This window comes from Myotis daubentonii, chromosome 5 (genome assembly GCF_963259705.1).
Source record: "Myotis daubentonii chromosome 5, mMyoDau2.1, whole genome shotgun sequence".
NCBI classification, from domain to species: domain Eukaryota; kingdom Metazoa; phylum Chordata; class Mammalia; order Chiroptera; family Vespertilionidae; genus Myotis; species Myotis daubentonii.
Window position 1 is genome coordinate 73,664,610 of NC_081844.1, and position 285,461 is coordinate 73,950,070.

The 285,461-nt window shown below is 49.4% G+C and overlaps 4 protein-coding genes and 2 pseudogenes across 15 annotated transcripts; 3 read left to right on the forward strand and 3 right to left on the reverse strand.

The window, feature by feature from the left end:
* Nucleotides 1-1,583: 1,583 nt before the first annotated feature.
* On the reverse strand, nt 1,584-1,727 carry LOC132236345 (small nucleolar RNA SNORA48; annotated as a pseudogene).
* Nucleotides 1,728-7,018: 5,291 nt separating this feature from the next.
* ZNF346 (zinc finger protein 346) lies at nt 7,019-37,787 on the reverse strand. Of its 5 annotated transcripts, none has more exons than XM_059698218.1 (7): nt 37,678-37,787; nt 29,338-29,441; nt 28,436-28,528; nt 24,499-24,643; nt 20,615-20,845; nt 13,512-13,605; nt 7,019-10,775 (listed from the first exon to the last, which is right to left on the reverse strand). In XM_059698218.1, the coding sequence occupies exons 1-7, from the start codon at nt 37,760-37,762 to the stop codon at nt 10,730-10,732; spliced, it is 798 nt and encodes a 265-aa protein (XP_059554201.1). In that variant the 5' UTR covers nt 37,763-37,787; the 3' UTR covers nt 7,019-10,729. The 5 variants fall into 5 exon arrangements, with proteins under 5 accessions (XP_059554201.1, XP_059554199.1, XP_059554202.1 ...); XM_059698216.1 differs by lacking the exon at nt 37,678-37,787 and adding an exon at nt 32,668-33,016; XM_059698219.1 differs by lacking the exons at nt 28,436-28,528; nt 37,678-37,787 and adding an exon at nt 32,668-33,023.
* On the forward strand, nt 37,036-113,264 carry UIMC1 (ubiquitin interaction motif containing 1). 7 transcript variants are annotated; one of them, XM_059698212.1, is made up of 17 exons: nt 37,056-37,186; nt 38,877-38,968; nt 41,686-41,840; nt 52,046-52,130; nt 54,910-55,034; nt 55,760-55,865; nt 56,163-56,902; nt 69,101-69,165; nt 71,525-71,601; nt 82,938-83,041; nt 83,184-83,250; nt 102,328-102,387; nt 107,008-107,086; nt 109,401-109,572; nt 110,956-111,019; nt 112,236-112,278; nt 112,794-113,264. In XM_059698212.1, exons 2-17 carry the CDS (start codon nt 38,935-38,937, stop codon nt 113,002-113,004), a joined length of 2,187 nt encoding a protein of 728 aa, XP_059554195.1. In that variant the 5' UTR covers nt 37,056-37,186; nt 38,877-38,934; the 3' UTR covers nt 113,005-113,264. The 7 variants fall into 7 exon arrangements, with proteins under 7 accessions (XP_059554191.1, XP_059554195.1, XP_059554189.1 ...); XM_059698206.1 differs by lacking the exon at nt 83,184-83,250 and adding an exon at nt 85,940-86,093; XM_059698207.1 differs by lacking the exon at nt 83,184-83,250 and adding an exon at nt 85,940-86,093 and having other exon boundaries at nt 55,760-55,859; nt 56,157-56,902.
* LOC132235580 (large ribosomal subunit protein uL24-like) lies at nt 96,913-97,380 on the forward strand (annotated as a pseudogene).
* A 254-nt stretch (nt 113,265-113,518) lies between the features above and the next one.
* HK3 (hexokinase 3) lies at nt 113,519-135,975 on the forward strand. The gene is made up of 19 exons (XM_059698203.1): nt 113,519-119,817; nt 122,377-122,498; nt 126,832-126,994; nt 127,201-127,355; nt 127,440-127,559; nt 127,645-127,740; nt 128,388-128,487; nt 128,567-128,750; nt 129,235-129,390; nt 129,544-129,777; nt 130,117-130,412; nt 130,511-130,650; nt 130,732-130,851; nt 133,078-133,173; nt 133,345-133,444; nt 134,725-134,908; nt 135,008-135,163; nt 135,326-135,559; nt 135,645-135,975. Exons 1-19 carry the CDS (start codon nt 119,754-119,756, stop codon nt 135,787-135,789), a joined length of 2,865 nt encoding a protein of 954 aa, XP_059554186.1. The 5' UTR covers nt 113,519-119,753; the 3' UTR covers nt 135,790-135,975.
* Nucleotides 135,948-193,755, reverse strand: UNC5A (unc-5 netrin receptor A). 2 transcript variants are annotated; one of them, XM_059698204.1, is made up of 16 exons: nt 193,464-193,755; nt 150,705-150,926; nt 145,406-145,549; nt 145,093-145,196; nt 144,809-144,989; nt 144,088-144,255; nt 143,433-143,597; nt 142,329-142,517; nt 141,931-142,233; nt 139,341-139,428; nt 138,927-139,095; nt 138,538-138,771; nt 138,291-138,440; nt 138,044-138,208; nt 137,272-137,450; nt 135,948-137,060 (listed from the first exon to the last, which is right to left on the reverse strand). In XM_059698204.1, exons 1-16 carry the CDS (start codon nt 193,531-193,533, stop codon nt 136,895-136,897), a joined length of 2,697 nt encoding a protein of 898 aa, XP_059554187.1. In that variant the 5' UTR covers nt 193,534-193,755; the 3' UTR covers nt 135,948-136,894. The 2 variants fall into 2 exon arrangements, with proteins under 2 accessions (XP_059554187.1, XP_059554188.1); XM_059698205.1 differs by lacking the exon at nt 144,088-144,255.
* Between the last annotated feature and the right edge of the window lie 91,706 nt (nt 193,756-285,461).

Sequence of the window (285,461 nt, forward strand, 5' to 3'; positions counted from 1 at the left end):
TTGGAGGAAATTAATGAGTTAAGAGATGGGCCTGGCTGTTATGGCTCAGTGACCTATGAAGCAGGAGGTCAAGGTTTGATTCCCAGTCAGGGCACATGCCTGGGTTTCGGGCTTGATCTTCAGTGTGGGGCATGCAGGAGGCAGCCAATAGATGTTTCTCTTTCATCATTGATGTTTCTGTCTCTCTCTCCCTCTCCCTTCTCTGAAATCAATTAAAATATTGAGAGAGAGAGAGAGACAGAGAGAGATTGAAATAGGTTTTACCAGACAGAACAGGAAGTAGAGCAGAAGTCCACACCTTAGCTGAGCTCCCATTATGTGCCAGGCATTTGCTAGGCTCGATGTCACACATGCATTAAATCCTTTTATCCTTCTCCCAAGCCAAATGCGGGTAGAGATCCTTAACTCTGTTTTGAAGGTAAAGAAACATGCTCAGGCAGATGGCATGACTTGTCAAAAGTCACACAGCAAGGGAACAGTAGAACTGAGACTTAAACCCTATCATTTGGGACACAGAGGGAGAGCTGGGGTTGCCCATTTTTTCCCCCAATCCTTAACCGTGGCCAAGAAGGTGGGGATTCACCTGAGGACGAGTGGGGGCTGGCTCTGGGCATTGTTTTTCCTGCCCATTTGGCCAGCAATGATGGGGCACCTATGAAGTGCCAGGCCCCTGGCAGGGGTTTGCAGACTCTGGGCTCCTGGAGTGCAAGGCTGGGCCTGGAGGGACTCCTGAGGCCAGGCTCCTACCCCACACCCACCTGCCTGGGAGCAGAGTTGGGGGAAGGGGCGGACATGGCCTGGTGCCCCCCATGTTGCTCTTGGATGGCAGCGGCCGCGGGAACACTGGGGCTCTATGCGGAAGGGCTACCCTGAGCTCCTGCCCAGGCCCCATTCCAGCCCAGGCCTGGTCCCTTCCTCTGACCCAGCCCTGTGTTTTCTTGTCTTCTTTCTTTCATTTTTTAAAAACAATTTTTGTAAGATACAGAAAAAGTACACAGGGAAATGTATAGTTGCTGCTCAGAACTGACAATTGTTCTTACCATTTTTTAAAAAAAATATATTTTATTGATTTTTTACAGAGAGGAAGGGAGAGGGATAGAGAGTTAGAAACATCAATGAGAGAGAAACATCAATCAGCTGCCTCCTGCACACCCCCCACTGGGGATGTGCCTGCAACCGAGGCACATGCCCTTGACTGGAATCGAACCCAGGACCCTCCAGTCCTCAAGCCGATGCTCTATCCACTGAGCCAAACCTGTCAGGGCAGTTCTTACCATTTTTTCCAACCCTTTTCTACCCTGGCTTCTCCTACAGGTTTCGTGGAGGTCTGGCCTGGCTCTTCGAAATGGAGGTGACATTGACAGGAACTAAGTGGTGAAAGGTTGGGTGTTAGAGCCAGAGAGCTGTGGATTTGAATCCTGAAAATGTTGTGACCTTGGATAAGTCATTTAATGTTAAGCCTCAGTTTTGTGTTCTGCAAAATGTAAATAGTCGCTCTTCTGCGAGGACTCAGTGTGATGATGATATAAAGCCCCACGCGCACAGTCCATTGCAGTAAAGAGGGCACATGTACATATATATTTTAATGTGCCTCAGGCATGAAACAGCTCTGGCCACCAAGACAGGCATCAAGCTAGGATGAACTAAGGACTGCATGTCTGCTCTGCCCCTGATTGGTATAAGAGCAACACCACCAATCGGGTGTCTCCTTCCCATAGCCAGGGGGTAAGAGGGCCAATATTAGTATTAGCAACTACGGGCCTACATGGGACCTACCCCAAGGTATGGGGAACACACGCCTGTGACCAAGAGGGAGGGACTGTGAGGGTCACCCCTCCTCTAGCCTTCGTATTTCCTCATTTCTCACCCATTGGATACATATGTCCAATTTCTACCCTGTAGATACAATGCCAGGAACTGCAGGCTGCCCAGGGCCTTGTGCTGTTGTCAAAGAGCCTGGCACTGATATTGGCAGCCTGGGAAAGCTTGTGGGGAAGCCCCTTAGACCAAGTCACATGGAGGAGAATGGGCTAGGAAGGATCTGGGGCTCTCTCTGGGCCAGTCCTATGGCTTCCCAGAGTCTCAGCAGCATCCCAGTCTGCTTGTCCTCTTGTCCCAGACACTGTGGGTCTGTGTCCGCCTCACACCCCGGGGTCTTGGCTTGCACATTTGTTTGGAGGAGATAGGGGGCCTAGGTAGCTGGGAAGTGAGAGGCTGGACAAGAAAGATAGAGGATTTGCGGTCTGAAGGGAATCAGGAAGAAGCCCCAGAGGGGCCCTCACCCTTCTTTACCTTGCCTGACACCTACTAAGTGACAAGGACTTAAACAAAACAGGGGTTTACTCATCCCTCACTTAGCTTCAAATCTGGAGGAGGGCGAAGGTGGGTTTGAAGTCAGGGTTGTGGTCTCTTCAACTCTCTAGACTTTTTCCTCATGGTTGCAAGATGGTAGCTTCAACTCTTGCCATCACACTGTGCTCAGACAGGAGGAAGGAAGAAGCCACAAAGAGTCGTTACATTCAGTAACTTCTGATTTTCATCTTTTTGGCCACAATGTGACACATGGCCCCCCCCGGCCTTAAAGTAGGTTGGGAAGTATATTCATTCTGCTGGACATATTGTCTTCCCTAACAAAACAAGGGTCTGTTGAAAAGAAGTGCTGCCTGAGTGTTGAGCAAACACTTAATCTCTGCATCACCAATCTCTTTATCAGCCCCAAATATCTTCTTTAAAACACAGACTTAACCAAGTCATTCTGAAACCATTGTAATTAGCTAGTTATCAACACTAATAAAAGAGAAAAATGGTAATTGGCGTACGAGCTACCCTTTTCATTGGCTAATCAGGGCTATATGCAAATTAACTGCCAACTAAGATTGGCAGGTAACTGCCAACAAGATGGCAGTTAATTTGCATATGTAGGCACAATGCAGGGAGGCGAAAGGGAAAGCAGGAAGAAGCCCCCTGCCACTGACAGTGATTGGAAACCCAGGGGGGAGCTAAGAGCTGGGGGGCAGGGCAAAGGCGGCCCAGCCATGATCGGAGAATCAGGTGCCTTTTCCGCCCTGGCCAGTGATAGCAGGAAGTAGGGGTGGAGCCAGCAATGGGAGCTGGGCACGGTTGAAGCTGGCAGTCCCAGGAGCTAGGGGTCCCTTGCCTGGGCCTAAAGCGGAGCCCACTATCGCGGGGCCGCTGCAGCTGTGGGTCCCCGCTGCCCGGGCCGGACGCCTAGGCCAGAGGCATCAGGCCTGGGCAAGGGGCCGATCCTGCGATTGGAGGGTGATGGGGATCAATGCCTGAGGGCTCCCAGTATGTGAGAGGGGGCAAGCTGGGCTGAGGGACACTCCCCCCCCCCCACACACACCCAGTGCACGAATTTCGTGCACCAGACCCCTAGTCTATATATATAAAAACCTAAGCGACCAGTTGACCAGTAGCTATGATGTGCACTGACCACCAGGGGGCAGACACTCAATGTACAAGCATGAAAACATGGGACAGACTGATGAATCTCAGAGGGAAGGGGGAGAGGGGAGGTCAGGAAGAGATTAACCAAAGATGTTATATGCATACTAGAGGCCTGGTGCCCGAATTCATGCACCAGTGGGGTCATTCAGCCTGGCCTGTGGGGACCAGGCTGAAACCAGTAGTCCAACATCCCCCAAGGCGTCTTGGATTGTGAGAAGGCACAGGCCAGACCAAGGGCCTCTAGTTAATAATAAGAAAGGAGACCCTAGTTGGTTTGTCTTTGCTGAAGTTATACTTCTTCCTTGGTGGGTCAAGGGGAAATGGGACCTTGGACGCTCGGGGATATAATTCCACGCAAATAAAAATCACTCATTCTTCTGTGTGAGTCTCAGAAAATTCTTTTTCTCAGGATATCATAAGAATTCCACTCCCATGGGCACCAGGGGGAGATGAGGACCTCTACCCACCATTAACAACTCAACTTTAACTACTTTCTTCCCACTACCCTCTGGCTTCTCCAGCAACTCAGCCCGGCAGTCAGGACCCTTCAAGACAGGCCTCTGCTGCTCTCTACCGTCCCTTCTCCTATCTCCCAAACACCTGCTCCGTGTTCCCGCTGCACTGAGCCCAGGCAGGCCCTCCTGAATGTGTCTGATTGTTCTCACCTTGGTGCCTTCGCACTTGCTGCCCTGTTGCTGAGAGGGTCCTTCCTTGGTTCTGCCTGCCCATCCCCTCCTCCCTCCAGCCGTCCCACCAGATGCCTGCCATTCAGCTTTCTGGACTCCTTTCAGGTATTCCTTGTTCTCAGAGGCCTCTCCTGACTACCCCAAACTGGACACCTAATATCTCTCTCTCTCTCTCTCTCTCTCTCTCTCTCTCTCTCTCTCTCTCTCTCTCTCCAGCTCCTCATTTTTCTTTCAGGTCCTGGCCCTCTCCTATTTCTAGTCCAAACCTACAGAGAATATTTATGAGTTTGTTTGAGCCAAACTGACAACGTACAGGGGAGTATGATCTCGAAGAAAGACAGTTTTGCAGTTTCTTTTATGCATTTGAAATTAAGGAGGGAAGTAAGGAAGGATCCATGAGGGTAGGAGAAAGCAAGGTGAGGATTGGATGACAAGATTATGTGTTCTCTTAAGGGTGGTTATGCCTTCTAGGGATATTACTTCTGGCATTTCAAAGGTGTATTAATCTAGATGCACAAGGACAATAGACAAGACTGGCTTAAAAGCCTTTCACTAAAGAAGTTATAGGCCTGGGGTGTGATCGGCCCATTGAGGAATTTATGATTTATTGCGGCACCCTTTTTTGTCCACAGGGGTTTGGATGGAACCAACACTTCTCCTTTGCTCTCCTGGTGGGTATGTGCCCTGACCCTGGCTAATGTGACTATTTCACCCTCACCCCCCTCAGGCTATTGTGATTGGGTCAATGATGAGCATGTGACTGAAGCAGGGCCAATAAGGGCCAATCTGAGATGTTCATTGGAACTAATGGGAAACTAACTCTCAGAGGTTACTGAGATATGAAGATGTAAGCCCAGAGCTGCTTAAGAGAGCCTGCCTGTGAATGAAGCCAACACAGGAAATAGGAGGGCCAAGAGATGGAGCAGTGCCTGGATGGAGCCATGCCTGAAGCCAAAATTACCTCTTTGAACATTTCATTTATGTGAGCCAAATAAGTTTTTTTTTTTTAAAAAAATATATTTCTTTATTGATTTCAGAGAGGAAGGGAGAAAGAGAGATAGAAACATCAATGATGAGAGAGGATCATTGATTGGCTGCCTCCTGCACACCCCCTACTGGGGATGGAGCCTGCAATCCAGGCATGTGCCCTTGGCCGGAATCGAACCTGGGACCCTTCATTCCGCAGGCCAATGCTCTATCCACTGAGCCAAGCCGGTTAGGGCGTGTTTTTTTTTTTTTTTTAAATATTTTATTGATTTTTTACAGAGAGGAAGGGAGAGGGATAGAGAGTTAGAAACATTGATGAGAGAGAAATATCAATCAGCTGCCTCCTGCACACCCCCTACTGGGGATGTGCCTGCAACCAAGGTACATGCTCTTAACCAGAATCGAACCTGGGACCCTTCAAGTCTGCAGGCCGACCCTCTATCCACTGAGCCAAACAAGTTTTTTCTTATACTAATTTGACTTCTTATTTTACTCATAAATAAAAGACTCCTAATAAATGACCTCTGGGTAGAAACTACTCCTTCCTCCTTTGTGTCGCCCCTATCCTCTTGGCTCCTAGGCCGTGGTACTCATTGTTTATAAGTCAGTAAATTCATCATGTTCTTGCTCCTATTTGTTTAAAACCTTTCATGGCTTCCCATTGCACTTAGGATAAAGACTCGTATTAGAGATCGATTACTGCATAAAAATTACCCCAAAACTTAAAATAAACATCTGGCTAGCTGCTGGCGGAAGACTTCCATTTCTTTCTATGTGAGCCTCTCCACGGACTGCTTGAGTGACCTCATAACCTGTCAGCTGATTTCCTTCTGAGCTGATGATCCAAGAGAGACTGACACTGCCCTTTTGTGACTTACTCTCAAAAGTCACACTTCAACACTTCTGCCTTATTCTAATTGTCAGAGTGAATCACTAATATCGAAGTAAGAACATCCAAGCCTGTATAAAATTGTTACCAAAATTTATTTAAGCCAAATAGAAAATACACCTGGAAGTAAGATCTCAACAGACTGAGATCAATGCAGTGAAGAATAATAGTTTGCAGTGTTATTTATGCATTTGAGATTAAGGAGGGAACTTATGAAGATTACACAGAGGTGGGAAAAAGCAAGGTCGGGACCCAATTACAGGGTAGTTAAGACTACATGGTCTCGGCCCTGGCAGTGTGCTAAGCTGGTTAGAGTGTCATCCCGATATGCCAAGGTTGTGGGTTTGATCCAGGGTCAGGGCACATATAAGAATCAACCAATGAATGCATAAATAAGTTTTACTCTCTCAAATCAATGAAAAAAAAAAAGAAAGACTATGTGGTCTCGGCCCTAGCCCATGTGGCTCAGTTGGTTGAGCATGGTCCCGTGCACTGAAAAGTTGCCGGTTCAACTCGCGTTCAGGGCACATACCCAGGTTGCGAGTTCAGTCCCTGGCTGGGGTGCGTACAGGAGGCAACTGATGGATGTTTCTCTTGCACATTGATTTTTCCTTCCTTCTCCCTCTAAAATCAATAAAAACATAAAAAAAAAAAGCCCTGGTTGGTGTGGCTCATTCTAGGCTAGAGAAATTCAAACCTGATCTTGGGGGTGAACAGATAAGAGTGGCCCTGGTATGAAGTCAGGATCCTTGGGTTCAAATTCCTAGGTATCACCAGACTGGCCAAAATTAGAGACCAAAACTAGCAAGTGCTGGTAAGGATATGGAGTAAGTGGAACTCCCACAACGCAGGTGGGTATGTAGGTTGGCAGAACCACTCTAGAAAACCATTTGGCAGTATTTAGACAGGCTAAATGTACCTACCTATGATGTAGCAATTCCACTCCCGGGTATATTTGTGCACATGTACAACAAACAACACAGACAAAATGATTCACAGCAGCTTTATTTATAATAGTTCAAAACTAGAAACAACCCAATTATCCATCAACAGAATGGCTAAATTGTGGTGTATTCATATAATGAGTTACCACACAGCATGAAAAAAATGAACTTCTGATATACACAATAACATGGATGAAATCACAGACATAATATTGAGCAAAAATGGATGTATGACTCCATTTTTATAAAATTCAAGAGCAAGCAGAACTAAGTTATGGTGATAGAGATCAAAATAGTGTTTACCTCTGGGGGATACTAAGAGAAACAAGGGAACCTTCTGGGGAGCTGACAATGTTCTGTATTTTGATCTGGAGGGTGAATGCCCAGATGAGTACACATATGTGAGGAGGACTCGGCAAACTGTACTCTAAAAATTGGCGCACATTACTAAATGTATCCTGTACCTCAAAACGTCAGGATAAAAATAAAAAAGAAATGGTTAAATAAAGACACTTTCTGGTGTGGCTGACAAGTTATTTTGCCCATCTACACCCAATCTTCTCCCTTAGCCTGGAGGGAGCCCTACACTTTCTTCTCTTAGGGTCACATCTCTCCCTTTCAGTCAATCTGTTTTAGGTGGAGCTCATTCCTTTGCAGGCCCCAAATCAAAGCACCATTTCCCCTACCTACAGTGAATGGTTAGGGTTGGGAACAGGACCAAGCTGGCTAATGAGTCAGTCTCAGAATATTTTTTGGAACTAATAGAAAAAGATGTTCGTCCCACTGCAGTTGCTAATCTATCAGATATAAGCTTAGAGCTGCCAGTGCCATCTTGCCACCTTCTGCAGTCTGCCCAAGGGAGGCCACACAGAGGAAAGCATGGCGAGATTGAATTTTTACTAATGACACTGTCAGAACCTGGGTCTAGCCATCCCTGTACCAAGTTTTTTCATTCGGTGAATCAGTAAATTTCCTTTTTAGCTAGCCATTTCAAGTTTCTCACAGTTACAATTAGAGCCTAATACACGGAGAATCTTGGGTAAAATTGTGAGAAGTATGAGGGGGCTTGGAATATAAAATAATCAATGAACCTGTGCGACCTGTTTTGTGGGTGCTGCTGCTACCCTGCCCTGAGTGGCTGCTCGCTCCGAGACCATGACCCAGCCAGACAGGTGAGGCAGGCCAGGGGGTCATGTGGGAAGGACTCTGGTCTTTGTTTGAAAGGGTTCTGGAATAGGAATCTAGACAACCGGATTCCACTCCCCATTTTGCCATTTTAGTGGCAAGGCTTTGGGCAAATCACTCACCTCTCTAAGCCTTGTTCCTTTTCTAGAAAATAGAATACCATTACCTAGTTCCAAAGATTGTTATGCAAATCAAATGCTGGTTTCCCAACTTCTCCAGCTTTTCATACCCTTGGCTGAGTTGGTGCCTGCATCCTGGGCATTCCCACAGCACGCAGTATGAACCTCTGACCGCTGCCATAATGGTCTTTAACAGTGGTGAGCTCTCCAAAGAAAGGTGTTCATTCCTGTATCCCCGTGCCAACGGGGCTGGGCACACAGCTGGCAGGGACTCCTGAATCCAAAGCGGTCCTGCAGGCCAAGAGTATGGCATGGTATGGCAGCCCACATTCCTCTGCCCTTCACTTCACTTCCTTGCTTGGTAGATGGGCCCAATTCTGACATCCTGGGTGGGAGAGAAGGATTCTGGGGAAAATGCTGAGGCAGTCTGGGCTTTGGAAGCTGAGAGCTGAGAATCCACACTTGGAGCTGTGTAGGGTCTTTGCCAGCTGGCCTGGAGCAGGTGCTCAAGAACAGTTTGCTGAGTGAAGAATGGGAGCTAAAGCTGTGTGAGCACCTTCCTCAGATCTGACCGTCTGAAGCAAAGGTTGGACAAAGGACTCCTGAAGCCATCATACTTCTTTCTCAGCTCATTTCTGGGTCATGGAAAAGGTTCTTCCAAGAATTACCAGGGCCATTTCTCCTTATGAATATTCATTTATTCACTCATTCATTCAAGGAACACTTCATGACACACCACTCTGTATATCAGGGAAGTGGAGATGAACAAGGCTAGGTCTCTGCCCTGAAGGGGTTAGCCTGGAAAGAGCCATATTGGGCACAGCCTCCATTGACCTCTGTCTGTGTCCTTTCCTGCTCTCCTACATCCTTTCTGTACATAGCAGCCAGAATAATCCTCTCAAGCAAAGCAGGTTACTAGTTTACATTTTCTAGAGACTTCCATGAGGCTCTCCATTACGGGGAATGTGAATTGAACAGATGAGATTCTATTGAATTTAGGGCACGTGTGAAGACTTTCTCAGGGTTGCCAAACAATTTGGATGCCTCTCTCGGTCCCAATTCCTAAGACCAGTATTTAGGACCGTGGAGTATGAATGGGATAAGGGTGAGGGATCAAGATAGACATATTAGACCCAATGGCAATATGGCCCGAAGTCCTAGTTCTGTTAAGTTGCAGTCTGGCTCATGGGATAAATTCTTTATTTAGATGCTTCAGTGACCAAGAGACAGAGCATAAGCACATACCCACACACAATACTAGAGGCATTTCACAGGCAAGGGATAGGGAGTGGGAGGCAGAGGTGATGAGAGCAGAATAGGGGCCTCTGATGGTCCCACTCCCTAGAATTCCTGCTTGAAAGATACAAGGAGAATATGCTCCCAGTGAAGTCCAAGGCCACAGAGCATGGCAGAGCTGGAGACACCTAGTCTGGGGCCTGGGGAACACCTGATTCCTCACCATGGAAACTTGCACCAGCCCTCCTTTCCTTACCCGGGACCCAGGAATCTCCTGGCAGGTGATGGGGGAGGGGTAGCACCACAGCAACCTGGGCAGGTGGTCTGCTGCACATGGGGAAGGAAAGGGCTAGTGGAGGCCAATGGGCAGCAATGAATCTCTGAGCTGGCTGGCTCAAGAACCATTAAGCAAACTTGCACATGGGGACTCTCCCAAGGAACCGGGTCAGAGCACCTCTGACACAGAGGAAAGGCCCACCGGAGCCTTTCCATGATCCCACTAGGGACTGAGGCCTTCTCCAGCTCTAGCTTGTCTCCAGCTGCTGCAGGTCCTTAGCACCATTCGGGAACTGTGGAGAAGGGGCAGGAGGGACAGCAACACTCTGCCAGGACTGTGGCATTGCTCCAGGAGGAGACTCCACAGTGGGCAGAAACCTGTACAACTGGCCAGCATCTGGTCCCAGGCTTAGGAAAGTCTGCACATTTTTGGGGGAGGGTGAGTGTCACATTATCTCTAAGCTTTCATGTGGCAGCTATTTTCATCTGCCCTTTCCTGCCTAGGCCAAGGTATGGCATGAAAGTGCCATATTTCATTGGAGATGCCTAGAGCCCAGGAGAGCTCAGTTGTTTAGCTGCAAGGAGTGGTCCAAAACTGACTTGCAGAGGAAATACAGGACTGGAGCCTCATGACATGTGGCCTAGAAGGGCCAGGAAAGGGGAAAGGCCATCCTCTAAACTACTACCCTGTGAGAACCCAAGTCTTCTAAAAATCCCTCTTTGTCCTTGCGGGGGAGGAACACGGGTGGATTTGCCTGGACCAATCAGAGGCTGCCTATGGCCTATTCCTCAGGTCTATGTAAGAAAGGAGGAAGAGGGAGCCAAGGGCTGACCATGGTCATGGTCAGGAGGCTGGCTCATGGCTGATTCAACCTGGGGTGCTGGACAGAAACACCTCTAGTCTTCCAAAGTAGTTGAGTCTTTTCGAATGGGTTGTCTTTACATTGGAATCTGGCCCAGAGATGATACCATTGTTTTTGGTGACCTGTAATATGAGAAGGAACAAGGGCACAGGGTCAGTTTCTGCTGGTTGAAATGGTGCCCCAGGTAGCTTATTCTAATGGTAGACAGCTCTTCTGGGCCTTGGACTGACAAACAGGACAGCTCTCTTTTACGGAGGGCCACAATATACTACGCACGATAATGGATGCTTTGCGTACAGCATCCTATTTTGTCCTCATGGCAATTTTGCAAGGAGGGGTGGGGAATAGCACCTCCATTTTACATATGAGAAAACTAAAGTTCAGAAAGTGTAAGTGACCTGCCCACAGTAAACTTTTAAGTGTGGTAGATTCAGGATTGCAGCCCAGTCCATGTCTTCCCACTATAGCACACTATTTATCCTGCCTGAAGGGCCCACAGGACCTGAATGGTACAGAATGACCATTCTCCCCTTCACACAGAATCTACAGTGGCTCTCCTGTCACTCTCCATCCCACTCTGGTAACCTAGTACCACCTGATGACTTATTTATGGATTTGCTTCTACCACCAGAGGGGAATCCAAAGGATCCGGGAACAGCATTGGTCTTGATTCCTACAGTAGCCCCAGTGTCCAAATCGAAAGGCCTGGCACATACTAGGTGTCAGTAAGTATCTGCTGAGTGGATACAAGCTCATCTCCAATAGCTTCCCTTATTGGTACTTGAACTACATTGTCTCTAACCCTCATAGCATCCCAGAAGGTGGGGGTAATGAGCTTCATTTGGAAGTGGCAGAGCAAAATGAATGGGCTTTGGAATCAAAGAGGTTTGAAACCTGTTTTTAACTCCAAGTATCCTAGGCAAGTCACCTAACCTACCTGACATTAGGTTTCCTTGGGTTGTAAAAGGGTGGTCCTAATTCAGAGCTGCTGTTTTGAATTAGATGAGATTATACCTATAATATTACAGAAGAGGAACTGGAGGCTCAGAGTGGTTTACTGACTTGCCTAAGGTGACACAGCTGGAAAGTATAGGAATAAAATAGTAAACAACACTAGCATTTTCAAGTATGGGTAGCCTCAGGACAGGGCTCTGGCTGGCTCCAGAATGTCTGTGAAATTGCCACCAGTCAAGATGTCACAAGCTGCAGACATGCTGAAACAGGGGTTGCTGGAGCTTGTTTCAAGTCCATATCTAAGAGAAATCTCAAGAGTCCTCCCAGTTAAAGACATATCTACAAATAAAGAGAAAGACCTTCTGCAGTGTGGGACAGGAGACTTAAGGCACAGTAGAGAGGACCAAGGACATTTTGACTCCAACATTCTGTTTCTATCACCTTTAATTCATTTGACTCTGTGAGTAATGCAGAACCAAATACTGAAGTCAAAGTTATCATTTCAGCAGACTTGCCTGGCTAAAATTCAGTTTCCTCATCTGTAAAATGGGGATAATTTCTACCTCCAAAGGTTATGTTGTGGCATACTGTCCATACTACACAGTTCCTTTCTGAGAGGTGGGACATAACTATGAGGGCCCTCCCTGGCCGAACTCTAGCCTCTTCAATCTCGCGTGGTGCTACAACCTCCCTGTCAGCATCATGCCCTGAAGGAGCATGCTGTAAGGCAGATAAGCCTCAGTTTGAATTATGGCTCTGCCTCATAGGTTCACTTTTTAAAAATATATATATATTTGTTGATTTTAGAGAGGAAGGGAGAGGGGGAGACAGAAATATCAACGATGAGAGAGAATCATTGATTGGCTGTCTCTTGCATGCCCCATACTGGGTATTGAGCCCACAACCTGGGCATGTGCCCTGACCAGGAATCGAACCGTGACTTCCTGGTTCATAGGTTGACCCTCAACCACTGAGCCACGCCGGCAGGGAATAGGTTCACTTTTAGTGGTGGTTGCCTATCTCTGTAAAGTCAGAATAATAATCCCTTCCTCCAAGGGTTGCTTAAGAATTACCTGAGAGAGAAACTGCTTGGCATATGGCCTGTAATAGAACAGGTGCTCAAAGAACGTTAGTCATTTTCAAGATTATCATGAACAGCCAACTCTCTGTTCATCTCTTCCCTCAAAGAACTTATCACAAGATGAGAAGAGATAAACCAAAGAACTTATATACTTATATGATAGCTCATGGACACTGGTAATAGGGTAGTGAAGACCTGGGAGGCCAGGTAGGGGCTGGGAGGAGGGGGTGCGGGAATGGGAGATACCTATAATACTATCAACAATAAAAAATATATATTTTAAAAATAACACAATTTGTAATTATTGGTTATTTACTTATGTTTTGTCTCCTATCAGAATGTAAGGTCTTGAGAGCAGGGGTTGGATCTGTTGGGGCTACTACTCAAGGTGTTCAATAAATCTTTGATTAATGAATGACAGAACCTGGTAATACTTTGTAATGACCTGTAGAGGGAGCTCTTGTCATAGAATTGATGGTAGTGAAGAACAGGGTCTTCAGACCAGTGAAAAAAGACTTCCCTAGTCCAACTGCTACAGGCCAGGAAATCCAAGTACTCTTTTTCCTCTCAAGTATTCTTAGGAAACCACCAAGGAAACTGTCTATGCTTCTTTACCAAAACTTTCAGCCCAGGAGGGGAGAAAGCTAGGGTGAACTGATGGGGGAAAAACTTGCAGAGGAGATATTTCTTTCTATTAACTGATCTATTGGCCGAGAAAAAGCTGTCAGGATACCCTTTTAGCCAAGGAGTACTTGGCTTTATTCTGATTCAGAAGCCCAGAGCTCCAACTGCAGACCTTGAACTTCAAAGAATGATTACTCACTGGTTCTTGTGTTTGAAGCCGCTGACATGAGCTTGGTACTGTTCTATGGAGTTCAGCACTATCTTACATGTCTTGCATGGGTAGCCCTTCCCGGCTGAAACACACATAAAAGCCAAGATGCTTAGTTATCCAATAAGAAGGGACCTGCTTTTTTTGTTGTTTTTAAATATATTTTATTGATTTTTTACAGAGAGGAAGGGATAGAGAGTTAGAAACATCGATGAGAGAGAAACATTGATCAGCTGCCTCCTGCACACCTCCTACTGGGAAGTGTGCCCGCAACCGAGGTACATGCCCTTGACTGGAATCGAACCTGGGACCCTTCAGTCCGCAGGCCGACGCTCTATCCACTGAGCCAAACCAGTTAGGGCGAAGGGACCTGCTTTGACAGTGGATGCAAATGTACTTCTGAGGCCAGAGGGGTGGGATGAGGTCAGGTGATTGGCCATGATGAGAATCCCGAAGGCCTCAGTGCTCAGGAGGCATATGCTATGTGCCTAAGTGCTCCCTGAAGATGTAAATCTCTTCTTTCCCCTTTGGGCCACCCAGTCCCAGTGTTTCACCTGGTCCAGAGCAGGTGTCTGTTGAGTAAATAAAAGATTGACAGAACAAAGAGGTGACATTTGGTGTGTCTTTTCCACCTTGATTGTGCTAAATGGCTCACTAAGAATGCCCTTTGCCCAGGGGTCTCTGGGAAGGTGCCACTCTCCTTGGGCTTGCAATAACAGTAATTAATGAAAATGCCTGTTATGAAAATCAATCTGTTTTTCTACCTTCGGGCTCTCAGACACCTTGTCTCACTGCCAGGGCTGCTCCCATGATGAAGTGATCTTTCTCCACATTGTCTAGTAGAGAAATGTGGTCAGGAGCCAAAATATGGGCTGGAATCCTGGCTCTGCCTTCCTATGACCTTGGCTGACTCCCTTCCCCTTTCTGATTCTCAGCTTTTCTCAATTGTAAACCAATTATATTACAACTCATAACCATAATACTTATAATAAAAAGTCTCTATCATTTCTTACCTTTAGGACCATAGCCAATTACTTAATCTCTCTGAGATTTGGTTTTCTCATTTGCAAAAGTGAGGCTTCTCTGAAACAGGTTCCTTATCTATAAAATGAAGTCAATATTGGTATCAACCTCATAAGGTTATTGGAATTACTCAAATAAAAGCATTTGGAGCCGAAACCGGTTTGGCTCAGTGGATAAAGCGTCAGCCTGCAGACTGAAAGGTCCCAGGTTCGATTCCGGTCAAGGGCATGTACCTGGGTTGCGGGCACATCCCCAGTGGGAGATGTGCAGGAGGCAGCTGATCGATGTTTCTCTCTCATCGATGTTTCTAACTCTCTATCTCTCTCCCTTCCTCTCTGTAAAAAATCAATAAAATATATTAAAAAAATAAAAGCATTGTGACTTTTCAGTTTTGCAAGATGAAGAAGTTCTGGAAATAGGTTGCACAGCAATGTGAATATACTTAAATATGATGAAAACACAAATTTCTCTAACCAGACCTATCTTTTGATATTACTGAATTGTGCACTTAAAATGGTTTGGATGGTAAATCTTCTATTGTATTTTACCACAATTAAAAATAAAATAATAGCCCTAGCTGGTTTGGCTCAATGGATAGAACGTCAGCCTGTGGACTGAAGGGTCCTGAGTTCGATTTCGGTCAAGGGCACATGCCTGGGTTGCGAGTTCAACCTCCCAGTAGGGGCATGCAAGAGGCAGCCAATCATTGATCACTTGCCTCCCTTACACACCCTGACTGGGGACTGAACCCACAACCTAGGCATGTATTCTGACCTTGAATTGAACCCACAACCTTTTGGTGTATGCTTCAACCAAATGAGTCATGCAGACAGGGCTCAGATGACAATGTTGAATCTAGCTTACAGATTAGTGGATAGTGTGTCAAATGACCATTTTGAATCTAGTTCACGGATGAGTAGATAGTATGTTGAGATCTTGTACCTCACAAAGGAGATAGAAGAGTTTAGAGACATTTGAAGAATGGGGGTGTCATGACCAGAGGGAAAATCCCAGCTCTGACCCCAGGTCAACCACTTAACCTTTCTGGGCCTGATTCCTGATTTGAAAAATGGAGATAACCACCTATCTTACATGATTGTTGAAAGAATCTAAGGACATATACTGTATATCCAAAATTCTGGTGTGGTGCCTAGTGCTTAATAGATAATAAGAGTAGGCTATTGTAATCTGGGTATCAGTGACTCTTAGCCACACCAACCCCAGGTCCCATTCTTGGCTTGGGGGCAGGGTAGTTCTAGTCACACTCATTAAAGAACTCCCCAAACCCCTAACCATGGCAACCAACCACCATTCTACTTTTTGTATCAATGAGTTTGATTACTCTAGATATCTCATACAAGTAAAATCAGACAAGATTGGTTGTCTGTACTTATTTCACTTAGTATAATGTCCTTAAGGCTCATCCATGTTGTAGCATGTGACAGAATGTCCAGAGGGCTCAATCTCAGATCCTTAGCTCTTCTCTCTCTAAATTTTTTTTAAAAATGTATTTTATTTATTTTTTGTTAATCCTCACCTGAGGATATTTTCCCACTTATTTTTAGAGAGAGTGGAAGGGATGGGGGGAGACAAAAAGAGAGAAACATCGACTGGCTGCCTCCAGCACACTGCCCCAACCAGAGCGGGGGATTGAGCCTGCAACCGAGATACATGGCCTTGAGCAGAATCGAACCCGGGACCCTTCAAGTCCTTGGGCTGACACTCTTCCACTGAGCCAAACTGGCTAGGGCTCTCTCTAAAGTCTTTAAGGGATCATATTCATTCCCCAGACTTCAATTGCCACTTATCAGGTTAAAATATATGGAATTACCAATATTTAAGTTTCTAACCTACTAAAATGACAATATCTCTAACTGAGACCTCTTGTTTGAGGTCTCGACCTATGTATCCAACTGCCTCATCAACATCTTCTTTTCATGGGCAGTTTAAATTCAAGCTGACAAAACCTGGTTACCCACCAAAATGCTTAAGACTAAATCTGGGCACCATCCTTGGCTGTTCCTTTTCTTTCATCTCTCTCATTCAATGGCTAAGTCCAACAATTCTACTTCCTAAATACAGCTCAAATCCATTTATTTCTACCTCCCCCACTGCTATCTTAGTCCAAATTCCTGTTGTCTCCTCTATGAATTACTACAATTGCCTCACTGTTGTTCTTTCCCCACTACTCTTCCCCCCTATTCTAAACCATTCTCCTTTGTAACAATGATTGAATAATGCTTAAACTGTCAATGTTTTCTCAGTGCTCTTATGATAAAAATCCAAATCCTTAATATGCCATGAATGGACACTTGCTCATCTCCCCAGCATCATTTTGCCCCATGTATCCCCCTTGCCCTCTGGGAAGCCTTCCTTGACTCCTGCTCCCTCATATTAGGTTAACTCCATAGTATCCCATTTATTTCCTGTTGTAAAGCTTGTCACACTTGTTATTTGCTCAATGCCTATCTTCTCTGTAGTCTCCAAGTTCCATGAGAACTTGGACAATACCCCTTATTTACTACCATATACACAATGGCTGGCATATATTAAGAAAGAGATCAAGAAATATGTCTTGACTACATATAACTTTTATAAGACTTGAGAACCATCCTATGTATAGGGATTGAAAAAACTGAGGGTTTAGCATGGGGCAGAGAAAGCAGACCTGTTTTGTGTAGGAGACAAAGTCAGAAGTAGGGAAAGAAAGTGATGAGGTGAAGCAGAGGATTTCAGTAACCTAGAGGAGATGCTGAGTGCTCTGGAGGCTGGAAGGATTTGGCTGCCTAAATGATATGCAGGTTTTAGTTTTAGTTCTTGGGTAAATGAAAGAAATGTGAGCCTGGAGTATAAAGCAAACCAAGCCTTATTTGAGTACAAAGCAAACCAAGCCTTTGCTTAGTAGATGTGCATCTACCCCTGGACATCTCACATTTGACCCAAATTGTCATGAGACACTTGCCAGAAGCCCCATGGAAACTATTCTCTGGACCTAACATAGAACTTGACCTGTTTCAGTGCTGGCTCTGCTATTGCCTAGTGTAGGGCCTAGGACAAATCGCTTCATCTTTCTGATCCTAATGTCTTTATTTGTAAAATGGGGATAATAAAACCTGCACAACAAAGTTGTTGTGAGGATTAAATCAGGTAATTACATGTGAGAGCATCTAGCCTAAGGCCTGGATGATCAGAGCAATTTGTAAATATAGGATAGCTGACTGAATGAAGGAAGGAATGCATGAACAAGCTTCGACTGAATTGAAGCCAGCAGAGAAAAGAAGTCAACAATCCTTTGCTAAGGCAGAAAGTTGAAGTCACTGCCTGCATACCTTAGTTCAATACTAAGAGTAAGAAGGGTCAGGGTGGGCTCAGTGCATCTGCGGCTAACCCAGGGGTGGGCAAATTTTTTGACTCCAGGGCCACAATGGGTTCTTAAACTGGACCGGAGGGCCGGAACAAAAGCATGGATGGAGTGTTTGTGTGAACTAATATAAATTCAAAGTAAACATCATTACATAAAAGGGTACGGTCTTTTTTTTTTTTTTTTTAGTTTTATTCATTTCAAACGGGCCGGATCCGGCCCGCGGGCCGTAGTTTGCCCACAGCTGGGCTAACCTGTACCCAAAAAGCTTTCTGCTAAGTACATTCAGAGCTGGAGGCAGAAGGAAGAAGGTTTGAAACCAGACAGAGCTAGAGACCTATACTGATGTTTTCACTGATTAACATCAGGTATATCAGCTATATGTCCTTGAGTAAATCACTCTGAGTCTCATCTTTTTATTTGTGAAGTAGGAAAACCATGCCTATTTATAGGAATTCCATGGGATTAAATTATAATGTATATCTATCTATCTATCTATCTATCTATCTATCTATCTATCATCTAAAAGCTTAAGCGACCAGCTGACCAGCCAGTAGCTATGACGTGCACTGACCACCAGGGAGCAGACGCTCAATGCAGGAGCTGCCGAACTGCAGTCACTTGGCAGTGGTGGTTCTTGGGCGATGCACCTAAAACCAGGGAGGAGGGAGCCTAATTCTGGTTGTGTCACCAGAGAACTGCCCTCTTGCAATAGTGGACCCCTCAGGGGATGTCAGAGAGCCGGTTTCAGCCCGATCCCCACAGGCCAGGCCAAGAGACCCCACCGGTGCACGAATCCATGCTCCGGGCCTCTAGTGTTAAATAAAGGGGCACATGGTGCCCCTTACTCCTCTGCCCAGGTTTTCATTAAAGACTTTGGCTGACCTTTAAAGCAAATGCCTTAAGCAAAAAAAAAAGATCAAGGCTATAGTTCTAGGATTACGTATGTAATTTAGATAAATGGAGGAGTGTAGATATAGAAGGGAGGCTTTGGCTTGAGATAAAAGAACAGAATGGCTAAAAGTTAAGATAAGCAGCCCAAAACATTGCAGTGCCTGTGTCTTGTCAGTAGAGAAGAGATAATGAGGAAGGGCAGGGCCTAGTAAAGGAGAAGCAGGAACTATAGCAAAGAAGGGTCAGCTGCAAGAGACTCCTGGGTCATGCTGGCTGGATGCTATGGTCCTATCAGTTACAGGCCAAAATATTCAAATCTGGCCTGGCATGTCATGAAGTGGGGTTCTAAGGAACCTGGATCTAGGTTTCCAGATTCCTCAGCATGATACTGATCCTATTAAAGGGGAAGGCACTGCCTGTATGTGGGAATGGTAAGTAGATACCAGTGATCCCTTTCAAATTAAGTTTTAACATTTTTTTTAAAATTGATTTTTAGTGAGAGAGGAAGGGAGAGGGAGAAAGAGGAACATTAATGTGAGGGCAGGGTAGAACATTGGCTGCCTCCTATACACCCACTACTGGGGATTGAGCCCACAACCCAGGCATGAACCCTGACTGGGGAATCGAACCAGCAACCTTTTGGTGCATGGGCACAATGCCCAACCAACTGACCCACATGGGCCAGGGCTCCAATTTTGAACAGGTTTATAAAGCAGGGTCCTTCAATGGCATTGGTGGAGCAATCCTTGGCACCCTGCTCAAGAGCTGCCCACTTTGCTTCATAGCCACTGTTTCGCACCTTCTCATTTGTGTCAGTATTGCCCAAGGACAACCTGTGCTGTATGGCTGCTTTCAGGTCTGGAGAGTTGTTAGAGAGCCATGATCCCTCTCCTTGCCCATATGTGGTCTGGAACATCTAAGACAACTGTATGTTCACCTCTTCAGCACAGTGGGAAGAACCCAGATGATTCTGAGAATCAGTTTCCCTGAGGCCAAGATGTCGGTACCTGGATGCCAGGGGGCCTCAAGTATTGACTATCTGGTGCTGGATCTCCATGGCCTAGGGAGGAAACCCTGAGGACCAACACAAAAGTTCACATCGGCTCCATGAGACAGGAACTGTGCCAGTGCTGGTCATTACTGTACCTCAATGAAGAAACACAGTGGGTGCTCAATAAATAATGACTGACTGAATAAAAAAATAATCTCTCTTCTCTTCCCCTCCCTCACTATAGGCAGTGAGTAGTTACTGTGATGGGGAGGGCTTCAAATTTTTTGTGAATGCTCACTCCTGTGATGCTGATGAGCGAGCATCTTGAGGTGAGGGGAGCAGCTAATATTCTCAGTCAGAATGGTCTTCGCCATGTTATCCTAGGAATACAGGCAGGCCTCAACTGCTGGGAAAGAAGGGGCCCTGAGGACACTCTAAAATCTGGCAGAAGCAGCTGAGGCCTTCACACAAAAAATGTGGACAGAGTTTAAATCAGAGGTTGCAAACTGGTGGCCCTTGGCCAAAATCTCACAGGACTTAACATTTTAAAAATTTAGTTGCACATTTAAAAATAAGAATTCTTATTCAAATCTGGCTTCTAGATTCTTGTGAAAAACTGGAAATAATTGGCTAGAGCTAGCTCAGTCAGGCATGCACTTTTTAGCTGACCTATCACCTCCAGGCTCTTTCCCTTATTTAAATTTCCTATCTGGCTTCTGCAAGCATTTGAGCTTGCCATGTCTGCCCTAAGAGACCTAAGGAAGAAAAGCATAGCCTTGGTGGTCCAGCTGTGATTCATTATGGGTGTGAGCTGGGCTCCCTTACCTGAGTCAGTGACAGCAGGGTCTGCCAGCCGCCCATAGTGTGCCATGAGTTTGAGCTTGGTCTCCTGTTTCCTGTGTTTCTTGCCCACATAATGTTGTTGAGCCATGACAGGGTCGTTGAAAGTCGCGTGGCAGAGGCTGCAGAACTTGTCTGGGTCTATCATCTCTCTATTCTGGTGTAAGGCCAAGGTGGAGGCCACAAGGAAAGGGTTTGTAAGGCGTTTCGACAGAGCTGCGGTGAGAGTTCAAACAGAAACAATGAAAAAACCCAGAAGGAGCCAGGCTTTTGAGTATACTGAATGCAAATGAAGACTGGTAACTAGTTAATCACACTTGCACATGGGGTCCTGCCAGGGTGACTCACACAGTGAAAGCCTTTTCTGAGTAAGAAAACTGCAAAGATTTGGGGGAGCTAATCTGTTCAATAGCGTTAACTACTTTAGGAACATGATTCCTGATTTCCTCCCGTTCTGAGGAGGTTCTGCACTTCTTCTATCAAGTTGTAAATGACAACAGACTAGAGATGTACATGCTTGCAGTCTTTTTATCCTTCAGAATTCCCCAGAACTTCACAGTAAGTGGGATAAAGTTTGGGTGTTTTATTCCCATCCTCACAGTACCCCAGTACCACAGAGCTGGGAGGCAATATGCAAATGTAGAAACTGAGGGACTGAGGGCTTGCAGGGTCATTTAGAAAAGGCAACTATACTGGGAGGCTTTTTGGGCAACACTGCTTTCTGGGCTAAGGTGGGGAGAGAAGAGGATGACATTGACATTTATTTATGTGCTTTGTACATGTATTTTCTCCCTTGGTCCTCAGAAATGCTCCATGAGGTATACGAGTATATCATTTTGCTACACTACAGAGAAAAACCAGGGCTCACAGGACAAATGACTTGCCCAAGACCACCCAGCTAGTGAGTGGAACCAAGGTCTGTGTGATCCTAGAGACCATGCCCTCTTTGCTCTGCCAGGCTGCCAGAGTGTGGTGAGGGGACCTGAAGGCTACAGTTCATGCTTTCACCTTCAGAAAAATCCCTGGTGTTGGTTAGTAAATTCTGTTAATCAGAGCCTGCTATGGGCATATGTGTAAACCTCCTATGGATCAAGAGATGTCCGAATGCTGACTGCAGGTCGTGCTGCTGCCTTATAGAGTGGATGCCATAACTCACTAATGAGGCCACATGGCTGGAATGGTGTGGATTTAGTAACCACTGCCGGCTCGTATCTCGGAAAAACTCGTTAGTCGGGACACTCGTAAGTCAAGGCCCCGCTGTACAGGGAATCTCAATTTCTCTGGCCATTGATTTTCCTTGGTCATTGTTTCAGCAAGTCACTTGAAAAGTAATTTATGTGTTGCAGAATATTTAATAATATGAGAGAATATTCAGCATGTGGTACTGAGTTAAAAAGAAAAGGTTATACAGAAATGTGTTTCTTATGTTCTCAATTCTGTAAAGCAACAAAAACATACTGGTGATGTATGGAAAAAGACCAAAAGCATAAAGTAAAGGGGCTTTTCAGTATTTTCCAACTTTTCTACAATGAATGTAGATTTTTGACATCAGAAAAGAGATAATGGTTGATATAAAGGTCATTTTTTAAAAGATACTAAAGAGAAGCATCAGAGGCAAATGCTTAGTAAAGTTAAAGGAACTACTTAATTGACATCCAATAAAAATGAGACCTCTGGGAGTCTTCCCTCAAGAAACAGCTTGAAATATGGAAAGAGTATTCTCTATGGATGTTTGTTATAGAGTTATTTATAAATACGAAGAAGGAGAGAGGGAAAAACATTAGAGGAATGGTTGAATGTGGTATGATGAGATGCTTTCTAGTCATTAAAAATGTTTATAAAAAAGTTCTTAACAACATGAGGAAATACAAATGTTAAATTAAAATGAAAAGAGTATAAAAGAAAACTGCACGCACAATATAATTATATTATTGTGAAAAGACACATACACAGTTTATATGTGTGTTCTGGTATTTTGAAAGTCACCAACATATTAACAGTGTTTTTCTCTTGGTGGTAGAATTTGGGTGAAAGTTTACTTTTTTCTTTGTACTTTTTGCACTGTTTGAATTAGAATTATTCATAATGAGTATGCATCATTTTTATAAAAACAAGATTTAAAGTATTGTATGTTTATATGTTCATATACATAGATTCAATCTAGATATACATAAAACAGATACAGACACACACATACACGCACATATACAGCAAAGGATTATAGTAGAAACAGTACTATAAAATGTTAGCAATGGTTACCTCTGAATGGTAAAGTTATGGGCATTTTTTTCTTTCTACTTATCTATATTTTCCATATTTACATCTTATATCACTTTTACATTTAAAATGTTTAATTTCAGAAATATACTAATAAACTCATGTGATAACAGGAAAATGTGCTTAAACTAAAAGTAAAAGCAGGATACATGCATGACAATTACAACTATATAAAAAAACATATATGCATGTAGCAAAGGCCAAAAGTGGATATGGGAAATAACTTTCAGAATATGGAATCCTTGGGACTAGGCATATTCCAGGGAATTTTCCTATTTATGGAGAGATAAGTCCATATAAAGGTAAGTGAGTGACCTTACAAAGTTCTGTTCCTAAGCTGGTTTCTCTTGGCCTAATATTTAGGTTTTTTTGGTGCCATGAATGGTACCAATACTGACTTTAACGAAATCAATTATTATTAGTAATAGGCTCCAGGTGGTAGATGCCTGCCCAACTACTGCATTAGATGTGGGGAATGCCACTCACTGGCTATCTTAATGATGGTGATAATACTAACAATAGCAGCTGTCATTTACTGGGCATCTGTTATGTCCTAGGTTCCATATATATTATTTCATCCTCACAACCTGTGAAGGTGAGGAAACTCAGGCATGAAGAAGCCATATAGATGGTAAATAACAGCCCTGAGATTTAAACCTGGGCATCTGTGAGTTCAAAGCCCAGCTTTATAGGATGAATAACTAGATTTGGGTGTGATAAGAAGGTATAAATTATAAGTGATTTTTTTCACTCTATCTTCAAAGCCTTCCAAAATATTGTTGTCTTGTTTTCATAATACAATAATACAAAAAAGGATAGTAAGTATTATAGATAGTATAATCTACTTCTTGGTCCAAAATGAAGAGAGAAGCAAAAGTTACCAAGAAGAAATAAAATAAAGATCAAAGAATTTTCACTCTTGACTAACTGCAGTTAGCAGAGGTTAAAAAATCCCAGAAAGTCAGGAGTTAATGAGATGAAATCAAGAGCCCCAGTGGTGACAAGATAAAGGGGGTTACTTTAGAAGTCACTATACTGGGAATGAATTCATAGCAGTTGCAAACACAGCTTATGGGGCAATAGTGATAGTACTGAAGTATTCAGCTTTGAAAGGCAAGTCCCTGTCTTGAGAAGAGGCACCTTTGAAGATTAAAGTGAGCAGGGCATAACCTGAGCACACAAAAAAGACTAGGTTCTGGTTTCAACTTGGAACATATGATAATAAGTGCAGGTGGATGCTGGGAGGAAAAAAATCTAAGTGGGAGAGGTTGGAAGTAGAATGCTCTCACGGTGTGCATGGCCTGAAAGACTTTGACACTCCCGAATTATTAGTCAGAACAAAAGCTCAGGGCTAAGACGCTTCTACAGAGAAAAACTGATGTAACCAAATAAAGAGAGGTTAGGTGAGTACAACTTGGAGACTGCATTTCAATGAAGCTGGGTCTACTTTAATATTTTTAAGGGCTCCCAAAAGCAGTTCAACCTCTTCAAGTCTGTGGCCCCAGTGATAATTTCTGGGAGCACCTGGCATTAGTGCCCTAAGGATGGGGTTAGGGGGGTCCCGATATAGCACTACTCAGGAAAACCAGTACCTTCCACCTTAGTGGATTGCTGCTTCAGCTTTAAGTTCTTTGCGTGGGTCTTCCCCAGGTAGTGCGACTGGGCCACGACAGGGGAGGAAAAGGTCATGTTACAGATGGGGCAGCACTGGTTCTTGTCTTTGCTTCTGCTGCTCTTCTGGTTGGGAGAAAGAACACAGGTCTGAACATGTCACTGCCCGGCCAGAAAATCTTAAATGGTTCCCCATTGCCCACAGGAGAATGGGTATTCAAGGCCCCGTTCACACACTACCCCAACCTACCTTTCTGGATTCTTCTCCAGCTAACTCATCCCAGGCTCTACTCACCATTCCCCACTTTATGCTCTGTTACTTTCTTACTTTTTGTGTGGGCCATTCTTGCTACCTAGAATGATCTTTCCTTCTTTTCTGCCTGGCATATGTCCACTTACCCTTCAAGGCCCAGATTAAATATAACATCTTCTGGGAGACTTTTACTCAAGAAAAGTATTCAATAAACAATTATCAAGCCACTTTGTGCGACTATTGCAGGAAAATTAATTTTGTTCCTCCCCCATACTCCCAGAGTGCATGAAACAGACCTCTCTAGCATACCACTTTAACCCTAAACTGACAGCGTAATAGCTTGGGAGACTTTTCTGTGAACTAAATTTCAACATGGACGGCATGGACTGTTTGACTTTGTTTCCTATCCTTAGCAACCTGCTGGAGTCTGGCACACAGCAGAGGCTCAGGGTTTATCAAACAAGTAGATCATTGTGTTTAAATTTTTACTTATTGATTTGAGAGAGAGAGAGAGAGAGAGAGAGAGAAGAGGAGAGGAGAGGAGAGGAGAGGAGAGGAGAGGAGAGGAGAGGAGAGGAGAGGAGAGGAGAGGAGAGGAGAGGAGAGGAGAGAAGAGAAGAGAAGAGAAGAGAAGAGAAGAGAAGAGAGATCATTTATGCATTCATTGATTGCTTCTTGTATGCGCCTTGACTGGAGATCAAACCCGCAACCTTGGTGTATCGGGACTACACTCTAACCAACTGAACTACCAGGCCAGGGCAATACAGCATTTAATTTTTTAATTTATTTTTGTTATCCTCACCTGAGGATATTTTCCCATTGCTTTTTAGAGAGAGTGGAAGGGAGGAGGGGGGAGAGAAGAGAAACATTGATATGAAAGAGACATATTAATTGGTTGCCTCCCAAACGTTGGGTTCAGGGACTCAACCTACAATCCAGGTACCTGCCCTTGACCGGGAATCAAATCCGTGACCCTCTGGTGCTTGGGCTGATGCTCTAACCATCAAGCAACATTGGTCAGGGCAAGACAACATTTCATTTTATATTTATTACTAGAGGCCCGGTGCATGAAATTTGTGCACTCTGGGGGCTGGGGTCCCTCAGCCCGGCCTGCACCCTCTTGCAGTCTGGGAGCCCTCAGGGGATGTCCAACTGCCGGCTTAGGCCTGTTCCCCTAAGCCGGCAGTTGGACATCCTTAGTGCTGCCGTGGAGGCAGGAGAGGCTCCCGCCACCGCCACTGTGCTTGCCAGCCTCGAGCCCGGCTCAGGGCTTCTGGTTGAGCAGCACTCCCCCTGTGGGAGTGCAATGACCACCAGGGGGCAGCTCCTGTGTTGAGTGTCTGCCCTCTGGTGGTCAGTATGCATCATAGCAACCGGTTGTTCCACCCTTCAGTCAATTTGCATATTAGCCTTTTATTATATAGGATTATTATTATTTGTTTAATATTACCCAAGGATATTTTTCCATCGCTTTTTAGGGAGAGTGAGAGAGGGAAAGACAGAGAAACATCGACATGAGAGAAACACATCGATTGGTTGCCTCCTGTATGAGCCCAACCAGGGCTGGGGCTGGGGATGAGCCTGCAACCAAGGTATGTATCCTTGACCAGAATTGAACCTGGGACCCTTCGGTCCATTGGCTGACACTCTATCCAATGAGCAAAACCGGCTAGGGCAAGACAACATTTTAAACTTTGGCACTATCAACATTTTGGGCTGGAAAATTCTTTAATTGGAGTGGGAGGAGCCTGTGACCTTGTTTGAACTACTGGACCACCCGAGTTGAAGGAACTGAAAAACAAAGAGGTGAAGTGACTTGCTCAGGGTCACAGAGTTGATCCTGTTTTTCTTTTTCTTTCTTTTTTTTTTTTTTTTTTAAATATGTTCTTATTGATTTCAGAGAGAAGGAGAGAGAGATATGATGAGAGAGAACCACTGATCAGCTGCTTCCTACATGACCCCTACTGGGGATTGAACCTGCAATCCAGGCTTGTGCCCCGACCAGGAATTGAGCCATAATCTACAGGTTCATGGGTCCATGCTCAACCATTGAGCCATATTGGTAAGGCTCCTTTTTTTTTTTTAAAGAAAAAATGTTTATTGATTTTTAGAGAGAGAGGAAGGGAGAGGGAGAGAGAAATATCAATGTGAGAGGGAACATCTTTTGGGTATCTCCTGTATGCTCCCTACTGGGGATGGAGCCTGCAACCTGGGCATGTGCTCTGAGAATTGAACCAGAAACCCTTCAGGGCATGAGATGACACCCAACCAACTAAGTCACATCAGCCAGGGCTATTTATTATTATTATTTAAAAAAGTATTATTTTTTGCCCTAACTGGTTTGGCTCAGTGGATAGAGCGTCAGCCTGCGGACTGAAGGGTCCCAGGTTCGATTCCGGTCAAGGGCATGTGCCATGGTTGCGGGCGCATCCCCAGTGGGGGGTGTGCAGGAGTCAGCTAAATCGATGTTTCTCTCTCATCGATGTTTCTAACTCTCTATCTCTCTCCTTCTCCCTTCCTCTCTGTAAAAAATAAATTATATATATATATATATATATAAAAGTATTATTTTTATTGATTTTAGAGCGGAAGGGAGGAGATAGAAACATCAACCTTGAGAGAGAACTATTGCTCGGCTGCCACCTGCATGTCCCACACTGGGGTTCCAGCCTGCAACCCAGGCATGTGCCCTGATCAGGAATCGAACCTTGACCTCCTGGTTCGTAGGTTGATGCGCAACCACTGAGCCATGCCGACTGAGCTATTCTTAATTTTTATTGAACTTATTGGGGTAGCATTGGTTAGATCCTGACTTTTGGAATTCTAAATTATAAGAAGGGCAAGTAGGGGATCAGTCTAGTGAATTGGAGAAGGGATGAGCATGGCCCTTCAAACCTATAATAGGAGGCACAGTTTGTATATTCACTGAGTATATACTAGGAATTAAAATTACCTTATGATACCCTTAAGAGGTAGAAATTACTATCGCCATTTTATGGGTAAAGTACACAAAGGTTAAGTAATTTACCTCAAGTCATCTAACCAGTAAGTTGTAGAGCCAGTGCTAGTTTCTTATCCCATGATGTTTGCACAGCCTCCTATGGAATAAAAATTATAGTACCCCTATGGATTCTGGGTTGTTTCAGCATAATTCCCACATTATTTCTAAGCCGAAAAGCAAATGTGTTTACATCTCTATCAGAGCAGGCATCTGATAAAGTGTTCCTACCACTTGTCTCAAAACATTCACGTGCTGAGCTCAGCTCTTTTCCCTGATCTCAAGAAAGCAGCCTGGCCTCCTTCCACTTTGTTTCCTTAAGCAGTGAAGGGGCAGCTTCTTGTTCTGCTCCATCAAACCACTGGGTGGTAATACATAGCAATGGCTCCATTTACTAAGCTCCTGCTATGTGCCAGGCTCTGTGTGGGGTCTTTTTCTTTCCCTCATTTTAGTTTGGAAAAATCCTAAAACATAGTTGATATTAGCATCCTCTTTTTGATAAAGGAAGAAATCAAGGCTCAGAGAAGTAATAAGACTTGCCCAAGTCACACGACAGGGCTGGAATTTGAAGCCAAGTCAGACTCAAAGCCCATGCTCTTTTTACCACACCAACCTGTCTGCTGGCTTCATCAGGAAGCAAGCAGTATCAACATGGCAGCTGGATTACCTGATCTGAGTCTAGCTTCTTCATTTCCCCCTTTAATGTCTCCATTCCATGGATTGCTAGGTATCTCTTCACTTTGTTGGCATGTTTTTTGCTCTGTAAGAACCCAGGAAAAAGATAAAAGATAGCCAAATGCCAATTCATATCTAAGGAACTCAAAAACACTTACTAGATTTTCACCTGATTCATCCTCATAAAACTTTTAAGCAGGAGAGGGTGTGGGAAGAAACCTAGTCTATGGAGTTCCCACTCTGCTCAAGGCACTTTACATGCCGTCAAATCTAATCTTTACAAGCTATGAGAAAATTATCATCATTTCTATCTTGTTTTTTGTTTTGTTTAATCCTCACCTGAGGATATTTTGTCCATTGATTTTTAGACAGAATGAAAGGGAGGGGGAGAGACAAAGAGACAGAAACATCGATGTGAGAGTGACACATTGATTGGTTGCCTTCCCCATGGGGATTGAGCCTGCAACCGAGGTATATGCCCTTGACCGGAATCGAACCTGGGACCCTTTGGTCTGTGGGCTGATGCTCTATCCACTGAGGCAAACCAGCTAGGGCATCATCTCTATCTTATAGATGAGAAAACAGAGGCTGAAGATGCTGAGGATTCTTGCCCAAAATGAGTAGCAGAGCTGTGATTCAAACTCTGGTCTATTTAAAGCCAATACTTTCTACTGTATAAGCTACAAGGGAAGATATAAGTATAATGATTCTGACTTAGATGAGAGAAATGGGACTTGGGAAAAATTAAGTTAGTCTTCAAGTTACAGTCAACATGCATGGAGGCAACATCTGGGTGGCTAAGAAGGAATTACACTTCACAGTGCAAGTTGGGAGAAGTGGGGGCTTGGAACTAGGTCTGGAAAGTAAAGCAGTTCTAAAGGTACTATGGCATACCTGGTAGTGTGCCAGCTTCTGAGATTCTGAAATGAGCAAGGCGCAGCAAACCTTACACTGGGTGTTGGTGAAGAGACACTGGTTCTTCTGGATCATATGCTCCACTATAGAGAGGAAAATAAAATCTGTGAGTTAAAAATCTGCTTCAATAGCATTGTCTTTGAACCGTGCCTCAAATGCAGGCACTGAGTAATGGAATGCCATACTATTATATCTTGACAAACCTCAGTCACTCTTTCCCTACTGCTTTCATGACTCATGCTATGCTCTCGCACCGTGTATACTATTACTTTATAATTTTATGTAAGCCAACTTCATTTTCTAAATAAACTGTTTAATATTTTTTAAGCTGAGATATAATTGACATATAACATTATATTAATTTCAGGTGTAGCCTAGTTAACATCCATCTCCACTCAGTTACAATTTTTTTTCTTTTTATGAAAACTTTTCAGATCCACTCCTTAGCAACTTTCAGATATAGTTATTAACTACAGTCACCATGCTGTACAAGTAAATTCTTTTAAAAAGAAATCTTTAGATCACAAACTTAGTGGGTAGCAATAAAAATGAAACAATTTTAGCCAGATACTGGCACAGTGGCTTGGAGCTCTCTCTAAAAAGAGCAGTAAGAGAGCAGCAACTGGGAAGAGAGGTGTTACGACAGGGTAGCACCCAACTGAGACTTCTTCCATGAAAGAACTGGAAGGATTGAAAGACTTGACAAGGGAATCATTTCTCACTGTTCTTTTAAAAATTTTATTATAATCATACATTTTGTATCTTTTTATTATTTGTGGAACATTTTCTGTGGAGTTAAAAACGAAGTAACCTTCCTGGGGGGCAGGAGGGACAGGATCGGGCTGAAAGAGGTTAACGGGGAAAAAGGAGAACTTATGTAATACTTTCAAGAATAAAGATTAGAAAAAAAAATAAAGCAACCTTCAAAATTTCTCCACTAAAAGATCAATAGCATTTTTTAAATTTATTGATTTCAGAGAGAAAGGAAACATCAGTTATGAGAGAGAATCATTGATCCACTGCCTCTTGCATGCCCCCTATCGGGTATGTAACCTGACCAGGTATCGTACCTCCTGGTTTGTAAGTTGATGCTCAACAGATCTATACCCGCCAGGTGCATTTTCTAATTATTTAAATTTACATTGGTATAATGGGACACACAGAATTGGGTAGAAAACTGTATTGGGGTTTAATTATTAAAAAACTAGAACATTCTTTTAAAAAATATGTATCTTTTTATTGATTTCAGAGAGGAAGAGAGAGGGAGAGAGAGAGAGAAAGAAACATAGATGTTACAGAGAAACATGGATCGGTTGCTTCCCATAAACACCCCGACCAGGAATCGAACAAGTGACCTTTTAGTGCGTGGGAGTATGTTTAACTGACTGAGCCACACCAGCCATGGCTAGAATATATATATATTTTTAAATATTTGTATTGATTTCAGAGAGGGAGAGGTAGAGAGAGACAGAAACATCAATGATGAGAATCGTTCGGTTGCCTCCTGCATGCCCCACACTGGGGATCGAGCCTGCAACCCAGTAATGTGCCTTCACTGGAATCAAACTGTGACCTCCTGGTTCATAGGTGTGGCTCAACCTCTGAGCCACACCAGCAGGGCTAGAACATTCTTTTTGAAATATCGCCTCACACTTGTCAGAATGTCTATCATTAATAAATCAATAAACAAGTGTTGGCAAAGATGTGGAGAAAAGGGAACCCTCGTGTACTGTTGGTAGGAATGCAGATGGGAAAACCATGGAAAACAATATGGAGGGTCCTCAAAAAATTAAAAATGGCCCGGCTGGTGTGGCTCAATGGTTGAGTGTCAACCTACAAACCAGGTGGTCACCGTTCAATACCCGGTAGAGTTACAATGGGTGAATTTTATGATATGTAAATTATAACTCAATGAAAGTGCAAAGAGAAAAAAACAATGTGAGTAGAAACTGGTGCTATAGGTATCTACCTAGATCTCATATAAATATTGTATAAGTGTGGCGACTAGGGAAATGAACTGGTGTGACACTGTACATTCGTACACACATAGAGACAGTTCACTTTTCAACGCACAGTCACTGTGTTCTATGTCCTCTGAGGACAAAGGTCACTTCCTCTGCTTGTGTGCACCCAACCCTTAGGCATTCCTCTTCACTATACCCACTACATTATAATAAAACTGCTGTGGGGTCTGCTTCCTGGAGCAGACTGCAAGTCCCTTCAGGGCAAGAACAGTTTTTTCCTCACCTCTGACACCCGAACAGTCTTGAAATAGAGCAGCCATCAGTGAATGTTTGTGAAATTAATAAGAGAACAATTGTGGGGGAGGAAGACCACAAATTTGTACATAATAATTTAGGAATCAGGCTAGACTAGTTTTTAAACTGGAGAAGTATGTATATACGAGGGTATAGGTCTGTGTGCCACCCAAACTGAAACATATAGTCCTTGGCTGGGGTAAAAAACTCCATTTTATTCCAGGGGGCATCAGTTCACAGGTAAACATATTAAACTTTCCAAGATCTGTCTGTGCAGCGAGCACAAACCATTAGAGCAGTCTGACTGCCCTGCAGATTACTTGACAGGATTAGCACAGAAGCCCTGAGAGCTGGTGTTCTTTTGGGTAGTTACGCAGCTGGCTTTTCGAAGGACTGTTAAGAGGGTCGCACAACCAGGTCAGGCCTTCTAGAGCCCTTGGAAATTGGGGCATGAGAGGAAGGAGGCTACAGACATTACGGGTGGGGGAGCCTGGGGACCGGGGCGATGGAGAATCAGGGAGAAATGGCGAGGAAGCTAGAAGTCTGGCGGGATGGTTCTGTAGGTCTCACGGAGGGTGTGGAGAGGGACTGCAGTCCACGAGCCAGGGAAGAGCTGCGATGCGGCGGGTGAGGAAGGCGGGGCAGGATCACCCGCGGCCTGAGCGCGAGAAGGCCCTTGACCACATGCGCGCAGGAGCCTTGATTTTCAGGAGCTGGCCGGGACGCCCGGCGCCCGGGGCCGGTGGGGTGCAGGCCTGGATGCCCGGCGCCCGGGGCCGGTGGGGCGCAGGCCTGGATGCCCGGCCCCCGGGGCCGGTGGGGCGCAGGCCTGGACGCACCCTGATGCCCGGCGCCCGGGCCGGTGGGGTGCACGAGTTCGGGAGTCCCGGGCTGCGTCACGCAAGGGGGCGGGCCGGGAGCCAGGGGGTGGGACCATAGAGTCGGGGGCTGGTCCGCACTCCAGCCTCGCGCTTCCGCCACTCTCTCGCGAAAGGAGCGGGCGGGCGAGGGGATTCCTTCCCGAGACCCCCACCCTCCCTCCTTCACTCACCTTCCTCCCTCCCCACTGGCTGGGCCGCGGACACTGCCTCCCACAGGCGGCACGCCCTCTCGCGGTCGAAGCGCAGCCCGTCCGGTTCCCGGCCCTCCGGCTCCTCGGAGCTGAGGTATGGCTGGAGCCCTCCGCTGTCCGTGGCCTGCACCGTGCCCAACGCGGGATACTCCATCTTCCCTGCAAACCCAAATCCACCGAGAGAAACTCGGCCTCGCGAGATGTGGCCGGACGGGTGACTTTGCCCGGCTAACAAATCTCGCGAGGTTGGGAGCCGCGAACCGCGCTGCGGTTCCCGCCCTGGCGGTTCTTTTGCCTGGTGACTGCTTGGCCTCTCGGATCCTCCGCTGCTGACGCGGACGCCGGCCAACAATTCTGCAGCGGCTCCCTCCTTTCCGGACGCCTTGCGCAGGCCTTGGCGCAGGGTCTCACTCTGCACACGGTCAGCCTTGGACACTTACCATTTCGTTCTCATGAAGTCCCCGCGATGTGGGAATATTTTCCCCGTTTCGCTGGTAGGGAAACTGAGGCTCAGAACCTAGAAGTGGTTTGTTTACTCGAGTTCACTACTAGTAAGTTAGTGATAGAGGAAACGCCATCCAACTGTTAGCCCAGACCTCCCCTTAAAGTCCTTTCCTGTCAAACTCGTAATTGTGTCGGAGCCACCATCTCTGGCCAAGGTTACTGCTGTGGAGTTCTCTGGTCCCTTCCTTTGCTCTTCAGGTATTCTAAGCACAGCGGCCCCAGTGATCCTCTTGAAACAAGCCATATCATGACACCCAGGTGCTCCAATTCTCCAAAACCCTTTTTTTTTTTTGGCCTTGGTGCCTCACTTCCAGGCAGTTTCTCAGTAAGTTTCAGTTTCTGGGTCTTTTTATTTTTTACTAGAGGCTTGGTGCACGAAATTTGTGCACTGGGGGGGGGGGGGTTCCCCCTGCCCAAACCCTCTTGCAGTCTGGGAGCCCTTGAGGGATGTCTGACTGATGGCTTAGGCCTGCTCCCTGGGCAGTCAGACATCCTTAGTGCTGCTGTGGAGGCGGGAGAGGCTCCTGCCACCCCCAGCTGCACTCACAAGCCATAAGCCCAGCTTCTGGCTGAGCAGCACTCACCCTGTGGTAGTGCACTGACCACCAGGGGCCAGCTCCTGTGTTGAGCGTCTGCCCCCTGATGGTCAGTGCATGTAATAGCGACCAGTTGTTCTGCTGTTCAGTCGATTTGCATATTAGCCTTTTATGCCTGCAGGATCAGGCCAAAACTGGCTCTCCAGGGTTCCTGGATTGTGAGCGGGTGCAGGTCAGGCCTAAGGACCCCCACCAGTGCACGATCGGGGCTGGGGAGGGACGCAGGAGGTTGGCTAGCCAGGGAGGGACCGTGGGAGGGCTCCAGGTCATGTCTGGCCCATCTCGCACAGTCCCAATCAGCCAGACCCCAGCAGCAAGCTAGCCTACTGGTCGGAGCGTCTGCCCCCTGGTGGTCAGTGCACATCATAGCAACTGGTTGACCAGTTCACTGCCCCCTGGTGGTCAGTGCATGTCATAGTGAGTGGTTGAGGGGCGTTAGCATATCATTAGCATATTATGCTTTGATTGGTTGAACGGATGACTGGACACAGCATATTAGGCTTTTATTATATAGGATTTTTATTGATTTCAGAGAGGAAGGGAGAGAGAAAAACATCAATGATGAGAGAGAATCATTGATTGGCTGCCTCCCACATGTCCTACATTGGAGATCAAACTGCAACCTGGGCATGTGCCCTGACTGGGAATTGAATGTGAATTCCTGTTATTCCAAACACTCAAGCCTCCAGCAGAATTCCTGTAATGGTTAGCACATCTATTGCAGGAGCTATCTGCCTAAAGGCCATGGGAAAAATGCAAGCTAGAATTTAGATAGAGTCACAGAGATTGAGCATTTCACTCCATTACAAGAGAAGGTCATCTTAGAGCAGTGGTTCTCAACCTTGACTGCACATTAGAATCACCTAGGAATCTTCTTAAAATCCTGATTTCTTGGCCTCATCCTCAGGAAATTCTGTTTCTTTGTTACTAATGTTGTAGCCCCACCCCATAACAAAGAAACAGAATTTCTGGAGGATGAGGCCCAGAAATCAGGATTTTAAGAAGATTCCCAGGTGATTCTAATGTGCAGCCAAGGTTGAGAATCACTGTCTTAGAGGCTGCCTACCATTGGCTGGCTCTCCTTAGGGTTGCAAGATGGCTGCTAACAACTGCATCACCAATCTTCTCTGAGATAGGATGCCCCAAAAAGACCTTTCTGGCCCTGCACTGAAAACTTTTTTGGTTCCCTTCTTCACACTTCAGTTTAATTAGCATGTATTGAGTGTTTGCTTTTGCAGGCTCTTTGCTACTTGCTAGGGTTACATGGAATCCATGTAATGGATCATGTCTTCAGAAAGCTAACAAGTCTTATAGAATAGATAGATATATGCAGCAGATAATTGCACTATATAATGGGTGAGGAAAGTCCCAGGAGCTGAGGAACCTAGCAAGAGAAATGAACTGGAGTTACAAGAGGCTGATGAAAAAGTGGTTTAGCTGGATTTGGGAGGATCATTTGGAGGTAGGTGACTTGATTAAATGTTACAAAAAAGTACTGAGACTAATGTATAGTTCCACTACCCAAGTGTTAACACTTTGCTATGTTTATTTTTAGGTTTCTCCTCTTTTAAAAAAGAAATCATTGAGCCAGGATAGTAAGAACCTAGGAAAATTCTTTGGCAAGTGGAATGGGGAAACTGAGACAGCTGAACAAACTGGCTGAGCAATTTACCCCCAGCTACAGGTCATCTCCCTAGAGATAACATCTAGGACACCAGGCCCAGAAAAGCAGCAAAACCAGGTGGGCATCGCCAGAATCAGCTGTAGTGACTAATGACCTCCCTGGTGCCAACCAATCAGTGGAGACCACGAGCCTGAAAGGGTACACTTGGAAAAGCTGATGAATGTTGTTGAGATCCTTCCTTAAGGCTGCTCCTAAACTCCCAGCCTTTTAAAAAACCTCAACAGGAAGGTCCCAAAATGAATGAGTTCCCCCTCCCTGGAGCATACCCCTGTCTTATCCCTCCCGGCTCTTCTTCCCCCCCAAGGGTGCACTCCTAAACTCCAGGGGTCCCCATGAGCCTTGCAAGCAGGGGAGCAATGCGCAGCAGCAGCTCCTCCCAGGCTAAACCCCTGAACCTGTCTCCAAAGCCCCTTTTCTCTGACTTCCCAGCAAGCTAAAGCAGCTCCACCTAGGCTCATTTCTTTCTTATAGTATTTCCAGAGAGCCAAAGCAGCCCCACCTATGCTCTCCTGTTGCTTTTTCTGTCATAAGCCCTTGTTTCACGGTCCTCAGCTTTAATAAACATACTCTCAAAATCACCTGGATTAATGTTATGAAATTTTTTTTGCACGAATTTAAGGACCCACAGATTATGGGCCAGCTTGAGTCAGACCCACTAAGGGCCAGGTCCCCTTTCCTGTAACATCATGACAGATCTGAAGTCCTGTTTATCCCCTCTCTCCATCCATCCTGGCTTCCACCCTTCCCCGTCTCCTGCCCTCATAACATAATCACATTGTGTGTCCAGCTATTCATGTAGTTCATTTTCTATACACAGGTTTTCCATAATCAGGATATACTGTTATTCTATGTACTTTTAAATGTACGTATATTTTACAGTGTAATTTGTTGGCATGTCGCCATTTCAGTAACTCATGCTATGAACTATCAAATGTTGCTACTTATTAGTTTCATTGTAATATTTTATCTTGGAAACATGTCACATCATCCATGTCGTATTGGACATTTCTGTTATTTTTATTTATTTTTTTATAAGGGAGCAAGCTTGAATATAAGCATGTCTTTTTGTGTACACCTGTAGCAGTTTCTGATTGTTTTAGACATGAAATTGCTGGGTCATGCACATTTTAAATTTCACCCCCCCAAAAAGTAAACCTACTTAAAAGATCATAAAAAAAAATTTTTCACCGAAGTGGCTGTTCTGATGTTACACTTCACCTGACATCCCTAAGAGTTTCCCAGATTTCCCCCTCCCTGAAATGACCAGACTGTAACATTTACCCGGAGTTTTCAAGCGGTCACGTGAGCAGATAATTTCCGTGTAACTGGATTCACGCAAAAAGGCCGGAAGAGGTTTGATTGTCAGAGGGAACTTCGAAGGGTTAACGGGAGTGTTTTGCGGCTCTGTGCTACCCTGGTTTCCTGCAAAGGGCTAGGAGGTAACACAGCGAACCGGCACCCGGCGGGAGCTCGGCAGGGCCGACGGCTGGGTGCACCCGGTGGCGCCCCCCCCCCCCCGCAGTTGGTACGTCCTGGCGGTGGCTTCCCCCGCGCGGTGCTCGTTGGTTTCGTCACCGGACGCCCGCGTGTCGGCCGGGCAGTGCCCAACTTCGCGCGCACCTCCGCTCGCCGGCCCCCAGCTCCTGACGCGGTGCGGACGCTCGTGACCCCCGCACCGGGAGGAGGGGCTCGGGCCCGCCGCGAGGGCCGGTCGGTGAGTACCTGCCGCCTCCGCACGATCCAGTCCGCCCCCTTCCCGCCGCCTCTCCCGCACGGGGTCCGCGGCCCGCTCCTCCCGCGGCGGCGCCTCTGACAAACGGGTAGGGCCCGCTCGGCGCGCCGTCGGGCCGCTCGGGACACCCGAGATGGCCCTTTGGGACGCCGGCAGGCGCCTCCCCACGCGGGGTGGGCCCTTCGGCCGCCTGTGGGCTTCCGCCCCGGGGCCGGGCCCGCCCCCTCACCCCGGGGGTGCGGCCTGCGTCCTCCACGGCGTCCCCTTCGCATTTCTTGCTCCCCGCCCGCCGGCCCGTCCGCCTCCCGGAGGCGTCGTCCTCGCGCGGAAGCCGGAGGCGGCAGCGTCCCGCCCCTCCCGGGGCCGGGGTAACGGCCGCCGCCTCGCCCCTCCTGCTTTGTCGGGGAGCGAGCCTTGCATTCACTATTTTGCCAGGAAAACTAAGATTTCCCTTGGACATCCTTGTCATTTACCAGGCCCCCTGCAGCGGAACTGTTGCCTCTCTCTGTGCACGGCAGGCAGTGCCTCCATCCTTTTCCGCAAGCGCGTTGAGTTCATCTTCGCGGAACCGGCAGTTACAGAGGAGAGCCGGCTGGAGTCCGGCGGCGGGACTCCGTGCCCTGGAGCAGCCGGGTCTTCCTGAGGTGTCGGTGACACCGGGAGGGGTGGGGCTTTGTGCTCCCGTCTGTATTTCTTCCCGTCAGGAGGAGGCATTGCTGTGTCAGTCAGTCAGAGAGGGTCTGTTTGGAATCAGGCACGTGGGGCTCCAATGCGCAACATAGTCAGTTACCAAGTTAACAGCTGTTTGGTTTTGAATAAGTTTCCTAACGTGTAAAATAGTGATAAAAACAGCTTATAAAAATCAATAAAAGCATGTTTAATAATAATAATGACAGAAAACTCTACCTGGTGAAGGAAGTAGACATAAAAATTCAGAAAGCACAGAGTCCCAAACAAGATGAAACCAGAGAGGCCCACACCAAGACACATCATAGTAAAAACGCAAAAGGTTAACGACGAGAGGCTCTTAAAAGCAGCAAGAGAGAAGCAGTTAATTAGCTACTACTTCTGTCAGCTGATTTCTCAACAGACACTTTGCAGGCCAGAAGGGAGTGGCCGAAAATATTCAAAGTGATGAGTAGCAAGGACCTACAACCAAGATCACCCAGCAAAGCTACCGTTTATTGGGGGGTCACTAATTGGGGGTCAGATAAAGAGCTCCCCAGGCAAGAATAAGCTAAAGGAGTTCATCACCACCAAACCAGTATTACATGAACTAGTGAAGGGTATTCTTTAAGAAGAGGAAGAAGTAGAGAAAAAAGATAAAAAAATATGAATAATAAAATGGCAATAAATACGTAAATATCAACAATTGAATCTAAAAATCAAAATAAGCAATCTAATGAACAAAATAAACTGGTGAATAAAGTAGAATCAGGCATGGAAACATGGAACAGACATGAATCTCAGAGGAAAGGGGGTGGGGGAGTGGGAAGAGTTTAGCCAAAGATCTTACCTATGGACACAGGAGGGTGGTGAAGACCTGGGGCAGGGTGGGAACCAGGTGGAGGGGGCAATGGGGGCGGGGGAGAGAAAGGTGGAGATTTGTAATACTCTCAACAATAAAAATTAAAAAAAAATCCTTACCCGAGGATCCTTTTATTGATTTTAGAGAGAGGAAGGTGGAGAGAGAGAGAGAAAAACATCGATGAGAGAAACAGTGATCCCAAATGGGCCCCAACCGGGGATTGAACGGTGACCTAGGTATGTGCCCTGACCTGGAACCAAACTAGCAACCTTTTGGTGTACAGGATGACGCTCCAACCTACTTGACTGCACCACTTGGCCAGGGCTCAATTTCTTGATATAATGGTTTGAAGCACAAAGTTTGTTGTTTTTTAAAATATATATTTTAAATTAATTTCAGAGAGGAAGGGGGAGAGAGAGATAGAGAAACATCAGTGATGAGAGAGAATCATTGATTGGCTGCCTCCTGAATGCCCCATACTGGGGATTGATCCACAACCCAGGCACATGTGTCCTGACCGGGAATCGAACCGTGACCTGGTTCATAGGTTGACGCTCAACTACTGAGCCACATTGGCTGGGCAAGGTTTTTGATTTAAACAAAGCCCAGTTTCTTTATTTTTGTTGTTGCTTATGCTTTTGATGTCATAATTAACAAACCATTTCCTATTCAAGATCTCAAAAATTTATGCCTATGTTTCTCTTAAGAACCTAATTCCATTTCTTGCAATTTTTTGTATATGATAGGTAGAGGTCCTGTTTCATTCTTTTGTATATGGATATCTACATTTGTTGAAAAGACTATACTTTCTCCATTCAAGTATTTTGGCATCCTTGTTGAAAATTGACAATCTGTGGGTGTTTTCTGGATTCTCAGTTCTGTACCATCGATTTTTGTCTATCCTTGTGTCAGTGTGCCAGTGTCTTGTTAACTAGCTTTGTGGTAAGATTTTTAGAAAAAATATTTTTTAAAATTGATTTTAGAGAGAAAGGGAGAGGGAGAGAGAGAAACATTAATGATGAGAGAGAGTCATTGATTGGCTGCTTCTTGCACACCCCCTACTGGGGATCGAGCCCACAACCCGGCACGTGCCCTTGACTGGAATTGAACCCGGGATCCTTCAGTCCATAGGCTGACACTCTATCCACTGAGCCAAACCAGCTAGGGCTGTGGTAAATTTTGACATTGAGATGTGGTTCCTTAAAATTATTTCACTTTTTTCAAGATTGTTTTGCCTATTCTGGGACCCTCTGTTTCCGTGTGAATTTTAGGATCAGCTTGTCTATTTCCCCAAAAAAGTCAACAGGGATTTTAAAGTTTCCATTTGCAAATCTTCTACTTCCTTCATTAAATTTATTCCTAAGCTGTTAGAACTTGAATTTTTCAAATTTCATTTTTGGATTGTTCATTGCTAGTGTTTTTTGTATATTGACCTTGTATTGTATAATCTTGCTGAACTTGTTCATTATAGTATTTTGTGGATTTTTAAAAAATTATAAGATTATGTCCTTTTCAGCTTGGGTGTGTTTTATTTCTTCTTGCATAATTGATCTGCCTAGAATTTTCAGTATAAAGTTCAATAGAAAGGATGAAAACAGACATTCTTGTCTTATTCCTATCTTAAGGAGAAAGCATTCAGTCTTTTATCTTTAAGTATGATATTGCTGTTTGGTTTTTTTTTTGAGATATATTTTTATCAGGTTGAGGCATTGATATTAAAAATCTTTTTAGATAAATTATAATATGCAGTCAAGAAAACCAGTGATCTAAGTCAGTGTTTAAGGAACTAGGATTATTTGTTGTATTATTCCTATTAAAATTTCATTAAAGAGTAGTGGAAAAGTTTAGATACCCAGTTTTACTCCTATTAGATGAGCATCTTTTTCTTTTATACTAGGGGCCTGGTGCATGAAATTCGTGCACTGGGTGTGGGGCGGGGGGGGGAGTGTCCCTCAGCCCAGCCTGCCCCCTCTCACATACTGGGAACCCTCAGGCGTTGACCCCCATCACCCTCCAATCGCAGGATCGGCCCCTTGCCCAGGCCTGACGCCTCTGGCCTAGGCGTCTGGCCCGGGCAGCGGGGACCTGCAGGGGCAGCGGGGGGCGCCGCGATCACACAGGCTCCACCCCTGTCCCTGCAGGATGCCTCTGGCTGAGGCATTCGGCCCGGGCAGCGGGGACCCGCAGCTGCAGCGGCCCCGAGATCGTGGGCTTCGCTTTAGGCCCAGGCAAGGAGCCCCTAGCTCCTGGGACTGCCAGCTTCGACCGTGCCCAGCTCCCATCGCTGGCTCCACCCCTACTTCCTGCTATCACTGGCCAGGGTGGAAAAGGCGCCTGATTCTCCGATCATGGCTGGGGGGCAGGGCAAAGGCGGCCCCAGGGCCGCCTTTGCCCTGCCCCCCAGTTCTTAGCTCCCCCCTGGGTTTCCGATCACTGTCAGTGGCAGGGGGCTTCTTCCTGCTTTCCCTTTCGCCTTCCTGCATTGTGCCTACATATGCAAATTAACCGCCATCTTGTTGGCAGTTAACTGCCAATCTTAGTTGGCAGTTAACTGCCAATCTTAGTTGGCAGTTAATTTGCATATAGCCCTGATTAGCCAATGAAAAGGGTATCGTCGTACGCCAATTACCATTTTTCTCTTTTATTAGTGTAGATTATTAAATTACAAATAGCATCTAGAAAACATACTTTTAAAAAATATGTATATTTTTATTGATTTCAGAGAGGATGGGAGAGGGAGAGATAGAAACATCAATGATGACAGAGAATCATTGATCAGCTGCCTTCTGCACACCTCCTACTGGGGATGGAGCCCACATCCTGGGCATGTGCCTTTGACCAGAATTGAACCCGGGACCCTTCAGTCCACAGGCCGACACTCTGTCCACTGAGCCAAACCAGCTAGGGCTAGAAAACTTATACTTTGAATGAATTATTTGTCCGTGTATTTCAGACAGAAGGATGCCACGGAGAAAGAAAAAAGTTAAAGAAGCGTTTGAAGCTCAGAACTTGGAGAAGAAAGATGCAGAAACTTCCAGTCCTGTCAATGTGAGGAGGAAGCGTAAACTGGAGGATGCATTCATTGTGATATCTGATAGTGATGGAGAGGTTAGTATTTTGAAGTGTGAAGCTCTAGGTCTCAAACTAGGCCTTCTTACCCAAGACTGGTTTGTGTTGTGACTAAACCTTAATGCCAGCTTGCCAGACCTTGCAATTTTTACTCCGTTTCATTTTGATCATCTGTTATTTGAGTTCTTGCAGTAGACTCTGAACTTGCTTCTGTGCCTTCAGCTTTTTCTCTCTACATTTCACTTAGCTTACTCCAACTTTAAGATTTCAGATTTTATATTTTTGTACTTGATTGCTTAAAAATTTGTGACTGTAATACCTATAAGATCAGTTTAGAACTTTAATATGGTTTACTCTATCAGAACTTTCACAGTCTAGTCTTACTTATATTCTTATCAGCTGTTCATTTCTTGTCCCCTTGCTAAGACTATTATCACTATTAAAATTTTCCCTATTTGATGATCAAAAAGTTATATATTTTTAATCAGAAAGATTGAGAATTTTTTCCTAACTCTATTGGATATATATTTTTAAAATTTCCTCATAGTACAGTTTTTTTTTTTTTTAAATATATTTTATTGATTTTTTACAGAGAGGAAGGGAGAGAGATAGAGAGTTAGAAACATCGATGAGAGAGAAACATCCATCAGCTGCCTCCTGCACATCTCCTACTGGAGATGTGCCTGCAACCCAGGTACATGCCCTTGACCGGAATCGAACCTGGGACCTTTCAGTCCGCAGGCCGACGCTCTATCCACTGAGCCAAACCGGTTTCGGCCATAGTACAGTTTTTAATTAGGGTTTTGTCAAATAGTTATTTTTTTTCTTTTTAAATATATTTTATTGATTTTTTACAGAGGAAGGGAGAGAGACAGAGAGTTAGAAACATCAATGAGAGAGAAACATTGATCAGCTGCCTCCTGCACATCTCCCACTGGGGATGTGCCCGCAACCCAGGTACATGCCCTTGACTGGAATCGAACCTGGGACCCTTCAGTCTGCAGGCTGACGCTCTATCCACTGAGCCAAACCGGTTTTGGCAGTAGTTATTTTTTAAAGATGTAAAAGTATCAAGAAGAAAACAAAGCAACCCATCAATTCTACCACACACAGATATAAAATTTCTAAAAAGTTACATAATGCTAAATCAAAACAGAATAAAAACTGTTTGAAAACAAAACAGTATAGAAAGGTATGAAATGAAGATGTATACCTTAGTCAGTGTATGTTTCTTGTGTTCTTCCAGGAAAAAAAAAACACGTCATGCATATACCATCAATAAAAACTTTTATAGAATAGAAATCATGCTACACAGATTGTTTTGCTTTTTCCACTTAACATTTCTTGGAGATCTTTCTGTAATAGCACATATAGCTCTATCTCATTAAAATTTTTAAAAATTGTCAGATATGTCACACATGTAGGAGAGTGGCATAAAATGTAAATGCATAGTTAAAAAAATAATCTGAGCACCTGTATTCACCATCTTAGAAGCCCTCTTGATTTAGTGTGACCCTCCCCAGTTGCATCCCTTTTCACCCTTATAAAGGTAACCACTGTATTTGTTTTATCTTTCCATGCTTTCCCTTACGATTCTACCATATTTATATTTATGTCTAAACAGTATACATATATATGTTGCAAAACTGAGTCTTAGTGGTTAGGCACTTCTGCCAACATTTTTCTATAATCTACCTTTTCCCAAAGATTTGAAAGTTTATCTTTATTATAAATTAAAATCTTGCCTATACATTTTTTTTTTTTTTTAGATTTTAAAATTTTGTTCCATTGATCTGTCATATATTTTTGGAATAATTGTTCAGTCATTATTTTGGGTTATTTAGGTAGGCACTCGTATCTGCTAATAATGAGCATTTTCTTTCTTCCTTTCTAGTACTTACAGCTAATTTTTTTTTAAATGTCTTTTTTTAAAAAAATATATTTTATTGATTTTTCACAGAGAGGAAGGGAGAGAGACAGAGAGAGTTAGAAACATCGATGAGAGAGAAACATCGATCAGCTGCCTCCTGCACATCCCCCACCGGCGATGTGCCCGCAACCCAGGTACATGCCCCCGACCGGAATCGAACCCGGGACCTCTCAGTCCGCAGGCTGATGCTCTATCCACTGAGCCAAACCGGTTTCGGCAGCTAATTTTTTTGTTTCATTGCATTGACTATAGCCTCCAAAATAATGTTAATTGTTATCAGTGATAGAGTACATCTTTGTTTTGAATTTAATTGTGGAAGTGTTCTGATGTTTTGTTATTTGTTTCTTATTTCTATATTTATCATAGAAATATCCTTTAATTGCTTATTTTCTATTAGTATTTTTAGGAATGGATGTTTAATCAAATGCCTTTTCATTATTTAGCAAGATGATGGCATAGTTTTCCTCCTTTAATCAATTAATATATAGTTCATTAATACATTGTCTGATGTTGGAACATTTTTGCATTTCTGGAGAAAATTTTACTTAGTCATGATGTATTACATTAACATAATATAGAATTTACTTTTTCATATCATTTATGAGTTTTGCATTTGTATTCCTAGTGGCATTGATTTTTATATAATTGTCTTTTTTTTTTTTTTTTTTACTATAGCAGATATTAGTTTCAGATTTCTGCTATAATATAGAAAGGAAGCTTTTTATTGTTTTTTATGTCCTACCGCAGTTTAGATAATAAAGGAATGATCTGTTCTTTAAGATTTACTAGCACTTGCTCATAAACTGTCCTACCAACTAATTTTTAATATACTCTTCATGTTCTTTTCATGTCTTGGTATTTTTGTGCATTTTTTTAAAGACTTTTTTGTTTTGTTTTAGAATGTAAATGAGTAAATGGTATAGTCATCCAGGAATACACTTATTTGGTCTTGAAAGTTGAAAATTGAATTAATTATTTGATACTTCTTTTGCTCTTTGTACTACTGACAGTGCTAATTCCAATTTGTTCTTCAGTTTAGATATTAATTCCTTTGGGGATCCTTGCAGATTTTCCAAGACTGGGTCAATTGGCCATCTGTTGTGCTTCCATAGAACCTATGCTTGCTTCTGTAGTATTAGTTGTTATACTGTTTTGAAATTGCCATTGTGCTTTTCTGCCTTCATCACTGGACCATGATTTCCTAGAGGGCAGGAATTCTTTATCTGTAACATTTAACATTTATCTGTAACACTTAACAATATGCTTGGCCTATACCAGTAGGCATTCTCAAAAAATATCTGTATCAGGTTTTACTTGTTGGTGCTGTTTTATTTGAATATTTCTTTAAGAAAATGTTCTAGTTCCTGGTTCAAAAGAAGCCAGGAACTATCTTGTTGTTTTTAAACATAAAGATAATGGCACAAAGCCAACATCACTGGGGCTTCATCATAGCTTGCTTTTGCTGAGTAGTTACTTGCTCTGATCAATTTCATTCTTACTCTCATCAAGGTTCTAATTTAAGAGATCAAAGATGAGCTTTTGAAAACCTTGCCATTGTGTTTGAATTGCCATTTACTAACTATGTGAGCTTTCTGGACTTTTTATTATATATAAGACTAGTAATACTCTATAGGATTGTTGTGAGGACTATGAATAAAGTAAGTAAAATTTCTAGAGTGGTACTTCAGTAAATGATAACTGACATTGTAAATGTTCAGGATGGCAGAAGAGTAAAGCTAACTGACTTATGTTGATAACCCTATTGTCTTCTTCTCTTACATTTTTCTCATGTTAATAAAATAACAACACTAAAAAATCCAAAGGAAAAGAAAAGAATATTTGGAGTTTTATGGTTGGATAGAGCTAGTTTTTCCTGACCTTACACTTACTGAGCCTCACTTTTCTCATCTATGAAATGGAAGCAGTGATATTCTTCACACAGGAATTTTGAGAGGAATTAAATGAGGTAACGTATATAGAGGGCTTGGCACATAATGACATGCAATATATGGTAACTATATTATTATTGCTCTTATTTTATTTTTATTTATTTATTTTTAAAATATTTTTTTAAAAATATATTTTATTGAGTTTTTACAGAGAGGAAAGGAGAGAGATAGAGAGTTAGAAACATCAATGAGAGAGAAACATCGACCAGCTGCCTCCTGCACACTCCCCACTGGGGATGTGCCCGCAACCACGGTACATGCCCTTGACCGGAATCGAACCTGGGACCTTTCAGTCCGCAGGCCGACGCTCTATCCACTGAGCCAAACTGGTTTCGGCATTATTGCTCTTATTTTAAAAAGCTTCTATTTTGTGACAAAAATGTTGTGTATTAATTACTATCTAATATTTAAAATTTTTTTAAAAAATTGATTTCAGAGAAGAAGGGTGAGGGGGATAGAGACAGAGAGAGAGAGAAAAAAACGCATCAATGATGAGAGAGAATCATCGATTGGCTGCCTCCTGCATGCCCCCTACTGGGGATCAAAGCCCCACAACGAAGGCATGTGCTGACTGGGAATTGAACCGTGACCTCCTAGTTCATAGGTTGATGGTCATTCATTGAGCTACATCAGTTGGACACCAGCTAATCTTTTAACATTTATACAGTGTCTCTAGATGAAAAGTACTTCTTAATATAGTATGGTAATAAAATAAGAAATTCACTCATCTCAAACCATTCCTCTCTAAAGCTTGTAGACTTACATTATAAGAAGCACATTTATATAAGAGACCACAAAAAGTCTGCTGTGTCATAAAATCACTTTTTAAAAAAAATATATATTTTATTGATTTTCTACAGAGAGGAAGGGAGAGGGATAGAGAGTTAGAAACATCGATGAGAGAGAGATACATCGATCAGCTGCCTCCTGCACACTCCCTCCTGGGGATGTGCCCGCAACCAAGGTACATGCCCTGGACCGGAATCGAATCTGGGACCCTTGAGTCCGCAGGCTGACGCTCTATCCACTGAGCCAAACCGGTTAGGGCTAAAATCACTTTTTGATACTAGTTGGAGCATCTCCCTGACTGCCTGAAAGAAGATGCCCACAAGGGTCAGTAACCAGTTGGATTTTGTCAGTGCCAAAACACTCTGTGGGACCAGTTGATGAATTGGATTTGTTTATTCTTGTGTTTTTCAATCTTCAATTCCCCATTTTCAAGATTCTCAGTTGTCACTTTGAAGTATTTCAGTCGGATAAAAGTCCTTGGTTTCCTGGAAGTAGGAAGATGCACTCCTGTACTTACAGCCCCTTCTTGCCCCCCTCACCCTCTTTTAGAGAATAGTTTCTTGAATCTTACAGCATTTGTTTTGCTTTTAGTATCTGTTTACCCTTTTAAGAATGTTAACTAAATTCGGGTATGTGCACTTCAAATTAAAATCAGCTGTACTATACCCAGAAGCATTTTTCTCCAGTCCTTTGCTTAGGCACTGCTGCAATGTTTTTTGTATAAAAAGAGAGCTTATTCAGTGAATATGTCCTATATCTTAGCAGATTCTTTTATAGATATTAAAATTAAAGATTTTAATCTAAAGTTAATGTGGTAATACTTGAAGTTGTTCACTTTTTTGTAGGTTAAAAAGGTGCAGAAACAGTGAGCATTCATTTTGTAGTTCAGAATTCTCCACAGAATTTTTCCCTTTAATCTTATATCGTATCTCAGCAAGTAATAACAGTTGTTTATGATCCATTTACATATCACACAATGAAGAAAATATTATTGAATTGAGTGCATTAGCCTTAGTCTTTATGTAATTTATAATTTCTACTATGCACAGTAGTTTGGCTGGTATTTTTCAGTAATGGAATGTTGATTAACATTCTGGCACAAGTTCCTTAATCTCGGAAATTTTCCTGTTGTTACTCCTGGCTTCATAAAAAAGTAAAAGTTTAAACCCTTTATGGTTTTAAACAGTTCAGAACTTAATGTTTGTCAAAAATAAAGCTGAAAGAATTTTTCTATCATCAAGCTCATCACACATTTCCTAAAGTACTGCTGAGTTGCCAATATCTGTGCACTCATGTGGTTGCAATGAAAATATGTTGCTAGCTTTATTTATTAATTGGTCTTCCATATCATGATCTGCCTTCTGAATATATTAAGCTATGTATTCCTGGAATATGGTACTTGAGCTACCTTCTTTGCCTTAGACTCACCCATTATTTCCAAGTAGACAACTTTGCCATCTTTAACTAATTTCTTTCTATATAGTTTTTTTGTCTTAGTAAATATAGTATTTATAAGAAATCCATAAAGTACTAATGTTTATATATGAAGTATTAAGCATCTGTGTGAGCTTATTAATTTAATACTCAGATTTTAAAATTTATTTTCAACTTTGTTTTCTATATAAATGTTTAAGTTTTCATAGTTTTTTAGTTAGTATGTATTTAGAAATAAGACACTCTGATTGTTATATACACCATCAATTGTGGGTTCAAAACTGAACTCAATATGTGAAGGATTATACTTCAGAGTAAAACTAGAAGTAAACTTTTGCCCTTTATGTCTTCACAATTACTTGGATCATTATTATTATTATTTTTTTACTGCTACTGCTATTTCAGAAAGATTTGTTTTTTTCTTGATGACAAAAGTCCAGTGAAGCTTGTTTGAAATCTATAAATTAGGATTTAAAATAAATAATATAAAGTTTACTGTTTTTGTTTAGCTAGTAGTATTAAAGTATAACTTTAAAAATGGGCTTAATTAAAAATATAGTTAATATAAATTATAAATAAATCTATATTTTCTCAGATATTTATAGACTTTGAATTTTAATAAATAACTAACTTTAAAACAGCACATATTATTATAACTTGGTGTTTTTGCAAATGACTAGTCTGCAGCTTTCACCGTGTAAATTCTCTTATCCTGCATGGATGTTGTAGCAATGTCAGATTGCTGTAAAAGTTTCTAAATGCTTATTCTCAATTTCTGTGCTTATTTTGTTGCAGACTAGCAACAATCAGTGTGCTAATTTTCACCTATAGATCATACTTTGAGTAGCATTGATTGAGGTTGTTTACAGTCTTTTACAATGATAAAACTTTCCACTGTGAACATAATTATTCACAAAGAGGTTAAATATCTGTAGAATAAATTCCAGAAGTATATTGCTGTACAAAGAGTGTGTTGTATATTTATGATTTTAGAGGTTATTTCGAATTTGTTCTCTAAACTAGAATATTGCATCCATTATATCCCATCAGTGGTATGAGAGTACCTGTTTCCCCACAATAAGAGTTTTATAAAACATTTTAATTTTCACCTAGTATTGGTAAAAGAAATATAGTATCTATATAATTGTTTTGATTTGCATTTCCAAAGTGAAATTGAGCATCTTCTCATATACTTACTAGAGGCCCAGTGCATGAAATTCATGCAGGGGGTGTGTGTGTGTTCCTCAGCCCAGCCTGCACCCTCTCCAATCTGGGACCCCTAGAGTGATGTCTGACTGCCCGTTTAGGCCCGATCCTGGTGGGCCTAACTCACATTCCAGGACTGTTGGCTCCCAACCACTCACCTGCCTGCCTGCCTGGTTGCCCCTAACCTCTTCTGCCTGCCAGTCTGATCACCCCCTAACCACTCCCCTGCCAGCCTGATTACCCCCTAACCACTCCCCTGCCAGCCTGATTGATGCCTAACTGCTCCCCTGCCGGCCCAGTTGCCCCTAACTTCCCTCCCCTGCCAGCCTGGTCACCTCTAACTGCCCTCCCCTGCAGGGCTGGTTGCCCCCAACTGCCCTCCTTTGCTGGTCCGGTCACTCCTAACTGCCCTCCCCTGCTGGCCTGATTGCCCACAACTACCTTCCCCTGAAGGCCTGATTGCCCACAACTGCCCTCCCCTGCTGGCCATTTTGTGTCCACATGGGGATGGCCATCTTTGACCACATGGGGGCGGCCATCGTGTGTTGGAGTGACAGTCAATTTGCATATTACTCTTTATTATATAGGATGAGTCCCTTGTGTATGTTTTTCTAGGAAGTGTCTTAACATGTCTTTTCCTATGGGAAGAGGCTAAATATTGTTTTGTTAATTGATTTGTAAGAGGTCTTTATATATAGTCATGCACCACTTAACATCACATTCTGAGAAACACATTGTAGGAGATCTCATTCTGTGAATATTATAGAGTGTACTTACACAAACCTAGATTTACACAAACCTACTCTTACACACCTTAGGCTATATGGTATAGCCCCATGGTTGGCAAACTGCGGCTCGTGAGCCACATGTGGCTCTTTGGCCCCTTGAGTGTGGCTCTTCCTAAGCCTTAGGAGTACCCTAATTAAGTTAATAACAATGTACCTACCTATATAGTTTAAGTTTAAAAAATTTGGCTCTCAAAAGAAATTTCAATCGTTGCACTGTTGATATTTGGCTCTGTTGACTAATGAGTTTGCCAACCACTGGCCTAGCCTATTGCTCGTGGGCTACAAACTTGTACAGCATGTTACTATATAAAACAGCACAAGATTAATCAAGAACAAGAGAAAATGATGCAATCAAGATATATGGTAAGCACAAGATGTATGAGGTTACTGCTGGTGTAACATGGCATACTGTTTTACAGCAAACTTTTTTGGTAAGTAGAAGGAATATACTCTAAAATAACAACAAAAATTATAGTAAATACATAAACCAGTAACAGAGTCGTTTATTACCATTATCAAGTATTATGTACTATATACAGCTAGTGGCCCGGTGCACAGATTCATGCACATTGAAAGGAAATTAATTAGAAGAAATATTTTAGTATCGCTATTCACCCTTTCTTTATAATAGAAGTGTCAGGTTGGTCACTTAGCCTTTTAAATGCGCCAGTGAGAGCTTTATATGTATCGTGCATGTGAGAGTTAATGTTTATTTTTAAATTGCCAGTGCGAATCATATGTACAGGTCAGATGGACATACAGTTGGTCACTTAGCCTTTTATATATGTAGATAGAAGGTAGTATGTACTATGCTTTTATATGACTGGCAGCCGTGTAGATTTGTTTACACCAGCATCATCAAAACATGTAATATGTTGTGTATGATGTTGCATTGGCTATGATGTTACTCAGTGATAGGAATTTTTCAGCTCCATTATAATCTTATGAGACCACTGTAATATATGCAGTATGTTGTTGAGTGAAATGATTATGCAATGTATAACTATAAAAGGAAAATTAGCCCTTTGTCTGACAAATGTGTTGCATACTTTCTCCAAGTGGTTCTCTTGCTTTTTGATGTACTGATTAAAAAAATTTGCACTTAGTTAAAACATTATTTTTAAACTTTTTTTATTTTGGTTAATCCTCATCCAAGGATATTCTTTCTATTGATTTTTAAAGAGAGAGGGAGAGAGGGGCAGAGAGAGAGAGAAACATTGATGTGAGAGAAACATATGAATTGGTTTTCTTTTGCATAGGCATAATCGGGGATTGAACCTGCAACCCAGCTATGTACCCTTGGTTGGGAATTGAACCCACAACCTATTGGTGCGTGGGCCGATGCTCTAGCCATTGAGCAATACCAGCCAGGGTGATTTTTAAACTTCCAAGCCTTTTCTGAACTTGGGTAGCATGCTTACTACTATTTTGCAGATAGTCCACTTTTTCCATGAGCATGTGTATGACAGATAATGTCAGTATGTTAAATATTTTTTATTTTTGTGATATATATTGGTTCTAGATCTATATTTTTTTTGGTACTATAAAGGATCTTTTTTTTTTTTTTAAACTGATTTGAGAGAGAGAGGAAGGGAGAAAAAAACATTGATATGAAAGAGAAACTTTGATTGGTTGCCTCCTGAATGCACCTCACCCAGGGATTGAACCTGAAACCTAGGTACGTGTCCTGACCAGGAATCAAACCTGAAACCTTTTTGTGTGTGAGACAACGCTCCAACCAACTGAGCCACCTGGCCAGGGCAGTACTATAGAGGATCTTTTACTGATGTTTTCTGTGAATGTTTACAACTGCTGATTCTTCAGAGCCTCAGCAGCCTCCTGGCTGTAGAGGAGATGGAAAGAGTATTACTTTTTTTTAAAAAATATATTTTATTGATTTTTTACAGAGAGGAAGGGAGAGGGATAGAGAGTCAGAAACATCGATGAGAGAGAAACATCAACCAGCTGCCTCCTGCACACCCCCCACTGGGGATGTGCCTGCAACCCAAGTACATGCTCTTGACTGGAATCGAACCTGGGACCTTTCAGTCCGAAGGCTGACGCTCTATCCACTGAGCCAAACTGGTTACGGCAGAGTATTACTTTTAATGGTAGCTATCCTGATCATATTTCTTTGTTTTGAAACAGGAACCACAGGAGGAAAATGGATTAGAGAAGATGAAGACAAAACAGTTGAATAGAGCAAAGTGTTTGGCTAAAAGAAAAATTGCACGTATGTTTTTGTTTTTAGAATTGATTAGAAATTATAAGTCATAGTGTTGTACCAAAAAAAGGGAGAAAGTCTTTATTTTTTCCATTGTTATATGAAATGTTCTCTTTTAGCCATTTTAAGTACTCACAAATTATACAAGTTTTCTTGATATATACTATCTAGTTTTGTGTTCTGGATTATTAACTGACCCTGGTAATGTCTTATAGCTTCCTTGCTCACAGATATGACAGGTACTCTAGTTCATCTTCTACATTTCTATTACAGACTTTGAATCAGCCATTTCTCCTAGGTACGCCAGTTGCTTTTAATAGGAAATGATGTTTGGAGATCACATTCTGGTCACTAGGGAAGGTCTTTTCTACTGGGTAAATGGTCCCATCAAGAGGATTCTGATTGAGTAAATTATTCTGGTTAAATGTCGAGCATAAAGCAGTGTGATTGGTATGTAGCAAAAAGCCCTGAAAACCTGTTCCTGTTTATTCATTCACCAAATATTTGAGTATCTACCAGTTGCTAGGTATTCTTTTTTATATAGAGGTGGACAAAAGTAGATTAATGATAATAAATAATACAGTAATTAGTAAATAAGAAATAATACAAGAATAAACTGTTTCACGTGCTCACAACTGTAAACCTACTTTCGCCTACCCCTGTATGCTGGAGATACAACAGTGAACAAAATAGGCACAAACTGCCTTCATAGGAGCTCACAGTCTAGTTAATCCAGGATTCTTGTAACTTCTGCTGCCAATCTTGCTAATACCTTATTTTTTGGGACTTTCCTCATTTATCCTATCCAATAAAAGAGAAACATGGTAATTAGCGTACGACTGCTACCGTTCCCATTGGCTAATCAGGGTGATATGCAAATTAACTGCCTGCCAAGATGGCGGCCGGCAGCCAGGCAGCTTGAAACTAACATGAGGCTTGCTTGCTTCAGTGACGGAGGAAACCAACATTCCCCGCCTGCCTTGCCGGCCTCTGAGCCTGCAGTTTGAAACATTGTAACAGATATAGAAGCTAAACAAAACCCCAGAAACCTGCTTTCAGCGAGCCGGGATCTCAGAGCTGGAGTTATACATTGTTTCGATTATAGAACCGAAACAAACCAGATACCTGCTTTCAGCAGCAGAGGCCTAAGAGCTGGAGCCTCAGAGCTAAAGCTGGCCCAGAATAAAAGAAAAAAAGAAAAAAAGGAGCGGTTGGGAGCTTCTGTCACCCGCCAGCCTGAAAACAGCCCTCAGCCCCTCGCCCAGACTGGCCAGGCACCCCAGTGGGGACCCCCACCCTGAAGGGTGTGTGACCAGCTGCAAACAGCCATCATCCCCTCACCCAGGCTGGCCAGGCACCCCAGTGGGGACCCCCACCCTGATCCAGGACACCCTTCAGGGCAAACCAGCCGGCCCCCACACCTGCACCAGGCCTCTATCCTATATAGTAAAAGGGTAATATGCCTCCCAGCACCGGGATCAGCGGAGCCGTGAGGCCTCCCGGCACCGGGATCAGCGTGACAGGGGGCAGCGCCCTAACCCTCTGATTGCCCTGCGGCTCTGTGTGTGACAGTGGGCGGGGCCACAACCTCCCTATCTTCCCTGCTCTGTTCGTGACAGGGGAAGGCGCCCCAACCCCCTGATCAGCCCTGCTCTGTGCCTGATGGGGGGAGCTCCCCAACCCCCTGATCGCCCTGAGGCTCTGTGTGTGACAGTGGCGGCGCCCCAACCCCATGATCGGCCCTGCTCTGTGGGTGATAGAGGGCGACACCACAACCGCCCCCCACGGGTCCTGCTCTGTGTGACAGGGTAGAGCCATAACCTTCCCATCGGCCCTGCCCTGAGTGTGACAGGGTGCGGCACCCCAACCCCCTGATCCGCCCTGCTCTGTGTGTGACAGGGGGTGGTGCCCCAACTCCCCTACCGGCCCTACTCTGTGAGTGACAGGGGGGAGGTCCCCAACCCCCTGATGGGCCCTGCTCTGTGTGTGACAGGGGGCAGTGCCCCAACTCCCCTACCGGCCCTACTCTGTGAGTGACAGGGGGGAGCTCCCCAACCCCCTGATGGGCCCTGTTCTGTGTGTGACAGGGTACGGAACCCCAACCCCCCTGATGGGCCCTGCTCTGTGCGTGACAGGGGGCAGCGCCCCAATCCCCTGATTGGCCCTGCTCTGTGCATGACGGGGTGGCATCGCAACCTCCCCATCGACCCTGCCTTGAGTGTAACAGGGGGTGGTGCCCCAACCCCCCAATCGGCCCTGCTCTGAGCCCGACCAGGGGCTGCACCTAGGGCAGGGTTGGGCAAACTTTTTGACTCGAGGGCCACAATGGGTTCTTAAACTGACCGGAGGGCCGGAACAAAAGCATGGATGGAGTGTTTGTGTGAACTAATATAAATTCAAAGTAAACATCATTACATAAAAGGGTACGGTCTTTTTTTTCAATAGTTTTATTCATTTCAAACGAGCCGGATCGGGCCCGCGGGCCGTAGTTTGCCCACGGCTGACCTAGCGATTGGGCCTGCCCTCTGCCACCTGGGAGCATGCCTAAGCCAGCAGGTCGTTATCTCCCAAGGGGTCCCAGACTGCGAGAGGGCACAGGCTGGGCTGAGGGACCCCCCCTTCCCCGAGTGCACAAATTTTTGTGCACTGGGCCTCTAGTAAGATTATAAAATTGTATTACATGGTCTGTAGTATCTTCACTTAAAAAGTTTAATAATTCTATTCCTTGCCTCCATGCTTATTCATTGTTTGTGTTATCCCTCCCCTCTCTTTCCCTGCCCTTCTACAGAAATGACAGAAGAAGAACAGTTTGCTCTAGCTCTCAAAATGAGTGAGCAGGAAGCTAGAGAAGTGAACAGCCAGGAGGAGGAAGAAGAGGAGCTCTTGAGGAAAGCCATTGCAGAAAGCCTAAATGTAAGCATGCTATGCTGAAAAAGTTTGTGAGGATTGATAAGTAAAATTCTTTTTCTTTTACAGTGTTATGGTTGCATTAGAAACTAATGCTGTAGTAGTTCATAGGATTTTCAACTAACAAATATTCCCACAATTTTTAAAGCCCATGTTGAATTGTTGATAAACCTAATTTGAAGTGTTTTGCTAATTCTGTATGAAAGAGCTTTCTTCCATCTCACAGATTTTCAGTCCATGGCTTAAGAGAACCATAGTAGTTGGCCGCTTCTGAAAAGAAGGACCTATTCACAAGAATCCAAAAGGGGCAAGATAAAGTACTTACCTCCCCTATTTTGTAGAGAGAACAAAGAGAATGAGAGCTAGAGGTGGGTTACAGAGAGAAAGAATGGGCAGTTTTAAAATGTTTCAAATAATGTTAAATTGTGATTTGAATAAGTGTAATTGAAATTATTTTAAATATGAAGGATATTTACCAGTGACAGGTCCTGAGCCATTTATGCCATCTACTTCTCTATATTAGAAAAGGGTTTAGTATAGAACCTAGGATAGTTATTTGCACATAGTAAGCATTCAGTATGCATTGTGGAATTCATTTGAATTGTGCATCTACATTTTAAAGAGGAGAATCTCTTAGGGACAGTGGCCTCCCCTTTTTGTCGTTCCTGTGACCCTTCATGTGTAGCTATTTTAATAATAAACCTGATCTTGTTTGGGATTACTTGTTTCAGAGTTGCCGGCCTTCTGATGCTTCTGCTACCAGATCTCGAGCTCTGGCCATTGGACCGTCTTCACAATCCCACCAAGAGAAAACCACAGACTCTGGGACCACTGAAGGCATGTCTCCCTGTTCTGACTCCTTGCACTCATCAAATATAACCATATCACAGGGATCTCATACTGACAGTAGATATACAGAAATTCCCTAAATTTCTTTGGTGGTATTAAAGAGGTTAAATCAGAGATATTACTAATATCCAGCATACTTTATCTCCAAGGAAAAGCCAACAGTTGGTTAAACCCAAAGAAGAGCCTTTTTACCCACATTATGTAGTTCTTGGTAAGTGAGAACTTACCAAGCCCTCTTAATAAAAAAGTTTGTCCTTAGCCCTACTTTTTCTCAAATACCTACAGGCATATGGCAGCTGGTACCTCCATCACTGTTTAAAGGCTCACATATCAGTCAGGGAAACGAGGCTGAGAAAAGAGAGGAGCCTTGGGACCACACTGAAAACACTGAAGAGGAGCCGGTCTCTGGCAGCTCAGGAAGCTGGGACCAGTCAAGCCAGCCAGTGGTTGAGAATGAGAACGTTAAATGTTTTGACAGATGCACTGGCCACTTGGCTGAGCACACACAGTGTGGGAAGCCACAGGAAAGTACTGGGAGAGGATGTGATTTTCACGAAGCTGCCCAGGGTAGGGGGGACACATCTAGGCACTTTCTGCCTGCCTCAGCAGATGCCAAAGGTATCCAGAACAGTGGGGGCACTGTGCACTACTTCTGGGGTATTCCATTTTGCCCAGCTGGAATAGACCCTAACCAGTATACCAGGGTCATTCTCTGCCAGTTGGAGGTTTATCAAAAGAGCCTGAAAATGGCTCAGAGGCAGCTCTTTAAAAAAAAAGGATTTGGGGAACCAGTGTTACCTAGACCTCCTTCTCTGATCCAGAATGAATGTGGCCAAGGAAATCAGGCTAGTGAAAAAAATGAAGGCATCTCAGAAGATACGGCAGATGAAGACAAAGAGGAGGAGAGGCAAGAGTCTAGGGCATCTGTCTGGCACTCAGAAACCAAGGATTTCCAAGAAAGTCCAATTAAAAGCTTGAAAGAGAAACTTTTGTTGAAGGAAGAACCAGCAACCAGTCATGGTCAGGTAAGGGTCAGTGATACTGTGATTAAGGATGATTTATTCCCAGATTTAAATAAAGATTTTAGCTATGCTTTTTGTGTTTTTCCCCCTTTATTTTTTTTCTCTTTTCCCCTCCTTTATTTTTAATGAAACACATGCCTATTATAGAAAATTAGGAAAGGACAAAAGAGTGCAAAGAAGAAAAAGTTACCCATAATCCCAGCACCTAGAGAGGTATATTTCTGTGCATATAAAAATATTTTTTTCTGTTTATTTTTTCAACAAAATGGAAACTTTTTTGTATAAGCTTTGTTCCTTTTCACCACTTAATAGTTTACCTTAGATCTTTTTTTATTTATTAACTATACTGGAAAACATTTTATAATATGAATGTACCATCATTTATTTTATGTGTCTTAAAATTTACATTAGTTTTGAAAAGTTTAGTTTTTGAATGGGTAACAGTGTTCACATGGCTCACAATTTAAAAAGATATAAATGAACTGTCTGTACTCTGTCCCTATCCCCAGCCAATCAGTTTCCTCCCTGGAGTCAACCTTTATGACTAGTTTTCTAGTGTGTCCTTTCAAGAGATTTTATGTAGTATTAGTATAAGCACCTTCCTTTACCCAGGTCATGGTATACTCTACACATTATTCTGCATCGTGCTTCTTTCATTTAATATCTCTATGAGATCATTCCATAACAGTACATATGAGAGTTTCTCTCTTTTTTGGATGTGTAATACACCATGTATAGATGAGTTTTATTTTATCCAACTAGGGGCCTGGTGCACGAAATTCGTGCATTGGGTGTGTGTGTGGGGGGGGGAGTGTCCCTCAGCCCAGCCTGCCCCCTCTCACATACTGGGAGCCCTCAGGCGTTGACCCCCATCACCCTCCAATCGCAGGATCGGCCCCTTGCCCAGGCCTGACGCCTCCGCCAGAGGTGTCAGGCCTGCGCAGGGGACCCTCATTTCCCCCCATCACTGGTTCTGCCCCCAGCCCAGGCCTGATGCCTCGGCCAGAGGCGTAGACCCCCATCACCCTCCAATCGCCTGATCGGCCCCTTGCCCAGGCCTGACGCCTCCGCCAGAGGTGTCAGGCTTGGACAGGGGACCCCCATCTCCCCCTTATCACTGGCTTTGGCCCCCGCCCAGGCCTGAGGCCTCTGGCCCAGGAATCATGCCTGGGCAGGGGACCCCCATCTCCCTCTGATCGCTTGCTCCACCCCCCGCCCAAGCCTGACGCCTCTGACCCAGGCTTCAGGCCTGGGCAAGGGGACCATCATATCCCTCCAATCCCCGGCTCCGCCCCCCACCCAGGCCTGATGCCTCGGCCAGAGGAGTTGACCCTCATCACCCTCCGATCACCAATCACCGGATCAGCCCCTTGACCAGGCCTGAGGCCTCCGGCAGAGGTGTCAGGCCTGGGCAGGGGACCCCCAGCTCCCTGTGGTTGCAGGCTCCGCCCCTGCCCAGGCCTAACACCTCTGGCCTAGGCGTCCGGCCCGGGCAGCGGGGACCCGCAGCTGCAGCGGCTCCGCGATCGTGGGCTCCGCTTTAGGCCCAGGCAAGGGACCCCTAGCTCCCGGGACTGCCAGCTTCAACCGTGCCCAGCTCCCATTGCTGGCTCCACCCCTACTTCCTGCTATCACTGGCCAGGGCGGAAAAGTTGCCTGATTCTCCTTGGCAGGGGGCTTCTTCCTGCTTTCCCTTTCGCCTCCCTGCATTGTGCCTACATATGCAAATTAACCGCCATCTTGTTGGCAGTTAACTGCTGATCTTAGTTGGCAGTTAATTTGCATATAGCCCTGATTAGCCAATGAAAAGGGTATCGTCGTATGCCAATTACCATTTTTCTCTTTTATTAGATAGGATGCTGCTGTTGGTGGACATTTAGGTTGTTACTAGTATTTTACTACTACTGCAGTGATTTCTGTTGTACAGAAGATGTTTCATTCACATGGGAGATATTTGTACAATAATTTGTAGATATAATTGGTGAGTCAAAATATGTATGCATTTACAGTTTTGTTAGCTATTGTCAAATTGCTTATTGATAGGGGTTGTATAAATTTACACTAATTGCAATGTATGAGTACAAGCTTCCCCATACCCATACCAATACAGTGTTATTAGGACCTCTTGATCTTTGTTAATCTGAGAGATGAAAAATATTACCTCAATGCAGTGGTAATTTTCATTTTTGTTACTATGTGTATAGTTGAGACTCATTTGTATTTCTTTTTCTGTGTTTAGATCTTACAGGCATTTTTCTTTAATATTAGCTTTAATTGAAGTTCTTTTACTTCATGACCAGGCCACAAAATACTACAAATATTATTAATTGGTACTATTTGGATATAACAAATAAAATCAAGCTATCTTAATTAAAAAAAGACTTTATCATAAGGAAACATGGTGCCTCATAAATTTTAAAACAGGATGGTAACCAAGCCTGGAGAAGATACCGAGTCTAGAAAATCATTTGACCATCTTTTTCTTAGTGGTTTATAGGCATTCTTTATGTATTAGGGTGATAAGAAACACATGTAGTTTTCCAGTTTATGTCCCCCCCCCCCACCACACACACATAATACATAATGGTCTATTTCCAATTTTTCATGTGGTAATTTTCTATAATTTACTGAAAACAGTCCCTTTTTTGGGGACATTTAGGCTGCCTTTTTAGTTTTTTTTTCTGACATACCTAGATTGTATTATATATGAAAGCTTATATTCAGTTTTGTTCTCTGAATATTATAAAAGCAGTTATATGATTTTAAACTCTTTATACACTATAAATAGAAATTTTTGACTATATTGTTCCTTGTTGCTATTTCTGTTTTTAGTTTTGTTTTGCTGTTACCCTATTTGTTCTGTCTCTTATGATAAGGTTCTAGAAATGGTAGTTATGAGAAATTTTATAGCATACTGCACAGAGTATGGATTTGAAGTTTGAATTTTGACATTTTTGTTTTAGTAACTGTACCTTTGAGCAAACCATTTAACCCTCTGAATCTGTTTTTTACATCTGTAACATGGGAATAGCAAGTCATTAGCTTAATGATTAAAGTGAATTGTGTAAAGTGCCTAGTATAATGCTTAGGACATTTGGTAAATGGTAGTTCTCTCTAAGGGACTGGACGGTCATTCACTGAGAGTACCTTCTGGGAATCACTCTTGCCTAGCATTTTCTTCATCCACATTATGGAAAAATTGCTGTATATGAAGAGAAAGCTTTTTTCCTAAAAGTACTTTTAGTGACTTGACTCTTTTTCAAATGAAAGGTTATGTTTATCATAACATGTTTCGTTTCCTAGTTTTTTTGCAGTTTAGAGATGCTTCCCCTTAAAAGAATAAACTATGCAATGATTTATTGTAACTCAAGTTGTTAGACTTGTCAAGTTCTGAGGTTTGAAACAGTGTCTTGGGAATAGCATGGACGTGGTCAGACCTTAGTGGCTAGCTTTAATAGATTGAAGTTCTTTTACTTCATGAACAGGCTACAAAATACTACAAATATTATTAATTGGTACTATTTGGTTATAACAAATAAAATCAAGCTATCTTAATTAAAAAAAAAGACTTTATCATAAGGAAACATGGTGCCTCATAAATTTTAAAACAGGATGGTAACCAAGCCTGGAGAAGATACTGAGTCTAGAAAATCATTGGTAATTTTTCTGTATCTCAGTGCTATATTGTATCTACTTCATTTCCCCCCTGCAGACTGTCTTCCTTTGCTTCTGTCTTTCACATGGTAGGTGGAAAATACTGATCCTGTATAGTTCTCAGACTTAAATACAGATTACAGGAGATTTACTTTCTTTCAGTTCAATTTCAAATTTCTAGGAAAGGAACTTATGGCCCATTTGATGTTAATAGCTCTCACCAGTACAGTTGGCTGTGGCCTGAAGTGGGTATGTGTCACATTGTACAAATGGCTATGATACTATAATGCAGTGATTGGGGTGAGGGGCAGTCTTCGGTGAAAAGAAACCAGGCAGACAATCTAGTGAGTATCCAGTGCAGTCATTAACATTAATTTTAGAGATCACTTAGGACTATTGAAAAATGTTCAAAAATTTTTAGAATAAGGTTGAAAGCCTCCACAATCCTACCATCTAGTGATGTATTCCTTCTTTTTTTCTGTACCTGTTTTTTGTATGGTTAAGATAATATTTTTGTATTTTAAAGTTAACATGTAAACATTTTCTTATGTTAAAATTATAGATTTCATTTTTAATGATTAATATTCTGGCTTATGAATTTTTAAACTATTATTCTATTGCTGGATATTTTGATTGTGATAAACATCTTTCTGAATAAAAATTTTCTTTATTTAAAATTAGAGTCCTTAGGGATAGGGAACCAGAAAAATGTTGGATTAAAGAGTTATGAACATAAAGGTTTGCTATTTGTTGCCAGATTGATTTTCAGAAAGGCTGCTCAAATTTATACTCCTTCCTTCCAGCTGTGTATCAGAATACCTACATCATTGCAGCCTTGCCAACATAGAATAGCATCTTTAAAAAACAGCAATAAACTTACTAATTATATAGGCAAACAATGAAAGTGTTAAGATTGTAATTTCACCTCTTGTCTTGGTCTTTGGCTTTTAGGAATTGTGGGTTGAACGAATTTATATTTTTGTTAAATATTTTCTATTGATTTTGGTTTTGCTGGAGTTGCCCACATTTGAGACTACTTGGTTGATAGAGATAGCAAGATAGTCCCAGAAATAGGGATTCAGAAAAATATTCACCCTGAGGCAGATTGCTTACTTTATATGAAGGCTATAAAAGCTTTAAAGTCAGATGTTAACTGGTTTCTGGCATCACTGAGATAATGGGGAAATCGTTAATGAAGATGGAGTGATTATCTTGATGACCATTCAGCAGGGAAGTGGGGGGTAGTATATTAATGTGATCACTATTTTTCAATGTCTGATCTTTAATTTTTCAGTTCAGATACTGGAATTTGTTTCCCAGAAATGATCACATTGTATGTGGGTATGAGAACTGACTTGACTAACCAAACTTCAAGCTGACATGAGCACCAAATGACAGTTTGTTAATTTATTATGGAAGAGAGACATTTTTAGTGATTGGAATACTCGGGTCCATCATCTACTGTATCTCCTTCTAGGATGAGGTATATGGAAAGCTGAAATAGTAATCAGAAAATGGAAATTTTAAGAGATGATTCAACTAGTCTGTGGAAAGACTTGATATACTACCAGTGCCTGACAACAGAGAATATTTCTATGGTGACCAGATGATATGTCTATTCACTTTCACTTCTCAGGCCATGATGTTGATGACACTGCTTGAATCTGGATCTTTGAATTTTATTTTGTAGATTTTTTTGTAAACTATCCTTTTCCCATTAATGTATTTCTTTAGGCAGAGAGCTATGTCTTGATTAGGCCACAGTTTCCTTAGTTAAAGTTACATTGCTATCATGCTTCCCTGTTGAAATTTACCTTGATGAAATTTGGGTATTTTGTTTGCTTGTTTTACTGTGTTGTTTTCATATTCTGGAAGAGCCTCACTTTACCCCTATCTTCAAATTACTGCTATTGAGGTATAAGTTTAGAAATTAAAAATGATTTATTGAAATGAAGACATTCTTGGGATATGTTGAAATGGTTGGGAAGAAGATCATTTGAGTAAATAATATAACAGTACTGGTTAGAGCATGTATTTTGGAGTTAAACAGGTCCAAGTGCCATTTTTGACCAAGTCTGTGAATTTGGGCAAATTATTTAACCTGTCAAAGTTGCATTTCCCTCACTTAAAAAATAATCTTAATTATTTCCTCAAAAGTTTCTTGTTAGAACTAAAGTAGATAATGCATATAAGTGATTATCATAGGCCTGGCATAAATAGGTGCACGACATATTTTTTTTAAAACTTACTCTGGGAAAGGTAGAGATGCTTTAGCCTAAGGCAGAAGTGGAGGTATCCTATAACTTCTTAGTGCTTTGATTGCTTCTGAAGCCTAAGGCTTAGTCAACAAATCATTCTAAGAAGGTAAAATTCTATTAAACGTACACTAGGTGTCAGTATTTACCTTTTAAAAAAGCATTTTTAAAAAATTGCTTTGGGAGAGGGAGAGGGAGATGGAGAGGGAGAGGGAGAGGGAGGGAAGAGGGAGAGGGAGGGGGGGGGGAGAGAGAGAGAGAGAGAGAGAGAGAGAGAGAGAAACATCAATGTTGAGAGAGAACCATTGATTGGCTGCCTCTTGCATGTCCCATACTGAGGATCAAGCCCACAACCCAGGTATGTGCCCTTGACTGGGCATGTGCCCTTGATGGGAATTGAACCTGGGACCCTTAGGTCTACAGGCTAATGTTCTATCCACTGAGCAAAATGGGCTAAGGCAGTATTTACCTTTTTTGGGATTTCAGGAATGAAACTGGTTTTTCTCTACTGAGCTCAAACAAATAGGTGACATATTTATTGCTGTTGCATTTTAGTACTTCTGACAGCTTTGTTCAACCTTTATTTTTCATAATGGCTACATTGCTGATCACAGCTTTATCTTCCCTTTGACTGAAGGGATTCCTGTTTTTTAGTACATTTCATCATTTTTCTGAGTAGTAGAGAGATGGCTAACTTGTTTAGGTTATTGATACCCTCTAGGAGACCCTCTAAACTTCAGCCAATAGTTTTACATCTATTGGAAGAAGCCTTACAGTTAGGGACACTTCCTCAGAAGCCCACCTAAGTTAGCAGTAGCTGCTTTTTCTGTGCTCTTCTGTGCACCTATATTTAATGAGTAGACAGTTGCGACAACTACCATTAATCAAAGAATAGTCTTTTTCTTATCCAGTCCCTATCTGTTATATTTCATTAAAAAAACCCAGATCTTTTATTTTTATTTATTTTGTTAGTCCTCACCCGAGGATATTTTTCCATTAATTTTTAGAGAAAGTGAAGAGAAAGGGGGAGACAGAGAAACATTGATGTTAGAGAAACACTTCGATTGGTTGCTTCCCACACGAGCTCTGACCAGGGCCTGGGCTGGAGATGAGCCTGCAGCCAAGGTCCATGCCCTTGACTGGAATTGAACCCAGGGCCCTTTGGTCCACAGGCCAACGCTCTATCCACTGAGCCAAATTGGCTAGGGCTGTTATATTTCTTAAAAGATATCCCTGTAGCCAGATACCAAAACTATAGTGGCAGATTTATAGTAAAAGGAATCTTTATAACCTTCCTTTTGGAATGTTCTATGTTATAAGTCTGTTGTGCCCGGAGAGATGTCTTTCATGGATTGCAGTGTTTTTCCCAACTCAGTATTTCCACTGAAAACTGGACTTTTCTCTATATCTCTTCCTCCCACAACAAAAGCTTTATTACTGCTTTACTGAAATCATAATTTGACTCACCAATTAATATTTATGTCTTGTATTTACAAAGTGCATCACATATCTTGTTTAATTCTCTCTCTTTTTTTCCTTTTGTCCTTTTTATTTATTTATTTTTTAAAATTAAATCTTTATTGTTCAGATTTTTACAGTTGTTCCTCTTTTTTCCCCCCATAGCTCCCCTCCACCCAGTTCCCACCCCACCCTCTGCCCTTACGCCCCCACCCACTGTCCTCATCCATAGATGTATGATTTTTGTCCAGTCTCTTCCCGCACCCCCCACACCACCACCCCCCAGAATAGTCAGTCCACTCCCTTTCTATGCTCCTGATTCTATTATATTCACCAGTTGATTCTGTTCATCAGATTATTTATTCACTTGATTTTTAGATTCACTTGTTGATAGATGTGTATTTGTTGTTCATAATTTGTATCTTTACCTTTTTCTTCTTCCTCTTCTTAAAGAATACCTTTCAGCATTTCATATAATACTGGTTTGGTGGTGATGAACTCCGTTAGCTTTTTCTTATCTGTGAAGCTCTTTATCCGACCTTCAATTCTGAATGATAGCTTTGCTGGGTAAAGTAATCTTGGTTGTAGGTTCTTGGTATTCATCACTTTGAATATTTCTTGCCACTCCCTTCTGGCCTGCATAGTTTCTGTTGAGAAATCAGCTGACAGTCGTATGGGTACTCCCTTGTAGGTAACTGACTGTGTTTCTCTTACTGCTTTTAAGATTCTCTCTTTGTCTTTTGCTCTTGGCGTTTTAATTATGATGTGTCTTGGTGTGGTCCTCTTTTGGATTCCTTTTGTTTGGGGTTCTCTGCGCTTCCTGGGCTTGTAAGTCTATTTCTTTCACCAGGTAGGGGAAGTGTTCTGTCATTATTTCTTCAAATAGGTTTTCAATATCTTGCTCTCTCTCTTCTTCTGGCACCCCTATAATTCTGATGTTGGTATGCTTGAAGCTGTCCCAGAGGCTCCTTACACTATCTTCATATTTTTGGATTCTTTTTTCTTTTCGTTTTTCCAGTTGGGTGTTTTTTGCTTCTTCGTATTTCAAATCTTTGACGTGATTCTTGTGATCCTCTAGTCTGCTGTTGGGAGTCTGTATAATATTCTTTATTTCAGTCAGTGTATGCTTAGTTTCTAGTTGGTCCTTTTTCATAACCTCGACGGTCTCACTAGATTTATTGATGGTCTCATTAAATTTATCGGCAGTTTCTAGAAAATTCTTGAAAAACCTTAAAAGTGTGGTTTTGAACTCTATATCCAGTCGTTTGCTTTCCTCCATTTCTGTCATTTGTGACCTGTTTCTTTGTCTCCGCATTTTGGCTGCTTCCCTGTGTTGATAGAGTGGCTTTCTGTGCTAGGTATCCTATAGGGCCCAGTGGCTCAGCCTCCCCAATTACCTGAGGTGGACACTCTTGGTGCACCCCTTTGTGGGCTTTGTGCACAGTCTTGTTGTAATTAAGCCTTGATTGTTGTAGGTATCACTAGGAGGAATTGACCTCCAGGCCAATTCGCTGTGAGAATCAGCTTTGTCTGCAGTGGGAGAACTTCTGTGCTGGAGACACCCTTCTGGGGCAAGACTTGCTTCAGTAGGGCTTTGGTGCTCACTGAGTTTGCTCCCTGAGTGTGTCCCTTATGGATCTGAGGCGTTGTAATCTGGATGGTCCCACTCTGACCACTGGGTACACTGGCACTTGGATCTCTAAGGAGGTGCTAATTTAGCATCTGCCTGAGATTACCCAGCAGGAGCTATGGAGAGATCTGCAGATTCCTCTTCTTTGTTTGGGATTTAGAGGTGCCTAGATGAGGCCCAGCTTTGAAGCAATGCAAGCTTCTGTGGGGCCTTGGGCCTTCTTTTGGTTGTTCTGGGTCTCTCTGACCCAGCTGCAGTTTGTTAGGTAATTTCAGATTGCTAAGGGCCAGGGCATTCATATGCAAAAGCCTCTGCGCACAGCTTGGGTAGGGCAGGGTCTCAGGGAATCAACAGGGCTGATCCTCAGCCCTGCCCTAAGAGGCCCTGCATCTCAGTGTCCCGGTAATCGCTGCAAGCACCTTTGAGAGAATGCCGCCCTCAAGTTCTGCCCACTGCCAGACAGTCCAGTTTCTCCCCGTATGAGTTTGGGTCCCCAGAGACTCGCCCGGAACTGGAGTTCAGAGCAGTCGGAAGCTTGTGTCTCCCTCCCGATTGAAAAAAACAACCACGTCCTCAGTTGCCAGCCCTTTCCATGTGCGCCTCCGTACCTCTGCACTTTACTTCCGCACCTCCTCTGAGTCTCAGTGTGTTTTTCTCTTTCCTTCTAGTTGTAGAATTTCCACTCACTCAGCCTTCCTGTGGTTCTGGACAATGTCTGTTTTGTCTTTTAGTTGTATTTTTGAAATGGTTGTGCGAGGCAGCAATTTTCGGGGTTTACCTATGCCGCCATCTTGGTTTCTCCCCTTGTTTAATTCTCATAGCACTCTGTGAGGCAGTTGTTGTTTTTAAATATATTGTTATTGATTTCAGAGAGGAAGGGAGAGGGAAAGACAGATTGAAACATCAATGATGAGATAGAATTATTGATTGGCTGCCTCTTGCACGCTCCCTACTGGGGATCAAACCTGCAACCCAGGCATGTGCCCTTGTCGTGAATCGAGCCTGGGACCCTTCAGTCTGCAGGCCAATGCTCTGTCCACTGAGCCAAACCAGCTATGACTAGGAAATTTTTTTAAAAAATAAATCTTTATTGGTTTTAGAGAGGAAGGGAGAGGGAGAGATAGAAACATCAATGATGAGAGAGAATAATTGATCAGCTGTCTCCTATACGCCCCCTAGTGGGGATCGAGCTGCAACCCGGGCATGTGCCCTTGGCCGGAATCGAACCTGGGATTCCCTAGTCCGCAGGCTGACACTCTATCCACTGAGCCAAAACCGGCTAGGGCTAGCTAAGCAATTGTTAATACTCATTTTAAGATGAGGAAACAGCCAGGCTGGTGTTGCTCAGTGATTGAGCATCAACCTATGAATCAGGAGGTCATAGTTCGATTCGATTTCCGGTCAGAGTACTTGCCCAAGTTGCAGTTTCAGTCCACAGAAGGGCGCGTGCAGGAGGCAGCTGATCAATAATTCTCTCATCATTGATGTTTCTACCTCTTCTCCCTTCCTCTCTGAAATCAATTAAAAAAAATATCTCTATATATAAAAGGCTAAGTATCCCTCCAACCATCCGACCGGTAGCTATGACATGCACTGACCACCAGGAGGCAGATGCTCAATGCAGGAGCTGCCATGACACACACTGGCCATTTAAAAAGAAACGGCACCGCGGATCTAGTGCTGACAAACCAACACTCAGCTTCCCCCAAGTGGAACACAGGCCCCACCACCACCCAGGAGAGACACCCCACCAAATCACAGCCGGTGCTGCCGAGACGCCATGGTGCAAAATGTCCACAGCCCAGCCCAGCCCAGCCCAGAAACAGTGGCTGTAAGCTCTGGGTAATGATGTCATGTAGCAACTCCTGGCTTCCTCTTCCTAGCGACTAGCATCTCTCAAGTTTCTTCAGCCCAGGAACATGACTTGCTTTATAGCCAGGTGGAAACATTTTACACTTTAGCCAAATGTGAAGGATTTTCCTGTGCCTCATCTCATTTGATCCTCACAGAAGTCTTGGAGTAGGTAGGAGACTTGGTAGAATCTTATTTTCTTTTAATTTGTCAGAAAACAGAGATTTAAAAAGTTTAGAAACTTGACCTGACTAAAAAGCGTAAGAAATGGTGGAACTGGAAAATTACTTCAGGTTTTCTTACTGCGCAGAATATAGTCAAATGCTGCCACAGTTAAATATTTTACCCTTTGTTCTCCCTGCGTGATCTACGATAATAATCTGCTTTGTATTGGTATTTACTGCTATGTTGCTGACAATTACTTGAAAGAGAAGTTGGGGTGCTTCACTGGACTGGAGAAAGTTTAGCTAAACCAGAAAGCAGGTCTAATTAAGCATGTTTATTCTATATATATGTGGCTAAGTTGACTCACGCATGCACGGTACCTATAAAGCTCTCGCGCCAATCTCACGTGTGTGTTTCAGTCTGTCATTGTTGATTGTGAATTTGGTTGACTCTTCTATTATACAGAAAGGGCAAATAGCAATATTAAAATATTTCTTCTAATTGATTTCCTTTCAATGTGCATGAATCTGTGCACCGGGACCGCCTTTGCCTTGCCCCCCAGCCATGATCAGAGAATCAGGTGCCTTTTCCGCCCTGGCCAGTGATAGCAGGAAGTAGGGGTGGAGCCAGCGATGGGAGCTGGGCACGGTCGAAGCTGGCAGTCCCGGGAGCTAGGGGTCCCTTGCCTGGGCCTAAAGCGAAGCCCACGATCTCAGGGCCACTGCAGCTGTGGGTCCCCGCTGCCCGGGCCGGACGCCTAGGCCAGAGGCGTCAGGCCTGGGCAAGGGGCCGATCCTGTGATTGGATGGTGATGTGTGATGGGGGTCAACGCCTGAGGGCTCCCAGTATGTGAGAGGGGGTAGGCTGGGCTGAGGGACACTCCCCCCCCCACACACACCCAGTGCACGAATTTCGTGCACCGGGCCCCTAGTATATATATAAAAGATGAAGAAACAAAGTCAGATGTGACTTACTCAAGATTACGAAGTTAACAGGTGATTCACCCATAATTTAAATCTCAGTCTTTTGTCTCCAAAAGATAATGTTCTTTTTACTGAAACTTACTGATAATGTAATGTTATTGTTAACTGCTGAGTGATAATGTTGAACAATGAGTTGTTGTTTTACAGGAAGAGAAACTAGTTCATCTGTGCCTGTATATTTAGGATGTTATGTATTTCTTTGCAGTCTTCCCAAGGTCTATTTGCTGAGGAAACTTCTGAAGAAGGAAACTCTGACCCTGCGTCACAAAGGTAAGTTTATATGTTATGGGTTTGAATTCTCCTCTATTGATCCCAGAATAAGAGAGCTTAACCACATGAGTAAGACTTGGGGGACAGCTTATCAGAGATCTTTTGGCTCTTTTATAAGTATAGACTAGGAGAAATCATTGTTGCCTATATGCATCTCATAGAAGCCTAGAATATTTGGTTGGAAGAAATCTTGGGGGTGTTTTATTGTTGGTTTTCTTGTCCAATCCAGCCATCTAGTACAAATCCCATTTACACTGTTTCTGAAAAATGATTACATCCTGCTACTCTCTTAATTAGCTACACTAACTTCCTAAGCCAATGTGAAGGCTCTAAACTGTGGTTCTCAACCTTCTGGCCCTTTAAATACAGTTCCTCATGTTGTGACCCAACCATAAAATTATTTTCATTGCTACTTCATAACTGTAATGTTGCTACTGTTATGAATCATAATGTAAATATCTGATATGCAGGATGGTCTTAGGCGACCCCTGTGAAAGGGTCGTTCGACCGCCAAAGGGGTCGCAACCCACAGGTTGAGAACCGCTGCTCTAAACTGATTTCTTTATGTTCCTTCTAGTCCTCCTTTCCCCATTGTTTCCTCTGCTTGCTAGTATGTTTACTTTATCTGCATATCTAAACCGTATACATCTTTAAAAAATATATTTTTTTATTGATTTCTGAGAGGAAGGGAGAGGTAGAGAGAGAAACATCAATGATGAGAGAGGTTTCTTGATAGGCTGCCTCCTGCATGCCCCCTATTGGGGATCAAGCCCGCAACCCAGGCATGTGCCTTGATCAGAAATAGAACCGTGACCTCCTGGTTCAACCACTGAGCCACATTGACTGGGCCGTATATCTTTTAAGTCTACTCTTATAACTTACCTCCTTTTTGAACCCTTCATATTATTCAGGCCACACAGAACTTGTATCTCTCTCACTCCCTATCCTATGCCACTTTTCATCGATTATATATCATCTTTTTCTTAAATGGTAGTATTTGTATTACCTCCCTAATTATTCTCACTGGTTGATTGATAGGGTTACTTTCTTAGGTCTTCTCACTTTAATATATAGTAATGGATTGGTTATGAACTGGATCAGCCTTCCAATTACTTTTCCCTTTATTTGGTTGTTGGCCTTTGGGGATTACTCCATCTCCTATGTGGAAGTTGAGGCCCAATTAATTAAGGCCATTTGCTGTAATTTAGTTGGTGTTCTTAGGTTTTTGGTTAATAGTACTAGGTATTTCTTCTTGAGCTGAAGAATATGGCTTTGGTTTGATTCTCCTTGCTAAGACAGTTTTGGAAGTGGTTTTAACTGAAGTTCTGCTTCCTACAGGCCTCTCTGCTTTGTTGTAGTGAGCCTTGTGCAGAGCAGCTGTAGGTTTTAATAAATGATTATACGCTTTGTCACCAGGAGAGAGTTGGAACTGCAGGCAATGTGGTTTGACTTCAAATTGATTAGTCCATTTTATAAATGTCAGCAAATTGTTTTGTGATGGACCCTTTGAATAGAATCCTAATGTTACATGCAGAGTAAACTGTATCTGGTTTGGGTTTATAACAAATGGTATGAAATGTTTTATTTAGAGAAAGAAATCACTTGTGGTTTTCTATCAGGATTTAGTTATTTATCACAAATCAGTGGTGGTTATTTTCTCTTCTCTGTGGTTGATGTGAGGATTTGTGTCCTCTTGTATACTTGATCAAACTAATGGTAAAGCTCTATGGAGCATGAGGGGGCTAGCTCAGATCTCTTAGCTATGTGTTCCTGTGCAGGAAGAGATTGCACTCCATGAACAGGCAGGGTAAACCAGAAGGTCAGATGAGGGGAGCCATTCATAATTATGTTTTTCTCAGAAGAGATTTTCAACTTCTGTGGCAGTTTGGAATTGTATCTTATTTTTGTTGCCTACAAAGCCACATCTTGAGATAGAGTGCAAGTGTATTGTCAGGAGAATCTTCATATTTTCTCTTATGAGCTTACAAATCTCTAGCCTTCAGAAGGCTGAGATGGAGACCCTGAAACACCTTTGACATCCTTTTATTGGAATGTAGTTTTTGTCTTCTGTGATCTTCATAGATAGTCCTTACCCTTCAGCCTTTCTTTGTGAAGACTCGAAAAGGGTGTTCTTTTCATATACAGATTTCACTGGAACCAAAGTTGTAAGCATGTTTATTTCCCCTATTAATGGCCTGGAGTTTTCACTACTGATTACTTGCTTCCCTGTTGTGCTTTTTTGGCATTGGACAGCAGGTATCAGGTTACTGGTGGCTTTATGAGTGACTCACGATTGCTTTAGGTGCTGTGTTCTGATTTATTTTATTGGGAATTCACTTGGGGTTTGGTTCTTTTTCAGCATTGCTGTTTTGACCAGTAAGAGAAGCTTAGTCCTTATGCCAGAGAGTTCTGCAGAGGAAATTACTGTGTGTCCTGGTAAGCATCCCACTGTGACTTTACTGACCCCTAGCTATCTTTGTGCCTATTAATTTGTCTGACTTTTCCATCCCACTCCCAGGAAGTTTATGTGTGATTGATGTGTGTGTATATCACCATACACAAATACATACTGATGGTTTTTTTTTTCATGGATTTTGGCTCTGATTCTCAACCTTTTCCCAAAGGTATTTGAGTTTTGAAATTAACATGGCTTGTTTGTCTTGTTTGCTGACTAGCCTCGTCAGAGATGGCAGCAAAGCATCAGGAATAGCACTTAATTGTACATTCAGAGCTTAGAGGACTTTATGTTTTGGTGTATGGATTCTCAAAGTTGGGCTGTCCTTAAATCTGCCTGTCATTGAGCAGATTTTTCTCAGAGGCTTTTAGTGGTTAGTTTTACATTGCTACTCACAGGATATTATTGCATAGGGAATCAAGAAATTGAATTTTTGTGCATAGTTCTGTCATTGACTTATATTTTAATCTCAGACAAGACACTTAACCTGGTTAAGTTCTGTACTTTGGTTTTGTTAATTGTAGAGATGAAAAGACATTTGTACCTTGCGTTAGATACAAGAGCTGTTCATTAAAAAATGCACAGCATAAATTTGATATATAAATAATTTTAGAGGAACTAAGGTACCCCATGGTCTAAGAGAACTCTTGGGTTGAACAGTATGTACTGTGAAGAATTATTTTGTGACATGAACCACTGTTTTCTAAGCAATTTGTTTTAGCTTGTATTATTATTATTATTTTTGGCTTTTCTTAAATGTGGGGTCCATTATTTTTATCAGTAACCTTATTCATGTGAGATTGAGTTACTTCCTATTAATCTTTAAACTTTTGAGCAGCAAGTATTATACAAATATTATCGCCCTGACCGGTTTGGCTCAGTGGATAGAGCGTCGGCCTGCAGACTGAAGGGTCCCAGGTTAGATTCCAGTCAAGGGCATGTGCCTTGGTTGCGGGCACATCCCCAGTGGGGGTTGTGCAGGAGGCAGCTGATCGATGTTTCTCTCTCATCGATGTTCCTAATTCTCTGTCCCTCTCCCTTCCTCTCTGTAAAAAATCTAATAAAATATATAAAATAAAATAAAATATTATCATAAATTATATCTAGTTTTCTCCGAGGTTTTATTTAACCTGTCAAGGTCAGAAAGGCTAATATAAACTAAGTTTGAGTTTTTGTGGGGAAAAACTTGAAAGAAATCAAAATAAGAAAACTGTTAAGTAAATATTTTTAAACATTTAGCAGCATATCATTAAGGACTTTCTTTACTTATTTTAAAGTTTAGCTATGTTAGGTTTTTTAAAAATATATTTTTACTGATTTAAGAGAGAGGAAGGGAGAGGGAGTGGAATAGAAACATTGATAGAGAGAAACATCAATCGACTGCCTCCTGCATGCCCCTAGTGGGGATTGAGCCTGTAACCCAGGCTCAATGCCCTGACCAGGAATTGAATGGGGGACTTCTTGGTGCATGGGGCGATGCTAACCACTTAGCAACACTGGCCGAGCTCTATGTTGGTTTTTATTGAAAGTGGTTTCTTAGTTTGTTTGAAATGTAGTTGGATTACTGCCTACTAAGAAAGTCCACTATCAAGTGCTCCAGTTTTAGCAAGAGCACTTAGAAATGCTGTGTTACCTTTGTGAAAAGAAAGCTTTATCCCCCTCTCTGTCTGGGACTTCTAACTTATGCCATTCTGCTCAGAGTCAGTCTGTCTGTTTAGGATGATGGCATGTGATGCCACCCTGGAATCTTGAAGGAGGAACCTGCAAATACAATAATCTTTTACAAAAAGTGTTTGTTTTTTTCATTTCAGAGAGAGGAAGGGGGAGGGAGAGATAGAAACATCAGTGATGAGAGAGAATCATCAATCAGCTGCCTCCTGCACACCCCCTACTGGGGATTGAGCCTGCAATCTGGGCATGTGTCTTGACCTGGAATCAAACCCTGACCTCTTGGTTTACGGGTTGATGCTCAACCACTGAGCCAAACTGGCCAGAGCCTAATATAATAATCTTGAAAGCCCTAGTTAATAAGAGAGGAAAAATCAAGCCCTTTATGACTGAGGTTAGATAACTTTTAGATCATGACTGTTATCACTAGTCTGCTAATTGAATCCAGCTTTTTGCTGACACAACTACTTCTAAAGTAGATCACAAAAGGTTTTCATAACCCGTTCCTTTTGCTAAGAAAGTATTAATTCCTTCTTGGAACTGGACTCTGGAGTCTCTGAACACACACACACACGCACACTTCTAAATATATAATTTAAAAGCTGTGCATTTAAATTGTCTGAAAACTTTGTTCTAAATGAGTGAAACACAGTTTGGGTATGGTAATCCATCTTATCTATTTCATTTTATAAATTTCTATTAGTGTTGATATTGAAAATTATGACATCCTTTTAGAGTTACTCACTTTGTTGAAGAAGCAAATTTATAGCTTTATGTCTACAATGTGCATGACACTAGCATTGTTTATTTCTAAAGCTAATGACCTCTTACGTTGTCTTTACAGTTGAACATTTCAGCCATTTACAGAAAGCTTAAAGACATTTTATTGTTACTGTAGTGCAAGCAGTAAGCAGTTACTCTTTTCTGATAGACTGAATGTCTCTTTTGGTAATATCTCTCAGGGAAACGTGACAAAAAATTTGAAGTTTAAGTACGGTAATCTTTTTTCCAACAAGATGGTAAAATTGTGTGTGTCCAATTTTAAAAAATTATAATTTATTAAAATATATTTAACACTAGAAATGTACTTAATCCTTCTTTGATGTTTGAGAAAATGCCTCAGTATCTTTCAGGTACTTTATTTGCCCAATATTGGCCGTTCATTGTATTTGAGAAGCACAGAAATATCAGTTAGATGTATAGTGTGTACAGTGTACATAATAGAGAACTTACTGGATTTGTGCTCTGAGATCAATTTCTTTTCCAGATTTACTATTGTTTGAAATGTAGTTATGTTTCTTTTGTTATATTAAGAGACTAGGGGCCCGGTGCACGAAATTCGTGCACTGGGTGTGTGTGGGGAGGGGAGTGTCCCTCAGCCCAGCCTGCCCCCTCTCACATACTGGGAGCCCTCAGGCGTTGACCCCCATCACCCTCCAATTGCAGGATCGGCCCCTTGCCCAGGCCTGATGCCTCGGCCAGAGGCGTAGACCCCCATCACCCTCCGATCGCATGATCGGCCCCTTGCCCAGGCCTGACGCCTCCGCCAGAGGTGTCAGGCTTGGACAGGGGACTCCCATCTCCCCCCGATCACTGGCTCTGGCCCCTGCCCAGGCCTGAGGCCTCTGGCCCAGGAATCATGCCTGGGCAGGGGACCCCCATCTCCCTCTGATCGCTTGCTCCACCCCCCGCCCAAGCCTGACGCCTCTGACCCAGGCTTCAGGCCTGGGCAAGAGGACCATCATATCCCCCCAATCCCCGGCTCCGCCCCCCACCCAGGCCTGATGCCTCGGCCAGAGGAGTTGACCCTCATCACCCTCCGATCACCAATCACCGGATCGGCCCCTTGACCAGGCCTGAGGCCTCCAGCAGAGGTGTCAGGCCTGGGCAGGGGACCCCCAGCTCCCCGCGGTTGCAGGCTCCGCCCCTGCCCAGGCCTAATGCCTCTGGCTGAGGCGTCTGGCCCGGGCAGTGGGGACCTGCAGCTGCAGCGGCCCCGCGATCGTGGGCTCCGCTTTAGGCCCAGGCAAGGGACCCCTAGCTCCCGGGACTGCCAGCTTCGACCGTGCCCAGCTCCCATCGCTGGCTCCACCCCTACTTCCTGCTATCACTGGCCAGGGCGGCAAAGGTGCCTGATTCTCCAATCATGGCTGGGGGGCAGGGCAAAGGCGGCCCTAGGGCCGCCTTTGCCCTGCCCCCCAGCTCTTAGCTCCCCCCTGGGTTTCCGATCACTGTCAGTGGCAGGGGGCTTCTTCCTGCTTTCCCTTTCGCCTCCCTGCATTGTGCCTACATATGCAAATTAACCGCCATCTTGTTGGCAGTTAACTGCCAATCATAGTTGGCAGTTAATTTGCATATAGCCCTGATTAGCCAATGAAAAGGGTATCGTCGTACGCCAATTACCATTTTTCTCTTTTATTAGATAGGATAGGGGGTCTATACCAGAGGTTGGCAAACTTTTTCTATAGAAGACTAGATAGTAAATATTTAGGCTTTGTGGGCCATACAGTTTCTGTTGAAACTACTCACCTCTGCCATTTTAGCAAAAAAGCAACTATAGACAATACAAAAAAGAATGAGCATGGCTGTGTTGAAATAAATATTTATTAACCAGGCAGCTGGCTGGATTTGGCCCATGAGCTATGTAGTATGCTGACCTTTGAATTATGACACTATGAGGGACCTCATCTTTTATTTCCACATTTCCAGTAGCCCATATAGTGCCTGGAACTTTTTGTTGAATAAATATTTGTTGAATTAGTGTGAATGAATAGATGCTGTTTAAAGAATATATTAAAGAAAGGCATATGTGAGTGTTCCAGTCAAGATGGTGGCATAGGTTAATGTGGTACTCACCATTTCCCACAACCACATCAAAATTAAAACAAAAATACAGAACAACCATCATTCAGAACCACATGAAATCTAGCTGAACAGAAGTCCTTACAACTAGGGAGTTAAGAAGGCACGGAGACTGGTAGGAGGGGCAGAGACACAGGGCCAATCAAGGAACCGGCTGGTCCCACACCCACATGTGGCAGTTTAAAATCAGGAGGAATATCTTGGCTGTGGAGGTTTCCTCGCCCCACAACAGGCCCCCAAGTCCAGGGTTCCAGTGCTGGGAAGTGAAGTCCCCATAACTTCTGGTTGTAAAAAGCAGCAGGGATTGTGGCTGAGTGACACGGAGGCTGCAGGAGACCCAGGCAGTTTCTCTTAAAGGGCCTGCCCATGGACTTAATTGGACTCACATTCTCTGAGTTCCAGCACTGGGGCAACAGCTTGAAAGGAACCTGAAACATTTAGGGAGGAACCAACTTGTCTGGAATTAGGGTGAGAGCAGGAAGGGCAACTTTTTCCCAGACACAAGTGCTGGCAGAGGCCAATCTTCCTTTGCTTAGTACTCCTTGCCACAGAGCCTACAGGCAGGCACCATATCTGAATCTCTATCAATCTGGCTCACACTTTTCACCCTGCCATGGTGATTTCCTGAGACCCCACCCCTCCCTATTTCCAGGCTCATCCAAGCCATTTCCAGTGGCTTTTCCATACAACTGGACTCTCTTGTCTCAAGCTTTGGACTTACGTAAAATCTCTCAAACAAGCAGCAGCTGGTCTCAGTGTGCCCTGAACCTCTCAATAAGTGCCCCCAGGCCCAGCATTAGCAGCAGCCCCCCTTGGTTTATAGTTTGGCCTCTCTTGGGCACCTCCAAGCCCAACACAAGTAGCAGCCATCTGCAGGTTGTTTTGTAGCTCATGCTGGGTAGCCCTGGGCAGGGCACAGGCAGTGGCTGACTTTTCACCTCCTGAGAGGCCACAGAGCCAGTGAACCTAGTGGTCAGCTTCAACCATGCTAGATTACAACCCTACCACCTCCATGAGCGACACACTCAAGGGTGTACTCGGTGAGCACCAAAGCCCCACTGAAGCTAGTCTTGCTCCATAGGGTCGGCTCCTGTACAGTAGTTCTTCTGTTGTAGTCTCAGCCGAGCCTCTCAACTGATTGGCCTGGGGGTCAATCCCACCCAGTGATGCCAACATAAATCAAGGCTCAACTACAATAGGATATTGCACACAGTTCACACGGTTGCACCTGGAGTGCCCAGCTCAAGTGACTGGGAATGCTGAGCCATTGGGCCCTACAGGACACCTACTACACAAGGCCATTCTACCAGTCTGGGAGATGTAATAGATCTACTGAATACATAGAAATAAATATAGGGAAGCAGCCAATATGCAGAGACAAAGAAACCTGTCTCAAATGAAAGAACAGTAGAAATATCCAGAAAAAGACCTTAAATGAAATGGAAGCAAGAAAACTACCAGATACAGAGTTCAAAACAATGGTTATAAGGATACTCAACGAACTTAGTGGGAACTTCACAGAACTTAGTGAGAACATCAACGACATAAAAAAACACCAGTTAGAAATTAAGCATACACAGTATGGAGTTTCCTCAAGAAATTAAAAATGGAACTCCCATTTGACCCAGTCATCCTACTTCTAGGAATATATCCTAAGAAACCCGAAACACTCATCAGAAAGAATATATGTACCCCTATGTTCATAGCAGCACAATTTATAATAGCTAAGACTTGGGAACAGCCTAAGTGCCCATCAGCAGATGAGTGGATAAAAAAAAACTATGGTACATTTACACAATGGAATACTATATGGCAGTAAAAGAGAAAGAACTCTACCATTTACAACAGCATGGACGGATCTGGAGAGTATTATGCTGAGCGAAATAAGCCAGTCAGAGAAAGATAAGTATCACATGATCTCACTCATATGTGGAATCTAATGAACCAAATAAACTGATGATCAAAAATAGACCCAGAGTCATAGAAGGATGAACAGACTGTTGAACCTCAGAGGGAAGTCAGGGGAGGGTGGGTGGGAAGAAATCAACCAATGAACTTGTATGCATATATGCATATCCCCTGGACACAGACAATGGGGTGGTGAGGGCCTGCGGGGGAGCCGGGGGAGGATGGGAGTGGGCTGGAAGAGGTTAATTGGGGGGAAAAGGAGGACCTATGTAATATCAATAATAAAGATTAAAAGAAAAAAAATTAAGCATATACTGACTGAAATAATAATTTACAGGGGAACAACAGTAGAGTAGATGAAGCGAAGCATAAAATAAAGAATTTGGAATATAAGGAAGCAAAAAACACCCAATCAGAAGAGCAAAAAGAAAAAAGGGTCCAAAAATATGAAGATAGTGTAAGGAACCTCTGGGAAAATTTCAAGCTTACCAACATTTGCATCATGGAGTGCCAGAAGAAGAGAGGGAGCAAGAAATTGAAAACGTATTTGAAAAAAATGACAGAAAACTTCTCTTACCTGATGAAAGAAATAGACATGCAAGTCTGGAAGCACAGAGTGGTCCAAACAAAATGAACCCAAAGAGGCCCACACCAAGACACATCCTAATAAAAATGCCCAAGGTTAAAGACAAAGAATCTTAAAAGGAGAAAGAGGGAAAAAAAGTTATCTACAAGGGAGTACCCATATGACTGTCAGTTGATTTCTCAACAGAAACTGCAAGCCAGAAGGGAGTGGCAAGAAATACTCAAAAGCGATGAATAGCATGGTCTTACAACCAATATTACCTTACCCAGCAAAGCTATCATTTAGAATTGAAGGTCAGATAAAGAGCTTCCCAGACAAGAAAAAGCTAAAGGATTTCATCACCACCAAACCAGTATTACATGAAATGTTAAAGAGTCTTCTTTAAGAAGAAGAAGAAGAAAAAAAAGAAGAAAAAAAGATTAAAAATATGAACAATAAAATGGCCATGAATACATGTCTATCAACAATTGAATCTAATAAACAAAGTAATTAAACAAGAAGAACAGAAACAGACATACATACAGAGAACATTTTGATGGTTGCCAGATGGAAGAGGGGCTATGGGGATGGGTGAAAAAGGTGAAGGGATTTAGAAGTACAAATTAGTAGTTATAGTGTATTCATGGGCATGTATTGTAAAGTACAACATAGGGAATATAGTACTAGGTGTACCGGTTAATAATGCGGATTTTGTAATCAAAGAAAACACGATAATTTCAAGAGAAACATCAGAAGTGCTTTATTCACAGTAATGTCCATAGCTAGCTACACATTTATCCCACCTTTCCAGTAATTTGTGGATACCGTCCGAATAGAACTTTTCTTGTTTTGAGGAAACCATTCAGAGACCCAATTTTCTACTACTTTGTACGTTTTGAAGTGCTGCTCAGAAAGTGCATGTGCCATTGATTGGAATAAGTGGTAATCTGAAAGAGCAAGGTCTGGTGAATATGGTGGGTGGGTTAATACTTCCCAGGCAAGATCTTTTAACGTGTCTTTAACTGGTTTTGAAGTGTGTGATGGTGCGTTATCATGAAGCAAAATTACTTTGCTGTGTTCTCTGGCCTATTGTGGTTGTTTTACAATCAAAGCATGGTTCAAATTGACTTATTTGTTGTCGGTAGCAATCAGTATTAATAGTTTCACCTGGTTTTAGAAGCTCATAATACATCACACCTTCCTGATCCCACCAAACACAGAGCATTGTCTTCTTTCCGAAGCGATTTGGCCTTGCAGTCGATGTTGATGGTTGACCTGGATCAACCCATGATTTTGTGCATTTGGGATTCTCAAAATAAATCCACTTTTCATCGCCAGTCACAATTCGATGCAAAAAAGACTTTCTTTTATGCCGTTGAAGCAACATTTTACTGATGACTTTTTGGTTTTCCATTTGTCTTTCGTTCAGTTGATGTGGCACCCACTTTTCTTCCTTTAAAATCTTTTCTGTTGCTTGTAAACGATCGGAAGTTGTTTGCTGAGCAATGTTTAATCTTTCTGCAAGTTGTTTTTGAGTTTGATACACATCTTCATCCAATAATGCTTGTAATTGTTGGTCTTCAAACTTTTTCGGTTGACCTGGACGTTCTTTGTCTTTCACATCGAAATCATCACTTTAAAAGCGTTTAAACCAGTGTTCACAAGTATCTTGAGATGGAGCATGTTCACTATAAGGTTCCCGAAGTATTCAGCAGCACTTTTCTTCAAAATAAAGTAATGAATTAAAACTTCCCACAAATGCTCCTTTTTTGGCACGAAATTAGATATTTTTAAGTGTAAAAATATCTATGATGTTAACACCTTCAGAAAATTTGACATATGAAGTTGATTTTCTTTTTTTTTATTGTTTAATGTATTACAAATAGTAGTACATATGTCTCCTTTTTTCCCCCCGTTGACCTTCCCCCAGCCTCCACTACTCCCCGGGCACATATCCTCACCCCACTCCCAGTGTCTTGCGTCCATTGGTTATGCTTATATGCATGCATACAAGTCCTTCGATTGATCTCTTACCTCCCTCTGCCCCCCAACCCTCCCCAGCCTTCCCACTGTCACTCATTTATGGATAATAAAGAACATTATAAAGTGATGAAGAAAAATAGATACAGAGGCAGAGAAGCATTGAACAGACTGGCAAACAACATATGAAGTTTTGAAGCTAGTTGTCAATACAACAAAATAGCATACATATCAAATTGCATATATATCAACATATGTGTAACTCCACCTATTGAAAAAAATCATTATTAACTGATACACCTAGTAAATAATATTCTATTAACTATGTATGGTGTTAGGTGGGCATGAGATTTTTCTGGATGGTTTTTTAATGTCTAATCACTGGGGGGTACATCTGAAACATATAATATTGTATGTCAATTGAAATTGAAAAAATAAAGAAAAAATAAAAAAAGAAAGGCATATCTTTCTTGAGAATGTATTTTCTATTTCTGTTCCCTAATTTTTGTCATCTCTAATAATTCCTTTTACTTCAGAACTTATATTGGCAGGTTTTTGTTTTCTGTCAAAATAAATATACTTTAAAAGCAAAGTATGCTGAAAAGAAGACAAGTGGATTAATTGATGAATGGATAAACAAACTGAAATATCTATACAGTAGAATACTATACTAAATAAAAGAGGTCAGACACAAAGACAACACACTGTATAACATTCTAGAAGAAGCAAAACTATAGCAACACAAAGTAGACTGGTCATTGCAAGGAGCCAAGTAGGAGGGGATTGAGTACAAAGGGGTACACTTTTGGGGTGCTAGTAAGGGAGAACTTTTTGGGGTGTTAGAAAGATCTTTTAATATATATTTTAATCCTCTCCCAAGGACATTTTTTCCATTTATTTTTTTAGAGAGAGTGGAGGGGGGGAGAGAGAGAAAGAGAGAAAATCATGGATGTAAGAGGGACACATTGATTGGTTGCCTCCCAAATGGGGGCCAGGAATTGAACCTGCAACCGAGGTACATGCCTTGACCAGGAATCGAACCTGAGACCCTTCTGTACTGGACTGATGCTCAAATCATTGAGCAAAAGCATCCAGGGCAGGTTTCATTTTATTTATTTATTTAAATATATATTTTTATTGATTTCATAGAGAAAGGGAGAGGGAGAGACAGAAACTTCAATGATGAGAGAGAATCATTGATTGGTTGCCTCCCACAGGCCCCACGCTGGGGATTGAGCCTGAAACCCTGGCATGTGTCCTGACTGGGAATCAAACCGTGACCTCCTGGTTCACAGGTCAATGCTCAACCAATGGGCCACGCTGGCCGGGCCAGAGCAGGTTTTATATCTCTTGATTGTGGTAGTAATTACATGGTATAACTGGTATATGTATAAATTGTATATATTTGTCAAAACTCATCAAATTATATACAGTAAACCATTTTTTGGACCTTGATTTAACAGACTTCGGATTTAATGGACAAATTTTCTGGTCCATATGTCATATGTGAAAATTAACACCCTGTTAATTTTAAAATGCTTTTAACCAAAATTTGCTTGTAATTAAATTAACAGGTTATCTTTTTTGTTAATTCATTTTTATTTTTTAACAAATTATAGCAAATAGGCCATATGTTGGAAAAAACACTAGTAACTTCTCGCTGACATAGTTAAATATTACATATTTACAACTATAGTCTATATATTTAAATCCAAGAGTCACCAATTGTAACAATGTTTGGTAAATGATTAGGGTGTGATCACACAGCATTGCCAGTGGTAATTGGTTCTGTTGTCGAATGGCGTGACTTTCTGCAACAGTTTTAATGTATGCCAATGTTCTGATGTGCGCTAAACCATGCCCCAGTCGTGTGCATTTGTTTACTTGCGGTGACTGGTGAATGCACACATTTACTGTACCTACTATACCTATAAATATAAAATTTCAGTAATACATATAGAAAACTTTTCAATGAAATTAAATTTTTATGCATACTTAATTACACAAACATGTCTACATAAATATAAACAGGTAAACTAATTTATCAATTTTTTTAACATATGCTTTCAGAAAACCTGCTTTATTATTATATAATGGACTTTCAGCTTTAATGGACACCTCCTCTCCCTAATTAGCCAGCTATCTTGAGATTTTACTGTACAGAAAATTGCTGAATTCTATTATATGTATATTATGCCTCAGTAAAGCTTTATGAAGAATCAAGCAAATTGCTCACCTCAGTTTTATTATACTCTTTAGGGGAAATAGATGTTTGTTTTTTTAACTAAAAATACAAAATGAAAATTAATGAGATTTATATTTTTTCAATTACAGAGACACAGCTAAGTTCCCCAGAAACTTTTGATGTTGAAAGAGAAGTCTCTCCAGGTAGCAGAGAGACCCGGGATGAAGTAACAATAATAATGGCAGATAAGGAGGTGAATATTCTCTCTAATTTTTCTCAGTGTTTTCTTTCTGTTGGTAGTCCTCTGCCTCCTGCATGCCCCTTACTGGGGATCGAGCCCACAACCCGGGCATATGCTCTGACCAGAAATCAAACCATGACCTTCTGGTTCATAGGTCGACACGCAACCATATCAGTTGGGCAGTTCATTTCTTGAAGTGAAGTTTCTTTTGAGGCTAAAAAGTAAGAGATCAAGATTTGGAATCCAGCTGCCTCTTTTGAGAAATGGCTGTATAGTATTTTACAGTAGTAAAAGCAATAGAAGTATTTCTGCAGAGACTTAATCCCTGATGGCATAGTCCTGATAAAAGTTTCTTTGCTTGATTTTTTTTTATTTTTGTTTTTTGGCTTGGGGCTCCTCCATTGTAGTTAATATATACCGTTTTCAATTTCTTTTCTTTATTGTTGAAACGTATTACAGATATCCCTTGTGTGTGTTTTTTTTCTTCCCAATGACCTCCTCCACTTCACACCCACTCTTCCCAGACCTTCATCACTCTATTATCTGTGTCCATATATGAATATAAGTTCCCCAGTTTATCACTCTCCACTCACCCTCCCTATAGTTAATATATAAATAGACCATTTTAATTGTGCTAGAAAAATCTTATTTTAATATAAAAATGTTCAGAAACCTTTTGGGTTGCCTATGAGTGTGATTGGAAGTGGTCTTCACAATAAGACAGTAATAGACTACTCCCTTTTGAATACATTGAGTTGAAGGTACATTATCTACATTTTATAGAGCTGGTGATGAATGCAAAGGAGGATAGTACTGGGTGTGAACACTGTGACATTCATGTCATGTAATATTTCTGTGCTCGGTGAACTTTAGAAGGCCAAGCAACTGCGCAGGCGATACTAACTTTCAACACCTCAAGACTACTTGCAAATTATTGGTATCTTTGATTTTCTCCCCTCTGCTCAAATGGCTTTGCATGTACAAGATGACTTTTCATTATAAAATTTATGAACAGAATAACCTGTATTTATAAGAAGCTCAGTGACTAAGCTTGGAATAAACAACACCTAGAATTTCTAGACCCACCTCCTATAGGAGAATAATAGGATCATATAGTCTCCCAGTACCTGACAGAGTCAGCTTTCAGAAACAAAGTGGAAGAGGGTGACTTTTGCTTTTGCCACACCATGGTAAAATGGAAATACTGAAGGTTTGTCATCATACAGGCCTGGGTTTGAGTCTAGATTGCCTACTTAGTAACTTTGTGATCAGTAGGTTACTTTGTCTTTCTAAGCCTCAATTTCCTCTTCTGTAATACTGGAGCTCGAGACACCTTTGTCAGTTGGGTTGTTGTGAGGGATGATTATGGAAAATGTTTGGTCAAACCTGGCATAGTATAGGAACTCAACCATTGTTAGTTCCTTTTTCATCTTTCCTTTTTTCCCCTTTCAGAATATGTCTTTTTAAGTATAAAACATGTGTTGAAAACAACGTATTTTGGCAATTGTAGAAACTGTTTGATTTGGTATTTAGATGACCTGTTTCCCTCTCTGATGGATCACATTCACTGCAGTAGATTTCAGGATGGCCTAAACTTAGAGACAATCCCCACACCCCAAAACCCAGTTGTTTCAGAGCTCAAATTATCTACCCATTGCAGTTTTGGTCCTGTTTTGTTCTTGTACTAGAAGATGGTTTATTTTTTTCCTGTAGTAAGGCATAATGACAGCCTTTGCTTTTAAATGGAAGCAGTGGCTACGCCGGACAGTTTCACATTGATTGGACAGGACATGCTGTCCTTTGAAGCAAGTGTTAGGCAGTAGTACTGCAGTGCTTAATGCATACTGTTGAATTAATCACTGCAGAGTTCTCAGTTCTGATCTATAAGGTAACATAAAACTGCCTCTGAGAGACACTGGCAACTATTGAAAAAAATGATGACTATAATAGCACAAGAAGAGGAACAAGAGAGATAAGATACAAGAATGGCTTCAGCAGGCCTGACTGGTGTGACTCAGTGGTTGAGCGTTGACCCATGAACCAGGTTTGATTCCTGGTCAGGGCACATGCCCAGTTGTAGACTCGATCCCCAGTAGGGAGTGTACAAGAGGAAGCCTATTGATGATTCTCTCTCATCATTGATGTTTCTATCTTTCTCTCTCCCTTTTGAAATCAATAAAAAACATATTTTAAAAAATGGCTTCAGCAGAAATGTCTTAATGACTTTTATTTGGCCTTCTTAAATATTGGGTCTTAGTTGTATTAAAACAGTCCAAAAGTCATAAAACACAAGAGGTGGTATGTCTTATTGGTGTAAGCAGAGACCTAGGTTCTTAAATTTTAATTGTGCTTCTTTTGCTTAGAGTTCTTTTGTTTTCTAACTCCTTATATATGTCTCATGTAAAATATCACAGTTCTTTTGTGAGATTGAAAAAGTGTCTTTAAGGTGCTGTTGGTATACAGACTGTTGAAACACTGCATACACAGTATACTGACCCAGGAGAACAGTGCCTTGTAGTGTGATAGAGAGGAATGCCCTCAGTTTTTTGAGCCAGATAGTCCTTGGTTTAAATTTTAGCTCTGCCACTTATTTGTTCCTAACTTCGGGCAATTTGTTTTACTATTTTGGACAATGCTTATCTCATGTGTAAAAAGGGTATGTTAATACCTTTGTTAGATCACTATGAGGATTAAATGAATATTACATGCAGAGTACTTAGCACATAGGGAGCAGGCACTGAATAACTATTGACTGTTATCTATCTCTCAATCCTCAGTCTTGAATTTGCAAACTAATTGGTATTGTCTCTGAAAGTAAATGAAGTATGGATGGCGTTTTTGCAGTTCTCCCAAAGAAAAATTATTTTATAAAGTAAAGCTGTTACAATTGCTGTTTGTCATATTTTTTAGGTTGGTAACAGGGAAGATGCTGAGAAGGAAATACCTTCTTCTACTTTCTCGTCCAGTACCAAGGTATCCTGCCCACTATGTGACAAAGGCTTCCCACCCACAAAGATTGAGCGACATGCCATGTACTGTAATGGGCTGGTGGGGCAAGATATAGGTAAGGACTTATCTGTCTGTGTGATAGTTTTGTAATTCTATACAATACAGTGCAGAAAAAAGAGACAATTCTTCAAAGTTATAGTTGTTTTTTGTTTTGATTTCTATCTAATTAGTTTTTAGTATTTTTCATGTCCTTTATTATTTTGGCAGGTATGTTATTTTGTGGCACATACCTGAGGAGAAGGGGAAGGAGGAAATCTTCAGTCTTTTTAATGTTTCAACTTGTTCTTTGCCATAGTAGGCCAAAATGCAGTGCGATGCCATGGACTTTGCATTTCAACTTATATATTCAAATATTGAGACTCCTGTAGAACTTGAGGAACTAAGATCTGGAGTTGCCCATTTTCAATTCAAAATAAGTGCCTCGTGTGTGTGTGTGTGTGTGTGTGTGTGTGTGTGTGTAACTAAACTCTTACCTAAAGACAGCAGCTGAAAAATATTTCTAATTTCCATTCATGTGCTACATGTCTCTTCTGTATCCCCCTGAAGCTATTGGTTACCTTTTTTTGAGTGTGTGTTAATCCTCACCCGAGGATAATTTTTTCCATTGATTTTTAGAGAGAGTGGAAGGGAGGGAAAGAGGCGGGGCGGGGGGTGGGGTGGGGAGAAACATTAATATGAGAGAGACACATTGATTGGTTGCCTCCTGCATATGCCCTGATCAGGCCACGGGTTGAACCTGCAACCCAGGTATGTGCCCTTGACCGACAATCAAACCCATGACCTTCAGTGCACAGGCTGATGCTCTACCCACTGAACAACACTGGCCTAAGTCCTATATTATTCTGCAACTTGTCTTCTTTAATTTAACAGTAAATTTAGGTCTTTCCATGTGCAGACAATTTTTATATAGTTGAGATTTGACTAATGTAAAGTTTTGTATTTTGCTTTTTCTACTTATAGCGTAACATTTCCTTCATGAGTCACTAAAAGTTAGATGTAAAAACATTTTAATGCCTATGTAATATTTTGTAATCCAAATTGCCTCCATTTTTTAACTGTGTTTAGAATGCTTCAAGTTGCCATGTACATGGCACTGAGCCTCCTTATGCTTAAAGTTGTTGCTATATTTTGGGGTCATTTTCCAAGGATATATTTCTAGTTTGGGTGGTAGTAAAAAACGGGGGCTCTGGAGTTCAGTTAATCCGAGGTTGAGTCCCACCTCTGTCACTAGAGTATGTGACCCTAACTAGTTTCCACGCTTTCCTTTATTCATCTGTCAAGTAATAGTAGTAATGACCTTATTTGTTTTTTGTGAGATTAAGTGAGTATTTTAAGGAAATGCCTAGCACAGTGCCTAGCATACAGTAAGTACTTAAGAATTTTCAGGTGCTGTTACTACTCACAATAGTGAATTACTAGGTCAAATATTTTGTCATAATTTTTAAGGTTCTTTATGAATAGCATTGTAGTCTTAAATACAATGAAAGGTGAAGACCTAAATCTGGTCATCAACATCTTTTAATAGAAGAGCATTGAAGGCCTAGGATTCTAGATGCAGTTTAATTTGACATAGCTCTTTAGTCTGATTTTTAGCAGAGAGTTCCAGTGGCTGAAAGAATTCTGGGGCTAGGCATTTGGTGACCAGAGAAAGAAGATACTGTCATGTGTATCTCACCAAACATGCTTACCCAATTGGTATTGTCTGTGTCAACAACCTACTCAGCATTGAGGTACAGAAATAAAAGAGTTTGAGAAGCTAGGCTTAGCCTGGGCTGTAAAGGCTGGATAGATTTGGATAAACCCATAAGAAAGTAGGGGTCCCTATATCTTCTTGTGGGTTAGATAAGATAGGAAGCAAGGGAAACAGCATTAAACAACAGCTTCCTCTTAATCTTCCTAGTGGTGTTAGCTTGCTAATAATCTAAATTACCCTCTGGTGACATTTTAGGCCTTATGAGAGAATTTGGAGGAGGGAGTCCTCACTAGACCTATCCCATTCTCTAGGAACAGAATTTGGGGCTGTAAGTAGGGTGGGGAAGTTAGAGGAATTATGTAAAATACCTACTAGTGTGCCCGGCATAGGTCCTCAGTAAGTTTGCTGTGTATTTGGTTTCTCTACCAGCTTGCCTGCCCCAGTCATCCTTGCCAGAAGTAGTGATTGTTCTGGTTCCTCTCAGCTTTATATCTGAAGACAGAGGCCAAGCCTTCAGCCTAATTTTTTTTACCTTTGGTAAAAGGATGCTTCTCTTAATATGGAGTGGAAAAAGTTACTCTTGAAAATACATGACCCAGGTTGGGAGACCAGTAGCCTAGTGCCTAAGGGTACGGAATAAGAGAGAGACCTCCCAGAGTTAAATATCCAGCTTTACCCTCCTTCCTGTTTTCCTCTGAATCTGATCCTAGACATGCTTGGTTTGCCTGTGTTAAAAAAAAAAAAAAAAGTAATTAGAGTCATTTACATGAAGTGTCTACCATTTATGCCTAGTTACTGTGCAGCACAATAACAATTATGCATATCATTAAATATGTGTCTGATTAACTTTGCTGTAAGTTTTATGTTTTTATAATATGTACTACACTGGTTACATTGGCTCAGCTGCTCACTCATTGCTCAATGGCATTACTATCTATTCACAACTATGGAAAAATAAGAGCCATCTTTAAAGGCACTGTTTAAGGGGAGAGGATTTGCTAAATTAATCTAGACTAAGACAAAGGCAGCTTGCCTTTGCTTTCTGGAAAATGTCTTTGAGATCATTTTATTTTTAAATAAATCTTTATTGTTGAAAGTATTACATATGTCCCCACTTTCCCTCCCATGGACCCCCTGCAGCCTGCCCCTGTTCTCCACCCAGGTCTTCAGCATCCTATTGTCTGTGTCTATGGGTTATGCATATATGCATACAAGGTCTTTGATTGATTACCTCCCACCCACCCACCCTCCCCCGCTTTCCCTCTGAGAGTCTGCACTCTGTTCCATGCTTCCATGTCTCTGGATCCACTCCGTTCATCAGTTTATTTTGTTACTTAGATTCCACATGTGAGTGAGATCATGTGATACTTATCTTTTTCTGACTGACTTATTTCACTTAGCATGATATTCTCCAGGTCCCTCCATGCTGTCTCAAAGGGTAAGTGATTCTTTTTTTTTAACTGCTGCATAGTATTCCATGTTATAAATGTACCACAGCTTTTTAATCCACTCATTTGCTGATGGGCACTTGGACTGTTTCCAGATCTTAGCTATTGCAAATTGTGCTGCTATTAAGACAGGGGTACATACATTCTTTCTGATTGCTGTTTCAGGATTCTTAGGATATTCCTAGAAGTGGGATTGCTGGGTCAAATGGCAGTTCCATATTTAATTTTTTGAGGGAACTCCATACTGTTTTTCATTATGGTTATACCAGCCATAATTCCCACCAGCAGTGTACTAGGGTTCCCGTTTTTCCACATCCTCACCAGCACTTGTCATTTGTTGATTTATTGATGGTAGCCATTCTGACAGGTGTGAAGTGATACCTCATTGTCGTTTTAATTTGCATTTCTCTGATGATCAGTGACTTTGAACATTTTTCTATATGTCTCTTGACCATCTGTATGTCCTCTTTGGAGAGGTGTCTATTTAGGTCCTTTGCCCATTTTTTAATTGGATTGTTTGCCTTCCTTTTGTTAAGTAGTATAAGTTCCTTATATATTTGGGATATTAACCCTTTATCAGATGTATCATTGCCAAATATGTTCTCCCACACAGTGGGTTTTCTTTTTGTTTTATTGGTGATTTCTTTTGCTGTGCAGAAGCTTTTTATTTTGATGTAGTCCCATTTATTTATTTTCTCCTTAGTGTTTTTTGCCCTAGGACAGGGGTGGGCAACCTTTTTGTGAGTGCATGCCAAAACCAGCAAAATCTCTGACTCAAAATTCTTCTGCGTGCCAACCCTAATTTTTTGAGAACATGTTACGCCTACTTGATATCTCTTAAGGTGTACGTATGTGAAGAACCTTGAAGAAATAATAAAATTCATTCGAGCGACAAAAACACAGTATATGATGATGAAAAATACATTTATTTTTTAATGTATACAGGTACACTGATAGTCCGACAGAAAACTTTATGACTCCGTTTGATATTATCATTGGGACTTTTGCTGCTGCATCACTGATGACAGAGATTTTACATCAGGTTTATATTTCGTGACCTTCAGAGATATGAACGAGCTACAACTTTCATCCGTCAGGCTACTCCTATTACGAGACTTAACAAAATTCATCACTGAGAACAAAGATTCACAAGCGTATGTGGATGAAACCAAAACACTGGTTGGATCTAGGAAGGCAGGGAGAGTTAAGGCAAAGGCATAGAAATTCCTCTTCCCCTCTCTCGTCAATCCATGTCTATGGTCTTTAAGATAACTTGTTATGTAAAATTATTTATTTATCTAAGATGCACCTACACTGAATTTATTTGAAAAATAAAAAAAGTCGATACTAAGAATAAAATTGTAAATGGAAGATTATAAGAGAGGGTTTCGCGTGCCAGCAAAAGTTACTGGCGTGCCATGTTTGGCATGCGTGCCAGGGGTTGCCCACCCCTGCCCTAGAAGCTGTACCCGTAAACATATTGCTACGAGAGATGTCTGAGGTTTTGCTGCCTATAGCTTCTTCTAGGATTTTTATGGTTTTACAACTTACATTTAATTCTTTTATCCATTTTGAGTTTATTCTTGTGTATGGTGTGTTAGTGGTCTAGTTTCATTTTTTTGCATGTACCTGTCCAATTTTCCCAGCACCGTTTATTGAAGAGACTGTCTTGACTCCATTGTACACTGTTGCCTCCTTTGTCAAATATTAATTGAGTGTAATGGCTTGGGTTGATTTCTGGGTCTCTGTTCTGTTTCATTGGTTTATATGCCTGTTCTTGTGCCAGTACCAGGTTGTTTTGATTAGAGTGGCTTTGTAGTATAACTTGAAATCTGGTATTGTGATTCCTCCAACTTTGTTTTTCTTTTTCAAGATTGCTGCTGCTATTTGGGGTCTTTTTTGATTCCATATAAATTTTGGGGTTGTTTGTTCTAGCTCTGTGAAATATGCTGTTGGTATTTTAATAGGGATTGCATTGAATCTGTAGATTGCCTTGGGTAGTATGGACATTTTAATGATGTTGATTATACCAATCCATGAACACGGTATATTCTCCCACTTGTTTATATCTTCTTCTGTCTCTTTTTTCAACGTCCAATGGTTTTCCGAGAATAGGTCTTTTACCTTATTTGTTAAATTTATTCCTAAGTATCTTAATTTTTTTATTGCAGTGGTAAATGGGATTGTTTGTTTAGTTTCTCTTCCTGAGAATTTATTACAGTAGATCCTCGGGTTACGTCGGAGATCCGTTCCTGCGGCGCAATGTAATGTGATTTTCGCCATAAGTCGGAACCCACCTACATAAGCACCTACTTCACTCACATGGAGCACATATACGCAGTAATGAAGTGAAACAGTAAAAATTTAAAAGAAAGATAACAATTCCCGACCTTTACTTGCGATAAATAAAAAACAAACAAAACATAAAGCACATAAGTACATATGTTGAAATGACGGAACTTTTTTTTTTTTTTTAATAAATAAATGGGAGATGGCGATGTAACCACGAAACGGTGTACTTTGAGTCCAACATAACCCGAGGACTGTCTGTATTGTTATATAAAAAAAACATTGATTTTTGGGTGTTGATTTTGTATCCTGCTATTTTTTTATTTAAACATCTAGGAAGACTAAGGCTCTTCATTTACTCAACCTACTATGTAACAGATACCGTAAACAGAATATACAGAGTCCCTGTTCTCAAAGGGCTTATATTCTAGTAGTGGGATACTGACAATAAACAGTATGTCAACTAATGATAAGTATTTTGGAGGAAAAAAGAAAGCAGAGAAAGGAGGGGTGGATAGGAAGTCTGAGGTCAGGAGGTAGCAATATAAACTTGAAAAGACACTTCTCCAGAGAGGACATAAAGATGGCTAGCAGACATGAAAAAATGCTCAAAGTCACTAATCATCAGAGAGATGCAAATTAAAACCATAGTGAGATATCACCTCACATCTGCTAGAATGGCTATTATCAACAAATAACAAGTGCTGGCAAGGATTGGAAAAAAGGTAACCCTTGTTTACTGTTGGTGAGAATGCAGACTGGTGTAGCCACTGTGGAAAATAGTATGGAGTTTCCTAAAAAAATGGAACTGCCTTTGACCTAGCAATCACACTTCTGGGAATGTATCCTAAGAATCCCAAAATACGAATTTGAAAGAATATATGTACTCCTGTGTTCATTGCCATATTACTTATAATGGACAAGATCAATAGATGAGCAGATAAAAAAAAGCTGTGGTACATTTACACAATGGAATACTATGCAGCTGTAAAAAAGAAGGAAATCATACCTTTTGGGATAGCATGATGGACCTAGAGATTATTATGCTTAGTGAAATAAGTCAGTCAGAGAAAAACAAATACCATATGATCTCACTTATACGTGTAATCTAATGAACAAAACAAATGATGAACAAATAGAAACAGAAGCATGGATACATGGAATAGACTGACAGCAGTCAGAGGAGAAGGGGTTGGGGGCACTGGATGAAAGAAGGTAAAGGAATTAGCCAAAAAGCATAAATACCCTAGAGGCCCGGTGCACGAAATTTGTGCACCTGGGGGGGGGGTGTGTGTCTCTCAGCCCAGCCTGCACCCTCTTCAATCTGGGACCCCTCAGACATCCCTCTCACAATCTGGGACTGCTGGCTCCTAACCACTCTGCCTACCTGCCTGATAGCCCCCTAACCAGTCCCCTGCCAGCCTGATTGATACCTAACTGCTCCCCTGCTGGCCCGATCGCTCCCAACTTCCTCCCATGCCAGCCTGATTGCCCCCAACTTCCCTCCCCTGCTGGCCATCTTGTGACAATGTGGGGGTGGCGATTTTATGGTGGCCATCTTGTGATGACATGGGGTGGCCATCTTGTGGCAGTCATCTTGTGACGACGTGGGGATGGCCATCTTGTGATGACATGGGGTGGCCATCTTGTGGTGTGAGGGCGTGAGGGTCAATTTGCATATTACCTCTTTATGGTATAGGATAACATATAGACCCAGACAACGATGTGGTGAGAGAGGGAAAAGGGATGGGGGCTAGGTGGAGGTTGGCAAAAGGGGGAAAAATGGGGACCAAAAGGAACTTTGCTTGGGGTGGTGGGCACATGATGCAGTGTGTAGATGATGTTTTATTCAGTTGTACACTTGAAACCTATATGGTTGTGTTAACCAATGTTATCTCAGTAAATTCAGTCCTCTTAATAAAAGGATAATATGCAAATTGACCCTAAAGGCAGTATGACTAGAAAAACTGCTGGACCAGTCACTATGAGGTGCACTGACCACCTCACCTCTTGGTCCCTTTTCTGGGCTGGCAGGCTCCAATTGCCTAATGGCCACCCGCTGCAGGGGCGGAGCCGGTGAGCGGGCAGGAACAGCCAACCTCTTGGTCCCTTTCCCTGGCTGACAGGCACCTATCCCCCAATGGCAAATGGGGAACTGGGGGTGGGGGTGGGGCTGGCTGTGGGCAGCTGGGGAGGATGGCTCTGATCGCAGGCAAGGCCTAGGGACCATACCCGCGCGTGAATTTTGTGTGCTGGACCTCTAGTTAATAATAAAAAAATAGGTGGTGACATTTGAGCAAGAGAAAAGAAGTGAGGGAATAAGCTAAGAGGATTTCCAGGTGGAAAGGAGAGGGTGTTACAGGCAGATGGAATAGCAAGTGGAAAGACCCTAAGGTGTGAGCAGGCTTGGTATGTATGAGGAATGACAAAGAAGCCAGTGTGGCTGTAGTGGAATAACTAAAGGAGAGATAAACAACAAGACCAGATAGGTAATTGGGGAGGAGACAAGTGAACAGGGCTCTTAGGCCATAGTAAGGACTTCAGTTTCTTCTCTGAGCAAAGGAGGAACCATTGGAAGGATTTGAGCAAATAATGAATTAATATTTGAACAAAGAACCACTCAGGCTGCTGTGGAATAGATTGTTGGGATTGGGGACAAGGGTGGAAGCTGGAGAACAGCCACTATTTTATTTTTGGCAGTATGATAGAGTGAGAGAAACATGGGCTGTGGAACTAGGTGGAGCTGTAATACTTGTCATCTGGGTAATATTTGAGAAATTGCCTTACCTCTTTGGGGATCAGGTGCCTGACTTGTAAAATTAGTTTGATATCATTAGGATTGTCATGAGAATCAGAGACATTTTATAAAGTACCTAGTACTGTGTCTAGCTTGTAATAGGTATTCAATAAATGATAGCTGCTTTTATTATTGAATATTATTTTTGCCTGTGTAGTCTCGGTAAGGTCTGTGTTAAGATGTCAGCCAGATAGAGTTAAGGGAAAGATGTAAGGCAGGGAAAATCAATCTGATTGTCAAAGTGGTAAGAATAAACTAGTGAGAAATAGATCATTGGAGAGTTAGGGAAGCTGAAGGCATTAACTGTGTACACCTCCGGGCTAATTCACAGGGGTGTGGCTTAGAGTCAGGATACTGCCAGGAGTGATTATCTCTTCATGGATATCTCCTGGGAAAATAATGGTGTGTAAGTGGGTGGGTGGAGCTAACAGAAAAGGACTCAGGCCTAAAATTGGCTTGACTTGGGTGACTCAGCAAAAATCATTTCTTTAATTGGACAAAATGGATTTTTTTTCTTTAATATATACCTGTATTTGCCTACCTGAATGTAATTTGTACCCCATTCAGTCTCTCACTTATATTAATGTGGCTTTTGTGGTACCCAGGACAATTAGGTTAAATATATTGCTATTGATACCTAACTAAAGAGGTGTTAACTCAGTGCTCTTGGGAAGTAGTATAGGTTTAATAGAAATAACATGGATTTGGGAGACAGACTGACCTGTGGGGAGATACACAAGTCCAAACACAGCAGTTGGGTAGATAAGATATGCACATAAATAACTGTAATACAAGGTCAAATCTACTAAGGGACACACAGATAAAATCCTTGCTGTTTCAGAGGAAATGTGATTAGAGATTGAGAGGGAAGGGCATTAATGTAAAAGAACAGTAGACAAAAATCACATAAATAGAAGAATGTGAAGGGTGTACAGGAAAAAGCAAGCAAGTTACTGTGGTTATAGTGCGGGGCAGTATGAAATGGAATAGTAGGCAGTTGGAGAACAACAAATGTAACTTGAGTTTTATGAGTTAATATGGGGCAAAGTTTTTTCCAACTGTAAAATAACTTTGTATGCTTACCCCACTGTAGTATGTAGGACTCTTTCAGATGCAAATGTTGGAGATATAATTAAGTAACCTTAAGCAAAAAAGAGAAAGTTTGCATAGTAATTGAGAAGTCTGGTATAGGCTTCAGGCAGAGCTGATGTCTTTCTCCATCTTTTGACTTTACTTGTCTCTATTCAACAGATAGGCTTTTTCTTTTTTCTGTTAATCCTCATTTCTATAATTTCTTGGAATTGAGTTTATTCCAAATTATGGTAAAATTAGGTTAGTTATGAATATTGTGTTTGCCTTGTCTGTTTTAAAAAAATGTTTCTATACACAGCTTTATTGAGCAATTGCTAGGCTGGAACCTTTTAGAATCAGGGATGTGACCTGGGGTTGCTGCCTGAAAGTTGAGGGTTTTGTTTGTTTGTTTGTTTTTTTGTTTTTTAAGAGGTAGTGGAAAGTTGTGGGCGGGAGGGGGGGGGCGGGGGGGGGGGATGGGAACCTACAATCCAGATATGAGGCCTTGATCTAGAATTGAAACTCAGACCCTTCGGTCAGCAGTCCTATAACTCAACCACTGAGCAAAACCTTTTAGGGCAAGATCTCTTTATGTGTATAAAATTATACTATCTCTGAAGCCATTGATTAATTTGCTTTGTACAGTGATTCAGCTTAACAAAAATGTTTGTGTCCTGCTATTAGCACTGGGGGACAAGCGGTGCTTGAGAGGTGATTAGAGATATGGTATAAAGCTGGATGGGACCTCAAATTTGTATTCAGGGAATTCACAATTCAGTGAGGCAAACAGACTTGGGCACAACTTAGTACAATACAAATCAGTTGAAGTGTTAAAATAGAGGCCCGAACCACTCACAGAGGAGGAAGGGCTTACTTCTCATTCACAGGGCTGTGGTAAGAAAAAGGACAGATTCTTACTTCAGTGTTCCCTAATATCAAGCATGGGTTTTTACATTTTTTTTTCTATTAAAAGTTTGGCTCTACAATAGCAATGAGCCTTGAAATGTATAAATTGTCTGAATTTCTGATAAGAGTTATTTCTTTAAACGGGCTTACTAAAAGTGGAATTACTGGATTATATGTATAAAGTTTTTAGATTGCTTTATTGGAAGGTATTACTCATTTAAATTCTCACTAGTAGCAAATGAGTGTTCCTCTTATACCATTCCAAATACTGAGAAATATTATTTTTTTAAAAAGCATGGCATATTTTTGATAATCGATGAAATTTCATTATACTTTATATTTCTTTGTAGTAAAGTTGAAATCCTCTTTGTGTTCTCTGAACTTGGTTTCTTAGTATTTTTTATTTTTTAAAAATATGTTTTTATTGATTTCAGATAGGGAGAGGGGGAGAAAGAGAACATCAGTGATGAGAGATAATCATTGATCAGCTGCCTCCTGCACGCCCCCTACTCAGGATCAAGCCCGAAACTGGGCATGTGCCCCTGATCGGAATCAAACCCAAATCAAACCCAGGACCCTTCAATCCGCGGGCCGATGCTCTATCCACTAAGCCAGTGGTTCTCAACCTTCTGGCCCTTCATGGCTCTTCCCTCTTGCGGCCATCGTAGGAGCGCCAGCGGTTAAAATGAAGTTCAACCTCTTTGTGACTTCTGACCGGAGCAGGAACCGTAAAAGGCATTTCAGTGCACCTTCCCTCATTTGAAGGAAGATCATGTCGTCTCCTCTTTCCAAAGAGCTGAGATAGAAGTACAATGTTTGGTCCATGCCCATCCGAAAGGATGATGAGGTTCAGGTTGTTCGAGGACATTACAAAGGGCAGCAAATTGGCAAAGTAGTCCAGGTTTACAGGAAGAAATACGTCATCTACATTGAACGAGCGCAACGGGAGAAAGCTAATGGGACAACGGTTCACGTGGGCGTTCACCCCAGCAAGGTGGTTATCACTAGACTAAAGCTGGACAAAGACCGCAAAAAAGATTCTTGAACGTAAAGCCAAATGTCACCAAGTAGGAAAGGAAAAGGGAAAAACAAGGAAGAAACAATTGAGAAGATGCAGGAATAAAGTAATATTATATACAACTTTCATTAAAAACTTAAAGTGAAGAAAAAAAATACAGTTCCTCATGTTGTGACACAACCATAAAATTGTTTTCGTTGCTACTTCATAACTGTAATGTTGCTACTGTTATGAATCGTAATGTAAATATCTGATATGCAGGATGGTCTTAGGCGACCCCTGTGAAAGGGTCGTTTGACCACCAAAGGGGTCGCGACCCACAGGTTGAGAACTGCTGCACTAAGCCAAACGGGCTAGGGCAGTTTCTTAGTATTTTTATTATCAGTTTATATGAGTTCTTTATAAGGTAATTGCCTTTTGCTTTGAAGGTGCTTTCCAAAATTTTCCCACCCACCTATCAGTTTTTACCAAGTTTCCAGATTTATGCAGCTGGGGCAGCAACCCCCTACTTGTGTGAATGCTGTCAAAGCTTTTATTTCTTGAAGCAGAAGTGGTGCTGATCCTGCAGAAAGATCTAATCGGTGTGAATAGAAGTGGCACTGATACGAGAAAAAGAGTATTAGAATCCATCCAGAATTAAGAAGGGGAGTGAGCAGCAAGGAGAAAGGGTAAAGAATTTATTGCCATTGATGATGGAAGGAGGAAGCTAAGAGATAGGAAGTGGTGGCCTGATATAGGGATCATCTTAGTTTCTTCTGAAAACTTTTGTTCAACCTCTCTGTGGAACATTTCCTCATAAGCAGCTCCACTATGGTGCATCAGTAAAGTTGCTGTCTGATGTGGTATGTGAAACGGCAGTCTGAATGTAATCTGTGTCTTCTTGAGTCCTCAGTGCCTTTGCTGTTCCCGTCTTGTTCCTCAATATTGACTGTCTTTGCTTACTTCTACTCACTGTGGCTTGCTGCTGAAGAGCCAGGCCTCAGGATTTCTTTTAGCAATTTTTTTTTCTGCTAGGTGTGTGTATTCCTTCCTTGAAAAATAAAATAGCTCTTATTAACACCTGAGTTAATACCCAAAGTATTATGTGTTAAAAGAATATTAACAGCTAAAAACCACTTTAAAGAAGTTCTCTTACTTTATGATCTAGTCATACCTTTTAATTTAGGCACCTAGAACAATGATTTTCAACTGGTGTGCTGCAAGAATTTAAAAATCATCAATACCGGACTATTTAGTCAGTGGCACTGACTTCTTTTCTCTTAGATTGTCAAGTAAAAAATGACAACAGCCAACACAACAGTAGCCGTCATGTGTGAATGAATAAAAATTATACCTATTTTTCTGTCAGATCGACAAAAAATATATTTTTGGTGTGCTGCAGAATTCTAATAATTAGTTTATGTGTGCCATGAGATGAAAAGGGTTGAAAATTGCTGATTTAGAGCATGTTAAGAAAGTTCAAGGAATTAATATTAGATCAGTCATCTCCTTTAGAACTGTCAGGACTATAATTACCTTACAGGTGTTATTGTTATCTCCAATTTACCTGTGAGGAAACTGGTATCAGAGAAGTTCAGTACTTGTCCAGCATCCTATCTAATAATAGACAAACATGGTAATTGACCATACCTTTGCTATGCCTCCCATTGGCTAATCAGCGAGATATGCAAATTAACCGCCAACAAAGCGGCAGAGCGAAGACTGAAGATGGCTCTGGCCGGAGCAGCGAAGGCTTGAAGGTGGCTCTGGCTGCAGCAGTGACTCCGGCCGGAGCAGCGAAGGCTTGAAGGCGGCTCTGGCCGGAGCGAAGGCCTGGGTCCTGGGTGCCGGAGGAAAACCAGTGCTGGTAGCCAGGGGAAGGAAGGCCTAGTGCACGAATCTTTTCGTGCACCAGGCCTCTAGTCAGTTAATAAGCAGCAGAGCTGGGGCCCGTGCCCAGGTCTCCCTGACTCCAGAGCTAGCGCTCTTCATTATTTTGTTCTATCTGCCTTTCCATATGTGGAGACGGGGATATACATAGTCAGGGCAAAGTCTGAGGACACCCCTGAATGCAAAAATGGAATCTTATCTCATCAGACTTGATCTTGTCAGCTTTTCAATTACCTGGAAGAAACAGTTTGATGGATTCAGACTATTTCCTAGTAAACTGAGTTAATGTGACATAAGTCACCTCTGTAAAAGCATATGTGCAAAGTCAAAGGATCAAACAAACGATTAGAATTACTTCTGTGGTGGCTGTGGAGATTGACCATTCATAGACTGACTTGCTAATAAGGAATTTTCTAAGGGCCTAATATAAAGGAAACTCTTAATAGCAAGATGTTATTTTTCCATTAAGCAAAAGGACTTAATTTGCCAAATCTTTGTAAATCATACTAATTGTAACCAACAATAGCTACCAGTTATGAGCACCTATTATATACTAGGAACTACGCTTTTTGTATATTCTGTTTTAATTCTCAGAACAACCTTTTGAAGCAGATATTACTCCACTTTTATAAAAGAGGAAACTGAGGCTTGACAGGAAAATAATTTCCCAAGATCACATACAGTACTTAGAAAGCAGCTAGAGTTGGGATATACAGTCAGCTTTAATTCAAAAGCTTATGCTCCAAAGAGTCATCCATGAAAGTTCAGATTAAAAAAAGTTTGAGAATACTAAATCCAATATGATAGTCAGTATATTGTTTTAAGAATTTATGGTAAAACTGTGTGGTATAAGAGCAAAGTAATAACAGTCTTGAGAATAAAGGCTGCTTGTGTGGAGATAAAGGATGGAATCAGGAAGAAGCACACAGCAAATTGGTTTTGGTAATGTCTAGTTCTTAAGTTGGATGATTGGTTTGCATATATATTCTTTTGTACATATTATAAAACATTTTTAAAAGCTCACATATTTGTATTATGTCCCTATGTCATTCATTTCACTTTCGTAGGAACCTTGATAAAGGTCACTGTTGATCCTTGCCTAGACTTGTTTTTTAAATATTGCGGTGTCAATATTTAAACAAATTTTTAAATGAAAAGTGGTATATGCTCCCTGAAGAAAATTGGCAACATAGAAAAATAATCATCCGAAATCATCACCCAACACATCCCCCTTCCTACCCACTGAGTTAGTTGATATTTTAGTATATTTCCTTTTAGTCTTTATTTTGAATTCCTGCTTAGTATTTTATCCTGTATTTGAGCATTAGGTTATTTAATTTTTTTATTGTTATAAATAATGCTTTGATAAAATATCTTCATTTTACAGTCTCATCTAAATTCACATGATTCCTCAGAGTAGATTCCCAAAGTATAATTTATGGGTCAGAAGATAGGAGTTATTTTAAAATTCTTGATATATATTGCCATATTGCTTAAGTAAAAATTTCAGCTGTTAAAGAAAAGATTGAGCTATATATTTTATACACAAGTACTAGTAGGAATTAGATAAGTGGCTGTTTTTCTAAGACCTCTAAATTATTCAATACCTCATGGACTGAGAAAATAAAAACAACCCAATTAGACCAAAGGAGTTGAATATACTTTTTTCAAAGAAGATATACACATAAAAAGATGATCAACAGCATTAGTCATTAAGGAATTAAAAGTTAAAAAACGCTATGAAATAATACCTTATACCCAGTAGGATGGCTATTAACAAACCCGAAAATAACAAATGTTGGCAAAACTGTGGAGAAATTGGAACCCCAGTATATTGTTGGTGGGAATGTGACATGCAACCACAGTGGAGAAAAAAATAATGAAGTACTGACACATGCTATAACATGAAAACATGTTAAATGAAGGAAGCCAGTTACAAAAGCCCATATACTGTATGATTCCATTTATAGGATATGGCCAGAATAGGCAAATCCACAGATGAGTGATTGCCTAGAGCTGAGGGTTTGGGGGAAAATTGAGAATGAATGTTAATAAGAACAGATTTCTTTTTCAGTTAACAAAATGTTCTAAAATTGATGTGATGATGGATGTACAACTCTGTGGATATACTCAAAACTATTGAATATATATGAATTATAGCTCAATAAAGTTTTATATTGAAACAAAAAAGAATGATGACAGCAGAGTCAGGATGGTATTGGAGGTATGAGGATAGTGGAAAAGATGTGAAATAGACTCTGGGAGAGTACAAGAATTTACTGACTATGGAAACATAGTAAGATTGGTAGGCAGTACTTGAGGGGCCTCTTGAGGTTTGTGGACTTAAATATAATGTGAGCCCAGTTGGCACTGTTGTGCTGCTTAGGTAGGAACAAATAATAGGTGGAGTGCTGGATTTAACCAAAATTGGGTTTTGCCAGGGAGTACAAAAGAAATTAGAAATAAGTTGAGGGCATACTCAAGGGAATGGTTAGATAACTGTGACATCTAACTTAGGGAAGAAGGAAATTGAGAACATAAGAGGGGAAAGAACACTGAAAAGGGTGATAGTTTGGAATTAGATATCCTAGAGAGGCTGAGAAATTATTGGAGTTCAGATATTTAGAGGGAGTCAGAAAAGAACAGTGGTGGTTATCAGAAAATGGGACATCTGAAATTGTCAGCTTGCAAGTGGCACATTATTATTGACAAGCTCAACCAGGTTTTCTCATTGGAATCACGAAACATAGATAATGAACAGATTGTTATCCTACTTCTCTCAATGATGGTACAAAACTGGTACCAATCATTCTAAATGTAGCAGACAGAGATTAACTCATCACATACAGTGTATGCTTTAGGGCATTAGGCTTACTCCTCTCTCAGAATCCCCCCTTGAGAAAGGCTGGGATGGTCATCAAGGAACTGAGAGGCAAGAGCATTCGATGCATCATACTTTAGGTTGAAACCTATAAAATCTGCAAGTTGATATGCTTCAGTGTAATACAATATATAGATATTGAAATCACCAAGAATGATGGCAGGAGTGGTGAAGAGAAAGACAGTGATACATTAAAATTTTCAGTGAATGGTCAGGAAGTGTCGGTGGCTGGTGGAGGGCAGGTGACCAGGAGAATAGGTTATGACTACTTCAGGGTTGGGTAGCAGGGGTAACACCTGATTTGTGCTTCAAACTAGGTTTTTCCAGTAGGCTGGAAGCAACAAGGAGGAGGAAGAGGATATCTACCCCAACTCCAGGTCAGTAGTACTGTGGTGTAAGGAAGAAGAAACAACCAGTATTTGAGAAGGTACAAGGCAAAGAAGTATCCTCAGAGGACAGCCATCTTTCAGTGAGAGCAAGAAGATGAAGAGAATGTTCAGAAGAGGTTGAGAATATGGGGGGAGGTGGGGTGGGAGGGGGCGGGCAGGTTTGTTGATCACTGACAGGAATTCCAGAAGGCAGAGTCATTTCGAGGGTAGGAGTGGATGATTGGGTCAGATTAGAAAAGTCCTCCCAGATGACAGATTAGAGTTATGTGGGGATGAGAGATGCCAGGGAGGCTTGGATTTCTTGTGGTGTCAAGGTAAACAAACTTAGGCAAGTTTTATCCTAGTTATCTCTTAAAGGAGCAGTGCTAGCCAATAGAACTATCTGTAATGACATAAATGTTCTATATTTGTGGGGTCAAATATGAAAGCCAGTAGTCACATGGCTATTGAGCATATGAAATATGGCTCATGGGACTGAGCTGAATTTTAAATTATATTTAACTAGAGGCCCAGTGCACGAAATTCATTCATGCAGGGCAGGGGGAGGGGAGTCCCTCAGCCCGGCCTGCACCCTCTCGCAATCTGGGACCCCTCGGGGGATAGCCAACTGCCGGTTTAGGCCTGAACTGGCAGTCAGACATCCCTCTAGCAATCCGGGACCGCTGGCTCCTAACCGCTTGCCTGCCTGCCTGATTGCCCCTAACCACTTTGCCTGCCTGCCTGATCACCCCTGACCGCCTCTGCCTGCCTGATCTCTCCTAACCACTCGCCTACCTGCCTGATCTCCCCTAACCACTTGCCTGCCTGCCTGATCGCCCCAACCACTCACCTGCCTGCCTGATTGCCCCAACCACTCACCTGCCTGCCTGATCACCCCTAACTGCTCGCCTGCCTGATCCCCCCTAACTGCTCGCCTGCCTGCCTGATCACTCCTAACCACTCTGTCTGCCTGCCTGATCACTGCTAACAACTTTTGCCTCGGCCTCTGCTTCGGCCCTGCCGCCGCAGCTTCATCCAGAAAGTCGTTGGAAAGGATGTCCAGAAGGTCATTCGGCCGCTGGCCTAATTAGCATATTATGCTTTTATTAGTATAGATTCTAATTAAGATTTAAATTTAAATAGCCACATTGCTATTAGGCTAGTTTCTTAGGGGAGGTCAACAGCATTGAGGCAGGCAGCATGCAGGTGAAGTGCACCTTTCTTCCTCTTACAGCCCACTCAGGAAGTACCTGGCTGGGGGAGGGGCACTTTTAATAGGAACATACACAAGTCTCTGGCCTCCTGTTATTTTCTGCTGAGGTGATTTTGAGGTTGAGGGAGATAAATTGAAGATGACAAATCTCTCTTCTTTGTATATATAATTTCTACTCCTCAAGGAGCCATTTGTTTCACTGTTATAGTTGTAGGCCATATGTTTTATTTGTGATTGCCTGTCTTTGGATTTTTGGAAACAAATGCACTGATATTTACATAGTATTGATAATTGTTCTATAATTTTTTGATTATTTGCTGTTCATTCTGTTTGTACAAATCAGTATGGGAACCATTTAAAAGTAAGACCTAACCCAAATTTTAGACAGGCTGATACGTGCTTATCCTGAGGATGGGTTTAAATATTTGGCTAAGGCTAAAAAAATAAGTCTGGAGGAATAATAATGATAATTAAAGTTAACAACTTATGTTTGCTGAGTGCTTTCTGTGGGCTGGAAACTCTTACAGCTTATTTGGATTATCTGATGTGATTCTTACTAAAACTCATGAGAGTAGATGCTGTATCATCTCATTTTTTTAAAAAATATATTTTATTGATTTTTTAGAGAGAGGAAGGGAGAGAGATAGAGAGTCAGAAACATCGATGAGAGAGAAACATCAATCAGCTGCCTCCTGCACATCTCCTACTGGGGATGTGCCCACAACCCAGGTACATGCCCTTGACTGGAATCGAACCAGGGACCCTTCAGTCTGCAGGCCGATGCTCTATCCACTGAGCCAAACCGGTTTCGGCTGTATCATCTCATTTTGTAGATAAGTCAAACTAATACTCAGGTTAAGTTACTTGCCTATGGTGAATAGCTAGTAGAGTCCCAATTTGGACACCATTTTGTCCAACTCTAAAGTTAGTGTACTTTATTCCACCAGGCATTACTGCTTCCTTTTGTCTTAACAGTGCCAAGGCAAGTCCATAGCGCAGCTCCTTAGGGTGTTTCCATCTCTCAGGTCTTAGTGACATCCTTCCTCTCCTCCATTTTGCTTACCTGGCCTGGTGGTTGTTTTTCTGGTGGTAGTTCTCAGACTCCATCGTTCCCTTTTGAAATCTTTGGCTGTTGTCATCAGCAGCAAGGGTTTTGGATTTCAGTTTGATATTGAATTGTCTGCCTGCCACTAGTTGAAGTGACTGTCCCAACCCTCATAAACTGGAGTTGGAAGCTCCTTTAAGAGCAACTTTTCCCTTCCTTTGTAAACTTACAATGGTCCGTCCTTATTCTAACATTAAATAATAGAATTAGCATGTGGTTCCCAGCAATCTGCCAAGTCTCTCCCCTCAGATTCTTTTCTACCTGCCTACTCATTTACTACTTACTACTTTTTCTCTTTTCCTTTACCCTTTTATTTCCCAGGAGAGGCAGCCTGCTCGTATAGAAGAACATATGCTTCTTTTAAGTCAGACTTGTATTGGGGTTTGTTGTTGTTGTTTTGGCTTTGTGATCTTGATCAGGTATTTAATATTTCATCATCTATAAAATACAGATAATGACATATGCCTTGTAGGATTTTGTTCTAAGGATTGAGATTAGTTTTATAAAGTCTCTGGTACAGAGCAGGTCCTCAAAAACAAGAGCTCTTTTCCCCCCCTTGAATCCATTGCTGTGATTTAATTGGCAAATATTTATTAGTGTCTAATATGTGCTAGATTTTGCTGAGGATGCTGAAGAGATCAAAACAAAACTCAGAATCTCCAAATTCAGAAAGTTGCATGATGTAGAAAGGAGACTGACATACAAACAAATAACAGAAATGTGTTAAGTGCAATAGTGGTATCTATAAAGTGCTAGAAGCAATTAATTTTTTTTCCAGCCCTGTCTGTGGAGTGGTTTCCAAGTATTTCTTTTGGAAAAAAATACTTGGTAGTCAAGATGGGGGAACAAATGGAAAGAGAAAGAGAAAAAACAACCCTTAAAAGTTTCTGTAATCTGTGAGGTGCCAACCTTTTAAGAATTGATTTTAGCAGTGCCCTTGATAAAATCTCTCATGAAGTCCTTGTATATAAGATGGAGAAATGCAGGCTGGCTGATAGAGTAGTAGGAGGATTTGAAGGCTATACAACTATGTCCAGGATATTTTTCTCCTGCAGTACTTTATTTTCACTTATAAAATCTCTGGGTTGGAAGGAACCTTAGAAATAGATTACCTACTTTCTCTGTACTCTGCTCTCTTTTTCTCCCTTTTAATTTTTAATTCAACAGTACAGAAAGTATATGGTAAAAAAAATACCATCTTCCTAATTCAGTCCTCAAGTGTCACTCTCATCCTCCCCAGAGACAAACACTATTAATAGTTACTTGTGTGTATCATCTTGTTTTATTCATATCTCTTTATACTTGGTGTTATAGTTATTTGACTGTATATTTTGTCTCTCTTAATACATTGTAAGCTCCTTAGGGCAAGAACCCCATCTCATAATTTCTTATATCTCCCCAAATTACTCACATATTGAAGATTCTCTGTAAATATGGATGAAGATGCTTTCATATATGCAGATGACACAAAACTGGAAAAGAGAGCTAATAACATTAGATGACAGAATCAATATTGCAGATGAACTTGACAGACTGCAATGTTTGCCTGGAAAGAACAGGGACATTCCTGGCTGGTGTGGCTCAGTTGTTCAGGCATTGTCCCGTGCACCGGAAGGTTGCCGGTTCAATTCCTAGTCAAGGGCACATGCCCAGTTAGGGGGCATTCAGGAGACTGCCCATAAATGTTCCTAGTATACTCTCACATTTTCGATGTTTCTCTTTCTTTCTCCCTCTCCTTTCCTCTCTCTCTAAAAATCAGTAAACTATTACCAACCCCCCCCCCCAAAAAAAAGCAAAAACAAACAAACAGGGACAAATGTAAAGTTCTGTGTTTAGGCGGGGGGGGGGGGGGGGGGATACACAACAGCGTAGTTACCCAAGTATAGAGTTAGGAGATTGGTCTTGATAACATTTTATTTGAAGATGATTGGGGAGGGTAGGGGATGGACCTTAATTGCCATAGGTTTAATTTAAGCCAGTGAGAATTTTGGTTGAAAAAGTATAAATCTCTCCCTCAGATACTGCAGGTTGGGTAGTACACAAAAACCTGTTTTGGTGTGAACTAGGTTTTTAGGTCTCATGGCAAATAAGGGATAAATAGATCTCATTAGCAAATACAGACATATCTTGTAGTTGGCAGTTTCAGTACATATGTTACAGGTATTATTCTCTGTACTAAAAAGAAGTTTCTTAGACAGTGCATGTCTCCCAGTGGAGTAGGATTTTAAACTTTGCTTCTTCGTACACATTTTATCTTTTATATTCAGAGTCTACTGCTAACTGATAGTTTTTCTTCATTTTTCGTTGAAAGTGTTGACTTGCAGACAAATAGAGGCCCAGAGCAAGAGGGACCGTGGGATAGTGGCCCAGACTTCCCTGGACATTGAGAAGTAAGTATGAAGGCTGTTTTAGGTCAAATAAAAAGAACAATTTTTCTCTTACCCTGGGTTTCTTTGGCCTGCCAATCACTTTGTTGCTTGGATGCCTGAATTTCTTTTTATTATTCCCATTTTATGTCAGTGTATGTGGCCTCTGTATATCCTTTTTATTACCCTAAAAAAATCCTGCTACCCACTCCACTTCCACATTGCTCTTACTTTAGAATCAGAGCATAAGTGAAAACAGTAAAGCTAAATTTCAATATATTAGTTTTATAAAACAGTTTAGGTATGGTGATTTAGTAGAATAGAAGAAAGCAAGAAAAGGTGTCACACTTATACCAAGTTAAGGATGTTGAGTTATGTTACTAATGTCTGCAACTTTAATTTTAACATCTGCCAAAATAAACTTTATTCCTTATAATTTAAAATGTGTGCGTGTCTGTGTAATCATTTATTTTGTACAGTTAACCCCGTACCGTTTTGGCTTCATTAAACTAATTTTAAAATTAATTTTTTTCTTTGAATTTGCATCTTGGTGTTTTGGGGAAGCAGTGAGCTATTTTGTGATATAATGATAACAGAAGTTGAGTTGCAAAAGGTTGGGCAATATAGACTTCCTTGGGTTGTGGGTTGCAACTTGACAAGAAAGCACATTTTAAGGGGTTGGGTTTGAGTGCTTTCTCCCAACAGTAAAGATATTACCAAAGTACATTAGAGCAGGTCATTAGGCAGAAACGTTTACCTTAGAAACACAGATTTAGACCCTACATTTTAGAGTTTCCTTCCCTAATCCAGTTGAGCAGAGTTCATCCCTTGCTCCTTTTGGAATCACTGTCATGTGGACATTCTTCTAGGACTGTCTTCATCACAGTGTATTGCAGTAATTTTCTTTTGTTCATTTTTGACATTTCTGTTTCCCTGGCTAGGCAGTTAGTTATCTGAAGGCAGATGCTTGTCTTCATTCATACTCTATTCTTCAGCATCTAATAAAATTTGTCTGAGACAGCAACAACAATAAAACCTATTTGTTGAGAACCTAATACTGTGTACCAGTCATTGTGCTAGGTGCTTTATTTACTATATAACTCTTACAATAGCTTTTAAGGCAGTTATCCTTTTTTCTTTTTTTTTTTAATAAAGAGACTGAAGAGAAATTGTAAGTAACTGGTTGTGATCATGAGGGCAGAACTGACAAAGCCTACTTGACATGCTCCTTCCTCAGTGATGCCATCTTTCACATAGTAGGAGATTAATAAATGCTTTTTGCATTACCTGATAAACGGTGTAAGGTACACTGGTCTGCTTTTCTCATAAGGAAGAGTTTTACTTGCATTCTCCGATATGATTAAATACTTGAGACTTATTTCTTCTATTTTAAAAACCTCTAGAGAAATTCTTCCTTAGAGCCAATCCAAATTTTCCTGGCTATAGTAATTGAATTGTAACGGTCAGAAAGAGAAGTCTAAGATAGCAGACTTTGAAAAGTTTTCCTTAGCTTCTTAGAAAACTGAGATGATCTTGAGTCAGGCAGACCTGGCTTCTGACAATTATTAGCTATACAACCTTGGGGAGAAAAGTACCTTCTTAGTAGGGCTGGAGATTGAGAAATTGTGTTTAAAGCACCTTCCACCACTATTAAATACTTAATAATTGTTCATTTTCTTCCTTTGTTCTCAATGATTCCATTTTTACCAATGTCCAATTAGCCTTACTCAAGGATACAATTTCATCTCTTTCCACAAACTCAACTGTTACAAAATGATAAAAATAACTGTGTATGAAATTATGCAGAAGCCTTTGGCGGAACCACATGGTTTTGGTAACTTCCTAGTTGATGTTGCAGGTTATAGAATTAAGGAAGTCAGCATATGGAGAGCCTTGATTTACTAGTCAGACAAGTTCATCTACCCTGGTAAAGTTGTCATCTTGGTTTAATGCTCTGTGTGCTCCCTTTTCTGTCTAAATTTTAACTTCCCTTTGAAAAAACGATTACACTTAATTTCAGAAGAGTTTGACAGAATATTTTATGTCTGAAGAGCAATCAACATTGAGATAGTTAGAAGTGCTGATTTTATTACCATCCCACGGCTGCAACAGCAGGGTACAGAGAAACAGCCAGGGAAAACCACTAATCACTCAGTCCTTTTGATTGTCATTGGGTTAGTTTTATTGGAGGCCCTGCTGAGCAAATCTGCATTGGTTGACATGTCTTCTCCACAGAATAACTTTGAGACATAAAAACATGATTTGAGACATATCTAGGAGCCCAGTGGCAAAAGCAAACCTTAAAACTGCTTTTTCTCTCTTTCTTCTGATTGGCTAGGCATGAGAAGTGTTATCTATGTAAATCCCTGGTCCCATTTAAAGAGTACCAAAGTCATGTAGAGTCCTGTCTCCAGCTTGCAAGGGATGACCAAGGAGATGGGCCTGCAGAAAGTGTGAGAGTATGCTCAGCTGAGGAGGGGAAGCAGTGGCAGTGGCTGAGGAACCCAAAGGTATGTGGAGTGTTTTGACAGGAAAGGCTACCAAACCTTCCACAGTTCTGTTCTGGGTTTTTTCTCCTCTCTTTTTCTCCCTCCTTTTCTTCTGTTTTTCTTGAAACAAGATTTGTGCTTTAAAAATTTTTTTCTTTTAATTAAAAATAATATGTGTTCATTGTAGGAAATACGGGAAGTCGTTTTTTATAAGTATGAAGATACTGAATGTATACTATAATAAAAAAATTAAAATAAATTGAAAAGTATGAGGAATCAGGGGACATTATCAACTATAATTTTTCCAGTCTTTTTTTCTATGCATTTTTAATGTAGTTGGCACCATACTGTGTGTGTGTGTGTGTGTGTGTGTGTGTGTGTGAGTGAGTGTGTGTGTGTGTGTGTGTGTGTGTGTGTGTACACTTAACATTGTAGCATAAACACCTTTTTTGGTTTATTTTTAAACTGTTTTTAAAAATTACTCTTAATATTTGTGTCACACAGTTACTTACTAGTAATCATTTTCATTATTGAACATTCAGATTCTTTCCAGTTCTTCTGTATTAGAAGACTGTTTAAAACATTAATTAGTCATTGTACCACTGGTTATTTTCTTAAAATAGATTTCCTGAAGTGGAATTCTTAGAGCAATGCATATAAACATTTAAAAATCTCATGAAACATACTGTCAAATTGCTTTCCAGAAAGGTTATCCAATCATCCCCCGACTGCTGATATGTGAGATCAGCTCTCTTGAACGCTGTGTGTGCCTGGCCCTAGGGAGGTGTGGCTCTGGCCTCTGGTTGCTGGGAAGATGGATGTGCTTTCTGGGCTTTGTGATTAAAGATTAGGAAGAGCAAGTCTTGGCTTAGAGAGAAAGATAAAACAGCAGCTCCATGTTATAGGCTTACATAGCAATCACTGTATGCTAAGATGAAGAAGCCATTATCCATCATGACAGAAGAAAGCAACCCCTGTATGAATGGGGTGGTTTGTGGTGGTGATTTGGAGTTGGGTTTTATAGGTATGTGCTTATACCATAGAGCCAATTTATTCTTATCACTGCCCCTAGAATTTACCTAAAAATTGTCATTTTCTGTTTTAAATCTCTCGAAATCTATCATAGGTCAAAGGGTACTTGTGTTTAATATGATCTTGGTGGAATAATTTGCCTTCGCTCAAATTCGTTCTTAGATAATATTGGCATAAAGATGTATTCTCTTCATCACGGTTTGCTTTTTAACTTGTGTACCCTCATTTATTAGAAAGCAAAAGACTTTCTTAGAGGTGTACCTCCACACCTCTTTCCTTAGGAGACAGGTATGATCTGGGCTAAGGAAGTTGTATTTTAGATTCTCTGCTATGAGGTAACCCTTCCCTTTCATCTATTTATCTCTGCCACAGGAAAAAGGCCGGAGTGAAGGCCGACTCCTCAGTCTCTTGGAGCAGTCTGAGCACAAGACTACAGGTGAGGACCCCGGGACCAGTTTTCTGGGCTTTTAGCCAAGGCCTTCTAGTGAAAAGAAGCACTGCCAACTCCCTATTTGTTAGAGTTGTGTGGGTACACATTTCACCTAAGTAGCAAGCCTTTGAGACTCGGTCTAGGTCATCTCTCCCTAAGAAGGATGGGGAGATAGCCTGTCTTATTCATCATGCATTTCATTTCATGTTCTATGAAGCCTAAACTTCCAGGACTGTCTGTTGAACTGGGAAAAAACATTTCCAGATGACAGGGCAATGACACAAGCCCCAAATACCTTCTGAAACAGGGGTGGGGAACCTTTTTTCTGCCAATGACCATTTGGCTATTTACAGCATCGTTCACAGGCCGTACAAAATGATCAGCTTAAAAATTATGTTACTGTGAAAAGAGTGCCTGGAGTTATTGAATTTCAAGTCCTGCCTGTGGTTGCCTTGGCAGAGCCAGACCCACAGGCCGGACGTTCCCCACTCCTGTTAAAGGGACAGGCATGGGAAATCAGACATACCGATGTTACTGCCTCCTTCGAATGTACCAGTATATGCTCCATTCATATGTTACCTTTAGCTTAGTGTTCCAACCTATGCTCCTGAGGGATTGTAGGAAGTAATTCTGTCTCTTGGTGCCTAGTATTTAGGGTTCAGTAGAGTAGATTGGTTACAAGCATTGCAGAGTTAGTAATACCAACAGATTGTAAGGATTATGTAAAACTCCACACATATTCCCTGGCATAAGTATGCCCTGGATAAATGTTAGCTGCTATCATTACTGGGTTGTTATTAGTTGCTGTTGTTAAAATTCACCAGATGCAGATGGAAGAGGAACTATTGCTTAAGCCTTTCTGATGACTCTAAAAAAGGCAGCCTCTCTGAGTTCCATGTCCTGCTGTCTCCAGATCAGCTGGTTGTGATTCTCTGTCGGAGGCAGATTTCCCTTGGCAACCCCTAGTTCCTCAAGTCCAGATTTGAAGTAGATTTATTCAGAGGTTGTTCATTTAAAAGTGTTCACCTCAGTACTTCTGCAGCTGAGTGTTGGATCCTAAATGCTCACATTCCATTAGACTGGGGATTGGGAATTAGTCTGTAGCCACATGGATAAGCCTGATGAAAAGCAGTGCCCAGAATACAAGAAGCACATGATCAATGAGAAGTGCTATGACTACAACACTACTAACAACATTATTACTTTTTCTCTCCTATCACAGATGCAGAGATAAAGACCAAGTCTTCAGAAACAGTGGCCTTCAGGTGAATTGGGGTGTGCATTGAAGTGCAGCTGTCAGCAGTTCTAGAGAAGTAGAGGCCTAGTCCTGAGTTCTGTGTATAGTGTGATAGTCAAAATGTAGAAGGTAGAAATCACTGTAGATCTCTCTCTCTCTGCCTCTGTGACCCCCTATATCTTGGCTAAGAATGGAATAGTAGCTCAGTTCACTAATGGTGTTAAAACAAACAGAGCAAAAGCTATTTCTTACTCCTCTCTACCTCTCTATCTCCATTCAACCCTGCTCTTCTGACTTGGATTTCAAGCAGCTTGGGAATTTGAATCTGAACCCTCATTCTCTCACTGCATAACTGTGTGGCTTTAAAGGTATATGATTTACCCAATGTCCTCATCTGTAAAAGGGGAATGATATTACTTATTTGGTTGGATGATTACAAAGATTATGTGAATAAATAATATATGTAAAAACCCCTGCTATGATGCATGCTTAGTGCTTATTAATAGGTGATACTGAATTCTGAAATTTTTCCTTTCTCTCTAGGGTACCCTCACCAGGGATGGAAGAGGCAGGCTGCAGCAGAGAGATGCAGAGTTCCCTTGCACATCTTGACTTAAATGAGTCTCCCATCAAGTCTTTTGTTTCCATTTCAGAAGCCACAGATTGCTTAGTGGACTTTAAAAAGCAGTTTACTGTCCGGCCAGGTAGCCGGACACGGTCCAAAGCAGGCAGAGGAAGGAGGAGAAAATCCTGAATTTCTAGGGTCCAAAGGTTGACAAAACCATTAGCAATAAGGATGGACCATGGTCATGAAGCTTTAATGGCTCCCAGTTCATTGTTGAGCAAGTTTTGATGGGCATTTTCCACCACGAGCACCCACTCAGCATTCTGGTTTTTGTGTTTTCTATGATCTATACAGACAATTGTACATAGTGTTCGGTTTTATAACAGCCTGTTTGAATTCACTTATAGTTAAAAGAAAATTTAAATATATTTATATATGTTTGTATGAAATCTTATTTCAATGAGAGGGAGATCTTCCTTTCCCCTTTCTGTTATAAGGTTTTGGGTACAGATATTTTAATTGTGGGGCTTGTTCTCAGACTCATAAATTACATGTTTCTGAATGAAATATTTTCCTAGTCTTTGATATCCTGCCTATATTCACTGAATGTATAGTGTGCAGTTCCAGAACACTGTGTGATTATTCTCTTGACCTTTTCTTTTTAATCTATTTTTATTGATTTCAGAGCAGAAGGGAGAGAGAAAGAGAGAGACAGAGACCAAGAGACATCAGTGATGAGAGAGAATCATTGATCGGCTGCCTCCTGCATGTTCCCCACTGGGAACGGAGCCCAAAACCCAGGCATGTGCCCTGACCGGGGATCAAACTGTGATGTCCTGGTTCATAGCTCGATGCTCAACCACTGAGCCACACTGGCTCCTTGACCTTTTCTGACATTCTGCAAGGTGCCAGTTCATTGAATCCTACTCCTTATTCTGCTATCCCTATCATTCAATGACCTATTACTTCATCTCATTGCCTCACCCAGTTAAGAATTCTCAGCCAGCTCTGGCTGGGTGGCTCAGTTGGTTGGAGCGTCACCCCCGTGCACCAAAAGGTTGCAAATTTGATTCCCAGTCAGGGTATATACCTAGGTGGCAAGTTTGATCCCCAGTTGGGGGCATGGATGGATGGTTAGGCAAACAATTGATGTTTCTCTGTCACATCGATGTTTCTCTCTCTCTCTTCCTCTCTCTAAACATATCCTTGAGTGAGAATTAAAAAAAGAGAACTCCCACAGCATAGGACCTTTGAGAGATCTCTCCTGCCATTCTTCCCAGGAATTTGTAAGTGAACACTATTTTTAGTTACTTCCTATGCAATAATTTTCCTTTGTAGATTAACCAGTGGATACGCATTTGTTAAAACCACTGTCAGAGGTCATAGAAGTAACAGGAAATAGGTTCTGTTTTAAGTACATTAGTAGAAAGTACACATTCTCAGTCACATTGCCCAGGAGCTTTCAGAGCAGAGCAGAGATGTGGTCTGTTCTCAGTGCATAGGCTGTTGTGGAGCGCGTTGGATGGTAGAAGCAACTACCTGAGGAAGATGTTAGAAAAGCTAGCTTTGGCCCAAACAGAATTGAAGACGTAATGAAAGACTGTGGGAGATGGTTGCTGAGCAGGAAAGGATCCTGGGACAGGACGAACAGGGACACAGACTTTTCTAACTTCTGATTTATCAAGTCCAAAGTTCCCTTTTCCTTTATTTAAAATGAACATGAGGTGTGTGTGAGACGGGGGAGTTGAGAGAGAGCTAGGATGGAAGGCCAGCACAGGCCTTTAGGGAAGACTGTTTCCTGTCTGGGCGCCTGGCATGCAAGATCTTTTGAGTTAGAAGGCAGGATGGTAGGTTCACTCTCTATTCCTTCCATGTCTTGGTGCCCTGACATTGAGGCCAGCATCACATAATAGCAGTTATTTTTTGAGCAACTACTATGGTTCAGGCAATGTATGTGCCTTCATTTAATCCTCACAGCAATCCTGTGAGGTAATATTATCCTTCCCAATTTTCAAATGAGGAAACAAAGGCTGAGAACAAATAAAGCCACTTTTGGTCCATGGCAGTGACACTACAGTGCCCCTCCTCTTCACTCCTAAAGAAAATGTCATATTTTGATTCTAGTATTAATTATTTTCCTGTTTGCCTTCTAATGAAAATTAGTTTATCAATTGTGTCCCATTAGCCTTACTCTCACTAGTCCTCTCATTAAATAGAAATTTATTGGAGGTAGAGTTCTATAAATAGGGGATAGTATGTTATCTCTTGCCTAAAGATAAGAAAAGAGAAAGGGTGATTCTACAAAGTGAATTATTTAGCTTAAAATTGAGCAATCTACTAGAACATGGGTCAGTGGCAAATTATTGGAGGGGGGTGTGGAATAAGCAGGACCAGGAACAATAGGCTTTTTGTTAGCCAATGGGGAGTCAAGAGGAAACAGCAACTCCCCAGTGTCCCCTCCCCACCCCCCACTGTTTTTGGTACAGGCTGCTGATTTGTCTTATTACTCCAGTGGTCCTGTGGGAGGGCATTGTTGAGACAGTGAAGAGATAGTCATTGGAGAGTATCACATCAACCTGAGTCTGAACCCCTGCTTCTGATAAAAGTTAACCTCTCTGAGATCTAGTTTCCTTGTCCATAAAACGGGGAAAAAAATCTTACAGGCTTCTCAGAGTTAAGATAATGTGTATAAAGGCATAGTATCAATCACATAGAGGATGGTGAGGAAGTGACAGTAGTTGCTATTAAACAAGGTGCTAGTTTTGTATGTCATAAGTAGTGTTACAGTGTGAGGTGGAAAAGCCAGAGCGAGAGGTGGGGTGCAGATGCAGGAAGACACAGTTCTTAGAGGAGCAAGCCCTCCACCTTAGCTCCATCAACCACCAGCCTTCCATAGCACCTTTGAACCCTGGGCAATTAGAGCTCTCCTTGGGGTCTTGGTGGGCTTTTTGCTTCTTCCAAGATGGGAAGGCCCTGGACTGCAAGTATTGTGGACTCATGGAGATCTAGGAAGCTCCATGAACTTCACAAGTGGTTGCCATAAACTGGGAAAGAAAAGGGGACTTCTTTGTGTTAGGCTTTATGATTTTTCCCTTTCATCCTTCCACTAGCCCTCTAGCACAGCGGTTCTCAACCTGTGGGTCGCGACCCCTTTGACGGTCGAACGACCCTTTCACAGGGGTCGCCTAAGACCATCCTGCATATCAGATATTTACATTATGATTCATAACAGTAGCAACATTACAGTTATGAAGTAGCAACGAAAATAATTTTATGGTTGGGTCACAACATGAGGAACTGTAGTTAAAGGGCCAGGAGGTTGAGAACCACTGCTCTAACAGAATCAGTGCCTTACCCGTTTCTCCTGGGTACTCACCATTCTAGTACATACCCACATGGTCCTATTGCAAGAACCTGTGACTGCCATAGCACTTCTCTAGGCTTGTGTGGCACAGGCTCTGATTCCCTCTCGGTTTCAAAGGCCCTGGACTGTTGAGGTTGTGACAAGTAATTAGGGCCCTGAAGCAGCCCTCAGCCAGTGAAAGATGGAAGTTGGAGGATAAATACCACAGCTTCCTCGCCTCTCAGGTGGGTTCATTTTAAACAGTTCTATAGGGCTTAGCTCCCAGCAGCAACTTGATTACATACTCTCATTGGCTTCCTTCCCTTCCTACCTCACTGCTCACTCCCCTTTCAGTGCTTACTGGATCAGGGCTGGGACCAGGGTGAGGGGTACTCACTCTTGGGTTCATGTAAGGGCGGGGTTGACACGTCCGTGAACTTTGAGGGCCTTTTTACATTTTGTAGCAGGGCGCCTCACATGCATCATTCTAATCCCAGCCCTGGCCTGGATCGCTTTCCAATGAAACTATTTACACTCAAATTTGATCTAATTCTGGGGAACCCAAACTAAGGCAAATCCTATGTAGAAATTAGTCTCCATCTTTTACATGTGGACAAACAGGCTCAGAGAAGTGAAGAAACTAAGGTCCTACAGCTAGTAAATGGGATGGTATTTGAACTCAGATCTGTCTGACAGCAGAGCCCATGCTCTGTACTTCACTATACTACCTCCCACCTCTCCCTTGAGTGACAAAATCTCAGTGGAGATTTCAGGTTTGGATGGGCTCTTTCTCGCTGGGGAGGGCAGTCTTGGCCCTAAATTGACTTAGCAGGGTGAAGGGAAGGTGGGTAGTACTAAGGGGATAGAAGCATCAGTGGGAAGATGGAGGCATGTGTTAACCTAGTGGAAAGGCTGAAGCCATATGCACTAGGAAGGCAGGAAGAGGTTACTGATTTCCTCTCAGTTTCAAAAGCCCTGGACTACTGAGGTTGTGGGCGGGCTCTTCAATTTAACAAAAATAACATCCTATTCCTTGTCAGGCCTAGAAATGGGCTCTGGAGTTCTAAAGATGAGTAGGAAGCGTGTGCTTGGAGTCCACAGTTATCAATGCAAAGATGGGAGAAAATACCTGACACTATGGGACCCATAGGCCACACCCAGCTGGGGTTAGGGCCGGGAGGAATTACCCAGGAAGGCTCCCCAAGCCTTGGTGATGACTGGGGTATAATTTAAAGGTGGAAAGGCTGGAAAGGGCAAAGAAGGAGTCATTCCAGACAGATCCGCATGAACAAAGACCTAACTGTAAAGCAGCTTGATGGGTAGAAGAGAACTGCAAGGCATAGCCTAGTGAAGGGGCATGGAGGGAACTGTGGAGAGCTTATCGAGGGCCTGTTTGCCTTGTTGCGGGGCACTGTCTGCTGTGAGAAGCAAGCCTGGGAGCAACTCAGAGCAGGGAGGATCTGGTTCCTACGTAGCCCAGCAGAACTCTGGCTGTGCCCCACCTTTCCTCCTGCTGACCTCTCCCCATTTCTCAGTTCCTTCTGGACAGCTCAAATTTGATCTAATTCTGGGGAACCCAAACTAAGGCAAATCATACCTATGCAGAAATTAGTCAGGATTTGTCCTTCCCCTTTTGGTCAGAGGTCATCTGGTGTCCGAGGAGAGCTGCTGGCTACTACTGTGCCTAGGCTACCGCAAGGCCTGTCAACTGTTCACAGACCTTAAGTCCAGGTTGCCTCCTCCCTCCAAAGGCCCTGACACTCAGCCTGGGGTTCTGGGACCTCTGCTCCTGGGGAGATGGACACACATTTCCAGAAACAGACGAGGAGCTCTGGCGCTCTGGCTCAGGAGACTGCAGACTGGCTGCCAGCATGAATCACAGCTGGGCCTTTCACACTCAGTTCCATATTCTCATCTCTTAACCGAACAAGGTTGAGAGAGACTGGAAATCCAGGTTAGGCAGGACACTACGTCATGGGTGACTGTCCTGTTCACTCCCATCTCGAGCTCCCTGCCTGTCAGGGCCTATATGCTGTACTGGTACCCAGAGAACTGTGCAGCAGGGCTGATGTCGGGTGTTCCCAGGCCCAGTCAATGCCAAAACGAATCCAAGAGCTACTGTCCCGGTCCTTCATCATCCTGGTGGAGGTCATGTACTGTGTGGATAATGGTAGGGTTACTGCTGATGAGGTGACCTAAAGCTTTAACGTATCTGCTCACCAGTTTCCCTGAAATGAAAATTGGTGCAGTATGTTGTCTCCTACCATGGTGGGTATCTTGGTGCATGTGGGCTGCTATAACAAAATGCCACTGTCTGCGTAGCTTATAAACAATAGAAGTGTATTACAATTCTGGAGCCTGGAAGGCTGAGATCAGGGAGCGAGTGTGGTCAGGTGAGGGTCCTCTTCTGGTTGCAGATTTCTGGTGTCCTCCACATGGTGGAAGGAGTGAGGGATCTTCTGGAGCCTCTCTTAGGAGGAGACTGATCCCATTCATGAGGGCTTCATCCTCATGACCTAATCATTTTCCAAAGGCCCCACCTAATACCATCACCTTGGGCATTAGGTTTTCAACATGAATTTTTGGAGGAACACACATTTCATACCATAGCAGTGAGCACAGTGATGCTTCAAGGTTCTGTGCATTCAAGAAGACTAGTTCAGCCGGCTGGCGTGGCTCAGTGGTTGAGCGTCAACCTATGAACCAGGAGGTCAGAGTTTGATTCCCGGTCAGGGCACAGTCCTGGGTTGTGGGCTCAATCCCCGGTGTGTCGCTTGCAGGAGGCAGCCGATCAATGATTCTCTCTCATCATTGATGTTTCTCCCTCCCTCTCTGAAATCAATAAAAATATATTAAGAAAAAAAAAAAGACTAGTACAGGGGAAAACCAACTTGGTGGCCAACAGATTGACTACAGCCTGAGACTCCCCTCCCCTTTCAGTAGAGAAGATCTATGTTGTGAACCTACTGTCCCCCTTGGCCTACAGACTAACAGCTAGATTCCAGTCTAGCTCCACCGCTCCACCACGCAGTCCCATCTCCATGCATCCTCTTCAGAACCTTGGAGCTATACTCCATTCCATGAAGACGTCTGATTCTCCATCATGTTGTACATGCTCCTCTCTTTTCCAAGGACCACCTGTCAGAATACTACCATTCCTTCAAGGCTCAGCTTCCTCAGCTTGCCCTGCCCACTCCAAGGCAAGTCTCTTCTGTGCTCACATGACCTCTCACTCACTAGTATTTCCACATTTTGCCAAATTGTCCATTGGATTGCATATTTCCCAGACTAGGCCTCTCCATTTTCTTTCCAGGGGTGAGCCACCACCTCAGAGCTCAGACTCTGAGTTTTTGTAAAATGGACAGAACTCCCATCCTTGCAGAGAGCATGTCCTAGAGCCCTTGACCCATTTTACCTCTCCAACTTCCTGTGGTCATCTTGCTTAAGTTTGCACCATGGCCTTGCCTCGCCTCGGCTCCTCTTAGGGCAGACTCAAAAGGAAGTGACTTAGCTGTTGTCTAATAAAAGGGCGGGGCTTGGGGACATTATCAGGTCACTTGCGCGTTTCACTTTGGGTGCAAACCAGGCCCGTGGGATGTCTCATATTGAGGGACAAGCGCCCAGGCCTGAGGAGACTGACCAACTGCTGTTTTCCCCAGGTAAGAGCCTCCTCCTCTGTGTAGTTCCTACCTGCCTCAGCCCCAACCCTCACCCTTATCTCTGCTGCTTGGCCCATACTGGAGGAGTGAAGGCTGGAAAGACTAAGCCTTTGGTCCTCAGTTGTGGCTCCCTCCCCAGCAAGTATCTGTGGTCTGTGTTTCTAAAAGAAGGCTCATTCCATGTAGCTGGCTCAGCTGCGAGGAGCCAAGAGCCCCACAGTTCTTTAAATGTGTGCGACCTGGGCTGGGGTCTGGGGATCCAGTGATATGGGAGACATGTCCATCTCTACAAGGACTCTCAGCTGGAAGAGACAGACATGGGTACATTTACTGAGAGGGTAAATGCTGAGGTTTCTTGGAGGAAGATTCACAGTCCCTGGCATGGAGAAGTGCTGAACAAATGTGAAATAGAAGAGGGAATGAAAAAGTGAGTGAATGAGTGGCTGAGCCAGCTGGGCCTTGAAAGGAGAATGAAAGCTCACCACTGTGTGTAGCCCTTGGCCCTTTCCAAAGGTAATTGCCTCAGTTACCCCATTTTATCTTTGAAACTGACCTATAATTTATGTGGAACCAACATTCCCATTTGAGAGACTTAGAAACTGAGTGTAGGATTATATGACTCTGGGAATATTTGTTAGAAATGGATTTCTTGGTTCTCTGAACAAGACTATCTGCCCACCCCCAAATTCACAAAGCTGTTTAGCACCTACCTATGCTGAACCCTGTGTTGGGCGTTCAAGATGCAGAGATGATCCAGACACGGTGGTTCCAGGCTCAGGGAACACGGAACAAAGGCTTGACATCAAGAGACAGGATGAAGCTCGTAGTCAGTGTGTAGCATATGAAGGGCAGTAGGGGGAGGAAGCTTGGTTGGAGGACAGGGTTAGGGCCTGGAATGCCACAGTAAAGAGTTTTTCTGCAGTGGGAGCCATCAGAATGTGACAGTTCCTTTCTTAGGGGGATAGATCTGGGGAGTGACATGATAAAATCTATTTTAGCACAGTTGGTGGTGGCAGGGCAGGGTGGTGGTGGACAGATTAGAGTAGGAGAAGGTGGAGCATAGGAGAAGAATCATGGGCAAAAGTGACAGAGAAAATGAATGTGTGGAGTGTGAGGAGCCTCTCCAAGTTCGGATCATGATGCCTAATAGATCATTAGAATTCGGGATTTGGCTCAGGAGAGGGATATTTAGGAGCCCTCACACAGAAGTTTTAATCAATTCTTGGGGATGAGTGAGTGTGGAAAGGAGAGCTCTCAGAAACCTGGGAGCCCCATTGCTTAAGGGGAGAGGAGAAAAGGAGTTAATGAAGATGATGAGAGATTTAGGAAGGAGGCCCAGGAAAAACTGGCTGTTGAAGTCAAGGGACAAGAGTATTTTGTAGTGAAGAGAATGCTCATGACTGCATGCCTGAGAGAGGGCAGTACTAGTGGGGCCTCAGCCGAAGGCCGGGGTTGGGCGGTCAGATTATAGGTGACCACAGGGAGTGATGGGAGTAGAAGTTGGGAGGGGTTGCAGGGGTGGAAGGTGTCTTTCCTGAAGTTGCCTTTCCAGGAGGAGAGGTGGAGTGATTTGTTGGACCCTCCACTGCATTTCTCATTTCCTTCTCCCCTGAAGGGCACCTGGATCACTGAGGCTCCCTCAGGATCCTCCTGGAACATCAGTGCCACCTCTAGCTTGAGTGAGCACACCTGACATTCCAAAAGTCCTTTAGAGTGTGCAAAGGACTTTCAGAATCATTAATTCCTTTAATCCTCACAAGAACTGAATTTTTTTCCTGTCCTAGAAGAGGAAATTGAGGTTCCTAGAGTTTTCATGCAAATTCAGCTAAATAAATCTGAAGACACTGAGCAAGGTTCTTTTGCTCTCATTATCTCTTTTGCTCCTCCCCAAACCCACCCAGGAGCTGAGGTTTAAATTAAATATTCCAAAACAATTTTCCAGGTGTTACTCCATGTAATTCTCACCAACCTTGTACAGGTATCATAAATGACTTGCCCAAAGTTTGTGCCACGAGTAGGAGCCCTTACTGAAGCACAGGTCCACCCCTCACTTCTTCTCCATGTATCTTCAGGAAGAAATCCATGCATCTCAGCTTGGCATAGAAACATCTGTGGTCCAGCCTGCTTGTTGCTCCAGCACATCACACTCTTTCTTCCAAAAGCTCTAGCACATTCCTGAACTCCTAAGCACAGAAGCTTGTCCATCTCGGTTGATGCCTATGTCAATCCATTGGGATTGCTGTTGGGCTGTGAGGTCCCTGAAGGTGGGGCCCTGGTTGGCAGCGGAGTAGGCAAAGGAACTGGTAAATGTGAATGAACCTTCCCACCCCCTGGAGGGTTAAGTGAGTTACAGGACAGAATGAACGAAAGGCATTAGGAATAGAAACCAGCCTTCCTGGTCCTCTCTTATGACACATGCTTCTGGAAACTGACTGAGGTTCTGAGCTCTGCCCATAGCTTCCTTCCTGTCCCCTTCAGAAGGAAGAAAGAGTCTGAGTCACGGCCTCCTAGGGCCTGTAGAGTAAGCGGTTCACCCAGGCTGCCTCTTTCCTCCCATAGGTGGCCACCCCCAATTGTGGAACCACATGGACTCCATTGGGCCTGTAGGGTTGTGGCAAAAGGAAGGAGCCCCCGGTTGCCCCCAGGAGGGCTTGCCCTGCTCTCCGGACAGCTCTGAGCTGGTAAGTTCAGCACTGGGTTCCTGTAAAGGTGCTTATTGAGAGCTGCCAAGAGCAGGATTGGCTAAAGATGATGTGGGGCCATGTGATCACACCTTTGCAGCACCTTCCAGTTTTCAGAGCCTTTCATATCTGATCTGGTCAGTGTCTCCTACGACGTTCCACACAACTGCAAGGCAGGGACTAGCTCCTCACTTTACAGCCCAGGAAGAGGAGGCTCAGAGAAATGGTGTGCCTTCGACTAAGGCATGACAGGAGTCTGAGCTGGGCTGAGATCTTTCAGTCCCAAATATATTGCTTTGGCCACATTGCCGCACAGGCACCTCCTCTGCCCCAAACGGGCTGACCCAGTCTAGAAAGCTGTGTTCTTAAGGACCTCCTTCCCCCACTTCTCTAGTCACTCCTGCAGCTCTCCCTCCCCTCCACACCATGCAGTCAGGCACGCAGAGCCGAGGTTACAGTGCGGCTTACCCTACATGCTTCCAATTAGCTCAGAAGTGAGTCTCTCTTGTCCTCTTGACCAAGATGTAGAGCCCTTGCATACCACATCCTTGAGCCGGAAACACTTGTGTAAGTCATTTCATATCCCGCAGCCTGTTTCCTCATCAGTAAAATGGAAGAAAAGAAAATGGAGTCCACCCACCCCCTGGAGGGTTGAGTGAATTACAGGACATAATAAAGGACAAAGGCGTCGAGAGAGGGTTCCTCAACTGTTCCCTGCAGCTTCTTTAGTTTTCCAGCTTGTCCTGACATCTGCTGGACTTGGTTCATTGCCCAAACTGTGGGGGTATCACCCCTCACTGCATTTCATGCTTCTACTTCACCCTCATCCAATCTCTGCCCCAGACCCTGCTGTAAACATTCCCTCTGTGCTCCACCCACCACCCACCGCCCACCGCCCACCGCCCACCGCTGGCCACAGGAGTGAGCAATGCCTGGCCTGCCGCCATCTCCCACTCACTTTAGGCCCTTGCTCCCGTGTTGGTCCTACATCTGCCCTGCTGACTTCATTACATGCACCTGCAGTTTAAAGACATTCCCTTAGGCTTTGGGAGACTTCACAGGGATGCCATGTTCTCCATGGCCTTGGCCCCCCCTCAGCACCACAGGCTTCCCCTCGTTCCCCTTCCCATGCGTGGTCAGAGCGCAGCCCCTTCTCAGAGTCCCGTCCCCACCCCTCCTCCAAGGTCTCTTGTTGCCACCAGAGGGGCAATAAACCAGGCTCTCCAGGCAGTTGTACCTCATGCTCTGAGGAAAGGAAACCCACGTTTCAGTGAGCATGTCCTATAGGCCAGCCACTGTTCCACCCCTTCTCAGTCCTCACAGAAAAGGGGGGTGCTATTTTACCTCCTGCTGGATGGAGAAGGAAGCCACTCAGAGAGGCGGGGCAATGAGCCCAGGCTGACCGACATGCAAGCTGCTCGAGGAGCCAGCTTTGAAGCCATATTGGACCAGCCCCTTTCTAAGGCTTTGCTTCTCGCTGTCCTGGCTGAGGTCTCTCCCGAGTTTTCTCAGGGGAGATAGAGGGGAATGACCCAGTAGCTTCTCCTGGCTACTGTGCACCCACCAGAGTCGGCCAGGGAAGTCCTGTTTTTCTTGTGGCTTCTGCCATCTTCTTGTCACTCCTCTTGCACCTTCCACTGGACCCGGGAGGAAAAGGAAGAAAAAACATCCATCTGCCTAAGCCATCAACTCCATCATTCTGCTGTTATCATTAAGCAATAAAAACACAGCCCTCACCCTGAACAGTACTTTACACTTTCATGTGCACGACCCCCTTTAATTCTTATCCCCCACAACCACTCAATCAGCAAATCTGTCCTGAGTGCTGCCAGCCTTGAGCAGCCACCACTCGGGTCCGAGATACACTGTGAGTAAGACGTGGCCCTGGCACTGGGGGGTTGGGGGCCTCTGAATATCATTATTCTCTGGATTTTGCATAAGAGGCGACCTGCTCTCTCAGAGGGAAGTTTGACTTGCCCAGGGCCACACATCCAGGAAGTGGCAGGGCAACACTCAGATGTAAATTATCTCTCGCCAGGTCCTATGGGGTTTCCTCGCTGCAACCTTCATCAGCTTTGGGATCTTGTCTTTTCAGAAATTGCTAGTTTTTATAAAGCTTTCACATTTATGTAGAAACATCTCTGTAGTCCGACAGGCCGGGTTCAAATCCCATCCTGTGCCTTGATAGCTGCTTGGCTTAGGCAGATGACTGTCCCGGTCTGAGCCCCAGTGTCCTCATTTGTGCTGGGAATCGCCCCTCAGCATTTCTGGCTGCTGTAAGCATCTGCTGTAACGTAAACAGGGGCTGAACTTCCGGCACTCCTGTTAGGGTCGTTTGCGCCTTAGGCTTCTGTTTCCCATCTCTTCCTAAGGCAGGGGTGGGAGAGAGCCCTCCCCTCTTCCTCAGTGGGCAGCTTCTCTTCCCAGGCTCCCCAGCCTCCTCATCCAGATCCCAGTAGTTCTTTACAAACACAGGTCCAGCTTAGGGCGGCAGGTTGCAGGAACAGAATTCCTGTGCAACCAGAGGTGGGGGCCTGGGAAAGGCTAAGCCCAGGAGAATGGAGTCACCGGCTGACGCTCTCCAATGAACCCGGGAAGGCTGCTGGGCCTCTTTGAAGGACGGCCCAGAGGTTGCCTGGAGGAGGTTTCCCTATAGAGGGGAGGCAGCAGGTGCTTTTTAAGCTCCCCACGGCGGGCTTCTGGTGGAGAACTCAGAGTGTCCTGTCTTCTGCTTTCCTCGCCCCTCCCTTCATGCTAATCTACTCCTGCTCCAGTCTTCCCCCAAATTCATCCCCTTGCACTGAAGAAAGTCCCTTTATGCTCTTTCCCCAGATTTTTTTCTTTTTTAAAATATATTTTTATTGATTTCAGAGAGGAAGGAAGAGGGAGAGACAGAAACACCAATCATGAAAATCATTGATTGGCTGCCTCTTGCACGCCCCCTACTGGGGATCTAGCCCTCAACCTGGGCATGTGCCCTTGATGGGAATCAAACTCAGAACTTCAGTCTACAGGCCGACGCTCTATCCACTGAGCCAAACTGGCGAGGGCACTTTCCCCAGATTTTCACATGGCTCATTCCCTTCCTTCCTTTAGGTCACCTCCATAGGAAGGCCTTTCCTGACCAACGTCCAAAAATATCTCTACCTCCCTGCTCACTCTCGACTTCTATTCCTGCTTGTTTTTTTTTTAAGCTGCCAATACTACCAGACCATCTTATCTGCTTATTTGCTTATTTTCTGTCCCTACACTGCAGCCTGAGCTGCACAGGGCAGGCCTCAGCTGGTGGAGCAGCACTCGGTGCTGGGAATGGCACTGGGCGCGTGGGTGGGCCTCCCCCAATGCCTGTGGGACGGACGGCAACGGGCGGAGGGCATCCTCTGCGGGGTCACTTCCAGACGCTCCTCAGCACCTCACCTTCAGACCCCCTGCTGTGCTTTCCTGATGCTACCCTCTGACCTCGTTCCCCTCCTGTCTCATGCTGATGTTTGGCGTGGCAGGTTTTGAGGCATCATGTGACCTCTTCCCACATGACCTGTTCCTCTACCCAGGGAGCTTTCCCGGGTGTGACCCACTCCCAGGCCCACAAGGATTCTGGGATGGGGGAACTCTGGGGGAGGACTTAGGTCCTCGGGCCACCACCAAGCCCAGAACACATCTGGGTGGACACACTGGGCCCCCAGGCGGATCTCTCCTTATGGGAGGCCCAGTCCTTCCCAGTGTCAGCACTGGTCTATGGGAGGGAGTGGAACTATAAGTATTGGTGGTGTGTTTAAAAAAAAAAAAAAAAAGGTGAGGGCTGGGCTTGCTCAGGCTCCAGAATCAAGTGGATCTGGTGAAGGAAGCACCTGAACTTGAAGTTTGTTCACACATGTGTTCATTCACTTGCTTCTTCGAGAAGCTTGGCTCTGGGTACTGGGAACCCAGAGCAAGTCAGTCCTGGTGTGATAGGAGAAAGGCCTTGTCAAACCCTGAGTTCAATGAAATAGGAGGAGCCAGTATAGTGATCTGAGGAGCCACGAGGGGATGGAGCAGGAGGAAGTGGGTGGGTCTTTCCTCCAGAAAGGAGCCTTCAGAGGGTGTTGGAGGTGGTGCAGGCCCTAAGCAGCCAGAGGGCCAGAGTGTGGGAAGAGGTGAGGTGTGGGGCTGGGTGGTGCTGGGAGACCAGGCTCAGAAAAGGCTCAGGCCAGCCCTGGGGAAGCTGAGGGAGGGGCTGGTCTGGACAGGTGAGAGGAGGTATGAGCAGGACAGGGCTGGCTTGTCCTGGTTGGGGTTGGGGTACTTGGCTAGGCCAACAGGTCTCCTGCCCAGATGTCAGCCTGTTTTCCTCCAGGCGCAGGAATGCCTGAATCAATTCAAGGTGACGAGCACACAGTTGCGGCAGATCCAAGCCAGCCTCCTGCGCTCCATGGAGCAGGCACTGACGGGCCAGGCCAGCCCTGCCCCTGCTGTCCGGATGCTGCCCACATATGTGGGGTCCATCCCACATGGCACTGGTGGGTGACATAGACTAAGACAGGTGGCCAGGCCTGGGGAGAGGGCTCTCATCTGGGGGAGGGGGTAGTTTCTTATCCCTGTCCCTATCTCTAAGGTTCCTATCTCTAAGTTCCCTTGACAAGACTGCAGGCCTTGGGAATGTTTCTGGGAGGCAGAGAGCTTGGTGTAAACAGCTGCTTGCCTCTCTGTGACCACTTGTTCTCAGAGCAAGGAGACTTCGTGGTGCTGGAGCTGGGAGCCACGGGGGCTTCACTGCGTGTTCTGTGGGTGACCCTGACGGGCACTGAGGGGCACCAGATTGAGCCCCGGAGCCAGGAGTTTTTGATCCCTCAAGAGGTGATGCTGGGTCCTGGTCAGCAGGTGAGGGCTCCGTGCTCAGGCAGTGGGACCACAGGGTGGCTGGGGCTCTGCTGGGCAGAGCTGAGCCTCTCCCGTGTCCCCCAGCTCTTCGACTTTGCGGCTCGCTGCCTGTCTGAATTCCTGGATGCGCACCCTGTGGACAGACAAGGCCTGCAGCTTGGGTTCAACTTCTCCTTCCCTTGTCACCAGACGGGCCTGGACAAGGTGAGGTGGAGAGGGCATGGGGACAGTGGGGAGGGGCTGCAGCCCCATGAAGGCTGTTGGAGTGACCCCACTTTTCTGCCCCCAGAGTACCCTCATTTCCTGGACCAAAGGTTTTAGGTGCAGTGGTGTGGAAGGCCAGGATGTGGTCCAGTTGCTTCGAGATGCCATTGAGCGGCAGGGGGTGAGTGGGGGCAGGGGCCATGGCACAACCATCCATGTGGCCTGCCCTGTGCTTTTCTTTCCTGCTTATATCCTTTATCCAGTTTAACCTTGAGGTAAATGCTGCTGCCACTCCCATTTCCTAGGTAAAGAGACTGAGGCCAAGAAAGGTCAAACCATTGCTTAGGGCCATGGGGGAAACAAAGATGAAAAGGCTTGAGCCTGTCCTCAAGGCCTCTCGGTCCAGTGGGGAAAGCATTCAATAAAAGACTGTCCCTGTTGAGGGGGATCGATGGCCCTGGGAGCCCTGGGGAGGGGCCACGGTGCCTCGAGCAAGGACTTGGAGGAGGAGACTGCCAGGTGCATAAGCTGGGGCTGGGGAGGATGAAGTTTCAGAGAAGGGCCTGCCAGGTGCATAAGCTGGGGCTGGGGAGGATGAAGTTTCAGAGAAGGGCGTATGCTAATGTCTTGTTGCCTGAGGAGGCCAGGCTGTTGGAACTAATGGCCGCTGTACTGTGTGCATGGCTGGACGGGAAGGGCTTGGGGAGCCAGGCCAGGCTGAGGGTGAGCCAGCAAGGGGCCTCAATCTGGCTTGGGAGTCTCCATCACAGACAGGGCCCCAGCCCTGCCCAACCCGAGGTTCCCCTGCTCTGCCCTCCCGCTGTCCAGGCCTGCAGCATCGATGTGGTTGCCGTGGTGAACGACACGGTGGGCACCATGATGGGCTGCGAGCTGGGGACTGCACCCTGTGAGGTTGGGCTTGTTGTAGGTGAGCATGGGCCATTTGTGGCAGTGGGTGGGGGGCACGGTTGCCTGGGGGCAGGCCCTGATGAGGTCGTCTCTGTCAGACACTGGCACCAACGCGTGTTACATGGAGGAGGCGCGGCACGTGGCGGTGCTGGATGAGGACCGCGGCCGCGTCTGCGTCAGCATCGAGTGGGGCTCCTTTGGTGATGATGGGGCCCTGGGGTCAGTGCTGACCACATTCGACCGCATCCTGGACCAGGAGTCCCTGAATCCCGGTGCCCAGAGGTGGCCTGACTTTCTACTCTAGGCTCTTCTCTGCCTGCTCCCCATCCCCTCCACTGTCCTGTGCACCAGCCCTGAGGGCCAGCCACTCCCTCCCAGGAGCTCCAGGCTGCCCCTCAGGGGCCCTGGCCAGGCTCATAGAAGGAAGGGCTCTAGGTTCTAGAACTCAGAGTTCTCACACCGTGGCCCTCCCTTATTCCTGGCTCTGGCTAGCCCTGACAGGAGTTGGAGATTGGGGGTAGCTGAGTAAAGTGTCCCACCCTCCCCTTTGGGTCCTGCCACCCTCCAGAAGCCCCCTAACCCTAACCAAACTGGAGGGGGCCGTGGGGTCTGGGTAAACGCCCACCTGTCTCCTGGGAAGTCATTTGCTTCTGGGACCTCCAGCCTGGGGACCCTAAAGAAAAGGACGTCTCCTTGAGGCTCTCACAGTGGGCCCATGAGGGCCGAGCCTTAGGAAAGCCTCTCCAGCCACCCTTCCGGCCGGCAGGTTTGAGAAGATGATTGGCGGCCTGTACCTGGGTGAGCTGGTGCGGCAGGTCCTGGCTCACCTGGCCCAGCACGGGGTCCTCTTTGGTGGCTGCACCTCCCGTGCCCTGCTGAGCCGAGGGGGCATCCTCCTGGAGCACGTGGCCGAGATGGAGGAGTGAGTGTGGGAAGCCAGTGGGGTGGACAATGGGCTTCTCTGCTTGGGAGAGGGAGGGTGCTCTGCCCCCCAGGTAGCCACGGGGCTTTGGGGGAAGAGGGACAGGGAGCTTCTGGGATATTTGACCCTCAAAGTAGCACCCTGTCCCCCCAGCGCCTCGGCTGGGGCAGCCCGTGTGCACGCTATCCTGCGGGACTTGGGCCTGAACGCAGGGGCCTCGGATGCCGAGCTGGTGCGGCATGTGTGCACGGCCGTGTGCACGCGAGCCGCCCAGCTCTGCGCCGCTGCCCTGGCCGCCGTCCTCACCCGCCTCCAGCACAGCCGGGAGCAGCAGACGCTTCAGATCGCTGTGGCCACTGGAGGCCGAGTGTTTGAGCACCACCCCAGGTATTCGGAAAATACAGATCCTGTGTGAGCAGGTAGCAGGAACACGTGTGTGTGTGTGTGTGTGTGTGTGTGACAAGCACCCAAGGGCACTCCAGTACCATGGCTGCAGGGCAGGGTGAGGCCAGATGGGGGCTGGGGGCCAAAAGAGGTCAGAGGAGAGAAAAGATGCTTCTCCTTGGGTGTGCAAGGGAGGGGTCCCTGGGGGCACTGGGCATGGCGTTGGTGCACAGACAAACTTAGAATTGAACTGATTTGAAATGATGGGGTCCAGGCTTCAGGAAGCTCTGGGGGTCAGGGCCTGGTGCCAAGCCAGGGTGGGCCTCACATGTGTTTGTGCAGGTTCCTCAGTGTCCTGCAGGAGACGGTGACGCTCCTGGCCCCTGAATGTGATGTCTCCTTTATCCCTTCTGTGGACGGGGGCGGCCGGGGTGTGGCAATGGTGACCGCGGTGGCTGCCCGCCTGGCTGCCCACCGGCGCCTATTGGAGGAGACCCTGGCACCGTTCCGGTTGAACCGCGAGCAGCTGGCAGTGGTGCAGGCACAGATGCGGGAGGCCATGGTCAAGGGGCTCCAAGGGGAGGCCTCCTCCCTCCGAATGCTGCCCACTTATGTCCGGGCCACTCCTGATGGCAGCGGTGAGGACCTGGCCTGAGTGTGTGAGTGGGACATGGGCTCCTGGGGGTCAGTGTGTGCTGAGTGAAGCCACCCACTCTGTCCTGTCTCGGTCCCACAGAGCGGGGGCACTTCCTGGCGCTGGACCTTGGAGGCACCAACTTCCGAGTCCTCCTGGTACATGTGGCCGCAGAAGGCGTGCAGATCACCAACCAGGTCTATTCCATCCCTGAGAGTGTGGCTCAGGGCTCTGGGCAGCAGGTATTCACAGCCTGGGGCTGAAGCAGGGACAGGGAAGGGCCAGTGCCCCTCTCCCCGACGCTGACTTGCGCCGCCCCTCAGCTCTTTGACCACATCGTGGACTGCATCCTGGACTTCCAGCAGAAGCAGGGCCTGAGCGGGCAGAGCCTCCCCCTGGGTTTCACCTTCTCCTTTCCGTGCAGGCAGCTTGGCCTGGACCAGGTGAGCGGGGAGGGCTGGGGGAGGGCGTTCCCAGGGCTTCCCACCCACATGCCCTCATGGCCTCGCAGGAGGCTGGGGAGAGGACTGGGGGAGGGGCAGGCAGAGGCACCACTGGGCTAAGCCTGCACTCGGCCTCAGTTTTCCTAATGCAGTGTGCCCAATGGATGGAAGGGGTAAAGTGGCCTGGAATCCAGTCACGAAGAGGCCTGGGATGGAGAAGGACACGGGTATCCCTGGGGGCTGCCAATAAGCAGGAGAGTGGAGCCAGGGGTAGGCGTGGGCCCTTGGGAGTAGTGCAGGCCCAGGTCCGGGCTGACCACACACTGGTGTAGGGCCCAGGGCCTGCAGGGAGCAGCGTTGGCTCCAGGCTGTGCTCACACGGGTCCTTTGCCCTCTCTCCCCTTCCTGGCCTTGCCAGCGTCCCTCTCAGTGCCTGGCTGGGGTGGGTGCCTAACTGGGGTGGCAGAGCAGCAGGCTCTCAGCACACACCTCCATGCACCCTTCAACAAGAACGCTGGACTTTTCGTGCACACACAGGCCTGTCATGCAAACAGGTCCTCCTGGAACTCTAGTCCAGGTTCTCAGGAGTCCCCTCCTCAACATTCCAACTTGTGCGAAAAATTGCTGTGATGAGGGGTACACTGTCCCCGAAGGTGCCCACTGCGTCCTGCCCTACCTGCGTCTCTGAGCAGCTCTGCCTCCTCGGCTCCAACCAGCCCTTGTGTGGCTGTCGCCCTCTGCTCCAGCCCTGCCCTCCCAGATGCGTGCCTCCGTACTCTGCCTTCCCCCACCCGCAGGGCCACTGCATCTTGGCTGGTCCTCTCGCTCCGGGCTGAGCAGCTGGCGCCTTTTGATTATTTCTTATAAAGTGTGAGAAGCAGGTGGGACTCAAGATGCAAAAGCAGGCATGCAGGAGACATGATCCTATTGATCTATCACTGAACTACATGTCTGTGTTGAACCCACAATCTTTGGAGGGTGAAAACTGAATGTTGATCAATTTGGAGACCCCCCCCCAGGGGCCCCCCTCGGCTGCACAGTGATCGTCCTTCGCTGTAATGAATGTGCAGACACAAAAGGGAAACTCTTGGGGAGACCCCAGGCCCCCACTGGGAAGCAGTAAGGGGCTACTGCTTCCTCTCTTGGGTCCTCACACCTCCCTGGGGAAGGAGGGCAGAGGCCTCTTCTCCTCTCAGACCACCCAAATCCCGTGTCTCCTTCCTTCCCGCCCAAGGGTGGGCCCAGCGTGGAGGGCACAGAGCACCTCTCTCAGGAAGCCATCCGAAACCTGGCTCGCCCGCCCCACCTCCCTCCCAGGCCAGCGGTTCTTTGTCTTGCCTGGGAGCAGGGAGGCTTTGCTAACTCTCATGATCTGGTCTCCCACACACTGGCCTCCCTCTCATTCACTCTTGTTGGTTTCTGGTTTGGGGACAATGAGCACAGAACACCCTAGATGTAGTCATATAGGGAAAGTGATACGACAATATTGCTGGGGGAAATGTTGGTTAGTATTCCTAATCTCCTGACCTAAAGATTTTCAGATCTGCTCTCCACGCTTCCCCGTGGGCAGAGCAGTCATTTTCTCCGGCCCCCCCGCCCCCCCGCCCCCCGGCCCACACTTAGAGAAGCACACCAAGAAAAGCACAGCCAAGTCCCCGTCACTAAGTTCACAATTTAAGGCCAATTTCTCACAGTAAAGGCTTAGCTGTCTTGTCCCCTTCCATCCTGCCCACATGTCTGGGTTCTGGCTTTTCTATTTGTCCTTCACTTACATCTGGCACACACGTGTGAATCTCCCAGTGACACAGCTCTGTCCCAGCTCCAAGAATTCCTTCTCTCAAGCGACTCTGGCTAGTTCTTTTCAGAAGAGCAGAATCTGCTGCCATGTGGACCCCCTGAGCCTCCCCTTTCTCACACACAGCACTCATTTGACAAGCTCCATCCCTTCCTAACCCAATCACGAAGGGCCATTCCTTCTGGGCAACCGTCTTAAAATGGCCAAACCCTGAGAGCATCTGAGCATTCTGGTACTAACATAGGTTGAACGTTTATTAATAGGTTTCTTCACACTGGAAGGCTTCTGAGGACTTGGCAGGGGGTAGAGGGCAAGGCCCTCTGCTGTATGGGCAGAGTGGACCTGGGGGAACATGGTATGCTGGAGGAGATGCAGGCTTTGGGGAGGCCAAGTGAGATTCCAAGGGGTCCCCTGCCTTGGTCCCACCCCAGGGCATCCTCCTGAACTGGACGAAGGGTTTCAATGCATCAGACTGTGAGGGCCAAGATGTCGTGCGTCTGCTGCGGGAAGCCCTTAAGCGCAGACAGGTAGGGAGTCTGCCTCCAGGGGTGCTTTGGGGCTGTGGCAGGCCTTGAGGCGAGCAAAGGGTCTCTCGCTTCCTAAGAGGGGGACCCTCTGCAGTAGAGACCTCTGGGTCCAGCACCAGTTGCCGTGACGACCATGTTGCCCAGCAACTAGCCTCATCCTTTTGTGTGCAGGCAATGGAGCTGAATGTCGTTGCCATTGTCAATGACACAGTGGGAACCATGATGTCCTGTGGCTATGAGGACCCCCGTTGTGAGGTCGGCCTTATTGTTGGTGAGGAGGGCCCTGCTCTTTTGTGTCCCTACTGCCTGATGCTAATTCATGGGACACTCCGTGCTTGGAGCTGGGGTGGAGGGGGTTGGGTGGAGGATGCCAGGGATTGACAGAGAATGAGCTATGAGGGTCCTTTAGGTCAACCAAGATTCTAAGTGTTTATTAAGCGCCTATCCTGAGGCCAACCGAGGGATGGACGAAAGGACAGGAAGACACATAAAGGGAGAAGACACCTGCCTTTTCAGAACTGACCATTTAGCAGGGCCTGAGCCTAGAATAGCACGTGGCAGTCAGAGCGAGCTGAACCTGACTCTGTGCCAGGGTGACAGGCTGAGCTCAGAAAGGAAGGGGTCCCATGATGAGTGGGACTTGCAAAAAAAGCCTTGAAAGAAGGGATCTGGCTGGGCAGGGAAGGAGGGCTCCCACAGGTCCTCAGGCATCCATCTCTCAGAGCACAGGGTGGGTGATAGCCACTCGTGGGACTGGGAGCTTCTTGAACATAGAGCCTGGCATGGGCAGGCGCTCGGAGGGGTGTGCCCAAACTGCCATGGGAATAAACCACTGGATGGAGGAAGTCGAGGTGGGGTTGCAAGGAGTCCACCTGCCTAGAGCTGACCGGGTGTTGGGATAGGAAAGGGACGCCTTTGCCCTCTGCCTGGAATGCCGTTCCTTTCCGCGCTTCTTGGCTTCAAGGCTGAACCCCAACTTACTTCCTCTCTGTAGCCTTTCCTGACCCTCTAGGCAGGATGATTCATCGGCACTCCCAGGATGCTCTTCTTTGCACCTTCATTTAGGCACATACGGGCAGCCTCTGAGTTGTCTGCTCATTGCCCCACCTCTGGCCACTGCGGGGTTCCTCTGGTCTGACTCCTGTCCCCGTCCTTGGCTCTTGGCCCAGCACCTGCTAGTTTGACTAAAGAACTGAAGACCAGTTCAGGGAGCTTAGGCCTCTCACCTGCAGACAGTGGAGGGCTGTCTGTCACACATCTCCCAGGGGAATGGCATGGCTGGTGGCATTTCTAGGAGTGCCCGGGGGAGGCACGGGAGATGCACTGATGGTGGAGCTGGTAGGGGAAGCCGTGGGGGCTCAGGGGCTTGGTGCTGGCAGGGGCTGTGGAAGAATGTCAGGGAGGAAAGACCAGGACCGGGGGCAGGCATGAGTGTGGGGAGATGGAGATGTAAAAATGAGCCCACATTTTGCCGTCTCAGTGCAGGAAGGGATCAGAGGGGGTCCTGTCTGATTTAGTAAATGGCTCCTGCTCCGTCTGGCCTTCCTGCAGGAACCGGCACCAATGCCTGCTACATGGAGGAGCTCCGGAACGTGGCAGGAGTGGCTGGGGACCTAGGCCACATGTGCATCAACATGGAGTGGGGCGCCTTTGGGGATGATGGCTCTCTGGACACGCTCAGCACCTGCTTCGATGCAAGTGTGGACCAGGCATCCATCAACCCTGGCAAACAGAGGTGTGGGCTGGGCCGGGCAGGGGTGGCTGGTGGTGGCTTCCGCTGGTGATGGTAGTGGATGGGGTCTCCTACCCTGTGGGCACACACACTTCCGTGCAGGTTTGAGAAGATGATCAGTGGCATGTACCTGGGGGAGATCGTCCGCCACATCCTCTTGCATTTGACCAGCCTTGGAGTTCTCTTCCGGGGTCAGCAGACCCAGAGCCTTCAGACCAGGGACATTTTCAAGACCAAGTTTCTGTCTGAGATTGAAAGGTGCCGAGCCATGCATTACCGCCTCCCACCTCCCAAAGCGGTCTTTCTGTTCACTTTGGGTGGAAGGCTGGTTGGAGGGAGGTCCACCCAGGAGGATAGAAGCCATGAGAGGGGAGCTAATGCCAGACCCTACCTCTGTGTTCTATTCCTTCCTGTCCCCAGTGACAGCCTGGCCCTGAGGCAGGTCCGAGCCATCCTTGAGGATCTGGGGCTGCCCCTGACCTCGGATGATACCCCGATGGTCCTGGAGGTGTGCCAGGCTGTGTCCCAGCGGGCAGCCCAGCTCTGTGGGGCAGGTGTGGCTGCCGTGGTGGAGAAGATCCGTGAGAACCGGGGCCTGGAAGAGCTGACTGTGTCTGTGGGAGTGGATGGGACCCTCTACAAGCTGCACCCCCAGTGAGTCTGGATGCCAGGCTGGGTGGGAGGCATGCCTGGGTAGGGCCTGGCTGGCCTGGGCTCACTTCAGCCCCTCCCCTCACAGCTTCTCTTGCCTGGTGGCGGCCACTGTGCAGGAGCTGGCCCCTCGCTGTGCAGTCACCTTCCTGCAGTCGGAGGATGGGTCGGGCAAAGGTGCAGCCCTGGTCACTGCCGTTGCCTGTCGCCTGGCCAAGCAGACCCGTGTCTGAAGAAGTCTCCAGGAACCAGCTGTGCTGGACCAGGGCTGGGGCCCCACCTGTGCCCCAGCCAGGCTCAGCCACCCAGGACTCCCAGAACAGCCCATGTGTGACCCCTCTGTGGCCACTGACCTCAAGTTCTGGCTTCCCCGAGAGAAGCAGCACTTGGGTTAGCAATATATATATAATTTATTTACATTCACGTCCGCTAAAATCCCTACGCGCCCCGGCGGCCGGGCAAGGCTGTGTACATAAGGCCAAGTGTAAGTGCGTGAATGCACTTAAGACAGAGTCAGGGCACGAGCTTCACACGACAGGCCCCAGGAGCGGGCACGCCACGGCACGCACACTCGCCATTGTCCAGCCCAGGACTCCCGTTGCATATTCACACGCCCCGTCGGGCAGGGCTCCTCTTGGTGGGGGTGGGGGAGGATCAGGGAGGAGCCTTGGGCGTCCCTGGGTGGGTGGGAGAAGGGCAGCATGTGAGAGGCAGATGTGGACTGATACCGGGCGTGAGAGGTGTGAGTGGCCTCCAGGTGTACAGCATGACGTGTGTGCGGGGAGGGGGAAGCCGGTGAGATGACACACGAGACATGCGGGGGCACATGCCCGTGTGGGGGTCGTGTGCCTGAATCCAGGGGCCGCCCCCCATCCGGCTGTGGCCCTCAGTCCCACAGGCTTGGAGCCGGGCCCCTCAGACGTGCCCCTACCCAGCAGGCACAGAAATGTTTGCATAAGGTCCAGCTCAGGCAGGAGCTCCAGGGTGTGTCCCGAGCCCAGTGTGTGCACACATGCTGTGCGTGTGCGGTCCCCGGCCAGGGGCGGGGGGAGAGGTAGCACCACACACATACACACACACACACAGGGGCTGGGCCTGGGCTGGCTTTTGGCACTGTCCAGCCTGGGCCCTGGGGGCAGGTGGCAGTGCCAGCCTGGCCTGGCAGGCCCTGGAGGGGCGGGAGCATGGGCAGGGCGAAGGGCCAGTGTGAAGAGACAGCGTTCACCAGGAGGGGCCTGTCCACACAGCTCCCCGGTGTGAGGAGGCCCCGTCCGGCTCTGCCTGTCCCTGGAAGGTCCCAAAGCTGGTGAGAGTGTAGGTGTGGGGGCCTGGCTGGCCTCAGCATTCAGCCTCCGACACTGTGAAGAGGCCGCCGTCTGGCTGGCCCAGTCCGGCCACTGCTGCAGCCAGCTGGCTGAGGTTGCCATTGGGGAAGTGCCTTGCCTCCCACAGGTTGAGGATCATGGCTGTGGGGCTGGGCTTGGAGGCAAAGAAGCTGAGATGGCTGTGGAGAGAAGGGGAAGAAGGGAGCTCATTAGTGGCCTGGCCTCACCCCAGGCTACTGCCTCCTGCCTCTGTCAACCATACTGGATGCCCTGGCTGCTGATGGATGGGCCACAGGCCCCACAGAGTGTCCTGTCCACCCCACCCATCCTATCCCGCCAGGCTGGACTGCAGGTGGCCTTTGCAATCCCCCCTGCCCATCTCCCAGGCACCTGTCCAGGTGGAGTTTCTGGGCCAGAGTCCGCCAGTCGGCACCTCGGCTACAGGGTGGGTCCAGGCTGGTAATGATCTTCTGCCGAATGAGGAAGGGGATCTTGAAGGCACTGGGGCCCACTAGGGCTGGGACCCCCCCTTCGCTCTCCAGAGCCAGCAGCTCCGTGAATCTTGTGTCCTGGGGGGGGAGGGGGGACAGCAAAGGGGTGAAGATGACTGTTAGAACTTGCCCTGGCCCAAGCCCATGGCCACCTCCTGGGGGAGCGCCCAAACCACCGTAGAGCAAAGCACCACCTGACACCCGCACTGGGGCTCAGGGGTAATGACCTGCCAAAGTCACCCAGCCAGTGAGCACTGGAGCTATCTGGCCGCCTCCCCTCCTCCCCCACCAGCCCTGACCCTACCCGCCCCGCTCAGCCTCTGCTGAACACTCGGGATTCAGTGTTCCTCTCACCGCCTGTGTCCTTGAACTCAGACACTGCCCTTCCCTCGCTGCTGCCTGTCTCACTCTTACTGATCCTCTGAGGCCCAGGACAGAGTCCTCCTCAGGGAAGCCCAGGCCGCTCCACCTCTCCTTCCTGCTGCTCCCACATCCTCTTTAGTCCCAAGTCAGTCCCACTGCATCTGTCTGCATCTGTCCACTTGCACCTGCACCTCTCCCTGGAGGCTCGGAGGAAGAGGCCAAGCGGCTTCTGGTTTCGAGGAGGAGGTGTCAGGGCGGGCCTGGGGTGTGGCGCACATTATGGCAGTGCCGATGCCCTTCCTGCCCACCTTGGTGATGTTGAAGTTGATGTTGAAGCTCTGCCCGTCACCCTCCACCTGCCACACCCACACCTTGCAGGCCAGGTCACTGGTGCTGGGGCTGACACGCTCCAAGGTGAAGGTGCAGTGCAGATACTGCTGTGTGCCATTCCAGATGTGATAAAAGGGGATCTCCTGGGGGGGGGGGGGCAGAAGGGCAGCGTCAGGGGTGCCCGTGGCTGGTGGGCCCGGCTCCAGGCACCGTGAGCGCCCTCACCTGGTAGCTGACGAGGAGCTTGCTCTTCCACAGGGAGCTGGGCACGTCGTGGATAGACAGGCGCAGGTTGTGGTAACTGTCCTTCAAGTGCAGGACACGAGGTTCCTGGATCAGCTGTCCTCCCAGCTGCTTCTCCAGCTGCACCACCTCCTGCAGGGCCACAGGTGGTCAGCTGAGCCCGGGGGCTGGGAGAGCCTGCACCTCAGCCTTCAGGGCCAGGCACACAGAGGGTGGGGCTGGGCAGTACCTTGAGTGCATCTCGGGTGTCCTGTAGGCAGTAGACTCGGATGTTGTACTCTAGGGAGGTGCAGGCCACGGGGGCAAACAGAAGCAGCTTGAGGCGCTTGGCAGCGGCCACACTGAGGGCCTCTCCCACGAGGGCAAAGCGGCCCAGCTGCTCGGTGAAGATGTAGCAGGTGCCGGCCTCCAGCTGGCAGTAGTAGAGGTGGGAAGGCGCCTCCTCACCCAGGTGCAGCACGTCCTGCGGGTAGGGCCCGATGGGTCAACTCATGGCCAAGTGCAGCTCTGAGGGGTGGCCAGAGATTGGGGACAGGGACCTGGCTCAAGGGCCAGGTGGGAAGCCGGGCTCCACTCGGAGGCCTGTGTTGGCTCCCTAGGGTGGGCAGTGGGGCTCACCTCCCAGCTGCCCTCGCAGGACTGCTTCTTGAGGCGCAGGCTCCAGCTCTCAGGGCTAGGCTCCCCGCAATGGTCCATAGCCAGGATGACAGGCCGGGTGAGCAGCACTCCGGGGGGCCCGCAGCTAACGATGGGACTCAGCAGGGTCTGACAGCCGGCTAGGGGCAACCTCAAGTGGGGAAGTACAGGTGGGGAGGGAAAGGCATCAATGGACCACCCTGGACTGGGTAGGACGGGGCAGGGCAGCGGCCCCTGGGGTCAGGAGCAGAGCTGGGTTGAGCTTAGGGGCAGCTCTTCCCCGGATCCCCCTCAGGCCAGACCAGACAAGGCCCAGCAGTGGTTGGGCGGGTGGCTTCCTGGTGACTGCAGGCAGGGGGGCCCACCCAGCCTCAGCTGCAGGGCCCAAGCCCACACCTCACGTCCTCCGGCTTGTGCAGCGTGAGGTAGATCTCGTAGATCTTCCCGCGAGGTATGGCATCTGGGGGGATGAGGAGGCTGACCCCTGTGATAGAGCGGGAGGGGGGCCGGGCTTACCAGGCTGCAAAGACACCAAACACTGCCAGCCCCTCTGTGAGTCTCCCTTTGAGGACAGATCGGTGCTAGCCTGGCCTGGGGACAGAGGTGCCACAGGGACTGCCCAACTATCCACACGGCAGGAAGCGAATCACAGCGACCCCAAGAGAGCGCAAAGACACTTGGGTGGGCAAAGCATGCCCAGTGAGCCTGGGCACAGAAAACACCGAGACAAAAGGTGCCAGGGATGCTGGACCCACCTCCCCTTGCCCTGCTTAAAGCCTTCCCTTACTCCTACTAGATGAAGTCTAGCTCCCTGGCCTGGAATTTAAGGTCTTTTGCCTCTGGCCCCAACTGCCTTCCCAGCAGCATCTCCAGCCCAGCCTGAGCTGCCTACTCGCTGTTCTGGAACCACCGCCCAGAGCTGCCTCTGTCTGGGTGCCCTGCCCTCCTCCCCTGCTCACGACCCTGCCACCTCCACGGGCCCTGGCCGCCTCTGGGAATGGCAGCTCTCTGCCACCATGCATGACTTGGGCAGTGGCCCACTATAGGTGGGGCCGGGGCCTTGAACAACCTCGCCGCTTTGATAGCCCTCCTGGGTCTGGGAGCCACTGCGCATGTGTCCTGCTGTCTGGCTGAGTCACCCCTGCCCCAGCGTCTCGCAGGGGCAGCATCAGAAAGTGCCTGCTGAGGGAGGAGAGGTCCCAGGGGAGGCAGTAGGGGCTGGGAAGTTGCTCTGGGGATGGCGAGGGGTGGTCGTGCCCCACCTTCCTGCCCTTTTAGGACAGGGAGCCTCTACATTAGAAGAGGGAGAACAATTTTATGACTCCGTCCCACCAAGTCTGAAGGCACAGGCATGCTCTCCAGAATGGGCGACTGGCTGGGCCGGCTGGACGGTCACCACTTCCCAGGGACTGAAGCCCAGGAGAGGGAGCCAGTGATGGAGCGCTTACAGCCACTGCTCCCTTCACCAACCCGCGCTGCCTCCTGGCACCGGCTGCCGGGGCTGGTGACAGTCCCAGAGACTGGGTGTGAACACACCTGCCTTCCCAGTCAATGAACGCTCACGCCGAGGACAGGCACTCAGGAAGGTGAGGCAAAACCACGGGCCCTGCTCTCAAGAAGCACCCAGCCCAGTGGGGAGAACGAGATGGATGGCAGTAAAGAGTCCTGGGCGCAGGGGCAGACACCCCACAATGGTCACTGACCACCCGTGTGTGCCTGCCCCTTCCTCAGGCATGGACCATCTCACCTCATCCCTAGGGCAGAGGCATGAAGCACAGAGAGGGAGAGCTGCCAGGCCAAGACCTGGTGGGAGGGGAGGGGGGTCGTGTGTGCATGGGGTGCTGGGAGCCCACCGTGGCTGCCACGTGCAGAAGCTTCCTCAGGAGGAAAGAGGCCACCACAGATGGCCAGCAGGGGAGGGGCCACTGTGGCCTTGTCACGTGGGGCTTTGCAGGGGGCATTGGGAAGTCCCGGAAAGGAGAGGGACATGACGAAGTGTGGCTGCACCGGCGAATGCCTGGCGCTGTGACCGATGACAGGTAGGCGTGGTGGTCAGGGCTGGGAGAGGCCGCGGGAAGACGAGGAGCAGTGGGGTGCAGGAACATCTGAGGAGGAGGAATGATGGGATGGGTGTGTGACTGACGTAGAGGTGAGGGGCAAGTGACGAAGAGCAGGAGGTCAAGGTGACCTCCAGTTTCTGACTCGACTGTGCTGTCCCTGAGGTGGGGAAAGCCGGGAAGCAGGAGGTTGTGGGGGAGGGTGGGAGACGGTGCCGTTTTGGGCACAAGGAATGTGAGACTTCCAGATGGAGCTGCCCAGGAGGCAGCTGGGTGTAGGATTCTGTCGCCCAGGAGAACTGTGGCTGGGGATTAGGAGTGGGAGTGATCTGCACAGACATGGCGATTAGAGCCATGGAGTGGGAGACGGAGCCAGGAGGGAGCTCTGATGAACACCTACATTTGGGAACAGGCACCCGGAGCAGCTGAAAGGGGACGAGAAACCCAGGGCTATGTGAGGTCATCTAAGCCGAGGGAAGAGAGAATTTCAGGTGGGAGTGGCCAGCCACACCAGAGGTACGCAGCTTCTTTGAAAGATGCCCATGGAGGTCTGTGGATTTTTTATCGAGGTGTCTGAGACCCCGGCAGAGGGGTTGTGTGAGCTGGTGGGTGGAAGAGCCCCCTGTCTAGGTGCTTGTCTTTTGCTGTTTCTTCACCTGTCCCACCTGGGAGCCCAGGGCCCTCCTGGAGCCGGCACATGTACACGAATGGACAGAAGTCCTGTGCCCCAGGCCACAGAAGGGAGACAGCTCTGGCCGCGGCCTCAGTGCCAGCCCCACTGTCAGCCACAACTGGGTCGTCTCCCAGACTCGACCTCCTTTCCTTGCTGGCCTAGCTCCGCGTTTGGGGTGAGGCTGAGTGGCACAGGAGGGACACGGATGCTAGTCTTGGCTCTGAGAGCTCCCCGAGCACTTCGGGGCCCTTCCCACCTGTATGAGGAATCATCAGCCGGCCCCCGAGGAAGTTGAAAGTCCCGTAGGCCATGTTGCTGATGCCTCGCGGCAGGGAGCGGAAGTAGGTCTGGGTGGACAGGCGGGAGACAAAGTCCTCGGCCTCAGAGGTGGGCGAGCTGTGGTGCAGCGTGTGGCGGCCGCCACTCAGCGGGCTGAGCAGGTGCCCATTGGTTAGCTGGAACTTGGGGCTGGGCCCGTCCTGCCGGGGACACAGGCTGCCCTGGTAGGTGGTGGTGGTGGTGCTGAGGTCTGGCTGGATGGTGAGCAGATGGGGATTGTCTGCAGGATAAAGGCAGACTCAGGGAGTGGCACTGAGGCCGGGGGGGCCCCTGGCATGGGGGCCAGGGTGGGAGCTGGGGGCAGAGGCACCACACCTGCTTTGCTGGGCTTGATGCTGACGGGCTGAAAGCCGGAGGTGAGGATGGAGGAGTCGGCCACATCTGAGTCCAGCCCCTCCTTCTTACGGCAATAAACGAGGATGAGGACGAGCAGCAGCAGGAGGAGACACACGGCCACGGCAACGAGGCCCACGTAGAGCGCCACGTCCTCTGGCCCAGAAGCAGCTGTGTGGGGGGGGAGGGGGAGAGGTCAGCGGTTCCCACTCCTTGGGCATCAGCACTATTGGGCAGCGGACGCTGGCGCACGTGAGCAGGGAGTCAGCATGCGTGCATCCCCGCCCTGCATCTGCCACCACCTCCTGTGTCACAGAGCCAATCACATCCCTCACAGGCTCGATTCAGGCGGAGGCTGCTGATCCCCAGGCGGGCGGGGAAGAGACACTTCCCCAGGAGGCCTTGGATGGGGCTGCTAGACTGAACCCCCGCTTCTGGGGCCCAGGCAGCTGAAGCCGCGGGGAGCTCCTGAGACCCCCCAGAGCATGGGATCCGCTTCCTGGGGGGTCTGCCCACCTGGTCCCTGCCAGGGCTCTTCTCCTCGCCTGCCTCTCCAGGCCGGGGGTGCGGCTGGGGAGGGTGATTGACTGCCCAGAGGAAGCCGTATTGATTTTAGAAGGGCTTTGCATAATGGAAGAAATGTCCATCAGAAAGGAATTGACACAGATAATTAGGTTTTTAATTGAAAGAATGGGGGAGGGTGTGTTCTAGAGAAAAAATCCAACAGAGATCTTTAATTGTTAGTTATGGCCTTATAATTAACAGGCCTCACAGGCCTGGTGTCCCCACAGGACTTGCCTGTGCACTTGGGGGACAGGGAGGAGGTGACGTTTCAGGAGAGGGGGAGGGGGGCACGTGCACAGTAAAAGCTCAAAAGTATGCATGTTTTGGGGGAGACGAGGGGTGTATTGGGGTGTGCAGGGGCCCGCATGTGGGTGTTTATGATGGGGATCCCCGAGGGTCCTGAGCTTTGGAGAGGGGGTGCAGCCTGTGGCAGGGGACTAAATCCCTGAGCCACCACCTCCCTGGAGCTGGGCAGGGCCAGTCCTGGCAAACTCAAGAGGACTCCCAGGGCAGAGGACTCACTGTGCACACAGAGGTCGCTGGTGCAGTTTCGGGAGTCCAGGTCGGCACCCTGGCACTCCTCGCCTCCGTTGCGGGGTGCTGGGTCAGAGCACTCGCGGCTCCGCCAGTGGGTGCAGTCAAGCCCACAGGCCGACCACTTGCTCCACGGGCTCCAGCTGCCGTCCACTAGGGGAGACAGACACAGAGAGAGGAGATGACGCCGTCAGCCTGGGGAGCCAGCTCAGGCTCTGGGTGCAAGGCCAGGGCCAGGGAGGCCCACCCTGCACACCCTCTGGTGTCCAGCTGGCCTGGATGACACATGCTAATGATGGGAGGCGCAATGACACCTGCCTGTTTGGCTCTACCCACACCAGGGGGCTGCCGCGGCCCTGGGCCGTGTGGGCACCCAGGCTAAGCCCTGCCCTTGCCCCACTGACTGCCCCTGTCCTGACTGTACCTGAAACTCTGGGGCTCAGACCCTCTGCCGAGACGGAGCCGGACATGGACCGAGCCCTGCCTCCATCACACTGAACCCCATCCTGGCCTTGGACTGAGCCTGGCCCTACGTGCGGGCGGGTGGGATGGAGCCATGGGGGGCAGGCTGGCGGGTGTGATGGAGCCAGGGCACGGAGATGGCGAGGTGAGGAGCGATGCAGGAGGCGGCAGCCGCTGGTACCTGGGCACAGGGTGGCGCAGGCTGTTTTCTGGACATTCTGCCCCTCACAGAAGGCGCCCCCGTTGAGAGGCGCCGGGTTGGTGCAGCTCCGGCTCCGTTTCTGCCAGCCGCGCCCACAGCTGGCGCTGCAGACGGACCACTCGGTCCACGTCGACCACCCACCGTTCACTGGCCGGACAGAGAAGGACTGGGGTCAGGGAGCGGGGGCTTCCTCAGACATGCTGGCCCAGGGACCAGGGCAGGGGGCTGGAGGGGAAGCCCTGGAGGGCAGGCCACACTGTGCCAACTGCCCCTTCCTTCCACCAGCAGGTGCTGTGGGCACTAGGGCAGCCAGCCCGAACTTGTAGCTCCCAGGCCCCTCCAGCTCAGACTCCAGCCTTCAGAGGGGCAACTTCTGCACCCCCTCCCTCTGCCTGCTCCTGGGGGTGCCCAGAACACTGCTTCCCGCCCAAGGTCACTTCCTAGTCTCCCTCTGAACCCTCATCTCCTGCACAATGCTCCCTGCCCACCAGTCCGCCAGGGGATGGTGTGGCTACAGATGACCAGCCACCCCGCACCTTCGCCGACACACCCTTCGGCTCCCTGATAGGCCCAGACAGGCCCTGCCCTTCCCAGTCAGCCCACAGCCTGGCCCGCCTGGCCCTGCCTTCCTGGGGAGCCAGTCACAGTGCCACCCCGAGGACTTCCGAGCTCTCCCTCCCCCGCCAGTGCCGGGGCCCACCGTAGACGATGACGGCGGCGGAGGCGCTGCGGCGTCGGGCGACGATGTTCTTGGCCACGCAGGTGTAGTTGGCCGTGTCGGCCAGGCGCGCCTGTCGCACCACCAGGCTGTGCTCCCGGGTGATGTACACGTTGGGGTCCAGGGACGGGTCTACCAGGTCCTCATTCCGGAGCCACTCCACCTGGGGAAGGAGCCACACCTCTGCACAGCCCCGGGTGAGAGCAGTCCCCGGGGGTCAGCCTGGGGGCTGGGCAGGCAGGACCTGAGTTTGGGAGTCCCCTCACCTCTGCCGGGGGGATGCCCTCCGGCGGGCGGCAGGGCAACACGATACCCTGCTCCAGGGACACCTCCTTGGCCAGCGGCTCCTGCTCGAAGTTCTTGCGCAAATCTGGAAGAACAAGAGCGTCCTCCAGCTGGGCGCCTCGTGCCCGTCAGCCTGGCCCGCTTCCCTGGTCCCACAGGAGCCAGGGCACATGGCAGAAGGAGGTGCCAAGTGCCCAGCCGCTATGGGTGGCTCTTCCTCCCATCAAGGCAGGACCCAGGCTTTCTGACAGGACCCTCCCCGCCCCCACAACCTGAGGGCAGGCCCGGACTCACAGGCTATTCGGATGTAGGCCTTCTGGCTCTTGGTCGTGCCTGAGGAGCTCCAGGCCACGCACTGGCACCAGTACTCCTCCAGCCCAAACACCTTCTCCACCTGCTGCCTCGAGACATTGATGCGGACCTCCATGGCAGGCAGGCCTGGGGGCGGGAGGGGTGGGTTGCTAGGGCCCGGGCCACACTGAGCCTCCCTGTTCCAGGCCAGAGCAGACACCGGGGCAACTCTCAACCTGGAGGGCACTCTGGGGGACCCACGGGAGCTCAGTGGGTCTGCCCTGGAAGCTAGGGGTAGGTTCTTAGTCCTTCCATTCTTTGTACTCCATTACCCAGGGGCCTGTCTCCGGAGTCACTTACAGAAATGCCCCTAACGGGGCTTCTGGCAGCAAGGGCTGGCCTCCCAGGACCCCAGGAAGAAGGGGTGTGGCAGACTGGCCAGCCCGAGGGCTTTGTGGGTAAAAGGGTGAGGAAGGATCTGGCTCAGCTCCCTGGGGGTTAGCAGGTGGACCCTGACATGTGATAACATAATAGCAGCTATTAACAGGATAATTGCACCCATTGCCTAGTGTGATAATAGACCCCTGGGCTTAGCAAGCAATCCCCACATGCTGGCTGTTGTCTTCTGCACACCCCCTCCACCCCGCCGAGCCCTGGGCCGCACTGCTCCCACTGTGGGTGACGGAACATGCTCACAGGACGAGGGCTTGCCGTAGGTCCTCCTCCCACGGCGATCTGAACCCAAAGCATGTTGAGGGTGTCCTGTAGTCACCTGGGTGGGCTGGGAGGACCCAGGCCATTAGGGAGAAGTGTCTGCAAGGGTGAGGGGTGGCCCACACGGGGAGGCTGCCTGGGATGGGTGTCGGGACCTGCTCTGCACCAGCTGAGCTAGAGGACCTCGCTCAAGAATGGACGCAGGCCCCTGCCCTCGGCCACACTGGGACCCAGGGAGTGGGGGTACGAGGAGGGCCCAGACCTTCTGAGGACCCAGAAGAGGGGACAGCAGCCTCCTGGCCCTGGGCCAGAACCAATGTCCCAGGAGTGAGAAAAGACCGTTTGTTTCCAATTTCTCCTCCTTCTGACCCCAATTTCCCTCGGGTCAGTGGCTTATCAGAAAGAGGGAGAGAGGCCGGGCAGCAATGTGTTTCCATTGTTAACAGAGAAATTCAATTAGGGCTGCATTGCAGGAGGAGCAGCAGTCCAGCTGAGCAGGGAGGCTGTTTTCTCTCTTAATTTCTCTAACTGTGTCTCTCCTGACCCCTGCCCACACCCTCCTCACGAGCCCCCCTCCCGCCTTGGTCCCTATCACTCGCCCCTGACTCTGGCTAGTTCTCACAGGAGATTGAGGGACGGTGTCACCTCTGCCTGAGGTCATTCTCTGAGGTTCTCTGGGGGGGGGGGGGTGAGGGCTGAGAGCAGCGGGGCTCTCACAGGGTCTGTGTACAGGGGGCCCTGGGCACCAGCTGCCTGCTAAGCACACTGAGTCTTGAAGCACCTCAGTAGAAGCCATGCACACACTCAGGGGCGCAGACCTCCAGAACATTCTAAACTGGGGAGTTTTTCTCTCTGGGCAGACAGGTCTACGGGTGGGCCATCCATCCCGTATGGGGTGGGGGAGCTCACACCCCACCCGGCAATCAGCCTGGGAGAACAGCACTAAATTTAAGCGTGCCTATTTCTTTCTCCCCGCCTCCTCCCACTCCTGTCCTGCCACCTCCTCGGCTCCTTCCTGCTGCCGTAAACGAGGGCCAAGTTTATCCTCCATGTCCCACTTCCAGGCAGCGCCCTTCAACCCCACAAGCTCCAGGAGGGCGGTGGGCACAAGGGGAAATCAGACTCTGCCCTGACCAGCCCATGAGGCGAGGGGCTGTGCCCGTTTCCCTGCAGGTCACGGAGCAGCCTGGATCCTGGGAGCGGTTTCTGGGCATGGCTGTCTGCACCTGCCTGGTAAATGTGAGCAGATGCCGGCCTTGGGGAGGGACGGGGCCCAGGAGCGAGTGGGGTGCGAGCAGGGGGCAGGTGGGGAGGCCCGGGGAGTGTGGGCTGAGTATTTATGGGAAGGAGAGGATTGACAGGGTGGGGGCTCTGAGGCCAAGTTTGAGCTCAGGTTCTCACCAATCTGTGTCTAATAACCAATCAGTTTATGTAACAATAAATGACACCCCCAGACTGGACTCCAACGCTTGGCTTCAAAAATTTCAGGCTGTTCCAGCATCAGCAGGTTTGGGTTGAGGGTTTTCAGGCTTTGGTCCCCAATCCTGGTCTTCTGATTGGGAATGGGGGCAAGTGAGGGGGAACAGGGCGCTCTCTCCCGGGGCTTCCGCCCAGCCACCCTCTGTCCCACACAGGAATGGGTGTGGCTGCAGGTCTGGGCTGACCTCTGATCACTGCCACACCTGCCTGAGCACAGGAGGTTCTGGGTCAGGGTCTGCTCTGGGCCTGCATGGTGCCATGGCCTGTGTTTGTGGGCAAGGAAGGGAAGCCTATCTGAGCTTCAAAGCACTCAATGGCTCTGTGTTGAGAAATCAACAAGATCAATGAAAATCAGATGTGCTGGCCATGGAAGACCTGAGGTCAGGTGCTCAGGGCAGGTGAGGGTCCTGGGGTTGAGGGGGGGACATGGCCCCATGAGCTCTGCTGGTCTGGCTGGCTGGAGGGGGCAAGGCCAGCAGAGACTGCTGGGGACTGTGGGCTGGGGGCCCTCAGCATGTGTGCTGGGCCTGGGTCTCAGCTAAGCCATGGATTTCAGACCTCGTGATAGCAGGAGATAAGGAGGGGGAGGCTGGGAGCAGCAGGGCTGGCCTGGGGCCTTCCAGGGGTTCTAGGACAGACCCTCAAGGCTGAGGAAAGGCAGGTCTCTGGCTGTGGCTTCCTCCTCCTCACCTGTCCTTTCCCCGGGGGACCTGCCACAGCAGTGGGAGGACTCACGCAAAAAGCTGCAGAGGCCCTGGGCGTGGGGTGGGGAGGAAAGGCCTGGAGCTGGGCTCTGACTGGGTGTACGCGATCCCATGGCTTCCCCCTCCAACGTGCAAGGGGCCCTCCTCATCCCCATTTACAGAGGAGGAAACTGAGGCTCAGGGAGGGAGGGGACTTGCCCTGGGGGAGGCAGACTCTCCCACTGGGACAATGTGAGCCCCAAAGCTGCCACGTGGGCAGGAGGGTAATGTGAGCAGAGGCTCTGGCTCTGGGAGGTGCTGATGGTGCCAGGGACTCTCTTGGGCCACAGAGATCACCGACCTTCTCCATCCCCTCCCATGGAGGCCGACTTCCTGCACCAATCCAGGCCCGGCACAGAGCAGGCGCTCGCTCAGTTAACACCCGAGGACCGAAGGAAGAAAGCTGCCAGCACCAGGCGCCCACAGGCCAGGGCAATGCCGGCTCAAAGGCCCGGGCAGGAATCGCTGGGGGTGGGGGTGCTGGTGCTTGCAGGGAGGGCCAGCCCCTGCTGACCCTGGGAGAATGGGGTGTGAGTTCTGTGGGCCGGATGCCTGGTGAGAGCCTTTTGGGGTCCTATAGGAGTCAGAGCCAAGGCCTCCATCCCGTCTCTATCCGACAGGCTGGTTCTGAGGACGGGATCACACTCAGCCTAAACCCGGGCAGAGTATTGTGAGAGCTTCCTGTCCTCTGGGCAGGAATTGCCCTCCTCCAGCCACGTCCGCCCGGCACCAACTTCCCACAGTGCGAGTCTGGCCACAGCCCACTTCTCCCGCCCCAATCTGGCCCCACCGCCGGCCCACCATTCTTACACCAGCACTTCTGGTCCTTGGCCTGGGAAATGCTGGCTTCAGGTTGGTCCTAAGATGAGCTTGGATGGTACTCTTTTCTGGGATCCTTCCTGGGTCACCCAGTGGCTCCTGCCTGGAGCAGGGGCCACCTCTATGGGCCCGCGGTCCCCTGCCTGGCTGGGCATCAGCATGAATTACCCTGGGCACAGCCTCCTGTTCCGGCTGCACTGCCATTCTGACCTCACACTGGTGGCCATACCCCACAGGGAATGTGTGCTGTCTCAGGTTGGCTGAGGCCTCTGGGGAAGGGTCTCAGGACTCAACCTGAGGGCTCCACAAAGCACCAGGGCAAAGGGAGAGGCGAGGAGCTTCACTGGGTAAGTTAGTGAGGAGGAGAGGCTGTTGTCAGCTCCGCCGGCCGCTCATGGCCCACCGGCAGCCTCAGGCCAGGCTGGAGGCGGGGCGTGAGGTCTCCTACAGAGGGCACTTCTCCGGTCTGCTTCCAGCCCTGGAACCCCCCTCTCCAGGCTCAGCCAAGCCCACTGGTTCTCTCTCCTCAGCGTCTCTGGATCTGCCCCTCCCTCCAGCCCCCCCCTCCCCCCACTGGCCCCCGAGTGTCACCCATAGCTCTGTCCATGTTAATGGCAGCTGGAAATCCCATGGAACTGTGACCTCATGCCAGAGCCGAATAGGTGAGGCTACTGGATGACATCACTGCCCCTGTGCGCGCCCCACATTTTTCCTGCTGACCCCCGACTTGCACCCATCTGCCTCCAAGCCTTTGTTGTGCTGTGTCCCTTGCCTGGGACACCCTTCCCTTTCCTCTCCCTGACCAGTTGCTATCCCTTCCTTTTCCATGTCACCTCCCCAGGCAGCCTCCGTCCTGCTCTCCGCTGGCTGCCATAGCCCCCAGGCCTTGCTGCAAGGCCACCATGCTGCCCACCTACCTCCATGCGGGGCCCGTGTCACCAGCACAGAGAGAGTGCTCAGAGAATGTGTAAGTGGATGGATAAACGAACGAATGCAAACATTAAATCAGGGGTCCTCAAACTTTTTAAACAGGGGGCCAGTTCACTGTCCCTCAGACCCTTGGAGGACTGGACTATAGTTTAAAAAAAAAAAACTATGAACAAATTCCTATGCACACTGCACATATCTTATTTTGAAGTTAAAAAACAAAACGGGAACAAATACAATATTTGTATTTGCATGTGGCCCGCGGGCCGTAGTTTGAGGACCCCTGCATTAAATACTCAGAGTGTTAGGTCCCTGAGTTCTTCAATAATTTGGGATCCATCCCTTCCAAACCCCCTTTCTTTGCTGGCGCAGCTACCCAGGCAGGGCCTGGCTGACACAGCGGTGGGGACCTGCTTCTCCATGGCTCCCAGGGCATGTCAGGGTCTTCCCTGCTACTCTCCCCTCCAAGCTGTGAGGTCTGGTGGGGCACTCCCAGGACGGGCGCTGGTGTATGTGCCCGGGCCCTCGGTGTGGAGCCCGTTTACATCCTGGCCTCGTGCTCGCAGGCTGCAGCGGGGCCTCCCCTTCCCGCAGTCCGCCCGCCGCCCAGCCCGCCTCACCGCTGCTCCCGTCCGTGCTGCGCTCAATCACGTGGTCCACCTGGCGCACCCACTCCCCGTTGCACTTGAAGAAGATCTGCGTGGCGGGCACGGCCTTGCACACCAGCAGCACCGGCTTGTTCTTGACGATGTAAACGTCCTCAGGCTCCACCAGGAAGTTGGGAAGCAGGTCTGGGTTGGCGCCGGGCACCGGGTTGGCCACCGTGGCATTCTGCTGGGCACCTGCAGCAGGGCAAAGGCGGAAGGTGAACCAGGGCTCTGCTGGGCTTTCGGGGTCCTCCGGGGGCAGGGCCAGGCCATGGGAAGTCAGCTGCTGGGGCTGAGGGAGGAGTAAGGCAGGTTGCCACTACCAGCCCAGATGCTAAATGTCCCCCCCTCGCCCGCCTCAGTGTCCCCTCTGTAACAGGGGGAGGAGCAGCCTACCCACCCCAGCTGAAGACGGTGGAGACGAATGAGACAAGGGCGGCAGCAGTCAGGCTTGTTACCACCCGGGTAGGAGTTCTGGGATCTGGCGAGGCAACCCCCTGCCCTGGGGTGGGGGGGGACCCAGGGGAGAGTAGGAGCCCCTTCCTCTGCTGCCCTGGCTGCCTCCGGTTGCTTCAGGGTTGATCCCCATTCCTGCCCCTCACACAGTAGGTGCTCAGAACATACCAAGTGAGTGAAGGTGGCACAGCTTACAGGAGAGGCCCGGGGGAGGGCAGGTGCGGTGGCCTGGGCTGCGGGTGGCCCGGGACAGGATGGGAGCCAGGAGAGTGTGTCTGGGAGCCTGAGGGACCTGGGCCACGTCCCACCCTTCAAGGAGACCTGAGTATGGGTTTCCTTCTAATTTTAACTGAAAACCACAACCATCCCACAAGTCATTTGTTGCTAATTACACAGGTAATTGGCTCTGAGGCTTTGGCAGAGGTAAACCCCACAGCAGTGTGACAGGCTGCTAAACCAGCAGGACCCCTGAGAGGGTGGGGGTTGGGGGGAGTGGGAGGAGGCAGTGAGGGCACCCTCAGCCTCCACACACCGCTGCCCACCACACAGACCCCTGCCGGCCTGGCCCCCTCAGGGCTGCAGTGATGTCCCCACCAGCACACACTCACGGTCCACATGGGCCTCTCCCCACTCTGCTCCCTGCTGTGGTGGCCTTGGGCGAATTGCTGTTTTGCCATCTGTGCAATGGAGGCCGGTCTGCCCGTGGCGGAGCCTGGAGCCTCACCAGGTCAGCCCCCTGGCTCCACTACCCTTACCACAGGCAGCTCAAACTCACAGCGGGCTTCTACCGGGGAGGCCTGCCGCCTGGTGCCTGGGCCCACCCTCCAGGGAGCATCCGTGTGGCCCTCTCTCCTGCCTGCACAGGGACCCTCTCTTTCTAAGGTGGGAGTTGGCCCCCTCCCTCCCAGACTGTGATCTGGGGGAGGGGATCTGCGCCTGGTCCTATAGGTGTCCTGGGCCAGGCAGGGGAGCTGGGAATGCCTGCCGAGAGGCTGGGAAACCCGCTGTGACTTCTTTCCTCTAGCCTCTTTCCTCGCCTGACGGACAGGGAGATAGCACCCAGTTCTTAGGTTCTGAGGGTGAAATGAGAAAAAGCACTCGGCGCGTGCTCAGTAAGTGCTCAGTAAGTGCTGGCTGCTGCCAGCACAGGGGGTTTGCACTGAGGATGGCCAAGTTCAGCTCCCTCAGCTCAGGAACCCTCACAGCAAGCTCTTCAGGGTGCGGGCTGATGAGGAAACTGAGGCAGGAGCTGGCAGGTGCCCTGCCCTCAAGATGAGGGTGGTGGAGATGCAGGCAGAGAGGAGAAGTCACTTAGATATCTTACAAATGGGGACTCTGAGGCCCGAGGGGAGTCCCCAGACACCCCAGCTCTGGCAGGACTCAAAAAATGCCTTGGAGCAGCCTCGTGCCCCTTTTGTTATTCCAGTTGCTTTTCACTGTCACTCAGCAGCCACTTGCAAGTCCCTGACCTAGGCAGCGGGCTCAGCCAGCATAGGGCGGCATCCGGCTCCGGCTGCAAGGTCTAGAGGATGAATTGGATGGTGAGCTTCTGATATGGACTTGGAGTGGGGAGAGGCCCAGTGGCCTCTCTGGACATTTATTGGGGAAGCCACAGGATCTCAGCCAACTTGACTCCCAAGCAGGGCCTGCAAGGGGCTCAGGGACAGGGGTCACAGGCTCTAGAATGGGTGGGAGCCCCCCGTGGCAGGGCCTGCCTGGGACCTCCCCTTGCGGAGACTCAGCGTGATGGCCTGTGCCTGTCTTCTGCCTAGGGGCTGGGTGGGCAGGGGTCCTGGCTGGGGGTGTGGGCAGGGAGTGGGTGCGTGGTCCTCCGGCCTCCCTATCGATCACGGCGCCAAGCACTGCTCACGTCAGCCGCCTGCTGAACCCAGCACAATCCCTCATGTCTACATTTAACTGCTAATGAAAAATAAATGTACTGTGACCAATAAGGGACATAGCTCACTTCTCCAGGGCCTCGGTCATGCCACACTGGTGTGACTGCCCCTCCCCACCCCGGTGGGGGGACTTTTATTGGGTAGAACCCAAAGGGCACCTTCTAGGTTACAGCTATGCCCTCCAGCAAGGACACTCCCGCCATGGGTGGGGGTATATTCAGGCCCCACTGGGTGTCCTCTAGGGGCTACAGAAGCTGCCTGGGCAGCAGAACTGCCTTTCCCTCTGGCCCCTGAGCCCGCTGTGACCTTCACCCTGTGGTCAGCTCCTGCAACCTCCTGAGGCCTCACTGTCCGGTTAGGCCTCTCGTCTGAATGAAGGCCCGGTGTGACCCTGAGGTCTCTCCCCTCCACATGCAGGCCACTAGGGTGAGCATTGCTCTTTGACAGGAATCCTGTGCTTGTCCATCAGAGACAACACAAAGCAGTGCATGCTCACTGCCAAGTGACCTGTGATCCTTTCGACAGGCAAAAGCTCCAGGTCACCTCAGTCCCCCCCGTTCTCTGTTGTCCCACCCTGGCCTTGCTTCTATGTCTGCCATCTGCTTGGCTTCCACGGGCATTTCAGAATGGTGCCAGGGCCTTTGGCTGGTATCCCTGAGCCCTCTGTCCTGGCTCAGTCTAATCTCCTGTGCAGAAACACCCTCTGATCCCTCCTAGGCATGCCTCCCTCCCCCAGGTCTCAGCCCATGGTCTTCTGTCTGCCAAGCCCTTCCTTCCTCCTCTGCCAGCACCTTCCTCCCTTCTCCTCAGGGCCCAACTCCACGGTCACTACTCTGGAGAGAGGGTCCCCTCCCTGCTCTCCCAGGAAACCACACATACTGTTTAGCCTCTCTGCGCCTGGCCTGTCCTCACTGGTACAGTAGCTCCCACCAAAGGAGAAGCGCCGAGTGGCTGAGGCCTCCATCCCCACCACCACACTGTCCATCCTTGGTCCTTGCCACCCAATTCAAGGATGCCTGGGCCCACGTTAGTGACTGGAGACTTGGAGTGGGGTGCCTGTTGCTGCTCCTGGGGTGACAAAGGTGGAAGAAATGCTCTGCCAGGGCAGATGCACCAGGGCTGCAGGAGGGCAGGTGCAGGGCCCGCTGGCTCTCGAGGCCCTGCCACTTCCCGAGCCCACCCCACTCTCCGGAGGCTCCGGCCACCACACCCGGCCACGGCTTTCCCACCCTCACGGACGTGGCCCAGCGGCCCCCTGGGTTTCAGATGGAAGATCTCCTTCACTTACTAGCGGTCCTGATGGGCTCTTGGTCACCAGGAATTGCAGACGGGGCTGTGCGGATGACTCAGGCCCTGAAGGGGGAACCCCACTTCTAGTGAGCCCTAGGGCTGGTCTGCTGGCCCCCACCTGTCTCAGGAGGGCACTGGCACCCCTGCTCTGGCTGCTCTATTCAGGGTGGGAGCAACGATCCTAGCCAGGATCCTAGGATCCGCTGCTGGCCCTGGGAAAACCACGTCTGTGTGAGTATGTGTGTGTGTCCATGTGTGTAGGGAGGCTGGGGCCAAGAGAGAAATAAGAGACCAGTGGAGTGGACCATGTGGGCCTGCCTCACGTGATTCATCTGGGAACCTCCACCTGCCTTCAAGTTTCGGCAAATGTGTCACCTCCTCCAGGAGGCTTTCCTGGACCTACACTCTTTGTTACCTGCCCAAGTGCCTCCTTAGGGGAGGCTCTCCCCTAAGCCTCCCTCCAGGGTACACATCCCATTCAGGACTAGGGTGGATTTATTTGCACACTGACTCCGCTCAGAGTGGGAACCCAGGTCTGGCCTGGATACTGATGGAGTATTTGCTGAGTGACTGAATGTCCACCCCTTCTTCTCCCTTGAACTTCAGAAGATCTGCCTACGAGTGGCCCTTTTACTCTTGTTCTGCAGGGAGACCCCGAGGGGGTGCAGAGCTGCCCACAGGCAGAGTCACGGGCAGGGAGAGGGCTCTGCACGCCAGGCTGCCCCCCACACCCCGACATGCCACTGCTGAGCCCCCCTTTCTCACCTGCAGCCTGGGATGATAAGACCTCCCCGCGTAACTCTGAGGCCCAGGGTGGGTGTGAAAGTGCTCTTGAATGTTTTATTTTTAAAGGCACCATGAAAATATGAGGTGTGATTAATCCAGCTATTAATGAACTTGTATTTACTGAGTGAGGACTCAGTCCCTGAGAACGGGGTAGGCAGGCTGGGGGCAGGGTGTCATACCACTGCTTCTCGGAGCAGCCTTGCCCAGCCCCTGCCCGTCACCTGCTCCTTCCATCCTCCTAACAGCCCATGTTGAGGGACACAGCAGGGGGGTGGGGCGGCAAGCCCCCACTTCTTCCACTTCCCCGAGAATGTTCTGGATTTGAAATGCGGTGGGGGAGGGGGCTGGAGGCCCAGCAGCCTCCGTCTTCCTGACCAGAACAGCCTGACCCTTTCCTGGCTGCTCGTGCAGCACTGAACCCCTCATCCCGGGCGTCTGTGCTCCAGCCGGCCATGCAGGTGTGCATTTGGTCCGCGTGGGGCCTGGGTGTTGCGCTCCTAGGCCCAGGCAGGGAGAGCAGAATGCCACAGGCCAACGCACTGTGCCTGCACCTGGTGCTGGAGGCCCTGTTGGCCTGGGCCTGAGCTGCCACCGGCCTTGCCTCTAGGACCCCCCTCCATGTGTGCCCTGTGGGGAGGCCTCTTGACTGTCTGCAATTCCTCAAGGGCTTGTGGACATTCTGTTCCCAGCTCTGACCCCCACCTCCTCCTTCAGCTAACAGCACTGGCTTTTCTGCAGAAAATGCCCACTCCCACCCATTCAGGCCATATCTGCCTGGGTGACTTCTACTCGCCCTTCAAGTCCTGCTCAAACACCCCCTCCCCGGAAGCCTTCCTGACCCCCAGGCAGAGCCGGCCACACCTCCCCTGAGCTCTCACAAGCCCGGATGGAACTTGCCTCAGCCCCTCACACATCATATTGTCACCGTTTCTGAATCTGTCAGCACCTTGAGGGCAGGGACTGAATGGTGACATCCCCCCACCCTTCATGCATCCCTATAGACTTGCCAGGGTCTGACACAGTGAGTGGCTAGCGAAGGTTTGTTGAATGAATGTTGAACAGCATTACCTCATCCAAGACCAGAGCCCAGAAGGGAGGATGGAAATGGAGGACACACATTCAGATTTGGCTGGAAGCTAGCTCTGCTCATCTTCCAATCAATCAATCAATCAATCAATCAACCAGTCAATCAGTCAATTCCAGAAACCAGTGCTGGACTCAGGGAAGCAGAGACTGATGTGCAGGGTCCGGTGGGGCTCTTGGCCCCGCCCTGTAGGGGCTGCAGGGACCAGACAGGGGGAATGGGGATTCACGTTCTCCTGCACGGTGGTCTGAGATGGCTTCATGGGTTATTTTTTAAACTCAGGACAGTCTATAATGAGGGGGCGGCACTCAGGGGCTCTGAGGAGCAGAGACGGAATCCCTGCTTGCTGTCAGACAGACAGACGGCTGTGGGGGTCTGGGGGGTGAAGGAATGGTGGGGTGGGAGGCCCCGAGATGACAGATTTGGGGGCCACGCAAAGAACCCTGAGGTTCTAGGAGGCAACTCATGGACCTGCCCGAGGTGACAGCAGGGTGCCATGGGGCCGGGGCAGCTTGGGTGCGTCCCAGAATTCTCCCAGATCCAACACAAAGCCCTGTGCCCTGCCTGCCAGCTCTCGCTGGGCTCACTCACTGTCCAGCCCCTGCAGGACCCTGTTTCTCAGGCCTCAGTTTCCTCACGTGGGCGCACCCTGCACCAGGACCAGGTGGGTCAGGACTGCTCCCTGCCCAGGGTCTCGAGGTGCCCACCCACCCTGGCCTTCTTCTTCTTCCCCTTTGGTCTATCCCTTTGTCATCTGTCGCCCTGCCTGTTGCTCCCAAAGGCCAGGGCTTCCTGGAGGCAGGGGCAGGTCTGGGTCCAGGCTCTTTTGCCCCAGCGGGCGTTCAGTGCACAAGGGAGAGGATGCCTGCAGTCTCTCCTGCCTAGGGGTGTGCAGGGGGTGGAGGTGACCGGGTGGGGGTGCAGCCCCTCATGGTGTCCCTTTGAAGGGAGAACTGCTCTCCTGACCCGTGCTCACACACATGCATGTGCAGCGCTCTGGTTTCCATGGTAATGTGTGTGTGAAAGTGTCAGAGGCAGCAGCCACCTCCCGAAGTCACCCTCCTCCCCAGCGGGCTTCAGGGGTCCACCCTGTCACAGGGACTGACACAGGCACCACGAGGAAGACATGTGTACAGGCTAAACTGCAAAGGACAAAGAGGGCGGGGTGTGTGGAGAAGGCACCACCTCCCCAGCTCAGAAGACAGTCACACTGAGTCGGGTGCATGGCTGGGCGACTGCCTGCCACCAGCGCACAGACCGGCACTGCACTCAGGAGCCTCTGACCAGCCCTCATGTTGCAGACGAGGACCGTGAAGCTCAGGACTTGCCGAAGGTCACACAGTCACAGAGGGCAGGGTGGGCACAGGGTGGGCAGGGGTCTGGGTGTCTCCTAGACAAGCGTCTGGCCTGCCCACCCACTGCCCTCTGCTCGCTCCACTTACTCCCTGACCCCGTTTCTCAACCCCCACAGCTGACCCCAGTCCTGGGCCTTTGCACTTGCTCTTCCCCCTGCCCCCTGCTCTTCAGGGATGCGAATCCCTTCTAATCCCTCAGCTCTCGGCTCCTGTGCCCCGACCCCTTCCCCCGCCAGTTTCCTCAGAGCACTCCCACCATCTGAAGTCACCTGTTACTGCTGTGTCCCCTCCCCCTGAAAGGGGCACAGCAATGGGGACCACACTTGTCTTCTTCGCTGCTGTGGTCCAGAACCTGGCACAGGGGCTGGCACAGAGCAGGTGTTTGATAAACATGCACTGGGAGCATGAATGAACAAACACGGGTCTTCCCGCTCTGCACCCAGAGCCCACACCAGGGGTCGCACCTCTACCATCGCTCAGAGCCCCCACGCCCCGCGCAGGAGACTTCAAAATCACTGGGGTGCCCGGGGGCGAGTGCTGCGATGGGACAGGCCCCCGAACGCCCTCCCGGGCCCCTTCCTGCCCCGGGGCCTTACTTCAGGCCAGAGAAATAGTTAATAAAGCTGAGGCCTAAATAAGCATTTGATTAACAAACGATAAAATAGCTATTGTGTCCCCGAATTAAGCTATAATTGTGGCTGATAATTGGCTGGTTAGAATTTAATAAGCTGCAATTAAATAGAATGGAATCCAAGGTAATTATGTGGTCGCACAGCCCACAGAGAACTGGGGAAGGAAGGCTTTCCCCGGCTTTGGACTCTGCTGCTGGTGCAGTGTGTGCTGCTGTGGAGGTGCTTCTGGTTCTGGTGGTGGTGTGTGTGTGTGTGTGTGTGTGTGTGTGTGTGTGTGAGAGAGAGAGAGAGAGAGAGAGAGAGAGAGAGAGAGAGAGAGAGAGAGGATGACAGGCCTCTTCCACCTCTCACCTGGCAGAGGTAGCCAGGTGGGCCAGGCCCAGCCCCTTCACCACCACTAGGTCTGAGTCTGAGTCTGAGTCTGTGGCAGCCCCGGCTGAAAGAGACATAGAAGGCCCCTGCACAGTTCCCTGCAGGAGGGCGGACCTCCTGTCTCCCTAATGAGAAAACGGCTCAGAGAGGGGAAGGACTTGCTCAAGGTCACACAGCAATCAGTGGCCAGGCGGGGCCCGATTTCTCAGCTTGCCAATGGATCAAAGGTAACTCAGACTGGCCAGCAAGCTGGAGGCTGTGCCCCCACCCTACCAGGTCCCCAGGCACCCCCCCCCCCAATTTCCATTCATGTCCTTCACCAGGTAAACATATAAGCTAAATAAGGACAGTATGACTTCCACACACGCACCCTTCAGACAAAGTGCTCCTGCCCCATCTCCATTCCCCTCTCCGAGGCTGGCCCACCGCCCGAGGCCCTGGTGGCTGCAGAGCTCCCGGTGGCCTCAGGGCAGCATGCCCACCCCCACCCCCACCCCAGCCAGTCCTCAGGGATGATGAATGGCATTGCCAACTTGCCGTTTATGACCCATCAGCATTTTTACTATGTTGCTGGCAATTAATTTAATTAAAGACCCTGTCCCAGATATGGCGGCATTTCATATCTCACTGGTTTAATGGGAGCCTGGCCAGAGCCGGGGCCGGGTGTGGTCCAGGAGCGGCTGCTCTGGTCCCCGACCTGGCTCCGCCTGGCAGGCACAAAGCGGGGCAGCTGTGGCCCTGGGACGAAGCCAGAGACAAGAGGGAGGCCACACCGTGACCTGCCACTGGGAGACACCGCCCACACATGCACACCCACAAGGGTTCTCACACATCTGTGTGTGTGCACATGCTCACACACGCACGCACAGTCATACCATTACAACTGATGTTACATGGATTGTTTTATTTAACTCTCACGACAATTCCAGGAGCCAAAGAACTATTTTAAATTTCCAACTTCTGGAAAATGAAGCGGAGACATGGCGAGGTGGAGTAAGCAGTGAGGGATGGACTCCTACCGGGCAGACTGGCTACTGGACCCCATGCTCCTAACCAGGGCACAGGCGGTCAGCCAACATGCGATGGACACAACGAGCCAGATGCTGTGCGAGCCACAGCCACACAACTGTGCTCAAGATGGACTCCAGTCTCCGCCCCGTGGAGTGTCCAGTGGCCACAGCCCCACCCAGCAAGCCCTGGGCACACAGCACCCCAGAATCACGCTCACCATTTCTGGGCACACACATCGAGCCCCTTACACACACACTGTGCGTGCCACCACTGCCCACTGTCCCCCAGGCTAAATTTGGCTGGGACGGCTGAGGCCCTTACCGGGATGGTGACCCAGCAGCCCCTGGTCACCAGTCATCCTGTGACCCGATTCTCAGCAGCTGGCCCCTGCTGGACCCCTTCTCTTTCAGGGACCACAGGAAACCCAGTCGCAGACCCAGCACCCACAGGCAGCAGCTCCTCCTCTGCTCCTCATCCAGGCAGCCACCTGGCTGTGCTCTTCCCTCTCCTGGGAACCTTGCTTCCTTGCCTCCTGCCCCTCCCCCATGCCAGCTTCTGCCCATGGCTCCCCAACCAGGGCCTCAGCTCTCCTCTCTGCTGAGGGCCATCCTGACACTTTCCCTGTCTCTGGACGTTCCCTAGAACCTCACAGCTGCCATCCCAACTTGGGCTCAGCAGCTCCTCCAAACCTAGGTTTGCTCTGTCAGCAGGGCCATGCCCCCAAGGAGCCTCAAGGGGAATCTCACAGCCTCCTTGCTCCCCAGCCACCCACTGCTGCAGCCCAGCGCCCCATGCCTCTCCTACCCACTCCCTCCTCTCTCATCTCATGGCTACCCAAGTCACTCAGCCCCCCTCACTCAACCCTCCCACCCACCCCAACGTGCCTTCCTGTGACCACCTGCTGGCTTCAGTGCCATTGTCAACTATGCCACCACAGCTATTTCTAGAAAGAAAGTCGGATCCCACGCTTCAAACCCCAGCAAGGGTTTCCAATGACTGCAGGGTAAAGGTCAGCTCCCCACCCCCCCCACCCCCAAACTCAACTCAGTAGCCTCATCCCTGGGCACCTTACCCACACCTTGCAGCCAGCTCCGTGCACCCACTAATCCCCTCTTCCTGCACAACGGGCCCCTCACCTTAACTTTCCCCTGTACCTGCAGGGTACCCTGCCCACTCCCAATGGCCCCCAGTCCTGTTAATTCATAATTCAAGGTGTCACCTCCTCCAGATGCCCTCTCTGGTTCCTCTACACATGCTCCTCTGGCTCTGTGGCTGAGAGACCATTACCTGACAGATGTAGGCTGGTTATAGGGGGGGCTGCCTCCTCCATCAGACTGTGTACCCTCAAGTGCATGCAGCAGGCTCCAGCCACCCCTTCTCAGCAGTGTCCAACTCAGGGACTGGTAAGTTGGGGGTGACTATGGTTGAGTTCAAGTGCTCCCTCCAGCCTTTGCAAGCCCTGGAGTGGGCATTGTGTCCTTTCTGCCCTGTCAGCAACTGGCCCACGGCACATACTCCCCGAGAGGAGGGGGCAGAGGCCCCAGTTGGGCATCAGGGGACTGGGTCTCCAGTCCTTACCCACTCTGCCTCTGCCTGGGTGTGTGGCCTTGGGCAAGACACTGTCCTCTCTGGGCCTCAGAAAAGTCAGGGTGGCAAACTCAGCTGCCTTAGGGGCTGGAACAGTGGAGAGTAAAGGGCCTGTCCGAAGGGTCAGCTCAGCCCAGCCAACTGCTGCCACCAGAGGCAGGCCAGCCAAGAGGTGCCACATACTTTTCTTTCAGGAGGAGCTGGAAATACATTTTTATGTGAAAATTCCTGTTTAAAATGATGTCAACTAACTTAAACATTTAAGCACTGTGTGGGCCAAACAAGTTGGCAAGCCAACGCCAGGCTGGACAATGTCCAAGGTCTCCTCTGACTACAAATCAGGGTCATACACAGCAGGGCGAAGCGGGGAGTCCCCCTCCAACACGATTCTGGTCTCTTCCTCCTCCCCCACTCTGGCCATCCTTGCCAGCATCCCATCACCCTTTCTCCTCCCCAGGACCCCTCTTCATCACGGCCTCCAGAAGGAAGTCCCCTGGCATCTGGGCAGAGGTTGGAGGGGTCATCTGTCCATCACCCCAGGTGGTTGGGACTTAATCGTCAGCACAAGCTACAGCCTGGGCTGAGACCTGAGGGTCTTAGGAAGAGCTGTTCCTGCTTGAGAACGTGGTGGGGTCAGGAGAAGGGGACAGGCTGCGGGCTGTCCTGCCCTGCCTGCCTTTGGGTGGGCCTCAGATCCTGACCAGGAGAAGGCTGCTGGAGACAGAGACACAGGTAGGTGTGTGTGTGTGTGCGGGGAGGGGAGTCACTCCACAGGGGAGACCCCTGCAATGACCCCCACAAATCTGGGTGGGCAGGAGCCCAGGCCTGGCTGGGGCCTTCTAGTTGGGAAGAGGGTGCTTGGCCACGCCCATCATACCTGGGACAAGACAGTAATGAGCCCTCACCCCATTTTAATTACCTGCTGTCCAAATAATTACCAGCTTGTTTATTTCACTTAATGGCAGCCATATTTTTTCTCCTGATATTGATTTCATGTTTTCCCGGTTTGTTCATTATCTTCCCTGCCCTTAATGGGCTCTGAGGCCTTGCAGGTGGATGAGAGGGGGCTGGAGGACGTGGGGGTCGGGGGGAGGCAGGAGGGATGAGAGGGAACACATGGAGCAGAGAGAGAAAGAGGTGGCCTTGGCCTTGCTGTGCAGCCTGAGGCAAGCCACTGCCCTCTCTGGTTCTTGAATCCCAGAACCCCAGATCCCTGTACACCCTCTTGTTCTTGATGCAATGGGTGGGATGTTTTAAAATGGGAAAAGGGCAGCAGAGGAGAGAGAAACTGATGTACCCCTCCCAAGGGCCCCTAAAGGGATGGGCAGACTAAGGCAAGGCTGAGGGTAGAAGGGATATGGGGGAAGGGCGGGGCGCTGGGGCAACACTAATGCCAGAATGAGGAAGGGGGTATGCTCCTGGAGACCCACTCAAAAGGCTGCAGTGTGGAGGCCGCCACTTGGCTGGAGCTTGGGAGAGGCCTCCCTCTTCCCATGTCCCCAGGTCTGATGGGGAGGGAGCAGGAGCCTCCGCCCGCATATAGCCCAGCCCCTCCCTGGGCCTGACCTTCATCCTTGGCCTCTGCCTCACCTGCCTGCCATCGCCATGGAAACGTGGGTGATGCTGTGATGTCATCCGGGCTGTGGAAGAGCAGCTCATTCCCCTGACATGCAGGGGGACAGTAAGGAGAGATGGGGGCAAAGGGAGAGGGAAGGGCCAGGGTCTCTTTGGGTGAAGATTTAGAGCCTCTTGAAGGTGTCATTAGCTCTTAATAAATCACTAATATTGCATGAATATTTAAATCTTAATAAAAAAGGGCCCCATGAGTCTCTGTGTGGGTATTTATTGCTATTGGGCTGGAATGTATAGACGTTGGTATCGGTGTGATTGAACTGCTGCTATCACCACAGCTAAATGGGTAATTGGGAGTGAGAGACGCTATCAGTGGATATAAATTATATACAGTAAACCAAGGGCATTAACTGGGGGTTTATTATCAATTATCTCTGTGTTTTAAAATGAACTTTAAGTATATTAATGAGAAGTTTACAGGTCTTAATGAATTGAGGGAAGCTAAGGCTGCGAGGGCCCCCACCTCGGCCCCTGTTTCCTGGTGGGGGCCCTTTCCCAAAGGAGGCCCTGGAGGAGGGCTCACCAGTCAGTGTGGGGGCCACACACACCAGCTGTCCTGCTTGGTCCAGCAGGGACAATGGCCAGCCCCTGGGGCCAGCCCTGACCCTCCTCTGAACCTCCATCGCAGAGAGGGGCACTGGGTGGGGATGGACATCCCGGCCGCTGTGCAGAGAATCAGCTGGAGCCTGACTCTAGCTCAGTGGTTCTCAGCCTGAGGGTCGCGACCCCTTTGGCGACTTTCACAGGGGTCCCCTAAGACCATCCTGCATATCAGATATTTACATTATGATTCATAACAGTAGCAACATTACAGTTATGAAGTAGCAACGAAAATAACTTTAAGGTTGGGTCACAACATGAGGAACTGTATTTAAAGGGCCAGAAGGTTGAGAACCACTGTTCTAGCTGGACACGGACCAGGCAGACCTTCATTGCCCTCAAGCCAGAACATGGGCGCTGCCATTAGAGCAGCACAAATGGAGTGGGAGGTTGAGAGGGGTGCGCCGCTGGGTGGGGTGGGAGTGGGGGTCAGGTGCCCCTGTGGAAGCGTGGGGCGGGCAGGACATTTGTCTAGCGGGCCACACCCACCCCTGCTGAGATGCACACTCGGCCCACAAGCCAGCTCACTTCCAGGACAGCACGGCCTCCTTCTGGGCCAGTTCACCCCGCAGCAGCCTCGGCTCCCTCTGGGGTCTGTCACCAGGACTGTGTCCCTTCAACCTGGTGTCCTCAGCCTCTCCTGACAGGCCCTGGGCTGCGGCCTGGATTTGTCAAGGAGGGCAAACCCAGGCCCCTCTCTCAGGAGCTCACCCACTGGTAGGAGACAGACATAGACTAGGGGTCAGAGCAGTGAGTTCAAGGTTACAACTCAGGCAGTTCTGACAGAGAAACCCTGGTGGCAATGGGAACACACAGCTAGGGCCTGATCCGAGGCACACAGGAGGTGGAGTTACCAAGCTGTATAAAACGCCTCGATGGTCCAGGGGTCTCCAAGGATGCTCCGGTCTGCTCCACCACGGATTAGAAAACACCTGTTTAACTCTGACTCCGTCACCCTGCTCCTGCTCAGCCCTGACAGCCTGGCTTTCACCTCCCCCCTCTTCAATGCAACCCTTTCTCCCATTTGCCAAGGACACACATCCATCTGATTCAAGATCCCTTGCCTTCAGGACTCTGCTGAGCTTCTCCCTGCCCACCGTCCCTCCCGTCTGCTTTTCCCTGGCTCCTGGAGAATGGCAGGCTTCTGCCCCAAGAACCTCAGGGCAGAAGGTTCCAAAATCCCCACTGGGGATTTGGGGCTATCCTCATAGGATGTTTCCTCACATCTCTGCCATGTGGTCACCCCCAATGGTCAGCTCCCCATGCACACAGCACCATCACTGTCCCAGCTGGAAACCTGCTGGATCTGCCTCTTCCGTCCTATTTCCTCCTCTCCCTTCAGGTGTCACAGGCCACTGTTCTCTCAACTCACCCTCTAGCATCTAGCTTTTCTTTTTTTTTTTTTTTTTCTTTTTTTTTTTTTGCTGGGAAAAGTGGGCCTGAATTTTATTTTATTTTATTTTATTTTATTTTTTTTTATTGCTTAAAGTATTACAAAGGGTATTACATATGTATCCATTTTATCCCCCCGCCCTAGACAGTCCCCTAGCCTCCCCTATCACCCAGTGTCTTATGTCCATTGGTTATGCTTATATGCATGCATACAAGTCCTTTAGTTGATCTCTTACCCTCCTACCTCCTGCCCCCCAACCCTCCCCGGCCTTCCAGCTGCAGCTCGACAATCTGTTTGAGGCAGCTCTGCCTCTGTATCTATTATTGTTCAAAAGTTTATAATGGTCTCTATTGTCCACGAATGAGTGAGATCATGTGGTATTTTTCCTTTATTGACTGGCTTATTTCACTTAGCATAATAGCATCTAGCTTTTCATCTGTTCAGTCCTGCCTTGGAGCCATTGTACCTGCTGTTCCCTCGGCCCAGGATGCTGTTCCCACTGATGCTATAGCTCACCCCTCATGGTTCAGATCTCAGCTCATGGCACCTCCTCAGAAAGGCTTTCCCTGAGCGCCCCATCTAAAACAGTCCCCCCAGCACCCTCTAGTGCCCGCCACCTCTGAAAGGTTCCCTGTTTCTTTGTTGTCCATCTGCCTGGAACAGGACGGGAAGCTCCGGGAGTGGATGGCCTACCTGTCTCATTTACCTGGAACAGGGCGTTGCACACCAGAGGCCTCACTACATATTTCTGAGTGAGGGACTGAGGATGTTTCTGGAGGATCTGCTCTGTTCCAGGGCCTGAGTCCCATGGGCATTGGGGAAACTCACTGTCCCAGGGAAATCAGCATGTTTGTATGCAGCATGCATGCCCAGCACGGGGACAGCAGGGCAGGGAGGAGATGCGGCTGCCTTGGGAAAAGGCGGGGGTCCCAACGGGGCAGTAGGGAAAGGCATTCTCGGCGGGGGGAATGGGAGAAGCAGGACATAGCTGGTGGCGGCATGGGTTGGGTTAGGAAGAGTTTAAATCTGTGCCAGGACACTGAGCATGGGAAGCAGGGAAGGTTCTGGAGCAGGGCCTATGGGTCAGAGAGCTGTAGAGAGGCGAGTGAAGGCCACTGCCACAGCACACAGGGGCTGCCAGGCCTGAGCGGATGGTTGGAGAAGAGGAGCAGATGTGAAAAGCATCTGGGGCAGGTGAGGAGAGTGGCCATCCTGCTGGGAGGCAGGCAGGGGGCAGCAGAAGGTGACTCTTTCGTTTCCTGCCGGTTGAGTGGGTGCTCAGGGTAGGCCAGACTGGTGCCCTCTGGCGAGCTGAGAGAGCCACCAACCCAGCCTGCCACAAGCTCAGTGGGTAATGACCGCTGTGTGTCGAGAACACTGGGCTGGGAGTCCACAGCTCTGACCACTGTGCCTCACGGTGCACAGGGCGGGTCTTGGGCAAGTCGCTGAGCCTCAGCCCTGCTTGGGCCTCCATCTTCCAGCTGGGACAACAGGAGACCAGGCTGGCTTTCAGAGGCTGCAAACCGCTGGTCAACAGCTTTAAACCAACATTTAAAGACCAGGAAGTTTACACAAACAGTGGTTTCCACCTCCTATTGAAGAAATGGAGGCTGGGGCCACACCAGGCCCAGGCTCCCCTGAGCCACAGCTGGCTGCACTCTTGAGAGCTTGTTTGGAGGTTCTAGCAGGGGAGCACAGCTACTGTATACCCTCCCTCGACCTAAGACCAGTCCTCTTCTCTGGGGGGAAGGTCGTCCTCTTCACCCCTTGGACCACAGCTTTGGGAGGGACGCTCATGGCTCGGTGAGGGAGGAGGGGGACACCTGCCTAGCCAGTCGGATCAGCTGAATCAACCCTGGCGATCAATGGGGTGACAGATGTGGCAGCCAGATCGCCCTCACATCCTGGCTACATTCTTTAGGTGTGGCACAGCTCACCCAGGTTCCCTCTGCTCTTCCCTCACCAGCCTGCTAGAACCAGTAGCCACCCACGCTGGGCTCAGGCTGGCCTCTACTCCCACCTCCGTAGGTGGAAATAAACTTCCCTGGACAGGAACAAGGAAAACCCAAGGAGACGGAGAAGATGGGTCTTGGTGCAGACATGCGCCTGCATCCCTGGGATTCCAGGGGAGGGGGAATTCCATATGTGCCCCACACCCTACCAAGAGTAGGGTGCCCCCTGGTGCCCGTGGGGTCCCAGTTCGTCTCGAGGACATGACAAGGCCTGGCCTCTGTCGAGACACTTCCATTAGCTAGGACCTGAGTTCAGTAACAGCTTTTATTTTAAAAGCGCTTTCCTCCTCCAAACAGCCTCATTTGCTTAACTCTCTCCAGCTTTCCACCTGGTTTCCATGCCTCTGGGCCCCTCTGCTTCCCTGCTGCCTCCTGCTTGTAAATAATCCTGTCCTCTGTGCCTATAATTAGCTCTAAGTAGTATAATTCATAACAAACTTTATTTCTCGTGGCATCTTTCTTGGTAACATGTTGCTGGGCGCCTCGCAGGATCAGCAGGAGGGAAACCAGACTCAGGAAACAGCTGTGCGCCCTCCCTGAGTGCTCCTGTCCGCACCCACGGGAGCTGTGTGGGCCAAGGAGACCCTTCATGTCCCCCTCTGGCAACTGGGAGGAGGGTGGGTGCCAGGGCAGGGCCAGGGATGCACATGACGAGCCCAGAGACTCTGCTGTGGGTGATCATAATCATAACAGTAAGAATCACAACAGCTAGCACAGTGCCTACTGTGTCCAGCTCTGCCTTTTCAAAATCAGGATTGTCTTTTTTTGACAAATAAAATAAAACTCACTCCCTTTAAATCTATAGTTTGATGAGTTTTGTCAAATATATCCATGACCGCAATCAAGATAGAGTTCTGTCGCCCCAAAAATATGCCCCTGAGCCCCTTTGCCATCAACCCCTTCTCCCAACCCCAACAACCACTAATCTGCTTTCTGTGGCCGTAGTTTTGCCTTTTCTAGAATGTCACAGAAATGAAGTTGTACTGAATGCAGTCTTGTGCCTGGCTTCTTTCACTTAGCACCATGCTCCGGGGGTCATCGAAGTCGCTGCGTGAGTTGGGCGCTTTTTATTGCTGAACAATATTCCCCTGTAGGCACGCGCCGCAGCTCGTTTATCCGATCGCCACTGCTGTTTGTGGATGTTGGTAATTACAAAGGTGCCGTAACCTTTCACATACAAGCCTTGGGTGGACACGTCTTCGTTTCTCTTAAGAGGGGGCTTTCGAGGGCATAAGGTAAGCATGTGTTTAGTTTGATTAGATATTCTGTCTTTGTTTCGTACACTACATATATTGTACATAACATCTCAATTCTCTCAACTTCTTGAGTTAGCTGCTCTCATTGTTCCCGTCTTACAGGTGACAAACTGAGTCTCAGAGGGGGGCACATTACTAGACCTGGCAGAGCCAGCAGCCTGGCTCCTGGGTCTGTGTTCTAAGGCTCCAGCTATGCTGCCACTCAACCCTGGGTGAGGCTCCGGGTGGTGGGCAGAGCTCTGACCTGGGCACCGAAGGCCTGAGCCTGAGTTCCAGCTCCATCTCTGGCGAGCAGTGTGCCCACACGAGTGCCTCAGACTCTGGTGCATCCCTGTCCGCAAGCAGCACCCACGGTTGCCTGCATCACTGAGCAGCTCTATGGCTCAAAGGAAATAAATGAGAGCAGACATTTGGTGCTCCCTGCAACTTTAGCTTTGAGGTCATTACCATGCTGTCCTGACCCCAAGGGCTCCTAAGTTTAGCAAAAGAGACAAGAATGGTTCCTGATATTCCCATGCCTGCTATGGCTTTCAATGCAAGACCAAGCCACACTGCATCCATTCAATGCATAGTCATTCATCCCCCTCTGCTACAGACTGAATGTGTGTGTCCCCTTCCAATTCCTATATTGAAATCCTAACCCCCAAGATGATGGTATTAGGAGGTGAGGCCTATGGATGATTAGGACATGAGGGTAAAGCCCTCATGAATGGGATTAGTGCCCTTATAACAAGGTCCTAGAGAGCTGCCTCGCCCCTATCACCATTGAGGACAGAGGGAAAAGATGGCCATTGATGAAGCAGGAAGCTAGCTCTCGTCAGACACCCAATCTGCAGGTGCCCTGGCTTTCCAGCCTCCAGAACTGTGAGAAATAAATGTCTGTTTATAAGCCACCTAGTCTGTGCGTTTTGTTGTAGAAGTCCAAATGGACAGAGACACCCCTGTCTGGAGGAAGGAGCTTTCCAGTGAAGAAACCTGCCCTGACACTGAGTGAGGGGATTAGAGGGCACAGCCCTCCCTACCATGGCTGCTCAAGGACAGTTGGCGCATCCATGAGGAGGGCATGAGTGGGACGTTCTCCCCAGCTCCACCCCCACCTTTGCAAGGCCATTAATGTGCGGTCACCTGTCATCTGGTCCTGCTTGTCCCACTGCAGGATGAGATTTCCCTGAAGTTGGTCTGGACAAACTAACGCCGCTTGGTTAGTGATTTAGAAGACAGTCATCAGGGAGGCTTGGGGCCAGGGTGGGAAGAAGCCTCCCTCTTGTCCTGCCCACTAGCTCCCTTCAGGAAGTGCTCAAAGGGTTCACTGGGGACAGAGAACCTTCACTTGCCTCTCACATGAGCCCTTGGCCACCATGAACTCTGCTCCAGACCAGCGACTGGTGGACTGGGTGAGGGTCTCCTTCTCCAGGCCTCTCTGGGATTAGCCAGGGGTGGGGGAGTTGGTGGGAGAGGAAGGACTTGTAAGGAACCTGCTGAGTCTGGGGAGGGCCAGAACCATTATTCATTCCTACCACCAAGCCGTAGAGCTTTCCTCAATAGGTAACACTCACATCAGCACTTTCCCTTCCGTGCTTTTGTTTTAACAATGAGTGAGGCTCTGCTGATGTGAGTGTTACCTATTGAGGGAAGCTGCAAGGCTTGGTGGTAGGGATGAATAATGGTTCTGGCCCTCCCCAGACTCACAGCCCAGCCCCTGTCATGGCACCCTCTCACATCTGCCACTCCCAACGTCTCTGAGTTTCTTCCCTCCTTCTAGTACTCAGCAGGTTCCTTACAAGTCCTGCATCATAGGATCTGCTCTCGGATCCCCAGAGACACCCCCTTAAGTGCCCCAGGCCACCTCCCCCATGCACTTCCTCTGTCTTCCTGTCACATTTAGACTGGCTGTGCCCACAGACTGGGCAGGTCCGAACTTCCCTGGGGGGATGGCGGGGACAGCCAAGGAACTGAGCATCAGGGACAGCCCTGAGTCTGCCCAGTCAGCCGGCCCTCCTGGCCGGCCTGCGGCTAAGCGATGTGGTTATCCCACACCACTGAGCCAACGTGACAGCGCCCATCCATCACCCAGCTCCCACACATGTGCCCTGGGATGCATATCCACTCCTCTCACTGCCTGCGATCAGGGAATGGTGAGAAGACAGGAGGGAGAAGTGAGGCAGGGATCAGAGCAACAGACATGAAGGGAGTGACAGGAGTGGTGTTGGGAAGTCAGTAGCATTTGAGAAGGCCTTTGAAGGTGGCACAGGGTTTTCAGTAGGTGGGATGACAGGGGACCTGCAAATTCTCAGAAGCAGAAAATGAAACAGCACACTCAATGATTGGACATCTGTTGACTTCTCCCCATCTCCCATCCCCCCCATTCCTCCAAACAGCAGCTCCATTTCTTTAGGGATCTCCTATTGTTCCATATTTAGTTGTGTGGTTGGATGGAAATGATGCCCGACCAGTGCCAAGAGTGGGCCCTGATTGGCTTAAAGCAATTGTATTTCCTGTACTGACTGTGGTGATTGATATGGAAGAGACATGGGAACCACTCAATGAGGACATTTGCTCCCCTAAATGATGGGGAGGGGTGAGGGTGTAGGGGCTTGGCTGCTTTAGTCATTTCATTTCCAAGGCAGGGAGGGTATGGAGTTGCCAGGGGCTGCCACGAGGAGGCCAAGGGTGTGGCCAACACCAGGGAAGGCAGAGCAGAGACACAGAGAGAGCAGTTCCAGAGCAATACTGCTTGAGCTGGTGGATCAAGCCTCGCCCGAAGTCAGCCATACCTTTGGGCTTTCCAGTTACAAGAGTCAATAACATCCACTTACTATTTAAGTCTGTTTGAGTTGAGTTTTCTGTCATATTGCAACCAAAATATTCTTAACTGAGAATCCAGTTTGGCTGGAGTGTAAGAAACTGAGAAGAGAGGTAAGAAACTAGAACTGGCAAGACGGAGCAGGAACATTTTATCAAATGGCTTGAAGGACGGGCACTGCTCTTTATTTCCATAGGCACTTGGGAACCACGGAAGGCTCTTCATCAGGGGCATGGCTGGATCACACTAGAATCCTAGAATCCTAAAATACCACCTGAATTGGGCCTCCCCATCCCTATTCCCTACTCTCCAGCTCCCTCACACGAGTTGAGCAGCAGAAGCAGGTTTACAAAAAAGCACAGTCTGTTCACCCTCCATGGGCCTTCTGGGCCACCTTGCCTGGAACAAGCCCCAGGGACAGCAGTGGAAGCCTGTGGGATGGGAGTCCGCATCCCGGAGAATGGAGGCTTCACAGGGCAAGTTCGAGTTTCGTTCACTAAGGTGTGCCCAGCATCTACAACAGTGACTGGCACATAGTAGGCAGGAGCTCAGTAAATCTTGGTAAGTGGATAAATGAATTCTGCGGGGTGGTGGTGGGTATCTCCCCAGGGGAGCTGGCAGATGTAGGTAGTGAATCCCGGAGAGGAGCAGCCCCAAGAACTGGCAGTAGTGCTGAGCGGAGCTGTCCACGGTGCTGAAAACGTGCGCTGTGTCCAAGACCGCTATCCGTGGTGCTAAAACAGAGCACAGCAAGCCAGTACACAGCCCATCCGTGGCAACTTGGAAAGAGCTCAAAGCATCTTAGGAACTACACTGGGGAAGCAGACTTCATAAGCTTGCTTCACCTGCTCATACCAGTCCCCCAAGACCTTCTGCACAAGACAGATAACCTGGCACAGACCCAAGCAAGCCTGTTACCTGGTGGTAACTCTGTCTCCAGTGTGAATACAAGTCCATGCTTAGGTGCCCAAGCTCTCCAGGGTTGTGGGACTCTGAGGGGCTTGAATGTCAGTCTCCATTCAGCTAGCCTCTGTTGGGGTCCCTGGGAGAGGCAGTCAGTCAGACACAAGCTCTAGGCAGGCAGCCGGAGAGAGAGGCTGCATGCCAATAGCATTGACTGTAGGGCCTCACAGGAGCTTCTAGTCCTCACTGGCCTATAGGCACCACCTGGCAAGGTACCTGAACTAGAAGACAGTACACAGAGGGAAGGGCTGGCTGCTCTGTGATGACAGGTGAGCTGGAGTACAGGTCAGCACTGTGAGAGTGGGAATCTGGGAGTGGGGATAGGGAACTCTGTAGAATGGAGTTTAACAGGGGTGTGGGAGTGAAAAGGGGGGTGAGGGACTGGGGAGGAGGTAAAGGGAGTGGTGAGAGGGAAAGAAGCGATCCTCATCAGGTAGGGACAAGCTGGTCCTCAACACAGACGCTCTCACACGATGCATACAGATGATAAGGTTACAGGTTGCTAGGTCTGGCCCGGGCATTTGGCTCTGCTAGGGACTTTCTCCATGACATCATTCTCACAGGGCAGAGCCTCCAAATATTCTAATTTTGGCCAAGAACTATTCTGACTCTCCTATCCATGAACTTATCTAAACCTTTCTGAAGCAATTTATATTTCCAACCTGTATCACCTCCAGGGAAATGATTTTCAAAGTTTATTCCCTGCTGAGTGCTGTAGGAAATTTCATGTTACAGGTTTTAAAACACTTACCTCTCCTGAGCTTTGGATGGGGGAGGGGGGGGGCAGGAGTGGGGAGGCATTCATTCTGCGAGGCTGGGATTTAGTGAAGGAGCCCATATTTCCTTCTCTGTGCCCTTTCTGATTTTATAGACTTCTACCAGATTCCTTCTCATCCTCTCTCTGTGCACTGACGTTGTCCCAGACGGGCTAGTGATTTTATATGACAGTTCCCTTCTCATCACAACTCTCTTGATAACCACTCACAGTTGTACTGAACTTTATAGTTACCAACACACTGTCATCTGTGTGAGATCTGTCTCCCTCCCACTCTGTGAAGCAGGCCCTTGGGGATCTTTACCTCCATTTCACAGATACATAAACTGAGGGTCAAGGGAGGGAATTAATTAGTTAGATCATGTAAGTCTGTATTAAGACCCTAGTTTCCCCTGATCTCTGGCTGGTGCTCCCTTAAAAAGCCATGACCACAAGCTTACCAGATTGCTGAATGCAGGTACCCCTCACTCATGTGTTGGGAGAATGGAACATTTATGGTTTGTTCCAAACTCCCTCCCCAGCCATGTGCAGCCTTCTATTGCCCATCTGGGTCCCTCTTTCAGAAAGAAGCTCCAAATACCCTCCTCCGGACACCATCCACATAATTTCCCCCAAACTAAAACTCATCAGCCATGCTTTGCCCAGTCTACTGCCTCTCAAGATAAGATTTTCCTAAAGCTTATTCCTCACCAGCTTGGCATTTTACTATCACCCAGGAGAGTTTAGATTTCACTGAAAACTTGGTGATTTCACTGTACACAACCTTTTCCAGATCTTTTATTTAAATGTTAAAAAAAAGATGAGCTCCAATTCTTGGCTGAGCTCACATCTTACACTTCTCTATCCTGAAGACTGTTTATTCATTCAGACCTTTTGTTTCCTTTCCTTGTCAGCTCCTTATCAATGATGAAACAGTTGCTTTGAATTCCAGAGAATCCATTTTTAAGACACACTTACACATGGAACCCACACCCCAGAACACTTCAGATAAACGCAGTCAGAGGACAGACACACACACACACACACACACACACACACACACACACACCCTTTATCAAATCATCCACTAATACTGATGCTGGTGCCTGGACACCCACGCTCAGGCACACACTGTCCACCCCACACCCACTCCCCCCTCACTCACACACCTGCATGTTGAGGGGGGACTCATGCTGCCCTTTGATGAGCCCAGTGATTTCCTATGTTAGACAGGAAGGAAAGGGATGGAGCCAGGCAGGGAAATGCCAGCACATAGGAGAAATGGATCAGAGGATCTGGAGCATCTGGAACTATTGGGAGAGGATCAGGGAACTCCCTGACATTTGGACTGGGCGGTTAGAGAATCCTGGATGAAGAGCTCTCTCAGCCATGGGCAGGGCGCCCAGTTAGTTGCCCAGCTGCCCCCACCTGGAACATTTATGTGAAACTCACATTTGACCAGCAGGGCAGTCTCTGCTCATACTTAGAAAAGAGACAGGCCTGGCAGGTGGTCCTGAGCTCCCAGGGGCCAGGGGCAGGCATTCCTGCTTTTCAAGCCTGCAGTGAGGTCACCCATGGGTACACACTTCCTCAGTCACAACAATGCCAATGTCCCCCTCCAGGTGTACAAGCCGGGCCCAGGCCAGAGGCTCACGTAGTGCGTGAGAACACTTGTCATTCCACCAGGTCACCCTGAGACCACCTCTCTCCCTGTTCACACTGCCTGCAGAATACAGGGGTTGCTCATGGGGTGAGGCAGGGGCCTAGAATTTCCAAATGCTTCCATGAGAAGCAGTTGCCTCCAGAAATCTCAAAGGGGTGATGACTCCCAGCCTAGAGGGTCACGATAACAGCAACCAGTGTCCAGGGCATCCCTGTCAACCTCTCACACTCCTTTCTGCTCTGGGGCAGGCATATTGGCACATGTCTTGCTTAGCCACTTTGCCCAGCTACAGAGGATGGAGCACACTGAGGCTGGTCCCCACAGGAACCCTCACAGCACACATGTGGTTCCTCAGAGAGCTGGGAGGGACACTGGCAAATTGAACTCTAATCAGGGACACCATCTTCCAGCACCTGGGGAGACCTTCTCCCTGGGAGGCAGGATGAGGGGCTCACACTCCTTCAGGGACAGGCAGAGGGCGAGATGGAGGATGGGAGGCACTTACACCTCTAGATAGATGCGCCTCCGAGCAAGCAGGGCCCTGCTCCCTTCTGCATCTGTCCTGCTTGGGAGTTCTGAAATCAGATCCTTTCCGCTCTCTTTTTCGTCCTCTCCTGGCATTTTTCTTCCTCTCAGGCTCCTCAGAGGAAAAGGCTCCACAGAAAGATCTTTAAATGAATGGCCCCTCCTGGGCCCCGGGGAATATATTAGCGCTCTGAAGTGATGGCCAGAATGGGGGAGTAATCCAGGGAAGACAGGGAGACATATGGGGCAGGCTGGGCCACCAGTGCCAACCATGCATCTCGGTGGGGCTGGGGAGCATGAGCCACTTCTCACAGGCAGACAGGACAGCGACTGAGAGGAGGAGAGGGGAGGGGCACCCTGTCTCAGCCCCTTCTGTGTTCTCTTCTGCACTCCCGACAGCCTGCAATGATTTCATTTCTTCATTTGTTCTCTGGCTCGTTGCCCATGTCCTCCGGCAGAACATCGGCTGTGAGAGGGCATGCGTGCAGTTCCCCCATTCTCCCCAGCCTCTCCAGGTCTGGCTCAGAGATGGTGCTCAACACACATTTGTTGAAGACATGAGTTGAGGAATAAACAAATGGGTGGGTGATGAATGAATTAATGAGTGAAGCCATCCTGGCAGACCTAAGCTATCTAGCCTGCTGCACCCAAGCTGGTCCAGGAGACAAAGCCAGGCTCCTGCAGTTGCTCAGAGAAGCCACACCTCAATCCCAGGCAATGATTCTCTTGAGCTGAGTTCCTCCCTATTCCGACTTGGCCTCAGCTCCAGATGTCCCTGCTGGGCCCTGGGCCTTAGCCAATTACCCATGTCCTGGAGGCCAGAGTGGCCACATGCGTGCTGGGCACTGGACAGGGAAGAGAGGATATAAAAAGGTATGAGTCTAGGCAGAGGCCATCCCCTTGCAAACCACAAACTGTCCTCTTGCTCCTTTTCTGCCTGAGGGGTGACCAAGCCCTGCCTGTCCACCTTCACCCTGGCTGGTATAGTCCCTACCATGCCAGCCCTCATCTGGATCATTCTAGGGCTAAGCTTTGCTCTCTCACTCATTGATCTGCCACCAAGATCCTTCTAAAACCTAGATCTGATCACATGGCTTTCCTGATTTTAAATCTGCAGCAGCTTCCCACTGTCTCTGGAATGGCTCAAACTCTTTGGTGTGGCATTAAGGGCGTTGCATAATGTGGACTCAACTTATCTTCACAGCATCAACTTCAGGCAATCATTTCCATGGCAACAGCAAGGACAGCAGCTAACAGGTTTAGAATTCCTACCACACACCCTGGCCTCAGCCACACACACTGATACTGTCTAATTTGATCCTCTAATCCCATGGTACAGGCAAGCACTGTCCCATTTTACAGAGGTAGAAAGTGAGGTAAGTAGAGAAATTAAGCGATTTGCTGCAGGCTGAACACAATAGCAACCATGAGAATTATTATTAGAGCTGAAATGCACTGGGCATGAACTCTAGTCCTGGCACTGTTCCAGGGGTTTCACAACTGTTATCTCATTTAGTCTTCAGACCAGCCCTCTGAAATCAGACTACCAGCCAAATATTTGCCTTTTCCACACCTCAGTTTCCACATCTGTAAAATGGGAGCATGATGACAGCACTCCTCAAAGCGCTGTTGTAAGGCCTCAAGGAGACTGCATGTGAAAGTGCTTGGGACAAAACAGGGCTGGCTCCTGAGCAAGGGTGTCCACGGTGGGCTTTAGAAAGGTGCAGGCACAGCGCGGGCCGGGTTGCTTGGGGACAGGATGACAGATGAGGAACTCCCCCAGAAGGCTGTGGCCAGGGGTCAGGCTCTAAGACAGTGGTTCTCAACCTTCCTAATGCCGCGACCCTTTAATACAGTTCCTCATGTTGTGGTGACCCCCAATTTCATTGTTACAAATTGAACATAATTAAAGCATAGTGATGAATCACAAAAACAATATGTAATTATGTATGTGTTTTCCGATGGTCTTAGGCGACCCCTGTGAAAGGGTCGTTCGACCCCCAAAGGGGTCGCGACCCACAGGTTGAGAACTGCTGCTCTAAGAGGTAAAGGGGGATAAGGGAGGAGAAGAAAAGTTCAAGGTTACCAGGTTTATGGGAAGGACCAGGAGTCCAGGATGGTGCCAGGGCTTTGGCCCTGAGTGGCTGGAGGATTGGGGGTGGGCACAGCAGAGCAGAGTTGTGGAGAGAGGGCCTAATTAGGAAGACAGGCCCATGTGCCAGCCCCAACTCCAACACTGGCATGTCTTCCCAGAAGCAGAAAGGGGGGCCGATCCAAGTTCACCTGCAGGGGATGGAGCCTCCAGGACACTCCTGTGTATAAGCCGTCTTGAGCCTTCTGGGCCGAGAAGGCCAGTATCCCTGTGTCGGTAGAAGGTGTGGACAAAACGGTGCCCTGGCTCCTGGTATTAAAGACCTGGCCCCTGGAGCACGGAAAAGGGGCCCGGGGACTCCATACCAGCTGACTGGAGTTGCCAGCTGCAGTCCCGTAAATCGCACCCTGGGCCAGACTGGCAGTCCATTAACGTGAAAGGTTTTATCGTACTTTACAGCCTTGCTGTCTTGTATGTGACAGCAGGTAATTAAAACAATAATTGTTTTCTGATGTTGCTTCTGCTGAACGATAAAAGCCTCTAGTTATTTTCCTTTCACTGGGTTGGTGGCGGGAGGGGTCTGATCTGTGGGTGGGGTGCAGGGCCACAGAAGTTGGGGAGGCCCAGAGGGTAAAGAAGGGCCTTCTGTGTGGCCATGACAGAGAGGGGCCTGCAGGAGCCTGTCAGGCGGCAAAGCTCTGAGCACATCCTGTCACACCAGCACACAGGCAGGTACACGCCACACAAGTGCCCCTTGCGGCATGTCCTTTATGCCCAGACCTTGGCTGTCCTGTGAGCTGCTCTGGAGAGGGCCACCCTGCTTGGGAGCTCCCAGGAGAGGCGGAGGGGGTTCCTGGCCAGGAAGGCTGGCAGCAGTTGGGACCTGGAGGAGCTGGTTTGTCCAGAGCCCTAGGGAACCCCTCAGTAACTCCCCTCCGCCCAGAGAGGGAGGCACAGACAGGCTCTGAAGAGTGGGGGTGGTGAGGAGGAGTGAGGGGTGGAAGCTTGTGAGTACCAGCCCTGCTGCGAATGCACTTGTACTTCCCAGGTGCCTGGAAGCCTGGCATACCAGAGGTCGCTTGCCTGCGTAGGGCTGGGGTTCCTCAAGTCCCAGAAGGCGCTGGACTCAAAGATGATAGGACATGTGGTATGGTGAGGTTCTTCTGTGTCTCCTGAACAATCATCTACCTTCCCTCCCTCCCAATCATCCGTCCACCTACCTACCCACCCCTCCACCCACCCACCCGTCTGTCTGTCCAGCCAACAAATACTGAACTTCTAGTGCCAGGCATTGTTCTAGTCACGGGGGACACAACAGTGAGCAGGCCACAGTCCCTCAGGAAGCTTATGTTCTAATGTGGGGGGGCAGGAATGTAGAAAATAAAGATGTAAATAAGTCAATAATGATCATTCCTAATGTTGGAAAGTGCCATGAAGAAGCTAAAACAGAGAGTGTCAGGCTGCTACCTAAGGTTAGAGGGCCAGAGGGAGCCTCTCTGGGGAAGTGACTTTGAGCGAGGCTTGAGTGATGTGGAGAAGAGGGAAGAAGATGGGGCGTGGGAGCTGAGGCATCTGGGACCCAGTGCCCTCCAGAGACCCTTAGACCATACACTCGCCTCCCACCCCAGGTCCTGTGACTTGCCCACTCCTTGCCACCCGCAGCCCCATACCCAGGAAGCCCACAGCGGGCACAGGGGAGTGACTGGCGTGAGCTCTGCTTGCGCTGGTGCCCATGAATGACATCACACTTGGGGCTTCCCTGCCCCCACTGCCCCCCAGGCCTGCGGTAAATCACCCTGATGCTTTAAAACAAATACTTCTTAATCACTAAAAATTGAAATGATTTCATGTGAAAATGTTAATGTATTCGGAATCACAGCCGTGCACTGCGTCTGACAAATTAGCAGCAGCCCGCCGCATTGTTTGTAGCTACATTTATCCTGGTGATGAGACACACACACAAGACGGAGCAGCGGGCAGTGAGGGCAGTTCCAGGCTCGAGCGTTTGGAGGAAGAGGGAAGCGGGGAGGGAGCAAGGGTCCCAGAGGAGAGGAGAGGCCCAGCCCTCCCCTGACAGCCAGCCTGACCCACTGCTTGAGGTTAGAGGGCCAGGGAGAGTTAGTAGGCTCTCATGCCCCCAGGTGCCCCAGTCCCTCAACCTGCCCTTTGATGCCAATCCTGGACAATGAGACCCATATCAGGCGGGGCTGGATGGCCTGGTGGCAGGCTCCCCCCAGACCCAAGCACTTATAAAACATGAGCACCAAGAGAGGATAAAAATAATTTTCACAAGAATTTAGTATCAGAAATAAGCATGTGGAGAAATGGGAACCTTGTGCTTTGCTGATGGAAACATAAAAGGGTGCAGTTCCTGAGAAAAACAGTTTGGCGGTTCCTCAAAAAATTAAACCTAGAATTACCACATGACCCAGCAATTCCACTTTATGTGCCCAAGAGAACTGAAAATAGGTGTTTAAACAGATACTTGGATGTGAGTGTTCAAAGCAGCATTATTCACGATAGCCAAAGAAATGGAAACAACCCAAGTGGAAGATGATGGATAAACCAGATGTGGTCTCTCCACACAATGGAATATTACTCAGCCAAGAAAAGGAATGCAGTACTGACACATGCCAGCCTGTGGGGCAACAGTATGTGTGAACATCATGCTAAGGGAAAGAAGACAGTCACAAAAGGCCACATATTGTTTGATTCCATTTACACGAAATACCCAGAAGAGGCAAATCTATAGCAACAGAAAGCAGGTTGGTGTTTGCCAGGGGCTGGGGAGAGGGGGGAGTGGGGGGTGATTGGGTCTCCTTTGGGTTGATGAAAATGTTTTGGAACTAGATAGACATGATGGTTGCACAACACTGTGAATGTACTAAATGCTACTAAATTGTAGGCTTTAAGATGGTTAATTTTATGTTATATAAATTTAACTTAATGCATCAAGTGCTTGAGAGGAGGGTGAGACACCATTGCACGTCAGCTCATTTTACAGGCCAGTAGTTGATACTGGGAGGTGGTGGGGACAGAGGCACTGAGACTACAGGATGGCCCAGAAATGGCCAGTCCTGCCTTCTCCCCACACCCTCCCCCGTCCCTGCCTCACCTCTGCCCCTGCCTCAGGATCTGCTCCATGACAGCTCAGGCTCAGTCATTTTAGATCATCTCCCCATTTCACAAATGAGTCAGAGAATGTGTCTGGTCCGGGGCTTGCTTAGACTCTGAACACAGAGCAGATCTGGGACCGGGCCTCCTGAACCCCCGTCCAGGGCTGTGTCTTGCCATCCCAGACCTGGGCCCTCTCACCCAGCACCCCCACCTCTGAGTCATCTTCCTCACACCCACTGGCCTTACCAGACCTGCCTCAGCAACTCTGTACCTTTCTGGAAGCTGAGGGGGCATTGGTATAAATGAGCACAGCGATAAGTCATTATACTAGTACTTTCCCTTCACCCAACTCCACACCTCCCCTGCCCAGACCATATGGACCCTCCAGTAACCAGGCAGCTGTACCCACAGTGGCTCCTTCCAGTCACTTGGGTCTCAACTCACATGCCACCTCCTCTGAGAGGCCTGACCATCCAGTCTATCTTGCTTAACTCGCCACCCACCTGCCCACATCTAGTTCACGTGTGGCCACATGGTCTCGCAGGCCTCTGTTTGCCTTCCAACTCCTGAAGAGCAGTCCTCATTCTCTGACTCTGACCATTGTTTATGGTCATCTCTTCCCACTAGAATACGAGTTCCTTGAGGGTGGGGATGGTGCCCGCCTTGTTGCGTATCCGCAGTGCCTAACACAGGCCCGGCACACAACAGGGGTTCCATCAGTGCTCACTTACTGACTGAGGTGCCCCATCTCACCTAGCCCTGTCCCCCAGCCCATCCTCTCCATTTCCCTCAAAAGCTCAGCGGGCCCAGAGCCTTCCACCCCGGCCCCTTGCACAGATGGATGCCCAGAGGGGTTGGGGCTGGGACCGGGCTCTAAGGTGGCTGCTGCCGTGCGATGTGAGAAAGTCACTCCCCCTCCAAGCCCACCTACGGGGAGCTTATGTGCAAGAGCTTTGCACACGCTAAGCACTCATACTTCTCCTGCTCCTTCTCCCCTGGAGCCTTCAGGGACCCAGCCTCTTGTGGCTCTGAGAGCCTTCCATCCCAGCTCTACAAATTCCGAGCGGCCTTTGCATCCCGCCCACCCACCTCTTCCCCAGTTCCCTAACGCTGGCTCTAGGCTTCTGAGCACTGACCCTCAGGCGGCTCCTCCTGCCTCCGATGGGCGGGCGCAGGTATCCTCCAGGTCTGGGCGCAGGTATCCTCCAGGTCTCGGCTGTGTGGCCTTTCCCCGCAGCCTTCCTCGCAGCTGCCTCCCCCTCCTCCCCGACTCCCACTGCTCTCTGCTTGTAGGAAGGTCTTCCTTAGCCCCCGTCTTATCTGCTGGCCCTGCCCCTGCCCCCTAGGGCTACACAGAACAAAGCAAATCCATGTCCCTCCTGCCTTCAGTGCCCTGAAGGCAAGGCGACAGCCCACTGCCACCCTGACCTTTGAGGACCTCTCTCCTAGGACATGACTTTACATCTGTCCCTCCATTACCCACTGCATCTGCAAGCTCTCCCCACCATTCCATTCCCTCGACCTAACCTGGCCAGAACCACTTTCTGTTGCTTATGGCCAAAATGCCCTGCCTGATGGACATGCTCTGGTAGGGCCTGGCAGGGCGAGTCTGGTGGAGCCCCCCACCCCCTGTAGAGCCCTCTTGCTCTTTCCGCTTCTCCCTCATCGAGGCTCCCTGATCATTTTCTGTTTCTGACATCACTTCCCAAGGCTCAAAATCTCTGAATCATGTTTGTCTCTCCCCCGTCCCTCGTCCCCCACAGGCAACATCCAGAGGCTCCTCCTTTCCAGAGTCTCCCACATCCATCTCTCCTAGCCCATCCCTGCTGCCCGCTTGCTGGAAAGGGAGCCCTCGTCATTTCTTGCCTGGATGACTGCCGCAGCCTCCTGGCTGGTCTCCTTGCCTCCAGCCTCTCCCTGCTCCCATCTATCCTCCATGCGCTGCTAGATAAATCTTCCTTAAACACTGCTCCCTGCCCGTCACCCCCTAGCTCAACGGCCGAGCCAGCCCTGTCAGTGCTGGTCCCCCACAGGCACTATCTGTCCGTCTGGGCTGTGCCTCCCAGCTCCCTGTACACACGCTGTCCAGGGAATGCCTGTGTGCTCCTCCCCCTCCCTTCAATTTCCGGCCCAATCCCTCCACATGCCAAGGTCCCAGGCAGAGTCCTTATCCTCCTCTGGCCTTTAGCCCCCACGACCTGGGATTAGAGGACAGGGAGGCTGGCCAGGGACTAGTCCCGAAGCTACAGGCCACCACGTGGGCTGTCCTTGCTGGCCTGTATGAGCTCTTCAATGTCACTGTAGCCCCTGCAAGTCCTGGGGACTCACCTGGCTCCAGGCTGTCAGGAGTCATACCTGAACAAGTCACTCTGGGTGAGTCATCCTTTACCAAGTCAACCTCCCTTCTCAAGCCCTCTCATGAAAGCTCGTCACCCCAAAATGAGCACTTCCCAAGATTCCAGACCTTCAGGCCCTACCCTTGATGCTCTCTGCCCGTGCTGTCAACCAAGGACCCGGCACCCCTCCAACACACCCCCTCTAACACCCACACAGACACACCCACACAGACTCTCTGATCTCTCTCTCTCTCTCCTCTCTTTCCTCCCGCCCTCCTTCCCTCCCTCCCTCCCTCCAGGGGTGTGTCACAGAGGGAGGACAAAAGTGAGCACAGCTGCTGCTACCCACACAGCATGGAGACCACCCCTATGGGCCTGGCATGGAATAACCCATTTCATCCTTGAAACCCTCTGAAGTAGGAGCCTTTCTTTTCCCATGTTTTCTGGATGAGGAAACCAAGGCACTGAGAGCGGAAATTACCTGCCTAAGGTCTCCCACTTTAGGATTCTAACCTATACCATCAGCTCTAGAGCTCTGCTTCTCAACCACAAATCTTTGTTCCTTAAGGGACTCCCCACACCTCAGCCCAGCAAAAAGCCTGGTGCCTGGAGGGAGCATCCCCTCCAAGCCTGAGGAGGCCAGTGGGTCATGTAGGTAGAAGTTTAAGGAGCCTTTATCACTCTTCCTATGGCCAGAGAACAGCAATGTGCTGGAACCAGCTCAGCCTGGCTCAGGAAAGCCCATCATTAAAATTTCTGGAACTTTGCAAGCGGTCGACATTACATTGGTAACTTGAAATAGGCCATGGCGGCAGAATTTACACCATGAAAATTGGTCCCCCGGCCCTCCCAGAGAGCCACTGGTAAATTCTCTTGCATGTTTTGGCTGGGAAGGAATGCTAACCACCCTCAGAAGGGTGTTCTGACCAAAGGGAGGTAGGCTCCAGGCAATTCACACCAAAGACAAGCCCCCAGTGGAGCCAGGGTCATGAAAGGGACTGGAGAGGACCAGTAGGTCTCAAAGTTGAACCTCTGGCTGTGTGATCCCAAAAGATCTGGAGGAAGAAAGAGTCTAGAAAAGTGTCAGGGCAGCTACAAGACTTCTAGGTGGGCTCAGAGTCCAGCCGGACATACTCAACACGGATAGATGGTCCTAAACCAAGGACACAGTCACCAGTGAGAGGCAGGGACTAGAGAACTGATCAAGCAAGGCTGAGGCTTGGAATGCAAAAGCTAGTGGGAGCGGAGGGGGCTTGGAGGAAGGGGACCAGGAAAGGGTGGGCCTGCGGACTGGGGCGGGGGTGGGGGGCACTGGGAAGCTCGCCTCACCACTCCACCATTTTGCACCCGAGGACACTGAGGTGGAGAGTGAGGACAAACTCTAGTAAGAAAGCACTCAAGACCAGAAGGCGAGGGCAGCACGGGCGAGCGGTTGCCCTGAATGAGGTCAGGCCTCTTGGTCCTGGTCAATCACCAGGTCCTGGCTGGGAGCCTGTAGAACCCACTGCTGACCTCTGAGAAAGGGGGTGGGAGCGGTCACGGGGCAGGAGATGTGTGAGCTGCGGCCTAGTTTTCAAAAAAGAGAGTTGGATTTGGTGAAGGCATCATTTAGATTCATTGAGTGCAAGCAACACAAACCAATTCTCATAAATTTAAGCAAAAAGGGGAAAGTACTGGCGAGAAATTGGGTTGTTAAGAGAAGGAAAAAGAGGCTTAAAAGGGGGCTCTGAAGCAGAAAAGAAGCTAGGACAGGGGAAATGACTTACTTGTCTTGCATGGTGCCTGCTGCTGAGATGAAGGGGCCCCCGAGTACCCACTAAGCGGCATTCTGGCGGGACTGGGAATGAATGCCGAATAGATATAAAACCCAACAACTGGAATAGCCATAGCCTGGTGACCCTGATACGAACCTCAGGCACGATTCCGGTCAGCGGCAGATGACCAAGGGAAGCAGGGACACTGGAAGTCACGCTGGGGCCTCCATGGACCCCCACACCAGACCAGCTTCCCTTCTTACAGGTTACTGTTCTGGCAGATCATGGCCAGATTGGAAACTGTACGTCTGGACCTCAGCCAGGCACCTGATAACATATCTCAGGATCAGCAAATGGAGATGCATGAACCAGATGACAGCACGTTTAAGGGAATGCAAGACCTGTTGAGTGCCCGGTGTTGTTTTCTAGCATAGCCCATGCGGATCCAGACTCTGGTCTTTATCGTTGAGCCTCAGGCTGTGTCCCGGGTGCTATTCAACATTTTTATTAAATACTTGGCCAAAATGTATTGATGACATACTGGTTAAATCTGAGGACAATGTGCCCATCCCCGTTCAGTGGACAGGAAGCTGTGAGTGGTGGCCAACAGCTTGAATAACAGGGCAGTGGCATTGGTGGCTTGGGCCCAGGCTCGACTACATAACCATAACCCCTGGCTGTGCGGACTGGCTCACACATGGCACAGCACTTGAGCTGGACCAATGAGGAAAGACCTGGACATCTGCTGGATGACTGGGGGAAGCGATGCAACGTCTCCTCACTCCCCACGCCCCCCAGATTGGGCCTGCAAGGATGTAGCTCTGGTAACTCCTGGCAGTCACCTTGGCCTCTGAGGAGAGAGGCTGCTGGAGAATGGCACCAGCCTGAAGTCACAGTTGCTACCCATGGCTTTTCAGTTACATGCACCAATAAATCTCTCTCTGTGTCTCTCTCTCTCTTTTTTTTTTTTTTTTTTGCCTTAAGCTAATTGGAGTTGGGATTTCTAATACTTGCCACAGACACACTTGATATCCTATACTAGTCTAGTAGTCCATGTTGGACCATTGTGTCACAGTGGGATGAGCTCCTAGGATTGGCATCCAGAGGCAGGTAACAAGGATGTGCCGGGTAGAGGTGTGTGTGTGTGTGTGGGGGGGGGGGGGGGGTTAGAACCATGCTACACCAGGAACAGCTGAGAGACTGGAGTGCCAGGCAGGAACTCTGTCTTATACAAATAAGAAGGGGGAAGCCATCCTGGGTGGCCCCAGAAGGATGAGCCAAGAGCCATTTGGGAGAGCTTAAGGGGAAGGATTCCCCCTCATTATAAGAAAGTGGCTTGGCACATGACCTGTGGCCTTAAGCAAGTCAGAAAGATAACCCCCAGGGGTTTTGTAATAAAAATTCCTGTGATCTGGACAACAACCCTGCCCAGGTTTAGGAAATGAGGGGGTGGGGTTCAGAAGGCAGGATGTAGAGGGGGAATAGGCTCTGGAGGTGAGGGATTAGCCCCAGAATCAAGGTCTTGCAAGTCTGTCCGGCACCAAACTAGGCCATGAGAGTAAATAGCCTCGGGGGAGAGGTCAGAGTGGGGGAGGGTCAGGCCAAGCAGTAACAAGCCCTGCCACCTCTGAGCCTCAGTGTACCCATCTGATAAATGGGACTACCCTCACCTAGCACGCCAAGGTTAACACCAAGACAATAATAATAATAATAACAACAACAACAATAATAAAAGTGACAGCCACGGAAGGCTCCAGCTCTTGTTGGAACCCCAGGATGGCCACAAGTTTGGGGCGCCTGCCCTCCCTCATTTCGGTGCCCTAGAAGCCCCTGACATATAGGAGGTGCTCCGAGGATGGGGCGTTCTCTTCCCTTCCGTGGCGAGGTCAGTCGGGGCTCTGCAAATCCCACACGCCCCAGGCTGCCAGTGGGGCCCACTGCCCAGCCACGTCGCCGGGGCCTGGGAGGGCGGCGGGGGAGGGGGCGGGGGCTGCAGCTGGCGCGGGAACCCGGAACGGCAGAGGCCGACAGCCGTCTGCCTGGAGGCTGGACGCCTGCTCCCGGGGTAGCAGCCGAGCGCTCAGCCAGGAACTTGTTAACAGGCCCCGAACAAAGAGCGGCTAATCCGGCGGGCGGCCCCGGGCGGGCTGGCGGGCGGAGGGACCCCGCCCCTTCTCCGCACCGCTGCCGAATTCACCGCGCTTTCCCAGGGCGGGGACTGCGGGGCAGGACGCGCTGGCCCCCACCCGACTCCGGCTCCCATTGGCTCGGGCGCGGACGCCCCACCGCGGCTCCCGCGCCCCGCAATCCACCTGGCCCGAGGCCTCCCTCTAGCCCGGGACCCTGCCCGCCAAGGACAAGGGCAGCGGGGTGGGGCTGTTTTAGGGACGGGGTTGGCTCTGGGCAGGCACAGGCGCTAAGTTAGCATTCCAAAAAAAAGGCACCGCCCCTTTCTTTTGGAGGGTCGGGGGCTGGAAAGATGCAGACCTGGGGGAAAACGAGCAGCCCCTCAATTCCATTTGGTCTCTGCCTCAGTGAGGAGGGGTAGGGTCTAATTCGGGGTGTACCTTCCTGCAGGCTGCCAGCTGGCTGGAGAGGTGTAGGGCACAGGTGGGCCACGGCGTTCAAGCCCTCCCCAGGAACCCTGCAGCTGTCCTTCAGGCTCAGTCCATCTAGACTGCCTTGCCCTCCCCAAATCCCAGCCACATATTTGCCTGGAGCTCAAGGTGACCCTGAGCCTTCCAGACAGACACAGCTCTGACATCTAGGCCTGGGAGGGGCTGGGGACTCACCCATCAGGATGCTGGCACCCCAGGTTCTCACCATGGCCCCACTCCTAGGCAGGGATTTCAGGGCCCCTCCCCCACCTGAATGGGACCTAAAACTTGCTCCTTTGTGACCCACTCTACGGATGAGCAGCTGCCACTCAGGCCTTTCCTGAGCTCTACAGGCCCCCCCTCCCCCATTTTAAACAGGGTTGGGTGGGCCAGCTAATAACCACACTTGGGGGTACACTTAGGGCTTCTACATGCCCCACCCTGGATGTCAAAGGGGCAGAGAAAAGACACCAGGCCTGTCCTCATCCCAAAATGGAGGCCTTCCCTCAGGCCTCTGTCCTCCCTCCTGAACCCCTAGCTGCACCCTCTCCCACAAAGAGGACACCAAGGACCATCCCACTCCTCCAAGGAAGGGACAGAACAGTGCCCTCTGCCGTATCATCACCATCAATTGCAAACATTTATTGAGTTCCTACTGTATGCTAGGACTGACATGCATCAGACTGTGTAATCCGCACAACTACCTTTTAATGGCTCCATTTGAGTGGCAGGGAAACTGAAAAAGTATAAGGAGGCGTGGGTCCACAGCCAGGACGAGGGTGAGGGCACTCATTCTCAGGCGCTGACCCTGCACTTGCATGACAAAGTTTGCACCTGAGGCACCTCGCTTGCCTCGCCCTGGTCCCAGCCTTGGTCCAGACTAAGACCTTAGAGCCTGCCAACTCAGCCCACCGCCTCCTCCACATGCCTGGGGTTCTGGCTCTGGAGGCCAAAGGCTGCTTGCTCCATCTGACATTAGTGCCTGGGAAGGGGTGGGCCTCAGGCACTCTGACCTTCTGGGGGCCCTAAGAAGGGCTGTTTTTGCCACTGGAGGAGTTCATCAGCTAAAGCAGGACCTTGTTTCCTGGCTTGGATGCAGGGACTCAAATTTCCTACTTCTACCTCACAGCCACCTTCAGTCCCACAGTACAGACGCCTGGCTCTAAGGCAATGCAGGCAGCTGCTGCCAGGGTGGTTGGTGGCTTTAGCAGGTGCTGGGCAGGTGTGAGCAGTTCCTGGGGGGACCTGCTGTTGAGTGCACAGTCCACCCTACCCCAGGCTCCCAAGGCAACCGCCTGGGCACCAGCCTCTGCCCCAGTAGAGTCATCAAGTCCAATCCTTTAGTATACGAAGAAGCAAACAGCCCAGAGAGGTCAAGTGATTAGTCCAAAATCACAAAGCAATAAAATGGCGGAGCCAAGACTAGAATTGAGTTTCATCCAGGGCTCCCACCCTCGCTTTCTGTGTGTCAAAGATGATCACCAGCACACAGTTCCGGGACAAGCTGAGCCCAAATCATCATCTTCACAGAACCCCCTAACAAAGCTCTGTACACACTGGAGGCTTTTGTGTCTGAATCAGGCCTGAGTCCCTGCAGGGGATGGTGAGTGTGCAGATGGGGGGGTGGAGGCAATGACTCCAGCCTAGGGCTCCTGCCTGGGGCTGGAGCAGTAAGAAGTGAAGCAGCTCACAAGAGGGACCTTCTCTCCTGTCTCTGAGCTTGGGCCCCGACACAGCTTTGGACCCCACCAGTCTCAAATTGTGCCCCTTCAAATGCCAGGAAAATGGAGGAAGGAGACAAATAAGCCATAGGTGCTTGCTCCAAGTCAGGGACCACCCTGGGGGGCTCTCTCTATGTTGCCCATCAGCTTATTACTATAACCCCAGGAAGCAGAGGTGACCCCATTCAACAGATCTGAAACAGGCTGGGGAGTAGAAGTTATTTATCAGGTGGCTTAGACTGAAACCAGGGCCCATCTGCCTCCAAAACCCCTGCCCTTTCTACTCCACCTGATACGAAGAGGGGGCTGGGGCTCCCCAAAAGGCCGGAGGATCCTCCAATGCCACTCCCATGGAGCAGACAAGAAGAACAAAGGGGTGGGCTGGTACAATTGGTCACAGGAAGCTGAGCACTCAACTGGGTGGAAAGGATGGTTGGGGACAGGCTCTCCTGGGGCTCAGCCTAAACCAGGAGCCCCAAGTAAGTGCTGCCCAGAGCAGACCAAGTCTGGTGTCGACTCCAGCCCTGAGGATGGGGGTGGGACTGAGTGTCCCTTCAGGATGAGTAAGACCACTGCTCAGTGCCCCTCAGCTCCACCTTTCAGGGGGTTGAGTCTGCAGCTCTGGGACCCAGGATGGCATAATTTGCACAAGACACCCATCTGGGAATGTCTACACTTGGGAGGGGTGGGATGAGCAGGGAGGTTCCTAGTCAACAGACATAGACATAGAACCTGTGTGAAGAACCCACAAACACGGACACTCATGAGAGCTGACTTGCCGTCAGTGTGAGGGGCCGGAGCACAGCTACTCCATGGTGGGGTCTCACCTTGCTCGTCCCTGCCCTGGACAGGTGCCATTTCCAGTCACCCTGGAGCAGGGCAGTCTGCGTTCGGGGACAGGGATGGGGAGGGCTGCTGGGGGAGGGCAGAGCAAACTTCTCTCCCCCTCCCCAGCTGCAGCAGCCCGCCCTGCCTAGCCAGAAAACCCAAACTCAAGTAAAAGGAAATAAAGAGAAAAAAGAAGCACGTGACTGACTAGCCATGACTGGGAGCATGCTGGGGGCTGAGAGCAGGGTCCCAGTGCCATAGACAATGGCACTACTTGTGGGAGCACTGGAGTGAACAAGGTGGCTCAGGCCAGAGGCTTCCGGCAGCCACTCCAGGCTGTGTGCTTCTCCAGGGCCGAGGAACCAGTACCTCTGTCCTGTAGCCCACTCAGGGCTCCTCACTATGCCTTGGCCCCTGCATGGGCCCTGGAAGGGGTTGAGGAGGCCTTTGGAGCGGGCTGGATTAAAGCTGGGGGCTGAGATAAGCAGAACAGTACAGATAGAGCTGAGGATGTTTGGGTGGGGGGTGAGGGGTGTGGCCGGCAGGGTTGAGGGCACACGCTTCTTTAAGGCAAGGGAGCTACAGTGAGGAAACTGGAGCTTGTCTGGAAGAGCCCACCAGCAGCAGAGCCAGAGAGGACACCTCCCTCCCAATGGATCAGCCCAGTGAAGCGTGGCTACTCAGAGCTTCCCTAAGGGCTCCTGGCTTGGTACTGGAGGCAGGCACTGGGGAGATACAGGTTCCTGCCTGGGCACCGGGTGCATTAGTCTAATTGGAGGAGGCTCAGGAGGGGGATGAGTTGGGGTGGCTATGGCATTGGTCTAGGTAAGAGGGTGAGGAAGGAAGGAGCCTGGGGGAGTGACAAAGGAGGAGAGGGACACAAGCAATGTCACAAGTAGGACTGAGCTGGAGGACGTGGTGACAAATTAGAAATGAAGCGTGAAGGAGAAGGGAGAGCTGAGGGAGACTCTAAGGTTTCAGCCCTGGGCTTGGGGACTAGGGAGAGGGGGAGGACAGGGCCCATGGAGGGAGGGCAGCAGGAGATGTTTGGCTTGGAATGAGCAGGCCCAAGCTTGTATGTGTGTGGACATGTGTTCCCAGGCCGCAGCCCAGGCCAGCACAGGGCCTTCGCCTGGAGAAGGGGTCCCCCATCTTATGGATTGAATGATTTGAGCCTGCAGATCTGTGGCCCAGAGCAGCGCCAGGCAGGAGGAACGGAGGGAAGACGGTGGGGGCCCTAGGAGTTTCGGGCAGCTGGTTCATGCCTGAGGCCAAAGTTGGCTGCTCCCAGGAACCAGGGAGGGGGGGATGGTGGTGGTGGTATCTGAACCAATGCCAATCCCTGGGCTCCTAAGGGAAGCCCCTCCCAACACAGGCAAAGGGGGTCAGAAGACCAGACCTCTTCTGGGGATACCTGGAGGGGCCCCAAAGCCTAGTCCATCCCATCCCCAAGGCAGAGTGAGTGAGAGCAGGGTATTTCTTAGCCCTAAAGAATTAAGACACCATCCCCCCAACCAACTGTTCCATTCTGGGGGGTGAGAGAGGTCCAGGACCAGCCCGGAAAATGGGGCTGGGGCCTGAGGAAGAAGCCACCAGGACAAATTATTTTTTAAAAATATATCTTTATTGATTTCAGAGAGGAAGGGAAAGGAAGAGAAAGACAGAAACATCAATGATAAGAGAGAATCATTGATTGGCTGCCTCCTGCACACTGGGGATTGAGCCTGCAACCCGGGCATGTGCCCTGACTAGGAATTGAGCCGTGACCTCCTGGTTCATAGGTCAACGCTCAACCATTGAGCCACTGCAGCCAGGCCACCAGGACAAATTATTGGGGTCAAGTCCCCATGGGACCCCTTCCCCAGGACTGCAGAGATCTGTGAAGAGAAGGCTACAGGTGTGCATGGCCCACAGGGGCAGGGAAGCAGGTGCCAGCTGTGTGACTGGATATGAATGAGAAAACCCCATAAGACAGATGGGTCGCTGTGTTCAAAGGCACAGAGAAGGGCCTACTGGGTGCATGTGCTGAAGGGAAGGCTTTTGTGTGACCCAAGGTGGACGCTCAGCCTGGGGAGCAGGAAGCTGCCATTGTGCTGGCCCCCCGGCGCCCCCTGCTGGCCACTCACACACACATTTTTTTTTTCACCCTGGCTGATGTTGCTGAGGAGCTGATGGGTGGTGCAGGAGGAGCAGGGGTCATTGTAGGGCCAGCCTGTCTGGGTACAAGTGACTGGAGCCTGTGGAGGACAATAGTAGGACAATAGTAAGGGGCCCAGGCGAGAAGGAGAGGCCCTTCAGCAGCTCCTCCCACAGGCCTGTGAGTGGATGCCCGGAGGCTCTGCTCCAGGGCAGTCCTATGGCACAGTGGCCCACCAGCCAGCTCCCTGGACAACCGTGGGCCAGGCCTCAACAGGTGTCCCACCAACCAGGGATGCAGTCCCCCAACTCTGCAGCCTCCTGAGGAATCCATGTGGCACCCCCCACCCCCAAGGCTATGGTTCTCTGTTTCACCAGAACCCATCACCCCCTTACCTACATATGCTCACCTGTGCAACTATTCACAACAATCACACATGCGCGGCAGGCCATACACAGACCAGTGCTGCATACACTGCCATGCCCTGTCATCACCAGGACACACATGCCAACTCACAGCCCTCACACATGCTTACATGGGCAATATGCAGATATGACCACACAGCCCTCTCGCACGTCTCACTCGTAACCTTCCCCTGGGCACCTACTCGTTATCTGGTGACACCTTCCCTGAGTGAGGAACATGAACGCTTGCAGCTCTTGATGGTTAGTGGTGCAGCTGCACCCTGAGTGTGGCACATATACTCCTAACATGCACATGTGTGCAATATGAACACACACCCAGAGGCAGTGCAGTCTCCCAGCTAGGTCAGGATTAGAAGGAGAGGTCATGGTGCAGAAAGGTTTGTTAAAGTGAGGATTTGGGGGGGATGATGGGATGATAGAGAAGGGATATAGAGTGGATGAGATGTGGTGGATGGAGGACTGAGGGGCAGCATAGTAGGGTGGCCAGACAGTGGTGGGTGCAGGATGTGCTACACAGCGTCCCTTTAAGGAAACAGCTATCAGCCTCAATCATCTGACTGGTCTCTGAGCAATCACGCATTGATCTTCGATCAGTCTGGCTTTGAATCTCAGGAAGCCCAACACTCCCTCCCGACACCCCTGGGATTAAAAATGGCCTGGCCAAGCAGAGGGGGCACCTCACAGGTTCCTGGGGCAGCAAGAATCAAGAACTGCTAGGGCAAGCCCCATGATCACATATATGACCCCCTCCCCCTACACTCATAAATAAGTTCAGCTCTGCTAACTGCATGAGTGGAGGGGCAGAGATCAGGGGACTCAACAGCTCAGCCTGAATGGAAGCTCAGGGAGAGCAGACAAAGGATGCAGGGGACCCGCCCCCCCCAAAGGAGGTGGGTTGAGGGCTGAGTTACCAAGCAGGTTAGGGTGGCCAATGGGACATAAAGGGAGGAGGAAGGGCTGTGTAGTAAACGGGAGATGGGGAAGCGGCAGTGAATCCACCATACACAACTGTGGCCCCCACAAACCAGGGGGCCCAGGAGCCACAGCCCCAGTGGGGGACCCGCAGTGCTCTGTGCAGGCTGCAAGGGCTGGGGGCTGGTGTATGCGCCTCCACGCCTGAGTGTGTACGTGTGCGAGCGTGTGTGGCGGAGACAGAGGAGGACACTGTGTTCTGGACGTGGGCAGAGGCCAGGTGCCCAAGCTAGGAACTGTGAGTAGCTGTTTGAGGCAGATGCTACCAGGAAGAGGTATCTTAACCGCCCTTCTAGATTTCCTGGGGACTGGGGGGTGGTCAAAACCCTCAAAGTCAGGCTTCCCCGGGGGCGTTGATTCAAACCCCTGACCCTGCTCTGGGGCCGGCAACCAGCAAACTTCCCTCGCCCCTGAGGCGTGGGGCTTCTACACTCGCCAGCCCCGCGCGCTAGCAGCTGCTCCTGGACTTGGCAGAACCCAGGCTTCCGGGGAAGCGCGCGGGGAAGCTGCGCAACAATAAGAGACGGCCCCCGCGTCCCGCCTCGCAAAGTTTGGCCTCGGGGGGCTCCCAACTGGGTCCGGCAATGCGGGTCAGGGACACCCCCCTCCCCAATTCCAGAGCAGCGAGCGTTCGCGCACACTGTCCCCCGCAAACCTCCCCCGAGCATGCATGTGACTCACCGGAACCGCGGAGCCAGGCGGCGAGGACTATGCCCAGGAGCGCTGGCCACAGGCCGGGCCGGACGGCCATGGCCGCTGGCGGGCAAGCCGGGCGCGGGGCCCCGCGGGCGGGAGGGCGACTTTCAGCGCCTCAGCCCAGAGCCCCTGCCCGGGGCGCCCTCGGGGCCCATGCCAGCGGACTGCGCTCCCACGGGCGGCCGGTTACGGGGCGCACGCGGCGCGTGGCTCCCCTGGGCACCCGGAGCGCAGCAATGCAGCCAGGGCGGAGCGCAGCGACAGCCTCGCCGCGCACCCAGCCAGCCGCCGTGCGGAGCCCGCAGCCCCGGAGCGGGCCGGCGCGCGCCTCAAAACCCGGACTGGAATATCGGAGCGGGCGGTGGCAGGGCGGGGCGGGGGAAGAAAGGAGGGGCCGGGCCGCCTGGCGCTGTGCGCGCGGGCCACCGCCAGTTCCGGGGGTCCCTCCTGGCGGTGCCCTAGGCTCTCCCGGGGAACGGGTTGGGGTGGTGGGCGAGAAGGTCCCCCACCGCCCTGCGCGATCTCCAGGGACAAGGACAGAAGTCTGAAACCCGGAGTGGATCGGTTCTCGGATCCGGCCTCTCCCGGGCCCGCCAGCCTGCGCACAGGTGGCTCGGGAGGGGCCCAAGACTGCGGCGACCGAGAAGTAGCCCCAGCCTGCAGAGAGCGGCCCGGGGCAGGGGTGCCCGGGGCAGATTCCACTGCAGTCCTCTTCCTCCATCATACCCCATTCCCGCCTCCCAGCCGCGCTCCGAGGCCGCCGGCGCGCCGCGGTATGCCACCAGCCCGCGGCTTGGATAGGGGACTGCGGGAGAGCGCCCGGATTCCCGGCCAGCCCGCAGAGGTGCCCTGGCTGGCCAGAGTCGGAGCCACCCGCAGTGCCAAGCACGTAGGCTGGTGCACCTCAGCGTTCCCCAAGGTTTCCCTAAGCCACGGCGCCGTTCGCCTAAGGAAAACAACAACAGGGCGCAGCATAGCTGACTGGGCGCGCGGTGTTTGCGCCCTGAGCGCGCACAGCGCTGGAGATGTGGGCGTAAAGAAACCAGGTGGGCTTTGGGAGCTAGAGAGACCTGGGGTACGGCTTTTAGGCGCTTCCGCCTTCTAGCTCTTTGACCTTGGGCAAGTCACGTTGTCTCCTGAAGCCTTCCAGTAATGACCGCTGCTGGAGGCTCCTGTCCCCCACCCCCTTCCCTATTCGGGTTAAAATAAACAGAGGGTTGCCTTGAAAGAAAAAAAAAGAAACGCGCACCTTGTGCATGGGGCGAGTGGTCAGAAAAAGAGGCCCTACGCTGGGTCGGGAGGGGGTTGAGAAAGGAGAGGGCAGAGTCGCAAACTAAAACGCCTACAGCGGCCGGAAGATAATACATATTGGTACTGCACGCTGGGCGGTATAAGAATGGTCTTGGCTTCCACAAAGAGATATGAGGTCTACTATATTTCTTGAAACACGAGGCCCTCTCTTGGTCTGTCTTTTGTTTCCCAGTATTGATAGAAAAGAGTTATGAGAAATGTTTTTGCTTTTCTCTTAACTCTATATAAAAATCACCAGCCAGTGTCCAGATACACATTTGCAGGCACGGGGCATCAGTGCCAGGGAGGAACACCAGCACTGGGAACTGGGCACAGGATCCCAGCTAAATTTAGAGACAGCTGGCTCTTCTGCTCCAGGTGCCGTTTGTGGGTGTGTGTGTGGAATATGGCTCAGTACTGGCCACATCTTCCAATTTTCCCATAGACTTCAATAGAAGCCATTGCATGTGAAACCTTCTGACCTAAAATCTTTAACTGAAAAATAAAAATATTTAAACTTCATGTGAGCCCAGATGAAAATGTCCATAAATATGCACCAGCCTCTGGTTTTTGCACTCTGCTTTGGGGGTTGCTTGTTTGTACTCTGTGTCAGGAGGGCTTGATCTAGCCCACTGGTGTGTGCGTGTGTGTGTGTGTGTGTGTGTGTGTGTGTGTGTGTGAGAGAGAGAGAGAGAGAGGGGGGGGGAGCAGTATTTGCCTGGGCCCCACCATGCTCCCAGGGAAGAGGTGGGTAGGAGAGGTGAAACAGTAGCAGAACCTGCATTTGAGCTCCTAGGAGGGGAAATGATTAGGAACCAGGGTTTGAGCACTGGTAGGGGGTGGTTGAGGATGAAGGACTGAGATTAGGGGCTGGAATATGAGATGATATCATAATGGTGTGTGCTGGACTCTGCTATGTTCTTTCCTGCATTTATAATTTGGTTTGTTCCTTACATACAATCCTGATAAATAAACATTCTATTCCCATTATACAGATGAGGTAACTTGGGCTTGAGGGAAGGAAAGTGCCTTATGCCTAAGGCCAACCTTATGCCATGACTGCAGGGCTAGCTGAGATTGGTCCCTGGGAGGCCTGATTTCAATGTCCACCCTCCTTACATTTCCTCCTGCAATTTCTGCTCTGGGATTAAAATTTGGGAGTAAGGTATTGGGTACAGGAGAGCAAAGGTTCTCCTTTTCTGTCCAGTTTGGTTGATCTGTTCACTTCTCTGTTTCTCTCTTTCACTGTGTAGCAGTTATGTTGTGGTAACAAACAGTCCTTAAATATCAGTGGCTTAAATCAACAAAGGTTTATTTCTCACTTGTCCGTTATGGGGCTGCTGCTCCAGATCATCCTCACTCACCGGCCCAGGCTGACGAAGCAGCCACTCTCTGGAACCCTGTTGGTCAGTGAAGAACAGGAAAAGGGAGCTCTGGAAGTACACCCACCAGCAATGAATGGCTCAGCCCAGAAATGACACATGTAACTTCCAATCACAATCCATTGGCCAGAACTGGCCCCCCAGCCTGACCCCACAAAGGCCAGAAAGTGCAATCCTGCCATGTGCCTGGAAGGCAGCACCTGAAATGCATGGAGAGTGGTGCTCATGATGACCACAGGCTTCAAGCCCAGCACGACCTGTGCCCTGCCAGCCTCGGCCCTGGCCTGTGGCCTTCCTTGTGCTCCTCCAGCAACCAAGCTCATCTCCACCTTTGTGCCTCCTGTTTGCTTTCCTTCCTGGAACACTCTGTCCCCAGATTGTCACATGTTGGTCCCTTTTAGTCATGCAGATCTCAGTTCAGCTGTCCCCTCCCAAGTGGTACTCGGAGTGTCAGGAAAGGGGGCAGGCTGTCCTTGCAGAGATGGGGAGTGCACATCTCACTTGAATTCTGCTTAAGCTTCAGGAGGGCTGTCAGGAAGGACTTGTCTCAGACCCGAGGGTAGGTGGCCAAATGGAAGGAAGGCTCCTGGCATCTCCAACCTCCTTTTCCCTTGAGCCCCCGACTTGAAGGGAGGGAGGGGCCAAACCCCATCTAAGTGGTACCTGCCAACAAGTGTCTGTAGCCCTCTTGTAAAATCCCAGTGACAGGGCGCAGGTTTCACCTGACCCTTCTGCTGGCCAGGAGTTTCTTCTCTCTAGGGAACAAGAATCTGCTTCTCGTTGGGTTCACTTTCCGGAACCCCATCAAGCATGTCTGCTACCTCTTTTGCTTCTGTTATTTCAGCCCTTTTCTTCTTTTACTTCAGAACACAAAGTCAGGGTCTATCATGAATTTTCTTCCTCTGGGCCAAATAGTTCTGCTTCTGCCACTGGCACCGCAGCTGGGCTCTGGGGCCCTGGCTTGGATACCCTGGAGCACTGAGGTGCTCTACAGCAAGGCTGCTCTTCTGAAGGCACTTCTTGGAGGGGGTTGGCACATCTGCCCACGTGGCTGATGCGTAAGCAGTGTCCCAGTCAGCTGTTGGCCATACCATCGCACTGTTAATGCCCACTGGACTGAGGGACCTCAGAGCCTGTGGCGAGGCATCACTGACTTAGAGGTGTGCCAGAAGGTCCCGTGATGCTAGTTACCATGCAAACCTGCAGGCCATGCCCTATGATGCCTGGGAGGCATCTAGCAATCTGTACTTTTACCAAGTCCTCCCCCTCCCCCGGCTATTTCTACCCGTGCCAGTGATCTGAAGGCCGCACTTTGAGGCACACTGCCCTAGGTCTTTGCCATAGGTGCTGCCAACAACTGGGTGCTCCCCGTCTGCCGTTGAGCTGCTGGCTTTCTGAATTTAAATGCAGAGACTTCATTTCATCACGTTTCTATTCCATTGTATTACGACTAATTCCTCTTCTCCATATGGAGCTCTTTCAGAGTGTGGAGGCTGCAGGCAGGGTCCTTGTTATTTTCTTCAGCCTCCTGTCACCCTCAGACGAGATTAGGAGTCATACTTACCTTCCACCAAGGCCTTACTAAACAGGTGGCTGAGGGCAGGACCAAGGACAGAGCCTGCCTTGCAAATTGCTCCAGGGCAGTAAGTCAGCTTCTCTTTTCATCCACTTGGGAAACCTCTACCCACACCATCGTTCAATTCACATCTCATTGCTGCACCCACAAAATAAATGGAGATGCCCTGCAGGGCCCCAGACCAGGAGCTTCCAGCATTGCCCTGATCCACCAGGCCAATAACCCAGCCCAGCAGGAAGGTAGTTCATCAGGCAGGACTTGCTTTTCGCAACCCCACACTGGTTCTGGATGGCCCTTGCCCTGATCCCAGCATTCAAACCTACCCAATGCTCAGCATCCAGCTTCCGTCTTCTGGAAGCAGCATCCCCCTGTGTTCCCTCCCCACTGTCAGTGCTCGAGATTCATGTGGTGTTACCCCACCCCCCGTTCCAGAGGATGGCGCATGCTTCAGTCCTGGCCACTTAGCATTTACATCCCTGAACCACAGGGATTCTTTCAGGGATGCACACATGACTCAAGCCAAGCCACGGAGGCCCATCTCTAGGACTTTTGCTGGAACTAAGGAGAGAAAGAATTTTTTCTCCTGTTGGACTTGGAGCAGAGGAAAGGAGGTTATGGAGCTGCCATTATGCGAGGAGAAGAGCAGATTCTGAGCCCTGGTTTATCACTCAGGATCCAGCTGCTCCTGAAGCTGTCAGATATGTCCCTGCTTTTCCAGTTACATGAGTCAGTATATTTCTTTTTTTATTGTTTAAGCCCATTGAGTTTCTTTTATTTGCACCTGAGAGAATGATACAGAACTATCCTTTCTAGATTCCTGTTCTAGGGCCTTTCCCGGGCGAAGGCAAGCATTTATTAGTGCATATTGTTTACAAGGCTCAATGCTAGCCGGTGGGGGAAGCTGCAGCCTGTGGGAGAGGACACAGGTATCCTCCCAGTTGTGTTAGGGTGTAACCCCCACACATTCTTCACCTGCCAGATCATCAGGCACGTGAAGAATGTTTGGGGACTGAGAGGGAAAAGAGAACTAGAAACAAACCCTTTCAGAGGACCTCCAGCAACATCTGGGCCAGTCCCTTTTGTACACAGAACCCCAGCACCCAACCCCAATACCCTGAATCAAACACACGCTCACACACACACAGCATGCCAACACCAAGTCTCTGCTCCTAACATAAATGCATTTCCCACACCCAACTCACACATGTGTATGGCATACCTGCAACTGAACACAATCACTAAACATGCATAAATTCCCTGTATATATTTACATACATGTAAAAACATTTCCGCATGCCCCTACTTCTTTCCTGCACAGATTATTCACATCCGTGCCTGGGCCTCTGCCTCAGCACAGCAACTGAGATTGTGGCTTGTAGCCTTCAGGACCAAGGACAGTGCCAGGCATTTCTTGAGCCCTTACCCAGTGCCCAGCACAGGGCTAAGCTCCTTACCTGATTTATCTCTTTCAATTCTCATAGCCCCTTATGAAGTAGATGTGATTATTGTCCCCATTGTATTGATACAAAAACTGAGGCACAGAGAGGGGATGTAACTTGCCTAAAGCCACTCAGCTGGTCAGGGACAGAACAAGGATTTAAATCTAAATGCTGCTCTAGAAATGCTTGCTGAGTGATTACAGGAATATTCAGTCTAACAAATGGTTTTATTGGAGATGTATGCTCCTATGATATATATGCTATCACACACACACACACACACACACACACACACACACACACACAGAGAGAGAAATGCTCACACCCAGAGACAACCTTTCCAGCTCTATGAGCTCTGTGGCATCTCAGACTCGGGTTTCCCTGGCTACGCAGCCCCCATTTCTAGTGGGCACTCGCAGGCAGGTTTGGAGGTGAGGTGTTTCCTGCTGAGGAGCTTGTGAAAAGGAGGGGGCGGGAAATTATCGGGAAGGGGCAGGAGTTGTGGAGGAGGAGGAGGACGGGATTGGACCAAATGGAAATCTGGCACCGTGCCCTCTGCAGATGACCTGATGAGCATTTTGCAGAGTTAATTTCATTAGCGTCTCTGGGAGATGAACAATTAGCAAGATGCTCTGGTGCCTCTAAAAGCTTAAGAGAGGAAGAAGGATGCCTTCCTGGCTTCCCCACCAGACTGCAGTGTCCCCCTCTGCCTGCTCCTTCTCCAGGTTCCTCTGTCTCCATCTCCCATCCACTCTCATCTCACTTTCCCCTCTCCTGCCATCATGCCCTGACTCCTGCCCCCAGCCCACCTCCCTCCTCAGCCATCACATGGCCCCTCCCTCCCTCCTCCAGGCTCCCCTCTGCCCCGTGGTGACCCCTTACTGAGCCGCTACCCACAGCGAGTCAATCGGTCCTCTCTGTCCTGATCACTCAGACACCCAGGGCTGGGCTTGGTACCAGTCAGTCCTCCAAAGAGGCAGGGCCTCTCTTTGGCACCCACAAAGGGCGGGCCAGGTAGGAGGTCTCTGTTTTTAACTGAATTTGTTACCAGTTCCTTGGCAACTCCCAGACGGGGTTCCAACCCTTGACAGCTTGGAGCTCCAGTTCCAATTCCAGGGCTGGTCTGGTGGGCAGGGCGAGAAAAACTGCCTCTTCTCCCAGTGCCTGGCACATTGAATCCCCAGGAAAGGGGGGAGGTTGGGCCTTCCAGAAGGGAGGCTCCAGTCTGTGGAGAGGGGAATCTGTGGCTCTATCAAACAGATGGAAATGGGGTACAGGCACAGGGTCAGTGCTCTAGACTCAAGCCACATGGTCCTGGTCTTGGGGACACACTCTTCATCATGTGTTCTCTAAGTCCTGGTCAGCATGATGGGCTCTCAAATCTCCTTTGGGGAGCCCTGGGGCAGCTCTGATACAGGGGGTCTCTGATGGCCAGGCCCACAGCCTTTGTGGGTTATTCCAAGTTCTTTGGGATGGGAGGGGCTCCAGACAGGCACTCTCCCCTCAGGCTAGATGGCCCCTGACTGTTCTAAACCCTCTTCTGCCCCAGAGTCCTCCCTCAGCCAGAGTGTCAGAATCCCTTCGGAGCTTGTTAAACCCAGATTTCTGGACTCCTTCCCAGGCCTACTCTGGGATCTCCAGGTGGGGCCCAGGAACCTGCATTTTCATGGGGTTTCACTTGGGCCCCTAAGACTTTGAATCATGGCAATAATGCCAGGATCACAGGCCCTTAAAACCAGACACTCTTGTTCTACATCAAGAATTCTCAAAAGGGGCAATATTTCCCCCCAAGGGGGACAGAAATTGGCTCTTTGAAGGTGGAGGTGGGTGGAAAAAATCTGACCTTCTTCATACAAAGCACAGATCTACATGAACAGATATACAGGGTGTCTGTGCCATTACAATCTCAGAGAGGGGGCGATTAGGAAAAAAACATGTTTTCTGGGCTACTTATGGGACAATAGTGAAAAATAGGTTGGAAAACACAATAGGTTTTCCTAAGAAGCATGAGCATAACATACACCCCTCACTCCATGCCCGGACACACACAGGCACACACAGGTGCACACAGGCCAGTGCACCTTACAGACCAACGCATGGAAAGGCTTCTCTCTCACGTCTATGCAGATATACACGCTCCCATCCTCGCCCTCCCACACAGACACTGGGAGGCTCCAATAACACTGCACTAGTGACGGAGACTAGGTGAGGGTTTTAATAAGCTTTCAAATAAATAAATATAGAAACCCTTTCCCGGGGCCTCCTCACTTCCTGATAACAGAGAAGCCAGGCAGTCGTCTTCATGCAGGTTTCTGAGATGCTGTGTGTTCTGTTCATGGTTGTGAAGAAGAATGCGTGTGCCCCGTGTGTGGTGTGCAAGTATGTGAAGAGTGTGCTGAATGGGGGGTGGCGACTGGTCAGGAAGGGGTGTGTGTGCACATAGGGGTGACTCTTGGGTTCTCAGCCAGGCACTTGGTCTCTAAATTCTCCTTGCTCATCATCGCTTACGTTTGTAACACATTGCGCACGCTGCAAAAATAGGTGCTGGCTGAATGGATGGGTGGATGGATGGATGGGTATCGTTTACAAGGCATCTTGAACTCTTTTCTCTAATTAAACCTCATAAGTTGTCCCATGTCCTACATATTACCATATTACTGTGCTCATTTTACAGATGAGAACACTGAGGCTCGGGGCATTGAAGGCAGCACCTGCAGCATCACCGTCCAGTAAGTGACAATTGAATGAAGTCTTCTAATCAGTTCCAGGCTTTGCCCAGGGCACATTGCTGCCCAACAGGCACTTGGGAGACCTAAGCGGGGTGGCCCAGGCTGAGTTCCCTGTAGCCACCTTGTTCAGGGTCACTTGCAGAAGGGTTGCTGAAAAGGCAGCCATGTTGGAATCCAGAACCCACAGCAAGACCTTCCTAAGAGGTTCCTGACAACCCCTTCCCACATTTCTCTCTGCTCACCCCTGGTCCTCAGAGCCCACTGCCCAGGTCCCTTGAGGGCCAGCTGAGGGTAGCGAACGGCAGATGGGTGGTGCTCAGCCAGCGTGGCAATTCTGACTCAGTCCCTCGGGGGTTGGTACATACTGTGTGCCAAGGTTAATTAAACTGGTAATTAGAAGGAGAGATGCTTAATCTATCTGGTTAATAAAATAACCCCCTTCCACGAGCACGCGGATGCTGTCACTCCGCCGGCAGGCCGGAGGAAGCAGAGACGCTGCAGCCCTGGCGCGATGGGGTCAGTGGAGCAGAACGCTCCCGCTTCCTCGGCCTGGCTCCCCACTCTCCCTGCTCCCGTAGTCCTGGAACTGATTCCTGGCTCTGCATCAGCCACCTGGGGGGGGGGGGGCGGGGGAGTGGGGGGAGTATGGAGGAGGGGGGGAAGCTGCAAGGAGGGTCAGGTCTGGGAAGGCAGCCGGAGGTGCTCTGCCCCAGGGAAGCTCCAGGGTGTGTCTGCAGTAAGGCCCAATTGGAGGTGGGGGAGAGGGGCTGCTACGCCAGTGGGGACCCTCTCATGACCCTTCATGCCACTTCCTTCAGGGTTAGGGCTGACCCTCACACTCTAAATGACATCCTTGATGAATATCTTTTAAAATTAATTTAAAATTTTACATATAAAACATACTCCTTATTTTTGTAAAAAAAAAAAAAAAAAGGCGGGGGGGAGGGGTGGGTGCTACAAATAACTCGGCTTCAAATCTCAGTTTTTTCCAGGGAGGGAACCGCTGGTGAAAGTCTGGTGTGTAGCCTCTGGGCCTGTCGCTGAATGCACACAGGTGTATATGGGGATATAACGAGACACCGTTTCGTTTGGTTTTAGATTTTTTTTACAGCATGGCCTCTTACTGTATGTACCTTTATGCAGTGTGCTCCGTCCCCCCCCCCGCCCCCCCAAAACCCCCCAAAAAACAAATACCACACACAAAAACAACAAAAAACAATGACGTGGGGAGTTGATGTTTTCTTCAGTCAGACATCACGGAGGTGGCATTTCCCAGAGAGGGAGAGGAGCCTCCCTGGCCCTCGGGACCTCGTGCTAAGCATGGCCTGGGACGTGCATCGAGGCATCCTCTGCATGTGGTCTCAGCCCAGTGGGTCATCCTGCTCCCGACAGGGTCCTCGCCCGCGTCCTGCCGGCCCGAATGTCCCCTGGACCCTGTTCTCAGATCAGAGTGAGCCAAGGTCACAGCAGGCCCCTCCCCCTCCAGCCTCTGTCGCCAAGACACCAGCACCAGGGCAGCTCACAGAAGGCTGCCTGCATGTGAGGCTGCCACAGGCCCCCTCAGCAGCCACCCCCTGCCAACCTCGCAGTCCCCCCAGCTCAGGTGTGGAGTCCTCAAAGAGACAGGCCACCTTCCACTTCTCACCTCCCCAAACAGTCCTGCAGAGACAGGGCTGAGTGACACACCTCCCTGCAGGCTGCCGTGAGGACCACGCTCACCTGCATGGCTGCCAGGCAGGTGGTGGTGGTGGAGGGGGGTGGCGCAGACAAGCTCTCTCCCAGCTCCTGGCAACAGTGAAGCAGGCCCCGCTGTGGGCAGTGGGCAGCAGGTGAAGGCAGAGTGTGCCCATGCAGGGAAAGGGGTTTTATTAACCTCCTAATGATCGGTTTAATGGGCTTTGAAGTCAGCTGAATTCAGAGAATAGAGCAGGTGGCACGAAGGCCACGGTGTGTGAGCTGGATGAAGCGGGGGTCTGGAGGGTCTCTAGCTACCAGAGCTCCAAGTAAATTCCTAGTCTAAAGGGGGTAACAGGGCACACTTTTTTTTTTTTTTTTTTTTACAGAGAGGAAGGGAGAGGGATAGAGAATTAGAAACATCGATGAGAGAGAAACATCGATCAGCTGCCTCCTGCACATCTCCTACTGGGTATGTGCCCGCAACCAAGGTACATGCCCTTGACCAGAATCGAACCTGAGACCCTTGAGTCCACAGGCAACGCTCTACCCTATGAGCCAAACTGGTTAGAGCAGGGCACACTTTTTTAAAGGGCAAGAAACATAAGATATGAGCTTAGTCCAGCCATCTATCCACCTATTTACTCAATCACTCACCTATCCACCCATCTCCCCATCCATCCACCCAGCCATGCCCCCATCCACCCACCATCTACCCATCCACCCATCCACTCACTCATTCACTCATCTCTCTCCCCACTGACCCATCCACTCATCCATCTATCCATCCATCCAGCTATCCACTCAATCATCCACCCACCTATCATCCATACACTCATTCATTCAACAAGTATTTCTTCTCTGTTTTTATCCTCACCTGAAGATATGTTTATTGGAGAGAGAGAGAGAGAGAGAGAGGGAGAGAGAGAGAGAGAGAGAGAGAGAGAGAGAGAGAGAGAGCATTGATATGAGAGAGAAACATTGATTGATTGCTTCATGTATGGGGCCTGACCAGGAATTGAACCTGCAACCTAGGTATGTGTCCTGACTGGGAATCGAACTCGCAACCTTTTGGTGAACAGGATGATGTTCCCACCAACTGAGACCCAGACAGGGCCAACAAGTATTTCTCGATCTTCTACTATATGCCAGGCCCTTGTACTCTGTGAAGATCCTGTTTTCTTGGACCTGATTATCCCGGGGGGGGGGGGGGGGCGGTGGGAGGGAGAAGGGTGACAGGCAAGATAGGAACGCACAACAAATAAGCCAACATAGAAACCAATGAGATAAACTCCAACTGGAGAAGACTATCAAATGGGTAAAGTGAGAGAGAGTGGAGGGAGAAGGTGTGGAGGGTGTCCAATCCAAACCAGGGGAGTGAGCCTCTGAGAAGGTGATGTTTGAGTGGAGACGAACAGTGACGAGAAAGTAGCAGCTATTTGAAGATGGGGGGGTGGGGCGTGTTTTGGGCAAAGGGAACAGCAAGTGCAAAGCATCCAAGACATTAGCTCAGTGTATCTGTGTGACCAAAGGAAAGGCAATGCAGTGGGGTACCTGGGGATGGCAGGAGGGGATAAGGCGGGCTGGAGTCCGAATGGTGGGCGAGGGCCCTTGAGACGGGAGGGGAATGGCAACAATTCCAAGAGCAAAGGAAGCCAGTGGAGGGTTCAGGCAGGGGAGTGACAGGGCGTGATCTTTATCTGAAATTCATTCTCCCCGCTGCCTTGAGGTGATGACTATAAAGGCGGGTGTGGGACGGCCAATGATTTCTAAGCGCCTTTCAGCTCCAGAATCCTGCGGTTTCCCGCCCTGCTCCTATTTTAAACAACGTTAAGGACAATCTCGAACATTTGGAGGGTGTTTTCACTGTTTACAAATCACATTCGCAGAACAATTCTGTTTAACTCTCACAGCCGTGCTAGTCAATACGCTCCCAAGGAAGTGGCCTCCTCAGGCAGCCGCGGAGTGGAGCCTCCCGGGACCTGGGGCCTTAAAGAGTGCTGCTCTGCAGTACCAGCTGGAAGGAGGACGATGCCACCACCGTCTTGTCAGGAACGTCTGTGGTTTGCCAGCCGGGCTCCCAGACCCTCTCTCCTGATAGCAGAACCCCGTTTTGCTTTGGGGAGCCTTCACCGCCAGCACTCAGTGTCTTTATGGTTCAAATGGAGCCAGTTCTACCCTTAGCTCCAGGGGTGGCCAATCGGAGTTTCCCAGTGTCCTAGCCTCCACAGTGTTGGTCCAGGTTGGGCCCCCAGTTCGTACCGATGAGAACCGATCTTGGGACTGACGCTGGGGCTTATACAGGCGATGCTCCCTTTCAGGTGGGATTGGTCAGCTGTCAGCGGGGACCTGGAGAGGCTAATGGCCACCCATTGGTGAAAGCCTACTAGGATGGGAGCCCCCCAGAGGAGCACCCCGATCCAGCCATGCCTGAAGCCAAACCTCCCCCGCCTTGAGGACTTTTATTTGTAAGAGCCAATGAATACCTCTTGGAGTGTGAGCCAGATTGAAGTAGATTTCTGACCCTTGAAGCCAATGAGTCCTCATCAATTCACATTTGTATAACTCTTGAAGGGTTATGAAAACATTCTCATGCATAGGGCTTGGCTCATTCTTAGAGCAACTCTGTGGGGGTGGGGGTGGGTGTGGGGGTGGGGGTTGGACATATTATCTCTATTCCACAAAGGAGGATGGTGAAGCCAGGGGTGAGATGTGTGGCCAGAAGCAGGACTAGGACTCGCATCCAAGCCTGTGGTCATTTCCATCCTGGAGGTCTCCTTCAGGGCCTTCTTTCCAGTCAAAGCCAGACCTCCGTCCACCCTTCCTTTGCCCACCACCCTCCTGGCCTCTCTTTCCTGGCCACTGTCCCCTTCAGCCTGGGGTCCTTGTAAGCTTCTGTCCTCAACTTCTCTCTGCTGCCCTCCCCAGCAGGCTAAGCCCCTTAAGGACGGTGACTGTGAGTGACTCCAGGGAGTCAGAGGGGCTCAGCCCTAAGACTGTTCTTAACCAGCGGGGAGGCCAAGTGCCACGGAGGAGAAAGTGTGTGATGTGGGGTCACAACCCCACTCTTTTTTTATAAGTGGTGTGCCTTTGGACACGTGCAGCCTCAGCTGCCTCATCTGTAAAATGGGGCTAATAATATACCATCTTCAGGTGATGAACATTAAATGAGGTAAACCAGGGAAGCAGGTGGTAGCATGGGCCTTGGCATCATGAGCCCCCCGGAGGTCTGGCTGGCCCTGGCCCCTCCTCCAGCTGCTTTGCCTCCGGTCCTGTTCAGTTTCTTGGGCACGTGCTCCCTGTCCAGGGCCACTTGGCCTCTTCCTCTGTGATTCACTCATTCATGGAGGAATTTATTAACTGCCTATTGTGTTCCAGGCTCTGCCACAGACAATGGGAAAGAGCAGTGAACAAGACAGGAGCTTGCATTTTAGAGGGAAAAGACAGACTGGAAACATGCTAAAGAAATATTTTCACATGGGGTATGTGCTACGCAGAACAGAAATGAGCAAAACCCAGGGAGATGCGATAGTGCCTCGAGGACGGAGGGAGCACTAACCAGGGTGTGGAAAACCCTCTCCGCTGAACCTAAATGAAGAGAGGAAGGCAACGAAGGCAAGAACTGATGGTTTGAGTGTCCCGGTCGGAGAGCACAGCAAGCGCAAAGGCCCTGCGGGGGGACCAGGCTGAGGAAACAATAAGGCCAGTGTGGATGGAGGGCAGTGAGTGAGGACGTGCGGGGACATGAGGTTGGAGAGGCAGGCAGGGCAGATCCCAAGCCCTTGTAAGCCGTGGTCGAATTTGAGCTTCACTATGCGCAATGGGAAGTCATGGGAGGGGGCAGTAAGCAGGGAAGACAGATCTGATAACCATTCTCGAAAGAGCAGTCTGGCAGTTGTGGGAGGATGCAGGGCAGGGGCACAGGGGAAGCAGGGTTGCCAGCCTGAGCCCCTGCCTTGCCTACATCCTGCTGGAACTGGCACCCCCCAGCCCAGCTTAGCTGACCCCCGCCAATGCGAGAGTGTGGCAGCCCCCAGCTCTGGGCATCAGGATGGCGGGGGGGGGGGGGGGGGGAGGGGAGGGAAGATGCCCTTTGACAACCTTGAGCAGTCACTGTGATTTCTCCACCAGCCTCCTCAGCTTCTCCTCGATGACTCAGCCCCAGATAACTGCCCCCCGACCCCCGTGGAAATGGCCTTCCGTTCCTGTTACTATCACCAACAAGGGCACACCTCCTCAGACCCCAAATCATTTGTGCCAAGTGAAGATCTCTTCCCCCAAATGCCAGAGACGACTTCCCGTCTCAGTACCATCTCAGGATTTGGAGGATCCAGGTCTCCCTTTACCGCCCCTCCCCCCCCCCCCCCCCCCCCCCCGTCCTCCATGGGTCCCCACGTGCCCACAGGCCCTTGTCTGTGAGAGCTACTAACCCAAGGCAGGAGGCAGGGAAGGGCCCTGGTGGAGCAGAGAAAGGCCCCAGGCCATGGGAACCCAGCCACAGTCTGTCTGTTCCCATCAGGAGAGCCATCGGCCTCACCGGCTATTTCATCTGTGTTTATTTGTCTGTCTGCCCGTGTCTTGCTCTATCTTCTGATGTGTCTTTCTCTCAGCCTTCAGATGCCCCCTCAGCTGGAGCTAGTATTTCTGCAGACAGATACAGCCCGCATCTTCCTCCCAGAGGCTGGCATACACATGCTCTGGCCACAGGGCCTGCTTCCTCGCTGGGAGCCCATCCGCACCCCATGAGAAAGCAGAAGCAGCTCCGCGGCAGCACAGTCCTCTCCAGTTTGCATTTCCCCGTCCCACGCATGTTTAATTATATCCCTACCTTGGTTCCAAAGGAGTTCAAGGCACCAGTCCTCTGTGCGCTCTTCGCAGTGGCACTGGGTGGGCAGGCAGTGGCCTCGCCCATTGGCATCCAAGGGCACTGAGGTTCAGAGGGGCTTTGCCATGGTCATGCAGCCAGCGAGTGAGCTACAGGGGCCGGGCTGGGACTCAGCCGCTGGCGTGGGTGGGATTGCTGTTGCAGGAAGTTTCCGGAGCCCTCCCTCTCCTGGAGGTTTAGAACTTGCTCTGCCTGCAGGTGTCCCTGGCCACGTGCTCTGTCATGGGCGCGGCGGGTAAAACAGGACACCTCCTGGCTCTCTCAGAGCCTGACCCGAGCTTCAGTCCTTCTGTTGGAGGCTCCTGGGAGCAGGAAGTTCAGGGATCCCACAGGAAGTGGGGGAAGGAAAGGGGACTGCGAGCCGGGGCTGGGTGGGGGGCCAGGCAGGGTGGTGAGGGCAATAGTGAATGCCCAGCCTGCGCCCAGCTCTGCAGCCTCACCCTGAGAGGCTGAGGCCTAGGAGGCCTGGAGGAGTCTGGAGGGGCACGGGGCACGGTGGGGGAAGAGAAGGGACTGCCCAGCTGACAGCAGGTGACAGGAGCCGAAGCTGCTGTGTCGCAACAAAGGAGGGGAGCAGGGGAAATGACGAGGCTTGGCACTCGCTCTCCCAGCTGCTCTGGGTTTGAAGCTGAGCCACTTTGCTGGCTCCAGCACAGCGAACAGGTGGCAGCAAGATTGGCACAGCCAGGAAAGCTCATCCTGTGGAGGCCAGCATGCAACAGAACGGAGAGGAGCAGCCAGGCGAAGGGGGAGGAAGGAGAAGGACAGAAGAGGAGGGGCTTTGGGGAGGGGACCCTCCACTCGGATCCCCAGGCCCAGCCACCCCTAGGACAGGTCTCTGCTTCTTCCCCACAGGCATCTCATGTGTCCACACGGCTCCTTCTGTACCAGGCACTCAAGAACCTTCAGAGACCCTCAGGGCCCACAGACTAGCAGGTCTCCTACCCCAAAGGCGCTCACAGGACACCTGCCTTCCCCTTCACCCTGATGCCCGTATCTTCTGGCCAGCTCACCTCTCTGGATTGCACCACTGGGCTGCCTGGCACAGGGGACACCAGAGCACCTGGGGTGAAGGGAGGCACCTGGGCCTCCCCGGTGGGTTCCCAGCTCCGGGAGTGGCAGGCCAGGTTTTCTCGCTCTGTCTGGATGGGAGCGCTCAGCACACGCTGGGTGTCCTGTGATTTGGCTGGGAACTGGCTTACTCCGTAGTGCCCTGGCTCACGACCACCTGGGCTCCACCAGAACCTCATGAGTTCTGCCAGAGTGAGGAGATGGTTGCCACTCAGCAATTGCAAGTCTGCGTGCGGTGCTACCTAAACACCCAGTTGATCGACAAATAAACCCGGTGGCCCTGGCTTCACTCAGTTCCCATTTGGTGAAGGGTCTACCCTGGGCCACGCACGGTTCCCATGGAGGACACGGCAGGAAAGAGGAAAGGTGCTTACAGGGTAGAGGGAAGTCAAACAAACAAACAAACAAACAAACAGAGAGTTTTAGATAGTGAATGATTTTGTAAAAATAGAGTGATATCAAAAGGAGCAGGAGCCCTAGCCGGTTTGGCTCAGTGGACAGAGCATCAGCCTGCAGACCTAAGGGTCCTGGGTTCGATTCCAGTCAAGGGCATGTACCTCGATTGCAGTTTCCTCCCCGGCCCAGGCCCTGGTCCGGGCACGTGCAGGAGGCAACCAATCGATGTGTTTCTCTCACATCGATGTTTCTCTCTGTCTTTCCCTCTCCCACTCTCTCTAAAAAACAATGGAAAAATATCCTCAGGTGAGGATTAAAAAGAAAGAAAAAGGAGCAGGAGAGGTGACCTTCTACATGAGGTGGCCAGGGAGGGCTTCTCTGAGGAGATGGCATTTGGGATGACACCTGAATGAGGAGCTAGTCATCAAAAGGGCGGGAGAAGAGTGTTCCCAGCAGTGGGAGCTGCATGTGCAAAGGCCCTGAGGCAGAATGACCGTGGCCTGTTTGAGAAACGGAAGGAAGACCAGTGACGTTGGGAGCAGCTAGGGTCTGGATCTTGCAGGACCTGAAGGCCTGGGGAAGAGCTGTGTTTTATCCTAAGTGGGGTAAAAAGCCTTTTAAGAAGAGGTCCATCTGGTGGCTGTGGGGAGCACACGCTGGACCAGGTGGGGAGAAGAGGCATCGGGAGACCAGGCAGAGGCAGCTGGGCTGGAGTGGACGTGGGGAGGTGAGAAGCAGCTGGGTTTGGGTGTTTTGGAGGTTGAGTGTGCAGGACTGCTCTGGTGTTGGATACAGAAGAGGAAGAATTGAATATAAGTTTGGATTTGAGCTGGGGGAGGACTGGGGACTCCCGTGAGGTTAGGAAGGGGACATGGAGAACATTCTTTCTTCTCCTCCGAAAGTACAACCAACGGGGCTTCCCACACTCTGCGTGTCCCAGAGCAGTGCGTGCCCTGCCCCATGCCCCCCCGGGAGGCCAACGTCCGTCCTTACCCCACGGACACATCCTCCCAGACCCCAGCTCCCCCATGAGTTCTGAGCAAGTCACATCCCTTCTTGAAGATGGACGGCACTTTACAAACTCCATATGCTCAGTTTTCTTTTATTATTTTAATTTCTAACTACTTGGGATGGTTTCCAGCATTGGCTTCTGCTGCGATTCTGATGCCAGCAGACACACTTTGCTCTCTCCCCCTCCTCAGCCCTCCCTTTATCCAAACCACAGAGATTCTTCCAACCCACAGGAGAGCTGGAAATCAGGGAGGGAAATTCAGCCAGCAGGCAGGTGCCCTGGGGGTCTGGTCAAAGGTGGCACAGGCCCCAGAGGCAGTGGGGGCAGCAGGCAAGACCCGGCCTGGCAGGTGGGAGCCCAGGGTCTCGCTCAAATGGGGGGTCTCTAAAGATGCTGTCAAAGGGGTCCAGGGCCCAGTGGGAACTGCTGCCTTCCTGACCCTCCCGGCCCACACAGCCATCCCCAGGCCTCTCCCACAGGGCGGACACCCCCTCTTCTCAGACTAAACTCCCAGCACCCACTTCTTCCAGCAACAGGCTTCCTTTCTGTCCCGAAGACAAGTCCCAGGAAATTTTACTCTGCCCTCTGCCTGGAGGTCTCTCTCCCCGAAAACCCTTACAGAGGTCACCACTTTTTGTCCCAGTGTCACCGCTCCTGCAAACCCCTCCGGGCCGCCTGAACTGATTTGGCTCCTTGTGATGAGCTAACATCTCATGTGTTGCTTTGATGACATGTTCCCACAGGAGCAGGAAATGATCCGTCTTGACTTTTTGTTGCTTTACTTCCAGTGAATGGGACTAATAGATACTGGTTGAATGAATGAATGGTTTCCTGCCCATCTCCTCCGCCTGCCAGCTCCCGTTTGTGGAAGGGATTTGGGATGTCCCGGTAACTCAGAGTTAGGTGTATGGAAGAACAGGACAACTAGTGCCTGGCCACCCGTGCCAACAGCAAGACAAGTGACCCTATTTTATATTCGAGAAAAATGGATGCTCAAATGAATAAAGGGACCCGCCCAGAAGCACGCAGCTCACCAGCACGGGACCCACGGTTCGGGTTCCCAGTTTTTCTGCCCACCACGCTGCAGAGGGACCACAGACAGATGACCAATTTTCAAACAAGTGGAATAATAAGTGCACTTAGTACTCCATACGGTTATTGACTGCAAGTCAATGGCACTTTGATGACTGAGAAGGCGATGATTTCAGAGCCTCATGGGGTCCTTCCATGCTGGGTCCTGATCCCACGCGTGGGGCCACTCCTGTGCACAGTGTGGGGCCAGGAGAAAGCGACCGTGACTCTGCTGTGCCCCGGGGCTGCCTTCTAAGCTACACCTCGCCTCCCTGCAGATCCTGCTTTCCTTCTTTCTCAAGAAAAGGGGACAGCGCCCTGATGTGGGGTTTCCTACCGTGCGTCATCAGGACCAGCAGGCGTCTCCAAAACCAGCCTCGACTAGGAGGACGGCAGCTCCCCTGGGCTCCTCTGTTCCTTCAGCTGCTGCCATCCTCTCGGCACGTCTGCGAGGCCACCGCCTCACCTGCAAGCTGCACTCGCTGCCAGGTTTCAGGGAAGCCTGACCCAGCGGGTTTGCACCCCCTTCCCGGATTCACGTGCATACAGATCGCTGACCGCCATCGAACACACCGTGCATTTTATTTACTTTGGTAACGTCTTCCCCGCTTCCTGTCCCCGTTAGGCTGTAAGCTCCATGAGGGCAGGGTTTTGCCTACTTGGTTCTTGGCTGTATTCCCTGCATCTGCACACAGCAGGCGACCAGTGTTTGTGCAGTGAGTATTCCCCGGCCGTGGGTCATTCACATCCCGCCTTCGCAGTTGTGGTTATATCTCTGTCCCACTTGTCCTATGTAATATTCGTCTTTCAACCAGGCACCTTTTAAAAACTTAAGAAATGAAATGTGAAAGGAAGCTTTTTATCACTGTCATAGATGGAAAGCCAATATTACTTGCCATAAATAGAAGACAACTGTTAAAATAAATGCCACAAAAATAAAACAGTGTGAGGAAATGTGAGCAAGAGCCTCTTGCCTGTGGAAGGCTGAGGCCTGCTCTCTCTCTGCTGGGAGGAGCGGGTCAGCCAGCCCGCGGGAGGCACCGAACCGAGACTCTGTCCTTGGTAGAAGGTTTCGGAGGGAACTGCATAGGGAGTAACTGTCACCATCTGAGTGAGACTCAACTCCATTCTCAGCTCCTAAAAGCCGACCCGGCCCTAGTCCTCGTCCCACACTTTGGGGAACGTCAATCTGGAGGACTCGGTAGGGGTGGGTGTGGAGAAACTGCTCCCCCAATGGCCGCTCTAGTGCCTAATGTGTTTTTGTGCCAATTGGGAAAAGGCGCTCTCTCTGGGTGGAGGGGACACCCTGCCCCCTGGAGCCTGCCTTCCTGCATCATCCTGCCCCCAGGCTCGCAGGGCCTGGGGGTCACGTCTCAGTCTCAGCACTGATCCTGTTTGCATCGCTGTGAGTTTGTCTGAGCCGGTGTTCCCCACCTGGCTAGGAGCTCCCCGCTGTGGGCACTGTCTTGATTGTATACGTGTCTTCCATCACTCAGCAGAGCGTCCCAATGTGACTGGTTTTCAGGAAACATTTGTGGAGTTGAATGGAGTTGGAGATTAATCAAACTCCAAATAGCCAACATTTGCTGCTGTCCAGACTAATAATACCGAAAAATCCATCCGCCCCCTCAGCCGGGGCTTTTGCCTGAAGTTTTCCCAGCACCAGGTGGGTGCCTGGATACTCTCATCTCCCACATCCTTCGGAAGAATTCTGTCCTCCTGACTCCTGAGCTCACTGTCCCGATCTTTTCTCCGTCTGGTCCAGCCCGCAGGGAATTTTAGTTAGAATGCTTTATGTTGCAAGTGACAGGAAATGCAGGTCCACTTGTTTACACCATGGGCAGTTTATTGAGCCATATAGTTTTCGTCTGCAAGCAGTGTTAGCATCGAGCGAGGCTTGGTCCAGCAGCTCCAAAGATGTCACCAGATCTTGCTTCTCGCCAACTCTCTGGTCTGACTTCCATGTTGTGAGTTTCACTTCAGGCTCCTCACTGAGCCTACCCTGACCCCCACCTTAAGCATCTCCTGGTTATGGCTTCCTGGTAGCAAAATGACTGCTCTCCTTCCTATCTTATACTGCATCATTTAAGAGAACAATGAAGAGCTCATTCAGACATCCACCTAAGACAAAGAAAGACCTTGCTTTCCCAGAAACGTTGGGAATATTGTCATGCCTCGTTGGCTCTGATTGGGCTACCTGACCGTCTCTGAACCAATAGCCACAGTCAGGTGGGGAGGAAATGCTGAGCAGCCAATCGGGGTTTGCCCCTGGGTGGGTGTGGAATCAGCTCACCGGTCACAGGCTGTTCCTAAGGGAGTTCTGGGGAGGACTGTTCCAGAGAAAGAAGGGAAGGGTACTGGGGGAAGCCACAGATGTCCTGAACATGGGAGAGGCACGTCCGGCAAGCGGGCCACTGTGAGACTCATTGGACTTTTATAACAAAAGCTTCTTTTCCTCCCAGGATGCCGCCGAGCGCTGGTATAAGCTGGGGCCAATCTGTGAGGGACGTGATGCTGGGTCCGGAAAGGACACGATTAACCGCATGGGACCACCTCCAGGCCCCCTCCCTCAAAGACATAGACGGTTAGGGCTGAAGGAGCCATCAGCTCAGGGGTCTTAGCCCAGCATCCTTAGCATCCTTAGCAAGGATCCTTGGACAGATTTAAGGAAACTGTAAAATCCGTGGGCTCCTGTGTGTGCACTTGTTTGGGCAAAGGACCCACAACTTAATGAGGTCTCCCAGGGGTCTGCAGCCTACAGGGTTCCCTGAGACGGGTAGCTATGTGCTTGAGGTTGAACAAGTGCTGGAAGCAAAATCCAGAAGAGAACCTGGTCTCCCAACTCCCCCGCCCCTGTGTCACCACCCACGTTCTCATTGTGTGCCGGCCAGTCCACACGCTCATCTCGTTTAATTGCATCCTCCCGTGTACCTGGGATGAAGCTGCCATCCCCATCTGGCGGATGAGAGAATCCATGATTTGCTCGAGGTCGAAAGGGCACGGCGGGTGTAGGCCCTTCTTCGCAGCACAGGGCGCTGCTTCCTTTGTTCTGTTGCCATCATTCCTGACAGCCAGCTGACGGGGTCACAGAACTGCCGGTCTAAGGCCTCGGGAAGGGAGCCGGTTTTGGCTGGGCCTTAGAAGGACCCTATCCTGGGGACTGCCAGGCACCGGCTTGGCTTCCTATGAGCCCAGTGATTCTCAGCACTCGGTGTCGCCTCCCAGGGCTTCGGTCCTCAACCTGAAAGGGGACTAACAACCCACAATCCTTCCTTTGCTAGGCTGTTTAGCGGGTCTCCACGGCTCCTTGTGGCAATTCCATGTGTGTGGCCTGGCCTAATGCAAGTGGGAGGCTGCTCGTGGTCTTGGTAGACCCATAGCGTCTTTTAGGGGTCATCTGGCTGCTCACCAGGACCCGGCTTCTTCCTGGCATAGGGATGACTTCCCTCGGGCCCACGGAGGAGGGGGGAATCATCCCAGTGACAGCATGGCTCAGAGAGCCCGCTCACAGTCAGGTGCTTTGCATGTGTGACCGTCCTTCATCCCCTTAGCTCCAGACAGGTGCCGCGGACATCCCCATCCTGCAGGCCGGGAAAGGGAGGCTCAGGGGTGAAGTCACCTGGTCCAGGTGACAGGGCATTGGTGGAGTCAAGATTTGAACCCAGGTCTGTCTGCGGCCAAAGCTGACACATTCCCGCCTCCTTGGCTCACTGTGAGCCAGAGGGCAAAGTCTTCTGCTGTTTAATTGAGGCACTTGGGACGCTGCAAGGCTGGCCTGGCTGTAATTTAATTTAGACTTGTTCCTTGCAAGCTTGACAAGGAGGTGCCAGGGGCCGTGGCCTGGTTGGGGCCAGCCTGGCCAGCCTCATTCTCCTCCCTCCCCCGCAGCCTGCTGCCTCCGAGTCTCATCCAGCACAGAGGTCACCGGCCCCACTGTCCACTGCGAGGCCCAGTTGCCCCCGGGCTCAGGATGGGGGGTGACCCCGGAGGCTTCTGGCTCCAGTGCGCAGAGCCACCGCCACCACACACGGCTCCAAAGGCCCTGGAAGCCATAAAGCAGCCAAGGAAAAATGACAGCGGGCGAGGAAACGAGCCACGGAGGAAATTAACTCACACCCAGGGAGCCGCGCGGCTTTCTGCTGACAGAGAGGGCCGGCTACCTCATAAAACTAAACATTTAAACTCTCCTCTTTACAATAATTACAGGGCCTTGAATGCCTCTTCCCCGTCGGGGTGGTGAAGGGCAGGAGCTGGGCTCAGGAGAAGGAATGGAGAGAGTGTGGTGGCCAGAGCAGGGTCCCCTCTGCGTGGGGGCTGGCCGGAGAGCCAGGGAACGTTAGCGCTGGACGGGGACTTGGGGACCGACTATTCCAACCCCCTCATTTGACAGATGAGAGACCTGGAGGCCCAAAGAGGGTTTGGACTAAGTGAAGGTCACCCAGCCAGTTATAGTTAGGACGACTAAAAGCGGCTTCTCTCCCGTGGCAGTGAGCGGTGCTGCCCTAATTCCACAAACATTTCCCGAGGCCCCTCTGTGAGCCAGACCCTGTGCCGGTGCCCAGTGAAAAGAGCACGGCCTGTCCTTGGTCCCAATTAGAAAGTGAGCCCCTGAGGGCTGGGACCACATCTGTTCCGAGCAGCAGCCCTGAACCCCCGAGAGGGGCTCTGCCCTCACCCCTGGCCAGCGAGGCAACCCCAGGAGGCCCCGTAGCCCACTAGGAGCTTCCCAGCAGGTGTGTCTGCCAACAGGGTCGGGTGTCAGACTGCGAGCCTTAGATGGCAGGGCTTCTCCTCTCGGCTGCACCCAACTGCTCTCTGGGCCTTCGACCCCAGCTTCGGTCTCTGTCCTGCCTTCAAGGCTGCCCATCAGCTCTGCTGTGGAGGACCCCTGCCATCTGTGCCCCCCACCTGCTCCCCAGCCTCTCTACCCGCCTCACCGCCCATTCCTCACTCAGACTCCTCTCCCAGAAACAGTTTTCCTCTCTGGCTTGGCAGGCTGCCTTCCGTACTTCAAACACTCCCCTTCCCTCGCAGCGTGAGGGACAGCTGCTGTTTTTTCTGCAGCCAGCAGTCCTCTTCTGTGGGACCCGCCCCCCCTGCTCAGTTCTCAAGGTTTGGAAGAAGCTGGTCACTCAAGGAGGAGAGGGGTGGCACGTTCCCAGGCCTGGCCAATCAGTATATCTCATCAGAGAAGAGTTTGGAGATGGACAGGGAACCCAAGTCCTATTTGTGGGATTGTGGGAGGGGTCCTCTCTTTCTGCTCGGACTGCTGAGCTGAGGGTGCAAGCCTGATGCTGCAGAGCACTTGCAAATGAAGCCAACACACAGGAAAGTGACCTGGTGGGGACTCACAGCTTCCTGAGGATTTTTCGAGCACCTGGATGCCATGCCTGAAGTTACATGAGCCAAGAAATAACATTGTTTATAATAATAATTATTAGTATATTATTATACAAATTATATTCTATATAATTATGTTATTTATTATATAATTGCTAGAGGCCCGATGCACAAAAATTCATGCAAGAGTAGGCTTTCCTTCTCCCGGCTGCCGGCACCGGCTTCCCTCTGGTACCCTGGACCTGGGTTTCCCTCCTCCGGCCGCCTGCAGGCACCTGGGACCTGGGCCGGCTTTCCTTGGCCCTGGCTTCTTCAGGAATGACATCCGGAATGATGTCAGGAAGACGTCTGGTCTAATTAGCATATTACTCTTTTATCATTATAGATTATGATTTACATATTGTGAATAGTAATTTCACTATTATTCACTATTATTATTTTGCTTCAGCCAGTCTGAATTTAGTTTCTCTCACTTGCAACCAAAAGATTCTGGATAATATGGCAGTTTAGGGAACCAGCTGAAAGGGTAATGGTCTCTCCCCAGTTCCCTCCCACGGAGCAGCCTCGGCCCTGCCTGAGCCTGAGCTTTCAGCTCTGTCATTTTGCAGCCTCTGCAAGTGAAAGGCGGGGTCTTTTAGGTGTTTTCAGGGAGTCTGCTGCCTGTCACTCTGGACACAACTGCCTTGAGCATAAGAGTCCTGCTGCTCCTGCCCCTGCTTCTTAAAGTCCATATCGTGACTTTTCCCAGACCCTGGCTGCCAGGAAGGTGAGAAAGAATTCAGCCAATTTAGCCAGGCCTGATGCTTGATATTTTCTCTGGTGAATCATTGTACATGAGATCTGTTAGTACAGACTTTCTTGTATTAGAAGGCACATTGGGCAATTGAAAAGGAAATTAGGAATGAACATAGCAGCTCCTTCGCTACCACCCAGCCCAGCATCCCCCCTTCTCCTCGTTCTCTGTGCCCCAATACTTTCCCTCGGGAACCACCCTTCTCAGGAGGTGGGCACCTGGGACAGGCACCTGGCCGAGGCTTGCCAACCCGGAGCCTGTGATCCCCGACGCAGTGATGTTAAGGTAAACACATGACCCTGAACAAGCCAAAAGAATTTCATTCTGGGACATTTGTCACATGCATCAGAGATGAAGTCCTCTCTTTCCCCTGGCATACTTGGCCTGTAGAATATAAACCTGGAGGTACTGGGGACACCATGGAGAAAGATGCTGCCAAAGATTAAAGCCAAGGCAGAGGAAGCTGATCTAGGTCGGGGGAGGGAGCAGAGCCCTGATGAAGTGTTTTTACACCTGGATCCAGCCATGCCTGAAGCTGCACTCATACCTTTTGACTTCTCAGTTCCCCTGTTTTCTTGAGCCTATCTGAGTTGAGGTACTGACTCTGATGAACGAAAAAGTACTGATTAATAGAGAAAGTATTTCAAATAAGTCATTTTAAGGAAATAACAGTGACAACAGTTTACAAGAGGCCAAAGTCATATATATGCTGGTATTTCAGACAAGATAAATACAGGATTAATAGGTCGAGAGGAGACTGGCCCCTCTGTGCAAGCCAGACCCTGAGCCAGGGCAGCAGAACGTGCATACACTCTGACTGAAGTGATGGGATGGCTTCTGCCACCTCATTTCCCAGGTGGCTTTGTGCAGCTTTGTTGACTGGCTCAGGCTTTTCCTGCCTTTCCTGTCAGAAGGGAACGGATGAGACACCATTAGTTAGCAGGAGCCTGAAGGCGGGCTGCCCACACACCTCCATGCCCAGAGGGAAGAAGTAGGGAGCTCGCACTGTAAGTCAGATCCCCCGTGAGTCAGGCCCCCCATATGCCCTCCCAATACAACTGTACAAGCTGTGCCCTGCGCCATCCGTGGGCCACATTGGGTAGGGGTGCCCTTCCCAGAGCACTCAGCAAGGTGACCCTGCCTGTTCCCAGTCCACTGCTGAACCCTGGTTGTCAAAGAGGTAGGTCTACCTGAAAGACACATTATCCAGGAAAGAATTGCTCTCAGGACCCAAGTTGTCAATAAATTGCTTCTGGAGTTCTATTTACCTCTATTTCCCCTTTTTGCACAAAGAAGGAGAAAAAAACGGCACAGATGGCTTTGAAAAATTCTCCAAAGGAAGTTGCCAGGAATCCTTAACCTTCTAAATTCCCCCTCCTCTCTCTTTCTCCAACCCGCCCCCCCCCCCCGCCTCTGCTCAAAACCCCTCACAGCAGCCTACTGAATTCAATCCAAACTTCTTGCCCTGATTCTAAGTTCCTCTGGGCCATGCTCCCCAGTGCTTTACAATACCAGGCACCTCGTCTGCTGTTGCTCCCTGAGCACATCTCCCGGGCTCCTATTGAGCGGGTGCTGCTTCCCAGCTCTGGTGCCAGTGCCCCCACAGGTGCAGCCTGGGTGTGCGGGCATGAGCATCAGCATTGGGAGAGGAGGGGCAGAGTGGAGAGTGCGTGTGGGTGGAGAGGTGTGGGGTGGGGAAGGGTGCTCTACCAGCTTCTGGTTGCTGCTGTAATAAATTATCACCAACTTGGTGTCTTGGAACACACCTATTCTTCTCTTACAGTTCTGGACGTCAGAAGTCCAAAGTGAGTCTCACTGGCTGACATCGAGGTGTTGCCTGGGCCGCATTCCTTTCGGAAGCTCTCAGGGGGAATCTCTTTCCCTGCTTTTTCCAGCTTCCAGAGGCTGCCCGCGCCCCTTGGCTTGTGGGCCCTTCCTCCAGCCTCAAGGGCAGCCTCCCATTGCCATCTCTCTGCTTCTGACGCTCCTGCCTTTCTCCCTATTTAAGGACCCTGTTGCCTCCCAGTCATCATTCGCCTCTGGCGATGCTAATATTTGGGGGGTTTTGTCCCCCTGCTGTCTTAGTTTCCTAGGGGTGCCTAGTTGCAAAGTACCACAAGCCGAGTGGCTTGAACACCGCTTTTTTATTGTCTCACAGCTCTGGAGGCCAGAAGTCCAAATTCAAGATGTCAGCAGGGTTGCTCCTGCTGAGGGCTGTGAGGGAGAATCTGTTCCGTGCCTTTCTCCTCCGTTCTAGTGGCCCCAGGCCTTCTTGCAGATGGCACACTCCAGCTCTAAAGCCATTGTGGGGAGCTATGGGGGTGGGCACGCCCCAGAGGAGGCCATCTGTCCTGGTGGCCCATCCAGGCCAAGAGCTGAGGAGAGCGGGGCCTGCCCCTCTGCCTGTAGAATGGGGTTTGGGTGGCAACTCGGGGAACCAGGCCCTCCTCCTGCTGCCTTGGCCTCTGAGCCAAAGACCTGTCAAGGAATGAAAAACACGGACAAGTCGGACACTCAGCACTCAGTATAGGAGCATCCAGGTGGTTAAAGTGACTGCCTGTTTCCCTTCCTCCTCTTCTCACAGAAGGACCATGGGGATTGGGAGATGGGAGGTTGGAATTAGTCGATGACCAGAGGGAGGGGGCCTTTCAGACTGCTGTCCAGGCTCAAAGAGCCACGTCCCTGCACCCCGCCTCAGAGTCCAGACAGAGGCGGTGTAGAGGACAGACACATAGCCCCAGCATCCCCATTTAACAGGAGGGAGCCAACCAGCCAGGCCGGCAAGAAAACGTCAGGGAATTGATGTTATTTTCCCATTGACTATGTTCTGCTAGAAAGGATTTCGGTTACAGGGTGTAATCAAATCACACTTAAGAATTCCACGAAAAGATTACTTTTATAATGAGAAAAATGCACTTTTAAAAGGGAATCTGCGACAGAGCCTCCTTGGGTGGCAATTTGGTGACACCTATGAAAATAGGAAAAGCACATGCTCAAGGATGCAATTCCACTTGTGGGCATTGGCCTTGTGGGTCCTGTGCGCACGGACACACACACACACACACACACACACACACACACACACACCCCTGAGTGGGGAAAGACGCCAGTCGCAGCACTATTGGTGGTGGTAATAGATTGGGAACAATCTGTGTCATCAGTAAGGGAGGGGATAGGCCAAGCAATGGTACATCCATATGGTGGAATACCATGCAAGCTTAAAGAAGACCACAGTAGCTATTCATGAGAAAGATTTTCAAGCACCACTTAAATGAGAAGAGCAAGAGGAATTCACTGACATGAAAATGAGTGTGTGTGTGTGTGGGGGGGGGGCGTACAGAGATGGGCAGAAACTCTGCCTTCATTTCCTACGCCCACCATAGCAAATCTCCACACACTGGGTGCCTGAAAACAGCAGGACTTCATTCTCACTGTTCTGGCAGCTCCAAGTCTGAAATCCACGTGAATCCATTCCTTGCCTTCAGTTCCTGGTGGCTGCCAGCATTCCTCAGCGTGTGGCTACATCCTTCCAGTATCTGCCTCCAGGGTCACATTGCCTCCTCCTCGTCCCTGTGTCTATTTTATAAGGATATTTCTATTAGATTTAGGCCCCAACCTAAATTATTCAGGATAATTTCCTCATCTCCAGATCCTTAATTAATTACATCTGCCAAGACCTTTTTCCCAAATAAGATCACCTACACAGGCACCAGGGGTTAGGGCACGGGCACATCTTTTTAGGGAACATCTCTTTTTTCTCATTATAAAAATAATATTTTCGTAGAATTCTTAAGTCTGATTCGATTCTACCCTTTAACCAAAATCTTTTCTAGCAGAACATAGTCAATAGTAAAATGAGATCAATTCTCACATCAGATTCCAGCTCCATGGGAGAGCAGAGGCCGCTGGGAAGAGAAGCCAAGAGGCCAGGGGTCGAGGTCAGTGAAGACTTGCTTTTCATGATAACCCTTTCTGTATTGTTTGACTTCTTTCCCAAGAACACAACTTACTGTTTTGACAAGCTTCAAGCAATAAGTAATCCAACACACCAATTGTCTGGGCACCTTCCAGAGGTTGTTTGCACACGTCATCTCACTGACTGCCCTTAGCCGAGGTCCGGGTCAGAGCGGTGACTCCCCAGGGCAGGGTTTGGCTGTGTCTTTAGTCATTAGTGGGTTCCACGGCTAGAGCCATAGCAGGTGTCAAGAAGCACCTGCTAATGGGTTTTGAAATCCATACTCAAATGAAAAATGGTAACTTTCAGGTTCACTAAGAACGCAACTCACAATATTCATAATATTTCAGCGGACTCACAGCAAGTCACACACTTCAAGTCCCGATACTGAAAACTTAGCTCTCAGGGTTGCCCACGCAGTAGCAGCAGCCCCTGGGTTCCTCGGGGGGCCAGCCCGGGATGTGGGGGGTCTGCTGGGGCTGGATTCCCATGCCTCTGCCTGGATTCTCTGTTTGCATATTAAACATATAAGAATTGTCTCTGTTTCCTCAAAAAGTCGTCTCTCCGTCTTTTCTCTCTTGATCTCTGTTTTGTTTGCCTGCTTTTGATAAAAGGAGCTTTGAAAAATGTATTTCTTTTCTTCTTAAATCTCCACAGAGAACATCAACTGGGAAAACATAATGATAAATGGCAACTGACACCTGGCCTGCGGGTGGGGAGATCCAGGGCTGGTTGGGACTGTGACAAAGAGGACAGATCTCTGAGGGACGGTGGCTACCCAGCCCAGCCCCGAGGCCAGGCCGCCAGAGCTCCCGGCTTTTCAGGAGAAGCTGAACATCACATTTTAATGTAAACTCTCCCAATAATTTAAAGTAGGAAAGTGATGTAAATTTTTCGTAACTGCTGTGTAGGCCAAATAAAACAGTCAGACTTGGCCTGCAGCCCTCTCGCAGAACCTCTGTCCTGATGCATTAGCACTTTAAGTCCTGACCAGCCTCAAGCCACGTCTTCGCATCCACTTACACATTCGAGCAAGCCCTTGCACCATTTTTTTTTTTTTTGCATTTTCTCTGTTCTTAGATGAACAGCTTCACGTGGTAGGGACAAAATGGTCCGTGATAGCGTGCTGGGCGCAGACTCAGCCGAGGGAGAGCCAAGCAGAACCAGGGCTCCCGGGAGGGGGCGGCTGCCCGCATGGGCAGGACGGGGCAGTGCCTGCTCTCTGGCTAATGGCCTGGTTGTTCTGGACATTGCCTGTGTAGACTGTTCTGTTCTGTTCTCAACCTAATGATACCATTTTTAGTGACTCATTAGGATCCTCATTAAGAGTTGTTAGCACATCAAAACAGTGTTGGTGAGGGCTGGCGGAGGGCGGCTTCTTGGACCTTAGCAGTTATCTGGATTTCTTTGGCTGCAGGGACAAAATGTCAACGAATGGATTCCAAAACGCTGTCAGTTCAGAGGTGCGGTTTCCGCGGCAAGCACTTATTGAGCACCTACTATGTGTGTGTATTGGCACGCAGTGGCTTTCCTTGGGACAAGTCATCAGCTTGCACTCTCTCCCCTGCTCAACCACTCCAGCTACACCAGCCTTTCTACTCTGCACACGTGGTCTTGTCCCTGCCTCCGGGCCTTTTCACTTGCTGTGTTCCCTGCTTGGCATGCTCTACCTCGCCCTTAGCTCCAAATATCTCCTTTCTGGAGATTTTCTGACTTCTTGTCTGCGGTTGCAAACCCTCACCCATCACTCTCCAACCCACTCCTCTATTTGATTTTCCACGCAGGACTTTTTACCAGTTGAGACGATCCTATTTATTTGCTTGTGGTTTACTGTCTGTGTCCCCTCCCCCAAGAATGTTAGCTCCATAAGGGCAGGGACCTGTTGTGTTGGGTCCCCAGCTCCCACAAGATGCCTGGCACAAAGTAGGTGTTCCATTACAATTTGCTTAACAAAAGGGAAATAATGAGGAAGACACAGCCCCATCCCCTCAGCCCAGGGTCGCAATGACCTAGCACACTCTGTAAACTCTTCCTTGGTGGATTTCCGAGAAATACTTCTCATGGCTTTAGTAAAGGATCCGAGAGGTGGCAGAAGGAAAGATCATGCATGAATGTCTTCAGTTCACATTTCTTTCAGCAAAAGCTGCCTGTGCAGAAGCACCAGGACTGGCCCCCACTCCGTCCCTTCCGGTCAGTGCCTGGAGGGAGCGCAGGTGCCATGGCAGCAGGCAGAGCTCAGGCAGGGCATCCCAGGGCCAGGTTGTGCCAATAAATTATTTCTCTGAGTAATTAAGATGGAATTAAAAATTAATTCTTTCCTTCAGCTGATTGCATTTCAAGGGATAAACTAAGTGTTATGGCTTTTGTGAAATTTTTTTCTCCCTGAATTAAATTGGATCTTGTTTTCAGAGGTGGAGAAAGTAAGAACCCTGGGATTAATCCAGCAGCTAAAATCCCTGGGGAAGGAACCGGAGGGCTCTGCCTGGGGAGTGGGTGAGGTGAAGGTGCCGGTGCTCTGCCCACTCCGTGGACTGGGCTCCCCTGGGAGCAACCTGAGTCCGCCCTGGAGACCCAACAGTTCTGATCTGCTTCTGTCACTGTAATGTAGGGAGTCAAGCTGCCTTGTCTACTCCCCGTGGGGAAATGAGCCGGATCAGCCAGAGTCAGACCTGGGCTCCAGGGGGGCCCTGCCATTTACTGGTAGCAGCTTGTCTCCGGCAAGCTTCTTCCTCCCTGAGCCCCAGCTTCCTCATCTGTGACATGGGTGTAAACCACCCACCTTCCCGGGGTGTTGGGAGCATCATATAAGTAGTTTAGGTATTCCATAACGTGTGGATCTCTCCATTCACAATCTCCTATCCTCCAAGCTGCAGAAGAGGTTTCTTTCCTTCCTTTTTTTATATTTTTCATTCATTCATTCATTCATTCATTCACTCACTCACGCAGGTAATGTATTTCCACAATCTACACTAATAAAAGAGAAAAATGGTAATTGGCATACAAGCTACCCTTTTCATTGGCTAATCAGGGCTATATGCAAATTAACTGCCAACTAAGATTGGCAGTTAACTGCCAACTAAGATTGGCAGTTAACTGCCAACAAGATGGCAGTTAATTTGCATATGTAGGCACAATGCAGGGAGGCGAAAGGGAAAGCAGGAAGAAGCCCCCTGCCACTGACAGTGATCGGAAACCCAGGGGGGAGCTAAGAGCTGGGGGGCAGGGCACAGGCGGCCCTGGGGCCGCCTGTGCCCTGCCCCCCAGCCATGATCTGAGAATCAGGTGCCTTTTCCGCCCTGGCCAGTGATAGCAGGAAGTAGGGGTGGAGCGAGCAATGGGAGCTGGGCACGGTCAAAGCTGGCAGTCCCAGGAGCTAGGGGTCCCTTGCCTGAGCCTAAAGCGAAGCCCACGATCGCGGGCCCGCTGCAGCTGCGGGTCCCCGCTGCCCGGGCTGGACACCTCAGTCAGAGGCATCCTGCAGGGGCAGGGCGGAGCCTGCGCGATCGCGGCGCCCCTGCTGCCACTGCAAGTCCCTGCTGCCCCGGCCGGACGCTTAGGCCAGAGGCGTTAGGCCTGGGCAGGGGTGGAGCCTGCAACCGTGGGGAGCTGGGGGTCCCCTGCCCAGGCCTGACACCTCTGCCGGAGGCCTCAGGCCTGGTCAAGGGGCCGATCCAGTGATTGGTGATCGGAGGGTGATGAGGGTCAACTCCTCTGGCCGAGGCATCAGGCCTGGGTGGGGGGCGGAGCCGGGGATTGGGGGGATATGATGGTCCCCTTGCCCAGGCCTGAAGCCTGGGTCAGAGGCGTCAGGCTTGGGCGGGGGATGGAGCAAGCGATCAGAGGGAGATGGGGGTCCCCTGCCCAGGCATGATTCCTGGGCCAGAGGCCTCAGGCCTGGGTGGGGGTCAGAGCCAGTGATCGGGGGGAGGTGGGGGTCCCCTGTCCAAGCCTGACACCTCTGGCGGAGGCGTCAGGCCTGGGCAAGGGGCCGATCAGGCGATCGGAGGGTGATGGGGGTCTACGCCTCTGGCCGAGGCATCAGGCCTGGGCAAGGGGCAGAGCCAGCAATCGGAAGGGTCTGGGGGTCCCCTGCCCAGGCCTGATGCCTGGGCCAGAGGCATCAGGCCTGGGCTGGGGGCAGAACCAGTGATGGGGGGAAATGAGGGTCCCCTGCCCAGGCCTGATGCCTCTGTCAGAGGCGTCAGGCCTGGGCCAAGGGCCGATCCTGCAATTGGAGGGTGATGGGGGTCAACGCCTGAGGGCTCCCAGTATGTGAGAGGGGGCAGGCTGGGCTGAGGGACACTCCCCCCCCCCACACACACACCCAGTGCATGAATTTAGTGCACCGGGCCCCTAGTTTAAAAATAAAAAAGTTGCCCTGGCCAGTGTGGCTCAGTTGATTGGTGTTGTCCCATGAACTGAAGGGTCACTGGTTCAATTCCCAGTCAGGGCACATGTCCAGATTAGGGTGTGCACTGAAGGTAACCAATCGATGTTTTTCTCACATCAAGTTTTTTCTCTCTCTCTCCCTCTCCTTTCCTCTCTCTCTCTAAAAATCAATAAAAATATTTTTTTAAATAATAAATAAATAAAAATAAAAAAGCAGAAAATTATATACAGCGAGAATCTCCCTGACACCACTGTTTCCAGAACCCCGGCTCCTATCTGCACAGGCAGCCAGTGTTATCTGTGTCTTGTTTATCTTTCTAGAAGTAGTTTATGCACCATGAACAAATATGTTGATATCAGCCCTCTCCTTTTTGTTACAAGGGCAGTGTGCTAGATGCATCCTTTCCCTTTGTTTTGTTTTATTTTGGTGGGTGTTTCCCCATTTAGCAATATATGTTGGAGAATATTTCATAGTGGTGCATTTCTGCATCTGGATAGGTCTCCATTGCATGAATGTTTCACAGTGTATTTAATCAGTTCCTTCTTGATGGATATTCATTTTGTTTCCAATTTCTTAATGTTCTAAAAAGACAGGACTAATAACAAGATTACAGGATGCTTTTCTTCACCCCACACCTTACCACCACATCACTAACGTTCTGTTGACCACAGTTTCTTTTATTCAGTACATCATACCCAGCTTTCAACAAAAAATCACAAGGCAAACTAAACGGTAAAGAACACAAGAGACAGAACAAGCATCCAACCAAACTCAGACATGGCAGAGATGTTGGAATTATCAGATTAAACTAATTGTGGCTAATATGCTAAGGGATGTAACAGAAAAGTAGATAGCATTCAAGAACAGATGGGTAACCACAGTGTGGTGATTGTGGGGAGGGAAGATGATGGGTAGAGGTGGAAGAGGGCATAGAGGGGATAAAAGGCGATGGGGGAAAAGAACAGATGGGTAATATAACCAGAGATGGGGATTCTAAGAAAGAATAAAAATTAATGCTATCAATTGAAAATACTGTAACAGAAATGAAGAATGCTTTTGATGGGCTATCAGTAGAGTGGACCCAGCCAAGGAAAGAATCAATGAGCTTTGCCCTAACCGGTTTGGCTCAGTGGATAGACCATCGGCCTGCGGACTCAAGGATCCCAGGTTCGATTCCGGTCAAGGGCATGTACCTTGGTTGCAGGCACATCCCCAGTGGGGAGTGTGCAGGAGGCAGCTGATTGATGTTTCTCTCTCATCGATGTTTCTAACTCTCTATTCCTCTCCCTTTCTCTCTGTAAAAAATCAATAATACATATATAGTTTTTAAAAAGAATCAATGAGCTTGAAAACATGTCAACAGAAACTTCCCAAATTAAAATGCAAACAAACAGTCCTGGCCAGTGAGCTCAGTGGTTAGAGTGCCGGCACCAGGTTGGTGCACATGCAAGAGGCAACCAATGATGTGTCTCTCACATTAGTGTTTCTCTCTCTGTGTCTCTCTGTCTCTGTACCTCCCCTCCCTCCCTTCCTCCCTTCCTCCCACTTTCCCTCCCCTCTCCCTCCCTCCCTTCCACCGTCTCTAAAAATCAATGGGAAAATATCATCAGGTGAGGATTAACAAATAAATAAATAAATAATTGAATAAATGAAAGTTTTACTGGTATATAAAAATATTGACCTTGTATCACGTGACCTTGCTAAATTCAATTATTAATTCCTGTGGCTCATCTATAGATTCCTGTGGCTTTCCTCCACAGAAAATCATGTTATCCATGAATGATAACAGGCGTATTCCTTTCTTTCCAATTCTTCTATTCTTTATTTCATTAACTGGCCTCACTGAACTAACTGGTACCACCAGTAGAATGTGGAAGGGAAGTGGAGATAAAGGATACTCTTGTCTCAGCTAATCTCAGGCATGCTAAACATTCATCGTTAAGTATGGTGCTTCCTGAATCTTTCTTGTATATTCACTTTATCGTATTAAGGAAGTTTCCATCTTTTCCTGGTTTGCTAAGAGCTTTTTAAAATTTTAAATTGATGTTAAATTTTATCAGTTGCTTTTTCTGCATTTATTAAGATGATTTGTCCTTTATTCTGTTAGTGTGTGAAATTACATTGATTTGTTTTTTTAAGCCGACCTTGCCTTCCCTGAATAATCTAAGTTGGTGGTCATGTATTATTCTGTATTTCTGGATTTGGTTGACTACTAATTCGTTTAGTAGTATATGTCCAGGAAAGAAATTGGTGTGTTTATATGAGAGATTTTCCTTTCTTATGCCTTTCCTAATCAAGTTTTGGTATGAAGATTATGCTGGCTTCTATTCTCTGGAAGACTTTGTGTAGGATTGGTGCTATTTCTCCCTTACATATTTGGAAGAATTATTCAATGAATACATACCAGCCAGGAGTTTTCTTTCTGGGGAGGATTTTAGTTGTGGGTATTATTAACGGGTGTAGGCATTTCCAGATTTTTCTGTCTCTTCTTGTGTCCATTTTGGTAAGTTGTGTTTACATACCAATTTTCCATTTCATCTAAATGTTTTAAATCTATCAGCATAGAGTTGTTCACAATATCTTTGATCTTTTATCTGTAGGATCTGTAATGACATCCCCTTCCTATTTCTGATATATTGTTTTCATTATCATTATGCAGAGCATGTTTTTAAATGTTCATAATTATTTTAATTTTGAGCCAAGGATATTTAGATTACTTTATAATTTTCAAAATTTGGAAATTTTTCTTTTATTGGTTTTTAGCTTAAATCCAATATAGTCAGGAATTTTAATTTTATGAATTTTGTTGAGACTTGCTTTAAAGCATACCATATGGTTAATTTTGATAAATGTTCCAGATGCATAATAAAAAGAAGGTGCATTCGGAAGTTGTGGGGCTCAGTGTATAATATATGTCAGTTAGGTCAAACTTGTTAAATTTGTTGATCAAATCTTTTATATTTTCACTGATATTTTGGTCTGCTTGTTTTCAGCATTAGTAAGAGTAGTATGTTAAAATCTTCCAATGATGATTGTGAATTCATCCATTTCCCCATTTGGTTCTATTTGTTTTTGCCTTGTGTAGTTCAAGACTATATAAGTAGGTGCATATGAATATATAATTATTATACTTTAACCTGAATCATTAAGAAATGTACCTCATTATACTTAGTGAAATATTTTGCTTTAAAGCTTACCTTATCTGATCCTAATGTAACTACCTCAACATATTTTTGTTGGCAGCATTTTTTTGGTATATTCTTTTGTTCTTCCCTTTTTTATATTTGAGGGTTATTTCTTGTAAATAACATGTTTTTTAAAAAATATATATATAATCTGACAATATTTGTTGGATTTTAATTGGAATAATTAAAACATTTCACTTTCATTGGAATATTTGGTTCATTTATATTTAATGTAATTATTTATGCAATTGGGTCTAAATATACCATCTTATAGTTTTTGTTACTTATCCCTTCTTTTGTATTAATTAAATATTTATTTTGTTTCATTTTCTTTCCTTTCTCTATTAGCTTGTTAACTTTAGCAAACAGCTTAAAATCTCATCCTTGACTTAATGAAGTCTAATGTAAATTAATGATTTTGTCACTTCCCAAATATACAAGGACCTTAGGGCGCTCAATTTTAAGTGCTCTCCTCACACCTTTATGCTCTTGTCATTTTTATTTTGATTATCTATTTTAAACCCTAAAAGACATTTTTGTTGTTTTATAGAGTCAATAATAATTCAATTTTCCTTAATATTACGTTTTCTGTTGCTCCTCTTTCCTTCCTCTACCCCAATGTTCCCAACCGGCGTCATTCTCCTCCTGCCTGAAAACACTCCTAGTGACTCCTAACGAGTGGAAGCTGAGGTTGGGGTTCTTTTCTCCCAGCACTTTCCAAGATTTGAAATAAAATCTTCTTGATTTCAAAGGTTCTGTTGAGAAGTCAGTTATCAGTCTTATTTCTGTCCTTTGAAAGCAGTTGGCATTTTATCTCTGGCTGCTTATAAGATTTTGCTTTGTCGCTGGTTTTCAGTGGTTTTACACTGATACACCTAAGTGTGGTTTTCCTAGTTCTGTTTGAATCTATGACAAGTATCTTCTGTACGGTTTTCTGAAAATTCCAAGCCATTATATTTTCATATATTGTTTCTGCCTGCTCTTCTTCTCTCTGTCTTCTTTGCTCTTCTTCCTGGATTCCAAATACTTATTACACTGGCCCTTTCCCCATGACTCACATGTCTCTTATGTTCTTCTCTGCACTTTTGATCCTTCAGTCTGTGATATCATACTGGTCTATCTTACAGCTCTACAATCTTCCCTTTGGCTGTTTCTAAACCCAATTATTTAGTTATTGATTTTAGTTATTGTGTTCTAAAATTATTTTTTCCACTTTACACAGCTTTGCTGGATCATAGTTGATATATAAAGAACTGCACATATTTAATGTGTGCACTTTGATCAGGCCTGACCTATGTATACACCTGTGAAACCATCACCACAATGAATACAGGGGTGGGCAAAAGTAGGTTAATAATAATAATAAATAAATAAATAAATAATACAAGAATAAACTCTGTGTTTTGAGTACTCACAACCATAAATCTGCTTTTGCCTACCCCACACGTTTCTAGCCATCACGCCACAGTTTTCTCGTGCCCTTATCTGTACCTTCCCTATCCCCTTTCCTAGGCAATAACTGGTTTGTTTCTTATCATTATAGATTTATTTGCATTTTCCAGAGTTTTATATAAATGGAATCATACAATATGTATTTATTGTTGGCCTGGCTTGTTTTTAACTCAGCACGGTTATTTCTTATATTCATACATGTTATGTTAATATGCATCATTCCTCTTGTATCAATAGTTTACGTCTTTTTAGTGCTGAAAAGTATTCTATTGCCTGGATATGCTACAATGGGCTTATTCATTGCTGGCCTTGAGATTTTTACAGTTGTTAGCTATTACAAATAAAGTTAATATGAACATTCACGCACAAGTCTTTGTGTAGACACACGCTTTCATTTCTCTTGATAAATCCCTTGCAGTAGAATGGCTGGATTCTATGGTAGTTGGGTGTTTCCGTATTTAAGAAACTGGCAAGTCACTGTCGAAAATAAGTGTACCAATTTACATGCCCACCAACAGTGTATGAACGTTCCAGCTGCTCCACACCATCACAAACACTTGGTATGATCAACATTTTTAACATTAGTCATTCTAGTGAATATGTGGTGAAATCTCGTTGTGGTTTTAATTTGCATTTCCCTAATGACTAATGTTGAGCATTTAGTGCTTATTTGACCACTATATATATATATATATCTTTTTGTTTTTTAATTCTCACCTGAGGATATTTTTCCATTGATTTTTAGAGAGCGTGGAAGAGAGGGAAAGACAGAGAGAAACGTCAATGTGAGAGAAACGCATTGATTGGTTGCCTCTTGCACGTGCCCCGACCAGGGCCTGGACCAGGGAGGAGCCTGCAACAGAGGTATGTGGCCTTGACCAGAATCGAACCTGGGACCCTTCAGTCCACAGGCAGACACTCTATCCATTCAGCCAAACCGGCTAGGGCTGACCACCATATATCTGCTATAGTGAAGTGTCCAAATAAATATTTTGCCCATTCTTAAAATTCAGTTGCTTCTCTTAATATTACTTGGTAATAGTTTTTAACATATTCTAGATACAAGTCTTTTTGTATTTATATATATGCTTTGCAAATTTTCTCCTGGTCTGTGGCTTGCCTTTTAGTGTTCTTAACACTGTCTTTTCCTCCCACTCTGAACAGTTTTATTAAAATATAATTTACATATTGTGCAATTCACCCCTGGTAAGTGTACAAGTCAATGATTTCTAGTAAATATCACCACAATCCAGTTTAGAACACTTGCATCACCCCCAAAGTTCCCTTATGCCTGTTTATAGTTCACTCCTCACCCCAACATGGACCTCAGACCATCACTGATATGTTTATTGTATCTGCATTTTTGCCATTTCTAAAAATCTTATGTAAATAAAAACACACAACATATATTCTTTTCCACCTGGCTTCTTTCACTTGGTAAAATGCTGTTGAAGTGAATGTGTCATATTGCATTTATCAATAACTCGTTTCTTTTTGATTGCTGAATAGTATGCCCATGTATGGATTCACCATTTGATGGACATTTGAGTTCTTTCCAATTGTTAGAAATATTATGAATAATGCTATTATGATTATTCACATGCAATTCTTCAAGTAGACTTTCTTTTAGGAGTAGAATTCTGGGTCATGTCGTAAGTGTATATTGAACTTTTTAAGACAATGCCAGACAGAATAGTGTCTTTTGAAGAGTAAACATTTTTAATCTTGATGAAATCCAACTTCTAGATTTTTTTCTTTATAGTTCATGTTTTTGTAACATCTTTAGAAATCTTTACCAACCTCAAGATCACCAATATTTTCTTCTAGAAGTTTCATAGTTTTAGTCTTTCCATTTAAATCTATAAGGAATTTCAAGTTAATTTTGTCTACAGTGTGAGGTTAAAGTGAAGCTTCTTTTATTTTCATATGGTTATCCAAGTGTTCCAGCACAATTTGTTGAAAATGATATCCTTTACTCATTAATTCCCTTAGTATCTTTGTCAAAAATCAACTTATATGGTCTCCTGCTGGACTCAATCTTCTGCACCATTGACTTCTATATCTATCTTTACATCAATACTACACAATCTTTATGAGTCTTAAAGTACGGTAGTGTAAGATTCCCCAAATTCCTTTTCAAAATGTTTTGCTGTTCTATGTCCTTTGTACTTCCATGTAAATTTTAGAATCAACTTTTCAAGTTCTACAAAAAATATTGCATTAAATTTACTGATCAATTTGGGGAGAATTGACATCTTAACCACACTGAGTCTTCTGATCCATGAACACAATATATTTCTCTGTTTATTTATAGCTCCTTTAATCTCTCAGCAATGTGCAGGTCTTGCACATCTTTTGTCAAATTTATCATCCTCTTTTATCATTTTTAGAACTTTCACTTGACTATTTTTGATATTTCAACAGTTCTCTGCTGAAATTCTCCACCTTGTCATCTAATTTGTTGATTATATTAATTAGTTATTTCAAAGTCCAATCTTGATACCTCATATATCTGGATGTCCATGGATATGTTGCTAATGTGTGTGTTTTCTCTTTACTTTTGTCCCATTCTTTCTGTATTTCTGTTTTTCATTGACTATCAGACATAAGAGGGGAACATGAAAGAAAATTTGAGTCTCTGGGTGTTGCTATTTTCCTCCAGGAGAGTTTTACTTCTATCTAAGCCTGGAGCACCATCCATCTCAGGCCGCATTTATCCAATCAGGAATTGAGATGATTTGAAAAACGGCCTACTGTCCCTGAGAGAGGGCCAGTTTAGTTCTGGGTTACTTACTCCCAGTGTATAGTCCTTCGGGGTCTGAAATGAAAGCCTAGGTTGTTTACTGGGTTCTTCAATTTTTAAAACTGTGGTGATATATATATTTATATATATATATATTTATATATATATATGTTTCATCTTAACCATTTTAAAAATGTACAGTTCAGTGGCATTAAGTCCATTAATGTTATATGCAACTATCTCCTCCACCCATCCACAGAACTTTTTCCATCTTGCAAAACTGAAAGTCTGTACCATTAAATGACTCCCCATTCCCCCCTCCCCTCAGCCCCTGGCAACCACCATTCTCCTTTCTATCTCTGTGAATTCACCCACTCTAGGTATCTCATATAAATGGAATCATACACTACTTGTCTTCTTGTGACTGCTTTATTTCACTTAGCATAATGTCCTCGAGGTGTATCCATGTTGTGTCATGTGTCAAAATTTCCTTCCTTTATAAGGATGAATAATATTTTATTGTGTGTACACACCACATTTTGTTTATTCATTCATCTGCTGGACACTTGGGTTGTTTCTACCTTTGGGCAATGAACATGGATATACAAATAGTATCCTTACTTCTTAAGAGACTCTGAATTCCAGCTGTTGTCTCCCCAGTCCTTGAAATTGCCAAGCTCTTCTCAGCCTCTCAGTCCCCGCTTTAGAATAGAATTCGCCTCGAGAGGTGGACACTGCCAGAAACCAGGATCCCCTCTCAGAGCTTCCCTTCTTTCTGGGACGTGGAGCCTTGATAGCTCTCCAATATCTTCAAACAGGTGGTTTTTGTAAAATTTCATCCAGTTTTGCTAATTATTCCCGATAGAATGGTTGGTCTGATACAAGCTAATCCATCATAGCTAGAAGCAGATGTGTCCATATAATTTTAATTTGCATCTCTCTTGTTATGCATGAGGTTAAGCATCTTTTCTGATATTTAAATGTCGTTTGTATTTTCTTTGAAATCCTTTCCCATTTTTCTACTGGGTCTTTCTTCTTCTTGATTTGTAGACATCTGTTACATGTCTGGGGACTTGGGCTTTTGTCTTTGCCTTAGAAGAGCTTTCTGAGGCCAGTTCCAGCTTACCATGGAATCAAGTCACTTTCACCTCTGGGACTTGGTATCTTCATCTGCGAAATGGGTGAGAGGGTTGGTCTTCACCATGTGGTCTTAATTTCCTTTTGATCTGTCATCCATGGCTCGATTATCCCCTTCTATGTACATGAGACCAAACAATGGGTGTGTGTGGGGGGAGGTTATTGAAACCAAAAAAGTCCTCCCAGCTTCCTGCTTCCACATCCACTGTAAATGCGTACTGAGCGCTGCTCCCTGGCTTCAGAAGCATCGGTCCCTGCGACAGGAGGTGGAAGCAGGGAGCTCGGGGGCTGTGCCTTTAGGCCCCCGACGGCAGCCACGCAGCCAGGGCCACCCTCCCCAAGCTCCCGTCACCCACGTGAGCTTTGCACTATGACTGCCTTACACGCTTGCAGTGAGTTGACTCACTTGTTCTTAATCTACATACCTTTAGCCTCACCCTAAAAATACTGTGTGTGAAGCCACAGGTGTGCTGCCCTAGGACATTTTTTCAGATATAAAGTCACACAAATAACAATTATAATTTTAAATGCTTTTTGTGCGTGGACCCCCGGGTCCTTTGTGAGCACCCCCAGCCTAGGCTCTCTGGTCCTGCGGCCAAGCCTGCCAGGTGCAGGCAGACACCCGAGCCTCCACGCACTGGCGGGGAAGCTTGGCCCGGCATTATTCAGCCGTTACTCATTATCGCGGGCCACTGCCAACGGGTCCCCACGCAGAAGCAGAACCCTCCCGCTTTGTGGCTGAGGGTTGATTTTGTACTGACGTGTCTGCAGCCTTTGGTGAGAGGTGGCCTAAGCTGACCCCCCAGACAGAGGCAACTTGCTGCAGATACCACCCGAGGTCCCGAAAATGTTGTTGTTTTTTTCAGAGGCTGTGCTCTTGCGATGCAGAGCCTCTCTCTTTCTTCTTCTGTGGTTGGTTATTGCTTTTAGCCCAGAGCCATCACCAGTCTCAGAGAGCAAAGATACAGCAGGAGCCATAAAATAAATTATAAAGTCCAAAATGGAACGCACTTAAAGTGAGCTCCGAGTGAAAAATAGGTAACGCTTTAGAGCTGTTTCATAAAAGAAACCACCAGCCCAATATATCACTGGATCTTTTAAACTGTGCCAACTGGATAGATTTAATTCTGATTTTCTTTTTTTTCTTTTTTTTTTTTACGTGACCAGTGCAACTCATATGTTTGAGCAGGTGTATCATCTCTGTGCCGGACAGTAATTAACTTACCACTTCTTGTCTCTTTAGGAATACATTTCATTTCTTGTGCAAATATTAACGAAGACCCCTTATCTGCGGTTTTGCTTCCATGGTTCGTTACCCCCAGTCAATTATGATTTAAAAATATTAAATGGAAAATCTAGGAATAGCCCTGGCCTGTGTTTCTCAGTAGTTAGAGCGTCGGCCTGGGCATGGGAGGGTCAAGGCATGTACCTGGGTTGTGAGTCCAATCCCTGCCCCTGGTCAGGGTGTGTGTGGGAGGCAATCAATTGAGGTGTCTTGTCACATCAGTGCTTATCTCTCTCTTCTCTCTTTCTCACCCTTCCACTCTCTCTAAAAAAAAAATCAATGGGAAAACATACTCACTCCTCGGGTGAGGATTAAAAAAAAAATCAATTCATAAGTTTTAAATTGCATGCCATCTAGTAGCATGATGAAATCTCACCCATCCTACGCTGTGCCACCAGGACATGGCTCATCCCTTTGGCCAGTGCCTGTCCACTGCAGACTAGCTCCCCGCCCGCTAATCACTAGTAGCCTTCTCAGTTAGCAGATCGAATGTCGTGGTCCACAGTACCTGTGTTGTGTTCAAGTCACCCTTACTTCCCAATGGCTTCCAAGTGCAGAGTACTGATGCCGACCATTCGGAGATGCTCAAGAGAAGCTAGAAAGTGCTGCCTTTAAATGAGAAGACATGTCAGTGTAGGAAAAGGTACAGTATATACCGGGTTCGGTACCACCCATGGTTCCAGGTAGCCCCTGGGGTCTTGGACCATAACTGGTGCAGAGATGGCAGAAGCGCGGCACTGGCTTACTGCCCGGCACCGGGTTCCTGGTGGCGAGTCACACCATCTGCAGAGAGCTCAGGGTCCGAGGGACAACGTAAGTCCATCCCGGGGAACATCTGGCACAGCCTTCGAGACACCTGAGGGGCAGATTTGAAGACCTCTGGCTCGGGAGTTTCCAGGAAAGGTTTGCTGGGCCACAAGACTCAGTGCTCTGGGCTGTCCTTTTCAGAAACTTTCCCAGCCTGGGCAGCACCCGGCCTCACACTGCCTGCTGTGGAACCACGTGAGTGACAGGCACAGCCTCACCACGGGCCCGGGGCGCTGAGGAACGTAAATGTGAATTCGCTGGCTTCCACGTGTGACTGCACCGTCCCTCCCTTTCTGGAAGTGTAAGTCTGGTACAGACGCCAGAGTTGAGAATCAAGTGTTTTCCCACAGGGAGCCCACCTAGCTCCCTAGATGCACAGGGCAGGCCCTTAGCCCGCGAAGGGGTGTTGTGTCCTTCTGTGGCTCTGTGGGAGATGTCACACTTGTTCCCACATGGCTGGGGCAGGACACCTCTTCCTCTTTATGCCACTGTCCCCTTCGATGTGCCCCTCGCTCCGTTCTGGAGGAGGGCTGGAGCTGAATGATTCCTGGGGCTCACACCAGCGTCACTCCTTTCCAGAGCCCCAATGGGGAGCCAGCTGACCGCTGACCACGCATGGCCACTGGTGATGACCAAGACCACTCAGGGCTCCTCAGCCTCCACGTTGTGACCTAGCGGTCCTCCGGGAAGAAACAAGGAAGGGGTGCTGGGGTGAAGGGAGGCACGTGATGCCCTCCAGCGCAGGATCTCAGCCCTCCCACCGCCCTTGCCCCCCGCCTCAGCCCAGCGTCCTGTCTCCAGGAACACGAAACCCCTCGTCCATCAGCATCTTCCTCTCATGCTTGGGCCAGTGGCTCTTGAGCCTTTGCAGCCTGGAAGTCAGGATCCACAGCAAGTGACTCATGCTCGGCTGTGGAGGCTGGGAGAGGAACGACACCCTCGGGGCAGGGGAAGGAATTCGGTGGCTGCAGAGGCAGGTGAGTGGGAGCCGAACACACTGGTGAAAACTGCAGTGTGAGCTCCGTCACGGAGCTGCTTGCCACCAGTGAGCCAGGGAGGAGCTGGTCGCTCAGATGAGCAATGAGGGCTGCTGGGAAGTTCCAGAGAGGGGAAGCCCCTCAGAAGGCTTGACCTTGGCCATGAGGGCCATCCAACGGGTCTGGCTGGGAGCCGCAAGCAAGAGGCCAGGCCAGGAGCTTGTGAAAGTCTCTCTCTTCCAGGTCTGGGGCAGCCTCCCCATAGACAAGGTCTGGAGTGGAGCCCTGGCTCGACAGAAACCCGAACATTGTGAGTGTGTCGAGGGATCTGAGGCTAATGCGAGCAAAAGGGAATTACTGGCTGGCTGTCAGGGCCTCCCAAAATCAGAAGGAGGCTGGGGGCCAGGCCGGGGGGTGAGCAGGAAGAGGCAGGAAGCCTAGAAGATGATTCAAAGCCTTGTCATGGTGGCGCTGGAGCCACCAAAGTGCCAGAGCCTTGGGGAGGTGGGATGGGCCCTCCTGTTGTCCCCACTGTCCCCTAAGACACCTGATCAAGAGTCAGGGTCCCAGGAGAGGGCAGCTGATGGGACCGCAGGCCCTAGACCTGCCCCCTGGCTGCCTCGGGGGTGGGGGAGGGGAAACCTGGTTCCTTTGCTTCTGCCCTGCCTGAGTCACCCAGATTCAGAGGGGAAACTTGGGTGATACCCATAAAGAAGATGGGTTCTGAGCGGCCAGAACATGACACATGGCCACCACAGTCAGCAGCGCTGCTTTCCTGTTTCCTCCCTTCCCTTTGCTCTGCTTCCACTTTCCACTTAGCACATGTGCGTGGTGGCATGAAGCTGGGTTCTCAGCAAGGCCCCGCCTGCCTCGTCAGCTTCACTGGAGAGGAGAGGATGGGGAAAGGATGAGGAGAGGAGAGGATGAGGAGAGGAGAGGATGGGGAAAGGATGAGGAGAGGAGAGGATGGGGAGAGGATGAGGAGAGGAGAGGATGGGGAGAGGAGAGGATGGGGAAAGGATGAGGAGAGGAGAGGATGGGGAGAGGATGAGGAGAGGAGAGGATGGGGAGAGGATGAGGAGAGGAGAGGATGGGGAGAGGATGAGGAGAGGAGAGGATGGGGAGAGGATGAGGAGAGGAGAGGATGGGGAAAGGATGAGGAGAGGAGAGGATGAGGAGAGGAGAGGATGGGGAAAGGATGAGGAGAGGAGAGGATGGGGAGAGGATGAGGAGAGGAGAGGATGGGGAGAGGATGAGGAGAGGAGAGGATGGGGAAAGGATGAGGAGAGGAGAGGATGAGGAGAGGAGAGGATGGGGAAAGGATGAGGAGAGGAGAGGATGGGGAGAGGATGAGGAGAGGAGAGGATGGGGAGAGGATGAGGAGAGGAGAGGATGGGGAAAGGATGAGGAGAGGAGAGGATGGGGAGAGGATGAGGAGAGGAGAGGATGGGGAGAGGATGAGGAGAGGAGAGGATGGGGAGAGGATGAGGAGAGGAGAGGATGGGGAGAGGATGAGGAGAGGAGAGGGTGAGGAGAGGAGAGGACGAGGAGAAGATGAGGAGAGGAGAACTGTGGAGCGGGGGCCCACCTTGTCTGGTGTCCTGGAGAGCCTCCTCCGTGGCAGTCATGGACACCTGAGGTGTGGCTGGACAGCAGCTATTCACCCCTCTCTCCTGTTCCCCGCTGGGCTTTGGGGGTGGGCAATGACTGGGACCCCAGCCAGTCAGGTCACTCCATACCCAGGCACAGAGATCGGCCTGCAAAAGGGTGTCTGGTCCAATTTCAGCCAAAGACATCCAGGATCAGCCAGGTCTTCCTTCTGAAGTGACTCCAAGAGGAAGGGAGCATGAGGCGCAGCAGCCCTTTTGCCACCACAAAGGAACTCCCAGAGCCTCGGGGCCCCCCCCCTCACCCCCGCCCACACACACACAGAGCTTGAGATCAAAGCCAGCCCGGTGGAAGGCAGATCCCAAAGAGAGGGAGGAGAGAGAATGAGAGAGAGAAGCTGGGTCCCAAAGACCCCATTTGAGCCCTGGATCCAGCTGTGCCTGAAGACCACTCTCCAGCCTTCAGCCATGAGAGCCGATGCATTCCCTCTTTTGCATGAGCGGGTGGGGTGGGTGTTCTGTCGCTCACACGCACACATGGCCTGGCAGTAAACACAGTGAGATGGAGAGATGCCCTATGCTCCCAAAGGCTCAAGTGAGAGGCAGGGTTGTGTGTGCGTGTGTGCGTGTGTGCGTGCAAAACATTTTTTATTTCTAAATTTCAGCCCTACTCAGCTAAATGAAGCTAGGGAAGGTTGTTAATTCTGCTTAAGCCAGAGTTTTAGAGCAAAAAGCCACCTCTTAGGAAGCTCCCATGGCAGGAGGAACAGAACCGACTCAAGGGGAGTGTGAATAAGGGAGGGGCGGTCCCCGCCAGAGCCTCCTGCCCGTGCTCAGCCCTCCGGGAGGCCCTCCTTCTGCAGCTTCCCTGTTTTCTTTTAATAAGGGACCTGATTCTTCCTCCGATATGTAATCTCATATTTTAAATGCAGCTTGACTCAGCTCTCGGAGTCAACAGATAATACTATAAATACCTAGTATTTGTGCAGCTCTGTCACGGAGGATCCTCTTCCTTCCTCCGCCCTCCCCTTCGCCGCCTCCTCAGTGCCAGAGCAGAGCCACTGTGTGGGTGGCTCCCCCGCCCCCTGTGGCCGCCGTCCACTGTCCACTCATCCTGGTCTGTGGGAGCCACAGTGACAGCAGCCCGGACACTGCTCAGAGAATCCCCCTGAGCTGGGCCATCTCCCCTGGTGTTCACACAGCCCTCTGCCCCCACCTTTCACCTTGCTCAACTCTCACACCCCACTACCAGCTTCTCCTCTGTCCTCAGCTACGCCCCATCCTCCCAGAACACCCTTCATTCCCGCCTGTGCAGGCATCCAGCCCTGGGAGCTGCAGTTTCTCTCTGCCGGCCTCACTGTACAGAACGTTCGCCCTTCACACGCGCTCACTTCCACCAGGGCAGGAGGATGCTGGAAGAATGGTTTTCCTGAGAGTCACACTCCCTCTAGTCACCACACCTTCCACACGCCCAGCCCGGTGCACACACATGCACACGCTCTTTCATTCACAAACACCCACGCCCACAGGTGTCTCCTTGTGCACACACCTGCCTACACCCCCTGCCTCGGCGCACACACACTCCCACTGTTTCCCTCCCTGCAGATGCGTGCCCACACGCCCCTAACATGGAACGGGAGGAAATTTCTGCAAGTTTTAATTCTCAGGTGGCTTGGGTGGGGGGATAAATACAGGCTCCTCGCAGTCTGGAGGAACTTACTTTGGTTTATCCTACAGACATCATCCCAGAGAGGGGCAGGAAGTCGAGAGAAGAGAAGGAAGCGGTGGAGAAGTGAGAGAGGGGTCCTGATCGTGGATAAATCGTTGGCCCACCTTCCCATTCGCCCAGTACCTGGCATCAGGACCTGGAGACCCCACTAATAGTTTAATTTGCTTCCCAGGTGCTTTACAAACAGGATTTCGATGCTGGGAAACCACTGATCCATGTTTACTGCTTAGTTGTTGGGTGCACGTCCTGGTCAGATACTGCACTAACGCACCCCAGGCTGGGTACACATTGCTATGACCCCATTTTACATGTGAGAACACCGAGCCTCTGACTTGCCCAAGGTCACACAGTGAATGTGGCAAAATTGCAGCTTGAACTGCAATTCAGTCCTAATCATAACCACCAAGCTGTAATGCCTGACGCTTTTGAAATTTCCATTAGATCTGAAAATCTCCACTTATTTTGCCAGAGCAGGTGGCTACAAAATAACTGAGCTGTTCTCTGCGAGAATAAAATTATCTCGTGTGTACGTGTTAATAATTTGTTGTTCTGAGCCTTTCTTTTAAAATTCACTAAATGTGAGCTTCCCGTGGCTAGAAATATATTTGAATCATCCTTCTTTCTCAGTGCTCTGCATAACATTACTTGGCACATGTGAAGTGCCCAGTCGATGTCCAAAGGAAATGAAGTAAAATAAAATCCAGGTAAAAGAAAGTAATAATAATAATAATAATAATAATAATAATAATAATAAATAGAATAGAACACAGGGTTTTGCTCTAAATGCTGCCCCAGATAAGCTCATAAATAAGGGGGAAGGGAAGATGGTCAATGACAAAAATCACACTGAATGAATATTCCTCAGGGGTCAAATGGCCTAGCCACTCCTCACAGCTCTTTAATGACTTACCCAACTTTCAGAGTCTCTAATCTGGTTAGAAAGGCCACATGCAAAACCCACACTCCTGGTTGCACCGTCTGCAACCTGATGAGCCATTTCCCAGATTCTGAACCACCCCCCGCCCCCCCAGTCCCCCGCCCAAGTGTATCTCTCACAGGCCGGGGTCCTGCACCAGCGCACTTGTGCTCATTACACACTTCGTGGATGAAGCATTCCTTGCACACTTGCCCCTATGACACAAAGTGGAAGGGAATGCAGCCTGGACACGAACACAAGTTCTCTTATCTGTGAGCCGTGCTCTGCTCACCTGGCACGTTGACATGAGCACTGGGGAGGTTGTACACAAGACACTTCGCATGAGCCTGGGAGCCAGGAGGCACCGGGAAGAGCAGTGGTCCAGCCCCTTTCTTGCACATTTCTGCATGCCTCTGCGTAAACAGAAGCACGCCCCGGAGCCCCAAACCTGTCGAGATGGTCTCGTCTTCTTAACCTGGTTCTGCTCAAGTCTCAGCTTTTTCTAATTTCCCAGAGATGGCTCCCACCAGGGAGAGACCCGTTTCCCGACCCTTGAAGTGAATTCCTAAGCCCACTCCTTTCATCCCTGCCATGTTCCCTTTCCGATCTGCGCCTTACCTGACCCTGGTCCCCCTCCCAGCCCCCGGGACCTGTGACAGAGCCAGACAATGGGAAATGGGATTCAGTCATACACATGGGGGGAAAGATTACGAAAATGAAAAGTAAATAAATATGGATGTTGAGGACCTAATTCTGATAAGCGGATTTTCAAAATTAGCCATTTGCAAGAGTAGATTAAATGTGTTTAGTGTGGTGGGTGGAAAGAAGTTGATTAAGATGCACAGCAAACCCCGTTTCAGCAAATTCTGGGGTGAAGGCGTCGCAGGCCCCCTTTGCAGCAAGTTGCTTGCCAGGATAAATGCCGAATGCCTTTTAAGAGCACTCATTTGCCATTGTTGTGCTGGTAAACAGGCCTCCTGGAAAGGGGCCACTCGCTGCCTTCTGTACATGAGGCGGATGGGCAGGACAGGGAGGGGACTGCTGGGGGTCGGCTGCAAATGGGGCAGCTCAGGGGGTGTAGGGGGGACCACCCACTATCTTTGGGGATGCAGGAAAACACCAAGGACAAAAGAAAGATACTGGCTTTCCCATCACCTTCCCTAAGCACCCCCCTACACACACACACACACACACACACACACACACACACACACACGCGTCCCCTGCAGTGAGAATTCTGATCCCAGAATACCTTGCAGCTCCTTCCATGGCAACAGTCGCCCTCCCTCCCCGCAAGCCTCTGCCTCCTTCCTTGCTGCTCCTTCTCCCTGCAGCCCACTCCTGTCCTCAGAGCCAGGCCTCCAGGGAGGCGCACCCTCGGGCAGGAGGCCAGTCTGCCCATCCTCACAGACACCAGCTCCACCAGGGCCCGCACCCCAGAATGACCAGGCCCCGGGGCACCACATTCAAGGACCTGGAAAGAGCTCTAAAATGCTCTGGCTGGGTTGCAGGTTTGAGGAAACAAAAGAGAGGAGGAATACTCTTTGCTGTCACGCCCTGGCCGAGCGGCAGAGAGAAGCCAGTGATCTTAGCGAGCACATCCACATGGGCTCAAAGGGGATCCCAGTGCCCAGACTCGGAAACAATCTTAGTTCCTTGGAGGACCTGGGGCTCCAAGCCACCATGCGACCTTATGTCACAGGCTCTGAAAGATCTGCCCATTGCTGACCTCTCTGACCCCATCTTACCCCGCCCCCCCCCCCCACTTCCCTCTCGGTGCTCCTGCCACACCAGCCATCTTTCTGCTCCCCTTGCAGCTATGCCATTCCTGCCCCCAGGCCTTTGCACTTGCTGTTCTCTCTGCCTGGGAAGCTCCACTATTTACAGCAGGCCGGGCACTTGGCATTCAGGTCCCCAGAGAGGCGGCCCCCACCTGCCAGCTGTCACTCTCTACCAGCTCCTCTTTCTTGCCTTCACGACAGCATCACTCTTTTCGGTCATTTTGTTTCACTGGTGTGTGTGTGAGTGGACTGCCTGTCCTCGCCCTGTGCAAGCAGGGGCCTTGCCCATCAGAGAGAGCTGCGTTCCAGCCCCGAGAAGGGACTTGCCCAAGATCACGCAGGCGGGAAGCGGTGAATGCTGTGTCTGGCTCAGAGCCGCTCCCACCCCTGACAGAGCCCCCACCACCTGGTACCTGATGGGGATGGGCCGGGTCGGGGACAGGCTCGCATCTGCGACAGGTCCTGTGGGAACTGCTCTCAGGAAGCTCAAAGACAGGATGCCTCCCGCCCCCATGCAAGCAGGGCTCAGAGAAGCTGAACAGAGCAGGTGGGTTCTGCTTCTCTCCCATTTCACAGACGAGGCAGGCGAGGCAGGTGAGGCAGGGAGATAAAGTGCCCAGCCAAACTCCCCAGCTTCTAAGTGGCAAAGATGGGGCTCAGACCCAGGCAGTCTGGGCAGGGGAGGAGGAAGTGAAGGGGCAGTTCTGTTCTCAGAATTGTGACATGCTAGTCTACAGCAGAGGGTCTCAAACACTTCGAAGCAAGAGAATCTCTGGAATGTCCTTTGAAAGGTCGGTTTCACGGCCCTGCCTCCGTGGTTCTCGCTCTGCAGGATCGCTTAAGTGACAGGGAGCTACAGGGAGCCCCACAGTTTGATGGGGGGTGTCCTGGCCAGAGACCAGAGGAGCCACCACTGCCACTGCCACGGTCCCTCCAAAGCCACCATCCTCCTCCACCTCCACTTCCGCCCCACTCCCCACCCTGCTGCCGTGGCGAGCTTGCACTGTCAGTGGATGAACCCGAAAGTCCTTGTGCAGCTCCCTGCGAGGGGATGGGGTGGAGGGAATGGAGGAAGGGAAGGCATCTGGTCAAACTCTCCCGTCACCCCCACACCTGGCTGGAAACCCCCCAAAAGGATGCTGCACTCTGTGTGGTGCTGCATAAGCTGGCTGTTCGTGAAGAAGGGCCTGGGACAGAGAGGGCAGGTGTGGCTGCGACCGCCCTGCTCTGTGCGGATGTGCAGATGCTCCTCTGTTGGTGGCCGTGGCTCCTCTCACCGCCTGTGGCCACACTTCTCACATGACTGCAGCTGGGTGGACGCAAGAGCGGGTTTGACATCGGAAGCTCAGCAAGCACTCACTGAGCACAGCCTCTGGCCAGGCTGCAGGCCGAGTGGTGGACAAGGGTCGCCATCTCTGCCCGAAGTTCTGGAGCACCAGGTGCTGAAGTTGCTCCAACCCATGGATAGGGAAACTGAGGCCAGAGAGGCCACCTTCCTCCAGGCCTCCTTCCAGGCCTGCGGCAATGAGGACAGGGAGCTTCTGTGGAATATGTGTCCACGTACAGCTGGACAGGCGCTGAGGCTCACCTGGCCACGTGCTGGTGTGTCCGGTGGCTGAAATACTGAGCAGTTTCTGCCTCCAGCTCCCAGGAGGCCCCAGCTCCTCTGTCCTGGCCACTCTGACTTCAGGGGCCTCGAGGGCCCTCCGGACCTGCCCCAGTGCATGGCTGGACACAGCTCTGATGGATCAGCGTCTGGCCCGTCCAGTTGCCAATTATTCTGACTGTCATCGGAGTTTCAGGAGAGGATTTGGCACAGATCTGACCTGAAGTCCTCCCTAAGCTACGAAAATCTCTGTCCCCTGGAGGCTGCTCAGCAGAAAGACCCGGATGGGAGCCTCGGCCCGTCATATATCTGGACCTACGTCTGCCTGGAAACAATCCTCTTTCTACGCCTTAGCTTCCTTCTCGATCAGAACCAATCGCAAAGGCTAACACTTCCTGTCTCCCTCACAGACGCTCCTCCAGGTAACTTCGCTGGCAACCTGCAGGCTTTGCCGTGAGCGCCCAGAGCCTCCCAGGCCACGGAATTCTCCGGCTCCTTTAGGGGTGGCTCAGCCCCCAGCCCCACCCAAACCCCGTTTTCCCTGACAACCAATACTGCAGAATTAGTCTTCAGTTCTGAACAAGAGCAAAAATCATTAGAATTTTCCATCCCAGGCTTGCTTTCATTTGTATTTGCCAAACCCCAGCCTGGGGTCTCTGTTGTTCGTCATTTGTATTTTTCGTTTGTCACTGATGAGCTGCTTTCAAAATCCAGTTGCCCGTGTTCCAGGGAAGTGCAGCCTCCCACTCGGTGCTCAAACTGGCCGGCTCTGGCTCCCATGTAGGGGAGAGGGAGCTGAGATTCCAGATGGCTTAGGGAGCCGCCGCGGGATGGAGGAGACAGAGGGAGAGATGTGAGGGAGGGGGAGTGTGGAGCGCTGAGGTAAACAAATTCGAGTCCAATTACCGTAGCAACCTTGCCCCCCCCCCACCCCCACCACCAGGAAGGGAGATGGCTGGAATAAATACGAAAATAATATGGAACTAACCACAGGATGGTGGCAGTTGCTACCATCTCTCCCCCAACTCCATGGGGTGGGGAGGCCATAGACAATTCCAGAATCCAACAGGATAGGGAGGTTGGCAGAAGGGTCTGCAAAGCTAACAAGTACAATCCAGTTAAGAGGGAGGGGTCTGGGGTTAGGAAAGAGAGAGAGGCTGAGAGCAGGCTGCTGGAGCAAAGATGCTGTCCACGCCTCGCCTGCCACCCGTGGCCCCTCCTGCAGGGCCTGCTGGGCAGGGAGGGCCCAGGTCTGTTCCAGACACAGGAGCTCCCTTCCTGCGAGAACATCTTTTTGTCCTTGAGCAGGTGGTGATAGATAGAGAAACCAGCTCGGAGCAGGGAGGTAAGTAGCCCAGGGTCACTGGGAGAATTAATATCATAATTGAGAATAACAGCTAGGTCTCCTATTTACTAGATAAAATAGCGCCAGGGGATGTGCTGAGAGACGGGAAAATAGAATTTGAAATCATTTTTTATTTCTCTGCAAATGTAGTTGCTGTTGCATTTTCCCCTCCTCTCCCCGGGAGAGGAGCCACTGTCTTTTCCTGTCTGTGCACCGATGCTGAGACCCTGTGTTCCCCTGGGTTTCACGTCCCCCCGCCCCGCTGGGCAGTTTCTCCCCTCAGGATCCCGGAATGGGCCGGGAATCACCAGGGGTGGGGCCAGCATGGCCACCAAGTTCACTCCAAGGCCGCCTGCAAGGTCAGAAGTGCACCTGGGAACTGGGACCCACTGCCCGCTCCCCCAGGGGGTGGCGGTTCACATCCCAGCGCTGCTTACACCAGGGTCCCTAGAAACTCAGTTTCCCTCTCTGTGAAATGGGGCTACTCTCAAAAGGCTGTTATGAGCATCTAGTCCAGTGATGGCGAGCCCATGACACGCTTGTTAGAGGTGACACGCGAACTCATATTTTTGGTTGATTTTTCTTTGTTAAATGGCATTTAAATATATAAAATAAATATGAAAAATATAAGTCTTTGTTTTACTATGGCTGCAAATATCAAAAAATTTCTATATGTGACACGGCACCAGAGTTAAGTTAGGATTTTTCAAAATGCTGACACGCCGAGCTCCAAAGGTTCGCCATCACTGATCTAGTGCAACCCATGTGCCAACAGTCTCGAATGCGGCAGCCGTGATCAGGTGACCGTGCTGCCGGAGCCGTGGTTACACACACAACAGTTGAAGAAAAGGGCGTTTAGGGCAACTTATGTGAGAACTTTCAAGAGCTAAGAAATTAATTGGAAAGTGTTAACTGAAGAAATAAAGTAAAAAAAGAAAATTACCTCTACCGAATTGGTACAAAGCAATTAGTAAGAAAGGGAGAAAAAAAAAATTGGTCTAGAGGAGGAGGAAGACGTGCAAATAGCTGTGGCATTGAGACCCAGGAAAGCACAGCCCCTCGGTCAACGCGCCAGAGCTGCAGGGAACTGCGAGAGGTAAACAGAAGGAGAGGCGGGAAACCGAGGCTGCAAACCAGTGCAGCCCAGGGCCACACAGGTAACACCAGGCTCCCAAGCAGCAGGACAGGTGGGAGGTAGTGACCATGAGACTTAGGTTCTAGTTTCTGTTCTGCATTTACTAGCTGTGTGCTCTTGAGCATGTCATTGAAGGAGATTGGAAGCAATGAGCTCTAAGATCCTTCCCAGGTCCCAAATCCAGCAGTCTGGAATAGGAGGGTGGAGTGAAGGGAAAGGCTACACGAGGGAGGTTGGAAGGAACTTGGAATAAAATAGAAGGAGGCTGGAATCCCTCTCTGGGTATGGGGCCTTGGGCAAGTTCCTCAGCCTCAGTCTTCTCATCTGTCAAATGGGAAGAAGAATCTCTGCAGAGGCCGTTGAGAAAGGTAAGTTGGATGAAGCATGTGAACACAGGCTGGGCCATAGTTACGAGCTAACGTCTGCTTGGTTCCTAGCCAGGTCGGCCCTATTCTGGGCCCCCTGCCCTCTGTAAGGCTTGAGTAGAACTGGCACCCTCCCTTCCTCTTGGGCCCCTTGTAGCCGGCTAAGACAATCAATCTATCTCATCCTCCTGGCCACAGGGATTGGTTTGGGGAGTGGGCATGTGACCTAAGCCGGACCAATGAGGGAGAATCTCAGGACTTTCGCAGGAAATGCCTGGCCCTAATAAGCCCTTTTCCCAGGTTAAACAGGGAGCACGTGGTTTTCAGAGCTGCTGAAGGTTCTCACCGGGGATCCTGGGTCCAGCCAGACCTGAAGACAGACTGCCACATGAGCCAGCAGAGTCTGGGGACCCTGGGTCCTGCCAGACCTGAAGACAGACAGCCACATGAGCCAGCAGAGTCTGGGGATCCTGGATCCAGCCAGACCTGAAGATAGACAGCCACATGAGCCAGCAGAGTCTGGGGATCCTGGATCCAGCCAGACCTGAAGATAGACGGCCACATGAGCCAGCATAGGCCCTTGTTTGCTGAAGCCAGCTTGGGCGCTGCCTTATTCTCAGCCACGACTTAATGAAGCCTCTTCCATCGCACCAAGTCATCAGCTCATTTGAAATCGAGTCCCTTCTCAAAAGTGCCCCTGCCGGGCTCCAGGGTGGGAACTGTCGCCTCCAGCACCCCCACAGCAGCCAGCACTGGGCCATCCACCTCGGCATTGCCGCCTGGCCCAGCTGCTCCTCCGACTCAGGAGCGCCACACGCTCACCTTGCTATTAAGCATTGCTATGAGACGGCCTCCTCTCCGCTCTGGGCCCCTGTGCAGCCAGGCTCAGAGCTGCATTAAATAAAGACTACAGCCCTGAAACTGTTCAAATGGATCTACATCAACGAGGACAGCAAGGGGATGCCTTTAAATAGATTATCTCCAAGCGCCAGCCAGGGCAGGCGAAGTTTGCCTTCAGCATTATTCTCTCCCTCGTTCACGTGTACCCCCCCCCCCCAACTACTTTTAGCTCACCTTACCCCAAACCCTGTCATAAATTAATTCAGACAGTAATGACTTAGATTTAAGAGAGGAACAGAACATAAGAGTGATCAACATTTAAGCTAAAGGACAGGCTTGGTGATGATGGAATTTTAGGCATTTTAAAGCCACAATAAAACCATGGAATATATGACTAGGGACAAGGGAACTTCTTCACCCCCGCTCAAGCCACACCACCCAGGCCCTAGTATCCCCATAATTTCACTGCCCACAAACCCTACATCCCCCCTTCCTCCTGGGAGGCTGTATCTCAAAGTCCATTCTGTGCAGAGTCCAGTTCACCCTCCTCAGGGAGGTCAGAGAGGGAAGGCGGGATGCCCCCTCCTTTCCCCGGGACCAGGTTTCGGGCTTGCCCAGGGGTGAGATCATCATTGGGGACCTCCGAGGGCTGGCACCAAGGAAGTCAGGGCTTCTCAAGGGCGAAGTTGCTACAGGCCCCGCTGCCTGGCCAGGCACCCACGCTCCACCCCAGGAGCCAGGCTCCCCCCCTGGGTTTGTTTACCAGCCTTGCCAAGTGCCAGGCCCTCCCTAAGGCCTCAGGTGCATGATCTCTCTTAATCCTCAAAACTAGACGATGAAGTAGAAACTATTTTCTCTGCATTTACAGATGGGGAAAGTGGGGTGCAGAGAGGTCAAGTTGCCTGGCCAAGGTCCCCCAGTCAGAAGCCACAGCGCTGGGATTCAAGCCCTGGGAAGCTGGTTGCAGAGCCCAGAGCCTCACTCCTGCACTGCCGGCCTCCCTGGAAAGCCGATATAAAAACAGCTTCTGCATCTATGCTATTGATTAGTGCCTGCCATATGCCAGGGACTGAGCTAGGCAGATCACGGTTGTCCATTTTCTCTCCATAACCACCCTGCAAGTTAAGCCCCGTTTCACAGGCGGGGACACTGAGGGTGAGAGAACAGACGTGAGGGACCTCCAGTCACTCAACGTGTGAATGGCCATGCCGGGATTTGAACTCAGGTCCTTCTGATCCCAACATCCATGCTCTCTGCCCTTTAGGATCCAAGTGCTGTTGGCTGTGACAGCCTACCAAGAACTTTGCAAAAGAAGCTGCCAAGGTAAACAGCACCCAGAGGTTCCTACCGTCCCCCTGGCATAACTCTGGTGCAAGGCCACGACCAGGAAGCGGGCACTGGTACACTGTGTGCGTATCCTTCTGCCGTTTTATCACCTGCGGGGATTCGCAAAGTCACCACAGCAACCAAGATGCACAAGTGTCCCCTCACCACAAAGATGTCCCTCGTGCTGCTCCTTTGCCGCCACCTCCACCCTCCTCAGCGTCCCCAGCCCCTGGCAACCACTAACCTGTTTGCCATCTCTCTAGCTGCCTGTCGAGAATGGGATGTAAATGGAATCTAATGATACGTGAGCTCTTGAGAATGGCTTTCTTCACTCACAAAGTGTTTATTTTAGAATAAATAGCTATTGAGTGTCTACCACATATCAGGCAGCTGGGAGCCCCTTTCAGGAATCTATCACATAAGACTCTCCGGTTGCACATGGCAGAACCCACCTCAAACTGTATTGTCGAAGGGAATGTATTGGCATTGGCCATGGGAGAGTCCAGAGGTGGGGCTGGCTCAGGCCCAGCTGAATCGTGGGGCTTGTTAGGCCCGCTCTCGTTTTCATGTTTTGGCTCTGCTCGCCTCTGGTTTCCCTCACTGGCTGGCTCTCTCCACTTGGCAGCGGCCAGTAGTTCTGGCCTCGAATCCTGCTTGCTCACAGGCCCAGGAGAAAGGAGCACCCCTTTCTTTAGAAAAGTTTCGGCAAAGGTTCTGCCCCTGATGGGCCCGGTTTGATGCCCACCTGACCACAGCGCAATCACTGATGGGGATGCTGGGGGGCGGGGAGAAGGGTGTTGCAATGCTCTGATTGGCTAATTCTTGGTCATGTACCCTCTCCTGGAGTCCAGCTTGATGTCAGCCCTGCTAACTCACAGGAATTGGGGGGAAGGGCATAGGGAAAATTTAAGATGCCATTGTTAGCAAGAGAGAGACGAGGTGCTAGGTCCATGGGATGCACGATGGCATTATACTACCTCAGCTCAACTTGTTTGTTTTTCAAAAAATCTGAAGCAAGTCAGGCTTGGAAAGACTAAATGATCGAACCAAATTCAGAGCTTCAGTCCTGGGAACTGCCCTGCCAGGATTTGAATTCTGAGTGGAGATGCCCATGCTCCCTCACTTCCATGCTCCGATGCAAAATGGAAAGGCTCTGGCATGAGCAAAGCCTGGTCCCGGCTGTGGCCTTTGGGCAGGGCCACCCTCTTTGAGACTCAGCAAATGAACCATGTGACCGTCTGGGCTGCGGGGACCCTCCAAGGAAGGCTGGCCCTGAAGTGGGTTCCCCCCACCCCCGCCCTCCACTCTCGGCGCGCAGGCTGGCACGGGAGCTGCGCACAGTCCCATCTCCACGTGTGTGCAGGCCCTGGCACCCACTGCACGCGTGGGCTGCCACATAGCACCAGGAGAGCCAGGAAGAGACAGCCGCCATCCCATAGCGAGGATGGGCAGATGGAACAAGTGACTCAGCACGGAGACCAGCTGTGACCAGATGAGAAGAATAAACATGAAAGCCAGAGGCCAAACCTGCCATGGCCCCCCTCAGAGCCAGCAGGCCTGGTGGCTGGGCCAGGCAGGCGGTGACAGACAGACAAGGATGCGGACAGGGGAGATGGATGGCCTCGCCAGGCCCAGCCGAGTGAGGAAAGCCAGACAGATGGTCTCATTAAGGAACCCAGCCCGAATTCAGGAACAGGCCTCTATGTGGGAGTGGGGGGACCGAGGCAGGCTCCTTCCTGGCAGGGTTCCTCCAGGCCTGGGTGGCTCCGGATGGGGCTTGGGTCCCTCACTCATTCTGTGTAAGGGGGCCACCGGGCGCAGGCAGTGCTGGGACCAACAGCTTAGAATCCCTGGCCACAGCAGGTGGACCATGAAGCCCTTGACCTGGCGTCCTGTCCCAGCAAAACCCCATCCCTCCCTCATCAAACTCCTCATCACTGACCACACTGTTTGTTGAGCACCTGCCACCCAGACACTGTAAACTGGGCATTCTAGGTGCATCACCTCCATGGTACCTTTGCTGTCCCCTCAACCTGGAGCCCTCTCCCCCCAGGTCTCCACACACTGGCCATTCTTCAGTGGTCACCTCCTCCCAGAAGCCCTCCCTGACTACCCCATCTGAAGCTGCCCCAACACTCTCTCACTCAGGACGCCATTTAGATTTGTCATAACCTCATTGCCATCTAAACTTATCCCACCCGTTTACTTCCTGGGTTGTCCGCTGCTAAAACAGGAGGTCCTCCAGGATGCCACATCCTAGAACAGCGCCTGGCATATAATATAGATGCCTGAGAAGTCTGTGTGGAGCCCAGAGAGGAGACCGCCTGATCCTCCTCTCCCTGTCCCTGCTCACTTTTTCTCCTTAGCACGTCCTGTTTTCTCTCTTTCCACATATCTGTCTTCTTCATTCTCCATCTCCCAACAAGAACAGAGGCATCATGAGAGAAGCAACTTTTGTCTGAATCCCCAGTGCTTTGTTGGTTCAATGACTGGTGCTGGGGTGGATATGGTCCCCGAGGAAGCTGAGAGTGGGAGGAAGGGACCTGCCATGACCTCAGAGAGAGTCGGGGCCAGAGCAGGGCCAGAGCCAGACTTCCTGCTCCAAGTCCACAAGCCCCCGTCTGAGGCACTTTCCCCGATCCTGTTCCCCTGGCCGCCGGGGAAAGCACGCAGGCCCTGAGCTCATTGCAATGGCCAGTGTGGTAGCTGAGTAGTGGCCCTCAAAGACATCCCTGTCCTAATCCCTGTGACCAGTGAAAATGTGACCTTCCATAGCAAAAGAGACTTTGCAGCTGTGATTAAGTTATGGGTGTTGACATGGGAGGTGACCCTATGCAATCACAGTGTGCTCGAAAGAGGGCAGCAGAGGGGGGTTGGATACAGATGTAGGAGATGGAGCAGCTGCCGCAGAGGTCGGCCGGATGTGAGGAAGGGGTGCAAGCCACCGTGGGCAAGCGCCCCCAGGGACCAGAAGAGGCAGGGAAACAGATTCCTTCCCAAGACTCCAGAAGGAGCCAGCCCTGCCCACAGCTTGACGTTAGCCCAGTGGGACTGACTTTGGACTTCTGGCCTCCAGAGCTGTGAGAGAATAAATTTGTGTTGTTGGGGTTTTTTTGTTACCAAGATATAGTTTCAGTGTCGCCAGACGAAAAACATCTGGAGACCTGTTTCACAGCCATGTTAATATATTTTTTTGCCACCGAACTATACACTTTAATTGGTTAAGATGGTAAATTTTAGCTTCTGTGTTGTTTTCTCTACCACAATGAAAATGACGAGGAAGAAACGTCACCCAGCTTGCGATCATTTGTTACAGCAGCCACAGGCCACACATACAGTCAGCGTGCAGCTGGCCAGGCCCAGCGTGCTGAGCTCATGCCGGCTCAGGAAGGCCAGTCCCGGCTCCTTCCCTGGTGAGCCTCCTGCAGTGGCAGGGAGGGGCCGTGCCGGGGGGAGCCGGCTCTGTGCCACTGATTGCCGTGACAGAAAGAGAATAAGAACCACAAGAGCTGGCATAGGCGCACCCTTCCTGAGAGCCAAGCGCTGTACCACACACCTCCCTTCCTCCCATCAGCATCCCTGCAAGGCAGCTTCTGCGATGAACCCTAACTTCCCCACAAAGAAGCAGAGGCTCAGAGAGGTGGGGTGACTTGGCCAAGGGGGCACACCAAGTAGCAGAGCTGTGCTCTTAATCACCATTTCCCGCCTCGCCCAAGGCTGATTCAGTCAGTGTCACGCACCTGCTGTCACGGGCATTTAAATGCCTTAATGCTGCAGCTTTTAAAAGAGCCATAGTATTGCCTTCTTTCTCTATGTTTGTAACCTGGCATTCTCTTTCCATTAATCATAGACCAGAGAGTCTCATTCTGTCCTGATACGCCCACGAGTATATGAGATTGCCTAGAAAAGTGAAAAAAAAAAAAAAAAAGCGCTCATGTTCTATGTACAGGTCTCTACGGCCCTACAGCAGAGCCAGAGATGGGGGTTGCAAACCAGTGCCAGCAGGCCACGCCTGATCTGCAAAGGGGTTTGGCTTGCCCTGCACTATATTGGGTATTATTTTTAATTGGTGCCCAACACATAACATCAGGAGACTTCTCTTCCCATTCGCAAGTCAGGGCAGTGTTTTGCCTTACTCCTGTGTAGGTTAGGACGGGCTGAGCTCTGCCGCAGTAACTAACACCTCTGTTCCCAGGGGCTTCCCGCACAGATGTCGACTTCTTCCTCACACCGCATGTCCAATGCGAGCAGCTGGGGGCTCTGCTCCACACAGTCACTCAGGGACCCAGGCTGATGGAGGCGCCGCCACCCTTTAGCGGCGTGTGAGACACATGGCCTTGTCAGTTGCTGCTTCAGGGGAAGAGGAGGCCGGAGAAGAGCATGTGGCGGTTGCAGAGCCTCAGCCTGTGACACACATCTGGCTTCTGGTCACTTGTCATTGACGGGATGTAGTGATGTGGCCCAGCACATTCCCCGGGGGTTGGGAGGAACAGTCTTCTGCGGACACTCGTTTCCCGAGTCTATTGGTGGACACTATTCTACCACCCTTTCCCATTTGGCAGCGATTCACTGGACAGGCGTCCGGGTGTGCACTGCACAGCACCGGGAGCACAGTCCGTGCTGTGTCGCTGGGATTGGCGCTCCCGGCAGGTGTGCAGGGCAAACTCTACAGAACTAGCCCTAGCAGCCCTCCCCGCCTTAGATAGTGCACGTGCTCCGGGCTGCCCCAGTGCTAGGCCAACCTCTTCAGTGAACTCTCCGGGACATTCCGACTGCGTCCCTTGTGTTAGAGTCACTAATGTGGACTCACGTTAAATGCAAACCCCTCATTAATGTCGGCTTCTATAGGGTAAAGTCAACATTCCTTTGCAGGGCACTTGAAGAATCAACAAATGGGCCTCAGCTTCATTACAGCAGCATTCCTGCTCCTTCTGCCCCCCCTCCCTCCCCAGCTCAGCCCCCTCCCTTGGCTGCCATGCGCCCCTATGTTTGTGTCAGTAATTCCCAAGGTGAGTTATGCGGGCCTCTGGGCCCTCAGTGGTCCAGTAAGCAAATCAGTTTGGGAGAGAAATGGGGTGCACTATGTCCCATCCTGGACAGCCACATGGACACTGTGTGTTGAAGGTTCTGACAAGTCCTGCAGGTTCAGTTTTACTTCGTTTAATCCAGTGTTGCAGAATTGCGCCCTCCCTCACACAGGACCCATGATGTCCTCTGACGGCGACACTCTCCCCATGCACGCATTTGTGTTCGCACCGTTCTCTCTTCCTCGCACTTCCCTTCCTCAAGTCAGCTCAGCAGCTCCTACTCATGCTGCAAAGGCCGTTCTGAAGGTGCCCCTCAGAGCCTGTGTCACAGAATAGTGGGCTGAGTCAGGATCTCCCTGGACCAGGACTTCCGCAGGACAGAACCCTGAGCTCCACTGAGGCCATGGGCCCCGCTGTCGTCTCAGCAGCCTCCATTTCTGGTCCTTGAAAGGGGGGCATCCTTGGCCCTTGGCACTCACCACAGTGGTGCTCAGTCTTCCTTTCTCCCTGGGGGTGGGGGGGCCAAGACCCCCGGACTCCACCACCTAGAGCCACACTCATCCTCGGAGGCTCCCAGAGGGCAGGACAGTCTTAAGGAAGTACTATTTGTTGAGTTCTATGCTAAAAACTCAAGAAGTAGAGAAACAAGCATGTAAAATGCCCAGTGGTGAGGACTATAAAGAAAAACAGAGCAGAAAGCAGGGCAGGGGCGGGGGGGCGGGTGAGGGGTGCAGGAGGTTGGGAAGGAGGGCCGCACCTTTTCTACGGTTGGTTCAGGAAGGTGACACTTGATAAGGTAACATTTGAGCAGAGATCCCAGGAAGAGAGGGAGTCGGGCGCATGGAGATCTGTGAGGAGAAACTTCCAGATAAAGAGAATAGTGAAGGCAGAGGCTCTAAGTGGCCGGTGCCTGCAAGGGGGCCGTGGCTGCAGTAGAGCAGTGCGGGGAGGGAGAAGCTGAGACTTGGTGCTCCCCCCTCCCCTAGGGGGTCCTAGCGGAGGGGCGCAGGGGAGGGTGCGGGACAGATCCTGAGGACAGAGCTAACAGGGACTGCTGAGAGCCCTCGGGAGGGCGCGGAGAGAGAGCAGGCCAGGATGACAACAGTTAACATGAGTGATGAATGTCTTCTCTTCTCCATGCTGACAGAGTGTCTCTGAGTCTACATATCATCTCATCTGGGGTCTGAATCTGAGGCTTGTTAACTCGAGGCCCAGGCCAGTGGGCCTGCCTGGACCACATTCCCTTCCTGTCGGAAGACGCTGGTCCCTGCAGAGCCCTCTGTATTCCCGGGGGCGACCTGCAACACATAGGTGGTTGGCCCGGCTTTTATAGGCCAGGAGACGGGGGCTTTGATGAGGGACGGGGCCCTCAGAGACCAGCCAGACCCCAGGTGAGTGTGCTCTGCTCTGGATCCTGCCCAGCAACCTCCAGGGGAGAGGCAGGCGGGCAAAGCAGTCTGATGCCCAAGGCATGATGGGAAGACAAAAGACCCACAGGAAGCTGGTCCACTGAGGAGGGGGGCTGGCGTGGGCTGGCCACGTGTGGGGCTCTTGCCCCTCCGCTCCATCTGGGGCAGAGAGGGGCTGAGGGGCAGGGGTGTGCCCATGCAGGAGGTCAGTCAGTGGTTTCAGGGGGAGCTCCTGGGGCCCAACCCTCTGGAGGGAAATGAGCCTCATCAGTCTGTGGCCTCAGCGCACCCCTGATCTCTCCAGGCCACAGAGCCTCCTCACAGGAGCCTTCTGTGTGTGGGTAAAGCGAGTGCCTCCCCTGCCCGAGCCACAGCACCACCCCCCACCCCCCTGACAGGGCCTGGGGCCTCCGAGCTCTGACCACACCTTGGACCTGCTCCACGCGGACTCGTGGTGGCTCCAGGACCACGTGTGACCAACACAGTCCCTAAAAAGCAAGGCAGTTCGATCCTAAAAGTCCAGATTTCCAGTTCCTCTTCCAAGCTTAGTGTGGCCACCACTCTGGGCCTGCCTTGCACAGACCACCCTCAGGCAGAGCCCACGGGGTCTGCCCTGCCGCCTCCCTCTCCGCTGGCTTGGCTGTGGCCGTGGAGTTCGTAAGCCCTGCTCTAATGTGACAGAGGGTCGCAGCAGGGCCTCACCCCGTCACCCCTAGAACTAATGGGTGAGGTCCAGGGACAGGGTCACTCATACTGTGACATGACTATCCCCATGGGCAAGCGGCGTGAGCTACCCCTCCATCCTCCACCGGTCACCGGGGATGGATGGGATTGAGCCAGCTGGCACATCTGGGGTCCACCCACCTACCATGCCATTCTGCCCTTCTAGGCTGAGGGGCTGAGGGGGAGAGGCAGCCACTGGATGGTTCCAGTATCCTCAGGGGGCGCGCAGGGGCTGACAGATGCACACGGCCCAGGGCTCCATGCCAGGAGGAGCCAAGGACTGAATGTCCACCAGGGTCAAGGGCGGAGGGGAACAGCTGCACAGTGCAGAAGCTGCCCCCACTGACCGCACCTCCCAGACCCAGGGTGCAGGGCCTGTGCCCACGGCCAGCCCCACTCTGAGGCCTGGGAAGAAAGGGAAGACGAGGGCAGTCAGGCAGCCAGCCCGAAGACCTGCATCCCCACCCAGGGTCACTGCACCTCTGTGTGACGCCAGGAGAGGACCTGCACCTGCTGGGCAGCACCTTGGGGTGATGAGAAAGAGGGCGTGGCCTTGATGGTCTCACCGAACCCGTTTGAATCTGCAAGTCTCCATCTCCATCTCCAATAAGAACCTGTATAGACTCGCAGTGCTTGTCATTTATAAACAGCCCCCCACACTGGGCGCTGCTCAGCTGGGCCCTGCACAGCTTGACGACACGGCCAGCTGGGCCGGAGGAGGAGGTGGCCCCCGGCATAAAGCGCTCGGGCCCTGCTAACACGCTTTGTGTGAGCAGTAACTACTTCCTGTGGCGATGAGGGCAGTACCGCTCCCACCATGCAGATGAGCAAGCCAAGTCCGAGAGAGGTTCTGGGACGGAGCCACAGGCTCAGGGGCCCCCACGCTGCCTGTGGGGATCCCCAGAGCGTGCCCTTGGTGGCCTAGTCGCTCAGTGAGCAAGTGACAGGACCAGAGCTCCACTGCTTCCCTGCCACGCCCCCTGGATTGGGCACACCCGCCTCCCCCTGCCACAGCCCCCACCCTGCCCCCAAGGAGAGGAACTCTGGTTTCATCAGGCACATTGGGCTGCTCCGTGGTCCTGTCCCTCCCCAGGAGCTGGGCTGCTCACCCCAACGTCTCACCTGCTACAGCATCACCCCCTACCCCTGCCTCCTGTGGGCACCGTGGGGTTACCCGAAGGAACGCAGGTAGGTGCATTGGCAGCCCCCGGCCCACTCGGAGGACGCTTGCACCTCTCCCCTGGGGACACCACCCAGCGGGATGGAGGCGGGAGTGACTGAGACCCCGCTGCTGGTGTCCTCTCTGCAGCGCTCAGGTCAGCCGGAAACCCCCCACTGACCCACAGCGGATCCCAGCGGCTGTGCATTCGTCTCAGGGACCCTGAGAAAGGCCAAGTACATCATTCGGGGGTGTCTTTCTTCCCGCTTCTGAAAGTCTGCTGTTCATTATGCTTAAGGGCACTTTTAGGGAAAAGGTTTTACAGCTGCCGAGGAAAAAGTAAGTAATGCAAGATGGGAAGCAACGCATTGGAGGAGTCTTTCTGCAGTCGCTGTGCACTGACAGAAACAGATAGATGACCCGCAATTACACGCCCGGATCCCCCAGCCTCGCCCAGCTCCCTCCCGCCTGGTCTCCAAGCAATTTCAGACTTTCTGTGCATCTAAAGCAGAGATTGTACACGATTTCTCTCTCTGGCAGGAGCGGCTTTCAGGTGGGGGAGGAGGCCACGGTGTGTTTACTCGCGAACAAAGGCAGTTGGAGACAGAGGAGGTGCACGGCCCTCCCACAGCGCCCGCCCTGGCTCTCTCCCCAGATCCCAGGCCCTCATCTGGCTGCAGCCTCTACAAGGTGCCAGGTCCAGGGACAAAGGTCTGGGCTGCTGTCTGGGTTCCCGTGTGGCTGCATGGCGGGAACAGGTGGCTCTATCAGCATGAGAGCCGGGCCAACATGGCCTGTCACAGGGCAGTCCCTTCACCCCGCAGGCCCTCTAGGGTCTTCTCAGTTGGGAGAGCAGCAGGATTTGAGGTCTCCAGTTTCAGAGAGAGGTCCACGCATCAACACCCCCAGACGTGGAGGAGGAGAAACAGGACGCCGTGGGGGATTCCGGCGGCAGGCAGTCCTGGGCACAGCCGGCAGGGGCTGCACTTGCAGGGGCCACCCCACGCTTCCCCAGCCCCCTGTCCACTCCTGTGGCTGAAGGAATAGTCTGGCTGTAGGAATAGTCTGGCCATAAGAGACAGCCCCAAGCCACAACATGAAGAGTTCCCAAACAACCATCCATGGCCGCCTTCAGGATTTGGGTCACACATGTATGTCACCTCTGCACTCATTTATGTTTAAAAAAACGAACGGTTAATTCAGCCATGTGGTTCCAAAAGCAAAACAAGGCTAAGAGGCAAGGGGCGTCTCTCCCGCCTCTGGCCCATCATCCTGCTCCCCACGCCTCCCCCTCCCACCAGCAGCAGGTATACTCATTCCCCGTTTTCTGTCTGTCCTTCCGGCGTATCTGTATGGAAGTACAACAAACATAAAGACAGATTCTTATTTTCCCTCTTTCTGTGCAAATCACAACATGTCCAATAGGCTGTTCTGTATCTTATTTTCCCGCTTGACATATTGCACAGGTGTTCCACTTTGTACCTGAGAGACGTGCGTGTACAGCAGCATTCACTGAACTATGACAGCGGGAGAACGAAGGCAGCGCAGGTGCCCACCAGGAGGGGGCCAGCTCACTGAACCAGGGCCTGTCTCTGCCATGGAATATTCTGCCGTGAAAAAAAGAAAAAATAGGAGGAGCCGGGAGATGAGGAAGCTCTCTAAGACCTGATTCGGAAAGATCACTACTCTCTAGCCCAGTGGTTCTCAACCTTCTGGCCCTTTAAATACAGTTCCTCATGTTGTGACCCAACCATAACATTATTTTCGTTGCTACTTCATAACTGTCATGTTGCTACTGTTATGAATCGTAATGTAAATATCTGATATGCAGGATGGTCTTAGGCAACCCCTGTGAAAGGGTCATTCGACCGCCAAAGGGGTCGCGGCCCACAGGTTGAGAACCGCTGCTCTAGGAATTGATTAGGATAGGTGTAGGATCAATTCTCAAAAGTGAGGTTGTTGGGCCAAAGGATACGTGCATTTGCAATTGTAATAACTATTGTCTAGTCTTTTGTGGCTTCTGGATTGTTAAGTCACAATTTGAAAGACCTTTTCATTTACTTAATATCTTACCTTACAGCAATTGTTTTTTAAATTTCATAGATGTCTTTTAAAAATAGATATTAGTTACTAGTCATATCTGGATGTTACTAGAATAAGGAAGAAAACAAATTGAGAAAAGTAATGGACCAGTCAGGGTCTTCCAATACAATAGAACTGAAATAATTCAAAGCAGTAGGAACGTCTTAGGCTGATGTAAACAGAAAGGGCACTTGTAAGGGGTGTTTGGATCCCAGACCCTCGCTGGGGGGGGGGGGGGGGGCCTGAGCATGCTTAGAGGCTGAGGATTCAGGAAGAAGCCACCACTGCCCCTTCCCTTGGCTTTGACACCCCAACCTGCCCGGCCGGCCCTGGCTCCTATCCCGCTCCCTCTGGAGCCGGAGGAGGCTGCTGCCGCCATCGCCCAGGGACAGACGGGTTCTGGGATTCTGGGTGGTCTGCCACTTTGCGACCCTGGCTGGTTGGGGGACCCTCACAGTCAGTGAGGCCTGCAGAGCAAATGTCCAGCATTTCAACTTATACAGAGGAAGGCTGGCTCTTCCTTGACAGGAAGAAGCTTCTAGTACTGGGTGGCCAGAAAGCATGAGAGTCCACTCAGAGGAGGATGGACAACATCCCCAGAGAGACAGTACTACCCAGAGGTGGAGGGTGGGGGGGAGGCAGAGGTGACAAAGCTGCACAGAGAGAAGGGTCTAGAGCTGTGATCCCATGGAGGACCCGGTGGGCAGGAGACTATGGGAATGTGAGGGGCAGCCAACCCAGAGGCCTGGGAGCTCCAGGAGTGGGAGGAAAGACTAGGCAGGGGGTCAGGAAGAGGGTCTGAGGTGGGGGGAAGAGGATGGGGAGGCTGGGAGGAATATGAGGAGGGTGGAGGCTGGGTCTGGGACCTGAGAGTAGGAAAAGGAAGTGTAGGAAGAGGTGCCAAGCCTTAAGGAAAGGCATGGAGGATGAGGAGGTCACAGGGAGATACCCAGGAGAAGGGGCAGAGTGTGTACCCCCAAGCTAGGCTGCAGGAGCGCCTTCCTGAGTTCAGCAGAAAAGGCCCACGGGCCAGGAAGGTCCAACAAAAGACCTCTGCATTTCCCCTAAATTCCCAGGGCTACCGGGACCCCACTTTGGGAAAGTGGAATTGCATTTTCCCTGCACTTGAGCTTCCATCACACCCACGCAGCAACAGCTGCAACACAGAGTCCCCGTGGCTGAGGGCACTCGGTCCCTCAGCTCCATCCTCTCTCTTCCCAGTTCTTTTGCTGACCCTGCCCGGAGGGTGGTGCCACACCTTCCTCCTCATGGCCAAGCGGTGTCTTCCACAAGGTGGGGGAGCCCCTGTCCTCCCACACCCCCAACAGTCATGCACCCCGAGCTGTGTGTAAATTCTCCATTATTCAGGGCTCTCAGATCTTGGCAAAACACACAGATCTGGGCTGGGCCCGGCACCGTTTCATCTGTAACTCCCAGCCTCTCCTCTCGTGATGGCTTTGCATTTGATCTGCTGCAAATTTGCCGCTTTGTTCTTCAGACAGAATCATATTGCCGGGGGCTCCCGACGGCCTTGGTGACACCGACTGCCAAGGAAATTCTCTTTAAATAAAAAAATAAATACGTCCCCAGAGCAATAAGTGAGACACCTCCAGGTGGAAAGGTAACGACCCACCACGCGACAACAGCTCAGGGCAGAGAGCAAAGCGGCCCAGTCCAGTTGTGCGTGGATGAGTGCCGAGAACTCACGGGGAGAGAGGGGAGGCTGGTCCCAGTGTCCTCCCCAGATTTCATATTCCAGGCTTGAAAGCTGGTTGGTGATAATGCCCGGTGCTGACAAGGCTGCAGGGACACAGCTACCGAGGCATTGCTGGGGGTGGCATATGTTCTAGGGACTTCCGGCTCCCGTTTTTTCACTTAGCTACTTGATCACTCCACAACAATGACCGTTCAGGCCTCAGGGGGCCAGGGGTAGAGAATCCAGCTCGAACTTGGTCTAGATGAGCAACTATTGGCTCCTGTAACTGAGAAATCAGGGGGAGTAGCTGTTTCAGTTACTCCAGGATCCAGGGATTCAAAAATGTCTTCAACGCCTATGCATCCATTCATCTGTACACATCAAAATGGTTAAGACGGTGAATTTTATGTTATGGCTATTTTACCGCAGTTTTTTAAAGATTAAAAAAAGGGCTGTGCACTACGCCCCGTCCCACCTCGGTGGAGCCTGTAGGTGGCTGCTTCACCTGGGCCGCCGTCCCTCACGCCTTCCCGTCGCTGCTCCAACAGCACCTTCTCAGGCGCCCCTGCGGCCAGTCCAGAGCAGCCACCCTCCTTGGGCCACTCGCTCTCACCCTTCAAAGCACTTGCCACTTCCAGACAGTACCCTGTTATTCACCGGCCTGTTGACATGCTTGATGCTGTAGAGACTGCTTCTCCCTGCTGATGTCCAGGAGCTGGGTGAGAATGGAGACTTCGTCCTGTTCACAGCTCCCTCCCGAGGGCCAGGGCCAGGCCTAGCACAGAGTGCAACTGAACAAATAAATGTAGAGGGAATAAATGGAGGCATGCCCTCTTTGCTTCTCTTAATCCTACTCTCCTTGTGCTGGCACCATTCTCAGGCGGGGTCTCCCTACACAGTGGCAAAATGCCCACAGGCAGCTCCAGTGTCCCGCCATCAATATCACCTCATGGTCAATAGTACATCTTACAATCTGACATCATCAATGCTGCTGCATCTCCTCTCAGCGCCTCGTTCAATGGGAAGAAAGGGCTTCTCAGATGACCCAATATTGCAGCTCCTTGGCCTGACTGGGTCATGTGACCTTCCCTGAGCCAATCCCGGTGAGCAGGGATGCAGTGCTCTGATTGGCCAGGCCGGAAGCCCAGGTACAGGACTGACTTAGTGAGGAACGGGCACAGGAGGCCGGTGGTTCCCTAGGGGAAACCAGGCAGCTGATGCCAGAGGAAGGGGCACAGATGTGGGCAGCACGCACCTCAGGCTGCAAGCACTTCAGACACGCCAGATTTTACACCAGGCTCCAGAGAGTCCAAGATGAATAGCACTTTAGTAACCATTTACTGAAAGAGAGCAACTCAGTGGAAGGGGGGACGGGGGCAGGGAGCTGATGGGGGAAGGGGACACAGTTCCTGTGGTCATCGAAGCGTTTGTGCAGGGGGTGTGGGGGCACCTGTGTCCCTCCTGTGAGCTGGGACCCGGTGAGTCCGTTGTTGAGAGGTTGAAATGGGCTTAAAGGTTGGAGGCATGCTTGACCCAGAGATTCTCTGAATTAACTTAAAGGAGAAAAAAACTATATTGCGCAAGAACAGTTGTTGCAGCACGATCTTTTGTTGTTTTTTGTTTTGTTTTGTTTTGTGACAGGAGGGGAGAAAAAAACTGGAAACAACACAAATGTTCTCCCATAGGGAACTGGTTAACTAAGTTATAAAACATCCACTTGATGAAATATTCTAGAGCTGTTAAAAATGATCGTTCTGAAAACTACAGAGCAACAGGGGAAAAGGCATCTGTTCTTATGCACAATGAGTGACAGCACAGAATACAAAACTGTGACCGTGACAAACACCCACTGAGCGCCCTGCCCTGTGGTTTGGACACAGACTCATAGAAGGCAATTCCTGCCCCTCCCCCTTACCCCCCTCCCCCCAACTCCTGGTCCGATCACCAGGAGAGTCCTGAAAACAAGTAATAACCCTCGGGATGAGAAAGACAATGACCGAAGGGGAAGGAATTACTCTGGGTCTGAGAAGGCTGCCTGGAAAGTGGTCTTTTAGCTGGATTTACGGGCAGTGATGTTAGGTCTGGAAGGACATGTAGAGAAAAGGGCTTGAAGGCAGCACACACACAATGAAAATACTAGTAGTTGTGCCAGGCAGAATTATGGGTGATTTCCCACCTCCTTTTTCCAAAATTTCCTTCGCGTTATTTTGTTTTTACAATAAACGCCAGTAGAAAACTAAGCTCAGATAAGAGAAAATAATTTTCACTGCCATTATTCGTGTCTGTAAATCATGCATGAGTTCATAAGTACTTTATTTCCTCTACAAAGGATGGAAGTGGGAAAGTCTTTATTCAGCGTTTTGCATGTGCCTGGCCCTGTGCTCTGCAGTGAAGGGATGAGACATGCTTCTAGTGGGAAGAACAAGGTATAAACATATGAACTAGCACATATTTTAAATATTTAAATAATGGCTTGAGATGACTTTGGTGGCCAAGGGCTGGGGCACTGCTCTATGGGCATGAGGAGCGTGGACCTGGCTGAAGCAGGAGCAGCGGGCATGGCCAGAGCAGGTGGAGGTGTGCAACCAGACAGCCTGGTTTTGGGTGCAGAGATGCTGGCTCACCTTTGCATAAGGAACAAGAAGTCTCCCTAACCGGTTTGGCTCAGTGGATAGAACGTTGGCCTGCGGACTCAAGGGTCCCAGGTTCGATTCTGGTCAAGGGCATGTACCTAGGTTGTGGGCACATCCCCAGTGGGGAGTGTGCAGGAGGCAGCTGATCGGTGTTTCTCTCTCATCAATGTTTCTGGCTCTCTATCCCTCTCCCTTCCTCTCTGTAAAGAATTAATAAAATATATTTTTTTAATTTTTTTTTTTAAAAAAAGCAACAAGAGGTCACGGGTCAAGAGCTGGGAAGGTCAGAAGAGGGTCAGTCCAGTGACTGAGGCTGTGAAACATTTGCAGGTGGGAAGGTCCCCTCTGGGGAGGCTTCAGATGCAGCTTCAAAGGGGTTGAGTAGACTGACACATGGGGAGGACACGTGTCATGTTAGAGCCTTCGGCCCTGCTCCAAGCCTACCACTGGCCAGTGTGTGCCGCACTCGGGGTTCTTAGCTGATCAGGGTCCAAAACCTGCTAAGAACCAGGCCAGTGAGAACACTGCTGCCGGCACCCTGATTTGGCCACCACAGCTTGCACCGGACACAGCACAGCTCCGGCTACCACCCCGTCCAGAAGGTTCTCCCCAGCCCTGCTTCTTTGCTCACCAGCTCCTGAGCCAGCTCTGGGGTGAGGAGCATCTCTTTGGCTGAGCTTGGGCACAGACTCAGCCTGGCTGCCGGGACAACAGGACGGAGCGTCTGGCACTTACGGGGAGGTGCGCCTCTGAAGTAAGGGTCTCCATGAACACAGGACAGGGTTCCGGTGGCCGCTACCGTTCGTCTCCAGGGGGAGCCCACCTCCTCTCATGTGTAAGATGAGGAGGGGGAGACCAGATGCAGACCGAACACTATACCTCATTGCACTCCCTTCTGGCCCCCACGAAAAGATGATATTTTTAAAAGATGTCCCTCAATAGGAAGGATAAAAGGGGAAAGATGGCAGCAACGCGATTCTGGAAGCTGGAAAGCAGGGAGGAGCGATACCTGACTGAGAGGCCCCGGGTAGACAGGGCAGCAGCAGTCTGTTTGATCCTGTAGAAGGGACTCCAGTCTGTTCTTAGCCCAGAGCCCACAAAGCCTCCGGAACTTGCTGCCCCAGGAACACTTGGAAATGGGGATGCGTGAACGTTAAATCAAGAGACAGCAGAGCAAAGTCTTTGACAACCTGGGAGAATCTAGGTTGCTGGGTAACGCCTCTCCCTTCTCCACCACAAGTCCAGGGCTTATTCTCTGGGTTGGAGGAGGCAAGGCACAGCTAAGAGCTTAGCCACTATTCTGAAAAGAGGGGGTACAGAATGCTGGGGCCCCCAACGAGGTCCCTTCCCCTACTCAGCTCCAGAAGCCATCAGGCCAGACATCTTGGTCAGGCAGGAGACTGAAGAAGTTTCCCTAGGAAATCTGTCCAACCCCAAATGAAAGACCTCAAGGTACAGACACTGGATTCCCCAAGCACCGGTCCATGGAGACCTCAGAGTTTCTAACCAGCCACGTGGTACTCAACCGTGATCTGGTGAACCACACAGATCCCCGGACATCTGAGGGACACTCCTCTCAATAAATAAAGACAGCAAAGCAGACAAGCAGAAAAACTGTGCAAGAAACAGAGACCATGCAGGTGAATAAAACTTTTAAAGATTATTATTAATACCCTCAGGAAGATAAGAGATTACTCCATTAAGCTCTAATAGCAAGAACATTTGGAGAACAGAGAATTAAAAGAGAGTTCTTAGAAATTAAAAGCAGAAAGAAGTAATTAAAGAAAAGAATAGATGGATTAGAAGCCAAATGTGAGGAAATTTCCCAGAAAATAGAGCAAAAAGACAAAGAAATGGAAATAGGAGAGGAAAGATAAGAACACTGAAAGATCAGTTCAAGAGATTCAATGTTTGAATAATAGGAGTTAGAGAAAGAGGATAGAAGTAATGAAACACTTCCAGAAAAATTCTCAAGAATGAAGGACAAACAATTTTTGACTGAAATGACCCAAACTGTGGACCATGATGGATGAAGGGACCCACACCACAGCACATTGCTGCAGAATTTCAGAAGCCTGGGGACAAAGGAGTCTACGAGTTCCCAGAGACACTAGGAGGCATGGAGTAAAGCCCTCAAAATTCTGAAAGGAAATTATTTCCAAACTAGATTCTATGCCCAGGTAAACTATTTATCAACTGAGAGGAGAGAAAAAGACATCTGCAGGCACACAAGATTTAAAAAATTGAACTCTCTCCCGCTCCTTCTCAAGAAGCCCCCGGAGCCTGCGCTCCGTGACAGCAGGGGGGCGGAGAGGGGGGCGGGCGGAGGTAGACAGATCAAGAAAGAAAATAGCCTGGCCCAGCCAGCGTGGCTCGGTGGTTGAGCATCGACCTTTGAACCAGGAGATCAGGGTTTGATTCCCGGTCAGGGCACATGCCCGGGTTGTGGGCTTGATCGCCAGTGTGGGGGGTGCAGGAGGCAGCTGATCCATGAATCTCTTTCATCATTGATGTTTCTATCTCTCTCTCCCTCTCTGAAATCAATAAAAAAATATATTTTTTTAAAAAGAAAGAAAGACAACCTGAGACATAGGATCAGGAGATCTGGTCCAGGGAGAGGGCCAACGAATCCCTAGATGATGGAGACAAGGGACTCCCAAAGAGCTGTTGAGTCCCAGGCAGAGATGGGAGACAGCTTGAACACCTGTGGCCGCCCACAGCCCAGGGTTCCATAGACATGATCCCCTGCCTCCCAGATGCACAGGCAGGTACCGTGAAAGTCAGAGGAGCCAGCCCTCTACAAGGAAGCTGGTGTGGCTGGCTCAGAGTGAGGTGGCGACCAAGTACGGTCCGAACAAGAACAGCCACTGAAGCTGGGCCTCTTGGCAAGCACCTTCTTACATCTGATCCCATAGGCCAACCCACAGAAGAAAATGCAAATTGAGGTTTATCCTTTATCTTCATATACACCCATTAATGAACAAGCAGTGTGCAGCGCAGTGAACAAAAGTGAGTTTCCCTCCTGACGTGGAGTGTAAGCATAAAACATATGAGATGAGCAGGTTGTTCTAAGTGTTTTGGAAAAAATAAACCAGGCTAATGGGATTGAGAGTGCCCTTGGAGGGGAGGTGGGGGCAGGCCTCTCTGAGGAGGGGACGTTTGAGCTGAGGCCTGCCAGATGTGGTGAACTGGTTGTGCGAAGATCTTGAGGGAAAGACATAGGCAGAAGGAGCAGCAAGTGCAAAGGCCCTGTGGTGGAAATGAACTTGACATGTTGAAGTCGTGAGTACAGAGGGAGTAGGAGAGCAGTAGGAGAGGTGTTAGGAGGGGAAGCACGGGGCCTGATCCAGTAGGGCTGTGGTGGCCTGGGTGGGCGGGCTACAGGTAACTGGAGACTCAGGGAGAGTTTTAAGCAGGGGGATGCCTTGATTTTACTTATATGGTATCCTATGTACTATTACTATCTTAGGATGGAAGTGGCTAACTGCCTTCCAACATCCACTCCCCTTTCTGTCTCACTACAGAGTCCTAAGCAAAGGGCTTAACCTAAAAAACTACATTTCCCAGCCTACCTTGCAGCTAGGTCTGAAATTTAATGAAATGTGAGCTCTAAACTATGTCTCCTTCCAACCGGACATGACCATTGAGACCCAGCAGCCATATTTCACCATGAAGTGACCTTAGGATAGAAGCCACATGCTAGAAAGCGTCATCAGACAATTAGAAGGAACTGGGTCTCCGATAACTACAGGTGCACTTATCAGGCTTAGACTGCCAACCCCCAGACTTGTTTTATGTGAGAAAGTGAACGTTGCGAGGGTAGGCCTCCATCTTTCAGCTCACCACCATTCCTACTCACTGGCAAGAGCTGAGCTCTTGCACGGACCCTTGGAATCATGGGTACTTTGGAGGTGCTGGCCTCTTGTCCGAGAGTGTCCTCCATTCACACTCAGGCAGCAGGCACCTTAAAGATGCCCAAATCTTCCGAATATCAGGTTAAAAAAGGAAAGGGCCTCTGGGGAGGGAAGGGCTCCCGGGACAGGGCACCCACATGCTTGCTAAGGGAGGGAACTCTGGGTGGGGTCTTCCCTTTCCGGCCTTCATGGGGAGAGAGTAGTTGTGAGTGAAACGACCCCTGAGTCTTCAATGTTTAAGCCTTTGTATTCTGATCCCTTACTTGGCAACAAAAGCCTCAGGCTGTGTTTTGATACACATAGAACTCAGCCTCAGAGTTGGAATTTGAGCTCAGTCTCCCCAGAATCACCTGGGGGGTCAGCTCATTATAAAAACTGATTCCCAGGCCCACTGCTCTGACTCCGGAGTCCAGCAGCCTCCTTGCTTTGCTCCCCGACATTTCCCTGCCTCCCAGACTGGCTCGGGCTCCAGGTCCTCCGCCTCAGCCCCTTCCTGCATGCAATCCATCAGCAGCTGCTGCTGGCTCCACTCACCCACCCAGGAACCATCCCCTCGCCTGTCCACTTCCCTCCTCCATGGCCACCCCTGGCCCTGACCCCCGCCCTTCTCAGTCTTCTGAGTTTCCTATCACTTCCTACCCATCCTCTCCATTCCCAAAGAGCACCTGGGTGGGTTTCTATCATCAGAACGTGGAATTCCCTATTCCCCCTCACACCCTTGCTCCCTCTGCTTCAGTCATTTCTTTTCATCCCAGAACATTCTATGCTGGCTCCCACCTCGCCCTGCCCCTGCTGTTCCCTCTGGCTGGCACGGTCTTCCCCCAGATTCTCATCATCTCTCAGGTCACAACTTAAGTGTCACCCCCCACTCTGTTGCCCCAGGCGTTTTCCACACACCTCCCTGCTTTATATTCTATACAGCAGTACCTGGTGCTGCCTGTTCCTGTATTTGCTTACCTGTCTATTGTCCTCTCTCTTTCCCATGTGAACAGGGACCTTAGTGGGCATGTCCACCAGACACACACCCCCACCAGTGCCCAAGTGATACCTGGCACATAGTAGGTGCTTCATTTCTACTATACTTGTTGAATGGGGAGCAAATGCATGCAGCACTTGCCCACTCACTGTTCTATTTAATCCCTGTTACTCAGGAAGACACTGAGGCCAGAGGTGAGTGTCCAGCTGGCCAGGTGGCTGGGCTGTGACCCACACAGAGTTCTCACCCAGGCTGGGAGGCTCATACATCTACCACACCAGCCTGGAGGGCAGGGAGAACCTGTGTTTTGTGGCTTCCCTCCCTTCTTGAGCTCCGGACACTGGGCTGGTGGCTGCTTCCCTGCCTTCCTTCCAAAGGAGGCAGCGCCCAGTGCCCTGGCCCTCTCTGTGCGACGGATCCAAATTCCCAAACAGTAGAAGGCTCCCTGAGCTGCTGCCTGGCGGGGGAGGCGGGGGAGGTCGGCCCGCCACCTCTACTCAGATGTTTCCCCAGCTCCTCCTGGTGCGAAATCATTTCTCCAAATTAGCAGGAATGTTAATTACCAACCCAACCGCCACCCATTAGGCAGGAAATGTGTGCCTCCTGTGGAAGCTCCCCCAGACCCCGGGTCACCCCTTCTCACTCCTGGGTGGGGTGAAGAGTGTTGGCGTGTCATGGAGGCCGCAGGTTTCTGTTCTGCACCCTCATCCTCCACCCCCCGTCCCACCCCCTGCTGGAAGGGCACACACAGATGCCCTCATGTCCCCGAGGGTTTGTGGTCCGGCCTCTCCCGTAGGTCTGTGTGTGTGATTTGCTCCTGGGTTTTAAAGAAGACTTTAGGGCACGAGCGTTTGTAAAGCGGTGAGAGCCAGAAATCATTTACTTAAAGTCCAATCCTTCCACGTTCTATAATTCGATGAGCTTTTATAACAGCCTGTGCCCTGGCTGGTGTGGCCCAAGGGTCAGAGTGTCGGCCTGCACACCGAAGGGTCATAGGTTCAATTCCCGGTCAAAGGCACGTAGCTAGGTTGCAGGTTTGATCCCCGAACCCGGTCAGGGTGCATGCAGGAGGCAACCAATCAAGGTGTCTCTCTCACGTCGATGTTTCTCTCTCCCCCTGTACCTTCCCTCCCTTTCACTCTCTCTAAAAATCAATGGGGGAAAAAATATCCGTGGGTGAGGAATATATACCGTGGGCGCTCTTGGCCCCTGCTCCTTCCCAGGCCTCCAGGGCCCCTGGCTGGCCAGCCGAGGGCCTAGAAACCACCTCGACTCTCCATCTCCCAGCAGATGTGCTGGAAGGCTCCAGCTCTGTGGGTTTGCTCAGGCTGCTCACAAGGTTATCTTCAGGGAATGGGAAACGGATAGAAACCAGGCGTGAAACGGCTCATCCTGCACAATGTGTACAATAAATATTAGACAACAACAACAGCAACAACAAGTTTGCCTACACCTTCCGCATTGTCTAAGGAAGCATCAGAAGCACAATTATAGGCTGATGGGTGAAAAAGCAACATTTGGCTGCTTGAAAATAGCCTCCTTTGGCTCATTAGCGGGGCGTGTGCCCAAGGGCAGGGAACGTTCATTCAACTCAGGAATTTTTATCCTGGCAGCGGTGCTGAATTCAGGCCGGTTTCCTAAGACCTTTTTCCTAAGCACAGAGGGAGCCCTGGCCATCACAGTGTGGGGGAAGCTCACTATTTCTTTATCCGACGCACATTGATCGAGCTCCTACTATGTCCAGGCTCTGTTCCCAACACCATGATACTCGGGAGCTGAAAAAACGGCCTGCCCCTGCCTTGATGGGGTTTATTTAGTCTGCTGTTGAGATGGACGAGCAAACAAACCAAACCCAAAAGATAATCACAGATAAGTGCTACAGGGGAAAAAAGAAAGGAAGCTAAGCAGAGGGTTGTCATGGAGAAAGGCAGGGTGGGGGACAGCGGGCGACTTTAACTGGAGGGCCTCACACTGTCAAAGGCCGTGTGAACCAGCAGCTTCAACGTCCCTGCAAACCTGTTAGGAACGCAGTTCCCACACCCCGCCCAGACCTGCTGGGCCAGGGACTTTTGGGGGTGCCCCGTGATCAGGGCTCAGCAAGGCCTCCTGGGATTGTGACGTGATGAGGGGTGTGTAAGCTGAGACTTGAATGAGCCAAAGTGATGAGCCTGGGGTACCAGGAAGAGGGCCTGTCAGAGGGATAGCAGAGCCAGGGGGTCAGCGAGCTGGGGCCCATGGTACGGGGGTGACGTGGGGGCAGCGAGCTGGGGCTCCAAAGGCCTTTGTAAGGCATTTGTATTCTGTTCCGGGTGTGCCACTGTCCTCACCCCTTCCTCCTGGCCTCGCCTGTGTGGTATAAATGCCCTGGATTTCACCTTCCCCCTCTTCCCTGGGCAAAGGGCGGGGAGTGGCTCTTAACTCAGGCCCTGCCTCTCAGGGGTTTCCAGGTTTGATCCTGAGCCGAGATGAATGGACTGATCATTTCTCTCCTCAGGTCTAGGATGGCAGAGAGGGGAGAAGGAGAAATTCCTAAGAATAGGGAAATGAGTGTGAGGTGAGGAAAGTAGTAATTTCCGAAGGAAAGGCTAGGCGGGCCCAAGAAAAGCAACCCGTGGTGGTGGAAGTGGGGCCACGGCAGGACCGAGGAGTAATTCAGGAGAGATTTAGGCGCCTCCCTTTCTTCCAGCGCCAGCAGAGAGAGTTGAGGGGCCCCAGGGCCACAGATTAAGACACCTGAATGCTAGAGAGGCAGGTGCCAAGCCCCCAATCCCACCCCTCCTGCCGCAAGGACCCTAGGAGAGCAGCACAGTGTGCAGCCACCACCAAACCCATCACAAGCCGCCTTGCGGGCCACCCTGGTGACACAGATGAGCTCTTGGGGACCCTCAGCTCAGTTCTCCTGCAAGTCAGTAGATGAGCCCTCCCAGCATGCAGGTCACACCTGCTTGCAAAAAAGCCTCCTGCTGTGGTTGGGGTCCCAGCAGCTCAACTCAAAGGCTGGTGGCCTGCAAGCAAGTCAGATTGCCAAGCGGAGGTCCCGACACAGAGGGTGGGACACACCCGAGAAGGACTTGCTGAACTGAGGAGCCAGAGCAGGGCAGGTGAACTCCGTGAGGCCATTCACTCACTATTGCCGTTGTCAGCGCCTTTCCTGAGCACCTGCTCTGTGCTGGAGACCCTTCCAGGCCCCGAGGGCCCCACATCCAGGAGCTAGATGGACAAAGTGCCTCTTCCCCTGGAACTTACCATTCTAAAGGGATGACATCACGGTAAGCAAGGAAAGTAATGGGAGCATGGTGAGTTCCTATTAATGAACACATGGCGATGTTTGTGGTGGGGACTCCTTACCGGTGGCCCCTCAGAGGAGCTGAGAGACTTGCAGGAAGAGTGCTTCAGGCAGAGGGAACAGCAAGTGCAAAGACCAGGGCCTCTAACAAGGAAGCCAGGGCCTCCTCACAGCAATGGGGATGCATGTCAGAGGAGGTGACATCGAATTTCAAGCCACACCTGTTCTGCAGGGTTTATTAAGCACCTGCTAACCACAGAAGGGAACATCTGCACACAGAGGGGGAGGTGTGTCTGGAAAACAATGCCGAGCAACGCAGAGCCGGCGAAGTCACTGCAGGGCCACTGCAGGGTGTTGCCTTGCCTGCTCCGCTTCTAGGCCTCCTCTTCTGGAAACAGCAGTGGGACTTCCCATCAGTCCCTGCGGATCTGGTGGGGCTTCCCCCCCTAGCTGCAGGGGCACAGGGACCCAGGCCAGGGCATTCACTGGTGCCAGCCCCACCACACCTCAGTGATTGGTCAGGGATGGGTCAATGAGAGTCGCTGCGGGACTTTAGCTGACCACTGAGCCAACCAGTGGGACGAGGGACTGGACTGCTGGGGCCACCCTGCTGACTCTCGCGGGAGAGGTTGCTGCGCAAACACCCCGCACGCACTGAAGAGGCTCCGGTAGTCCTGCTGGAAGGACAGGCATTGCTTCGGGGCTACGGCTGGGCTCTTAGGGCTGTTTGGCTATTAGGAACTAGGCTTGGCTCATAGGGCTTGGCTCAGCTATTGGGGACTCCGCTCCTCCGAGTTTGGCTCCACCCTTTGGGACGGGGCTCGGCTGTCAGCACTAAGTTCAGCCCTTTGGGGCGAGGCACAACTCTTCTGAACCACGGGGAGCCCTTTCAGGACTGGCTTTGGCTCTTTGAGCTCGGCTTGGCTCTTTGGGCCTAGGCTTGGCTCTTAGGAGGTAGGCTCCACCCTTGAGGACCAGGTTGGGGTCTGTGGGGCTCTGCCCTTCAGGACTGGGCTAGGCCCTCAGTGACGAGGTTGGGCTCTTTGGGGCTAGGCTCGCTGAGGGTCTGAGGGTCGGCTCCATGCTTCCGAGGCTATGCTAGACTTGAGGCTGGCACCAGTCTGTAATGATGTCCCGCTGCTGCACATGGACACATCACAGGCTTTGTGCTTGTGTGGGCTGTGGCTACTTACAATGAGTCTAAAGCAGCGGTTCTCAACCTGTGGGTCGCAACCCCTTTGGGGGTCAAATGACCCTTTCACAGGGGTCACCTAAGACCATCAGAAAACACATATATAATTACATATTGTTTTTGTGATTCATCACTATGCTTTAATTATGTTCAATTTGTAACAATGAAATTGGGGATCAGCACAACATGAGGAACTGTATTAAAGGGTCGCGGCATTAGGAAGGTTGAGAACCACTGGTCTAAAGGTTCTGAGCACCAGACTGGCCTGCAGGGAACAGACACTCTTTCCAACTACCCCCTGCCCCCCCCCCCCAATTCCTTATGAATTCCTTCATGGTCCTGTCCAGAGAGCAGCAGCTGCCATGGACTGGTTTCAGTTCAGTGTACACTTGGGGGCTGACACCAGTTTGGTTCAGTTTTCTGTGGTGTTTAAAGAGTCCTCTCTGCCTCCAATGGGACTCATTTCCTACCGCCCCACCTCCCACAGGCCTCCCTTTTTGCACCTTGTAGCCTCCAGGGTCCTCTTCTGCCTCCCCCCAGCCCAGTCTGGACAAGGACAGCCATCAATCCCACTTACTAGGTGTCTTATTTTATCCTTTATCTGGCTGTCTCGGGTGTCACTCTGCATCCTTAACACAGAGTTATGAGAGATTGAGCGCTCAGGCCGGGGCTGGCTGAAGGATTCATGGGTCCGAGGCTGCCCATTTGTCAGGGATAACTCTCAATGGCTTTGTGGGTAGAGTAGGATATGATGGACTGGACCTGGGGGTGGTGGCTTTGCTGTCAGCATACGGAAATATCAAAGTCACGGAGAGGGAGGTGGCAGTAAGGGTGGGGATTTGGTGGGAAGGGTCCCACGTTCCTGAGAAGACAACCCAAGGCCCCCCAGGGTGCGAGGAACACCAGCTCCAGGATCGCTAGTTACATTCTACAGCCACACACTCAGTTCACTCAGTAATTGTGCGGCTTCCCAGGCAGGAGGACCCCGCAAGGTAAGGAGCCCAACTTGCCTCAAAGCAATCCAAAAAAAATCTTTAAAAACTTGTATCAAACCATGTCTTTACCCTGCTTAAACCCCCTAAGTGGCTGTCCATTACAGTTTAAATAAAATCCAGCTTCTGACCCCAGCTCCCAAACCCTTCCTTACAGCAGTCCGCTGCCCACCTCGCCCACCACACTCTGCCTGCTCTTCAAACACCCACGCTTACTCCTGCCTTTGCACTCACTGTCGCCTCCACCTGGATGCACTCCCCCCAGGGGCTAGGTTCCTCTCTGCATTCAGGGTTCAGCCCAGATGGCATCTCCAGAGAGGCCCCTTCCACACTGCCTCCCCACCCAGCCTCCCTCTGCTGCATGGCCACATTCCCTTCATAGTGCCTAGCACTGGCTGAAGTCACCTTGTTGCTTTTCTTGAGTAAAAGCTAACTCGAACTCTAGTCCCTGAGGGCAGGTGCTGCCTGCCTTCCCCATTGCTGGGTCTCTGGCCAGCGCGGGTGTGTTGCTGGCCAGCGCAGGCTCTCAGAATATATACATTAAAATGGATAAACTGCCGTCCAGCTGCTCCCTGGAGAGCACAGCCCTAGGACTAGGCGAGTCAGAAAGGAACCACCCGCGGACAGCGGTCCTCTGTCCATGGTGCTGAGGGCTCCGTGGGCACCACTGCTGTGGCTTCTCCAAGAGATGGGGAAGGAGGCCGTCCATTCGGAGAGGCATGGCTGTTTTGTCTTGCCAGGAGGTTGCCATGGGAACACCTTGCTGTGCAGAGAAAAAAACAACTTAAAGTTCGAGATGTAGAGATATGAAGCGATCGTGGGAGTCGATGAAGTATTGACCAGCAGCTGTGGGGCCCTCAGCCGTGTGCAGGGAAGGACTTTTGGGTCACCCTTACCTGTCCTCAGCTCTAGCTTGCCATTCCTTTCTTTGTCCCTTCACATCCAGCTTCAGCTGCCCCTGGCCGGCTCCCATCTGAATGGCCAGAGCCCTGGCCTGGGTCCATGCAGAGATAGAAGGTGCAGAGCTGAAAGAGGCCAAGGTCACACTGAAGTCATCCAGGCATTTGTGCCCAACAATGCCTGGCAGCAATCGCAGCGGTCACGGATGAGGTATGATGGTAGGAATGCATGGAGCACCTACTGTGTGTACATCAGACTGAGTGCTTATATGAAGTCTTCAGACCCCCAAATTAGTGGACTGAATCCTCACACAGCCCAGGGGGAGTTGTCATCATGATCCCCATTTCACAGATGAAGAAACTAAGGCTCAGAGAGATTACATGGAATTTTTGGAAATTCCCACCCAGTAAGAGGTTGTTCCAGAATTTTAATTCAGGGACCCCAAATCCAGAATTCAAGCTCTTAATCGTGCCACTATCTCAGAATTATAAAGACAAGTGCAGTAACTCCTACTTGTTGGGTGGCTGCTGTTAAGTGTGCATCTCTGTTATAGCAGACTGGAAGCTAGGGATTGCAGGAGCCAAGGCGTTCCCCCAAGTGGGAGAGTTGGGATCCGCATGCCTATCCAGAGTCCAAGTTCATTCTCCCACATCAGTGGAGGCCTGGATAGAGTAGGATATGAGGATGCTGACACCTGCACCACCCTGGCCACCCCCAGAGTTTAAAGAAAGGCAATAACCCCTTTCTCCAAACTCCCACCATTCCCGGGGCCCAGATGGCCACCAAGGATGCTCGACAACCTGACAGCAATAAATGTCCCCAGGCTGGGCTCCAAGGCACATGGGACCACAGCTGGAGGAGGATGGCACCCATCCCTGCTCACCCTCATCTTCTCTGAGCCCAGCTGTCCTCGACAGGCCTGTGGGATAACTCTCCTCACACTCAGATGCACAGGGGTGTTGAGGCGAAGGGGACAGTGCTCCCTCACCTGTCACACAGTGAGCGTGGCTGTTGCAATGTACGCAGATAATGAAATCAGATAAATTACAGTCAATACTACCCATTGTGAAGCTTCCTCTCTTCATTACCCTCTAACTGGATTCTCTTAAAGGCATTTCAAATGGATATTAAATTATAAAATTTGTATTTAAATGCTGTTTCCTAGGGATGTGACAACTGCACGCATGGCTTAGAGCCGAACAGTTATGCCAGAGCCAAAACCAGCCCCAACCAGAGGTTGCCCAGGCTTGCCGTGAGGACGCCCTCCCCGGCTCTGCCTTCCTGCACCACCAGGGGGCAAGCAGCAGCGCTGGGGACTCAGGTGGGCTAAGCTGGGGGCTCACTGTTCTTTTAGGCCATGTTCTGGCATCTTCTCTCCCCAAAATATCTTTCTCCAGACACCCTGTCCAGAAAAGGCAGAAGACATCCTGACAGATACCCTTCTAGATTACAGAAAACAAAGGAGGCTTTTCTGGAAGGGTTCCCCAACTTCCTCTCTGATACTGCTACCTTGACCCCACACATCCAGAATGGTGCAGAGAGCAGGAAAGAAATCAGATCCTAGGGTGATGTGATTCAGCTAGATCAGTGATGGCGAACCTTTTGAGCTCGGCATGTCAGCATTTTGAAAAACCCTAACTTAACTCTGGTGCCGTGTCACATATAGAAATTTTTTGATATTTGCAACCATAGTAAAACAAAGACTTATATTTTTGACATTTATTTTATATATTTAAATGCCATTTAACAAAGAAAAATCAACCAAAAAAATGAGTTTCACGTGTCACCTCTGACACGCGTGTCATAGGTTCGCCGTCACTGAGCTAGATCAAGCATTACCTGAAACCTGACCTATCAGACTTCCTACTTACAAGAGGATATGCATTCTCATTTTTGTTTACGCCCATTTGAGTTTTGTCCTCCATCATTTGCAACAAAACATTCCTCAGTGATAGAGATGCTCTTGGAAAGGAACAGAAGAAGAGAACGGAGGTTCCTGTCACCCCCATACACACCGCTGAACAAGCCTGAGACACTGTGCCCAAGAGTATCGTGGGATTCGGTCAGCTCTGCTTAGAACGGTCAGAGCCAGCCAGTTCCCCTGGCACCTCCCTGCAGCTACCCCAGAAATCCCAGCACCCCCAAAATCACCCTCCTCATCCAGACCTGTTCGCTTTCTTGATGTGGCCTCTAGTCTCTGATCCCAAAGCCCTGGGAGCCTGGAGCTGCTGCTCATACATCAAAAATGCTTTTGCATGGAGAGGAAAATGTAGGTCATTTTTCAATGTGTGTAGCTGTGTTTGAGCAACACTGAGGGCCAGAGTGGGGCTGGGGGCTTGGGGGGGCGGGCAGGACTAGATAAATGAGGTTGGTCTCAGAAGGAGCCGCCTGCATCTGCCCACCCAAGGTGGGAAAGATGGGGGCAGGGGGCCTGGGAAAGGGATTGTGTGATGTGTTCCCCACCTCTACACACTCACCATAAATAGGAATGAGCTTGTGTCTCTTGGAACCCAAAGCATTGTCCCCAACCCTTAACCGCGGAGAAGAAAGGAAACTTTCCTTGCTATTGTTGTCGTTTTTAAATCTTGTTTCGTGACGGAGAAAAAGAAAAAAGGCAAGTCCATTAAGCCATTTATTCCTAACACTCCAGCAATCACCGGCTGCTGGGGCTTGAAGAAAAATCAAGAAAATTAGTACTTGTGAAAGGGAGCGAGAGACCGTGCTGGCCCCACGCAGTCCTCCTCCTGAAGCCGGCTCCCTGCCCACCTCAAGCGGCTCAGCACTCCTTCCTCGCCCAGTCCCTGCTCCCTTCCCTGCCCAGCTCCACCCAGTGCCAGGCCGTCCCCTCCAGTCCTCACAAATCCGTGGTCTGCCCTCCAGCAGCTCCACAGCCTGAACAGACAGTGCCCCCCTCAGGCCACACTGGTCCCTGGGCTGTCACAACCCACATGACAAAGACAAACACCCGTGAAGGCTCAGAAAGAAGGACTCGGGCAAACCTTCACTGGTGACCCCAATTTCCTATTCGAACCCAGGTCTCCAGAGGTGACGGTGAAGAAAATGCCTGAATTAAAATGCTAATTACTGTCTCCAGCAATTGGTTACCAGGCAGTCCCTGGTATCTATTATTAACAGCTTCCTGCTACAGCCCCAGCTCGCCAAGAGACACGGAAGAGTTAAAGATTCAGGTGCTGGAGACAGGAACAGAAACCATGCCTGCGCCAGGATGCAGCCTGTGGGCGTGTCACCCCCCTTTTGCCCACCTATAGGGAGATGACAAGAAGCCAGGCCACGAGGAGCTCCCCTAGGTGGGAACTTGGGAAGTGACTCGATCAACCCCAGGTACAGGATACACTAAACTCCTGTGCTAAAAAAATATCTGCAGAGCCTTTTATGGCTCACAAAGTACCTCCATGTTTTCATAATTAAACATCAGGGTTTGGAGAGGGCAGGAGTTTGAGTTCCGATGCCCAGGTAGGGAGAGACCCAGGTAAGATGCCACCCTGGGCACTAGACCAACCCTGTCTGCTCCTGGAACCGGGGGAGGTTTGCTGCTGGAGAAAAGGTGGCCCTGAGCCATCAGTTCCCAGGTGGCACACATGCGGGCTCTTTGGCAGCCCGGTGCCAGGCCTGGACTCTCGCAGTTAAGCTGACCCCCAGAAATAAGACAGAGCTTGTCTCAGTGGATGCCTGGGGCCTTGGCAATGCCCATGGAGGGTCTGCCCAGGCCGAGGGCTCAGGTGGCTGGGAGGGAGGAGGCAAGGGATAAAAGAGGAGTGTGCGATGCAGGGTAGAGAACTGCGGAAGGACAGAGCTGAAATAACCCAAGTGAAATAAACCGTCTTCTGCTCACAGTGGGCAGAGAGGAACTGAGCTGCCCGAGGTCACGAGGAACTGCCCAGGTAGGGCAGAGGTGGATTCAAATCTCCTTAGACTCACAGTGTAGACACCAGAATGACATACACCCCACCGCCCCACACACCCGCTGGTAAGCCGCTGTCACTGGCACCATCCCTCTGAGATGAGCCTGTGCCCGATCTGATCTGTGTGCTCCTGGAGGCAGGCACACATCTGCCTGGTGTCCCTGGAACATGGATCTGGACACAGATTTCTTATGAACCGACAAATAAGAATGTGAACAGCTTCATACACCGGGGCCGGCTCCTGCCAGCTCCTAGGAACCAGTTGTTAAATATTCAAGATATGTGAGCTGATTGTTAAACAATTGGTAGCTTAAAATCAGCCTCAGTGAGAGTATTTACACCACCGCAATCAGCAAATGCTACAAATCAGGGATTTTTCTCCCTACCCCCAGCGAAACACCAATAGCCAATCTTCTTAATATGGCTTAATCTGCTTAATCTCCAAATCTTCCAAACACAGGAAAAGTTGAAATGCCTCTGACATGTTGTTCCCTCGTTCTGTTTCCTTTGGCGCACGATTCCCTGCATTTCATCCACCACCTGGCAAGCCCCAGACCTCTCCTCTGTGGCCAGGCCAGGCCCCCTTGTGAAGACAGTGCCAGGAGAGTTCATCCCCATCTCCTCCCACTGCCTCCCAGGCACCACCTGTTCTGCCTGGGTTCTGGCCCCAGGTGGGTATAAACACTCCCCGTGATGAATGGCCCCGCAAGCAGCCGCCGCAGGAGCCCTCTGCTCCCTCCACCACCTGTTCCGTCCCAGCTGGAGGGAGGGGAGAGGAGTGGCGAGGAGGAGGGGGCTTCCATCTGAGTCAGAACCATCCATCCTAAGTAATTAGCTGCCAAAGCAAACGCAAACCCCCCTGAAGGGGAGCAGAGGTCCCCACCAGCTTCTCCAAACTCCTCCTGCCACAGGCAGGCGTGCCTCGGAGGATGCTGGGAGAGCCGAAACCTGAGGAGGCCAGGAAACCATCTGCCAGGGCACAGGGTCTCTGCAGATCAAAGGCTCAGGCACTCCTTTCCCGACCATCCCCTCCCGCTTCCACTGCCGCCAGAGCCTGCGGGAGCCCACACATCTCTCTCAGGTGCTGCTCTGGCTCCTCACCCGCCCTCGCCTCTGTCCAGGAAGGGAGAGTGTGCTCCGCAGACACCGTGGGTCATCTGCCAGGGTCCTCTTCCTTCTCGCCTGCTCTTGTTCAGGTTGGCTAGTTTAGGGAGAAGGGGAGTGGGAGTCCTGTGCAGGTAAAGCCAATGATACATGAAGGGTGGTCCAGGGTTCTTTGATCCTATGAGAGAATCGTCACACGCAGAGATGCTCTCATCTGTCCGGCATTATGGCATCTGGATGTGAGTCCTGGCGCGTCAGCAGCTATGGTGTGACCCTGAGGGATCTGCACTGAGGTTGGGGCTGACATATCAACCAGGGCAAAGTAGAAACAGGGAAATGGCCCAGGTCCCTGGTGACATCACTGGACCTCTCCCTCCCAGGCCTGGAGGCACCCCCCCACACCCCCCCACACCCCCCCCCCCCCCGCCCTCTAGACCTCCCACAGGGTGAGATACGGTCCTTCCTTCCGCTTGTGAGTTGCTGGACTAGTTGCCTTCGGCCAAAGGCAGGGAAAGCAAAGGGTGAACACCACCACCCAGCAGAAGCAAGCCTGATCTCGGACCCCCATGCAGGTAACCAGGTTTGAGGTGAGCCTGATGCCCCGGCCTCATTCTCTGCACATTTTGATGCTTTCCTGAGGCTTTTCTCTGGTATCTGGCAGGCTGCTCTTCCTGTGTTATTGCGGCCAGAGTGCCAGGAAATACAGTCCCCAAGAACAGCCCTCAGCCAGTAACTGATGGGAGATGGTGGATAGCAACCCTTATCCCTCTCCCCTCTCCCCTCTCCCCTCTCCCCTTGAGTGGGAGAACTCTGAGACCTGCCAGCCACACTAGCTGCCAGGATTCAGAGTTACTCTTTAGTGGCCCACACTCCCCTGCTCCCCACCACCTCCCAAACAGCGTTCTCTCTCTCCCCCTCCCTTCCTCTCACTCTCTCCTAAAATCAGTGGAAAAAATAGCCTCAGGTAAGGATTAACAACAACAACAAGCAATGGGAATCTATTGCATGTGGTTAAAAAAAAAAAAAAGTTGGGGAGGAGCTTACTCAGCCCAAGACAGTAACCTTTTACCTTTTTCTGCCTACTGGGTGGGACGGGCAGGGGGGGACAGAGGAGGAGATACAAAAGTGGTAGAGAGGCCACTTTTGATGCCAGTCACCCAGGTGGGAGATGCTGGCCCCTGGAGCTCCCCCGTGTCTGCTACAGGCAAATCTCCCATCTGCAAACCTGCCTCTTTCCTCCCGCTGCCTAGGACCAGGCCCTGGCCTGGGTAGGTGTGCCATCCCTCAGCCCCTTCTCCGCTGGAGGTGCCCTCTAAACCTAATGTCAGTGCCTGAATCCTTGTCGCCCCTGGTTACCTCCACAGTGCCAACTGTCCCTGCCTGCCCCGTGCCAGAGGGCACTTTTTCCCTCTTTGGTTGGGCATCACCAGGAGCCTCTCAGCCCTGCCCCAGTTCCTCTGCCCCCAAGTGAGCAGGTATCATCCCAGACCCCAGTACCACCCCATCCCCACCTCCACCCCATCCCCACCTCCGCCCCATCCAGACTGGATGGTTGATGTGAACAGCTCCCTTGCTGGGCCTGGAGCCCCTGTCCCAGGGCCCAGAGCAATTATCATTTAGTGGCACTGAGGGACTGCACTGGCAGAGCGCAGCGGCTTCCGCTGAGTTTCCCAGAGCACATTACCCACATTAGTGTTCACTCAATACCCGTCGGGAATCCCTCGAGAGAGCTGAAGGACTTGGCTTAGCCCTAGTTTACAGAAGGGCTTGTAAACGGAAAGATATGCACAGTTTTCAGGAGCCGAGTGACAGGCCCTACGTTGGCTGGAGCCTGAGCCAGCGTCACTAACAAACGGGCGCAGTGAGGGGAGACTAGTGAGCCTTGTATGAGACAAGCCTGTGGGCTTGGGCCACGCTGCCTGCCCCGGCTCAGGACCAGGCGCTGCGAACCAGGGGGCCCAGGCTGCTGGCCCTGACCCCCGGAGCACACAGAAACGACCCTACTCCTTGAGAAGAACCAAGGGAGACTGACACTGTGTTCCAGACGCAGAGCAGGAGCACGGAAGTCAGCAAAAGACAGAGAACACAGGGTGCGCTGGGCACATCTTTCAGGCACTCTCTGCCTCAGCTTCCTCATCTGTAACATGGGACATGCAAGTTCCCTCTCCCAGGGAAACTGGTGAAGTCATGACCACCTTTAGGGGCACCTTTAGGGAGTACAAGCCACATGCTGCTGGTTACCCCCCACTGCCCAGTCCTCCCTCCCTCTGATCGTTAGCGGGGCCCACGGCTGCCTGGAATAAAGATCTATTCCCAGGCTCCCTGTGGCCATTTTGCCCACGTGACTAAATTGTGACCACGACACTGTAAACACAAGCGTAATTTGCAGTCCTGGGGAGTGTCCTTAAAGGGAGGATGTGCACTTCTTTTTTTAAAATGCATTTTTATTATTGACTTCAGAGAGGAAGGGAAAGGGAGAGAGAGAGAGAGAGAAAGAGAGAGAGAGAGAGAGAGAGAGAGAGAGAGAGATCAATGATGACAGAGAGTCACTGATTCTCCTGCACACCCTACACGGGGGATCAAGCCGGAAACCCAGGCATGTGCCCTGACCAAGCATCGAACCTCGATGCTCGACCTCTGAGCCGGGAAGGACACACACTCCTTTGTCCCTTGCTCCTCCTGGGCGCTGGCACCAAACAGCCACCTTGGACATGACATGGCAGCCACTTGAAGAAGGCGGCTTGAGCAGCAAGAATGATGGATGCTGGCGCTGAGAAATCTCTCTTCCAGCCTCTAGGCTCCTGATTGTTTGACGGAGGAATAAACTCTATCTTGTCGGCACTGTTTTCCCGTGGGGTGTGCCTGCCACAGCTGAACCTGATCCCAGTCCCCACAGACTAGAACCTACACCCGCAGGTTCCCAAAGCCCGGGCCACCCACCGGAGCCCCCTGTTCCAGCTAGGTCCCGAAGGAAGGCTCTAGCGCGCAGACCCGGTGGGTCCCGCTCAGGGTGTGCCCGTGGGCAGCCCAGTAGAGCAGGCGGCCCTGGCTCTGGACCCTCCAACGCTGAGCTGCCGCCAGCAGGAGCCGGGCCGGCCTGCGGGATCTGGGATCCGGAGTGGCTGGAGGTTTTGGTTTTTGAAAAGACAGAAAACAGGGAAGGAGCTTAAAGCATGCGGAGGCGGAAGACAGGCGGGCTGGCTGGAATGACTTGCTGGCTGGCTTAAAAACCCGGCCTCTGGGAAAGCAGAAAGTGAGTACATCCTCAGCCTGCCTGCAAACGGCGAGGGGAACGTGGCAGGAGCAGACCGCACCCTCACGTGGCTGGTGAGCGGTTCCGAGGACCCACCCCGCAGAAAGGACCCTTCCACCACCGGGGAGGACAGGCCACGCCCATGGGGCGGAGTGCCGCCTGGGTTCCAGCAGCCTGGCACCCTGTTCACCCTTTTCAGCTCTAAGAGCGCTCAGTTCGCCTCCCTCTTTCAGCCCACGGGCTTCCAATGCAGCTGACTGCCCCCAAGGTCCAGGGGCCCCAGGTGTTCAGGCCTGGCCAACCAGAGTGCCTGTATTCTCCTGGTCACCCCATTGGATGAGCATGTGACCCCGGAGTCAAGGAGCCTCCAGATTTGCTGAGTCTGGTAAGAGAAAAGCAATCTCTGTTCCTGGGTTGAACCTGAGAGGGTGTTAACCCCAGGGCTGCTGGCAGCCATTCTGCTGCCATGTGGCGC

Bases quoted from the DNA above. Each gene is read 5' to 3' on its own strand.
- ZNF346 (XM_059698216.1), bottom strand. From the start codon at position 32,842: ATGGAGTATCCCGCGTTGGGCACGGTGCAGGCCACGGACAGCGGAGGG. The intron at 29,442-32,667 runs GTGAGTGAAGGA...TCCTCTCTATAG, and splicing joins GCCAGTGGGGAGGGAGGAAG to TGGAGCATATGATCCAGAAG. The intron at 10,776-13,511 runs GTGAGTAATCAT...CTCATATTACAG, and splicing joins GGCTTCAAACACAAGAACCA to GTCACCAAAAACAATGGTAT.
- UIMC1 (XM_059698206.1), top strand. From the start codon at position 38,935: ATGGGCCCCAACCGGGGATTGAACGGTGACCTAG. The intron at 55,866-56,162 runs GCATGTCTCCCT...AAATACCTACAG, and splicing joins AGACTCTGGGACCACTGAAG to GCATATGGCAGCTGGTACCT. The intron at 71,602-82,937 runs GTAAGCATCCCA...TTTCAATTACAG, and splicing joins GGAAATTACTGTGTGTCCTG to AGACACAGCTAAGTTCCCCA.
- HK3 (XM_059698203.1), top strand. From the start codon at position 119,754: ATGTCTCATATTGAGGGACAAGCGCCCAGGCCTGAGGAGACTGACCAA. The intron at 127,356-127,439 runs GTGAGGGCTCCG...CGTGTCCCCCAG, and splicing joins TGCTGGGTCCTGGTCAGCAG to CTCTTCGACTTTGCGGCTCG. The intron at 133,174-133,344 runs GTAGGGAGTCTG...TTTTGTGTGCAG, and splicing joins AAGCCCTTAAGCGCAGACAG to GCAATGGAGCTGAATGTCGT.
- UNC5A (XM_059698204.1), bottom strand. From the start codon at position 193,533: ATGGCCGTCCGGCCCGGCCTGTGGCCAGCGCTCCTGGGCATAGTCCTC. The intron at 139,096-139,340 runs GTGTGGGCTTGG...TCCCCACTTGAG, and splicing joins CACAAGCCGGAGGACGTGAG to GTTGCCCCTAGCCGGCTGTC. The intron at 137,061-137,271 runs GTGCCTGGGAGA...TTCTCTCCACAG, and splicing joins CAGAAACTCCACCTGGACAG to CCATCTCAGCTTCTTTGCCT.